The sequence below is a fragment of the Oncorhynchus mykiss genome, chromosome 2 (genome assembly GCF_057628025.1).
Source record: "Oncorhynchus mykiss isolate SJ-2025 chromosome 2, ASM5762802v1, whole genome shotgun sequence".
Lineage (NCBI taxonomy): Eukaryota > Metazoa > Chordata > Actinopteri > Salmoniformes > Salmonidae > Oncorhynchus > Oncorhynchus mykiss.
In genome coordinates, this window is record NC_143023.1 from 19342808 (window position 1) to 19625153 (window position 282346).

Below are 282346 nucleotides of genomic sequence, written 5' to 3' on the forward strand. Positions count from 1 at the left end.
GTCTGACGGAAGGCCATGAATTCTGAAAACATTCTCGATGATGATTTGTGCCGTCTCTTTAGCAGAAGGAAGCTTAGCAAGGGGAATGAAATGAGCCGCCTTAGAGAACCTATCGACAACCGTAAGAATAACAGTCTTCCCCGCTGACGAAGGCAGTCCGGTGACAAAATCTAAGGCGATGTGAGACCACGGTCGAGAGGGAATGGGAAGCGGCCTGAGACGGCCGGCAGGAGGGGAGTTACCGGACTTAGTCTGCGCGCAGACCGAACAAGCAGCCACGAAACGACGCGTGTCATGCTCCCGGGTGGGCCACCAAAAACGCTGGCGAATGGAAGCAAGCGTACCCCGAACGCCAGGGTGGCCGGCTAACTTGGCAGAGTGAGCCCACTGAAGAACGGCCAGACGAGTAGGAACGGGAACGAAAAGAAGGTTCCTAGGACAAGCGCGCGGCGACGGAGTGTGAGTGAGTGCTTGCTTTACCTGCCTCTCAATTCCCCAGACAGTCAACCCGACAACACGCCCCTCAGGGAGAATCCCCTCGGGGTCAGTGGAGGCTACTGAAGAACTGAAGAGACGAGATAAAGCATCAGGCTTGGTGTTCTTAGAGCCCGGACGATAAGAAATCACGAACTCGAAACGAGCGAAAAACAGCGCCCAACGCGCCTGACGCGCATTAAGTCGTTTGGCAGAACGGATGTACTCAAGGTTCCTATGGTCAGTCCAAACGACAAAAGGAACGGTCGCCCCCTCCAACCACTGTCGCCATTCGCCTAGGGCTAACCGGATGGCGAGCAGTTCGCGGTTTCCCACATCATAGTTACGTTCCGACGGCGACAGGCGATGAGAAAAATACGCGCATGGGTGGACCTTGTCGTCAGAGAGGGAGCGCTGAGAAAGAATGGCTCCCACGCCCACCTCTGACGCCCACCTCTGACGCGTCAACCTCGACAACGAACTGTCTAGAGACGTCAGGTGTAACAAGGATAGGAGCGGATGTAAAACGATTCTTGAGGAGATCAAAAGCTCCCTGGGCGGAAACGGACCACTTAAAGCACGTCTTGACAGAAGTAAGGGCTGTGAGAGGAGCTGCCACCTGACCGAAATTACGGATGAAACGACGATAGAAGTTCGCGAAGCCGAGAAAGCGCTGCAGCTCGCGTGACTTAGGGGCGGGCCAATCAATGACAGCTTGGACCTTAGCGGGATCCATCTTAATGCCTTCAGCGGAAATAACAGAACCGAGAAATGTGACGGAGGAGGCATGAAAAGTGCACTTCTCAGCCTTCACAAAAAGACAATTCTCTAAAAGGCGCTGGAGGACACGTCGAACGTGCTGAAGATGAATCTGGAGTGACGGTGAAAAAATCAGGATATCGTCAAGGTAAACGAAAACAAAGATGTTCAGCATGTCTCTCAGGACATCATTGACTAATGCCTGAAAGACAGCTGGAGCGTTAGCGAGGCCGAAAGGAAGAACCCGGTATTCAAAGTGCCCTAACGGAGTGTTAAACGCCGTCTTCCACTCGTCCCCCTCCCTGATGCGCACGAGATGGTAAGCGTTACGAAGGTCCAACTTAGTGAAAAACCTGGCTCCCTGCAGGATCTCGAAGGCTGAAGACATAAGAGGAAGCGGATAACGATTCTTAACTGTTATGTCATTCAGCCCTCGATAATCTATGCAGGGGCGCAGAGACCCGTCCTTCTTCTTGACAAAAAAAACCCCCGCTCCGGCGGGAGAGGAGGAGGGGACTATGGTACCGGCGTCAAGAGCTACAGACAAATAATCCTCGAGAGCCTTACGTTCGGGAGCCGACAGAGAGTATAGTCTACCCCGGGGGGGAGTGGTTCCCGGAAGGAGATCAATACTACAATCATACGACCGGTGTGGAGGAAGAGAGGTGGCCCTGGACCGACTGAACACCGTGCGCAGATCGTGATATTCCTCCGGCACCCCTGTCAAATCACCAGGCTCCTCCTGTGAAGAAGAGACAGAGGAAACAGGAGGGATAGCAGACATTAAACATTTCACATGACAAGAGACGTTCCAGGAGAGGATAGAATTACTAGACCAATTAATGGAAGGATTATGACAAACTAGCCAGGGATGGCCCAAAACAACAGGTGTAAAAGGTGAACGAAAAATCAAAAAAGAAATGGTTTCGCTATGATTACCAGAAACAGTGAGGGTTAAAGGTAGCGTCTCACGCTGAATCCTGGGGAGAGGACTACCATCCAGGGCGAACAAGGCCGTGGACTCCCTTAACTGTCTGAGAGGAATGTCATGTTCCCGAGCCCAGGTCTCGTCCATAAAACAGCCCTCCGCCCCAGAGTCTATTAAGGCACTGCAGGAAGCTGACGAACCGGTCCAGCGTAGATGGACCGACAAGGTAGTGCAGGATCTTGAAGGAGAGACAGGAGTAGTAGCGCTCACCAGTAGCCCTCCGCTTACTGATGAGCTCTGGCTTTTACTGGACATGAAGTGACAAAATGACCAGCAGAACCGCAATAGAGACAGAGGCGGTTGGTGATTCTCCGTTCCCTCTCCTTAGTCGAGATGCGGATACCTCCCAGCTGCACAGGCTCAGCTCCCGAGCCGGCAGAGGAAGATGGTAGTGATGCGGAGAGGGGGGCAACGGAGAACGCGAGCTCCTTTCCACGAGCTCGGTGACGAAGATCAACCCGTCGCTCAATGCGAATAGCGAGTTCAATCAGGGAATCCACGCTGGAAGGGACCTCCCGGGAGAGAATCTCATCCTTTACCTCTGCGCGGAGACCCTCCAGAAAACGAGCGAGCAAAGCCGGCTCGTTCCAGCCACTGGAGGCAGCAAGAGTGCGAAACTCAATAGAGTAGTCTGTTATGGATCGATTACCTTGACATAGGGAAGACAGGGCCCTGGAAGCCTCCTCCCCAAAAACAGATCGATCAAAAACCCGTATCATCTCCTCCTTAAAGTCCTGATACTGGTTAGTACACTCAGCCCTTGCCTCCCAGATTGCCGTGCCCCACTCACGAGCCCGTCCAATAAGGAGAGATATGACGTAGGCGACACGAGCAGTGCTCCTGGAGTAAGTGTTGGGCTGGAGAGAAAACACAATATCACACTGGGTGAGGAACGAGCGGCATTCAGTGGGCTCCCCAGAGTAACACGGCGGGTTATTGATTCTGGGCTCCGGAGATTCGAAAGCCCTGGAAGTGGCCGGTGGATCGAGGCGGAGATGGTGAACCTGTTCTGTGAGGTTGGAGACTTGGGTGGCCAGGGTCTCAACGGCATGTCGAGCAGCAGACAATTCCTGCTCGTGTCTGCCTAGCATCGCTCCCTGGATCTCGACGGCTGAGTGGAGAGGATCCGAAGTCGCTGGGTCCATACTTGGTCGGATTCTTCTGTTACGGTGAGTGAATGAGGACCCAAAAGCGAACTAACTTAAACAGAGCTTCTTTAATAACCAAACATAGGTAGGCTCAGATAGACCGGCAGATTCCGACAGGACAGGACAAGGTTACAGCAAACATGACGATAGTCTGGCTCAGGCATGAAACACAACAAACAAGAATCCGACAAGGACAGGAACAAAAACAGAGAGAGATATAGGGGACTAATCAGAGGGAAAAGGGGAACAGGTGGGAGAAGGGGTGACGAGGTAGTCAAGAGGAGACAAGGAACAGCTGGGGGAAAGCGGGGGAGAAAAGGTAACCTAATACGACCAGCAGAGGGAGACAGGGTGAAAGGAAAGGACAGAAAGACACAACATGACAATACATGACAGTAACATGCATTGACATTACTAAAGAATTCTGTTGGACAATAATATGCATTAAAGTGAACAGTAAAGAATTAAAGTGAACAGTAAAATTTGGAAGACAAGATGCATTATGACTATAAAAAACTTTTGATTGAACACTATATTTTTAACAAATCAAAACAGAACTAAAATAAATAAGATAGACTCCAAAAACTCCCATGGACTATTACATCTGTCAATCATGTTATGTAATTATGAACTCAAATGTTTTGATGAATTGTATTTATGTGAACTACAGTATTAATGATTTTCAAATGTGAAACATTATTTTTAGCAACAAAATACAAGATAACTACTTTATAGATGTGATATTACATTACAAGCGTGTTGAAATTGTATTGTATGTTTCCTCTAGGCAGAGGAGGTGATTCAGAATGTCTATTCCTCCAAGTCCAAACTACCTGATCTCAGGTGGAGAGATGAGGAGTCTCGCATGTCTGTTTTGAAGAAGGTAAAAGGTCAACAGTGGATGTATTCATTGTCCACTTGAAATGAACAATCTGTTTTCCCAGAGTCAGTCTCTAACTCCAAGACTTTCAACTAAAAACAACATTTTCAGTGAAGCTGAACTCAACCAACTGTATTCAAAGGAAGAGTATTTTATTGTAGTGGAACTAGTCTACATTGACAATAAGATAAAGGATTTCATCATCAATATCACTAATGAATCATATTACCAGTGATGATGATACATTGTACTATATACGTACTGGTAGTTCAATTTCACCCATTTATTTCATCAATAGGTGACAATTGACGAACACAATATTTTTCCATCTAATCTACATCCAGTCTCTCTCCCTCTAGCACCAGGGATCAAGCAAACTCTTTTATCAGACTGAAGGAGATGATATGTGAGAGCCCAGTTGTCATGAAAAGTCTATATGATTTGGTTTGGGTAGATATGTGTTATTAATATGTGAATTGAGCATTCTCTCTCTCTCTCTTGCCCTCTCTGTCTCTCCATCTTCTCCTCCGGTTGGTCCCTCACTCCATTTCTCTCCATCAATGAGCTAGTCTTTCCCATGGGGATGTTTGTCCAGTCTCTCATCCACCCTACCTATCCCAGGTAACCCAAACTCATATGTTTACTATCACATAATAAACAATGAATAACCAAGTAGTCTTAATGAGATAAAGAATCTCATTCCTCAAAGTGTTTTGTTGAGTATTTCCATGTTTTTGTCAGAGGCATCAGAGGCATACTATGTATGGGTTGATATCAGAGGCATACTATGTTGTGGTTGATATCAGAGGCATACTATGTTTTGGTTGATATCAGAGGCATACTATGTTGTGGTTGATATCAGAGGCATACTATGTTTTGGTTGATATCAGAGGCATACTATGTTGTGGTTGATATCAGAGGCATACTATGTTTTGGTTGATATCAGAGGCATACTATGTTGTGGTTGGTATCAGAGGCATACTATGTTTTGGTTGATATCAGAGGCATACTATGTTGTGGTTGATATCAGAGGCATACTATGTTGTGGTTGATATCAGAGGCATACTATGTATGGGTTGATATCAGAGGCATACTATGTTGTGGTTGATATCAGAGGCATACTATGTTTTGGTTGATATCAGAGGCATACTATGTTTTGGTTGGTATCAAATGCATACTATGTTTTGGTTGGTATCAGAGGCATACTATGTTTTGGTTGGTATCAGAGGCATACTATGTTTTGGTTGGTATCAGAGGCATACTATGTTTTGGTTGGTATCAGAGGCATACTATGTTTGTCAAAGCTTTATCTACTTATTTCTCCCTCTTTATCCTTTACTCTCTGTGTCTCAGGCTTACAATCAGAGTTTGAAGAAGTATCCTGGCGACGACTCTCTCTCTCAGGCCTCCCTCACACTCATCTGTTCCTTACTTCATTCACTCATGTAAGGATAACAGAACACTGCAGAACAATAATTGCAGATGTCTGAAAGGTTCGCTTTACCATGGATATGAAGGTCCTACTAATGGATGTTTTCCTTCCTATAATTGTATCTATATTATCTTCTATCAGATCAACTGCGACTCTGACCAGTGCCATGAGTTCATGCCGTTTGAACCTTCCTTTCTGGTTACTGTTGTTACATCCTGACCTTAGTTCCTTTTTATGTCTCTGTTTTAATTTGGTCAGGGCGTGAGTTGGGGTGGGCATTCTATGTTTTTGTTCTAGGTTGTGTATTTCTGTGTTTGGCCTGGTATGGTTCCCAATCAGAGGCAGCTGTCGATCGTTGTCTCTGATTGAGAACCATACTTAGGTAGCCTGTTTTCCCACTATGATTTGTGGGTAGTTCTTTTCTGTTTAGTGTGTTTTGTTCCTGACGGACCTGTTTCGGTTGTTTCTTTTGTTCCTTGTTGTATTTAGTGTCCAGTTTATTAAAATAATGATGAACACTTACCACGCTGCATCTTGGTCCTCATCTTCTTCCACCGACAATCGTTACAACTGTCTGTAGGTACTCTGACCTCTACCTTATGACCCTCTCCTGCCCCAACAAACCCCAGCAGCACCTCTTAGGGACATGCTGACCTACAGATCTACAGTAACATCTCCTACTGAACAAAAAATGCAGAGCCATTGATGAACACACAAGACTGTGATTTTAACGGATCGGTGTCCCTAACGGTTGCGCTAACGTAAGCTAACGTGATTAGCATGAGGTTGTAAGTAAAAAATCTCAGGACATAGACATATCTGATATGGGCAGAAAGCTTAAAATCGTGTTAATCTAACTGCACTGTCCTATTTACAGTAGCTATTACAGTGAAAGAATACAATTGCTATTGTTTGAGGAGAGTGCACAATTATAAACTTGAAAATGTATTAATAAACCAATTAGGCACATTTGGGCAGTCTTGATACAACATTTTGAACATTTGTGCAATGGTTCATTGGATCAGTCTAAAACTTTCCAGATACATTTCTGTCATCTAGTGGCCAAAATAATACATTATGACATTTCACTTGCATTTAAAGATGGTGGTACAAGGGGTAAAAAGCATGTTTTTTTGTATGACCTTTTACCTAATGTGTTTTAAGAGGGCAATAGCACAGAACACTAAGTCCAAATGCAATTGACAGGAGAGATGATTATTCATTAGGCACATCCATCCAGTCTCTTGTGACATCCTGTGCATGGGAAATTTGTTTCTGGGTTCTGAGAAAACTATCCATATTGTCTGTGGATTATTTAAAACTGCAGTATGTAACAAGCACCTTGTTATCCATAAGGATACTATTAGTTGTGTTTGGAGGTTCTGGTCTGCTTACTATAGTTTGTTAACAAGACATTTGTGGAGTGGTTGAAAAACGAGTTTTAATGACTCCAACCTAAGTGTACGTAAACTTCCGATATTCAACTGTAAATAAATAGGGAAATGGGAAAGGGATACCTAGACAGATGTACAACTGAATGCATTCAACTGAAATGTGTCTTCCGCATTTAACCCAAACCCTCTGAAACAGTGAGGTTTGGTCATAGATGTGCGGCTGATAATTCTACAAAAGCAAGTTGCATTTTTTTTTATGTTTAGGGGGTTGTCTTTCTTATGGAGTAATCAACGTATACATTTAATATGTGTTTGTTAAACAACATGTTTATAATAGCTAGGTTAAAACTGTGGACAGGCAAGCTGTTAGGACTAGTGATTGGGCGCTATTTAGGTTAGGCTATTTGATTGGAGAAACCTGTAAAACGTGTCCTTCTAATTCCATTGTCATACATTTTATCTCCGGCCTGAGCGCTCCAGAAAAGGCCACATACTCTTTCTACCATATGCTATATCTGCTACATGATTTGTGTTAGATTAATGTTTTCACGGAATGTTGGTGTAGCGCTGCGTCTCTCCAACAGCACCTTGGAGAGGCGGCTGGGAATGGACATGATAAATATTTTGCGTCCCTGCCTTATGACAAAGTGGGCACTGCTTATCACAGGGCGGCATCAGCGCTCACCTAAAAGCCCATATGCAACTGGTTGAGATAAACTGTCATTGATTTTGGGCAGAATTATGTGAGGTTGTATCTGTTGTTGGAGGTACGTCTTTGTCAGTTTCGCTCAGAAAATGCAGTCTTCGTCAATCTGCCGCCATAGACGGCCGCCTCTGTCTAGTTATTCAAAAGAGCGGTAGAACCTTGGCAAAACTCCTCCATCAGTATGACGCGTTATTCCAGCGACTACCACCCCGAAGCAACATGGAAGCCCACAGTGGTGACAAGCGTGGTCTTGAACATTTAGACGAATATGAACCCAAACCAGCAAAACATATGCGTAGCCTGCACGATCGCATGGTGGAAAGGCGACTAGTAGTTATTTTAGAGGGGGCAACGCTGGAAACAGTGAAGGTAAAGACGAGTATTTCGCTATTCACTTTCGCCATCTAACTGCTGTGTTTGCAAACTAACGTTGTTACCGCTAGCTCCGTCTCTGATTACCCGCGTTATTGGATGTAAACAATATAGATAGCTTCCTGTTCAACCAGACTTGCCTGGTAGATGTGTGAAATGAATATTGCATTCTGCACGGTAACTGTTTTTGTGACTGAATGAACCAGGATGAAACTATTTGCTATTGGTTAGCTCCTGCCTGCAGGCCCACTGATGCATGTCCTAAAGCAGGGTTTCCCAAACTCGGTCCCGCCCCCCCCCCCGGGTACATGTTTTGGTTTTTGCCCTAGCACTAAGCAGCTGACGCAAACACCAACTCATAATCAAGCTTGAATTATTTGAATCAGCTGTGTAGTGCTAGGGAAAAAAACAAAACGGGCCCCCAGGACCAAGTTTGTGAAACCCTGTTCTAAATAGTGGGCATGGAATTTGCACCATAATCAATGAAGGACGTCAATCATGTTGTATTCTTTCCCGTCAGGTTGGCAAGACATTTGAACTGCTGAACTGTGACCAACACAAGGGCATGATCATCAAAAGTGGACGGGACCCAGGGAAGATTCGACCTGACATTACACATCAGGTAAGCTGTCATTTTCACATTGACCCAGTCATCTTTCTTCTTCGCTCCTCTAACCCAGCAATATCCTGTCATTGTTCCCCAGTGTTTGTTGATGCTGATGGACAGTCCATTGAACAGGGCAGGTCTCCTGCAGGTTTACATCCACACAGAGAGGAACGCCTTGATTGAGATCAACCCACAGACACGCATCCCCCGAACCTTCAACCGCTTCTGTGGCCTCATGGGTAAGCCTGCTACGTTCTGCTGAATTTCTCTTCATACATTCACTCTCCTACCATCCTTCTCTCCAATCAATCATGTATTTATAAAGCCCTCCCCCACGGCACGAACCCAAGGGGGGCGCCAACCCGGACAGGAAGATCACGTCAGTGACTCAATCCACTCAAGTGACGCACCCCTCCTAGGGACGGCATGGAAGAGCACCAGTAAGCCAGTGACTCAGCCCCTGTAATAGGGTTAGAGGCAGAGAATCCCAGTGGAGAGAGGGGAACCGGCCAGGCAGAGACAGCAAGAGCGGTTAGTTGCTCCCGTGCCTTTCCGTTCACCTTCACACCCCTGGGCCAGGCTACACTCAATCATAGGACCTACTGAAGAGATGAGTCTTCAATATAGACTTAAAGGTCGAGACCGAGTCTGCTTCTCTCACATGGATAGGCTGACCATTCCATAAAAATTGAGCTCTATAGGAGAAAGCCCTGCTTCCAGCTGTTTGCTTAGACATTCTAGGGACAGTAAGAAGGCCTGCGTCTTGTGACTGTAGTGTACGTGTAGGTATGTGTTTAGCACTAATTTAAGTTTATTTTGTGCTTTATCCAGGTAGCCGGAAAGTAGAGCATTGCAGTAGTCTAATCTAGAAGTGGCAAAAGCTTGGATTAATTTTTCTGTGTGATTTTTGGACAGAAATGTTCTGATTTTTGCAATGTTACGAAGATGGAAAAAAGCTGTCATTCTTGAGAGATCAGGGTCCAGAGTAACGCTGAGGTCCTTCCGTTTCATTTGAGATGACTGTAAAACCATCAAGATTGTCAGATCCAACAGAAGATGTCTTTGATTCTTGGGACCTAGAACTAGCATCTCTGTTTTGTCCGCGTTTAAAAGTAAAACATTTGCCACCATCCACTTCCTTATGCCTGAAACACAGGCTTCCAATTTTGGGGCTTCACCAGGTTTCATCGAAATGTACAGCTCTGTATTTTCCGCATAGCAGTGATACATTATGTTTCCGAATGACATCACCAAGAGGTAAAATGTATAGCGAAAACAATAGTGGTCCTAAAACGGAATCTTGAGGAACACCGAAATGTACAATTGATTACAAACTGAGACAAACTGATATCTTTTCTGGGTCAAGGTTTGGCTTTTTCAAGAGAAGCTTTATTTCTTCCACTTTTAGTGAGTTTGGTACACATCCGGTGGATAGGGAGCCGTTTATTATATTCAACATAGGAGGGCCAAGCACAAGAAGCGGCTCTTTCAGTAGTTTAGTTGGAATAGGGTCCAGTATGCAGCTTGAAGGTTTAGAGGCCATGACAATTTTCATCAATGTGTCATGAGATATAGTATTAAAAAACTCGGCCCTGGCAGTGTTGTGCAGACTCGGGACAACTGAGCTTTTGAGTAATATGCAGATTTAAAGAGGAGTCTAATGATCATGATCTTTCGTCAAAGAAGGTAATGCATTTCACTGCTGTGAAAATGAAAGCCAGTGAAAGCCATCCTCCCTTGGGGAATGCTTCTTTTTAGTTAGCTTTGCGACAGTATCAAAAATACATTTTGGTTTGTTCTTATTCTCCTCAATTAAGTTGGAAAAATAGGATGATCGCGCAGCAGTGAGGGCTCTTTGATACAGTCTTTCCAAGCTAGTTGGAAGATTTCCAGTTTGGTGTGGCGCTATTTCCATTCCAATTTTCTGGAAGCTTGCTTCAGGGCTCTGGTATTTTCTGTATACCAAGGAGCTAGTTTCTTATGACAATGTTTTTTGTTTTTAGGGGTGCGACTGCATCTAGGGTATTACGCAAGGTTACATTTTGTTCCTCAGTTAGGTGGTTAACCGATTTTTGGACTCCGGCGTCCTTGGTTAGGTAGAGGGAGTCTGGAAGGGCATCTTGGAATCTTTGGGTCGTCCGAGAATTTATAGCACGGCTTTTGATGATCCTTGGTTGGGGTCTGAGCAGATTATTTGTTGCGATTGCAAACATAATAAAATGGTGGTCCAATAGTCCAGGATTATGAGGAAAAATACTAAGATCCACAATATTTATTCCTTGGGGAAAAAACTAGGTCCAGAATATGACTATGGCAGTGAGTAGGTCCTGAGACATGCTGGACAAAACCCACTGAGTCGATGATGGTTCCGAACGCCTTTTGGAGTGGGTCTGTGGACTTTTCCATGTGATTATTGGTCACCCAAAATGTGAATATTATCTGCCATGACTACAATGTCCGATAGGAATTCAGGGAACTCGGTGAGGAACGCTGTGTACGGCCCAGGAGGCCTGTAAACAGTAGCTATAAAAAGTGACTGAGTAGGCTGCATAGATTTCCTGACTAGACAATGTCTTTTTTCCCCCTGTAAATTGAAATTTGCTATCGTAAATGTTAGCAACACCTCCGCCTATGAGGGGGATATGGTCACTAGTGTAACCAGGAGGAGAGGCCTCATTTAACACAGTAAATTCATCAGGCTTAAGCCATGTTTCAGTCAGGCCAATCACATCAAGATTATGATCAATGATTACGTACATTGACTATAACTGCCTTGGAAGTGAGGGATCTTAACATTAAGTTGCCCTATTTTGAGAATTGAGATCACTCTTTCAATAATGACAGGAATGGAGGAGGTCTTTATTCCAGTGAGATTGCTAAGGCGAACACCGCCATGTTTAGTTTTGCCCAACCTAGATTGAGGTACAGACACGGTCTCAATGGGGATAGCTGAGCTGACTATGCTAGCAGCAGGCTCCACTAAGCTGGCAGGTTGGCTAACAGGGTGCAGGCCAGGCAGCAGGCTATCTCATTGTGGAGCTAGAGGAGTTAGAGCCCTGTCTATGTTCTAAGATAAGATGAGTTCACCCCTCCAGCTAGGATGGGGTCTGTCACTCCTCAGCAGGCCAGGCTTGGTTGTTGAGTCCCAGAAAGAGGGCCAATTATCAACAAATTATATATATTTTGGGACGGGCAGAAAACAGTTTTCAACCAGCGATTGAGTTGTGAGGCTCTGCTGTAGAGCTCATCACTCCCCCTAACTGGGAGGGGGCCAGAGACAATTACTCGATGCCGACACCTCTTTCTAGCAGATTTACACGCTGAAGCTATGTTGCGCTTGGTGACCGCAAACTGTTTCATCCTAACATCGTTGGTGCCGACATGGATAACAATAACCTTATACTCTCTACACTGGCCAGTTTTAGCCTTAGCCAGTAGCATCTTCAGATTAGCCATAACGTTGGTAGCCCTGCCCCCTGGTAAACAGTGCATGATCACTAGATGATTCTTTTTAAATCTAATACTATGGGTAACGGCATCGCCAATGACTAGGGTGTTCAATTTGTCAGAGCTAATGGTGGGAGAACGTAAACAAGTCTACACATTGTGACCAGAAGTTACTGTATATCTCCCTCTCTCTTGTTTCATCCCACTTGTATTTCTGTTTCCTCCTAGTCCAGCTCTTGCACAAGCTGAGTGTGAGGGCGGCTGACGGCCCCCAGCGCCTGCTGAAGCTCATCAAGAACCCTGTGTCAGACCACCTGCCCCCTGGCTGCCCCCGTATTTGTACCTCGTTCTCCTCTGGGGAGGCAGTGGGCGCCCGCACCGTGGTACCAGAGGAGGGGCCCGCCACTGTGGTGGTCGGAGCATTTGCACACGGAGCGGTAAGTTTAGCTTAAGGTTCTAGGGTAATGGCCTGTGTGCACAGATCCAGGATCAGCTTCACTTACCCTCCCTCATTACTACTTCAGTGTTAAGGGGCATCTTCATCCTACTTCTCTGGGGCAGAAGTTGATTTAGGTACTGTTGATGTAGGTAGTTTGTGTTAGAAATATAGATGTTGGGGGTTGATTTTATTTATTTAGTCTCTACCAATTTTTTAAAAAAGGAGCTGGAATTTGGTAAATGATTATGCATTGGTTTGAGCTCTGCTTGTCCTCTCCTGTCTTAGGTGAATGTGGACTACACAGAGAAGACTGTTTCCATCAGTAACTACCCTCTCTCTGCTGCCCTCACCTGTCTTAGGTGAATGTGGGCTACACAGAGAAGACTGTTTCCATCAGTAACTACCCTCTCTCTGCTTGTCCTCTCCTGTCTTAGGTGAATGTGGGCTACACAGAGAAGACTGTTTCCATCAGTAACTACCCTCTCTCTGCTGCCCTCACCTGTCTTAGGTGAATGTGGACTACACAGAGAAGACTGTTTCCATCAGTAACTACCCTCTCTCTGCTTGTCCTCTCCTGTCTTAGGTGAATGTGGACTACACAGAGAAGACTGTTTCCATCAGTAACTACCCTCTCTCTGCTTGTCCTCTCCTGTCTTAGGTGAATGTGGACTACACAGAGAAGACTGTTTCCATCAGTAACTACCCTCTCTCTGCTGCCCTCACCTGTCTTAGGTGAATGTGGACTACACAGAGAAGACTGTTTCCATCAGTAACTACCCTCTCTCTGCTGCCCTCACCTGTCTTAGGTGAATGTGGACTACACAGAGAAGACTGTTTCCATCAGTAACTACCCTCTCTCTGCTTGTCCTCTCCTGTCTTAGGTGAATGTGGGCTACACAGAGAAGACTGTTTCCATCAGTAACTACCCTCTCTCTGCTTGTCCTCTCCTGTCTTAGGTGAATGTGGGCTACACAGAGAAGACTGTTTCCATCAGTAACTACCCTCTCTCTGCTTGTCCTCTCCTGTCTTAGGTGAATGTGGGCTACACAGAGAAGACTGTTTCCATCAGTAACTACCCTCTCTCTGCTTGTTCTCTCCTGTCTTAAGTGAATGTGGACTACACAGAGAAGACTGTTTCCATCAGTAACTACCCTCTCTCTGCTTGTCCTCTCCTGTCTTAGGTGAATGTGGACTACACAGAGAAGACTGTTTCCATCAGTAACTACCCTCTTTCTGCTGCCCTCCCATGTCTTAGGTGAATGTGGACTACACAGAGAAGACTGTTTCCATCAGTAACTACCCTCTCTCTGCTTGTCCTCTCCTGTCTTAGGTGAATGTGGGCTACACAGAGAAGACTGTTTCCATCAGTAACTACCTCTCTCTGCTTGTCCTCTCCTGTCTTAGGTGAATGTGGGCTACACAGAGAAGACTGTTTCCATCAGTAACTACCCTCTCTCTGCTTGTCCTCTCCTGTCTTAGGTGAATGTGGGCTACACAGAGAAGACTGTTTCCATCAGTAACTACCCTCTCTCTGCTTGTCCTCTCCTGTCTTAGGTGAATGTGGGCTACACAGAGAAGATTGTTTCCATCAGTAACTACCCTCTCTCTGCTTGTCCTCTCCTGTCTTAGGTGAATGTGGACTACACAGAGAAGACTGTTTCCATCAGTAACTACCCTCTCTCTGCTTGTCCTCTCCTGTCTTAGGTGAATGTGGACTACACAGAGAAGACTGTTTCCATCAGTAACTACCCTCTCTCTGCTTGTCCTCTCCTGTCTTAGGTGAATGTGGGCTACACAGAGAAGACTGTTTCCATCAGTAACTACCCTCTCTCTGCTTGTCCTCTCCTGTCTTAGGTGAATGTGGACTACACAGAGAAGACTGTTTCCATCAGTAACTACCCTCTCTCTGCTGCCCTCACCTGTGCCAAGATGTGCTCTGCCTTTGAGGAGGTCTGGGGCGTGTTGTGATGAAGTTGACAGCACACTGCTGCTCCAGCTAAAACTGTTGTCAACATGGACTAGAAATGGATTGGACAGTCAAGGAACATTGTACAGAAACGATCCACTTCACCAATTACCTCCTGTGGATCCGTATGATTCTATGGGTGTATGTATTGTGTGTAAAATATGGTATCTTACATTTCTCAACTTAGGCAAAGTTTCAATATTAAATAAATACTGTTTTGAATACACCATCTGTAAGGACTTGGCACCAAATATGGTTTTTGTATACATGTATCCAGTGCATCATTGTTCCCATGGTTATACAGTGGAAATAAATGGTATAGTTTGTCCTCTTGTTTCCATTGTTCCTTGTCAAAGAGACTGTAGGAGAGTAGGGAACAAAACAATTTCACTCATGATGGGGAGAAAAGTCATGTTTTCATGTAGTACTGGTCGAATAATCACTCAATATACATGTAATTTGGGAGTAACAATGTAATAAAAACCAATACAATAATATGATTGACAAAATATAACATTGTAATTTGACATCTACTAGCATATTACTCTTTTAGTTCATACTCTCGGTCCATTTCCACAAGGAAGCACGTCTTTTGGCTCGCTGTATCCGTGGCTTTGTATTGGGGGTTACAACCATTTTGCAGGTTTTCTGATTGGCTGCTTTCAAGGCATTTCCTGCAGGTTTAGGGGCTTTGTAGCCTGTTTTTTGGACCTTGGCTGGTGATTTTGATGCTTGTCCTTTTGGTCTATCCTATTTCCCTTTGACCTTTTCCAACAACTGTTTTGACCTTGCTAGCTGGTTTAGGTGACTTGCCTGCTGGTTTAGTTTTTGCTCCTGGTTTCAGAGCTTTTCCTGTTGGTTTAGTAGTTTTTGCTCCTGGTTTCAGAGCTTTTCCTGTTGGTTTAGTAGTTTTTGCTCCTGGTTTCAGAGCTTTTCCTGTTGGGTTAGTAGTTTTTGCTCCTAGTTTCTGGCCTTTTCCTGTTGGTTTAAAGGCCTTTCCTTTCTCTGCTGCTGGCTTCAAAATTAATTTTCTCTGCTTGGCCCTCGACTGCTGCACATTCTCTCGACTGTTGCACGGTCTCTCTGCTTGGCCCTCTCGACTGCTGCACGGTCTCTCATGGCTCTTGTCTTAATTCTCTTCTCATACGTCAGTTTCTGTAGTTTTTAGGTCAGGAGATGAAACATCTGCATACTTCAAAATTCCCAAATAACTGGTTAAGGGGTTTGACAGTGAATTATGCACCATTTGCTTCCTACTCAGTTGAAATGAGCCAGTGGAACCTCAAACTGCCAAGGAGCTAAAACAAAAACCACCAGGGACAGAAATGTATTACTGTAACTTTCTCTTGTCCTCAGTTGATTACTGTAACTGTTCCCTTTGATTCTATGTTAACTTTCCCTTTTCTCTCTCGTTTGACATCTTTCTTTTTGCGGTCATTTCTAGGCATATCGTTGATTACAAGTTGTGCTCGAGCAAATAAAGTAAAGATAGCTAGCTAACGTTACTATATTTGGTTAAACAGTGAGTTGGGAAAGTGGGATACGTTAGCGATCGAAATGATGACGACGTTTTGTTAGCCGATTTCAATTTACAAAAAACAATTTCAGTTTTCAAACGATCGTTCGAAACAAAAACATGTTTTTTTCAAGATAATTATCTTGAACGCGGGACGGGTCACCAGGAGCAAGAAAACTAACAAGCCTGCAACCAACATACAGTCTGGCCAAAAGTTTTGAGAATGACACAAATATACATTTTCACAAAGTCTGCTGCCTCAGTTTGTATGATGGCAATTTGCATATACTCCAGAATGTTATGAAGAGTGTTCAGATGAATTGCAATTCATTGCAAAGTCCCTCTTTGCCATGCAAATGAACTGAGCATTTTCATGGCAAAGCTTCAAAAGGAGGGTGGTGCTTGGAATCATTGTTCTTCCTCTGTCAACCATGGTTACCTGCAAGGAAACACGTGCCGTCATCATTGCTTTGCACAAAAAGAGCTTCACAGGCAAGGATATTGCTCCCAGTAAGATTGCACCTAAATCAACCATTTATTGGATCATCAATAACTTCAAGGAGAGCAATTCAATTGTTGTGAAGAAGGCTTCAGGACACCCAAGAAAGTCCAGCAACCACCAGGACCGTCTCCTAAAGTTGATTCAGCTGCGGGATCGGGGCACCACCAGTACAGAGCTTGCTCAGGAATGGCAGCAGGCATGTGTGAGTGCATATGCACGCGCAGTGAGGCGAAGACTTTTGGAGGATGGCTTGGTGTCAAGAAGGGCCGCAAAGAAGCCACTTCTCTCCAGGAAAAACATCAGGGAAAGACTGATATTCTGTAAAAGGTACAGGGATTGGATGCTGAGGACTGGGGTAAAGTCAATTTCTCTGATGAATCCCCTTTCCGATTGTTTGGGGCATCCGGAAAAAAGCTTGTACGGAGAAGACAAGGTGAGCGCTACCATCAGTCCTGTGTCAGACCTTAATCCCATTGAGAACTTCTGGTCAATCCTCAAGAGGCGGGTGGACAAACAAACCCCACAAATTCTGACAAACTCCAAGCATTGATTATGCAGGTGTAGCCGATGTGAAATGGCTAGCTAGTTAGCGGTGGTGTGCACTAGTGGCGTTTCAATCGGTGACGTCACTTGCTCTGAGACCTTGAAGTAGTGGTTCCCCTTGCTCTGCAAGGGCCGTGGCTTTTGTGGAGCGATGGGTAACGATGCTTCGAGGGTGACTGTTGACGTGTGCAGAACCGTCCCTGGTTCGCGCCCGGGGCGAGGGGACGGACGTAAAGTCTATACTGTTACACAAGAATGGGCTGCCATCAGTCAGGATGTGGCCCAGAAGTTAATTGACAGCATGCCAGGGTGGATTGCAGAGGTCTTGAAAAAGAAGGGTCAACACTGCAAATATTGACTCTTTGCATCAACTTCATGTAATTGTCAATAAAAGCCTTTGACACTTATGAAATGCTTGTAATTATACTTCAATATTCCATAGTAACATCTGACAAAAATATCTAAAGACACTGAAGCAGCAAACTTTGTGGAAATTAATATTTGTGTCATTCTCAAAACTTTTGGCCACGACTGTACACTGTTGGTTTGAGCCTGTTACTTACTGCCAGCAAAGCTTAGGTGTGTGCGTGTACTGGTTGGTCGCGCTTGTTTGCCTATAATAAAACTACCGTCTGGGAGTGTCAATGAAGGAGAACGAAACGTCTCCGGAATAAAGTCGGGGTTGTGTGGTGCTTAATTGTTATTTGCTGTTCTTCGTACCAGGTAATTCACACTTTGAGAAGTCATTTAAATGTTATATTTTGAGAGACATTCGTTTTTCTACATGATTTTCACTCCCTTTAACACAGAACAAAAATATAAACGCAACATGCAACAATTTAAAATAATTTTAATTACAGTTCATATAAGGAAATAAGTCAATTGAAATAAAATCATTAGGCCCTAATCTATGGATTTCACATAACTGGGAATACAGATATGCATCGGTTGGTCAGATACAGATACCTAAAAAAAAAGGCCTGGATCTGAATCCTTTGCATAGAGTTGATCAGGCTGTTGATTGTGGCCTGTGGAATGTTGTCCCACTCCTCTTCGATGGCTGTGCAAAGTTTCTGGATATTGGTGGGAACTGGAACATGTTGTACACGTTGATCCAGAGCATCCCAAACATGCTCAATGGGTGACATGTTTGGTGAGTATGCAGGCAGACCAAGGAAGAACAGGGACATTTTCAGTTTGATGTGATGACTGCGGATGAATGGCACGACATTGAGCCTCAGGATCTCGTCACGGTACCTCTGTGCATTCAAATTGCCATTGATTAAATCCAATTGTTTTCACTGTCTGTAGCTTATGCCTGCCAATACCATAACCCCACCACCAAGGGGCACTGTTCAAAACGTTGACATCAGTAATCCGCTCACCCACACGACGCCACACACTCTGTCTGCCCTCTGCCAGGTACAGTTGAAACCGGGATTCATCCATGAAGAGCACACTTCTCCAGCATGCCAGTGGCCGTCGAAGGTGAGTATTCGCCCACTGAAGTTGGTTACGATGCCGAACTGCAGGACTACGAGCACGCAGAAGAGCTTCCCTGAGACTGTTTCTGACAGTTTGTGCAGAAATTCTTTGGTTGTGAAAACCCACTTTGATCAGCTGTCCAGGTGGCTGGTCGCAGACCATTCCGCAGGTGAAGAAGCCAGGTGTGAAGGTCCTGGGTTGGCGTGGTTTCACGTGGTCTGCGGTTGTGAGGCCGGTTGGACATACTGATTCACTAAAACCACTATGGAGCCGGCTGATGGTAGAGTAATTAACATTAAAACCTCTGGCAACAGCTCTGGTTGACATTCCTGCAGTCAGCATGCCAATTGCATGCTACCTCAACTTGAGTCATCTGTGGCATTGTGTTGTGTGACAATACTGCACATGTATTGTCCCCAGCAGAAGTTGCACCTGTGTAATGCTCATGCTTTTTAATCAGCTTCTTGATATGCCACACCTGTGAGGTGGATGGATTATCTTGGCAAAGTAGAAATCCTCACTAACAGGGATATAAAACAATGTATGCACAATTTGAGATAAATACTTCTTTGGAACATTTCTGTGATCTTTTATTTCAGTTTCAAAATGTCCAAATTATTTAAAAAATAATAATAATTGAATATTGTATGTATATTACTGGAAACATTGATCACATTCCTTGTGTATGATCATATATTTTGATACATTGAATGTTAATATTGTGAACCTATGTTATACATTTTACCTCCTGTTTTAGCAAGTAAAGTCACTGAGTACTAGCCCTATATATAGGACCTTCCACCCCACCTGGGATATGGATGCCTGATGAAGATTTAAGGGTCGAAACGTTGTAATAAACACATATCAACTGGGAACATGAGCAGCAGTGTGCGGCCTTTTCCTATCTGTTTTTCATCAGCTCATGAAAAATGGGACCAACGCTTTACATGTTGCGTTTCTATTTTTGTTCAGTATATAATCGAAAAAGGTTGATTATTCTCAATGATCGTCAATGCCCTAGGGAAATAACATATTATTAACATTATTGGGACAATGCATCCAACTGAACATTTTTCACGAAACGAAATGAGTAAAGTTTATTTTCAGTTAGTATGTAAAAGAGACTATGTCTGAGACTAATATGTCCAACCTACTTCCAGAGTTTGAAAACACTGTGCTCCGTCTGTAAAGATTAGCATTTTGCCTTCGTATATCACATGCGCCGGAAACGCATGTTTGTTTCTTCCGTGAATCAACCTGCGCTCGGAAAAAAACACGTGCGTACATTTAATCTGTGAACTGGAATCAAGGATCGAATAAATACATTATACTTTAACTATTGCAAAGGTGAGTTATGGAGAGTTGTCGTGATTGTTTGTGTCATACACAAGTGAATGAACAAGTCATGGTGACGGAGTTGCACTGCGTATGTGACACAATTCCAGCTAACTAATGTTAGCTAACTAGCATTCTTTACGGCTCATAGCAACCTCATGAGATGAACGTTGGTTTGTCTCTAGAATACAACTCGTCTGTTTTTAACTGGAGTCAATGTGTCGTTACCTAACGTTAGCTAATTACCGGCACCTCACCATACTTGAATATTGGGGGGGATACCATTGATGGATAACGGCAGCATGCGTGGAAATGTGTACTAACGATTAGCAGTTAAACTAAATAGCAGTCAACTAAATAGCTAGATAACTACCAAACATTCTCATGACAATGCCGACTTGGCATATGAAAAGGACGTTCCACGTATTATAATAATTAACGTTACATATAACACCGTGATGTTAGAGACTATTTCACGTTGCTTTTTATTTCTCCACATCAGAGTGTTGGTCAGTTAAGAGGTGATGTGTTTTCAGGAACATTTTCAATAAACACTTCAAGTTTAGCTGATTTGTCGTTAATTATAATTTTGTTATTTGCAACATTCTTGGAACAGATTCTGAGCAACATGTTACTGAGAATATAGCTAGCTACCATCTTTCAGAGCTGCCATCAGTGCATAGATATTGACTACCTTCATTCCATTATGATCCTATGCCTTAGTGTGTAAATCCAACATGATCATGAGCTATATCTTCTCTCCAGACTACCTGTGTAGGTGTCAGTCATGGGCAGGAAGTTGGATCCCACCACTTATGTGAAGAAGGGGCCGGGGCGGAAGTCCAGGAAGCAGAAAGGAGCAGAGACTGAGCTGGCCAAGTTCTTAACGGATGGTGAGAGGGATGCAATTATAACATAGAGCTTCTAAAGAGCTGAAGTCATGCTCAGTATAACTTCACTTGCTGGGAGTACAGTGGCACTAAAGCAAAGATGCATGACTGGGATGCTCACTAAATAACTATGCTTGTCATTTGCAGAGGATACTGCACCAAAACGACTGTCAAGCAGGTCCAGGAAAAGGTCAGTTTGTAATCTTTTGGATGTTATGTTGTCAATCCCTCTTTTAAATCACTGTAATGTGTCACACACTTTTGCTGAAGATGATGATGATGTTTTGTAGAGCTGGGAAGCGAGCTCAAGTGACCAAAAAGCCCAAGGAAAGCATTGAGAAGGAGGAGCCAAAAAAAGGTAAGTTACTGTTCATTTGTAAGTCACCCCAGTCCATGTGGATCCAGAGTCAGACAGCCCCATCCATTCACTGTGTTCTCAATACAATAGCCATGAACGTCTATGAGGATATAATGGGTTTGTTTCCCCTGCTCTCAAGGATTCACAGATGAAAATAGTGAATGGCTGAAGCCAGCAAAGAGGAAGCGTGAGGTCGGCCAATCAGATAACGAGGACGACAGTGACAGCCAATGGGAGCAGGAAGAGGACGAGGGACAAGAGGGAGGGGAGAACAATAAAGGGAAAAAACTGCTAATTGAAGGAGATGGTGACGATGATGACCTGGTTGATGACTACGGTGCATTGGAGGACAGCAGTGAAGGAGAAGTAGATGGTGATGGAGAGGAGGTATGTGAAATTATTCACTGAATTTGTGTCCATGTCATGTTCTAAATAGCAAAACAATGTTTGTCCTTCAAAGTTCTTACTGTTCTTTAGCAAGGTGCTGAATCTTTGTCTGTTGAATCATCTGTTCCGTACTCCTCTTTTCATCCCTCGTTCAGCTGCTCCCCATCGAGCGAGCTGCCAGGAAGCAGAAGAAGCTGCAGGAAGCCATGGGCCAGGAGAGTGATGACGATGATGAGGATGATGATAAGAGGACGAGTGGAGATGAAGACATGGATGAAGATGACACGGTACAGGCTAATTTAGATGAGATGGACAAATTCATTCTACCTGGAGCAGAGGAAATAGCAAAAGAGGGTGAGTTTAGAGCTTGGATTTGTACCTTTTTTAAATATTTTTTTTTAGATTTAACAGTTCTGCTTTTTGTTATGCCTGTTTACACATTGCTACATGTTCTTTATCAGTGCTTGTGGACTCCATCTGTACTGAGTTTCTTTCTCTCTTCTGTGATTGCAGGCGTTTTGCTTGTAGACCTGCAGACCATCCACCAGAGAATAAAGGACAACGTGGACGTTCTCTCTCACTTTGCTACCAAGAGGGAGGAGGGGAAAGAGAGAACAGAGTACCTCTCTCTCCTCAAAAAGGATCTTTCCACTTACTACAGCTACAACAATTTCCTCATAGACAAACTGCTGGATATCTTCCCAGTGTCAGAGGTATGTGTCATTGCTTTGTTCTCCCAAATGTCATAGAAACACTAAATGAACAGGAATCTTTGGAAGGTTATGTTTTGTTGTAATGGTTTTGTCATCATGCTAAGCTAAGGCTTCCCTCTTTTTATGTGCTTTTTAGCTGATTGATTTCCTGGAGGCCAATGAAATTCAGCGACCTGTCACCATTCGGACCAATACACTGAAGACGAGGAGGAGGGACTTGGCTCAGGTAAAAAATCTCTTTCAACTTGGATCAAATAAAGGTGCCCCAAATCCACCCCTACCCCCTAGGCATTTGTGTTTCTCTGAAGGGATTAAGACTAAGGGTCCATTTGGAATTGACCAAAGGATAATTGGATGCTATTAGTAATGCCTGTTCCTCTGCCAGACTGAATGAGTGACATGTATGTTGTTTGTCCCAGGCCCTGATCAACAGAGGGGTGAATCTGGATCCTCTGGGGAAGTGGTCTAAAGTGGGCCTGGTCATCTTTGACTCCTCAGTACCCATCGGTCAGTACCAGCACAGTCCAACCTTTTTATATTTGTATAAAAGATTAGACTGTTAATTCTCTCTTTACTACTGTTATCCTGCTTTCTGTGTGTTATGAGTAAGTGTGCATGAATTGATGAGTGTATACCCTAGCTGTGTTTTCCCGTTCCCAGGTGCGACCCCAGAGTACCTAGCTGGTCACTACATGCTGCAGGGAGCCTCCAGCTTCCTGCCTGTCATGGCTCTCTCTCCCCAGGAGGGGGAGACTGTGCTCGACATGAGCTCAGCTCCCGGGGGAAAGACCACCTATATGGGTGAGGATGTTAAAAATGTGATCATGGTCATTCAACTCCCAATACTGTTTACTGCTGTTGGTCTCTACAATTAGCCTAACAATCAAGGGCAGCCTTTCTTGGGTTGCGACATGGGAGTTAGAATAGAATAGTCATTTTGACATTTGGTTGTGCAGCAGCCGTTTTTCTCTTGCTATGTCAGTCAATAACCACGTTTCCATCCAGTTTTTATGCCAGTGAAGTCATAATGTATAAAATTAGATAAATAAATTACTGCAATTGCCGTCATAATTTGTTCGGTCGACATGGTGGGATCTTTTTGTGTCTGTAAAATTAATTATGCGAGAAATGGCGGTGGAAACGTGACTCGGAACCATGCAATTTATTAGTCTACAGATGAAAAAAGTGGTGAAAGTGCACGGTGATGAGCTTGATGCTCCTCTCCAATAAATATCAAGGATCTTGTTCTGGTGACATGATGATCGATGCATGACTGCTGTTTGACGAATACAAATATTCTCGCTTTCATCCATAAAAAAACTCATGTAGACTAGTCTACACGCACTGCATCTGAGAGTGCACGTACCAAGACCAGAGTAGGCGTATCTGCTGTGAAACAAATTGTCGGCAGAGTTGAAAAGATGATGGAAACTTTAGATATTTATTTGTGTGCACTTCGTCATCACGCAAGTCGGTTTGGTGAAAACACACCACTAGTGAGAAAATGTGCATATTTAGATTTTAGAATATTTGCATGAAAATCTGTTAACAATTAGATGGAAACCTAGCTACTCACAATTACTTAATTAGCCATGTCAGCAAACACTTTTTAGATTGGTAAGATAGTCTAGCCAGCTATCTAATCATGGTTGAATACTGACCAGGCACACAGGGCACGTGCCCAAGGGCCCTGACCTCCAAGGGCCCCCCCACTGATTTTGTTAGTCATTCTTACTCAGATATCATATTAAAATGGCATAAGTCATGGCAAAGTGTGTAGAATTGCAGGAAATTAACTTTAAAACTAAAATGTTTTTCATGCGAGGTGAGGTAGCCCCCCAACCATATCTCGCTAAGGGCCCCTGATCTAGGGGCATGACAGGCAAGACTTGTCTTTGTATTTGATTACTTATTTATTGTGTATATGTGTGTGTCCCACAGCCCAGTTGATGAGGAACACAGGAGTGATTGTGGCCAATGATGCCAGTGCTGACAGACTGAAGAGTGTGGTGGGCAACATCCACCGTCTGGGAGTCACCAACTCAATGATCTGTAACTACGACGGGAGGCAGTTCCCTAAGGTAATGAGAGAGGTTCTTGCTCTACATGCAGTTTATACATGAACTGTATAAACACAATATAAGTAAGTATGTTACACCCATTGATGGTATGTTAACCTGTTGGTTACTATATTTGCAGGTAATGGGTGGGTTTGACAGAGTGCTGCTTGATGCTCCCTGCTCAGGCACAGGAGTAATCTCCAAAGACCCTGCTGTGAAGACCAGTAAAGTGAGAAAAAAACTATTATACACTACATGGGCCTTTAGATTTATAGTAGACACTGGCCTTTAATGACAACTTCCAGTTCATGTCTTCCTAATCCTACGTCCTGTCTCTCAGGACGAGTCTGACATCCAGCGGTTGGCCCACTTGCAGAAGGAGCTCATCCTGGCGGCCATCGACTCGGTCAACGCTGAGTCTCCCTCTGGAGGCTATCTGGTGTACTGCACATGCTCTATCATGGTGGGAACACAGTGTCACACTGACAAATAAACACATTCTACATTGAGGCTTTACTTAAAGTGAATTGCAATGATTTATTGTATTGTAGCCTTTTTTTTGGTGTATGTACAAAATGTCTGTGATAGTTAAATGAATTTGGAGTAGAATAGTTACCTCATTGACTTCATCACCAGGTGGAGGAGAACGAGTGGGTAGTGGACTACGCTCTCAAGAAAAGAAACGTCAAACTCGTCCAGACTGGACTGGACTTTGGCAAAGAAGGTTTCACCAGGTAAAGGGGTTATAAGAACAACACATTATTCACATTCATCCAGATATTTACCCGTACCACCCCCCAACCATTTTCTCGTGCAATATGAACAAATATATTTTCTCCATGTAGATTCAAAGAGAGACGATTCCATCCCTCTCTGAAACTCTCACGTCGGTTCTATCCTCATTCCCACAACATGGACGGTTTCTTTGTGGCCAAGCTGAAAAAGTTCTCCAACACGGTCCCAACCACAGCAGTTGAAAAGGGTAAAGTAGATGTCATCTTGGATCTAATAAACCACAATGCTTTGTCCGGTATCATGGAAACACCACTTGTGTTATGTAAAACTAACATCCTGTTATTGTCACTATTCCAGACGGAGAAGAGGAAACCAAGCCATCTGAGGCAGTAGAGGTTACAGCTGATTCCTCTGATGAGGACGGACCATCTAATGCAGGGTCTAAGAACAAGTCCAAGAAGCAGAAGCCAGTCCCTGGCAAGCCAGCTATGTCACAGAAGACCACAGCCAACGGGAAGCCAGCCAAAAGCATCGGCAAGAAAACAACAAACCCAAGCACCTTGAAAAAGAATGGGAAACCAACTGGGCCGAAAAAGGCAAAGATCGCTAAGATGGATGGTGGGACTGTGAAAGTGGACGGAGAGCTCAAGAAGTCCAACACAGTCAAAACAGAAGGGGAGACAACCAAAGAACTAAAGGAAGGGAGCAGGTTTGAGAAAAAGGGCGATAAACAGAGGAAATCCCCCATGCAGAGCAAGAAGAGAATGGGGAAGAACAAATTCAATAAATTGAAGAAGCTGCTGAAAAAAGAAGAGGTTGGACAATGAACATGTATAAGATGTTTATGAAAATGAAGACTAATTATTTTGCAGTTGTCACTTGTCAGAGAGGTCTAATTGTTATGACAGATAAGTAATTTTCACAAGAGTTAAATATTGCCTCCCTCCGGACTGAAAATCACTGCAGCAGGCCCTCCATCGAGGGTCCTGAGCCCCTGCCCCCTTTGGAGTAGTAGATGTTGTCCCTAACCACACAGATACTAGAACAGATATTTTTCATGGCCCTCGTGGATGATTGGTTTTAGGTTAGGAATATGGTAATCTGATCCTAGATCTGTGGTTGAGGGCAAAGTTCTAACTTCAACTCTTGTTAAACATTTTAACATTTCACATTTTATTCCTTCCTTGCAATGTTATCTGTTTGGTTTAATTACATTGTGTCTTTTGATCAAATTGATATGTATTGTAAAGACTAATCCTTGAGACAATAAAATGTCTCTGTTTGCCATATACCCCCATCTTGTGTTTTTTTGTATATTACTGCAGTATTGTTGGCTGTGTATGACATCAAAAAAATGTTATTGGATTGTTTTCATTAACAGTACGTTTAATCAATTACATTCAGTCAGTGCACAGTGCAAATACAATATCCTTATGCATTATCGATTGATATTAAAATACCGGTACAGATTGGATTTCGGATCAAACCAAATAACTCGTCCTCGCCGGAAGTTGTGTTGTTTACATTTTCCAAGATGGCGGCGGGAATGTATTTGGAACACTATTTGGACAGTGAGTTAATTTTCTATTATTTAAAAGATTTAAAGATACAAATCTGCTAATGTTTTCGATAGTTTAGCTATCAATTTGAATTTATCTGCATATTTAGTCAATGCATTGCAAGAAGGAATGCTTTATTTGGAGAATTAGGCCGCTAGCTAACTTACCTAGCTAAGCCACCCCAACGGTCGTTTCGCCTGCTAGGCAGTAGCCTAGCTAGCTAGAGTATCATCACAAATTGATGATACATTTGTTATACCAATAGTTTTGTATTAAAGAATATTAATCAGTTAAAGTTAATGATTGTTGATTTCATTTCTCATCACAGGCATAGAGAACCTGCCTTTTGAACTGCAGAGGAACTTCAATTTGATGAGGGACTTGGATCAACGTACGGAGGGTGAGAAATAACAGTAACTACAACTGTTACCGACCAATTCACTACTCTGCAGAGTTTGTGTGAACCATGTTTACAATGTATAATAAAGTAGCAGTCATCCCACTCACACACCCACAAGTTGTGCATTTGAATTGCCCATGATGAATGTATGCAAATTAAATCTGTCTAGCCTCCATAACAACCAGATTACCAGGAATAAAGAACATTCATGTCCACGGTCCTCAACAATTCACCATTCAATGATCTGCTAATCTTCCAACATCGTCAGCTCATATAGACCAAAAACTGCACAACAATTCTGTGAGGCGTCTTTACATAGCAGTACTTTATTGGGATTTCTTAGATCCATTCATACCTGTAAAAGCCCTAGATACACATACTTCATTAAGAAAAAAATGTTATGTGGAAGCAAGTGACACAGTAACACACTGATATTCTCAGACCAGTGGCATCAATAAAAATTGCTTATCCAAACTTCTCACCCAACCCATCTGTCTTTCTCACAGATCTAAAGGGGCAGATAGACTCCCTGGCAAAGGATTACACATCCAACGCCAGGACCCTCTCGTCTGAACAGAAGCTTACTATTCTGAGGCAGATCCAGCAGTCGTACAGCAAAAGCAAGGAGTTTGGGGATGACAAAGTGCAACTGGCCATGCAGACTTATGAGATGGTCAGTAGTAGTACCTCCTTTGTATTGGAGCCTGTGTGGGTCAGTCAAATGAATCCTAAAGTGCAGTGGTTGTTCCCTAGGTGGACAAGCACATCCGGAGACTGGACACAGACCTGGCCCGCTTTGAGGCCGACCTGAAGGAGAAGCAGATAGAGAGCACAGACTATGATTCCACCTCCAGTAAGGGAAAGAAAAGTACGTATTTGAAGTGGGTGTGTGTACGTGCAGGTCTATTTCTCTTGAATGTTTGCCTTGTAGCATCTTGGCACACTTCAAAATATCAAATCATTACGAACAATGGTAAATGTATTGTCATTTTGGAGTCACTTTTATTGTTAATAAGAATGTTTCTAAACACTCTACATTAATGTGGATGCTACCATGATTATGGATAGTCCTGAATGAATTGTGACTTAATGGTGAAAGGGTAGCATGTCTTTGCGGTATATTTGTGTGTAACTTTCTCACTAATCATTATTCACAATTCATTCAGGACAATCCATAATCATGGCATTGACCTTAATGGAGAGTGTTTAGAAACATGATATTCTTATTTACAATAAAGTGACTCCAAAATGACAATGCATTTACCATTAATTTCTATTAGGCCCAAAATGATCAGAAACACAACCAAAACAAACAGCAAATGCATCCAACAACTTTGTACAGTCACAAGCTTGATGTAATCGTTGCGTGCTAGGAATATGGGACCAAATAATAAACCTTTTACTACTTTAATACACAAAGGTGAATTTGTCCCACTGCTTTTGGTCCCCTAAAATGGGGGTGACTATGTACAAAAAGTGTTGTAATTTCTAAACAATTCACCCGATATGGACTATTTTTTTTTTTTAAAGTCACTTTCCCAATACATTTGGAGCTCACTGTATATTTAATGCTATGTTTTGATATTTCAGGTGAGTCCAGGGGGCTGAAAGAGAAGAAGGTGGCTAAAACTCGGTCTAAAGTGAAGAGCTCCGATGAAGATGGCAGTCCGAAGAGTGCACAGAAGAAAGTCAAACTTCTCCAGCCGTACGTTTGTTATTGTGCACTCTATCACTTCCTTCCTTGAAGACAATCTCCTTCATTGGTCTTAATTGTGTGTGTGTACTCATCCACCACTCTCTCATTGTCAGGGGGGAGTTCACTGCTCCAGCTGCTAACTTTGGGAACGTGCATCCCTCTGACGTGCTGGACATGCCAGTGGACCCCAATGAGCCCACCTACTGCCTGTGTCACCAGGTGTCCTATGGAGAGATGATTGGCTGTGACAACACAGATGTGAGTTTCCCCAGAAACTTCCCCTGAGTTCCCCCAGTGTGTGCACTGACCTGACCTATATTGTTGTGTTGATCCTGGTTCTTGAAAGCTACAGTGTGTACAGACTTCATCAAACCCCTGTGTTGATTGTTTTTGCAGTGTTCCATCGAGTGGTTCCACTTTGCCTGCGTGGGCCTGACGACGAAACCAAGAGGGAAATGGTGAGGGAATCAGCCAACCGACACAGACCAACTGTACATACTACACCTTCTGGCCAGTTTTTATTAGATACACACACCTAGTACAGGGTCAGACCCCCCCTTTGGCTCTAGAACAGCCTGAATTCTCTGGTGGCATGGATTCTACAAGTCAGAAATGTTCCACAGGGATGTTTGTCCATGCTGACGCGATGGCATCACGCAGTTGCTGCAGATTGGACAGCGGTACGCAGTTGACACCGGGCTGGATGGGTCCATGGACTTACGCTGCTTATAATAAATCCTGACTCTGCCAACAGCATGACGCAACAGGAAACGGGATTAGTTGGACCAGGCGATGTTTTTCCACTCTTCAATCGTCTAGTGTTGGTGATCGCGTGCCCACTGAAGCCGCTCTTCTTGTTTTTAGCTGATAGGAGTGGAACCTAGTGTGGTCGTCTGCTATAATAGCCCATTTGTGACAAGGATCGATAAGTTGTGCATTCCTAGATGCCATTCGGCACAGCACTGTTGCATTGCGCCGTTATTTGTCTGTTTGCAGGCCCGCCTGTCAGCTTGTACGACTCTTGCCCTTCTCCTCCGACCTCTCATCAACGCTCTGTTTTTGCTCACAGGACTGCTGCTGACTGGATGTTTTTTGTTTGTCACACCGTTCTCGGTAAACTGTAGACACTGTCATGCGTGAAAAGCTCAGGAGGGCAGCCGTTTCTGAGATATTGGATCCGGCGCGCCTAGCAATGACGATCATACCACACTCAAAATCGCTTAGGTCACTCGTTTTGCCAATTTTAACGTTCAATCGAACAGTAACTGAATGCCTGTCTGCCTGTTTTGTATAGCAAGCCACGGCCATGTGACTCACTGTCTTTAGGAGCAATCAATTTTTATGAACAGGGTGGTGTACCTAATAAACTGGCCGGTGAGTATGTATCTTTCACAAAGCTGAAATAGTGATGGGATTTTAAGGTTTACAACTGAATATTTCCTTTTTTCTAACTGCAGGTATTGTCCACGCTGCTCTCAAGACAGAAAGAGAAAGTAAGCCCCTAAGGTAGAGGGGCCAACCGATTGTCGAGTCAGGATACTACGTTAGTAGTGAAGAGAAAGTAACATGACATTTTCTGTCCCCAGGATCGTATTACATTGTTTATCGGTCTTCTAGCATAGAGCAATTGGTGCTTTCTTTTTTTGTTTACTTGATTTAATGTAGTGTGAAGGAGATATGTGGTTACAGATGTATTTAAATATGTTTCAAAGGTTGAGAGTTGATAGTTATGAGAGTTGCTTTGTGTTTTTTTTGTTTTCTTTGTTTCTATTTTTTTGTAACTGAACAATAAACACTAAAATTTGACAGTTAGTGTCCATAATACTGTAGTGTGTGTTTGACTACATGTGATTGACTGGAGTGAAGTGGATTGACGTATTGTAATGGATGCAGTGTTGGACCATGGAGAACTATTGTGCTTTCAAGTTTGTTACATAATTTTCGATTATATTGTGTGTGCTCTAAAAAAAAATGCATTTTAGCCTGACAGCGTGAGTGAGGAAAGGTTCATTTAAGACATTAGTTCTTTTATCTGTTTGGTAGTTAATTGATTGAACTACATTTTACTTTTTACATTTTAAATGTGATGGAACTCGTTTAGAGAGAATACATTTCAGAAGGGAAATATCAATGCTGTAGCTGACACCTGGGTACATGTGAGGAAAATTGTATTTTCAGTTTGAACAGCTACTACCTCAAATCAGTCTTGTCCTTTATCATGTAGATTGGTTCTGAACAGCATAGCTACAATTGCATGAGGTTATCGGATTTACTGTACTTGATATTGCAATATTTGAGTTTGCAATAACATTGTAGCGTCAGTTCTCCGCAGACAGATGGCGTAGTTTGTTCACGGAAGAGGGTCAGTGGGAGGAGGGGAGCGATGCTGATGACGTAGTCCTTTGGCGCGCTGCTGTTAAAAATCAAAACCCTTCCGCAAGAACCGTTTAGAGCAGAACCGTGCTCTTTCAATCTGTTCAACAGTTTCTAAAGATCCGAAATTATGGCTAAGACTGAGCAGCACTACAAAAAGTATTGGTAAGTGTGTTATACTTGGTTAACGTTATTTATGTCTGGACTTTCTTAGTTGTGAAATGTAGCTAGTCAGCAAGTTGATTAAAAACAACGTTAAATACTGTAACGTTAGCTGTCTTAACTTTAGCTAGCTACGTTAATGTATTTATCTTGTGGCTAACTAAGGTAGCCAACTATCGTTAGCTAGTTTGCGAAGAAATCTAAACAAACAACTAACTTGGTCAAAAGAACTAACTAGCGAACTTAGCTAATACATTAACTAGCGAACACGTTTGTTAGGGTGTTCGTTTATAGCTACATGGAATGAACGTAGCTTACTATAATTAACGTTAAAGTTACCTAGAATGTCAACCACTCGGCTAACAAGTTGTTTTTTCGTGTACAGTGATGTCGTCAGACGACTGTGGGTGACCTGGTGAAGACTGGGGTCATTAACCAGTACGTGGTTCAGGATGCCGTCTCCCCTAAACTGCCTTCCCATCTCAACAGTAAATATCCCATAGTTTGTTAGACTTACAATGGTTAGAATATTGTCCTCCTGAAATCTGACCAAACAACTCAACTCCTTTACTATTCTATATATTTTCCAGGTTTCAAGGCTACACTAAGAAGCCAGGGTCCATTGTGCATCCTGGAACACTTCGGCACTGGTTACACTGTGCTGCAGTGAGTAGCTACATCTACCCAAATTATTTTGTTTTTCTTTCTTAAACTTGCCTCAACTATGATGTAATTTCTCAGGTTCTGACCCATGTTGCATTCTATTGTATGTCACAGGCACTGCCATAAAGTGGACATGCGTGTGAAAGAGGACACCCTGGAGTTACTCATACAAGGTCAGTGTTTGTGATGGTGTGTGTTGAAATGTCTTTCAATTTATTCACATGATGGCATACCAGTGCCTGCTAGTGCTCACTATTCAGCCGACGTTCTCATCCGTATTTCATTGTTTTCTCTGTTAGTGGTGGGTGGCCTGGCCGTCTCCCTGCCCTCCCTCCTCAACGCCTCACTCACAGAAATCCTGGAGAGTGACTCTTACAGGCAGAGTATCATCACTGCACCCAGTAAGGTAGGTCCTTCTGCACCCAGTCATATTTGAATATGTGGTCTTATAGCATGCTCTATAGTCAATTAATACATCCACTAATGCCAAGTGATGAGATAATGGCAAGTATGAGCCAATCAGGCTGAGAGTGTGCGCACCTTCCTCCCGATTGGTGGGTAATCTTGGCAGTGTGGCGAAGATTGGCTGCTCTGCTGTAAGGGCCCACCTATAGTAAACTAGCAGTCCTCCTTATCCTCTGCCCATCCCAGAGACATGGGAGAAGGCAGGACGAAAGCTGCTGAAAGTGTTTGTCTGAGTGTGAGAGAATATGTTTCAGTTGGCAAGGAGACACAACTCTTCGTTGATGGCCTTTGCTATGGCTATGACATTTTCCTTTGGTAATCTGAGGGCATTCAAAAACCACACCCAGATCTTTGTGACTGCTATGCATAGATAGTGGTCTCCTCAACAAGGAGTCACACTAACTGCATAAGGATAGTTCAGTGTACCCATTCAGTCTTTCTAGAATCTCAACCCTCCTGAGTCCTGTACTGTGTTGACAGTTTGAAGTGAACTTTCTGTCGACTCCCTCAGGGCAGTAAGAAGGGGAAGGCTGCAGGAGAAGGTCTACTACAGTGTGACTCTGAGAGGGAGATGGTGCTGCAGGCTCTAACCCAGCTCCTTCAGCTGGACATCCACTCCGTTTGGAGCCTCTCTTTGGTTGAGGAGGAGTTCATCAGATGAGAGGGGCAGACTGTGGATGAGTGTGTGGGGCTGGAGGAAACATGGGTTTGTGGAGTTTCACTCTAGGTAGAGAACATAGTGAACGATGAGCAGCAGTCTACAGGACTTACAGTATACTTTATGTCCTCAGCTGTGTGACATGCTGTTGCTATAAGCTCCTGGAGAACCCAACCATCAGCCACGTGAAGAACAAGCCCACCAGAGATGCCATCATTCACCTGCTGGGGGTGCAGGTCAAGAAATACAACCACCTTCTGGGTCAGTAACTCAACACCCCCAAACCACTGTTATTAGACAGCTCCATAGAACCTATACTGATGCATGCAAATGTTACTGCTCCACTGCCTTTGTATTAGTGGTATGGTGTTCAAGTGAAGCGTTGTACTGATGTCCTCTCTTTCTCCATCCACAGGTGCCAGTGTGAAGGTAATCCAGCTGCTGCAGCACTTTGAGCAGCTGTCGTCAGTGTGTGCCCTGGCGGTGTCTGTGGAGCACTGAGTATGGAGTCACGGGTATTGTAGGAGAGGTCATGAGGTCAGTTGAAGAGATTACTTTTTGTATCGGTGTATCATTTTCTGCTTGAATGTCTTTGTTACCCGTGTCATGTTCTTTTTGTCCCTGTTTATAAAGTGTTGAGAGAAACATATTAGCGACTTGAGTTGGAATGTGTATGACGTCTCTGTTCTGATGCCCTGTTCTCTATACTGACTCACTCTCTCAAAGAGATCCGTCAGAAGTCTAGTGAGGAGCTGGCCAGACAGGGGTCGAGGCCTTATCCAGCTTCCTGTCTGAACTGGGCACCCTGGTCCCCGACACCATGATCCCCAACATCAGTGTGTTACTCACACATCTGGAGGGCGAGGTAACTCGCACACCATAATCACAAACATCAGATTGCTAGTACGACTTTTTCCCTTGAAATTGTGCTTCTTTTGATCATTCATTATGTCCTTACTAATTTATCATTATTGAAGGTTCAAACCTTCTCTCTGTGCCTGCAGAGCCCTAGTTTGAAGTGTTGGCAGAGGTTCTAGTCAGGGTCCTGAGTGTAGATGGACTGGATGAGTCTGGCAGAGCTGACAGGGACCGCTTCATGGACACACTGCAGGAGCACCTCCACGACACACATTCCTACGTCAGGGCCCGGGTGCTGCAGGTCTACACGCATCGTCAACAGCAAGGTGTGAGTGTGTGTGCTTACGTGTCTCTAAAAGCGTATCCCAAACAACTATGTGGATGTATGAAGCAGTTCCAGATACTACATGCACTATCGTGTATTCACTTATACCCAGTGATGAGATCATGGCAAGTATGAGCCAATCAGGCTGAGAGATTGTGCTCGTTCCTCCCGATTGGTGGGTAATCTTGGCAGTGTGGCGAAGATTGGCTGCTCTGCTGTAAGGGCCCACCTATAGTAAACTAGCAGCCCTTCTCACCCTCTGCCCATCCCAGAGACATGGGAGAAGGAAGGATGAAAGCTGCTGAAAGTGTTTCTGAGAGAATATGTTTCAGTTGGCAAGGGGACACAACTCTTCGTTGATGGCCTTTGCTATGGCTATGACTTCTTCCTTTGGTAATCTGAGGGCATTCAGAAATCTTAGTGACAGCTATGCAGTGGCCTCAACATCAGTAAAGTCACTAACACTCCTGTACTGGTTTGAAGTGAATTGTCCCTCAACATCAGATCCCCATTTGATTGTCATTCTCTCAAGCCCGTAGAAATTATTTGTATGATTTTATTTACAGCAAAAAGCAGTTCAGTTTTTGAAGGAAAGGAGACTAGGCGATAATCACTTCCTCTGGGATTACTGAGCGGTCCTCATGTCCTCTGTGATTTCTCTCCCCAGGCTCTGCCCCTGAACAGGTACAGTGAAGTGATGGGGTTGGCAGTGGGAAGGCTGATGGACAAATCCATCAATGTGGTCAAGAGTGCCATCCAGCTACTGGCTGCCTTCATCGCGCACAACCCCTACAGCTGCAAGGTGCGCGCACACACTCGAACAACCACTACTGTGAAGTACATACACACAACAAAGTGTCTTACAATTGTTTTTTTCATCTGTAGTTGAGCAGTGCTGACCTGAAGAAACCCCTGGAGAAGGAGACGGATAAACTCTGAGAGCTTAGAGACTGCAGGAAAACGCACCTGGTAAATTATACACACCACCTTTTATATTATCTTTTATATAATGCCCAATGATGAGACCAAGGCGAATGCGAGCCAACTGAAAGAGGGTTGGGATCTCTCGTCTCGATTGGCCGGTAATCTTGGCAGTGTAGTGGAGATTGGCTGCTCTGCTGTAAGGGCCGGCCTACAGTGACTTGGCCCCACCCACATGTTTCTCCCGTTAAAGAAACACTGTAGAGAATAGTGGGAGGGTGCTGACAGTGTGACTGATGTGTGTTTGTCTGTATGTGTGAGGCAGGGAGAACTTCTCAATATTCAGTTGGTCTTGAGCGCTCTTCTTTGTTAATCTGAGGGCTTTGTAACAATAGAAATATAATCTGTTCATTCTGATCTCCTCTGCCTCTTTTGTCCAAACTATATTTATTATTATAGGGACACTCCGCTCAAATTCTTTCATTTTTTTTCTCTCCCTTAATCCACTGATACAGTCCCAAAATGTTTTGCATGTCAATAGTTAAGTTTTGAAATTATTGGACTTTCAAGAAGCAGTGTCACCAGCCACATCATCATGATGCAAAATGATTTTAGTGTTGATTTCCCATTTAACCATATTCCTTTGGTGTCTCCGTCCAGTGGCAGTGATCAAGGCCTCTGAGCTGTGGGCCGCTATGGTGCCTGAGCTGCTCCTCGTGTTCTATTCATTCTATTTCTATCAATTTAATGCTATCTGATAGTCTAGATCAGATGGATAACTTTTGAAACACTCTGCCCAGGGGACTAGATTTGTAACAAATCAGGATCAACTGTTTATAGAAGTGAGATTCCAAGCTGAACTCTTCAGTCATCACATAACTGATTGTTTGTGTGTCAGGAATGCAGTGCGTCTGTGTGTGCGAGCACACAGCCGGTTCCTAGAGTCTGAGATGTTCTCGTCTCTGACCACTCTCACCCCCGAGACTCTCTTGGACACACTGGCCCTGCTCTTCAAAGGTACTGAACTCTGTCTGTCAATCACATCACCAAGAACGTGTATTGGTTAAGTGTAGGAGATAGAAAGTTAGCATTCTGAAAATGTTTGGTAATTTAGTGAATGCTCTTATCTAGAACCGACTTACAGTAAGTGCACTTTGAAAGAACAGCATAATACAAGTCTAGTAAGTAAACTATTCAGAACTAACCAGCACTCTGCTAAAAGAGTCGTAATCACTCAATCAAAAATGTAATATCGATTAAACAAATTATTCAGTACCAAGCTTTCAAAAACAAGTGGTGAAATCAGTGCTAGAATAAGAGTATTATATAACCAATCAAAATGTAATTAAGGGCAATCTAGTGCTGTGGGGCTTTCAGTGGTGTAGTAGGTGTAGTTCTAGATGACATCATTACTGATGGAGTGGGTGATAATGTTTTCTACTGGTGAATCACCCAAACCTAGCTCTAACACCTGAACTAACACTGGTCCTCATTTTAGACCACTATTTTGTTCAATCATGTGGACTGGAAACAATGTGTACTCACACTGGCAAGAGTTAAGATGTTCACATCTGCTCTCAGGAGAACATTTTTCTAATCTGACACCTCTGTTCCTCCCCAGGTCCTGACCAGGACTCCTGAGGTCAGAGGGGACCTGCCTTCCACCCCCTAGAAGGAGGGAGCAGGGAATGGGGGGGATGGAAGGGGTGGAGGAGAGTGAGCTGAAGAAACAGGAGATGCTGTTGCAGTATCTGAAAGACACTGAGAGCTTTGCCCTGCAGGTGGAGAGAGCCATCGCTGTCATCAACACCATGCTCTACTGGAAGACTACCTCAGGTACAAACACACCTCATCTTACCTACACCCGCATTACCATACCTTATCACCTGCACAGTCAACATCTCACCCCAATGACTCCATGCATGTGTTCTGAGACAATGTAATGTGTGGGGTATTGAGGAATGAATGTGTCTCAGTGGTCCAGGAGGCGGTGCAGTTCTGTGTGACAGTATGCGAGTTCAGTGTGGCGAACTCTCTGACTGGCGTGAGGAAGATGCTGCCTCTGGTCTGGTCTACTGGCGCTGCCATTAAAGATGCTGTGGTGCAGGCCTACAGACGCCTCTACCTCAACCCCCAGGGAGACACCACCAGGTACGCTGTCACACCTTCAAACTGTTGCCACAGGCACCTTCTATCAACCCCCTCAGGTCCCTCGATCCCACTACCAATTGCAGATGGTTAAGTTACTTTTGAAATGGTAATGTCTTCCCATGTGAAACTGCGAAGCAGTGCTGGTGACATTAAAATGGTATAGAGAGTAAATGGAACTGTCTTGTCTGCTGAAACAGCCTTCGTGGGAACCTGCAATCTTCATTCCAGCACCTCAGCCATCTCCCCCAAGAGGTTTCAACTCAGGTTGTGTTTAGACATGCAGCCCAATTCTGATCTTATTTTCACTAATTGGTCTATTGACTGATTGGATCAGCTCTGAAATTGTGAAACGATTTGTGATTGGTCAAAAGACCAATTAGTGCAAAAATATCTATCAGAATTGGACTGCCTGTGTGAACACACCCTGTGTTACATTTTCTGCTGTGAATTTGTTAATCTTGCTCTCACCAGTACATTGCTGCTGAAAGAGATGCAGACTCGAGGTGGAAGTTGAGGTGGGAAATTGTGCGATTGATCTAAGAACAATGTCTTGGAGCGACTTCATCAACCTCCAATGGGCTCTGCTCTGGTGCCTGACTTTCTCCCTCTCAGGGCTAAAGCTCAGACTCTAGTGGACAGTCTGTCTGAACTGATGGTGGATGCCTCTCTGGGGACAATCCAGTGTCTGGAGGAGATGGTAATAAGAGAAACTCGCTATCAATCCTGTAATCAGTACTACCCAGTGATTGAGTTAGCCCTTACTCTTTACTGATTACTCTATCCATCCTGTCATCAATAATTAACCCCGTTCTCTCTCTAATCTAATCTGTTCCAACACCACCTCTCTCGTGTCGTCCCAGGTCCTGGAGTTTTTTGGTGGTGGCAGCAGCCTGCAGTCCACGGTGGTTCAGGTTTTGTGGGAGAGGTTCACTGGCAAACGAGAGACCTCCAGCCTGCACAGACGAGCAGCAGTGCTGCTTCTGGGAATGGCTGCACAGTAAGGCCCACACACAAACACAAGTTCTAACTCCACACCTGTCTTTAAGTCCCCTTTGACTTCTTGCCCAATGATGAGACCAAGGCGAATGCGAGCCAATTGAACGAGGGGGTTGGGTTTTCCCTTGTCTTGATTGGCCGGTAATCTTGGCAGTGTAGCGGTGATTGGCTGCTCTGCTGTAAAGGCTGGCCTACAGTGACTTGGCCCCACCCACATTTTTCTCCCGCTGAAGCAACACGATCGAGAACAGTGGGAGGGTGCTGACAGTGTGACTGTTAATCTGAGGCAGGGAGAAACCCACCTCTCCTCCATATTCAGGAGTCCATGAGCTCTTATTTTGTTAATCTGAGGGCTTCTACACCTGTATGTGTCTTTCGGAGGGGTTGGGTTTAAAGCGGAAGTAACATTTCAGTTGGACCTTGTGGGCAATTGACCAATACATTGATCTTAATCTTTGTTTAATATGAGACTCTGATCCAAGTTAAGTTTTGCACTTAACCTCCCAATGACAGTTCCCTTATTGACGTATGGTAAACGGTTCCTTAGATGCAAAAACAAAAGGATATCCTCAGCATAAACTCAGGAAATCGGTCATTAATTTTGATGTTATTTTAGATTAATTCAGACTATTTTGGGGAAGTGTACTGGCTACGGCGTCTCAAAATGGACAAACAGTACTATTGATGCTTTTTTCTTGTTCAGGTGAATGTCTTTTAAGGGAGTGCAATCACACTCATTTGGCTAGCCGAACTGAAGCATGCTAGCGCCTTTAGTCTCTGAATAGGAGTACAGCAGAGTACACTGACTTCTCTGCATTGAGTCGAAGTCACGACCACATATAAATCTGGGCCCACCGCCAGGGTTTTCAATGAACAAGCGTTGTAAACACACATTCGGTCTCCTTCAAAGATTGAAAGACAGTCACTGCTGGGGGGGACTGAGACTATCTGTAGTCCACCCACACTGTACTGGACAATACTGCCACACAGGCAGCATTCATAACCTGTTTAATCCTCCCCTCACATCCTCTAACCCTCCCTCCCACACACACACGTTATCCCTCAGACTGGGACCATGTGTGTGTTCTGCGGAGGGCCGAGCACCGACGAGATGATTGATTAATCTGGAGCCTAAGCATAATGTAAATGACGTAGTTTACTACTTTGTGTGTAGACATAGCAGTGAATTTACATACTGCCAGGAACCTCATTTGTGCACCACACACTGTGTGTAATAGCATGTTTGTATGCACGTTCTTGTATTAGATGTGGCATTTTTAGGTTGTGTTCAGGGTGTAGACTAATGTGATTGTGTGTTTCTCTGTGTAGAGCGGCGAGGGAGGTGGTCCTCTAACCTGGACACTGTGCTCTGGGAGAGAATTTTACTGAAGACTTCCTACTGGCCAGAGACTCTTATCACCATCTGTAACATCACTGACCATGTAAGACCCCACACGTAGATTCCCGGCCTAGACTTTCTAGAGGTCTAGGGCTGTCCCAGACTAAAAATAAACTCTTGGTTGACCAAAAGTTGCCTGTTCTTTCGACCAATCAATTGGTTAAAATTTAAAGTAGTGTATTCTAAAAATGTGTGTATATCACACCCTATGTGTTTGAATAAAATCAACTATACTGAACAAAAATATAAACATGTAAAATGTTGGTCCTTTTTTCATGAGCTGAAATAATAAACCCACAAATGTCCATAAGCGAAAACTTGTTTTGAGGAAGCGTGTAATTGGCATGCTGAATGCAGGAATGTCCACCAGAGTTTTGAATGTTAATTTATCTACCATAAGCCGCCTCCAACGTTGTTTTAGAGGATTTGGCAGTACATCCAACTGGCCTCACAACTGCAGACCATATGTTATCACGCCAGCCCAGGACCTCCACATCCAGCTTCTTTACCTGTGGGATCGTCTGAGGGGAAGGTGGGATGCTGAGCAATATTTCGGTTTTTAATTGTGAGGAAAAAAAATTGTGATTTGCTGGGCCTGGTTCCGTAGTGTGTGGACCTGTGACCACCCATAATGGCTGCGTATCTTCCCAGTCCTGTTAGATTTGTGTTTTCTACCTGTTTGGAACCGTATAAACAACGCTAAATTGTAAGTAATACCAGAGTCTATTCTAACAAAAATCTAAAGCTTTTAATACAGCATAGCAAAGTTTTAAAAGCAGCCACATTTGTGAAATTGCTTTATCTGACATTCTGGTTGTGTGAGGCTTGGTGCTCGTGGAGTCTTTAATAGCATACTGATTCCAACTGGCAACAAACAGGATTTCTGTGGATGATTTATGATGCCAGGCATGTTTTAAGTTACGCTATGGGTTATATCTTAATTGGTTTCCTCAAGGGCTGTTTTCTCTTCTCCTTACTCTGCTTCTGCCGCAATGTTCTCAACACCAATATGCTGGTTAACTTCACTGTTATGCACATTGCAACATAAAGGGAAAGGTGCCAATTCAACGGCGCACTGGAGATTACGTTTCAGAACCGCGGACAGCGCCTTCTCCCGCTATCCATCGCGTGAGAACGCATTTGTTATAAAATATTGTATTTATTAGTGTTGCACCATTTTCTTACAAAATAAATCAAATCAAACTTTATTTGTCACATGCGCCGACTACAACAAGTGTAGACCTTACTGTGAAATGCTTACTTATAGGCCCTTAACCAACAGTGTAGACCTTACTGTGAAATGCTTACTTATAGGCCCTTAACCAACAGTGTAGACCTTACTGTGAAATGCTTACTTATAGGCCCTTAACCAACAGTGCAGTTCAAGAAGAGTTAAGAAAAATATTTACCAAATGGACTAAAGTTAAAAAATATATATATATATTCAAAGTAACATCGTAAGAATAACAATAACGAGGCTATATACAGGGTATACAGGTACCATTACCGAGTCAGTGTGTGGGGTTACAGGTTGAGGTAATTTGTACATGTAAGTAGGGGTGAAGTGACTATGCATAGATAAACGAGTAGTAGCAGTGAACAAAAGGGGGGGGGGTTGATTTTATTGATTGTTCAGCAGTCTTATAGCTTGGGGGTAGAAGCTGATGAGGAGCCTTTTGGTCCTAGATTTGGTGCTCCGGTACTGCTTGCCGTGCGGTAGCAGAGAGAAGTCTATAACTTGGGTGACTGGAGTCTCTGACAATTTCATGGTCTTTCCTCTGACTCTGTCTGGTATAGAGGTCCTGGATGGCAGGAAGTTTGGCTCCAGTAATGTACTGGGCCGTTCCCCCTAACCTCTGTAGCGCCTTAAGGTCAGATGCCGAGCAGTTGCCATACTTGGCAGTGATGCAACCGGTCAGGATGATCTCGACGGTGCAGCTGTAGAACTTTTTGAGGATCTGGGGTACCATGTCAAATGTTTTCAGTCTCCTAAGGGGGAGAAGGTTTTGTCGTGCCCTCTTCACGACTGTCTTGGTGTGTGGACCATGATAGTTTGTTGGTGATGTGGACGCCAAGGAACTTGAAGCTCTCGACCCGCTCCGCTACAGCCCCGTTGATGTTAATGGGGGCCTGTTCGGGACGCTCCGCTACAGCCCCGTTGATGTTAATGGGGGGCTGTTCGGGACGCTTTTTCCTGTAGTCCACGATCAGCTCCTTTGTCTAACCATTTACAATTTCTGTAGCTCATGTCTTAGTGATGTACTGTGCCTTCCCTGTGGCATCTGCAATGGATTAGTCCACTGAGACTGGTGGGAATCAGACTTGTGCATCATGAAAAAATAAAGATATTTGCAACTGCTCGACTAAAGAAATATCTGTTGACCAACAGCCTAGACGAAACAATCTACCAGGTGACTAGACGTTTGAATGTTTAAAGTGTGTAAAGTGATTGATTTGTCCCTCACCAGCAATCCAAATGAGCTCCATTCAGACTGCCTCAGGACAACCAGCTCTTTACCTGCCTCACACAGGCCATCGCTGAAGGTGAGTGTGTGTGTACACACCCACACATCATCTCTTGAGTGGGAGAATGTAGTGTCTTTGCCCCTGACTGTGTCTAGTCCTGCCCCAGGTGTGGTGATGGCGGACCCTCATTGGCAGAGCTTCATGAAGCAAGCTTGTCCGTCTGCTGTACTTCCTGTCCGAGTCCCCAGACCAGCTCTGCTCCCGCCTCCTCCAGCGCTGCTCTCGTCTACCCGTCGCTGCTCTCGTCTACTCGTCTTGGACTAGATCGCAGAGGGCGGGGAGATGTTAGCAAACAAGGATGTCAGCCAGTTTCCTGGTGCATCTCAGGACCCTGAGGAGCAGGGAGAATAAGGTGAGACAGTGATTTATTTATTTAGAAAGTTGGTGCACTGTGGTAAAACAACTTCTCAAAGTAAGTATGAATAGCTCATTCTCCAGTCCATTCCTGTCCCTCTAGTCCCTGTGGTGAGCTGCGTGTCTCTGGCCCAGCTGCTGTCTCTGTGTGGCTGCGTGGCGTTCTGGCAGGTGTCCCACCTGGAGCGCAGCGTCAGCTCTGAGCTGCGGGAGATGAGAGACAGAAGAGAAGGCGCCCTCCCGTAAGGCCAAGGTCAGTCTGGACATGGAATGCGAACACAATGTTTGATGTCCAGTATTTTTATACAACCCAATGATGGCAATAATTTACATAATGGTCAATCATGAGATTAGGATACTACAAACCTAGTGGTAATGAGACTGCTGCGTTTATACACGTGTTCTGAGTTTAAGGAGCTTTTACTATTCGTGTCAAATTGATTGTCATTGCGTTTCATAAACCAAATGTTATCAGAACAGGATGTTGATTAGTGAAGAGGCCACGTGAGTCTCCTGGTGAGTAGGATTGTCTTGCCAATCAGTAACTTTTCTCCCTGGGAAAAGCTTGATGAGTTTAATTTTGGTCATGCAACACAGTGATTGACAGGTCTTGATGATTCTTCCCATCAGGGGGCTAAGTACAACAGTTAACTTTTTCCTAATTACTCCATTCGATTAAATCGCTCTAACTTTCCAGTAGACTAGACATGAACAGGGAGTTCTTAATCAACTTTCATGATCCATGTTTCCCACAGCAAGTGGCCAATGACAGTTCTGTGGAGGAAGAACTTGGGTTGATGGGTGCTTCTGCTGAGGACACTTGAGGCAGAGCTGATCAGGAAGATCTGTGAGACTGAGCTGCTGGCTGGTAAGAAAGGCCTAACTTTTTCAAAACCAAGTACATTTTTCCTGGTGTGATTTAATTGCCTTAAACCACATCCCTTCCCCCCCAGATGAGAACCTGTTGTGCTCGTTCCTGCCCCTGCTGGTGAGGGTGTGTAGTTCCCCAGGGAGATACTGCCACCACCAGCTCACGACAGCTGCCTGCCTGGCCCTCTCACAGTACATGATGATCAGGTCAGACTACACCCCAGACTACCTTTGTTTTTCTGTAATTTTCCTTTGCGTGGCTGTGGTGTGTCTCTCTTTGTCAACCTCTGTTCCCTCTCTGTCAGTGTGTGAGGAGCACATCTGTCTCCTGTTCCCGGTGCTGGAGCATTCCTCTCTGCCCTTCATCAGGGTCAACGCCATCATCGGCCTGGGAGACCTCACCGTCCGCTTCCCCAACATCCTGGACCCAGAACCTCTATACCAGGTAATCCAAACACCTGTACCCAGAACCTTTGTACCAGCTAATCCAAACACCTGTACCCAGAACCTCTGTACCAGCTAATCCAAACACCTGGACCCAGAACCTCTGTACCAGCTAATCCAAACACCTGTACCCAGAACCTTTGTACCAGCTAATCCAAACACCTGTACCCAGAACCTTTGTACCAGCTAATCCAAACACCTGGACCCAGAACCTCTGTACCAGCTAATCCAAACACCTGGACCCAGAGCCTCTGTACCAGGTGTGAACCCCCACAAACCACTGTCATTCAGTGACTAAATATGAACCAAGCAGTTAATAGAAATTATAATTTAGAATATGGAAGGAGCAAACAAGCACATCGTTATTTAATTACCCAGCTGTTTGTACTATGAATTGTCTTTTTTTAATTTAGGTAAACATGGCCACTAGATGAGGATGGCTGAGGGCTACAAGCTCGTTCCATATCTGGTTGTCTGCTAATGTTCCTTCAGACGCCCCCGTCCTGCTGCTGCAATCTACTGAACCAGAAAACTTATTTCCATATGTTCAGAACAGAAAAAAAAACTTTCTGTAAGGTCTAGAACAACTTGAAGGTTCTGATTGTGTCCAGAACTACTTGTTGGTGGTATAATTATACAATGAGTAGATCGGAGGGAGAAAGGAGATCATTTCAGGTGATGCCATAGGTTATACTCTGTAGGAAGGATGGGGACTTAATTGAAGAAAGCTTAATGATGATTGCTGGTTGTTCTTCCCACATTGAGATGCACTGAAGCCATACGCCCTCCCCCATTGAAAGTTTAATTACAATTCGTTATCTCTTCATTCCACTAGTTCTGTTTGTCTTTGTATAGTGCTAATTATGATGCTTGGTTATTCTTACGTTTGAGGTGTTTCAGATGAATAGTGTTTTCCAGGCTTTCCACTATGAACACTAATCCCCAGGTTTTTCCTCATGGTAAGTGTTTTGTAGCGGTCAGTAATTGTCTCCCCCACACCTCCATTGTGTTGGGTCTCCTCAAAGACAGACAGCCCTCCCTGGGAGAGGACTGATAAGGGTATTAAACATGTTTTGTTTTACCCTAATGGTAATGCACTGTTTTACATGCCTAGTTAATTATACTGAAGCTGTGGCTTATGACCATCTACTGTATAGCAGACCACACACCCGGCGAGTCCAGTTCCTCTGCAAAACATTCTAATCCACTGGAGGTGAAGTTGCTCATTATTTTTTCACCTGGCCTCATCCCTTCCCAGTGTGTGTGGTTAATTCCCCTGTTTAGAACAATGGAGGCCAGGGGAGACACTGCAGCCTTTTGTCTTGGTGCTCCCTCAGAGTAGAGGCCCTCTACCTCCCACACGTACATCTGAAATGACTGCAGAGGATTATGGTCAGGGGTATTGGCAACTTGGCATCGACGCCTCCATGTCCAGTGTATGGCTGGTCGTATTCTCACCCAGGTAATCGATTGCTTAATCTGTCATGTCATTGATTGGCCAGTCTCTCTCTTTCATGGTATCCCAGCTGTTCCTGATTAGAGAAGAAATCTGCATGCCATTTTTAAATATTGTTTCATCATATAACATGTCTCCCCTGACCAGGCTGAGTGACAAGATACCTGGCGGTGAGGCAGACTGCAGTGACTTATGACCCAGCTAGTGTTGAAGGTCAAAGGTCAGGTCAGTGAGGTGGCTGTACTGCTCATCGACCCCCAGACACACATCACCAGCCTCGCACTCAACTTCTTCAACGAGCTCGCCAAGGTACACACAGCGTTAATTCCAGGCATGTCTATTTGATACAATGCCTTCGGGAAGTATTCAGCCCCTTGACTTTTCCACAATTTGTTTCGTTGCAGCCTTATTCTAAAATGTTTTTATTTTTATTTAATCCAATCTACACACTATACTCCATAATGACAAGGCAAAAACAGGTTTTTAGACAAGTATTCAGACCCTTTACTGAGACTTGAAATTGAGCTCATGTGCATCCTGTTTCCATTGATCAGCCTTGATGTTTCTACAACTTGATTGGAGACCACCTGTGGTAAATTCAATTGATTGGACATAATTTGGAAAGGCACACATCTGCATGTCAGAGCAAACACCAAGCCATGAGGTCGAAGGAATTGTCCGTAGAGCACAGAGACAGGATTGTGTCGAGGCACAGATCTGGGGAAGGGTACCAAAAAATGTCTGCGGCATTGAAGGTCCCCAGGAACACAGTGGCCTCCATTCTTAAATGTAAGAAGATTGGAACCACCAACACTTTTCCTAGAGCTGGCCACCCGGCCAAACTGAGCAATCGGGGGAGGTGACCAAGAACCCAATGGTCACTCTGACAGAGCTCCAGAGTTCCTCTGTGGAGATGAGAGAACCTTCCAGAAGGACAACCAGCACTCCACCAATCAGGCCTTTATGGTAGAGTGGCCAGACGGAAGCCACTCCTCAGTAAAAAGCACATGACAGCCTGCTTGGAGTTTGCTAAATGGCACCTAAAGAACTCTTGACCATGAAAAAACAATATTCTGTGGTCTGAAACCAAGCTTGAACTCTTTTGCATGAATGCAAGCGTCACATCTGGAGGAAACCTGGCACCATCCCTACGGTGAAGCATGGTGGCAGCATCATGCTGTGGGAATATTTGTCAGCGGCAGGGACTGGGAGACTAGTAAGGATAGAGGGAAAGATGAACAGAGCATTGTGGAGATTAGAGGTCGACCGATTTATTATTTTTCAATACCGATTTATTGGAGGACCAAAAAAAGCCGATACCGAATAATCGGACGTTAAAAAAAAATATTTTATTTGGTTGTAATAATGACAATTACAACAATACTGAATGAACACTTTTTTTTTTATTCATTTTAGCTTAATCTAAAACACCAATCAAATCAATTTAGCCTCAAATAAATAATGAAACGTTTAAATAATGCAAAAACAAAGTGTTGGAGAAGAAAGTACAAGTGCAGTATGTGACATGTAAAAAAAAAAAAAAAAAAAAGCTAACGTTTAAGTTCCTTGCTCAGAACATGAGAAGATATGAAAACATGAGTCTTCAATATTCCCAGGTAAGAAGTTTTAGGTTGAGGTTATTATAGGACTATTTCTCTCTACCGTTTGTATTTCATATACCTTTGACTATTGGATGTTCTTATAGGCACTTTAGTATTGCCAGTGTAACAGTATAGCTTCCGTCCCTCTCCTCGCCCCTACCTGGGCTCGAACCAGGAACACATTGACAACAGCCACCCTCAAAGCATCGTTACCCATCGCTCCACAAAAGCTGTGGCCCTTGCAGAGCAAGGGGAACAACTACTCCAAGTCTCAGAGCGAGTGACGTTTGAAACACTATTAGCGCGCACCCCGCTAACTAGCTAGCCATTTCACATCTGTTACACAAGCCTAATCTCGGGAGTCAATAGGCTTGAAGTCATAAACAGCTCAATGCTTGAAGCACAGCGAAGAGCTGCTGGCAAACGCACAAGTGCTGTTTGAATGAATGCTTACGAGCCTGCTGCTGCCTATCATCACTCGGACTGCTCTATCAAATCATAGACTTAATTATAACATAACACACAAAAATGAGCCTTTGGTCATTAATATGGTCAGATCCGAAAACTATCATTTCAAAAACAAAACATTTATTCTTTCAGTGAAATACGGAACCGTTCTGTATTTTATCTAACGGATGGCAACCCTAAGTCTAAATATTGCTCTTACATTGTACAACCTTCAATGTTATGTCATAATGTACAATTCTGGCAATTTAATTCCGGTCTTTGTTAGGAATAGATGGACTTCACACAGTTCACAACGAGCCAGGTGGCCCAAACTGCTGCATGGAACGCAAGAGTAGAGACTCAATTTCCCTAGTTAACAAATTCATGTTAGCAGGTAATAAATGTGCAGGTTTAAAAATATATACTTGTGTATTGATTTTAAAGAAAGGCATTGATGTTTATTGTTAGGTACACATTGGTGCAACGACTGTGCTTTTTTCGCAAATGCGCTTGTTAAATCATCACCCGTTTGAAGTAGGCTGTGATTCGATGAGAAATTAACAGGCACCGCATCGATTATATGCAACGCAGGACACGCTAGATAAACTAGTAATATCATCAACTATGTGTAGTTAACTAGTAATTTATGTTTTTGTTTTTTATAAGATCAGTTTAATGCTAGCTAGCAACTTACCGTGGCTTCTTGCTGCCCACACGTAACAGGTAGTCAGCCTGCCACGCAGGCTCCTCGTGGAGTGCAATCTAAGCCAGGTGGTTAGAGCGTTGGACTAGTAACCGGAAGGTTGCAAAAACGAATCCCCAAGTTGACTAGGTAAAAATCTGTCGTTCTGCCCCTGAACAAGGCAGTTAACCCACCGTTTCTAGGCTGTCATTGAAACTAAGAATGTGTTCTTAACTGATTGCCTAGTTAAATAAAGGTGTTACATTTTTTTATTTTTAATCAGCCACAATCGGTGTGCAAAAGTACCGATTACAGATTATGAAAATTTGAAATCGGCCCTAATTAATCAGCCATTCCGATTCATTGGTCGACCTCTAGTGGAGATCCTTGACGAAAACCTGCTCGGGACAAGTTTCAATGTCCTTGAGTGGCCCAGCCGGAGGCCGGACTTGAACCCAATCAAAGACTCTCTGGAGAGACATGAAAATAGCTGTGCAGCAACGCTCCCCATACAACCTGAGTTTGAGAGAATCTGCAGAGAAGAATGGGAGACACTCCCCAAATACAGGTGTGCCAAGCTTGTTGCATCATACCCAAGAAAATTCAAGGCTGTCATCGCTGCCAAAGGTGTTTCAACAAAGTACTGAGTAAAGGGTTTGAACACTTATGTAAAATGTCATATTTCAGGTTTTTTATTTTTAATACATTTAAATTAGGAAACATTTCTAAAGTGGTTTTTGCTTTGTCGTTATTGGGTATTGTGTGTAGATTTGATTTAATTTTCAATTTCATCAAATTTGGAATAAGGCTGTAACGTAACAATGTGTGAAGTTAAGTGGTCTGAATGCACAAAATCTGTGTATTGGGGACCTTTTTACATAGACTGAGTGTAATGGATCCTCCAATGTTGGAAACCAGACAGTGGCCTCTCCTCCCAGGACAATGCCATCTACAACCTGCTCCCAGACATCATCAGCAGACTGTCAGACCCAGAGAGAGCCATGAACGAGGAAGACTTCCACACCATCATGGAGTGGTGTCCACACTGAGCTGTGTGCCTCTTCTGCTCTCACTGTGTGTAGTGTGTCTTGCAGGGAGTCATTGTTCTGTTATTCAAATACCGGCGAGCGGCGGCTTTAATAATGTGAGGGCTACTTAACCTGTGTGTCTGTCGCCCACTGTGTTCTCTCCCAGGCGTTACACACTGGATGATTTGGCATGCTGGGGTCACATCGTGACTCTGGTTTGAAACCTGTTGTGCTGAATAACATGGAAATGGGATGCTAATATGTGAGTGGTGTTTTAATGCCTTATTTGAATGCTTCCCTCTTTGTCTCTGTTTTCAGGCAGCTGTTTTCCTACATCACTAAGGAGAGACAGACTGAGTCTCTGGGGGAGAAGCTGTGTCAGCGCTTCAGAACAGACAAGTGAGCAGCCCGTCTTCCCCTCGCTTTTCCCATCTCCTCTTCCTCTCACTTTTCGATTAAGCAACAGACAGTGAATCAGCGAGGCCATGGTTTTAGAATGACCTGACATTTGAAGAAATCAGATTTCCTCTTCTTGAAAGACTGTTGTAAGTGAATAATCAAATTTCCCCCCACTTCTCTTCAATTCTCTCTCCCAGACTGAGCGTCAGTGGTGTGAGCTGGCCGTGTCTGTCGTCTGTGTGAGCGAGGGCTGAAGAGGCTCCAGGAGTGTTGGGAGTGTTAGTGACAAGCTGACTGAGACAGTCTACCAGCCTCTCCTCTCCATCACTGCTAAGCTACGCCGAGGAGCCAAGCCACAGCTCAAGGTACAGATGACAGTGGTCGTATGTATTGACTGACAGAATAGTTTTTCAGTTGTTCAAACCACAAAGCCCTTAGCCGCCCCCCCCCCCCCCCCCCCCCCAATTCAGATATCCATAACAATAAACTTGGGACAAGTGAGAGACTATGCATTATCCTGACTCTGACTATCTAGACTGATTTCTTGACTGTGCCCCTAAATGAATACACATGCCGGGTCTTATTCTGATTATTCTCTCTGTCCCCAGGTCCAGGTGGAGGAGTTTGAGAAGCATCTGACGGAGCCACACACGGGGGCTGGAGAATGTAGAGAGCCCTGAGATGGAGAAGAACCAGCCAGAGGGAGCTGGGCCCAGCCAGAACACCACTCATACGCCACTACCCAACAAGGGACAGGGTGGCAGGCCCAAGAGAGGTGAGTGCGCACACAAGTGTAGTGACTTTTCCCTTCCTGAATGTATTTATTTTTGCCAATTACATAGACTTTAGCTAATGTTCCATGCTTTTCTTTCTCTCCCCTCAAAGGTCAAGCCAAGCTCTCTGTATCCAGTCACCACGACGATAGCTTTGTGACCCCTAAACCAACCCAGAAGTCCTCTAAGAAAGCTGTTATCACCTTCAGCAGTGACGAAGGTATCTGCTCTTTAACAGTACAGTCTGTTTTAGTTAGTGTTGTCAGTGCTTTTCTGTTAAAGTGATGAATCAGTTTATATGCTTTCTGTGTTCTCAGTAGATTGTTGGTGCTGGCTTCCCAGGATGGTGTAAAACAAATGCCATTTGATGAATCTTTGCAATTTCATAGCATTTACTGTTGGGAAAAAATCTGGCTAGTTGTTGCTTGTCAAATGAACATGTCAATGTTACTGGTATTTGTTTGTTTTTACCCAATCAGACGCTGTCATGGCAGAGAGCGAGACACCTAAGGTGACCACACCCATCGCCCGCACCTCTCGACGTGCTCGTCTCCACTGATCTTCCTCTGCTTTTAGTTTCACATGTCCTGTTCTATTGTTTTGTCTTTTTTAAATCATGTTTTCACTTTAACTTTAAAAAAAATCTTCTGTAATGTTCCTCTAGTCAGCACTAAATACTTTGACTCAGTCTTTTTGTAGCGGAATCAACTTTGGTGTGAACCACACTACCTCTGTCATCCGTGTGTGTTTGCAAGTGGAGTCAGATTTATGCCCTCATTACAAGGAGTAATGAATGCCCTTCTCTTGCATTGTGTGTTCGGTCAGTGAAATAGTGTGTTCAGGTTGGACTGTCCCAGCTTGGCTGGACACTGTTGCTACCGTTCTTACTCCTTCACTCTCTCCTCCATGCTCTCCTATATCTGCCAGCTTGAAATATTCTGTAATCCCACCTGTTAGAAACAGTTTACCTAAATCCTCCTGAGACCCAGCAATTCAATTTTGTCCTCTAGTGGACATATAGTTCTCGGTCCGCATCTGAGGCCATACATGCCACTTTATTTATTATTATTTGGCTTTTCAATTGTCACTTGAGGGGGGGGGTTCATATTTATGTTTTGACCACTAAAGAGGACACTTTGGCACATACTAAGAAAAGTTTTAAAGTAACATGCTGTTTTCACCACAAAACACTTATGTAAAAAAAAATATCCCAAACCTTTTATCCGGTTCTCACCTGGTTTATGAAGTGCCTGACACCTGAACAAAATGGTAGCATGTTATTTGAGGTGGGAAAAAACGCACACCTATTTAGGTGAGGTGCTGGTTAGCAGAGTGGAACACTTTATTTAAAATTAAGGAGAGCATGTTATTTTATGCAACTTCACTCCCTATTTCTCCCTCTGACACGTGCTCCATCTCTACCCCTCTACCTCCTGTAATTGATCTCCAAGGTCTTCCCCTCTCCCACACCTCTTCCATGCTCTTTCTGCCTATGTTACGTTCCTCGGTCGCTCTCCTCCTTCACTGACATCGTCATGCTTTAACTTCACCCCCTCCCCTCTCTTTTGTAGCTAGTCTCTTCCCTCTCCTCTCGCCCACTCTATACCGCCCACTCGCTCCCTCTCTCCTTTTAAATGACACAGAAGTGCACTTCTGTTTTTGTGAGTTATGTAAAGGGAAAAAACACCTTTTGCTGACTTCAGACTAACAATATAGTTTGCCAACGTAGAGTTTATAAACCCAATCTGACAGACATTGTGTTGGATGAAGACTTGAATATATTGTGAGAAACTAAAGATGCCTGAAAATAAACTACTTCCATTTCAGGGACTGGTGAGTAATGTTGGCTGGTTTCTGTGGGGTGTGTCCAATCCAACGCCACTTTTTATTAGTAGTTCAATGGATTCCTGTCCAGTTTTTCCCTAGAGGTTCAGAATTTCCTGAAATGGAACCCCTAGTTGAAACAAAGTCAACCCATTCAGAGATGACCGAGCGGCCTCAACTGGTGTGACCTAAACCAATGCCTGTACCAAAGGATATGGAAGATGTTTTTAGAAGGCAAGAGCTTGTCATACTGCTTCATGATGTGTTCATTATATATATTCTGTAAAAGATATTACTGGAGAATGTTGCTGAATTTGCAAATCCATCCACCTTACTGTCTGTAGGCCAGTGTTTGAGACCACCTAAAGCAAGACTGAGCCCGGGTGCTCAGTCTTAAAATTATTATATTTTCAATTCTGATTTAATCTCTTCAGTTTTTGTTGGATAGCGTTAATGCTGAAGAGATCCTGATTTGGTATTTTGTTCTTTTCTGGTCTTTGGGGAGATAAATCTAGCTAGCAAAATCAGCCATTGGCTAGGCCATCAGAAGCTAGGTAAAGGCATCTGCCATTCAACTGTATGAGTGGAAGTGTAATCAACCAATCACAACCAATGATTTAATGAGTGGGACCGTTTTTACAAAAACGTATAGAAACCTCTGCCTCGAAGGCTAAGGGGTCACTGCGCGATAGCAAGCAGTAATTTTCCCACTTTAGCTTTTGTCAGCAGCTTCTCCCTTTTCAAGAATAATTAGAATTTTCAAACGCAAGAGATGAAAACTGTTAAACAGTTGTTCTTGCTAGCTAACCAAATGACACCTGCATCTCTAGCTGTGTAAAGTACGATAGAAAAATTACATTTACCTGATTTGTTTGATATTAATAGTTCGCAATTAATGCTTAATAATAGATAGGATATGTCTGTCGTTTGTATGGTCTCCACTCTAGTTCCCTGCAGCTAATCTGGGTGTATGGTCACCAGAGATGGCTTGAGTTGACAAGAGTTAAAGACTGCATTACATAGACTAGATGTGGTGGGTGTAACCGAGAGAGATAGCCAGGAGGAGTTTAGAACAATTCCTCATGGTCTCAATCATCCTTGCATCTGGGAAACTAAGCCAGGGTTGGGTTAAGACAACAACCCCAAGTGCAGATAATGACAGGATGAACCCAGAGTGGCTTATGATGCTCCTTGGTCTGAATGAGGGGGGTTGAACCAACCATGACTGAGCATTGTTAGTGTCAGCTATATATTAGGACTCATTTGTGTAAAGGTTAGGTTACTCAGTCCAACAGAGATATACGTTGAAACATCTTTCCTACCCTACCAGCTTCCCATGTCATTCTTCTCTGAGCTGCTCCATGCCAAACCCATCTGAAGCTGCACTCTTACTGTCTGCAGATTATATTCTTCTGAAACTAGGCTATGTGCGGCGTGCATGTGAATATATTTCAGGTTCTTTGTGATTGTGTAGGCTACTTTGGATAATTTCTCTATTGTAGTACATCATTGATAAATCGTATAGGTCCACTACACAACAGTAGGGATTAAGAGGTGAGTATATGCAATGCCCACTGAGTAAAAGCTCCACTACACCCTGGCCCTTTGTGTTTTACAAAAAGTGCACTCCTACATGAGTGCGCTGGTATTACAGTTGATCTCTTTTCAGAATCACTGGAGGCCTATAGGTTTGCCACTGTGCAAACATATAGTCTATAATAAATAAAAAAGCTGTTAATATATTGTTTCAAGAAAGGAGTGTATATGGAGAAGCAGTTCTATGTGCTGACTGAATGGAAGCTAATAATTATTAGTTTTTTACTCTGGTCTTGGGAAGAAATTACGAGTCCTCACTGTCTGAGACAGAGTACAAATGTATCAGACACCAAGGGAGACCAGACTCAGTACTACAACAGGCTTTAGGCTATAGCCAATCAGGTCAATGCTTATGCCTGTGTATCTGCAGGTAGTCTCTTATGACAGACAACACCAGCACGTATGAGAGATTTGGTCCTGGGTGCTGAGATGAATCTGCTGGTGATCAGAGCATGTGTTGAACCTTTGTGTGCATTGCCTGCTGGTGTTATGGCAGAGAGGCTGCAGGGGGCTGAGAGCAGATGGTACTGACAGACTGTAACTCACTGTATGAGGGAGAGAAGGCACCACACACACAGGGTAAAGCAAGGCTATAAAGACAGGATGGAAAGTGAGGCTTTGCAATGACCACTATACACACACACAGCAGAGATGCTATGACACAAATGCAGTGCAGGGATATACAGTGGGGAGAACAAGTTTGACACACTGCCGATTTAGCAGGTTTTCCTACTTACAAAGCATGTAGAGGTCTGTAATTTTTATCATAGGTACATTTCAACTGTGAGAGACGGAATCTAAAACAAAAATCCAGAAAATCACATTGTATGATTTAAGTAATACATTTGCATTTTATTGCATGACCTAAGTATTTGATCATCTACCAACCAGTAAGAATTCCGGCTCTCACAGACCTGTTTTTCTTTAAGAAGCCCTCCTGTTCTCTACTCATTACCTGTATTAACTGCACCTGTTTGAACTCTTTACCAGTATAAAAGACACCTGTCCACACACTCAATCAAACATACTCCAACCTCTCCACAATGGCCAAGACCAGAGAGCTGTGTAAGGACATCAGGGATAAAATTGTAGACCTGCACAAGGCTGGGATGTGATACAGGACAATAGGCAAGCAGCTTGGTAAGAAGGCAACAACTGTTGGCGCAATTATTAGAAAATGGAAGAAGTTCAAGACCACCCTCGGTCTGGGGCTCCATGCAAGATCTCACCTCGTGGGGCATCAATGATCATGAGGAAGGTGAGGGATCAACCCAGAACTACACGGCAGGACCTGGTCAATGACCCAAAGAGAGCTGGGACCACAGTCTCAAAGAAAACCCTTAGTAACACAGTACGCCGTCATGGATAAAAATCCTGCTGCGCACGCAAGGTCCCCCTGCTCAAGCCAGCGCATGTCCAGGCCCGTCTGAAGTTTGCCAAGAACATCATCCCAACCGTGAAGCAAAGGGGACAGGACGACTGTACCGTATTGAGGGGAGGATAGATTGGGCCATGTATCACGAGATCTTGGCCAACAACCTCCTTCCCTCAGTAAGAGCATTGAAGATGGGTCGTGGCTGGGTCTTCCAGCATGACAACGACCCGAAACACACAGCCAGAGCAGCTAAGGAGTGGCTCCGTAAGAAGCATCTCAAGGTCCTGGAGTGGCCTAGCCAGTCTCCAGACCTGAACCCAATAGAACATCTTTGGAGGGAGCTGAAAGTCCGTATTGCCCAGCGACAGCCCCGAAACCTGAAGGATCTGGAGAAGGTCTGTATGGAGGAGTTGGCCAAAATGCTGCAGTGTGTGCAAACCTGGTCAAGAACTACGGGAAACATATGATCTCTGTAATTGCAAACAAAGGTTTCTGTACCAAATATTAAGTTCTGCTTTTTTTCAAATACTTATGTCATGCAATAAAATGCAAATTAATTACTTAATCATACATGTTTTTCTGGATTTTTGTTTTAGATTCCGTCTCTCACAGTTGAAGTGTACCTATGATAAAAATTACAGACCTCTACATGCTTTGTAAGTAGGAAAATCTGCAGTGTATCAAATACTTGTTCTCCCCACTGTACACACCTACTGATGGGGTGGTGGGGTTACCAGACCGATGGAGGACGACCTCCACTGTAGGTCCAGTTTCAAAAATTGGTCCTGCCCAGCCACTGTATCCGTTGGGCGCTCTTGTCATGTTTCCGTTTGCCCTTTGACCCTGACAGGTGTCCTCCCGTGACATCATTGTGTTCCAAGCAGGGGAGATGTGTGGCCACTGGCAACCTCTAGTCACCTTGGTGATGACAAACACTCCTACTGCCATGACATCATCCCAGTGATGAAGTAGGGGAGGGGAGATGGAGGGGGCCGGAGGGAGGATATTTGCCGGTATAAACCCACCGCATCATCCCAGCTGATACACTAACATTAAACCACTGCCAAGCGAACACAAACGCAAGAGGCAAACACATCCTTTCAATAACATCACAGAGAGAGGGACGAGGAGAAAAGGAGGGGCAAAGCGTGAGATAGTGATGCTTTCAGCAGGTGCCAAACAGTGAGAGGTAGCTGATAGAGAGGGAAAGACTGAGAGAAAGAGATGCAGCCAGCCTGTGAGAGCACACAGTGACCCACAGCATCGGAGACAAGAGAAGAAGACAGAGTGTGAGTTGTTTCATGCATTCTTTATTTGTTCGTTTAGCGAAAGGGTGAGAGGTTATGCACCTGTACTTTCAGGTTGATTAGATACAGAGGAAAATGGAATTTGTACCAAAAAGTAGGTTTTGCTGCATATTTCATTGTATACAATGAGTGTTTTATTGTATTTAGTACGTTATTATCATGCAGTAATTATTATTCCTGAGTAAATACTTAAATGCATCCATGTCTATTTGATCTTGAAGAACCAGGAAGTATAATGTACTGATTTGTTATAGAGGAATCAGGGGCTCATTTGTAGATCTGATGTTTTGTAAGATATTCAATTAAAATTACTACTCATCTCACAGACATAATGTCACAATTTCTACCTCGTCTCAGATTTTCATACAGCAGTATATTGTGTGTACAAGGCAATTTCTCCCTTGGCGAAAATGAAGTTTTTCTCATGTATTTGATTATTAACATCAGAGTATTAAATGTGATTATAAAGCATGATCATGGATGTATCTTTATGGTCAGTAGAGTTGTGGTGGTGGTCATTGCTCTGTGTGATGTGTAGTCATAAACATTTCTCTGTATGGTTTTAGAGATGTATTATAGTTGTATCAATAGTCACTGTATTATCTATATTGGCATATTAATATGAATTCCTCTCTGTTTTTACAGAATCCTGTTGTCATTGCAGTGTCGTCGTGTCCAGCCAGTCTCCTGCATTACTGTTCCTGCCCTGCCTCTACTCACTGCTGCCATGCTGTACCCAGCTCTGCTCTGTGCTGCTCTGCTCCTGATAGCACCCCTGGGGCACACAGAGGGGCGCACCCTCTACCCCTCACCTGATGCCATCCAGGTAAGGAGGGGGAGTGTAGGGGAGAGTGGGACAGAGGGGAGATGGAGAAGGAGTGGGACAGAGGAGAGGAGGAGGAGAGTGGGACAGAGGGGAGATGGAGGGGGAGAGTGGGACAGAGGGGAGATGGAGGGGGAGAGTGGGACAGAGGGGAGATGGAGGGGGAGAGTGGGACAGAGGAGATGGAGGGGGAGTATAGGGGAGAGTGGGACAGAGGGGAGAAGGAGGGGGAGAGTGGGACAGAGGGGAGATGGAGTGTAGGGGAGAGTGGGACAGAGGGGGAGAGTGGGACAGATGGCAGAAGGAGGGAGATTGTAGGGGAGAGTGGGACAGAGGGGAGAAGGAGGGGGAGTGTAGGGGAGAGTGGGACAGAGGGGAGATGGAGTGTAGGGGAGAGTGGGACAGATGGGGAGATGGAGTGTAGGGGAGAGTGGGACAGAGGGGGGGAGATGGAGTGTAGGGGAGAGTGGGACAGAGGGGGAGAGTGGGACAGATGGGAGGAGGGGGAGAGTGGGACAGAGGGGAGATGGAGTGTAGGGTAGAAGGAGGGGGAGTGGGACAGAGGGGAGATGGATGGGGAGTGTAGGGGAGAAGGAGGGGGAGTGGGACAGAGGGGAGAGCGGGACAGAGGGGGACAGATGGCAGAAGGAGGGAGAGTGGGACAGAGGGGAGAAGGAGGGGGAGTGTAGGGGAGAGTGGGACAGAGGGGAGATGGAGGGGGAGTATAGGGGAGAGTGGGACAGAGGGGAGAAAGAGGGGGAGTGTAGGGGAGAGTGGGACAGAGGGGAGAAGGAGGGGGAGAGTGGGACAGAGGGGAGATGGAGTGTAGGGGAGAGTGGGACAGAGGGGAGATGGAGGGGGAGTGTAGGGGAGAGTGGGACAGAGGGGAGGTGGAGTGTAGGGGAGAGTGGGACAGAGGGGGGATGGAGAAGGAGGGGAGAGTGGGACAGAGGGGGATGGAGAAGGAGGGGGAGTGTAGGGAAGAGTGGGACAGAGGGGGGAGGGGGAGAGTGGGACAGAGGGGGGATGGAGAAGGAGGGGGAGTGTAGGGGAGAGTGGGACAGAGGGGGGAGGGGGAGTGTAGGGGAGAGTGGGACAGAGGGGGGATGGAGAAGGAGGGGGAGTGTAGGGGAGAGTGGGACAGATGGGGGATGGAGAAGGAGGGGGAGTGTAGGGGAGAGTGGGACAGAGGGGAGATGGGGATAGAGAAGGAGGGGAGAGTGGGACAGAGGGGAGAAGGAGGGGGAGAGTGGGACGTAGGGGAGAGTGGGACAGATGGCAGAAGGAGGGAGAGTGGGACAGAGGGGAGATGGAGGGGGAGTATAGGGGAGAGTGGGACAGAGGGGAGAAAGAGGGGGAGTGTAGGGGAGAGTGGGACAGAGGGGAGAAAGAGGGGGAGTGTAGGGGAGAGCGGGACAGAGGGGAGAAGGAGGGGGAGAGTGGGACAGAGGGGAGATGGAGTGTAGGGGAGAGTGGGACAGAGGGGAGATGGAGGGGGAGTGTAGGGGAGAGTGGGACAGAGGGGAGGTGGAGTGTAGGGGAGAGTGGGACAGAGGGGGGATGGAGAAGGAGGGGAGAGTGGGACAGAGGGGGATGGAGAAGGAGGGGGAGTGTAGGGAAGAGTGGGACAGAGGGGGGAGGGGAGTGTAGGGGAGAGTGGGACAGAGGGGGGATGGAGAAGGAGGGGGAGTGTAGGGGAGAGTGGGACAGAGGGGGGAGGGGGAGTGTAGGGGAGAGTGGGACAGAGGGGGGATGGAGAAGGAGGGGGAGTGTAGGGGAGAGTGGGACAGATGGGGGATGGAGAAGGAGGGGGAGTGTAGGGGAGAGTGGGACAGAGGGGAGATGGGGATAGAGAAGGAGGGGGAGATGGAGGGGAGAGTGGGACAGAGGAGAGATGGGGATGGAGAAGGAGGGGGAGTGTAGGGGTAGCTAGGGAGAGTGGGACAGAGGGGGGATGGAGAAGGAGGGGGAGTGTAGGGGTAGCTGGGGAGAGTGGGACAGAGGTGGGATGGAGGGGGAGAGTGGGACAGAGGGGAGATGGGGATGGAGAAGGAGGGGGAGTGTAGGGGTAGCTAGGGAGAGTGGGACAGAGGGGGGATGGAGAAGGAGGGGGAGTGTAGGGGGAGAGTGGGACAGAGGTGGGATGGAGGGGGAGAGTGGGACAGAGGTGGGATGGAGGGGGAGAGTGGGACAGAGGGATGGAGAAGGAGGGGGGAGTGTAGGGGTAGCTGTGGCGCGAGTGGGACAGAGAGGAGATGGGGATGGAGAAGGAGGGGGGAGTGTAGGAGTAGCTGTGGCGCGAGTGGGACAGAGAGGAGATGGGGATGGAGAAGGAGGGGGGAGTGTAGGAGTAGCTGTGGCGCGAGTGGGACAGAGAGGAGATGGGGATGGAGAAGGAGGGGGAGTGTAGGGGTAGCTGTGGCGCGAGTGGGACAGAGAGGAGATGGGGATGGAGAAGGAGGGGGAGTGTAGGGGTAGCTGTGGCGCGAGTGGGACAGAGAGGAGATGGGGATGGAGAAGGAGGGGGAGTGTAGGGGTAGCTGTGGCGCGAGTGGGACAGAGAGGAGATGGGGATGGAGGGGGAGTGTAGGGGTAGCTGTGGTGAGATGGGGAGTAGAGGGTATATTTGGATTGAGGGCAGAGATGGATCATCAATAACTTTTTTACGGAGCTCGTGACTTTTCTGGGTAGTAATAGTAACACCATATTTGTTGTTCCTGCCTAGTTTGTTGAGCAGTTTCTGGATCGCTACAACGACCTGACCCTGGATGACCTGGAGAACCTGGTGAGCAGCCAACCCGAGGAGCCCTCCTCTGCTTTTACTTCCGGGGTCAAAATCGCTGAGTACCCCAAATGGGCTGACATACCAGCACAGGGCGACAGCACCTGGCTCCGCCTCCTGAAGGGGACCCTGGCCAATCAGAAAAGAGCTGTGACGGACCGGTCGAGGAGGGGGTGGAACCGAGGATGCTTCGGGCTCAAACTGGACAGGATCGGGTCAATGAGTGGACTGGGCTGCTAGTGGAGAGAGAGGAAGGGACTGACGCCCCACAGGGGATATGAGGACGAACACACAGTAGGCTGCTACACAGCACACAGTCATTTACACACGTGGTGAATACAGGGATGTTAATGTGAGTACAAAGGAGGTCTACATGTAGCGTAGCTGTAGTGTACTTGCTGTAGTGTACTTGCTGTATTGCTAATGTGGTTCCATCGAGCTTAAAGAAAGTTACTCTGTATGTCTCCTGGCTGTTGGAAGGGGTTAGCTGTACTTATATTGTACATCTATTCATTTGAATCTTGAAAGTATCAAAGTTATGTTTACATCAAGATGTTATTCTATTTTAAGTCTCTGAGTGTTGTTTTGACAGTAAACCTGCACTTTATTTAAAACTAAGTATTTAAAAGTGTTGTCTTTCTTGACTAATATTGTCCTTGTTAATCCTGCAGGAATAGTTGTTATGGCATGTTTAATGGAAATAAATATTTGAAAAAAATGTAATAATATAATTAAAGTCCAATGTTTCTTCTCTCTGCTATTGATTAGACATTTGGCATGAATACATGTACACTGAACCACGTTGTATTGAGTGTTGTTCTATTAAAGTCCTGACATCTTCCAGTGGCAGATTCATCCTCAAATCCTCCACTCCATGTGTTCACTTCGCATTGGCATGCGTCATCTACATATTCATGCATTTCCATTCAATTTGAAGGTTCAATTTCTCACAGCAGATATTTATACCTCTGTTTCCATGGTCGTTTTTATTAAATCTGCCACAGGCAGCTGAGGGAGAGAGAGATGGTACATGTCTTCCTCAGAGCTAAATGAAATGCCTGCATTAAATGGTGGGGTTGTGTGGGAGGACCAATTAGGGCTTGGACCTACGCTAATCAAGCTACCACTGATGCTTCCAAACTGAATTTACTATGTCGTTAGTATCTTACTTATAGAAGGGAGTTAACTGTTGTCTATATGACAAGTACTTCCCAAACAGAACATCATCTCTCTTTAAATACAGTTCTGGGTTGGGGAAAGAGGGCATTTCACCAGGGTCAGTTCTGGGTTGGGGAAAGAGGGCATTTCACCAGGGTCAATAGAGTGCATTAGAGGTTGGGAGATGGATACTGAGAGTCTCTAGAGCAGGGGTACTCAACTCTGACCCTAAGAGGGCTGGAGCCTGCTGGTTTTCTGTTCTACCTGGTAATTAATTGCACACACCTGGTGCCCCAGATCTAAACCAGTCCCTGATTAGGGGGACAATTCAAAAATGCAATGGAACTGGCTTCGAGGTCCAGAGTTGAGATTGGGGGCTCTAGAGTCATTAGTGTGTTTGTCACAGAAGAGGTTAACTCAGGTTAAAAGTCTGGATGCAGTCCCTAAAGTAAACCACAAGAGGTCAGTCTGAATTAGTCTGTCATGTTCCAAGGTCCAAACCGAAGTGCATTCCAGACTTCAGACTTAATGTCCATTAACAGAGTCCAGCACTATGAGACTGATGATAATTCAGCAGAATATGAACCCAGGTGTACACCTTTCTGATGCATGTTTTACCAGAGGTCAAATCTGAAGATATTTCAGATAACTCAAGTTAGTCGGAGCATGGACAGTGCTGGCAACACCAGGGTTGTAGGGTTGCTCTATTAAAGCAGTAAAAGTTTGGTATTTGGTCTCATTCATAGCACCAATGAGCACCAATGACCAAATGCATCCAACCTTGTTGGATGCATTTGTGGTTTATTTTGGTTGAGTTTGATTATTTTCTGCCCAATAGAAATGTATGCTAAATAACGTATTGTGTCATTTTGGAGTCACTTTTAATGTAAATAAGAATAGAATACATTTGTAAACACTTCTACATTAATGTAGATACTACCATGATTACGGATAATCCTGAATGAATCGTGAATCACGATGAGTAATAAAATTACAGAAGCACAATTATCTTGGTATTACTTTAATACACATTATCTGTCCCAAGACTTTTGCTCCCCAAAACTGGGGGGGACTATGTACAAAAGTGCTGCCATTTCTAAACGGATGAAACCCTCAAATTAAAGCTGGCAGTCTGCACTTTAATCTCAGTCACTGTTTGATTTCAAATCCAAGAAGATAAGAACAAAATGCTGCACTGTCCCAATAATTACAGAGGGCACGGTATACTGACACATAGCCTACAGCAGTAGTCTTCTTGTACTCTCTAGATTTGGGTCCATGGCTCCTCTTTAGTATTCAAAACTACTTTTGGCTTCCTCTGATTTTCTCAAAAGCACTACACAAATCTGAACATAACTAACCAACTGAACAGTGAATTATCAGACACAAATTAAACGTTTTCTTACAGAAATCTGTAGGCCTACATGAAAAACCTAAATTAAGGGAGAAGTTGGCCATTATATGAGCCTACCATGGACTACAGTATAACCTATGATGACTGTGTGATATTAAGCAGGGTCAAGTACAGTACACAGTATCACCAGTGTATACCATCCACCGAGGAGTAGACCTGATTCTATTTATAGAACGACCTTTACTTCACCTCTCTGACATTAAGCTGTGCAGCGGAGGCCAAGAGCAGTGCGTGTTCACATGGGGTCGTGGTAGTTCAACTATGCCCAGGTCATTGGCTCGTCACCACCCTAAATCACAACACCTGTGACAAAAATATTAGTGCTGGGTGGCATGACTGCTATTGTGCTGTTGAACATGATGTTCATGTGTCATGGCATGTCGAGCTGTGTTGGAGAACATGTTGCGCTAGTTCTGTGTTATTTCCTTCACTGTGATATTTAGGTACAAGTTGTGTGTTTTGCTTGTAGAGGCATATGGGCCAAAGGCCTAAGGGTTCAGACTCTACTAGTTGGTTGTTTTATATTCCTATCCTATAGAGAGCAGAAAGAGAAGATCCCCGACGCCCCTCCCTGGTTCCAACAAGTCTTTATTGACCTAATGGGACATTTATGATCAGAAGAAATGATTGAAAACCAGATTATATTTTTCAATAATAGTAATTACTTGGGTGTTTACATTTGTACTATTTCACACATGTACACGTGTGTTTCATACACATGTGAATTATATATATATATATATATTTTTTTTTTTTTCACGGCCAGGGATCAGCCATTATTAGGTTTAAGTGCCTTGCTCAAGGCCACGTCGACTTTTTTCCCCTATAGTAGTCGGCTTGGTGATTCAAACCAGCGACCACATAGGCAGTAATAGTATTCCTCATTTTTAAAATTAACTATAGATGTGTCCTTTCATTTTACAATTGTTATTGCACACTCATTGCTTTACAAATAATAGGTAATCATAAATGGACCAAAGTCACTTTAATGTGTTTGACCCCAGAAGTGAATACATAGTGAATAGGTGCTGGGGACGACACCATAGTGAATAGGTGCTGGGGACGACACCATAGTGAATAGGTGCTGGGGACGACACCATAGTGAATAGGTGCTGGGGACGACACCATAGTGAATAGGTGCTGGGGACGACACCATAGTGAATAGGTGCTGGGGACGATACTGAACCACCTATGTTCACTGAGAAATATCTGTTACATAAATATGACCTGAACCAATCGAGGGCAACGCCGGAGATTCCCATCCACTTCTACAGCAGCGTGACAAGAATATTATGATCAATAGTATCAAACACGGCACTGAGATCCAAAAGAACTAGGGTAGAGCATTTGCCAGGATCGGCAGCCAACACAAAGTCATTACTTACTTTTAATAAATCAGCTTCCGTGCTGTGAAGTGAGCGGAAGCCAGACTGAATTTTTCAAATAAGTTGTTCATACTCAAGTAAGCCACCAACCACTTTTTCAAAAATCTTGGAGAAAAAGTTTAGAGATAAGTCTATAATTACTCCGTGAGGAGGGGTCTATATTGGGCTCTTTAAGGAGAGGTTGGACCAGATCAGTTTTAAAATAGGCTGAAAAGGAGCCAGAAGACTGGGAGCTACTTACAATAGGCAGGATGTAAGGGCCAACCCAACAGTAGGCGTGATCTAGTAGGGATCATGTCCAAGAGGAGGGAGGAGGTCTTCATGTGACCTACAGTATCAAGGAGGCACTCAAAGGATATTTGCCCAAAGGAGAAAAAGGAAGCAGTAGACAGTTTCCGAGTAGTTGCCTCAAGTGGCTCCTGGCCAGCAATGCTGGTATGGCGTCAGCTACTGTCAATCTGGGATCTAACATTTTCTAAAGTTGTGGGAGTTCTCAGAGATCAGGGTAGAGAAGTAGTTCACTCTCTTGCATCTTTAACCAGCAACATTATCATTTCTCATCAGCTCCTTCATTATCTCATAGAATACCTGAAGTTTACAGGCCTTCCATTTATGTTCAGCCTTTCCAAGTTCACTTTTGAAAGTAGATGTGTGGTCGTTTAATCGTGGTGAGACGCTGGCCGGCACTTTATTTCTGGTTTTAACTGGTGCCACTGAGTCTAAAGTAGCCCCACATATCATTGAAGCTTTCCAGAAAATCATTGTTGTGACGACAAATAACAGGAGTAGTAGAGGATCAGAAGGCATTGGTAGAGGAACTTACTAGGAGTTGTGGAGATAATGATGTGAAAGCGAGTGGCAACAAACACATTTTTAGGAGGAGTAGGAGGAAGCATTTTAAAAACAACACTGAGATTGTCAGAGACGCACATCAATAGTTTCCAAGTAATCCATATTCGGACCATAGGACAGCACCAGATCAACAGTATGGCCTTGAATGTGTGTCGGCCCTGTGGCATGTGGCACAAAGTTAAAGGTTCCTAAACGGGTTCAAAACTCCCTAGCTAGTGCATTATTTGGGCTAAACACATGAATGTTTAGATCTCCAAGAATAATCCTGCCATATTTAGACATAACCAAAGACAGAGGTCAGAGAATTCTGCAATGAACCAACTAATAGGTTTAGGTTTAGGAGGGTGGTACACTGGAATATACAAGGTGGGCTGTTTCATGTTAAATCAAAAGATAAGGCTTTCAAATTAGGGAAAGTTGCCACATGACACAGGGCTACATATATACTTGTCCCTACCACAGCCAGACAGACTGGATTTCTGTACATATTTACTTGTCCCTACCACGGCCAGACAGACTGGATTTCTGTACATATATACACTTGTCCCTACCACGGCCAGACAGACTGGATTTCTGTACATATATACACTTGTCCCTACCACGGCCAGACAGACTGGATTTCTGTACATACAGTGCCTTGCGAAAGTATTCGGCCCCCTTGAACTTTGCGACCTTTTGCCACATTTCAGGCTTCAAACATAAAGATATAAAACTGTATTTTTTTGTGAAGAATCAACAACAAGTGGGACACAATCATGAAGTGGAACGACATTTATTGGATATTTCAAACTTTTTTTAACTAATCAAAAACTGAAAAATTGGGCGTGCAAAATTATTCAGCCCCCTTAAGTTAATACTTTGTAGCGCCACCTTTTGCTGCGATTACAGCTGTAAGTCGCTTGGGGTATGTCTCTATCAGTTTTGCACATCGAGAGACTGACATTTTTTCCCATTCCTCCTTGCAAAACAGCTCGAGCTCAGTGAGGTTGGATGGAGAGCATTTGTGAACAGCAGTTTTCAGTTCTTTCCACAGATTCCCGATTGGATTCAGGTCTGGACTTTGACTTGGCCATTCTAACACCTGGATATGTTTATTTTTGAACCATTCCATTGTAGATTTTGCTTTATGTTTTGGGTCATTGTCTTGTTGGAAGACAAATCTCCGTCCCAGTCTCAGGTCTTTTGCAGACTCCATCAGGTTCTTCCAGAATGGTCCTGTATTTGGCTCCATCCATCTTCCCATCAATTTTAACCATCTTCCCTGTCCCTGCTGAAGAAAAGCAGGCCCAAACCATGATGCTGCCACCACCATGTTTGACAGTGGGGATGGTGTGTTCAGTGTGATGAGCTGTGTTGCTTTTACGCCAAACATAACATTTTGCATTGTTGCCAAAAACTTCAATTTTGGTTTCATCTGACCAGAGCACCTTCTTCCACATGTTTGGTGTGTCTCCCAGGTGGCTTGTGGCAAACTTTAAACGACACTTTTTATGGATATCTTTAAGAAATGGCTTTCTTCTTGCCACTCTTCCATAAAGGCCAGATTTGTGCAATATACGACTGATTGTTGTCCTATGGACAGAGTCTCCCACCTCAGCTGTAGATCTCTGCAGTTCATCCAGAGTGATCATGGGCCTCTTGGCTGCATCTCTGATCAGTCTTCTCCTTGTATGAGCTGAAAGTTTAGAGGGACGACCAGGTCTTGGTAGATTTGCAGTGGTCTGATACTCCTTCCATTTCAATATTATCGCTTGCACAGTGCTCCTTGGGATGTTTAAAGCTTGGGAAATCTTTTTGTATCCAAATCTGGCTTTAAACTTCTTCACAACAGTATCTCGGACCTGCCTGGTGTGTTCCTTGTTCTTCATGATGCTCTCTGTGCTTTTAACGGACCTCTGAGACTATCACAGTGCAGGTGCATTTATACGGATACTTGATTACACACAGGTGGATTGTATTTATCATCATTAGTCATTTAGGTCAACATTGGATCATTCAGAGATCCTCACTGAACTTCTGGAGAGAGTTTGCTGCACTGAAAGTAAAGGGGCTGAATAATTTTGCACGCCCAATTTTTCAGTTTTTGATTTGTTAAAAAAGTTTGAAATATCCAATAAATGTCGTTCCACTTCATGATTGTGTCCCACTTGTTGTTGATTCTTCACAAAAAAATACAGTTTTATATCTTTATGTTTGAAGCCTGAAATGTGGCAAAAGGTCGCAAAGTTCAAGGGGGCCGAATACTTTCGCAAGGCACTGTATATACTTGTCCCTACCACGGCCAGACAGACTGGATTTCTGTACATATATACTTGTCCCTACCATGGCCAGACAGACTGGATTTCTGTACATATATACTTGTCCCTACCACGGCCAGACAGACTGGATTTCTGTACATAAGACAAGGCTGGCGGGGTAGTTTCATTTAGAGAACTAAAATTATTGGGTGTTCTTATTCAGAATGTTTTTGAGACACCAACTGTACAAAACCAGATCCACAGACCCCGTCTTGTGTTATAACAAGACTTGCCATTCGGTTACTCTGACATAGATAGAACTCAACTCCTTAGACACAGTCACTTGAGTAGACAGACAAAAACACACAAGTTACTTCTGTGAGAACGGTGTCTTGGCTTCAGGCATGAGAATGTGCAAAATGTGGTGTGTTCAGACTATATAGACTGACCTGACCAGGACATGGCCATAGGTCCACACAGCCCTCCTCACATCCCAGGCAGGGAAGGAGACGAGAGAAGGAGAGGAGAGAGGTTGAAAGTGAAGGGTCATGGTCTTTGGACTGTAAATGTCACACTGTGGAGGAAAGTGATTTGATCCCCGTTTGCTCTCGCTGTCTGGCTCTCCCTATCAAGTGAGAAGGTCACACAGGAACATACCCTCTATTATATCATTTGGCCATCCAAGGACTTATTATATCTGTGTAGTGTGTCATCGTCTGTTCCTATGCTTCAGAATTAAGGTTATGGGAAGGTTAAAAAAGGTATACTAAAAAAACATTCAGTGTTAATAAAATCTATTGGTTGAACGTGGCGGCCTTGAGTGAAATAAGAGGGCCATATATTCAGACAGATAGAGAGTCTGATGAACTTCCCTGAAAGCAAAATAAATCTAAGTGAAAGCACTCAATATTCAGGCCTACACTATTCACTAGAACCCACGAAATCAATGCTACTTTAGGCCAGTTTTAGTTTAAAGACCAGGAAAGGGGATTCAGGTAGCTTAGTGGTTAAAGCGTTGGGCCAGTAACCGCAAGGTTGCTGGATCAAATCCCCAAGCTGACAAGGTAAAAATGTGTCATTCTGCCCCTGAACAAGGCAGTTAACCCACTGTTTCACAGTAGACTGTCATTGTAAACAAGAAATTGTTCTTAACTGACTTGCCTAGTTAAAATAAAACAGGGTGAACACAACAAGACCCAATTAATGTTTTCATACTATAGCTAATACAGCTTTATTGTTAGGCTACATACACTAAATTTATAATAGGCTGACTCGTCACAACTTCCTTAGGACCTTGACATTCTGAAAGGGGCGGGGTTTAGAGCCCGTAGCACACAAAGGGGCGTGTCCATACACGGTGGAAATAAATAGGTAGCCCAGCTCTGCCAGTCCCCACTCACACCCGAAAGTCGTAAGACAGGATTGAGGCATCTCACAAACGGTAAATGACCAACATTAGGATATTTAACTACATTAAATGGCTGGGGATAATATGGGCCTAGATTGCAACAAGATTAGGGAGATTGTCAAGCCAAAAACTGACAACCTTTCGATTGTTTGGTTTATTCTAAGACTTGTTTCATGCGTGACCATTTATTTAATGTCATAGTTGATGAGATGCAGCTCCAACTACTTGATGTCTATAGCTTTTTATTTATTTTTTTGCTTTAGAAAAGCCTATTCAAACCTCTTGTTAAAGTCACTTCAATCTGCCTTGATTGAACTCTGAATCCGTGACGCAAAGTTTAGTTAGACTTTCAAAGTTCATAACTGTTGCTTAAATAGACTATCACACATTTTATTCCAGTTTAAAACATTTTTGCTGTGCTTTTAAATGCAACTTTTCTTCTTTGCATAAACTTACTATGAGTTGCAGACATTTGATGTGTAGATACTGTTCAGATAAGTTATCTATTCTAGGGAACCTATGGCATACTCTATTATTCTCTTATGCTATGTTCTCTATGCCTCTGCTTACCTTAAAGCTATAACTCAGTTGCAAAGTTCTATGCCATAAAGTATGGAAATCTCCAGAAATCATAATGGATGGTCAATGTGTGTTTTAATAGCTAATGTCTCTCTTTGTCTGCCCCCCCCCCACAGAGGACTAGACCAACTCAGGCAAAATGGTGAAAGTAGGTGTCAATGGGTAAGACAAATTTTAATTTAACCCCTTAACACAACACACACAATCTAACAATGTATCACCCCCACACACACAGGGTCCTACTCTGGCTTGACCTAGTGCAGAGCTTACGCTTTTAAACCAGATATCTATTTGAAATGGCAATCTCGCTAATATCAATTAATAAAAACAAAAATATAGGAATGAATACAATCAAGATTTCATTACATCATTCCTTCCTAATGGCTGTACCCTGGTAACCTCACACATGGAGTACTGATGCCCCTTCGAAAAAAAACGCCCTCTGTTTGTGAGAAACACAAGTTACATAGTCATCCCCGATGATGTGTGTGGTATTCAGACGAGCCCTGAGAGGAGCTTGGCTTACATGACCCTCCTCTCTGTATCCTCTTGTGCCAGTCTTTTTTTAGCCAGGCACCCTTTGGAGGAAATGTCAGGGGTACAGTAGTGTCTTGTTGACATTCTGAACCATCAAAACATTTTAATAGCTGTCTTACTCTAAACTAGCTCAGCGACTAAAGAGCAGGAACTGTGTAAAGACTTGTGTTCTGCAGAAGGCACACTCTGGTTAGCAGAACAGACACACAAACCCAGGGACGGTCACTCTGGTTAGCAGAACAGACACACAAACCCAGGGACGGTCACTCTGGTGGTCTCTTGTTCTCTGTGATGTTTTCACTAGTAGACAAGTGATCACCTTGTGCTTAGTTGAATAGAACAGTTTTTATTGTCCAGTCTACAGTTGAAAATGTGTCTTTGGCCTCACTACTCGCATATGTGAGGGGGATCTGCAGTTCCCCTTCTCCTATCCTCCTCTTCGCCTCCCCTCCACCTCTCGGAGGACAGTGTGTATCAGAGCCTGTCTGTGAACCTGATTTTTCTAGTTAAAAAGTAACTACTAATCAAACAGGCCACTCACTTGATGGGGGAGGATTACCACATGAGGGGCAGACAGGACTTTACTCCACAGAGAGTAAAGCCTCAGTCCTGTTCACTCTGCTGGCTATGATACAAAACCCCCTGAACCCTGTCCTCTTTCTCTGGAAATACAGTATTTTGAGGTCACCACATGTTCATTTGAGATTTCTCTGAAAGCTCTTTATATCCTGTCTTTAGTCTTTTGCTTCAGGTGCTACCTGAATGTTATGGAACAGAAATGTCAGTTCAGTTGTATACATGACATTTCTATTTGCGACCTTTGAAACATGGCTCCCTACTAAGGCACTAGCTGTTACATTAGAATACAGGAGACAGATGTGGTAGTCCCCCAACTTAATTTGTTTTTCAATAGCGAGATGTTTATGAAATTCCGTAGTATTGTTGAGGACTGGGTGTGACATCAATGATTAATGGAATGAATCGTCTTGTCCCCCAGATTCGGCCGTATCGGGCGTCTGGTGACCCGTGCTGCATTCCACTCCAAGAAGGGAGTTGAGATTGTTGCCATCAACGACCCCTTCATCGACCTGGACTACATGGTGAGCAGCCTAAAGCCTACAATGGACCAGGGACTTCTAGCCCACTGAATCAGTAGAAAAATGTACTGATCCCTGACATGTATAAAGAATTAAGGTTTTAAGACTTAGTGAAATATTTTGCTTATTAAGTGGTTTCATTAACTTCAAAACCTTTGAACGTTGCTGTCACCCTGACACCCTCAATGAACAAACCAAGGTCCTGTCATAACTTAGGATCTATTAACAATAGGCCAAGAGACTCACTTCCTCCGCCCTCTTCAGGTCTACATGTTCAAGTATGACTCCACCCACGGACGTTTCCACGGTGAGGTCAAGGCTGAGGGTGGCAAGCTGGTCATCGATGGACACAAAATCACTGTGTTCCACGAGTGAGTTCATTCATTTAGTAACAAATAATTCACTTTTTTTTTTCCACATTGAAAAAAATTCATACAAATCAGGTCCGCATCTGTAGAATATGCAGGAGAGACCTGAAGTCTCTTGTGGCCTTATGGAATGGCGCCCCCTTGTGGAATCCATAACAATATAAATGATAGTCTATTAGTCTATGGTGCTCTGCTTCCTCATAACATAACCCTGAACCTCCTCGTTCACAGGAGAGACCCAGCTAACATCAAGTGGGGAGATGCTGGTGCCACCTATGTAGTTGAGTCAACAGGTGTTTTCACCACCATTGAGAAGGCCTCTGTAAGTATCCCCATCAGTAGACACAGCATCCAGAACTGTATGATCTGGGAATATCATTAGAACAGAAATGACTCCTTTATGACATGACTTTACCCATCAGGCTTAACCTGCATGTGGTGCATTATGTTGAATACATACAATAACTAGGCAATCATATTTAACCAGGCTACAAAAAAAAAATGTAATAATGGACTCTAACATCTCTCCCTCCTCCTCCTCCTCCAGACCCATCTGAAGGGAGGTGCCAAGAGGGTTGTCATCTCTGCTCCCAGCGCTGATGCACCCATGTTCGTCATGGGCGTCAACCACGAGAAGTACGAGAACTCCCTCAAGGTTGTCAGGTGAGTCCCTCTTCCCTCCGACTCAACACACACTCCCTCCACTTAACAGCTACTATATGCAGCGCCTGGCTATTCTGTTGCGGTTCAGACTATAATTTAGCACGTCTCTCTCCACAGCAATGCGTCATGCACAACCAACTGCCTGGCTCCCCTGGCCAAGGTCATCCACGATAACTACCACATCATTGAGGGTCTGATGGTACGGATTAAAACGCAACACCTGGGAACAATCACCTAGAGAGGGCATAATCTGACATAACGACAGGTTTCACACCGACACAAAACACTAACAGTACAGAACAAAGGAAGGACTGTTTTTAAGATCACCAACACACCATCTGTCTTTCTTATCCAGCCGTCCCCCACTACCACTTCTGTACCTCCTTAATGTGGATCACACCTCTCTCATCTCCCTTCCCTTAACATCTCTCTCAGAGCACCGTTCACGCCGTCACCGCCACCCAGAAGACTGTTGATGGTCCTTCTGGAAAGCTGTGGAGGGATGGACGTGGTGCCAGCCAGAACATCATCCCTGCCTCCACCGGAGCAGCCAAGGCTGTTGGCAAGGTCATCCCCGAGCTGAACGGGTCAGTACCACAACCTCTAAATAACTAATAACAACCAGTAAAACAAGACAATTATAATACTAGTATCAGAAGTTCACAACCTCTAACTAGACACCAGTAAAACACTATGATACAGCTGTACATTCACTTGTGACACAACCTCTATCTAGACCAGTAACACATTTATAACACTAGTCAGCCATTAATACAGTTTTCAGTCAACAGTAAAATGTATAGCAATGAAACAGACATATGTCTAAGAACTAGTCATTTATTATGTCTGTATATCAAACTGTAGAGGAGTAAGTTTAACTTTGACCTTATGCTGCTGTCACCCCCTCTTCTTCCTCACAGCAAGATCACTGGCATGGCCTTCCGTGTCCCCACCCCCAACGTCTCAGTGGTGGACCTGACCGTCCGTCTGGAGAAGCCTGTGAGTAGCCCCTCCCCCTGCCTTACCAAACTGCCAATACACATGTCTGTGTCTCTATGGTGTACCTTACCTGCCAATACAATCAAAAAGATGACACTGTCCTAGGACCAGTTGTTAGACACAGTGACCACCTCTTTAAATAAAGATTGCAGTAAAGCCCATTGTTGAGTAGACAAGACAATGCCTTAATTGATACATGATTAGTTAGCATTGTAAATGTAGCAACAATTTAACAATTTAACAACCCACCTCTTGTTTGCTTGAACCACAGGCCAGCTACGACGCCATCAAGAAGGTTGTCAAGGCTGCCGCCGATGGACCCATGAAGGGAATTCTCGGCTACACGGAGCAACAGGTTGTCTCTTCAGACTTCAACGGCGACACCCACTCCTCCATCTTTGATGCCGGCGCTGGCATTGCTCTGAACGACCACTTCGTCAAGCTGGTCACATGGTACGCATTCATCCTCTGCAAATATACACGCGAACACACACACACCTACACATTCTTGGTGAGTGAAGAAACCTGACCGTGTCTCTCCTCTCTCCCCAGGTATGACAATGAGTTTGGCTACAGCAACCGCGTCATTGACCTGATGGCTCACATGGCCACCAAGGAGTAAAGCAACCAACCAAACGCTACTGCGCTACGTCATGTGACCACATATTTCCCATTCGATTGGACTATCGCCCTTGCCATGAGAAAGTTACCCGCATGAAACAAATAACTAACAATCACAACTAATTTATTTTTGTATTGTAAAGCCCCTGTTCTGGTCTTGTGAAAGGTGAGATGGAATCTGGGTGTGAAGACATTTTCTCTGTTTGTTGCACTGAACCTGCTTCATTCAGAAGCGGAATAAAAGTCCTCTGTGAGTAAATATGGCTTCCTGTTTTTCACTTGATGGGACAAAAGGAGAATTATTTAGTATATAAATGTTGGTAATGGGAAAGGACAAACTCTTAAATAATTCCTTCGTTATTTCTATTAAGCTAAGGAACCTGACGTGATCGATCACTCCTACACAATGGAAACACTATACAACATAATTATTCCTGACCCTGGGTACATAGGAGTAGTTTAGGTACAGAATCTATACAATGAGGTTGCTCTGTAAACTAAAACATCCATCTGAATGTTCTCACTCTGATGCTAGCATACATCTGATCCGTTTACTCTTGTAAGAATCTGTGCATTTGACAGAACCAGGATTTCAAACACAACCCAGACACTTTAATTTCAGTTCTATGATCGCGTCACTTCCTCTGCCAGTTCTCTCTACTCGACTCAAACGTTCATTGGTTGTGTACACAGATTTGCAGATGTTATTGCAGGTGCAGCGACATTCTTGTTTCCAGCTCCAACAGTGTAATACGTAGCAATACACAGGATCCAAAAGGTAGAAATAAAGACATTGTGTCCAATCAAACCCTTTCTGCACAGTTTCCTTTTCCATCAGTGTTAAATTCTCTTATTTTTCTCTCCCCCTTCCTGAGATGAATCATTATTTCTCTCTACACCCCCCCCCCCCCCCCCCCTCCCCCCAGTTCAGTTCAATACCTGCTCCATTTGTTAAGCCAAGGGTGTTCTGGCATGACTAACAAAAGTTGACAATGGCCGACCATTATGATTACGCAATTGGCCTTCATAAAATATTCCCAATCGATGGTATTGACAAGGGAAGAGAGGTAAGCCAACTCTACTGGGCTTTTACTTTTCTGAGACCAACAACCTCTAGACTAGGGGTTTCACAGCATGATGGTCCTATGGGGGCTGCAGGAGGCTTAATGAACAGCGTGATTGCAGTCAACTTGACAGTGTGTGTATCGGGTGCTTTAGGTGGATTGTGGTGCCTATAGAGAATGTAGGGAGGTTTTCATGCTTTCACTTTACTTCACTATAGTTGACTTGGTGCTTAGAGAACACTGGGTTTCCATCATACTAATTGATAATCATAAGTCATTTGTTTTTCAAATGAACCACTTAATCAAGTATAAGTAATGAATTAGTGTCTGTTAGCTTTAATGAGTGAAAATGCTGTCACATGTTCTTCTAGTGACAGTAACACACAGCATGACTTCCTGGACGAAGGTGTGAGTCAACAGGAGAGAGAACATGTTGATGGCTGAACACCTACTGCTACACACCAAGGCATCCTCTGATCGTAAAGCTGAGCCTCTAAACATACACAGTTTATTGTAACCTTTCAAGCCAGACTTGTGTGTAGGTTGACTTTAAGCCCCATAAGAGCAGGATTGAAGATCGGGTTAATGTTGTAGTTCAGTTTGCAGCCAGTAAGCTATGTATTTATTTCAACATCCCAGTGTCTATCTCTCTCACGTCATGCTCAGACAAGGCAGTCATCTTATTGAAGAGAAGACTTGTGTCTCCTGGGTGTTGTTGCTCTCATTGTTAGACACATACAAATTATGAGTCAGTTACATGTGTACTCATGTTATTATATCACAATTGGTGATATCTCTTCTACGGCATTCAGTTTAAACAATGGATAGAGAGATAAAGAGTGACAGAGATACAGAGAGAGAGAGAGAGAAAGAGAGCATGGAAGAGAGAGGAAGAGGGTGAGAGCATAGAAGAGAGAGAAAGAGATTGATGAGAGTGTGTGAGAGAGAGAGAGAGAGAGGGAGGTCAAAAAGGCTCAGATCCTTCCATTTATTTTCCCTCTGTGTGCCTTTTCGGACCACACACTCACTGATCATTTCTCCGCCAGATTGTCGACAGCAAGTTGATTTACTCTTCTCAGAAATAGAGCACAAAAATTGACAGAGGCTTAAGATTTAAAAAAGAGCTTAACTCACAACACAGACAGACTGAACAAAAGAGTGAGATAGGAAGTAAAAAAGAGAGGTAGAGAGGGGCAGGTTGACCGACGAAGAGGAAGGTGAGTAAGAATGCTCCTCTTGGTGTGTGTGTCACCTGTTGATTTCTCATTAGTGTGTGTGTGTGAGTGATCTCCTTTCAGCTTTGAACTGAACAGTGAGTTTGATTCTGTGATAATAGTTGTGTGTTTTTCAATTGGCTGTCTCTCTTTTTCTCTTCCTGCTTTTCCAATTCTCCACTTTTCTCCTGATTGTGCACTTCTTACTTTTACACATTTCTGGCTGTAATACACTGGCTCACCCCCTGTCTCCCCTCTCCTCTCCGCTACCCTCTCTGCTCTCCTCTACCCTTTCCCCTCTCCTCTCCCCTACCCTCTCTGCTCTCCTCTAAACTTTCCCCTCTACTCTCCCTTCTCCTCTCTCCTCTTCTCTTTTGTCTTTTTCTCTCTTTCTCTGTCTATATCTGCGTTAGCTAATACTATAGGGAATTTAACATCTCTAACTCTCTCTGTTTTTCTGTGCATGTCTAGGGGTTAAATCCTCTTACCTTCCACTTTCTAGCACGTTCTCTTGTCTCAGTACGTTACTCTCCTCCTCTCTCTTTTGACCTCTTCTATCTACTGGGCTTTACAGTAAAATCTCTCTCTGTCTTATTTTCTCCACCAGTTGATGTCTCTGGGAGGAAATGGCTCGTGGAGGGTCTCTGTCCCATCCTCCATCCCTCCTGCCTTCCTTTCTCACCTCTCCCCCAGCACTGACCTGGGAGTTGCCATCTTCCTCATCCTCACAGGTGAGTCAAATCTACCATCTGCCTACAACACATTCACCCCTAGCCACTATACCCCTATACCCTCTAACCACTGATAGAGATTTGAAAGGACTGGATTTTACACTACTTGTACTATAAGCAATATGGTGAAAAATATGGTGAAAAATCCTCAAAGCGTGAGATATTACCATACTACATCAAATAATTTCAGATCTATACAAGTGTCTAGAGACTTGGGCATAGAGGCGCAGGGTTGTTGGTTGATTTGAAATTAGGCATATCTCCTCATCACAGACGAGAGATTCAGTGTTGGTGTCAGTTAGTGTCAGAGTGGTTGGTATTCCTCCTGAGTAACTCACTGGTAGAATAATCAGAACATAATCTGTACAGTGTAGAAGTATTAGGCTTGGCTTAAGGTATATTTATGGGGGTGAAATTCTGTTCAGATAAATCAAGACTTAAAAACAATATGAACAAAATCTAATTTGATCCCAGAGGACTGAAAGGGTTTTGATATATAAGCTGGGCAACAGCTTTTCACATCTTAATCATCGGAATCCAGAGCCCACGCAGATGGCTGAATGGGTTTACTTTGTTTCAACACAGATCTGTCATCCATCAGGATCAACCTTTCTGATCAAGTCAGTCAGTGATCTAACTCTCTATGACTGTTTCCATTACAGAGCTGTGGAGACAGACTGAATACAAAGTGTATTAGCATAGCAACCCCAGGGTCACACCAGAGAGGAGAGGATACATAGAGAGGAGAGAGGACAGAGGACAGAGGAGAGAGGATACATAGAGAGAGGAAACGAAAGAGGACAGAGAAAGGTAAGGACAGAGGATACATAAAGGACAGAGGATACATAGAGAGATGAGAGAGGAGAGAGGAAAGGTGAGAGGAAAGGAGAGAGGAAAGGTGAGAGGAAAGGAGAGAGGAAAGAAGAGAGGAGAGGATACACATGAGGAATCACAGCATGGAACATTCCATACCTGTTGCTCCCAATAATTACCTACACAACAAATCAAATGAGGCTATGAACAGCACCCTGCACCCCACTGGCCAGCCAGCCAGCAAGCAACCATGTCGATTCAGCTAGAGCATTTATTCACTTTGGATTGGTTCCCCGATGCTTCCAAAGCCGCATAGTGGGTTGAGGGGGTCAGGAAGGTAGCAGCGGTTGAAATATTAAATGACAGATGGTTTACAGACCCTTATTATACCCAAGAGCAGACAGTGAGCTGGTCTGTCTCTATACTTCTATCTTTCTCTCTCTCCCCGTCGCTTCAAACCTCCTATCTCCCCGCTCCTCTCTTCCTTCTCTCCTCTCTTCTTCTCCAGGTGTAGTGTCTGTGGTTGGGAATGGCATAGTGCTGTTGGTTTACTGTAGAAAGAAGAAGAAACTCAGACCACCAGAACTCATGACTATTAACCTGGCCATCTGTGATTTTGGATACAGCCTCTTGGGGGCGCCATGCCTCATAATTTCCAGGTGAGCAATTCCTGTCAACCAATCTTCAATCCCTCATACTGATAGTATGAATATCAAACTAGACAAAATTATATGATGCAGATGTCTTTTATCCAGATCAATTGACAGTTTACACTCACATCCCATGAATCAGACAAAGTGCTTAGTGTTCCAATAACCAATGATCATTATCAGATCATTAACTCCTCCTCTGGTCCACCAGTGTGTCCCATGGCTGGGTGTTTGGGGAAGCAGGGTGCCTGTGGTACGGGTTGCAGGGCTTTGTTTTTGGGATCGGCTCCCTCATCACCACCTGTCTCATCTCTCTGGACCGCTGCCTCAAGATCTGCAGCTTCAGATACGGTCAGTGGGATTCCCTTCATTTCTTTTTGCTATCTTTTTGAGTCATGTGTGTACACACTTATTAAATTCTTCATTTGATACATTTCTTACATATTTTCCCTTGGGAAGACAATGATAAAGTGTTGTTGAATCCCAAAAACATTTAGCTTCCGTAGGCTACATTTATCCTTCATCCTTATCTGATATTTCTTCAAACATTTCATTACATGAAATACATGTCTGATACTCAATTGAGAGAACCAAAAGGGGTGACACAAAAGGATGTTGTTGACCCCTGACCCCTTTTAGTGGCCTCATTGACTTCCTGGTTTTCCCTGAGGCTTTCGTCAGTGGGTCAGAGCATGAATAAGGCTCTTGCTTTGAATATGCCCTTTATACTTAGCATGTCAGATAATTGATTTTGAACAGAACCTCTGCATTCAATGACCTAATCTAAACATACACTATATATACAAAATTATGTGGACACCCCTTCAAATTAGTGGATTTGGCTATTTTATTCTCACCTGTTGCTGATAGGTGTATAAAATTGAGCACACAGCCATGCAATCTCCATAGACAAACATAAGCAGGAGAATGGCCTTACTGAAGAGCTCAGTGACTTTCAATGTGGCCCCGTCATAAGATGCCACCTTTCCAACAACTCAGTTCATCAAATTTCTACCCTGCTAGAGCTGACCAGGTCAATTGTAAGTGCTGTTATTGTGAAGTGAAGTGTGAAGTGGTTGGCCACACAAGCTCACAGAACGGGATCGCCAAGTGCTGAAGCATGTCGCTCGTAAAAATCGTCTGTCCTCTGTTGCAAAACACACTACCGAGTTCCAAACTGCCTCTGGAAGCAAAGTCAGCGCAATAACTGTTTGTGGAGTAAAGCTTGCTGCCATTGGACTCTGGAGCAGTATAAACGCTTCACCATCTGGCAGTCCGACGAACTAATCTTGGTTTGGTGGATGTCAGGAGAACGCTACCTGCCCGAATGCATAGTGCCAACTGTAATGTTGGGTGAAGGAGGAATAATGGTCAGGTTGTTTTCTTTCATGGTTCGGGCTAGGTCCCTTAGTTCCACTGAAGGGAAATCTTAATGCTACAGCATACAATGATATTCTAGACGATTCTGTGCTTCCAACTTTGTGGCAGCCCTTTCCTGTTTCAGCATGACAATGCCACCATGCACAAAGTGAGGTCCATACAGAAATGGTTTGTTGAGATCGGTGTGGAAGAACATGACTGGCCTGCACAGAGCCCTGACCTCAACCCTATGGAACACCTTTGGGATGAATTGGAAACGCCGACTGCGAGCCAGGCCTAATCTCCCAACATCAGTGCCAGACCTTACTAATGCTATTGTGGCTGAATGGAAGCAAGGCCCTGCAGCAATGTTACTACATCTAGTGGAAAGCCTTCCCAGAAGAGTGGAGGCTGTTATAGCAGCAAAAGGGGACCAATTCCATATTATTCAACTCCAACTCCATATTTGTCGTGTGCTCCAGTGCTGCAAGTGAAGACCTATTTAAGCTGCAGCTGGCCCAGAACAGAGTGGCACGTTTAGCTCTTCATTGTAATCAGACGGCTGATATACATATGATGCATGCCAGTCTCTCTTGGCTAAGAGTTGAGGAGAGACTGGCTGCATCGCTTCACTTTATAAGAAACATTAATGTGTTGAAAATCCCAAACTGTTTGCATTGTCAATTTACACACAGCTCTGACACACACACTTATCCCATCAGACAAGCCACCAAGGGGTCTTTTCACAGACCCCAAATCCAGAACAAATTCAAGAAAGTGTACAATATTATATAGAGCCCTTGTTGCTTTGGAACTTCCTTCCATCTCATATTGCTCAAATAAACAGCAAACCTGGTTTCAAAAAGCAGATAAAGCAACACCTCACGGCACCACGCCTCTCCCCTATTTGACCTAGATAGTTTGTGTGTATGTTATTGACATGTAGGCTACGTGTGCCTTTTTAAAAAATGTATGTAGTTCTGTTCTTGTCCATTGATGTTCTGTATTATGTCATTCTGTATTATGTTTCATGTTTTATGTGGACCACATGGAGAGTAGCTGCTGCTTTTGCAACAGCTAATGGGGATCCTAATAAAATACCTAAAATACCAATACCAATGCCCATGATTTTGGAATGAGATGTTGGACGAGCAGGTGTCCACATACCTTTGGTCATGTAGTGTAGTTTCTAATCTGTTTGTCTGTATGTCCGACTCTTTCTTCAAACCCACGTTGTAGAGATAATTGGGGGCACTATTGTAAGAGCAGTTTTTGATATTTTGAATTGGTCCAGACTCCAGCTTGATCTTGTTGACCTGGAGATGACTTTCCGGTTACGTAGACACTAGGCAGCAATGATGTTATTGTATTGCTGGTTAGGGGTAGTCACGCAGGTAGCTATGGGAAAGGGAAGGTGGCCTAGTGGTTAGAGTGCTGGACTAGTAACCAAAAGGTTGCAAGATTGAATCCCGGAGCTGACAAGGTAAAAATCTGTCGTTCTGCCCCTGAACAAGGCAGTTAACCCACTGTTCCTAGGCCATCTTTGAAAATAAGAATTTGTTCTTTTTTTAAATGAAGGGAAGGGTAGGGTTAATGTCTGGGCTACCAACATGCAACACTACATAAAGAAACAGAAACCCGTAAATATCACACACAACCATTTAAACTACTAGCAACCATTTTCAGGGCTCATTTGCAACAGATGCCTTAGTTTCAGTGAGACTCCCTGTTAAAATAAAGGAAATATACATGTATTCATTACACGCATCATACATCTGGAGCCTTTGGATCAATCCTACTTCTTATTTACTAATTACTGGTCAATCAAACAACGTGCTTCACTTTATTCATATCCCTCTCCTATGTGTCTGTTTATAATATAGTACATGCTGGACAATCAGGTGTCTCTCAAAAAATAGATCTTACCCAATGAGAATAAATAATGGTGAAATAAAAGAATAACATTCCTCCATCTCTCTCTACCAGGTCAGTGGATCGAGAGACGTCACATGTCCATGTCCATAGGGCTGGTGTGGTTCTACTCTCTATTCTGGGCCTCCCTGCCTGTTTTTGGCTTCGGCAGCTACGGACCAGAACCCTTTGGGACCAGCTGCACCATCAACTGGTACTCCTGACTCTCTCTTTTTAGACACTGTTTTGGTGTGTGTGTGTGTGTGTGCGAGAGAGAGAGAGAATGTCTGCAGTTATAAAAGCATTCCTCTCATCCAGCAGCAGCAATTCAGCCTGGGTACGAGGTTATAAAAGCATTCCTCTCATCCAGCAGCAGCAATTCAGCCTGGGTACGAGGTTATAAAAGCATTCCTCTCATCCAGCTGCAGCAATTCAGCCTGGGTACGAGGTTATAAAAGCATTCCTCTCATCCAGCAGCAGCAATTCAGCCTGGGTACGAGGTTATAAAAGCATTCCTCTCATCCAGCAGCAGCAATTCAGCCTGGGTACGAGGTTATAAAAGCATTCCTCTCATCCAGCAGCACCAATTCAGCCTGGGTACGAGGTTATAAAAGCATTCCTCTCATCCAGCAGCACCAATTCAGCCTGGGTACGAGGTTATAAAAGCATTCCTCTCATCCAGCAGCACCAATTCAGCCTGGGTACGAGGTTATAAAAGTATGTATAAATATACATCTTCTTCTTCCTCTTTTCTTTGAGGTGGGGGATGAGGTCATCTTTGATCGACAGGGCCTACATCTTGCTGATCCTGATCATGTGCTTCTTTCTCCCCACACTGACCATCGTCGCCTCCTACATGACCATTCTGCTGACGGTGAGAGAAACTGCACCCAGCTGGCACAAAATGGCTGATTCAGTAGGGGAGAGTCCAGGGAACTCAACTCAGAAAACAGCATGCCATGTAACTCATTGATTGTCAATCAATCGTCCTGGCATATTTTGAGTGGGGCACCCTATAACGTATGGAATGCATGCTGAGTACAGTCCAGCAAGCATGATCTATTACCGTGATGGTGGACTCAATAGCTGTAGCCAACTGGTGGTCTAGCGAGCGTGGCCCTTGTGTATTTGTTTGTGGTCAGTGACGGTTGAAGTTTGTGTTTACTGACATGTCTCTCTGTGTAGGTTTACCGTTCTAGTCGCGCTCTGGCATCTATTCCCTCCTCAACTGTCACTCACACCAACAAAGACCTGAGACTCACAAAGGTATGTGGAAAACATACTATGTTAGAAGAAGCTTAGTTACTGACTTGAAATGAAAGATGTCGTAACATCTGCTTTATTCCAGGCAGAGAAACTACCAGGGAATAACTTTTGTATTAACATTGTAACAAGTGTGTAAGTACAGACAGCACATTACATCTTTCTGTTGTTTCATCTATTGTCTGTCTGTCCCAGATAGCAGCTGTGGTGTGCTCCACCTTCCTCTTATCCTGGACTCCCTATGCCATTGTCTCCCTCTACTCTGCCTTGGCCCCCAAGGATGAGCATTGGGCCGGGGAGGCCATGCAGGGAGGAGGCCCCTCCATGGGGACTGGAGGATCCACCGGGATGGCCTCAGCCTTCCCAAACATCCCCAACATTATGGGTCTCCTCAATTGGACCTCCACGGAAAACTACGGAAGCAACTACGGAAGTGTCTACTACGACCCTGGAGAATCCTTGCGGGACGTGACCAACCCAGATCCATACTCCTATTCTGGCTTAGGCCACAGTCTGTCTGCTGCTTCCACGCGCAGTTCAGCCCCAGGCCAGGAGGGGGAGTCGGAGACAGGGAGCAACCGGCCGGTGTCCTGCCTGCCACCTATGGTGTCTCTGATACCAGCAATGTTTGCCAAGTCTCACTGCATGATTAACCCTTTCATCTACCAGATCATGAACAAGGAGTTCAGAGAGGACGTGTACGACATACTGTTTGGGAGACAGAACGGGGAGAGGAGGAGAATGCAGGGAAGAGCAGGGAGCTACTCTGACAGTAAGGAGTCTTTCATAGCTACAGGTGTGGACTGGACAGGTGCAGAATGACTGATAACTCTCTCTCTCTCACACATTTTCTTTCTCTCTCTCTCTCTTCTCCTCTTTCTCTCCTCAGCCCCCAAAGGCAGCCTCTCCTACTGCCACAGCTGGCGAGGGAGGAGCAACCCCAAGGCCATGCCCATGGTGGAGTTGGGAAAGAAAGAGAGGGCTGGCGACACCATCTCGGTGGGGTGGGACGCCCTGGGCATGGCGTCGCTGGACACACAGGTCAACATAGACGGGCAGAGTCTGAGCGAAGCAGGGAGAGAGCTGGGGGGTTCCACCTCTAGTAGTCTGATGACCGAGTGACAGAGGGAGAGATGGATAAGAGATGTTGAGAGGATGGAGGTGTTTAGGAGCAGAGACTTCTTTAAAAACAGCTTTAAAATAAAACATGTTTTGTGTAAGAACAACCAGAGTATTGTATCATAGTGAGTGTTTTGAGTAGTGACTCTTTTTTTAAATGTAGCCAAAACATTAGTATTATTATATAACCAACAATTATGATATGTAAAATATACACTGTTGTATTTTTACATATTGTGTGTATTTTTTACCTTTATATCTAAGCACCAACAAGATGTCTGCTGCAGTTTTGAAAATGGTATTCCATCTTTTAGTTTAGTCTATTTTGTAGTTTTTTTGTTGTCTTTGTCAACACTGTCCTGATAGGCCTGTAGGTTATGGTTTACATTATAGTTTCACACAATAGAATAGTGTGTAAAATTGTATGTGTGTATTTTGTAACAAAATAAAATCGAGCCAAGTGGGAAAATCTTGTTGCCTATGGTGTGACCATAAAATTACATTCACAAGTGGAAAGTTCCTGATAACACCTCCCCCAAATCGTGAACTAGGACTCTAAGAGGTCTTATGGAACTGTTCGTAGCCTACTGGGCACAGAAAAACAGCTACTTGTGTATTTACGGTAGCTTCCCAGCTCTCCAATTCTTGCAGCACTTGTTGTGTCTTGTGGCCACTTTGGAGCCAGATAAGCGTTAACGGAAGACACTGGATTTATTTTTAATACATTAGAGATTTGCAGCATTTAACAGTACTTTCTCTCATATAGGCTGTATACCAAAACATTACTTTTCTGAAATACATTTGAGTGTTGTCGCCTGCGCATAGCCGTCGGACCGGCCTATTCGGCATTGTTTTTTGGGGCGACCGTTATCCAGCAACAGAGCCAGACAGGAAGAGCGAGGGAACTTATTCCACGAGCCTCTTTAGACCGACCGGAGATAAATCGAGGAAACATTCGTAATTAAACAGTTACGTAACCTGGTATAGGTGGAACGTCACGGATACGTCTGGTATCCAACAACAAGTCAACTTTCAGCCTGTCATTATTTTATTTTTGTGATTTTTTTTTTACGGAGAAAATTACCGTCCGTGTTCATGCCAGATCTGCAGCGCTTTAGTTTTCCATACCATAGTATGAATCCTTTGTTAGAGGCGAACTCGCTTCTCCAACATCAACAGCAGCAGAACCAAGGAGGACCGAGTCATCCGGATTCCCCCTCAGGCCTTCTACCCGAAGCCGTCTTCTGCTCGCCCGACCCGACATCTTTCTTCCTGGGCGACCATCCCGGACTGGGCTCGGAGTCTCTGCCAGGGTTCGATTTCACCACACCCTCACAAGCTTACCTGCATCTAAACCACTCTTATCACCGGTCTGTGCCCCAACGTCCTGCAGCGATGGCCCTGAGGAACGACCTGGGCTCCAATATCAGTGTCCTAAAGACTCTGAACTTACGGTTCCGATGCTTTCTGGCCAAAGTGCATGAACTTGAGCGAAGGAATAAGATTTTGGAGAAACAACTACAACAGGCGTTGGATGCGAAGAACAGCTGTGATGGAAGTTGTTCTGAAAGCGCTAGACGGGCCCATACCCAAGAAACAGGTGTACAGACCGGGTTTGTGGGAACTATCCCGCTCAGGCCCGGGTCACTCCCGTTCCAAAACACCAATAACTCTGCGAGACGACCCACTACCCTCTTCACACCTGCCCTCAACACTGTCCTCACGCTTGAGTCCAAGAACAAAGCTGAAACAAACCCCACCGAACCGAATCATAATCCGACCATCACGGTAAGCCTATCAACCCCGACAATCGACTCTCCAGCCGGGTCCAATTCAATCACCAACGGGAAAACGGTTTTCAGTACTGGCACTGGAACCCCCACCAACCCGCCTCCCCGGTTCCTCCCCGGTACTATCTGGTCCTACAACCATACCCGCAAGCTTGCTTCTGGCGTGGAGACGCGCGTCACCAGCCCCGGTGTGTCCTGGGTCCAGCCGGACGGGGTCGGGGTCCAGATTGATACCATTACCCCGGAGATCAGAGCCCTGTACAACGTCCTGGCCAAAGTCAAGAGGGAGAGAGACGAGTACAAACGCAGGTAAATAGGATCAACCTTTGTTGATTTATTCACCAACCTAAGGCCTAATTAACGTGTGTGTCTGACGGGTGTAAATGCGCATGGGGACCTAGAGTTGTGATTAAACGTCTCTTGGTAAAAGTCAGTTGATGTAACTTAGTGGAACTATAATAGGCGTACATGTATTATTTTGCTCATGCCACTGGGTGAAGTGAAAGGCCCTATTACAACAGATGGCCTCTGAGAGCAGCTGTGTCCTGCCTGTGTTCTGTCTATTTCTGCCACAGCCCACACCATTCTTATTGCTAGAGATGCAAAGGGCAGCTGGGGGAAATACCAAACATTATCGGACCATAACTGACTCAGAATGAAGTCATGTAACTGAGATCCAACACAGGAAGGCTCTGTCTCAACAATCACACCAATGCTTTTGAAGTTCAAAGACCTTTGAACTCTTGAGTTTCCCACTAGCTAGTGGACTCCAGACCTAGGTCAGGGTATGCTTGATTTAGCTGTTTGTACTTTTGGGATTACTGCATTGATTTTGTACTTTTGAGACTATTCCATTTGAACCAGGCAAACTATATATAAATCAAGCACAGCTCAAGTATTTGAAGATTTGACTTATGTTTTGGCTTGGGGAAGGAATATCTGCTTAGCGCCCCTTTAGAAAACAAGGGTACTGGGCCAAACACAGTGACAGGAATCTGATACAGAGACCATAGTGCACCTCTGCACGTTTGAAATGGCTGCATTTTGTATTCTATGACAGAACTAGAACCCGGACCGCTGATTTGTGGCACTAGTAACAGCAGGGCTGTGGCTTCGATTCACGCTGCACAGGTCACATAGACATGGTCTATACTGAAGGTATGTTGATTTGGATAAACGTATCTCAGCAAACATGCCATACCCAATGAATGTAAGGTGATAGACAAGCATGTATGTCCCATTAGGAAGGCTGGGTAGGGTCAATGATTGGTTTGTGATCGGGAGGACCTGGGACAAGTGTGTGTTTGTGGCTGTTTTGTTTGTTTATTGTGATTTCATGAGGCATGTGACCTTACTGCCACCTCCAAGTGAGTCAAGTCCAGGCTTGTCTCACCTTCAGACATCCATATATCTGATAGCATCCGTACTGCACAGTCATTGATGTGATTTAGGCCTCCAGTGTAGTGAAAGAATGTTATCTCTGTCATGAGTCTGTTGTTGTAGTAATGCAGTTAAATCTACCTGCAGGCAACATGTAGAGAGAGGGAAACCCACAGGACTATTAATTCACTTCAAGAAGGTAGTTTCAGTATAAGATACACCCCCTTCCCTCCCTCTCCTCCAATTTTCTTCCCCTGCCCTGTCCCTTGTTCTCTCCATCTATCCATTCATATTGCTATTCATTGTTCCCGCTCTCTCAGTGGCTAGTTCTCTCATACCCCTCCAGGGGTGGAAAAAGTACCCAATTGTCATACTTGATTTAAAAGTAAATATATCAAATAAAATGTATTTATATAGCCCTTCGTACATCAGCTGATATCTCAAAGTGCTGTACAGAAACCCAGCCTAAAACCCCAAACAGCAAGCAATGCAGGTGTAGAAGCACGGTGGCTAGGAAAAGCTCCCTAGAAAGGCCAAAACCTAGGAAGAAACCTAGAGAGGAACCAGGCTATGTGGGGTGGCCAGTCCTCTTCTGGCTATGCCGGGTGGAGATTATAACAGAACATGGCCAAGATGTTCAAATGTTCATAAATGACAAGCATGGTCCAATAATAATAAGGCAGAACAGTTGAAACTGGAGCAGCAGCACGGCCAGGTGGACTGGGGACAGCAAGGAGTCATCATGTCAGGTAGTCCTGAGGCATGGTCCTAGGGCTCAGGTCCTCCAAGAGAGAGAAAGAGAGAATTAGAGAGAGCACACTTAAATTCACACAGGACCCCGGATAAGACAGGAGAAGTACTCCAGATATAACAAACTGACCCTAAGCCCCCCCGACACATAAACTACTGCAGCATAAATACTGGAGGCTGAGACAGGAGGGGTCAGGAGACACTGTGGCCCCATCCGAGGACACCCCCGGACAGGGCCAAACAGGAAGGAAGATACCTTAATAGGATATTACTCAAGTAAAAGTCAATCACCCAGTAAAATACTACTTGAGTAAAAGTCTAAAAGCATTTTGTTTTAAATGTACTTAACTATCTAAAGTAAAATTATAAATAATTTCAAATTCCTTATATTAAGCAAACCATATGGCACAATTGTTCATGTTTTTTTTTAAATTTACGGATAGCCAGGGGCACACCCCAACACTCAGACTAGAGGTCGTCCTATGGCAGGGCCGATTTAATTAGGGCCGATTTCAACTTCTCATAACAATCGGTAATCTGCCTTTTTGGATGCCGATTATGGCTGATTACATTGCAATCCACGAGGAGACTGCGTGGCAGGATTACCACCTGTTACCGAGTGCAGCATCACTTGTGGCTCATCTCATATGTATATACTGTCCTCAATACCATCTACTGTATCTTGCCTATGCCGCTCTGTACCATCACTCATTCATATATCTTAATGTACATATTCTTTATCCCCTTACACTTGTGTCTGTCTATAAGGTAGTAGTTTTGGAATTGTTAGCTAGATTACTTGTTGGTTATTACTGCATTGTCGGAACTAGAAGCACAAGCATTTCGCTACAGTCGCATTAACATCTGCTAACCATGTGTATGTGACAAATAAAATTTGATTTGATTTGGCTGCAAGGAACCAAGGTAGGTTCCTAGCTAGCATTAAACTTTTCTTATAAAAAACAATCAATCTTAACATAATCACTAGTTAACTACACATGGTTGATGATATTACTATTTTAACTAGCTTGTCCTGCGTTGCATATAATCAAGGCAGTGCCTGTTAATTTATCATCGAATCACAGCCTACTTCAACTTACCAAACGGGTGAGGATTTAACAAAAGCTCATTTGTGAAAGAAAGCACAATCGCTGCACAAATGTACCTAACCATAAACATCAATGCCTTTCTTAAAATCAATACACAATATATGTTTTTAAACCTGCATATGTAGTTAAAATAAATGAACGTTAGCGGACAATATTAACTAGGGAAATTGTGTCACTTATCTTGTGTTCAGTGTAAGCAGAGTCAGGGTATACACAGCCGTTTGGGCCGCCTGGCTCACTACGCCTGGCTTATCTTGTGTTCAGTGTAAGCAGAGTCAGGGTATACGCAGCCGTTTGGGCCGCCTGGCTCACTACGCCTGGCTTATCTTGTGTTCAGTGTAAGCAGAGTCAGGGTATACGCAGCCGTTTGGGCCGCCTGGCTCACTACGCCTGGCTTATCTTGTGTTCAGTGTAAGCAGAGTCAGGGTATACGCAGCCGTTTGGGCCGCCTGGCTCACTACGCCTGGCTTATCTTGTGTTCTGTGTAAGCAGAGTCAGGGTATACGCAGCAGTTTGGGCCGCCTGGCTCGTTGTAAACTAATTTGGCAGAATTTTACATAATTATGACATAACATTGAAGGTTGTGCAATGTAACAACAATATTTAGACTTAGGGTTGCCGTCTGTTGAATAAAATACAGAACGGTTTCGTATTTCACTGAAAGAATAAACGTTTTGTTTTCGAAATGATAGTTTACGGATCTGACCATATTAATGACCTAAGGCTTGTATTTGTGTGTTTATTATAATTAAGTATATGATTTGATAGAGCAGTCTGACTGAGCGGTGGTAGGCAGCAGCAGGCTCGTAAGCATTCATTCAAACAGCACTTTACTGCATTTGCCAGCAGCTCTTAGCAGTGCTTGAATGCACAGCGCTGTTTATGACTTCAAGCCTATCAACTCCTGAGATGAGGCTGGCAATACTAAAGAGCCTATACGAACATCCAATAGTCAAAGGTATATGAAATACAAATGGTATAGAGAGACATAGTCCTGTAATTCCTATAATAACTACAACCTAAACTTCTTACCTGGGAATATTGACTCATGTTAAAAGGAACCACCAGCTTTCATATGTTCTCATGTTCTGAGCAAGGAACTTAAACGTTAGCTTATTTACATGGCACATATTGCACTTTTACTTTCTTCTCCAACACTGTGTTTTTGCATTATTTAAACCAAATTGAACATGTTTCATTATTTATTTGAGACTAAATAGATTTTATTTATGTATTATATTAAGTGTTCATTGTTCATTCAGTATTGGTGTAATTGTCATTATCGGTATCGGCTTTTTTTGGTCCTCCAATAATCGGTATCGGTGTTGAAAAATCATAATCGGTCGACCTCTAACTCAGACATCATTCAGAAACTAAGCATTTGTGTTTAGTGAGTCTGACAGGTCAGAGGCAGTAGAGATGACCAGGAATGATCTCTTGATAAGTGTGTGAATTGGACCATTTCTGTCCCGCTAAGCATTCAAAATGTAACGAGTACTTTTGGGTGTCAGGGAAAATGTACGGAATAAAAAGTACATGCATTTTCTTTAGGAATGTAGTGAAGTAAAAGTGACCCCCAAAAACGACTTAAATAGTACTTTTAAAGTATTTTTACTTAAGTACTTTACACCACTGTACCCTCTTACTGTCTCCTCCCTTATTTTCCTGACCTGCTCTGTCCTGTATTATCATCCCCACTTCACCTCTCTCTGTCTCTCTGTCTCCGTCTTTCTCTCAGTCTCTCTGTCTCCGTCTTTCTCTCTCTTTCTCTCTCTGTCTCTCTGTCTCTCTGTCTCCATCTTTCTCTCTCTCTCTCTCTCTCTCTCTCTCTCTCTCTCTCTCTCTCTCTCTCTCTCTCTCTCTCTCTCTCTCTCTCTCTCTCTCTCTCTCGCTCTCTCTCATCAAATTAAATGCGGCTTTATTGGCATGGGAATCATCTTTACATTGCCAAAGCAAGTGAGACAAACAGTAAACAAAGAAGTGAGAATACATGAAACAATGTCACCAAAAACGATTAGAAATTAACAGTAAGCATTGCACTCACAAAGTTTTGAAAAATATATTTTTTTACGTTTTGTGTTATATATCAGCTATGTACAGTGTTATATCAATGTGCATATGGTTGTAGTGTCAAAAGTAGGGGAAGATAAATCAACATAAATATTGGTGGTATTTACAATGTTTTTTGTGCTGCACTTGTTGCACTTTTCTCATGGCAACGGGCCCAAATCCTGCTGCTGTGATTTCACACTGCGGTATTTCGCCTAACAGATATGGGAGTTTATCAATGTTTAATTAGTTTTCAAATTCTTTGTGAGTCCGTGTGATCTGTGGGAAATATGTGTCTCTAATATGGTCATACATTTGGCAGGGGGTTAGGAAGTTCAGCTCAGTTTCCACCTCATTTTGTGAGCATTATGCACATAGCCAGGTCTGTCTATGGGGGTACATTTTGGGTCAGTCACAGTGGTCAGGTATTCTGCCACTGTGTACTCCATGTTTAGGGCCAAATAGCATTTAGCTGTCAGAGCCTTACTGATCATTGCACCTGTACACAGCCCATCTGTAAATAGCCCACCCAACTACCTCATCCCCATATTGTTATTTATTTATATATATATTTTTTTTTCTCCTTTGCACCCCAGTATCTCTACTTGCACATTCATCTTCTGCACACCTATCACTCCAGTGTTTAATTGCTAAATTGAAATTATTTTACCACTATGGCCTATTTACTGCCTTACTTCCCTAATCGTACTACATTTGCACACACTGTATATAGATTTTTCTATTGTATTATTGACTGTATGTTTGTTTATTCCATGTGTAACTCTCTGTTGTTGTGTAACTCACTGCCATGTGTAACTCACTGCTTTGCTTTATCTTGGCCAGGTCGCAGTTGTAAATGAGAACTTGTTCTCAACTGGCCTACCTGGTTAAATAAAGGTGAAATAAAAAACATGTAAATCCAATTTGCTCAGGTTTTTTTGGGGTTGATTCTTTCCAGTGTGTCAAATAGTTATCCCTTTGTTTTCTTTTAATTTGTTTTGGTCTAAATACGTTTCTGTCCTCAGGCTCTGTGAGGTCAGTTTGTGTTTGTGAACAGAGACTCAGCTGGCTGAGGGGCCTCTTCTCTAGGTTCATCTCTCTGTAGGTGAGGGCTTTGTGGTGGAATGTGTGGGCATCGCTTCCTTTTAGGTGTTTGTAGAATTTAACAGCTCTTTTCTGGCTGATGGGCCTCTTCTCTAGGTTCATCTCTCTGTAGGTGAGGGCTTTGTGGTGGAATGTGTGGGCATCGCTTCCTTTTAGGTGTTTGTAGAATTTAACAGCTCTTTTCTGGCTGATGGGCCTCTTCTCTAGGTTCATCTCTCTGTAGGTGAGGGCTTTGTGGTGGAATGTGTGGGCATCGCTTCCTTTTAGGTGTTTGTAGAATTTAACAGCTCTTTTCTGGCTGAGGGGCCTCTTCTCTAGGTTCATCTCTCTGTAGGTGAGGGCTTTGTGGTGGAATGTGTGGGCATCACTTCCTTTTAGGTGTTTGTAGAATTTAACAGCTCTTTTCTGGCTGAGGGGCCTCTTCTCTAGGTTCATCTCTCTGTAGGTGAGGGCTTTGTGGTGGAATGTGTGGGCATCACTTCCTTTTAGGTGTTTGTAGAATTTAACAGCTCTTTTCTGGCTGAGGGGCCTCTTCTCTAGGTTCATCTCTCTGTAGGTGAGGGCTTTGTGGTGGAATGTGTGGGCATCACTTCCTTTTAGGTGTTTGTAGAATTTAACAGCTCTTTTCTGGCTGAGGGGACTCTTCTCTAGGTTCATCTCTCTGTAGGTGATGGCTTTGTGGTGGAATGTGTGGGCATCACTTCCTTTTAGGTGTTTGTAGAATTTAACAGCTCTTTTCTGGCTGAGGGGCCTCTTCTCTAGGTTCATCTCTCTGTAGGTGATGGCTTTGTGGTGGAATGTGTGGGCATCACTTCCTTTTAGGTGTTTGTAGAATTTAACAGCTCTTTTCTGGCTGAGGGGACTCTTCTCTAGGTTCATCTCTCTGTAGGTGAGGGCTTTGTGGTGGAATGTGTGGGCATCACTTCCTTTTAGGTGTTTGTAGAATTTAACAGCTCTTTTCTGGCTGAGGGGCCTCTTCTCTAGGTTCATCTCTCTGTAGGTGAGGGCTTTGTGGTGGAATGTGTGGGCATCACTTCCTTTTAGGTGTTTGTAGAATTTAACAGCTCTTTTCTGGCTGAGGGGACTCTTCTCTAGGTTCATCTCTCTGTAGGTGAGGGCTTTGTGGTGGAATGTGTGGGCATCACTTCCTTTTAGGTGTTTGTAGAATTTAACAGCTCTTTTCTGGCTGAGGGGCCTCTTCTCTAGGTTCATCTCTCTGTAGGTGAGGGCTTTGTGGTGGAATGTGTGGGCATTGCTTCCTTTTAGGTGTTTGTAGAATTTAACAGCTCTTTTCTGGCTGAGGGGACTCTTCTCTAGGTTCATCTCTCTGTAGGTGAGGGCTTTGTGGTGGAATGTGTGGGCATCACTTCCTTTTAGGTGTTTGTAGAATTTAACAGCTCTTTTCTGGCTGAGGGGACTCTTCTCTAGGTTCATCTCTCTGTAGGTGAGGGCTTTGTGGTGGAATGTGTGGGCATCACTTCCTTTTAGGTGTTTGTAGAATTTAACAGCTCTTTTCTGGCTGAGGGGACTCTTCTCTAGGTTCATCTCTCTGTAGGTGAGGGCTTTGTGGTGGAATGTGTGGGCATCGCTTCCTTTTAGGTGTTTGTAGAATTTAACAGCTCTTTTCTGGCTGAGGGGACTCTTCTCTAGGTTCATCTCTCTGTAGGTGAGGGCTTTGTGGTGGAATGTGTGGGCATCACTTCCTTTTAGGTGTTTGTAGAATTTAACAGCTCTTTTCTGGCTGAGGGGCCTCTTCTCTAGGTTCATCTCTCTGTAGGTGAGGGCTTTGTGGTGGAATGTGTGGGCATCACTTCCTTTTAGGTGTTTGTAGAATTTAACAGCTCTTTTCTGGCTGAGGGGACTCTTCTCTAGGTTCATCTCTCTGTAGGTGAGGGCTTTGTGGTGGAATGTGTGGGCATCGCTTCCTTTTAGGTGTTTGTAGAATTTAACAGCTCTTTTCTGGCTGAGGGGACTCTTCTCTAGGTTCATCTCTCTGTAGGTGAGGGCTTTGTGGTGGAATGTGTGGGCATCACTTCCTTTTAGGTGTTTGTAGAATTTAACAGCTCTTTTCTGGCTGAGGGGACTCTTCTCTAGGTTCATCTCTCTGTAGGTGAGGGCTTTGTGGTGGAATGTGTGGGCATCACTTCCTTTTAGGTGTTTGTAGAATTTAACAGCTCTTTTCTGGCTGAGGGGCCTCTTCTCTAGGTTCATCTCTCTGTAGGTGAGGGCTTTGTGGTGGAATGTGTGGGCATCACTTCCTTTTAGGTGTTTGTAGAATTTAACAGCTCTTTTCTGGCTGAGGGGACTCTTCTCTAGGTTCATCTCTCTGTAGGTGAGGGCTTTGTGGTGGAATGTGTGGGCATCGCTTCCTTTTAGGTGTTTGTAGAATTTAACAGCTCTTTTCTGGCTGAGGGGACTCTTCTCTAGGTTCATCTCTCTGTAGGTGAGGGCTTTGTGGTGGAATGTGTGGGCATCACTTCCTTTTAGGTCTTTGTAGAATTTAACAGCTCTTTTCTGGCTGAGGGGACTCTTCTCTAGGTTCATCTCTCTGTAGGTGAGGGCTTTGTGGTGGAATGTGTGGGCATCACTTCCTTTTAGGTGTTTGTAGAATTTAACAGCTCTTTTCTGGCTGAGGGGACTCTTCTCTAGGTTCATCTCTCTGTAGGTGAGGGCTTTGTGGTGGAATGTGTGGGCATCGCTTCCTTTTAGGTGTTTGTAGAATTTAACAGCTCTTTTCTGGCTGAGGGGCCTCTTCTCTAGGTTCATCTCTCTGTAGGTGAGGGCTTTGTGGTGGAATGTGTGGGCATCACTTCCTTTTAGGTCTTTGTAGAATTTAACAGCTCTTTTCTGGCTGAGGGGCCTCTTCTCTAGGTTCATCTCTCTGTAGGTGAGGGCTTTGTGGTGGAATGTGTGGGCATCACTTCCTTTTAGGTGTTTGTAGAATTTAACAGCTCTTTTCTGGCTGAGGGGCCTCTTCTCTAGGTTCATCTCTCTGTAGGTGAGGGCTTTGTGGTGGAATGTGTGGGCATCACTTCCTTTTAGGTGTTTGTAGAATTTAACAGCTCTTTTCTGGCTGAGGGGACTCTTCTCTAGGTTCATCTCTCTGTAGGTGAGGGCTTTGTGGTGGAATGTGTGGGCATCACTTCCTTTTAGGTCTTTGTAGAATTTAACAGCTCTTTTCTGGCTGAGGGGCCTCTTCTCTAGGTTCATCTCTCTGTAGGTGAGGGCTTTGTGGTGGAATGTGTGGGCATCACTTCCTTTTAGGTGTTTGTAGAATTTAACAGCTCTTTTCTGGCTGAGGGGCCTCTTCTCTAGGTTCATCTCTCTGTAGGTGAGGGCTTTGTGGTGGAATGTGTGGGCATCGCTTCCTTTTAGGTGTTTGTAGAATTTAACAGCTCTTTTCTGGCTGAGGGCTCTTCTCTAGGTTCATCTCTCTGTAGGTGAGGGCTTTGTGGTGGAATGTGTGGGCATCACTTCCTTTTAGGTGTTTGTAGAATTTAACAGCTCTTTTCTGGCTGAGGGGACTCTTCTCTAGGTTCATCTCTCTGTAGGTGAGGGCTTTGTGGTGGAATGTGTGGGCATCACTTCCTTTTAGGTGTTTGTAGAATTTAACAGCTCTTTTCTGGCTGAGGGGCCTCTTCTCTAGGTTCATCTCTCTGTAGGTGAGGGCTTTGTGGTGGAATGTGTGGGCATCACTTCCTTTTAGGTGTTTGTAGAATTTAACAGCTCTTTTCTGGCTGAGGGGACTCTTCTCTAGGTTCATCTCTCTGTAGGTGAGGGCTTTGTGGTGGAATGTGTGGGCATCACTTCCTTTTAGGTGTTTGTAGAATTTAACAGCTCTTTTCTGGCTGATGGGCCTCTTCTCTAGGTTCATCTCTCTGTAGGTGATGGCTTTGTGGTGGAATGTGTGGGCATCACTTCCTTTTAGGTGTTTGTAGAATTTAACAGCTCTTTTCTGCAATTTGATAACTAGTGGGTGTAGTCCTAATTCTGCTCTGCATGCATAATTCTGGGTTTTGCGTTGCACACAAAGTAATTTGTTACAGAATTCTGCAGGCAAAATCTCAATTGGGTTTGTCCCATTTAGTGAATTCTTGGTTGGTGAGTGGACCCCACCCAGACCTCACAACCATAGAGGGCAATGGGGTTCTGTTACTGATTGGGATGTCAAGCTTTATGTTCTTTTTGATGGGGTAGAAGGTCCTTCTTGCCTTGTCTGTCAGATTGTTCACAGCCTTGTGGAAGTTAGCTGTGGTGCTGATGTTTAGTCCGAGGTCAGCATAACTATTTGTGTGCTCTAGGGGCAACACTATCTAGATAGAATTTGTATTTGTTGTCATGGCTTCTGGACCTTTTTTGGAACACCATTAATTTTGTCTTACTGAGATTCACTTTCAGGGCCCACGTCTGACAGAATCTGTGCAGAAGATCTAAGTGCTGCTGTCGGCCCTCCTTGGTTGGGGGCAGAAGCACCAGATCATCTGCAAACAGTAGACATGTGATTTGTGAGTCCAGTATGGTGAGGCCTGGTGCTGTAGGCTGTTCAAGTGCCTTTGCAAAACGCTTTTTTGAAATCAACAAAGCATGAGAAGACTTTGCTTTATTTAGGTTTGTTTGTTAGTAAGGGTGTGCAGGGTGAATACGAGGAAATGATGGAGTCTGCTGTTGATGATGGTGCAGAGGATTTTTCAGAGATTGCTGTTGATGCAGATTCCACTATAGTTATTGGGGTCAAATTTGTCTCCACTTTGTGGATTGGGATGATCAGACCTTGGTTCCAAATATTGGGGAAGTTGCCAGTGCTGAGGATGATGTTGAAGAGTTTAAGAATAGCCTATTTGTGGTTTGTATATTTAATCATTTAGTTTAGTATACCATCAACACTACAGGCCTGTAGCTCATCCAATGGAATTGGAGAATCCAGTGGGTTCTGGTAGTCTTTCATAGCTGATTCTAAGTTTAGTAAACGGTCATGTATATGTTTTTTATTTGTTATAATACTGAAAAGATGGGAGAAGTGTTTTATCCATACATCTCCATTATGGATAGATAGCTCTTCGTGTTGTTTAGTGTGTTCCAATGTTCCCAGAAGTGATTTGATTCTATGGAATCTTCAGTTTCATTGAGCTGATTTCTGAAATGATGTTCCTTCTTTTTTCTTAGTGTATTTCTGTATTATTTTAGTGTTTCACCATCTTGAAGGCGGAAGCTAAGGTTTTCTGGGTCTCTGTGTTTTTGATTGGATAGGTTTCAATTTCTTTCTTAGGTTTTTGCGTTCTTCATCAAACCATTTCTAATTGTTGTTAGTTTTCTAAATTTGAAATGTTAGCTGATAGATCAAATATAGTGTTCAGGCATCCTATGGCTACTTTTACACCTTCACTATTACAGGGAAACATTTTGTCCTGGAAATTGTCTAGGAGGGATTGGATTTGTTGTTGGCCAATAGTTTTTCTGTTTTCTACACTACCCTCCTTCCATCTATAGCATTTCTTAAAAGCATGTAGTTTGTTCAGCTTCAATGCCTTAGTTGAGTATTGCTCTGTTCAAGAAGATTGTGATTTTGCTGTGATCTGATAGGGGTGTCAGTGGAATGACTGTGATTGTTCCGAGAGACACTGGGTTGAGGTCGGTGATAACCCTGGAAAGGGTTGATCTCCCCCTCTAGGATGGAGAAGGTGTCATTAATGTATGGGGGGAGACAGGTGTACCTGTGTACCACACAGAACAACCATTTTCTCTGAGATCATTTCCCTATTTATTTCCAACCAGATGTGAAATGTTCCTGTTTTAATTAATTGACTAGAGTGGGTTAGGTTATGTCTGATCTATACCAAATTTGCTCTCTCTCTCTCCACTGCCAGCTCCACTCTCCTCTCTTCAACCCCCTTCCCCCACACCTCTCTCTCTCTCTCTCGCATGCTCTCCACTGCCAGCTCCACTCTCCTCTCTTCAACCCCCTTCCCCCACATCTCTCTCCCTCTCTCGCATGCTCTCCACTGCCAGCTCCACTCTCCTCTCTTCAACCCCCTTCCCCCACATCTCTCTCTCTCTCGCATGCTCTCCACTGCCAGCTCCACTCTCCTCTCTTCAACCCCCTTCCCCCACATCTCTCTCTCTCTCTCTCACATGCCCTCCACTGCCAGCTCCACTCTCCTCTCTTCAACCCCCTTCCCCCACACCTCTCTCTCTCTCCCCAACTGCATGCAGCCATGCGCCTTCCCCTCTACCTAGTATCTGCAATGCGGTATACTCTGCACGGCAGGCTGTGATTGCGGGAAAAGGGAGGTGGCTCCCAAAGAGAGCACAGCTCATCTTTCCCTCGCTCTCTCCCTCACTCTCACCTTACCCATCTATCTCAATCACAACAGTGTGCACAATGGCACAAAAAAACGTCTCTCTGTACACTATATAACCTCCTATTTGTTTTAAGAGCAGTTTGGTAAAGGCTCCGACATGTCGCAGTATTGTGCATTTTAAGCAGCAATGACAGTGTGGTCTGTGTGGTGTGTTGAGTCACCGAATCAGCCATTGTAGTTCTAACATGTCAACTGTACAGGCTTTTAATGAGATTACTGTTCACTAGATGGATGGTGCTGTCTGACCCTGGGGCCCAGATTCATGGACCAGGGGTTTCAGACACACACACACACACACACACACACACAGTTAATAGTTATTATTATGATGTTGCCATTTTACTGTGTAATTTACTTCACATGACTTTTTGTTGTGTAGGTGGGAGGAGGAGTACACTGTCAGAGTGGACATGCAGCAGAAGATGGAAGACCTACAGGAGGTAACACTGTGTGTGTGTGTGTGTGTGCGTGCGTGCGTGCGTGCGTGCGTGCGTGTGCCTGGCCTCTCATATTGATTGATGCATGGGGGTAAATGTCTGTGTATTTGCAGGGATAAGAACAAAGCCATGTCAGCATATCAAACATGACAACAAGACATTATATTGAAATGTTTAGGAGCTCAATGCTTGTAGACACAAAGGCCCTCCTCGCTGATCTATACACTAACTTAGGGCGCGGGGCCAGAGGCGCAGTGTTGTCTCTGACGCTGTGTCATCAGGTTCTGGCGGTGTTGACACATTTGACATTGCCCTGACGAATGCAAAACAACCTAATACAATTTCTTGTATGAAACAGCTTGGTTGAATAGTGTGCAAACCACTAACCTAATATGTATGTTTATAAACAGCTAACATAATTGTACTGTAGGCTATGTATAAATCCCTAACCGACTAGTTAGATGCTCCTCCCATGACGTTCGTCATACGTGTTACAGAAAGCAGCTGACAGTCATGATCAGACAGCCAAATGGTTAACTATTTGAGGAACAGGTGGAGCTACTTATACACACATTCAGCATGATTGAATTACAGCAACAATATCAACTCCCCAAAATGGCCCCATTGGTCCCCATCAGATAGTTACATCTGAAAGGCATTTGACGTCCTACTTCCAAATTTTATTGGTCACATACATATTAAGCAGATGTTAAATATTGTAATAGTAATATCTAACAATTCACACAAATCTAAAGTAAAAGAATGGAGTTAAGAAATATACACTACCGGTCAGAAGTTTAAGAACACCTACTCATTCAAGGGCTTTTCTTTATTTTTACTATTTTTAGAATAATAGTGAAGACATCAGAACTATGAAATAACACACATGGAATCATGTAGTAACCAAAAAAGTGTTAAACAAATCAAAATATATTTTATATTTGAGATTCTTCAAATAGCCACTCTTTGCCTTGATGACAGCTTTGCACACTCATGGCATTCTCTCAACCAGCGTCATGAGGTAGTCACCTGGAATGCATTTAAATTAACAGGTGTGCCTTATTAAAAGTTAATTTGTGGAATTTCTATCCATCCTAATGCATTTGAGCCAATAAGTTGTGTTGTGACAAGGTAGGGGTGGTATACAGAAGATAGCCCTATTTGGTAAAAGACCAAGTCCATATTATGGCAATAACAGCTCAAATAAGCAAAGAGAAATGACAGTCTATCATTACTGTAAGACATGAAGGTTAGTCAATAAGGAAAATTTCAAGAACATTGAAAGTTTCTTCAAGTGCAGTCGCAAAAACCATAAAGCGCTATGATGAAACTGGCTCTCATGAGGACCGCCACAGGAAAGGAAGACCCAGAGTTACCTCTGCTGCAGATAATAAGTTCATTAGAGTTACCAGCCTCAGAAATTGCAGCACAGATAAATGCTTCACAGAGTTCAAGTAACAGACCCATCTCAACATCAACTGTTCAGAGAAGACTGTGTGAATCAGGCCTTTTTGCTGCAAAGAAACCACTACTAAAGGACACCAATAAGAAGAAGAGACTTGCTTGGGCCAAGAAACATGTGCAATGGACATTCAACCGGTGGAAATTTGTCCTTTGGTCTGGAGTCCAAATTTGACATGTTTGGTTCCAACCGCTGTGTGGGTGAAAGGATGATCTCTGTATTTCCCTCCGTAAAGCAGGGAGGAGGAGGTGCTATGGTGTGGGGGTGCTTTGCTGGTGACACTGTCTGTGATTTATTTAGAATTCAAGGGATACTTAACCAGCATGGCTATCACAGCATTCTTCAGCGATACGCCTTCGCATCTGGTTTGCGCTTAGTGGGACTATCATTTGTTTGACCCAACATATGACCCAACACACCTTCAGGCTGTGTAAGGGCTATTTTACCAAGAAGGAGAATGATGGAGTGTTGCATCAGATGACCTGGCCTCCACAATTACCCAACCTCAACCAAATTGAGATGGTTTGGGATGAGTCGCAGCGCAGAGTGAAGGAAAAGCAGCCAACAAGTGCTCAGCATATGTGGGAACTCCTTCAAGACTGTTACAAAAACATTCCAACTGAAGCTAGTTGAGAGAATGCCAAGATTGTGCAAAGCTGTAATCAAGGCAAGGGTTGGCTATTTGATAAATTTCAAATATAAAATCTATTTGGATTTGTTTAACTATTTTTGGTTACTACGTGATTCCATATTTGTTATTTCATAGTTTTGATGTCTTCACTATTATTATACAATGTAGAAAATAGCTAAAAAAAAGAAAGAAAGAAAAGCCCTTGAATGAGTAGGTGTTCTTAAACTTTTGGCCGGTAGTGTATAAATATTAGGATGAGCAATGTCCGAGTGGCATTGACTAAAATATAGTAGATTAGAATACAGTATATACATATGAAATGAGTCAAACAGTATGCAAACATTTATTAAAGTGACCAGTGAGTCCATGTCTATGTATATTGGACAGCAGCCTCTAAGGTGCAGGGTTGAGTAACCGGTTGGTAGCCGGCAAGTGATGGCTATTTAACAGTCTGATGGCCTTGAGATAGAAGCTGTTTTTCAGTCTCTTGGTCCCAGTTTTGATGCACCTGTACTCAATCAATCATTCACATGTATTTATAAAGCCCTTTTTACATCAACCAATGTCAAAAAGTGCTATACAGAAACCCAGCTTAAAACCCCAAACAGCAAGCAATGCATATGTAGAAGCATGGTGGCTAGGAAAAACTCGAAAGGCAGGAACCTAGGAAGAAACCTAGAGAGGAACCAGGCTCTGAGGGGTGATCAGTCCTCTTCTGGCTGTGCCGGGTGGAGATTATAACAGAACATGGCCAAGATGTTCAAACGTTCACAGATGACCAGCAGGGTCAGATAATAATAATCCCAGTGGTTGTAGAGGGTGCAACAGGTCAGCACCTCAGGAGTAAATGTCAGTTGGCTTTTCATAGCCAATCTTTGAGTTAGATACAGCAGGTACGGTAGAGAGAGTTGAAAACAGCAGGTCCGGGACAAGGTAGCACGTCCGGTCAACAGGTCAGGGTTCCATATCCGCAGGCAGAACAGTTGAAACTGGATCAACAGCAGGTGGACTGGGGACAGCGGGTGAACTGGGGACCGCAAGGAGTCATCAGGCCAGGTAGTCCTGAGGCATGGTCCTAGGGCTCAGGTCCTCTGAGAGGAAAGAGAGAGTTAAAGGGAGCATACTTAAATTCACACAGGACACCGGATAAGACAGGATAAATACTCCAGAAATAACAGACTGACCCTAGCCCCCCGACACAAACTATTGCAGCATAAATACTGGAGGCTGAGACAGGAGGGGTCGGGAGACACTGTGGCCCTATCCAATGATACCCCGGCCACTCAAGTGGGTTGAGGGACGGCATGGAAGAGCACCAGTAAGCCAGTGACTCAGCCCCCGTAATAGGGTTAGAGGCAGAGAATCCCAGTGGAGAGAGGGGAACCGGCCAGGCAGAGACAGCAAGGGCGGTTCGTCGCTCCAGTGCCTTGCCGTTCAACTTCACACCCCTGGGCCAGACTACACTCAATCATAGGACCTACTGAAGAGATGAGTCTTGAGTCTGAGTCTGAGTCTGCGTCTCTCACATGGATAGGTAGACCATTCCATAAAACTTGAGCTCCATGGGAGAAAGCCCTGCATCCAGCTGTTTGCTTGGAAATTCTAGGGACAATAAGGAAGCCTGCGTCTTGTGACCGGAAGTGCACTGCTCGCAACCGCAGGACTCTCCAGAGGGTGGTGCGGTCTGCCCAACGTATCACCGGGGGCACACTGCCTGGCTTCCAGGACACCTACAACACCCAATGTCACAGGAAGGCCAAAAAGATAATCTAGAACATCAACCACCCGAGACACGGCCTGTTCACCCCGCTATTATCCTGACCTCGCCTTCTGGACAATAGCGGGTGAACAGGCCATGGCTAGGGTGGTTGATGTCCTTGAAGTGCGGGCAGTGCACTTCCACAGTCCTTGGGAGCGGGCTGTGTTGGTGGCACTGTGTTATCCTCAAAGCAGGCGAAGAAGGTGTTTAGCTTGTCCGGGAGCAAGACGTCCATTTGGCTGGTTTTCCCTTTGTAATCCGTGATTGTCTGTAGACCCTGCCACATATGTCGCTGAAGTTGGAGTAGCAGTGGTTTTTAGCAGCATGGGTACTAGAGGTCGACCGATTTTATGATTTTTCAACGCCGATACAGATTATTGGAGGACCAAAAAAAATATTGATTAATCAGACGATTTTTATTTTGTTTTATTTGTAATAATGACAATTACAACAATACTGAATGAACACTTATTTTAACTTCATATGATACATCAATAAAATCAATTTAGCCTCAAATAAATAATGAAACATGTTCAATTTGGTTTAAATAATGCAAAAACAAAGTGTTGGAGAAGAACGTAAAAGTGCAATATTTGCCATGTAAGAAAGCTAACATTTATGTTCCTTGCTCAGAACATGAGAACATATGAAAGCTGGTGGTTCCTTTTAACATGAGTCTTCAATATTCCCAGGTAAGAAGTTTTAGGTTGTAGTTATTATATGAATTGAACAGTATAGCTTCCGTCCCTCTCCTCGCTCCTCCCTGGGCTCGAACCAGGAACACAACGACAACAGCCACTGTGGGAGCAAGCTCTACATATAGGGCTGTAGAGCAAAGGTGTACATTAGACCACAAGAGGAAGATACACTTAGAGTGCATTTGCCATTCTGGTAAAAACAGGAAACCAAGAAATAACAGACGTAATGGCCAAAGCCATAAAATGCATTATGTTTATGGTAAAATGCATTGTCTATTGTATAGGACAGGAAACCAAAGTAAGGCCATGAGAGCATAGGACAGCTGGACATACCAAGGTCAGAGGGACACACAAAGGAGGGGGTCAGCCAAATGACCAACGGATGGACTATAGACATAGGACATATATTTTTAGGACAGGAAGAGAAGAGACACATAGTCTACTAGTCCTAATAAGGACAGACATACCAAAGAACACACCAAGCTAAACATAAGGGGCCCATAGGATAAGATGGGCATGTATTCTTTTTGGGACATGAAGAGGTCCTATCACCATTATAACTTAACTAAAAGCAGATATGGGCGTTATTGGGCGTGAACAAGCAGGAAGCACAGATTGAAAGATAATGGTGGCAGATGGACTGAGGGAAGTAACTTCATTTGCATGTGGGATGGACTCGTATGTGTATAAATACAGAGCCAGTGCTCTGGAAAAGGCTGTGTTCCGCGGACCATCTAGGCTTCTGATATGTTTGTATTAAAAGCCTATATTGAATTCACAAGTTCTTGTAAGTGTTATATTTTGTAACGATCCTCCACGACACCACCCTCGAAGCAGCGTTACCCATGCAGAGCAAGGGAAACAACCACTCCAAGGCTCAGAGCGAGCGAGTGACGTTTGAAACGCTATTAGCGCGCGCTAACTAGTCAGCCATTTCACTTCGGTTACACCAGCCTCATCTCGGGAGTTGATATGCTGGAAGTCATAAACAGCGCAACGCTTGACGCACAACGATGAGCTGCTGGCAAAACGCACGAAAGTGCTGTTTGTATGAATGTTTACGCGCCTGCTTCTGCCTACCACCGCTCAGTCAGATACTTAGATACTTGTATGCTTGTATGCTCAGTCAGATTATACATGGCATGACACGCTAGATAATATCTAGTAATATCATCAACCATGTGTAGGTAGTGATTATGATTGATTGATTGTTTTTATAAGATCATTTTAATGCTAGCTAGCAACTTACCTTGGCTTACTGTATTCGCGTAACAGGCAGTCTCCTTGTGGAATGCAACAAGAGGCAGGTCGTTATTGCGTTGGACTAGGGGCCGTCGTGGTATTGGCTTGAGGGGGAATGTACACGGCTGTGAGCATAACTGAAGAGAATTCTCTTGGTAGGTAATACAGTCTGCATTTGATTGTGAGGAAATCTAGGTCTGATGAACAAAAGGACTTGAGTTTCTGTACATTATCACAATCATACCATAAGTAGTTAATCATGAAACATACACACCCGCTTTCTTCTTCCCGGAGAGTTCTCTATTTCTGTGTACACGATGTACTGAGAACCCAGCTGGCTGTATTGACCGGGACAGTATATCCGGAGAGAGCCTTGATTCCGTGAAACAGAGTATGTTACAGTCCCTGATGTCTCTCTGGAGGAGATCCTCGCCCTGAGCTCGTCTACTTTATTGTCCAGGGACTAAACATTAGCGAGTACTATACTCGGAAGCGGTGGATGGTGTGCACTCCTCCTGAGTCAGACTTGAAGTCTACATTTCTCCGACGGCGGCATCTTGTAGCAGCCTCTGGAATAATTTAAAATGCCCTGGGGGTTACGATCAAAGGATCCAAATGGGGAAAGTCGCATTCCTGGTCGTAATGCTGGTGAGTTACCACCACTATGATATTCAAAAGTTATTTCCATCTGTAAGAAATAACACACAAAAAACAATACTGCAAAGTTGCTAAGGAGCTAGAAGCAGAGCTGCCATGTCTGTCGGCGCCATCTTGCCATCGGTGAGCATATAATGCTGAGCCAGGTGGGGCTCTGGTTTCTCAGGTTTTTTGTGTGAGGATGCAACTGCAGGGGACATCTACCTAACCCAGTTAGACAGGCTCTGTTGAGCCGACAGGAGACCACATGGCATGCAGCAAAGTTCCGCTTTACATTCAACTATCCATGCAGAACAATGTACAAGAGTTACACAAAGAAACACTCAGGGATGAGTCAAGTCAAGTTACCCTATTTCATTTGCACCACAGACACAATCAACTTTTATGTCAAGACATACCTCAGGAAGAAGTTCTGCAAAATATTATGGCTAGTAGTTTACGGAATCAAATACTTCAGAGAAAAGAGGGAGAATTAGATCAACAATATGATCCAAGGCACTTGTGAGATTAAGTAGGCAGGGTTGTCAATGTATAATCTGTGTATGTACTGTATGTTTGTGTGTTGTACTTTGGATTTGTAGTAAGACTTAGGGTAAGAACATCTATCCTTACATTGTAAAGAATATATAATCATCATGGACAGATTATAGTTGTACTTTGGATTTGAAGTGCGATTTGAGTCCAGATTTATATTATGTTTTACTGTTTGGCCCTACCCTGAGATGGTCAATATAGAATATTTTACTGTTTGGCCCTACCCTGAGATGGTCAATATAGAATGTTTTACTGTTTGGCCCTACCCTGAGATGGTCAATATAGAATGTTTTACTGTTTGGCCCTACCCTGAGATGGTCAATATAGAATATTTTACTGTTTGGCCCTACCCTGAGATGGTCAATATAGAATGTTTTACTGTTGGCCCTACCCTGTTGGTCAATATAGAATGTTTTACTGTTTGGCCCTACCCTGAGATGGTCAATATAGAATGTTTTACTGTTTGGCCCTACCCTGAGATGGTCAATATAGAATATTTTACTGTTTGGCCCTACCCTGAGATGGTCAATATAGAATGTTTTACTGTTTGGCCCTACCCTGAGATGGTCAATATAGAATGTTTTACTGTTTGGCCCTACCCTGAGATGGTCAATATAGAATGTTTTACTGTTTGGCCCTACCCTGAGATGGTCAATATAGAATGTTTTACTGTTTGGCCCTACCCTGAGATGGTCAATATAGAATGTTTTACTGTTTGGCCCTATCCTGAGATGGTCAATATAGAATGTTTTACTGTTTGGCCCTACCCTGAGTTGGTCAATATAGAATGTTTTACTGTTTGGCCCTACCCTGAGATGGTCAATATAGAATGTTTTACTGTTTGGCCCTACCCTGAGTTGCTCAATATAAACTCAGCAAAAAAAGAATGATAATTAGTAAAAATCCAAATAACTGATCTTCATTGTCAAGGGTTTAGACACTGTTTCCCATGCTTATTCAATGAACCATAAACAATTAATGAACATGGAACGGTCGTTAAGACACTAACAGCTTACAGACGGTAGGCAATTATGAAAACCTAGGACACTAAAGAGGCCTTTCTACTGACTCTGAAAAACACCAAAAGAAAGATGCCCAGGGTCCCTGCTCATCTGCGTGAATGTGCCTTAGACATGCTGCAAGGAGGCATAAGGACTGCAGATGTGGCCAGGGCAATAAATTGTATGTGTAACGTGTAACAACACCTACACAGGATCGGTACATCCGAACATCACAGCTGCGGGACAGGTACAGGATGGCAACAAAAACTACCCGAGTTATACCAGGAACGCACAATTCATCCATCAGTGCTCAGACTGTCTGCAATAGGCTGAGAGAGGCTGGACTGAGGGCTTGTAGGCCTGTTGTAAGGCAGGTCCTCACCAGACATCACTGGCAACAATGTTGCCTATGGGCACAAACCCACTGTCGCTGGACCAGACAGGACTGGCAAAAAGTGCTCTTCACTGACGAGTTGCGGTTTTGTCTCACCAGGGGTGATGGTCGGATTCGCATTTATCGTCGAAGGAATGAGCATTACGCCGAAGCCTGTACTCTGAAGCGGGATCCATTTGGAGGTGGAGAGTCCGTCATGGTCTGGGGCAGTGTGTCACAGCATCATCGGACTGAGCTTGTTGTCATTGCAGGCAATCTCAACGCTGTGCATTACAGAGAAGACATCCTACTCCCTCATGTGGTATACTTCCTGCAGGCTCATCCTGACATGACCCTCCAGCATGACAATGCCACCAGACATACTGCTCGTTCTGTGCGTGATTTCCTGCAAGACAGGAATGTCAGTGTTCTGCCATGGCCAGCGAAGAGCCCAGATCTCAATCCCCCCCAGAAATGTCAGGGAACTTGTAGGTGCCTTGGTGGAAGAGTGGGGTAACATCTCACAGCAAGAACAGGCAAATCTGGTGCAATCCATGAGGAGGGGATGAACTGCAGTACTTAATGCAGCTGGTGGCCACACCAGATACTGACTGTTACTTTTGATTTTGACCCCCCCCCCCCCCCCCCTTTGTTCAGGGACACATTATTCCATTTCTGTTAGTCACATATCTGTGGAACTTGTTCAGTTTGTCTCAGTTGTTGAATCTTGTTATGTTCATACAAATATTTACACATGTTAAGTTTGCTGTAAATAAACGCAGTTGACAGTGGAAGGACGTTTCTTTTTTTTGATGAGTTTATAATCTGGCCTTATCCAGAAAGTAGGGGCTGAGCTGGTTTGCAGGATGTGTGTGAGTGGTGGGGTTGTGTGTGTGTGAGTGTACCTGTATGCATGGACATGCATCTCATGATTATGTGTGTGTTTTGTTTGTAGGACCTCCAGGAGAGCGAGGGCTGTCAGGATGAGTTGGCTGTCAGAGTGCAGCAGCTGAAGTCTGAACTGGTGCTCTTCAAAGGCCTCATGAGCAACGTGAGTCTACATCCACAAAGTTCCTCTCAATATGCACCTTCTCTTATCCAATCCAATTGTATTGGTCACATACACATGGTTAGCAGATGTTATTGCGAGTGTAGAGAAATGCTTATGCTTCTAGATCTGACAGTGCAGCAGTATCTAACAGCTAATATCTAACAATTCCCCAACAAAACCTAATATCTAACAAATTCCACAACAAAACCTAATACACACAATCTAGTAAAGGAATGGGATAATAATATATAAGTATAAAACATAAGGATGAGTGACAGAGCGGCTAAGATGCAATAGATGGTAAAGAATAGATAGTGAAGGATACAGTATATACATATGTGATGCGTAATGCGAGATATGTAAACATTCTTAAAGTGGTATTATTAAAGTGACTAGTGATCCATTTATTAAAGTGGCCAATGATATCAAGTCTGTAGGTAGCAGCCTCTCTGTGCTAGTGGTGGCTGTTAAACAATCTGATGGCCTTGAGATAGAAGCTGTTTTCCAATCTCTCTGTCCCAGATTTGATGCCCCTGTACTGACCTTGCCTTCTGGGTGGAAGCAAGGTGAACAGGCAGTGGCTTGGGTGGTTGTTGTCCTTGATGATCTTTATGGCCTTCCTGTGACATCGGGTGTTGTAGGTGTCCTGGAGGGCAGGTAGTTTGCCCCCGGTGATCCGGTGTGCAGACCGTACCTCCCACTGGAGAGCCCTGCGGTTGTGGGTGGTGCAGTTAGTGTACCAGGCGGTGATACAGCCCGACAGGATGCTCTCAATTGTGCACCTGTAAAAGTTATTGAGGGTTTTCGGTGATAAGCCAACATTTTTTTCAGCCTCCTGAGGTTGAAGAGGCGATATTGCGCCTTCTTCACCACACTGTCTGTGTGCGTGGACCATTTCAGTGTGTCGGTGATACAGTGGGGCAAAAAAGTATTTAGTCAGCCACCAATTGTGCAAGTCCTCCACTTAAAAAGATGAGAGAGGCCTGTAATTTTCATCATAGGTACACTTCAACTATGGCAGACAAAATGAGAAAAAAAATCCAGAAAATCACATTGTAGGATTTTTAATGAATTTATTTGCAAATGATGGTGGAAAATAAGTATTTGGTCAATAACAAAAGTTTATCTCAGTACTTTGTTATATACCCTTTGTTGGCAATGACAGAGGTCAAACGTTTTCTGTAAGTCTTCACAAGGTTTTCACACACTGTTGCTGGTATTTTGGCCCATTCCTCCATGCAGATCTCCTCTAGAGCAGTGATGTTTTGGAGCTGTTGCTGGGCAACATGGACTATCAACTCCCTACAAAGATTTTCTATGGGGTTGAGATCTGGAGACTGGCTAGGCCACTCCAGGACCATGAAACGCTTCTTACGAAGCCACTCCTTCGTTGCCCGGGTGGTGTGTTTGGGATCATTGTCATGCTAAAAGACCCAGCCACGTTTCATCTTCAATGCCCTTGCTGATGGAAGGAGGTTTTCACTCAAAATCTCACGATACATGGCCCCATTCATTCTTTCCTTTACACGGATCAGTCGTCCTGGTCCCTTCGCAGAAAAACAGCCCCAAAGCATGATGTTTCCACCCCCATGCTTCACAGTAGGTATGGTGTTCTTTGGATGCAACTCAGCATTCTTTGTCCTCCAAACACGACGAGTTGAGTTTTTACCAAAAAGTTATATTTTGGTTTCATCTGACCATATGACATTCTCCCAATCTTCTTCTGGATCATCCAAATGCTCTCTAGCAAACTTCAGACGGGCCTGGACATGCACTGGCTTAAGCAGGGGGACACGTCTGGCACTGCAGGATTTGAGTCCCTGGCGGCGTAGTGTGTTACTGATGGTAGGCTTTGTTACTTTGGTCCCAGCTCTCTGCAGGTCATTCACTAGGTCCCCCCATGTGGTTCTGGGATTTTTGCTCACCGTTCTTGTGATCATTTTGACCCCCCGGGGTGAGATCTTGAGTGGAGCCCCAGATCGAGGGAGATTATCAGTGGTCTTGTATGTCTTCCATTTCCTAATAATTGCTCCCACAGTTGATTTCTTCAAACCAAGCTGCTTACCTATTGCAGATTCCGTCTTCCCAGCCTGGTGCAGGTCTACAATTGTGTTTCTGGTGTCCTTTGACAGCTCTTTGGTCTTGGCCATAGTGGAGTTTGGACTGTGACTGTTTGAGGTTGTGGACAGATATCTTTTATACTGTTAACAAGTTCAAACAGGTGCCATTAATACAGGTAACGAATGGAGGACAGAGGAGCCTCTTAAAGAAGAAGTTACAGGTCTGTGAGAGCCAGAAATCTTGCTTGTTTGTAGGTGACCAAATACTTATTTTCCACCATCATTTGCAAATAAATTCATAAAAAATCCTACAATGTGATTTTCTGGAATTTTTTATTCTCATTTTGTCTGTCATAGTTGAAGTGTACCTATGATGAAAATTACAGGCCTCTCTCATTTTTTTAAGTGGAGAACTTGCACAATTGGTGGCTGACTAAATACTTTTTTGCCCCACTGTATATACACGAGGACCTTCACTTTCCAGCTTCTCCACTACTGTTCTGTCGATGTGGATAGGGGGAGCTCCCTTTGCTGGTTCCTGCAGTCCACAATCCTCTCTTTTGTTTTGCTGACATTGAGTGAGAGGTTATTTTCCTGACACCACATTCCGAGGGCCCTCACCTCCTCAGTGTTGGCTGTCTTGTCGTTGTTGATAATCAAGCATACCACTGTAGTGTCGTCTGCAAACTTGATTATTTGAGTTGGAGGCGTGCATGGCCACGCAGTCATGGGAGTACAGGAGAGGGCTAAGAACGCACCCGTGTGGGGCCCCAGTGTTGAGGATCAGCGGAGTGGAGATGTTGTTTCCTACCTTCACCACCTGGGGGGCGGCCCGTCAGGAAGTCCAGGACCCAGTTGAACAGGGCGGGGTCGAGACCCAGGGTCTCAAGCTTAATGATGAGTTTGGAGGGTACTATGGTGTTAAATGCTGAGCTGTAGTCAATGAACATCATTCTTATGTAGGTATTCCTCTTGTCCAGATGGGATAGGGCAGTGTGATGGCGATTGCATCGTCTGTGGGCCTATTGCGGCGGTAAGCAAATTGGAGTGGGTCTAGGGTGACCGGTAGGTTGGAAGTGATATGATCCTTGACTAGTCTCTCAAAGCACTTCATGATGACAGAAGTGAGTGCTATGGGGCAGTAGTCATTTAGTTCAGTTATCTTTGCCTTCTTGGGTACAGGAACAATGGTGGACTTCTTGAAGCATGTGGGGACAGCAGACTGGAATAAGGATTGATTGAATATGTCCGTAAACACACCAGCCAGCTGGTCTGCGCATGCTCTGAGGACGCGGCTAGGGATGCCGTCTGGGCCGGAAGCCTTGCGAGGGTTAACACGTTTAAATGTTTTACTCACATTGACCACGGAGAAGGAGAGCCCACAGTCTTTGGTAGTGGGCCGTGTTGGTGGCATTTTATTGTCCTCAAAATGTGCAAAGAAGTTGTTTTAATTTGTCTGGGAGCAAGACGTTGATGTTTGCGACAGGGCTGGTTTTATTTTTGTAATCCCTGATTGACTGTAGACCCTGCCACATGCGTCTCGTGTTTGAGCCGTTGAATTGCGACTCCACCTTGTCTTTATACTGACACTTTGCTTGTTTGATTGCCTTACGGAGGGAATAACTACACTGTTTGTATTTGGCCATGTTTCCAGTCGCTTTGCCATGATTAAATGCGGTGGTACGTGCTTTCAGTTTTGAGCGAATGCTGCGATCAATCCATTGTTTCTGGTTAGGGAAAGTTTTAGTCACAGTGGGTACATCTCCTATACACTTCCTTATAAACTCGCTCACCTTGTCAGCGTATACGTCAATGTTATTGTCTGAGGCTACCCGGAACATAACCCAGTCCATGTGATCTAAGCAATCTTGAAGCGTGGAATCCAATTGGTCAGACCAGCGTTGGATAGACCTATGCACGGGCGCTTCCTGTTTTAGTTTCTGACTATAGGAGGGGAGCAACAAGATGGAGTCATGGTCAGATTTGCCAAAAGTAGGGCGGGGGAGGGCCTTGTATGCATTGCAGAAGTTAGAGTAGCAGTGGTCGAGTGTGTTACTTGCTCCTGTAATGCAATCGATATGCTGATAGAATTTAAGTAGCCTTGTTCTCAGATTAGCTTTGTTAAAATCCCCAGCTACAATAAATGCAGCCTCAGGATATATAGTTTCCTGTTTGCATAAAGTCCAGTGAAGTTCCTTGATGGCCGTCTTGGTATCCGCTTGCAGGGGGATATACATGTCTGTGACGATAACCAAGGAGAGTTCTCTTGAGAGATAATATGGTCTGCATTTGATTGTGAGAAATTTTAGGTCAGGTGAACAAAAGGACTTATGTTCTTACAATTACACCATTAATCGTTAATCATGAAACATACACGCCGCCCTTCTTCTTATCAGAGAGATGTTTGTTCCTGTCGGCGCGATGCACTGAAAATCCCGTTGGCCATGTCTCTGTGAAACAGAGTATGTTACAATCCCGGATATCTCTTTTGAAAGAAACTCTTGCCCTAATTTTGTCGACTTTGTTAACTGGGGACTAGACGTTAGCGAGGAATATACTTGGAAGCAGTGGGTGGTATGCGCGTATCCGAAGCCTCACTAGAAGACCGCTCTGACACCCTTTCCTCTGATGGCGTTGTTTTGGGTCTGCCTCTGGAATCAGTTCAAATGCCCTGGGAGTTGCAGACAAAGGATCTGCTTTGGGAAAGTCATATTCCTGGTTGTAGTGCTGGTTGTGCTGGTAAGTTGATGTCTCTCTGATATCCAATAGTTCTTCCCGGCTGTATGTAATAACACTTAAGGTTTTCTGGGCTAACACTGTAAGAAGTAATGCATAAAAAACCCAAATACTGCTCAGTATCCTAAGGACTTGAAGCGAAGCTGCCATCTCTATCAGCGCCATCTCATGTTGCCATCCACACCTAACAGAACCATCATCAACAACTGGTATACATATTTCTCCCATATACACACACAGCCTCATACTGTCCTGATCTGACTGAACACAAATCATCTGCTCATCGATGACCCTTTTCACTCTCAATATTGTCTGGTTCATTCTCCTGTCCCACTGGGCCCCCTAGTCTGTTTCTCACACTCTACACAGAGATCACTCCTGGTCTGGTTAGGATGATAACTCTTACTAGGTGACCATAACCATCTCTCTTTCTGTGTAGAACATGTCTGATCTGGACAGTAAGATCCAGGAGAAGGCCATGAAGGTGGACATGGACATCTGTAGACGCATCGACATCACGGCTCGCCTGTGTGACGTGGCCCAGCAGAGGAACTGTGAGGATGTCATCCAGATGTATCAGGTAGTCTGTCTGTCTTTCTGTCTGATGGTGTCTGTCTGTCTCTGACGGTGTCTGTCTGTGTCAGTCTGTCTGTGTCTGTCTCGCTCTGTCTATCGGTTTGTCTGTCTAAGTCTCTCTTTCCACTCCTAGGTCCCTAACACCCAGTCTGCCATCAACTGTCGCCCTCGGAAACAGACCCCGCTGTCCGTCAACAGTAGTGAGGGTGATGAGACTATCAGCACCTCGGAGAGCGATGGGGGCCTGCCCAGAGAGGAGGAGCTCTGTGGCTCGTCAGCCAATCAGATCAACGAGGAGATGCAGAGGATGCTCAACCAGCTGTGAGTAACATTACAGGACTGGTGTTTGTTACATGTGTAGTTTCTCTTATCAGGTGTCTTCAAGTACAACCAGCTTCTACACTGTCTATACTCTACCATAGTAAAGGTATTAGACTGATAAGAAGGAAGCTTCCATGTGCATTTTCTCCAGAGGCCAAACAAACGTTAATAAACAAACATTTATGTGTGTTGCAGGCGGGAGTGTGAGTTTGAAGATGACTGTGACAGCTTGGCCTGGGAGGAGACAGAGGAGACTCTGCTGCTGTGGGAGGACTTCCCAGGATGCACTCTGGCTCCAGAGACCACCCACCAGCCAGGAGAGGTATGGTGCGCTTTAGAATGTTGATGTTTAGGTATTCCATAGTAACTCTATGGGGTTAACTGATGTTAGAACTATGGAAGTAGTACCTTCAACCTCTCATAAGTACACATTGATGACTTAGTGCAATACCTTTGTCCAAGTAGTTATATTGTTTTAATGATTTGTACAGATATATTTTTGCATAGGCTACACAATAGCCCATAGACATTTATCAGGAGCTTCTATATTCGCAGTTACTCAGTTTACAGCTTTGTCAATTGTATTTTCCAGGAATTGGTTTTGAATAGAGCTAGACAGAATTCGGGTGAGGGATGTGGTAATGGCATGCTGATAACAGGGTTTATTGCTCAGAGGCATTTGGCCTGGCTGTCTGATTTCAGTGGTGCTAGTGGTTTAAACTGTCCCAGGGCACTGACCTTCACTCCTCTGGGAAATATATTTTAGCAGGCGATTATTTTCCCCAACACGCTTACATACTCCAAAAAGCTTTTCACTAATGACTGCATGCCTGGAGGCTTGTGTCTATATACACACACACACACACACACACACACTAGTTGCTAGTTAGTATCTGTTTTCCATTTACCAGTCAGAAGATATATTTTTAACACTGTGTCTTGTCACTCTGAGGTAAATAAAAAGGCCTTACTGTAATTTAATTAGCTGATTACATCAGTAGATTACCTCAGCGATGTGTAATTCTACTGTGTTGTACTGTCTGGTCGTGAGGTGTACCAGGTGTAACTCTACTGTGTTGTACTGTCTGGCCATGAGGTGTACCAGGTGTAATTCTACTGTGTTGTACTGTCTGGTCGTGAGGTGAACCAGGTGTAACTCTACTGTGTTGTACTGTCTGGTCGTGAGGTGTACCAGGTGTAACTCTACTGTGTTGTACTGTCTGGTCATGAGGTGTACCAGGTGTAACTCTACTGTGTTGTACTGTCTGGTCATGAGGTGTACCAGGTGTAACTCTACTGTGTTGTACTGTCTGGTCATGAGGTGTACCAGGTGTAACTCTACTGTGTTGTACTGTCTGGTCGTGAGGTGTACCAGGTGTAACTCTACTGTGTTGTACTGTCTGGCCGTGAGGTGTACCAGGTGTAACTCTACTCTGTTGTACTGTCTGGTCGTGAGGTGTACCAGGTGTAACTCTACTGTGTTGTACTGTCTGGTCATGAGGTGTACCAGGTGTAACTCTACTGTGTTGTGCTGTCTGGTCATGAGGTGTACCAGGTGTAACTCTACTGTGTTGTACTGTCTGGTCGTGAGGTGTACCAGGTGTAACTCTACTGTGTTGTACTGTCTGGTCGTGAGGTGTACCAGGTGTAACTCTACTGTGTTGTACTGTCTGGTCGTGAGGTGTACCAGGTGTAACTCTACTGTGTTGTACTGTCTGGCCATGAGGTGTACCAGGTGTAACTCTACTGTGTTGTACTGTCTGGCCATGAGGTGTACCAGGTGTAACTCTACTGTGTTGTACTGTCTGGCCATGAGGTGTACCAGGTGTAACTCTAATGTGTTGTACTGTCTGGCCATGAGGTGTACCAGGTGTAACTCTACTGTGTTGTACTGTCTGGCCATGAGGTGTACCAGGTGTAACTCTACTGTGTTGTACTGTCTGGTCACACAGACACATCTTCATAAACAACCAATACTCACACACACAGACACATCTTCATAAAGAAACACCGTCTTTCTCCTCTGTCATTCTATTACCGTACTCTTTAATTTATCACTTCCATGTATTTTTCTTCCCTCTCTCCGTCTCCCCCTCTCTCCATCTCCCCCTCTCTCCATCTCCCCCTCTCTCCGTCTCCCCATCTCCCCCTCTCTCCATCTCCCCCTCTCTCCATCTCCCCCTCTCTCCATCTCCCCCTCTCTCCATCTCCCCCTCTCTCCATCTCCCCCTCTCTCCGTCTCCTTCCTTGTCTCTCTCCCCCTCCTTCCTTGTCTCTCGCCCCCTCCTTCCTCCTTCCCTCTCTCTCCCTCCTTCCTTCCCTCTCTCTCGCTCTTCCTCCTTCCCTCTCTCTCTCTCAGCAGGAAGACCAGTGTCTGGAGAAGGTGATTAACGACACTGAGGACTTATTCAAATCCAGGGAGAAAGAATACCAAGAGACCATCGACCAGATTGAGGTTTGTTGGGGGGGGGGGGTGAGACAGTGTGTCTTGGGCTATGTTAGTGGTTGACCATGTGTTGACCATGTGTTTCTCCCCAGTATGACTTGGCTACAGCTAAGAGTGATGTGTTTCTCCCCAGTATGACTCGGCTACAGCTCAGAGTGATGTGTTTCTCCCCAGTATGACTTGGCTACAGCTAAGAGTGATGTGTTTCTCCCCAGTATGACTCTGCTACAGCTCAGAGTGATGTGTTTCTCCCCAGTATGACTCGGCTACAGCTAAGAGTAATGTGTTTCTCCCCAGTATGACTTGGCTACAGCTAAGAGTGATGTGTTTCTCCCCAGTATGACTCGGCTACAGCTAAGAGTGATGTGTTTCTCCCCAGTATGACTTGGCTACAGCTAAGAGTGATGTGTTTCTCCCCAGTATGACTCGGCTACAGCTGAGAGTGATGTGTTTCTCCCCAGTATGACTCGGCTACAGCTAAGAGTGATGTGTTTCTCCCCAGTATGACTCGGCTACAGCTAAGAGTGATGTGTTTCTCCCCAGTATGACTCGGCTACAGCTAAGAGTGATGTGTTTCTCCCCAGTATGACTCGGCTACAGCTAAGAGTAATGTGTTTCTCCCCAGTATGACTCGGCTACAGCTAAGAGTGATGTGTTTCTCCCCAGTATGACTCGGCTACAGCTCAGAGTGATGTGTTTCTCCCCAGTGTGACTTGGCTACAGCTAAGAGTAATGTGTTTCTCCCCAGTATGACTCGGCTACAGCTAAGAGTGATGTGTTTCTCCCCAGTATGACTCGGCTACAGCTAAGAGTGATGTGTTTCTCCCCAGTATGACTTGGCTACAGCTAAGAGTGATGTGTTTCTCCCCAGTATGACTCGGCTACAGCTAAGAGTAATGTGTTTCTCCCCAGTATGACTCGGCTACAGCTAAGAGTGATGTGTTTCTCCCCAGTATGACTTGGCTACAGCTAAGAGTGATGTGTTTCTCCCCAGTATGACTCGGCTACAGCTAAGAGTGATGTGTTTCTCCCCAGTATGACTTGGCTACAGCTCAGAGTAATGTGTTTCTCCCCAGTGTGACTTGGCTACAGCTAAGAGTGATGTGTTTCTCCCCAGTGTGACTTGGCTACAGCTAAGAGTAATGTGTTTCTCCCCAGTATGACTCGGCTACAGCTAAGAGTGATGTGTTTCTCCCCAGTATGACTTGGCTACAGCTAAGAGTGATATGAACCGTCACCTACATGAATATATGGAGATGTGTTCTATGAAGAGAGGCCTGGATGTGCAGATGGAGACCTGCAGGAGACTCATCACCCAGAGTGGGGACAGGTACACTCACTCCCTCACTCTCTGCCACCGGCATTCACTTCTCTCTCTCACGGTTTCTCTTTGGCTCACTTTGAATGACCTACAGTAGTTTACAGTAATCTGTACATTTTCTTTTAATGACCTACAGGAGTTTACAGTAATCTGTACATTTTATTTTACTAAGTTTTAAACACATTCTTGTGCCTACTGTATACCTGTTATTGTCTAAATGATGCATTCCCCCCAAAAAAGTATCTTCTTTCTCTCTCTCGCTCTTTCTCTCTTTCTCTCGCTCTCTTTATAGTAAGCCTGGCTCTCCTATGGCTGGTGAGGAGAGCGTTGACCAGGCTAAGAAGGAAGGGACAACAGCGTCGCCTCTTCTCTCCAACTCTCCTCCCAGATCATGACCTATCAAGACAACCTCCATCACATGACCTTCATACCATCCAAACACTGTACCACGCAACACTCTACCGTCACTATAGCAACGCCATGTTTACATTCTAAACACTAGATGCTTATTAGTCTATTTTTAATTTTCTTCATGCTATCTTCATTCACATACCTCAAAATAGGAAAGTTGCAGATCTATCTGTTTTTAGCTACGGTGTAGTGTTGTGTGTTTCCAACAGCTTTTAGTCCCCTCTACTGGAAAGTGGTATTACTAGCACCATGGAAGTCTGTACATAAGAATCCACTGTTTAGCAGAGCAAAGGTAACGAGGTAATGGATTGAAATACACAACTTGAATTGAGAATACCTCATAGCAACGTATGAGCAATATTTGAATGAACTCATATGAGTTGTAGGCTAGCGTGTACTCTTAAGGTAGTTGTTGGTACTACAGAGAACCATGGTATTAACTCCTATAGCATGATCCATTTCCACACAGCCATAATGATAAACACACCACACACCAATACATTCATGATAGGCTAGCATAGCAGATCATTCTAACAGTGTGCTGTCCTGTTGCAACATTGAGGGTTGTTTTCAGACTCCGTCAAACTCACCTAGATGTATAACACAGTAAATATAAGCCTTAGGGTGTGTTCGTAAATTCACTCTGGAGTGCCAGAGTGCGCTCTGTGCATTCGTAAATTCAACGCTTTGTCAGATTGTCCGTTGGTAAATTCGTCGTGTTTCGCTCTTGGAGCGTCCAGAGCGCACGCTGGACGCTCCGGCCGAGGAGTAGGGTTGATCCGAGCCTTCTGACCTCACAACGGCAGTCAAGCACCCAAGCTAACTGGCTAACGTTGGCTAGCTTGCTAGCTACTTCCAGACAAAAATGAGAGCACCTCACTCTGACCATTTTACTCACCCTAGCAGAGCTGGTTTGGCTGTTTACATGTTATCCAGAGCGCTGGTGACTAACTGTGATGCTGGCAACAATTTAATTCAGCTTTTTGCCGATGTTTACTGACACCGGCCCTCTTCAACGGGTGTTGAGCGCTGGTAAAGTCATCAGTTATTCTGCGCTCTGGCACACTCAGATGAGAGTGCTTTGAAATCGGAGTCGATAGCCAGAGAACACTTACGCACGCACCCTTAAACAAAGCAAAGCCCAGTTGGCAAGAGAGAACAACTCCAGATGTATCACTTTATTAGCAACCAAACAGAAATATACTGTACTGTATCATAGTTATTCAAACGGACTAAAATAATATCAAATCACTCATTTTATCAAGACATCTACACTTCATTCATAGGTATCGATGAAAACTAGAAAAAGTCCAATCGTACACTAAACTCTAAGATGCCACCAGATGGCATCAGATGGCGTCACTGATGTCCCCTGTGTGTGATTCTGCACTCATGAGTCACATTTTGAAACAAAAGCCTGCCCGTCTCTCTGCCCTTTTGTTGACACCAGACAGGTTGTCATGGTAACATTATTTTACCGTCCTGTTTCACTTACCTGGTATTTACCAAGGAATTATTGGATAACATTGTGTAACATTGTATTCTTTCTTTAACACAACTGGTAACTAACTACCTGGTACTAAATGTTACATAGTGGTGCTTGTTTCACTGAATCCCAAAGAACCCCAAAAGTAGTTTTATTGTAATTATAATGTAATACCATTTTACTGTGTCGAGTAAAGTAAATAGGAGACTGTAACCAGAGTTAACAAGAGGAGAGAGGGGGGAGAGCAAGAGCAGAGTTTTTTGTTTTAGAATGCAGCCGTAGCCTAGGGTTTCCACTAGATAACACAGCCACAAAATCAAAATAGGCTATATCGAAGGTTAGCAGTGTGGTTAAGTTTAGGGTCAGATTTTAAGAAGATAAATTGTAGAAATAGACAGGGTTTATGACTTTGTGGTTGTGTAAACTAGTGATGACCATAGCCTAGCCTGGTTCCAGATCTGTATATGTGCTTTAGTCAACTCCTCTAACTATCGTTGTCATGCCATATGCTTTTCTATGTGACTCCAGAGAGGTCATCTCTGCCACTGATCCACTTCTATCAGGGACTTTGACTTTTGTCATGGCATCTATGGTGAAATAAGTTCGCTAGAGCACATACTGATCTGGTACCAGGCTAGTCATAGGCTCTGTGTCGGCCCTATATGTGGTAGTGCAGTGTGAATAGTGTAAATACTCTGTTAAAGCTGATCTGAGGGCAGCTCTGGGGCCTTGCCCTGCTCTCTGTGTCTCTCTGTCACTGACACAGGGAGAGGGATACATATGACAAAGGGCATTGACACCCAAGTGTTATTATACCTACGAGCTGTCTAATGTATACTAATGTTTTGTTTAGTTTCCAGCAGCAGAGAGCAGAGAAAGCCCTGCTACTCTGTCCTCTAGCAGGGAGATGGGTAGGCTAGCAGGGAGATGGGTAGGCTAGCTATGATAAGTTAGATAGGCGAGCTCTATGTATCTGTTCTGTGCTCTCTATTTCTATGTCTGGTCTGGTTGGTAAGGACTCAATGCATCAGTAGTATTGTATCAGAGAAACGGAAGATTGATGAACAGGCTATAAAAGACAGAATGTCCACAGATGAACAAATAGACAGACAGACAGACAGATAGATAGATGGACAGATTAATGAATAGATGGATAGATTGATGACCTGCTGAGATAATTTGTGTTTGCTACTTGAGTGCCAAAGCAACTGAAAACAAGCAATCTGAATGAACTTTGAGAAATATTGCTGAAACATTGTTATAGAAGTACTAAATACTGATGCTGAAAAGCTATCTGACACGGTGCTTGATATGATCTAACCTATTTTTGAGCTTAAAAGTTAGCCGTTTATAAAGAAAGAGCAAAGCAAATATGTATATTCAATAATACAGCAGTAACAGCAATAATACGAGTATTATATGTAACAGAAAAGTAATAATGACATGTACAGATGTAGGATCTTAATTTGATCACCTTTGTTGCCGAGAATTTTCCTGTTCTAAAAGGGCTTCTAAAGTTTGTAATTTCCACTTTGAAATTTCAGACTTGATTTTCCCTAATGAAAAATGCATCAACCCATACAAAAATGGCCATTAATTATAATCCACAAAATAAATCACATTTCCTGTTGCTGCAGAATTTTGTCCTAGCTTAAATTAAGATTCTACATCTGTAATAAGTCAAACTCGTACACGTCACGAATGTAAACAATTACTGAGGAAAACTTGTTTTATTTTCTCCACTTGTCATCTATTTGTAGATGGGGTGAAATCGCTACAGCTGAGGAGTAGATTTCCCCTATGTTAATTCAACATACACAATGTTATTATTCAGTAGAATGTAGATGTACAATACATTTTTGTTTGTCTTCATTGACATTGAAAGATGCTTGACTTTGAATACAAAACCTCAGATAAACAATATTTAACTCAATAATAGAACACAAGGATTCCTTCACAAACACTATATCTTTATCAACAACCAAATGGAGTCCATTTCATTTGTGTTTTTCTTTTTCTTGTTTGATGAGGAAGTTGTTGAAACAGGTGCAGGCTGCTGGTCACACCTCAATATTGTAGAAGGGTTTCCAAGGCTTTCTCTGAACGATTATATACGTTGTGAATAACAGGTTTTGGAACCATGATTAAATGATATGCATGTCTTAAGCTACAGTTGAAGTTGGAAGTTTATATACACTTAGATTGGAGTAATTAAAACTAATTTTTCAACCACTCCACAGATTTCTTGTTAACAAACTATAGTTTTGGCAAGTCGATTAGGACATCTACTTTGTGTATGATACAAGGAATTTATCCAACAATTGTTTACAGACAGATTATTTAACTTATAATTCACTGTATCACAATTCCAGTGGGTCAGAAGTTTACATACACTAAGTTGACTGTGCATTTAAACAGCTTGGAAAATTCCCGAAAATGTCATAGCATTAGAAGCTTCTGATAGGCTAATTGTTATCATTTGAGTCAATTGGAGATTTACCTGTGGATGTATTGCAATGCCTACCTTCAAACTCAGTGTCTCTTTGCTTGACATCATGGGAAAATCAAAAGAAATCAGCCAAGACCTCAGAAAACAAATTGGAGACCTCCACAAGTCTGGTTCATCCTTAGTATGCAAGGATAAACACCATGGGACCATGCAGCCGTAATAACGCCCAGGAAGGAGACGTGTTCTGTCTCCTAGAGATGAACGTACTTTGCTACAAAAAGTGCAAATCAATCCCAGAGCAACAGCAAAGGACCTTGTGAAGATGCTGGAGGAAACAGATACAAAAGTATATATCCACTGTAAAATGAGTCCTATATCGACATAACCTGAAAGGCCGATCAGCAAGGAAGAAGCCACTGCTCCAAAACCATCATAAAAAAGCCAGACTACGGTTTACAACTGCACATGGGGACAAAGATCATACTTTTTGTAGAAATGTCCCCTGGTCTGATGAAACAAAAATAGAACTGTTTGGCCATAATGACCATCGTTATGTTTGGAGGAAAAGGGGGGAAGCTTGCAAGCCGAAGAACACCATCCCAACCGTGAAGCACGGAGGTGGCAGCATCATGTTGTGGGGGTGCTTTGCTGCAGGAGGGACTGGTGCACTTCACAAAATAGATGGCATCATGAGGCAGGAAATGATGTGGATATATTGAAGCAACATCTCAAGACATCAGTCAGGGAGTTAAAGCTTGGTCGCAAATGGGTCTTCCAAATGGACAATGACCCCAAGCATACTTCCAGTTGTGGCACAATGGCTTAAGGACAACAATGTCAAGGTATTGGAGTGACCATCACAAAGCCCTGACCTCAATCCTATAGAACATTTGTGGGCAGAACTGAAAAAGTGTGTGTGAGCAAGGAGGCCTACAAACCTGACTCAGTTACACCAGCTCTGTCAGGAGGAATGGGCCAAAATTCACCCAACTTATTGTGGGAAGCTTGTGGAAGGCTACCCAAAACACTTGACCCAAGTTCAACAATTTAAAGGCAATACTACCAAATACTAATTGAGTGTATGTAAACTTCTGACCCACTGGGAATGTGATGAAAGAAATAAAAGTTGAAAAAAATAATTCTCTCTTCTGTTATTCTGACATTTCACATTCTTAAAATAAAGTGGTGATCGTAACTGAACTAAGACAGGGAATTTTTACTAGGATTAAATGTCAGGATTTGTGAAAAACTGAGTTTAAATGTATTTGGCTAAGGTGTATGTAAACTTCTGACTTCAACTGTATGTATTGGGTATGCCATTCCTTGGGCTAGGAGTTTCTCCTGACCACATGACCTAGGTCCTAGACCAGAGGTATTCAACTATTACTCTACGAGGTCCGGAGCCTGCTGGTTTTCTGTTCTACCTGATTTACTAATTGCACCCACCTGGTGTCCCAGGTCTAAATCAGTCCCTGATTAGAGGGGAACAATGAAAGAATGCGGTAGAGCTGGCTTTGAGGTCCAGAGTTGAGTTTGAGGGTCCTATGCTGTAAGGTTTGAACTAGGGTTTTTTTTCTGCTCAGGTCATATGGCCAGTAAAACTCCTGCCCCTAGCGTTCCTGCCCTTTGGCCAGAACTGGAGATTAAAATGGAGAATAGAAGGCAGCGGAGAAATAGTGTGAGAATATGTACTTTTTATTATTTTTACTACACGCACAGAGAGACTGAGTCTCTGCAGTATGTATGCATGAGTCAGCGTGTATGTTTAGGAGAGTGTTCTAATGTCCTTGGTTTTTAAAAAGAGTTTTACTGGTTCACTTACCACATGAAGAATACAATAGTCCTAAAATGCACACTGTCTTCCAGTGTCTGTCTGACAATAGACCAATTCATATCCTCTTCACAACAGAACTGAAGGCTAACGGTATAACTGAATCATTGTAAACTAGAGTGGTAGGGACCATACAGTGATGTGTTCTGCTGACTGGATTCCCATCTCTGCAAATGTCTGTAAATCGACTTGAAATACTGTATATATGTAAATCAATGATGTACAATAATCGCTCTAATATTCCTTCAATAATCCACTTTCTTCATGAGTGTATGTGATTACAAAGTAAATTCGTTTTAGAAATGGCACCAAAGTGTAAAAAATAATAAATAAAAATAACTACTCACATGCAAATGCTTTAACATAATGATGGTATGATTGCTATGATATTGTATGCATTAAAGGAAAACGCTATGTTGGATATATTGTATGTTTAAACACTGGCAATGCAAGGAGGTCCACAGTCAAAAATACTTAAGTGTCAGGTTCCCGGATTTGGCACATAGCTGAACTTTTAATGTGGATTCAGATATTTGATTGGTCCTTAATGTTTCTCGTAGACCAGGAGCCAATGCTCTTGCTCTGTGAGGACCAGTGTATTCTCTGGTCCATATATTTTACCATCAACTAATTCCATCTGGCCTGAGTAAGCTAGCATGCAGGTGAATAGACTGAGTTGTCAATGAGAAGACTGTTAGCAATCACCAGGGCCTCATTTACTAAGCATCTGCACCAGTGCCATGTTTACACCTGCTCGGTTCAAAAGGGAACGAGTCATAGAACAAAAGGTCAAGGGACAAGAAAAGTCTGTTTTCTGTTTCTATCTCATTTTATAATTCCCTCCGAAAAGAGCAAGTGTAAACATTGCGCTGCTTGGTAAATCAGGCCTTGGTCTTTGTTTTGGTGAGGTGTGAGTTATTTGAAACTGGACTGGCCCCTTGAACATGTGTGCTTCAACGCAGAGCTCTGTATACTGACAGAGAGTTCAACGCAGAGCTCTGTGTACTGACAGAGAGTTCAATGCAGAGCTCTGTGTACTGACAGAGAGTTCAATGCAGAGCTCTGTGTACTGACAGAGAGTTCAACGCAGAGCTCTGTGTACTGACAGAGAGTTCAACGCAGAGCTCTGTGTACTGACAGAGAGTTCAACGCAGAGCTCTGTGTACTGACAGAGAGTTCAACGCAGAGCTCTGTGTACTGACAGAGAGTTCAACGCAGAGCTCCGTGTACTGACAGAGAGTTCAACGCAGAGCTCTGTGTACTGACAGAGAGTTCAACGCAGAGCTCTGTGTACTGACAGAGAGTTCAACGCAGAGCTCTGTGTACTGACAGAGAGTTCAACGCAGAGCTCTGTGTACTGACAGAGAGTTCAACGCAGAGCTCTGTGTACTGACAGAGAGATGGAATGAAGAATAAAAGATACAGCTGAGCAATATAATTGTGTGTTTTTTTTGTTGTTGTGGATTTGGTGAGTTTATGCTGGAAGCCCACTTGCATTGGCTGCTATGTGTGTCTGTACTTCCTGAACTCCACCTACCTGATAAGCTAACTTTACGAGGACAGCGAGATCAAATGTTTGTGACAAACTGTCTTTCACGTCTTAAAGTATGTGGCGAAAATGATGAGACTTTGGTTCAGAACCATTAGTCACCCTGCTGACATGCCTGTCTTGTCTGTCTCTAGCTTATAAATACATCACAACATCACTGTCAGTACACAGTGGGCGGGAGAGACAGGAAGAGAGGAAGATGTCACAGGTGAAGGAAATAATGACGCAAAGGATGGGTAGAGAAGAGAGAGACACACCTTAAAGAATAATAGTTGGGGGGAGAGTCAAAGTTATAGACAACAAATACTTGGCATTTGGTGTGGTGTCTACAGTGCAAAAGGTAAGACTAGATTATCTTATGTGTTGGTAGTTTTCAACACATATTTCTACATTGATATCTTTTGAACTGAAATGAGGCTCAAAGCTAGAAGTTAGTGCAGTCACCATCAAATTGTGATAAACTTACAAATTTTCAACATGTAATTTGTAACATCTTTTGGCATTATTTGTTGTGTGCACTTTTTAATACCTATTTAGAAATGTTACTGAATGAACTCAAATGACAGATTGTTAATGATTTAACATTGTTTATAGAATGGTGATGGAACAGTTATTTGTGGCTGTGCTAATGATGTCTGCACACCTAGCAGTCTCATATCCTCTGGTAACCATTTTGCCCCTTTTAATGTCCATTCTCATTATGTGTTATGACCGCTTATGAAAGTTGTGAGAACCATTTGACACCTGTTACAACATGACAGTAGACCTCATGAAACTGTGTTCGCGTTGTCAGATTACAGAGAGATATTACACGGATGGAGGGAGACAATGCAGACTGTGTCCACCAGGTGAGAAAGAAAGGCCCTCCATCATTACATTTTAATTGACTTTTTGTTCCCTTCTTTTCCTTCCCTCATCTCCACATTCTATCCCTTCATCCTACAATCAACCATTTTTTACAATAATAGCGAGGCAGATCGTTTCAGAATGTGTGTGAGTGTGTATAGGTTCTTAGGAATCATGAGGAAACTATGAGAGAGTTTCTCTCTCTCTCTCGTGATGAGAAGTGGAGCTCTGTGCTATGACCACATCCTTCATTAGTATGCAGACTAGGCCAACAGGCTCTCGCTCTGTGCGCTCCATCTCTTCCTGTTATTCTCTGCTCTCTGCCGCTATGCTCCCTCTCTTCTCAGTCAGCAACAGACCGTGTACTAAAACATTACCTGAATGTGTGTGTGCCTATGGGTCTAAAAGAGTTAGCATTATGTTCTGATATCCACTACTCATGTAGTCTACTACAAGACATTTATAAAACTCCAGCGTCCATCAGTCTGTATTGTTATTGTGGTGCTCTCTTATGTTCTTGACTCCCCTTGTCTCTTCACTCTCTCCTCGCTCCACTCTTTCTACATCGTTCTCTCTATCGCCCCATTTCCCTATACTTTTCCCAAACTTAATTTCCTTTACTCCATATCTGCTGACCCATGTCTTGCAGACGTTGAACCACTGGACACTACCTGTTTCACACTGAGTATTTAAATCTTGTATTCCCGGCATATATTAGAATGAGCTATCTACTGCTGTGCATATCATTCTTAGTATATCTGGTGTAAATTCTTCCAGTGTACATACGCATAGATTGCATTTGGGTTGTTGATTAGATTCGCCCCGCCGTTCTTGAATTCTTACAAAAAACAACACTTAAATGATGTATACTTGTTTGACATTTTACTGTGTTAAGAGCTAGTAACACAAGCATTTCGCTGCATTTCGCAGCATTTCGCTGTGTATGCGACCAATACACTGATTTGATATGTTTCATCTCCCCTCTCTATCTCAGGTCATTATCAGAAGTCCTGTTCAGAGTGCTCTCCCTGTCGAGATGGTTCCTACACAGCACGATTGAACGCAGAGTCCAGTTGTCATTCCTGCTTCAAAGACTGCAAACATGGTACATAAACACGAACACAACTCATTCACAGAACAATGTAACATCTTTATTTAGTGGGAAATACTTCAACTGTATATTGCTTGTAAATATTTTTTGGGGTGGGGCCCATCTCTTCGGAGGACCAAAATAAACTTTGTTGTTATATGTACAGGGCATTCAGAAAGTATTCAGACCCTTTGACTTTATCCACATTTTGTTACGTTACAGCCTTATTTTAAAATTGATTAAATTGTTTTTTTCCCCTCATCAATCTACACACAATACCCCATAATGACAAAGCAAAAACAGGTTTTTAGAAATTTTGGCAAATTAATAAAACTAAATAAAAATGAAATATCACATTTACATAAGTATTCTGACCCTTTACTCAGTACTTTGTTGAAGCACCTTTGGCAGTGATTACTGCCTCGAGTCTTCATGGGTATGGCGCTATAAGCTTGGCTTGGGGAGAGTTGCTGCACAGCTATTTTCAGGTCTCTCTAGAGATGTTCGATCGGTTAAAAAATTTTTAATTTAATTTATTTCACCTTTTATTTAACCAGGTAGGCCAGTTGAGAAAAAGTTATCATTTACAGTCAATAACACAATAGAAAAATCTATATACAGTGTGTGCAAATGTAGTAAGATTAGGGAGGTAAGGCAATAAATAGGCCATAATGGCGAAATAATTACAATTTAGCATTACCACTGGAGTGATAGATGTGCACATGCTGATGTGCAAATAGAGATACTGGGGTGCAAAAGAGCAAATATAAATAACAAATATGGGGATGAGGTAGTTTGGTGGGCTATTTACAGATGGGCTGTGTACAGGTGCAGTGATCAGTAAGCTGCTCTGACAGCTGATGCTTAAAGTTGGTGAGAGAGATATGTCTCCAGCTTCAGTGATTTTTGCAATTCGTTCAAGTCTTTGGCAGCAGAAAAAAGGATGGAAAGGCGGCCAAATGAGGAGTTGGCATTGGGGATGACCAGTTAAATATACCTGCTGGAGCGTGTGCTACGGGTGGGTGTTGCTATGGTGATCATTGAGCTGAGATAAGGCGGGGCTTTACCTAGCAAAGACTTATAGATGACCTGGAGCCAGTGGGTTTGGCGACGAATATGAAGTGAGGGCCAGTCAACGAGAGCATACAGGTTGCAGTGGTGAGTAATATATGGGGCTTTGGTGACAAAACGGGTGGCACTGTGATAGACTACATCCTATTTGCTGAGTAGAGTGTTGGAGGCTATTTTGTAAATGACATCGCCGAAGTCGAGGATCGGTAGGATAGTCAGTTTTACGAGGGTATGTTTGGCAGCATGAGTGAAGGAGGCTTTGTTGCGAAATGGAAGCCAATTCTAGACTTCATTTTGGATTGGAGATGCTTAATGTGAGTCTGGAAGGAGAGTTTACAGTCTAACCAGACACCTAGGTATTTGTAGTTGGCCACATATTCTAAGTCAGAACCATCCAGAGTAGTGATGCTAGTCAGGTGCGGGCAGTGATCGGTTGAAGAGCATGCAATTCGTTTTACTAGCATTTAAGAATTAAAGTCCAGGCTCTGGCTGGGCCACTCAAGACTTGTCCCGAAGACACTCCTGCGTTGTTTTGGCTGTGTGCTTACGGTCGTTGTCCTCTTGGAAGGTGAATCTTTGCCCTGGTCTGAGATCCTGAGCTCTCTGGGTCATGTTTTCATCAATGATCTCTCTGTACTTTGCTCCGTTCATCTTTCCCTCGATACCGACTACAGTGCCTTGCGAAAGTATTCGGCCCCCTTGAACTTTGCGACCTTTTGCCACATTTCAGGCTTCAAACATAAAGATATAAAACTGTATTTTTTTTGTGAAGAATCAACAACAAGTGGGACACAATCATGAAGTGGAACGACATTTATTGGATATTTCAAACTTTTTTAACAAATCAAAAACTGAAAAATTGGGCGTGCAAAATTATTCAGCCCCTTTACTTTCAGTGCAGCAAACTCTCTCCAGAAGTTTAGTGAGGATCTCTGAATGATCCAATGTTGACCTAAATGACTAATGATAATAAATACAATCCACCTGTGTAATCAAGTCTCCGTATAAATGCACCTGCACTGTGATAGTCTCAGAGGTCCGTTAAAAGCGCAGAGAGCATCATGAAGAACAAGGAACACACCAGGCAGGTCCGAGATACTGTTGTGAAGAAGTTTAAAGCCGGATTTGGATACAAAAAGATTTCCCAAGCTTTAAACATCCCAAGGAGCATTGTGCAAGCGATAATATTGAAATGGAAGGAGTATCAGACCACTGCAAATCTACCAAGACCTGGCCGTCCCTCTAAACTTTCAGCTCATACATGGAGAAGACTGATCAGAGATGCAGCCAAGAGGCCCATGATCACTCTGGATGAACTGCAGAGATCTACAGCTGAGGTGGGAGACTCTGTCCATAGGACAACAATCAGTCGTATATTGCACAAATCTGGCCTTTATGGAAGAGTGGCAAGAAGAAAGACATTTCTTAAAGATATCCATAAAAAGTGTTGTTTAAAGTTTGCCACAAGCCACCTGGGAGACACACCAAACATGTGTAAGAAGGTGCTCTGGTCAGATGAAACCAAAATTGAACTTTTTGGCAACAATGCAAAATGTTATGTTTGGCGTAAAAGCAACACAGCTCATCACACTGAACACACCATCCCCACTGTCAAACATGGTGGTGGCAGCATCATGGTTTGGGCCTGCTTTTCTTCAGCAGGGACAGGGAAGATGGTTAAAATTGATGGGAAGATGGATGGAGCCAAATACAGGACCATTCTGGAAGAGAACCTGATGGAGTCTGCAAAAGACCTGAGACTGGGACGGAGATTTGTCTTCCAACAAGACAATGATCCAAAACATAAAGCAAAATCTACAATGGAATGGTTCAAAAATAAACATATCCAGGTGTTAGAATGGCCAAGTCAAAGTCCAGACCTGAATCCAATCGAGAATCTGTGGAAAGAACTGAAAACTGCTGTTCACAAATGCTCTCCATCCAACCTCACTGAGCTCGAGCTGTTTTGCAAGGAGGAATGGGAAAAAATGTCAGTCTCTCGATGTGCAAAACTGATAGAGACATACCCCAAGCGACTTACAGCTGTAATCGCAGCAAAAGGTGGCGCTACAAAGTATTAACTTAAGGGGGCTGAATAATTTTGCACGCCCAATTTTTCAGTTTTTGATTTGTTAAAAAAGTTTGAAATATCCAATAAATGTCGTTCCACTTCATGATTGTGTCCCACTTGTTGTTGATTCTTCACAAAAAAATACAGTTTTATATCTTTATGTTTGAAGCCTGAAATGTGGCAAAAGGTCGCAAAGTTCAAGGGGGCCGAATACCTTCGCAAGGCACTGTATTCTCCCAGTCCCTGCCGCTGAAAAATATGCCCACAGCATGATGCTGCGTCCTCCAGACGTGACGTTTGACATTCATGCCAAAGAGTTCAATCTTGGTTTCATCAGACCAGAGAATCTTCTCATGGTCTGACAGTCCTTTAGATGCCTTTTGGTAAACTCCAAGTGGGCTGTCATGTGCCTTTTACTGAGGAGTGGCTTCCATCTGGCCACTCTACCATAAAGGGCTGATTGGTGGAGTGCTTTAGAGATGGTTGTCCTTCTGGATGGTTCTCCCATCTCCACACAGGAGCTATGAAGCTCTGTCAGAGTGACCATTGGGTTCTTGGTCACTTCCCTGACCAAGGCCCTTCTCCGCCGATTGCTCAGTTTGGCCAGGCGGCCAGCTCTAGGAAGAGTGTTGATGGTTCCAAACTTCTTCCATTTAAGAATGACGGAGGCCACTGTGTTCTTGGGGACCTTCAATGCTGCAGAAATGTTTTGGTACCCTTCCCCAGATCTGTGCCTCGACACAATCCTGTCACGGAGCTCTACATACAATTCCTTTGACCTCATGGCTTGGTTTTTGCTCTGACATGCACTGTCAACTGTGGGACTTTATATAGACAGGTGTGTGCCTTTCCAAATTATGTCCAATCAATTGAATTTACCACAGGTGGACTCCAAGTTGTAGAAACATCTCAAGCATGATCAATGGAAACAGGATGCACATTTCTAAAAATCTGTTTTGCTTTGTCATTTTGGGGTATTGTGTAGAGATTGATTAAAAATGTTTCTTTAATCCATTTTGGAATAAGGCTGTGATGTAACAAAATGTGGGAAAGGTCAAGGGGTCTGAATACTTTCTGAATTCATGGTACATTCTACATGTTACATACATTGCATTTTTTATTTTTTACAGTAGTTACATAGCAAGAGTAAAGTAATTTGATATTTTGATATACATTAGATCTAGATAGATCGATAGTACTTATACATTGTGTTTTCAGTCATAACTAGAACACAAGTTTTTAAACCCACCCCTTAGCTACTCTGTCCAGCCCACCTATCTCCATAAACCCACCCCTCAGCTACTCTGTCCAGCCCACCTATCTCCATAAACCCACCCCTCAGCTACTCTGTCCAGCCCACCTATCTCCAAAAACCCACCCCTCAGCTACTCTGTCCATCCCACCTATCTCCATAAACCCACCCCTCAGCTACTCTGTCCAGCCCACCTATCTCCATAAACCCACCCCTCAGCTACTCTGTCCAGCCCACCTATCTCCATAAACCCACCCCTCAGCTACTCTGTCCAGCCCACCTATCTCCAAAAACCCACCCCTCAGCTACTCTGTCCATCCCACCTATCTCCATAAACCCACCCCTCAGCTACTCTATCCAGCCCACCTATCTCCATAAACCCACCCCTCAGCTACTCTGTCCATCCCACCTATCTCCATAAACCCACCCCTCAGCTACTCTGTCCAGCCCACCTATCTCCATAAACCCACCCCTCAGCTACTCTGTCCATCCCACCTATCTCCATAAACCCACCCCTCAGCTACTCAGTCCATCCCACCTATCTCCATAAACCCACCTCTCAGCTACTCTCTGTCCATCCCAACTATCTCCATAAACCCACCCCTCACCTACTCAGTCCATCCCACCTATCTCCATAAACCCACCCCTCAGCTACTCTCAGTCCATCCTATCTATCTCCATAAACCCACCCCTCAGCTACTCTGTCCATCCCACCTATCTCCATAAACCCACCCCTCAGCTACTCTGTCCATCCCACCTATCTCCATTAACCCACCCCTCAGCTACTCTGTCCATCCCACCTATCTCCATAAACCCACCCCTCAGCTACTCAGTCCATCCCACCTATCTCCATAAACCCACCTCTCAGCTACTCTCTGTCCATCCCACCTATCTCCATAAACCCACCCCTCAGCTACTCTGTCCATCCCACCTATCTCCATTAACCCACCCCTCAGCTACTCTGTCCATCCCACCTATCTCCATAAACCCACCCCTCAGCTACTCAGTCCATCCCACCTATCTCCATAAACCCACCTCTCAGCTACTCTCTGTCCATCCCAACTATCTCCATAAACCCACCTCTCAGCTACTCTCTGTCCATCCCAACTATCTCCATAAACCCACCCCTCAGCTACTCTCAGTCCATCCTATCTATCTCCATAAACCCACCCCTCACCTACTCAGTCCATCCCACCTATCTCCATAAACCCACCCCTCAGCTACTCTCAGTCCATCCTATCTATCTCCATAAACCCACCCCTCAGCTACTCTGTCCATCCCACCTATCTCCATAAACCCACCCCTCAGCTACTCTGTCCATCCCACCTATCTCCATTAACCCACCCCTCAGCTACTCTGTCCATCCCACCTATCTCCATAAACCCACCCCTCAGCTACTCAGTCCATCCCACCTATCTCCATAAACCCACCTCTCAGCTACTCTCTGTCCATCCCAACTATCTCCATAAACCCACCTCTCAGCTACTCTCTGTCCATCCCAACTATCTCCATAAACCCACCCCTCACCTACTCAGTCCATCCCACCTATCTCCATAAACCCACCCCTCAGCTACTCTCAGTCCATCCCACCCATCTCCATAAACCCACCCCTCAGCTACTCTCAGTCCATCCCACCTATCTCCATAAACCCACCCCTCAGCTACTCTCAGTCCATCCCACCTATCTCCATAAACCCACCCCTCAGCTACTCTCAGTCCATCCCACCTATCTCCATAAACCCACCCCTCAGCTACTCTCAGTCCATCCCACCTATCTCCATAAACCCACCCCTCAGCTACTCTCAGTCCATCCCACCTATCTCCATAAACCCACCCCTCAGCTACTCTCAGTCCATCCCACCTATCTCCATAAACCCACCCCTCAGCTACTCTCAGTCCATCCCACCTATCTCCATAAACTGATTTCCATATGCCATACATGTCATTTCTTACCAAGAGTCAAAAAGGTATGTCTACAGTATGGACACTATTTATTACCATGTAATAGCTGTACTAAACCTTTTGTTCTGTGTGTGTGTGTCAGATTTGCACCTGGTGGAGGATGAGCCGTGTACTTCTGTATCGGACGCTAGATGTCGCTGTGAGGCTGGTTTTACCTGCACCGACAAAGACGACCAGACAGGAAACTGTAGAGACTGTGAGAAGATCCCTCAGCTGCCCCCACCTCCCCTGCCACCTAGCAATGGTACTGTACAGTGTGTGTGTTGCCCACTGGCCTTCTCTTATGCCTGTCTTCCTTCACTGTGTTGTATTCTTGCCAGGTTCTGGGTATTGAATCAGTGTGTTTGGCTGTGGATAGATGTGATGTTTTCCTGCCTGTGTGCACTCTGCTCTGATTACAGTAGTGGGCATCAGAATCAACCAGACAGGAACTTCCTCTGAACACAGCAGGACTTCCTCTTTTGCTGGACGCTGTCAACCTCCCAAGTGAGCCTTTAGCCTTTTTAATCCTCCCTAAAACATACTATTGCATACTGGAACCAGACAGATAAACAGGCTCTGGTTGAAGCCTTCTCCTGCCAGGAGGGCCACTTCTGGCAAAGTTATTATTTTATGGTACATAACCTTCATACAACCAGAAGATCTGGTATCAAAGAATTGTCAGATATTTTAGTGGTAATGGATATGGGATATTAAATACATTTCTCAGCTCACTGGCCCCACTTCAGTGTTGACAGGCTGTGAATATGTTACATGATGAGTCCTTTACCTCTGTCTCACCCAGCTGTGACATTCCACGATCACCAGTCTCACAACCAGGCAACGCCACTCATCACACCACAGGTGAGTGTGAGTACGAGTGTGCGTGTGTGTGTCCATCAGTTATTTTAATTACAGTCAGAATATATCGAAACTGTGAGAAGGTACAGATACAGTAGTTTCTCCATCTCCTTTCCCCACCAGCTGACACCAGCAAACACTTGGCAGCCATTTTGTGTCCTATGGTGGTCATTGGAATCCTAGCCGTTATCATTCTGTTATGTATCCGTCGCCCAGGAAATGAAGCCTGTTTCAAACAAGGTAAGGCAGTGTTCCTCTGTTCAGTCTCAACTGTATCATGATCATTGTGTTAGAGCAGACTCTCTCTATGGACACTAGAATGAGATGAGGAAGGATTAGACTGTGATGTTAAATCTCAGGATAGGTCTACACTGGGAGCCAACTGTAGCTTCTTGTGAATGTAATTGAATTAAAAGATTGCAACACTCTCTCTGTGTAGACCTACTTACCAGTTTCTAGTGTCTACATGTACCTAGAAAGCATTAAACTGCAGAGTTAAGATGATAAAACATTGCCCTTTCAATCATAGATGATTAATCAATGAAGAACCCATGAGTGGCTTACCATCAGTTTGCTGGGGTCACTAATAGATTTGTGTCTGTTATTTTCCAGCTCTCAAGTTCTGTAACAAGGTATGTGTAATAACCTACGGTAACTTACTACATTGTGTGTGTAATGTTTACATTGTCATTCGTGTGTTCCTGACCTAAACCCTATATAGGAATTGTTGACAATTGTGTATTCCAATAACTCTGGATTTCTGGTGAATTTCTGTACTCTTATGAAGGGAGTAAGAGAAACGTCGCCTAACAAGACCAAAGAGCCACCTCATCAGCACAATGCCAGAGAGACACAGCCCAGTATTAAGCACCAGACAGTGGATCCACCACCTATTACAGCAGCAAATATAGGTACTATGGATACATACAAATAATTATGTTGACCCCAAGATCTTGATTTAAAAAGGAATCTAAATATGGTGGAGTTACTCCTGTGGTTTTTCCTATAGAGGCACGTCAGTCGTTTAACTTGGAGTTTTGCATGCAGTTTTGAAGTCCATGGGGCATTAGCATGGGAAGTTGATCAGTTTCAAGATCCATAGTGAATAAGGCTGATGATGAATATAGAATCTAATATCACTTTCTCGCTGTCTGTGTCTCTCTCAGGCCCGGTCCATGTCCACAATGCTGGAACAGTCATCTTCAGTTTACTCAACCAGTTCACTGGTATGGGTGGAGGGATGGAAGAGAGAGTGCAGAAAGAGAGGGATGAGGAAGGATGTCCGACCCACCCCACACCCTCCCCTAACATCCATCTATCCCAGGAGGAAAGGGATGGGGAGATGGACTGTGTATTCTTCCCTTCACAGGAACAAGGGAAGGACAGTCACGTTTCCAAAGAGGAGGTGCATTGAGGGGAGGGGGATTGAGGACAGAGGACGCACCAAGTGAAAGCTTCCCTTCTAGGATCAGTTTAGCCAACCATACATCCTAATGTTAATCATAAGGAGGATTAAGACTTACCACTGACCCTGGATCAGTGGTAAGGGACAACATCTACCTGGGGCTCTATTCAGTCTGTATCACTACAGATTGCGTGATAGGAACAGAGGTCATTTCTGATTGAGCCAACATATGCAGCGTTTAATGTGAAAGCAGTCGCTTCTGACACAGGAACATTGCCTTTCCATTTCTTTCAGGCTGTAAAGCTGCACTTCCGCAATACAGATTGAATAGAGCCCTTTTATTTAACTAGGCAAGTCAGTTAAGAACAAGTTCTCATTTTCAATGACGGCCTAGGAACAGTGGGTTAACTGCCTTGTTCAGGGGCAGAACAACATATTTTTACCTTGTCAGCTCAGGGATTCAACATTTTGGTTACTAGTCCAATGCTCTAACCACTAGGCCACCTGCCACTCTTACTCTCAGAACACCAGTGAATCCCAAAACTCTAGAATGGTCATTATTTCCTGTTCTAGACTTAGATAGAGCTAGACATCTCACTATGGTGGTCATGTACACATCCACTTGCTCTCATTTTATTCAACTGTATAAAAAGCTTTGTCTCAACTGCTGCAAACTGTTTTTTTCTGTGTTCATTTGGCACCTTGAACTGTTTTTTTCTGTGTTCATTTGGCACCTTGAACTGTTTTTTTCTGTGTTCATTTGGCACCTTGAACTGTTTTTTTCTGTGTTCATTTGGCACCTTGAACTGTTTTTTCACAAATTAAAAGCAAAATACGAAATATACATTTTCAGTGAATACAGGTGATGGGGCGATTGTATGACATTACAGTAGGCCTGTAACATTTGTGATTCTGTTCTTTAAAATACAGCCACTACTATGTAAGAGTAAACACTGGCATAAAGCATAGATACAGCAAAAAGCATAATAATCATAATGAAGGTATAAAACATCTTCAATATAAACATGTACAGTACATGTATTCAGCACACAAGTCTGTCTGTCTGTCTGTCTGTCTGTCTGTCTGTCTGTCTGTCTGTCTGTCTGTCTGTCTGTCTGTGTCTGTCTGTCTGTCTGTCTGTCTGTCTGTCTGTCTGTCTGTCTGTCTGTCTGTCTGTCTGTCTGTCTGTCTGTCTGTCTGTCTGTCTGTCTGTCTGTCTGTCTGTCTGTCTGTCTGTCTGTCTGTCTGTCTGTCTGTCTGTCTGTCTGTCTGTCTGTCTGTCTGTCTGTCTGTCTGTCTGTCTGTCTGTCTGTCTGTCTGTCTGTCTGTCTGTCTGTCTGTCTGTCTGTCTGTCTGTCTGTCTGTCTGTCTGTCTGTCTGTCTGTCTGTCTGTCTGTCTGTCTGTCTGTCTGTCTGTCTGTCTGTCTGTCTGTCTGTCTGTCTGTCTGTCTGTCTGTCTGTCTGTCTGTCTGTCTGTCTGTCTGTCTGTCTGTCTGTCTGTCTCGTTCACACTCTTCCAGTTACTCTTTCTCGGTCACAGACTCCCACTCCCTCTCTCATCTTTAGCCTGTGTCTTCATACTTCAAAGTGTCTTTTTGTCCTATTTTCTTGTCCTTTCTGAAACTCCTAGATACAGAAGCCACTGCATTAAACCAATACAGCAGCCTGTCTAGCCTTCAGGTTAGTTTCACTTCAATGGGAATGTGAGGTAGTCTGTTTGTCTCCTGGGTCTCCCAGCTCACTTGTGAGTTCTCATCCTCTCCTTTGACACTGACTTCCTCCATCAAACGTCTAGTAGCAGCTCTGGCTTTCCACACACTTCCTGGACCGGCATGGGCACTTCCTCCTCCGCTGTGCTCTGATTGGCTGGAGTTGTCTTTTTGGGAGACCAGAAGCCTGATGGACCAATAAGATGAGGGTTAGGTCAAATGTGCGTGCATATGTATTGTGTTCAATAGAACTACAGGACAGATCAACAGTGACGTGGACTTACTGTTTGGTGAACCAATCCATCGCAGAAAAGGTTTGAGCTTTGAGATGGCAACAAGGCAGGTGAGCAGTAGACACACACACACTGCAGACACACACACCGGGAGCCACTTGCTATCATCTGTTTGTGTGTATGAGAGACAGAGGAGTAGAGAGAGAGGTCAGGGCCATAAAACACATTAACACCGGCATTGTATTGGGTTTTGTGAGAGAGAGAGAACTATGTAGCTCTCATGGCATTTTTACATGTCACTTTGAACACTTTCAGGCCATTTTATCATTTGTATTGTAGTTTACCTTGGTTTGGTTTTGTGCTGGGCCCAATACCAGGTTTGGTGACTGGATTAGGTCTATGATTAGGGATACCAGGCACCGAGTGGTTTGACACTGTAGCTGGCATGATGGGAGGTGTCGGTATGAGTTTGGGTGTGTTCGGGCTGGGGATCTCCTCACAGTCCAGACAGGTGCCACTTCCTCTGCAGCGGTAGCCTGGTTTACAGCTGCACACATCATTCTGCTTGGTGGAACAGTTAGATACATACTGCAGCTCTGTAACGGAACACAAGTCATAGGTGGTCTATTTGTCTGTGTGCCTTCATGTATACTGACTTTGACAGTGTTTTTGTCACATAGTCAAACACAATCTGAAATCATGCCTGAATATGAGAAAATGGCTCATCTTCAAAATGACTCATAGTACCTTGTTGAATCAGGTTTTGACTCACAACGAACTGAAGTGTATATTACCGTCTGACCCCACCCTACACACACACACACACACACACACACACACACAGCAGCCATTTCACTAGAGTGAACATCAGTTAACGTGTTCACTGAGTCTGGCTACTCTCAAACCTCTCTCACCTCTGTGTTTACCCTCTTTAAAAATCTCTATTTTTGTCCCCGCTACACTCGATGACAACGATGTAATGAAAATGTTCTGTCAGCTGTACTTTCCAATGTTTATCTTTAAAGTAAAAAGGTTATTTCCACCGGTGAGATGATATCTGTCTACCACTAACCCCTCCCACTGTCCCCCCTCCATCACCACTGATATCCTTGACATTACTTGGTAGACATGCCATCCCTTCTGCCCTCCAGGCCTCCCAACCCTCCTCTACTCCTGGGTGGGTGAGTCAGTGTTTCTCAGTGCCCCCCTCCCCCTCTCTCTCTGACTGTGTCCCACCATGGTACAGTGAAGGGGGAAATCCCTAGCAGGCTGTGTTTTCATCTGTAAAGTCCTTTGTAACTATGACTTAGAAAAACAGGTGAGTAACAGTTTTAGACAGGCAGACAAGACAAGCATCAGTGCCAATCATAGGTTGCTGGAAATGGGTAGATACACACACACACACACACTCACCACTCATGCTGCAGCCGTCGCAGGATTTGCAGCCTATGTTGAAGTTGTAGCTGTCTGAGTAGTAGCCGCTGGCGCAGTCAGCACACTGGGTAGGGCTGTTCTGACCGGTGCAGCGTCCCACCAGATGCTGACCTGTAAAGGGCAACACGTTAAATGACACACACACACACACACACACCTGATAAAAGTATTTTTCAAAAGACTTACCTGGTGGACACTTGTTGCAGCACCATTGGCTGTCATGCAGTGGCCAAGCATACTGTTTCTCATTGTCGCACGTGAGGGATTGGACAAGAGAGAGGAGAGAAGGGAGGGATAGAAAGATGTGGGTGATCCACCAGAAGAGATGCATCTGAGAGGGATGAAGAGAAAAAGAGGAAGACAGTCAATATTTAACATATTTTACATGAACTTCAGAACATTGACATACACTGATTGTACAAAACATTAGGAACACCTCCCTAATATTGAGTTGCACCTACTTTTGCCCTCAAAACAACCTCAATTTGTCGGGGCGTGGACACTACAAGGTGTCGAAAGCGTTCCACAGGGTGCTGGCCCATGTTGAATCCAATGCTTCCCACAGTTGTCAAGATCGCTGGATGTCCCTTGGGTGGTGGACCATTTTTGATACACTCGGGAAACTGTTGAGTGTGAAAATCCCAGCAGCATCGTAGTTCTTGACACACTCAAACTGGTGCACCTACTACCGTACCCCATTTAAAGGCACTTAAATCTTTTGTCTTGCCCATTCACCCTCTGAATGGCACACACACAATCAATGTCTCAAGGCTTAACAATCCTTCTGTAACCTGTCTCCTCTTCATCTACACTGAAGTGGGTTTAACAGGTGACATCAATAAGGGATCATAGCTTTCACCTGGATTCACCTGGTCAGTCTATGTCATGGAAATAGCAGATGTTCCTAATCTTTTGTATACTCAGTGTTTACCGCATTCATAAAGATATCATCCAACAATATATTATCAAGAGTTAAAGCATTGCAATGGCATGACATTATTGTAGGCCCCCAACAGCAACTATAAGGGACTGTTTCAAGGACATGAGACACAAGAGACCACCTAAAGTAGAAAACATGATACAGACTCCAGACAAAACACCAACCAATGCTGACATTGAAAAACAAAGCGAAAACAAAACCGATGACATAAACACGTCCAACTGTATACCATTATAGATACATCAAGCAAGCCCAGGACTCTAACGACAGACCTGAACAAAACGTGTTTCAGTAGGGAAGGGTAGAGTCCGACTGTATACCATTATAGATACATCAAGCAAGCCCAGGACTCTAACGACAGACCTGAACAAAACGTGTTTCAGTAGGGAAGTGTAGAGTCTGACTTACCGTGTCTCAGAGAGGATGAGAGAATGAGATAGATGTGACTCTGGACCCTCTGACTGTGTGACTGAACTGGGGATCACAGTGTGTCAGAGTATTATTCAAAAGATGAGTCATAAGGGAAACTGCCATTTCAAAAGACTCCTATCTCTCTCTCTTTCTCTCTATGACGACCCCCCTAGTTCACTCTGAACCACTGTGCCGCTTAAAACCCTAAACTTGCCCCTCTTCCTCCCCCTGTCTTTCCACTGCCGTTTGTCGGTCGTCTGTCTTTCATAAAAAACTGTGATATTAGGTTCCAAAACAATCTTTAAGACTCTCTTATGTCCGTCTGTCTCTCTCTCTCTCTCTCACTTGCTCTGTTGCTTTGATGACAAGGTAACTTCAGAGTGAATAGGACTACATTACACTCATCTGTTGCTTTGATGACAAGGTAACTTCAGAGTGAATAGGACTACATTACACTCATCTTAGGACCAGTCATTTTCTTCACTGTAAGCAGCAGCCGTTCTTATTTAAATTCACCGTCCAGTCAAACATACTCAGATCAGACTGAGAGAAATGACATTGGTAGTCTTTACGGACATGTACACAACAGGTCTTGTGGGTTAACTGAATGTCATATTTTGCCTATCATGTTTAGTGTGTACCTGAGTGCGCGTGTGAATGAATGTGTCTGCGCCTGTGTGGTGAGTGTGTGGTTCAACTACATGCAGCCGTGTCTCTCAGTCAGAGGTCACGAGGTTTCATTGACTCTGGTCTGCTCCTTCTCAGCTCAACCTGGATTTTCACAGAAGCCAAGCCACATCACATGACCCTGGGTGAACTGTTACAGCCCAGGGAGCATCGGCAGGGACGACCCTCTACACATCTCCCTCCACCTTCGCCTCAGGCCTCTGGGCATTCACTACTCATACAGCGTACACAGATTACTGTAACAAACAGAAATGACTGGGCTGAGCCTCAGAGACTGCAGAAACAGAAAACCAATGACTGATTCTCATTAATGTTCCTCCAGTGTTTTCTTATGATATGTTTATCATTGGCTGAAGGGTACATTTAGTTTCTTTATTATTATTATTATTATTATTTTAAATGTTTAACCCTCTTCGGAGGACAAATCTGTTTTTTTACAGCTTTTTTGCTACATACACATACATTTTACATATACATTTTACATACATGGTACTTTTATATAAAGCAGTCACATAACAGTTAGACATTACCAAACATAAGCTCTTTAATCCCACCTATCAACATAGACCGCCCTCGTTTGGTTTCCACGTGCCATATATTTTTCAATTATGCTGTGATGTTTTTCAAAATGTTTGAAACTTTCTAATCATATATTATCCACAGATTGTGAGCTAAAGATGAAAACCTTTACTATGAGTATTCTTATATTATTGATTGACTGACTATAGCTTTCCAAATTGCCCAACACTGCTATTTGTAAGGTTAATTTTAATTGCATGTTGTGATTTTTTTTTAACCATTCCTGAACCTGTGACCAGAAACAAGCTACATAGTGGAAATACCAGAACAAATCATCTATTGATTGTCTCTTCGCAGCAAAATCTACAGAGCTGAGATTGTTTTATGCCCCATATATATAGCATTCTGTCGTTGGCAAAAGAAATTGATCATTTAAATGGAAAAACTCAGTGTTGAATCAAGTGTAGTTTTTTGTACCAGTTCATAAACCATATGCCATGGAATTGGTACATTGAAAAGCTCCTCCCATTTATTTTGCAACCTGTATGGTGCAGCTGTCAACATTTTTGTCCTCAGATGAAACTGGTATATTTTTCTATTTATGCCAGTTACTTTCAGCCAATTTGTATCTTTAATATATGGCAGGCAAACAAGTTCCCTACCTTCTCCCTTTTCCACTTGCCTCCTCCATTTTTGTGGTAGTGCTGCAATCAGTTGGTTGTAAATTTGGATTGAGCAGATATTCCCATATACAGTGGGGAAAACAAGTATTTGATACACTGCCAATTTTGCAGGTTTTCCTATTTACAAAGCATGTAGAGGTCTGTCATTTTTATCATAGGTACACTTCAACTGTGAGAGACGGAATCCAGAAAAAAATCCAGAAATCCAGAAAATCACATTGTATGAATCACACCATCCCAACCGTGAAGCATGGAGGTGGAAACATCCTTCTTTGGGGATGCTTTTCTGCAAAGGGGACAGGACGACTGCACCGTATTGAGGGGAGGATGGATGGGGCCATGTATCGCGAGATCTTGGCCAACAACCTCCTTCCCTCAGTAAGAGCATTGAATATGGGTCGTGGCTGGGTCTTCCATCATGACAACGACCTGAAACACACAGCCAGGGCAACTAAGGAGTGGCCCCGTAAGAAGCATCTCAAGGTCCTGGAGTGGCCTAGCCAGTCTCCAGACCTGAACCCAATAAAATATCTTTGGAGGGAGCTGAAAGTCCGTATTGCCCAGCGACAGCCCCAAAACCTGAAGGATCTGGAGAAGGTCTGTATGGAGGAGTGGGCCAAAATCCCTGCTACAGTGTGTGCAAACCTGGTCAAGAACTACGGGAAACATATGACCTCTGTAATTGCAAACAAAGGTTTCTGTACCAAATATTAAGTTCTGCTTTTCTGATGTATCAAATACTTATGTCATGCAATAAAATGCAAATTAATTACTTAAAAATCATTCAATGTGATTTTCTGGTAGGAAAACCTGCTAAATTGGCAGTGTGTCAAATACTTGTTCTCCCCACTGTATCTGTGTTTCTATTCACAATATCATTAACAAATATAATACCATTTAAAAAATGGTTTGATAAAGACTGTTTTCTTATTAATCAGTATACTTGAGTTTAACCATAACAATTGTTGTAATATTTGTGCTCTCTTTTCTGGAGGATAAAACTGAAATTGTAACCAGCTTTGTATGGCTTGCTTAAGAAAGGGCAATACTTTAAACAAAATGTCATTTTCAATTAGTAGGAAATGTACACTGTAATCTGTATAAAGGCAAAAAGGCCATTTTTGAACAAAGGATGATCTACTGGAGAACCATTTTGGGTTTTAATATAACTTATGTATGAGTGAAGCTTTTAGTGAGAGGTTTAAAGCTTTAATATTGAATCATTTTAGGCCCCCAAACTCATATTCATTATATAAATAGGCACGTTTAATTTTGTCTGGTTTAGCATTACAAATAAAATGTTATATTTTTTTGCTCATATGATTTAAAAAACAACTCGTCTGCAGTAGGCAGTGCCATTAGTAAGTAAGTAAGCTGTGATAGGACCAAATAGTTACTCAATGTGATTTTTTCCATAAATATACAAGTATTTACCTCTCCATGGATGCAGAATCGTATCTATTTTTGGTAACTTTCTATTGAAATTAATTGTGGTAAGTTCATTTATATTTTTGGAGATGTGAATACCAAGTATGTCTTCTTCACCATCCGCCCATTTTATTGGTAAACTACAAGGAAGTGAAAACACTATTTTTTTAAATGATCCAATACGTAATATGGTACACTTGTCATAATTAAGTTTTAATCAAGAGAGGCTAGAAAAGTGATCAAGATCTTCAATGAGACTTTGCAGGGATCCAGATTGCGGACTTTAGATAAAACTAGAATCATCGTCATACATTGACACTTTCGTTTTTATCCCCTGGATTTCTAACCCCTTGATGTTCTTGTTGGATCTCATTTTAATAGCTAGCATTTCAATGGCCATGTCACGACTCCTACCGAAGGTAGTTCCCCTTCCTGTTCGGGTGGCGCTTGGCGGTCGTCGTCACTGGCCTACTAGCTGCCACTGATCCCCTTTCCCCCTTTCTGTTTATTGGTTTCACCTGTGTTTGTTTTAGGCTGATTGGTCAGGCTTTATTTAGGGGCCTGCTGGTTGTGCGGGATTGTTTGGTGTACACGTCTGTGTGTCTCGGTTTGCCCATGTTCTTGGGTTTTGCTGGACTGTTTAAGTCCCCCGTGTTTGGGGCATTTGTTTTGGTGTGCGCCCCGTGTTTCGTGGGGTTGGTAAGAGATTCACAACAATTAAAGAAATCCAGGCATTTATATATAAATTCTAGTCGTACTTTATCAAACGCCTGATATGGTCTGGTATATGGTCAAGCCCTGGTGTTTTTCCAGACTGAAAATATTTTATTGCCTCAAAGTTCCTCTTCTGTAAGTTGGCCTTCACACAGGTCTTTCTGTAAATTAGTTAATTTCACATTATTATTAGGAAAGAAATCCTTACAGTTAACATCATTCAGTGGGAATGGAGGAGCCTGAAGAGACAACATATTTTGAAAGAGGAAGCTAAATATTTAAAGCACATCATTTGTGTCACATTTGTGATCTGAGTGGGCATTCTATGTTACATGTCTAGTTTGTCCAGTTCTATGTTCGGCCTGATATGGTTCTCAATCAGAGGCAGGTGTTCGTCATTGTCTCTGATTGGGAACCATATTTAGGTAGCCTGGTTTTCACTGTGTGTTTGTGGGTGATTGTTCCTGTCTATGTGTTTTCACCAGATAGGCTGGTTAGGTTTTCGTTACGTTCTTTATTTTGTAGTGTTTGTATTGATTCGTGTTTTACGTTTGTTTATTAAAACATGGATCGCAATCTACACGCTGCATTTTGGTCCGACTCTCCTTCTCACCAAGAATACCGTTACAATTTGGTGAATCATGGATAACTCCATCATTTGTAACGAGTTTCTGTAAATTATTTTTGGTAGAATTTCTATGTTGAAGATTCAAGAAAAATGAGCATTTTCACCATTTTCCATCCAATTCGCTTTATTTTTGTAAAACATTACACTTGATGGTTCTTGAATAAGTACCTCCAATTATTTTTGTTTTTCCTCTAATCTATTTTGTGCCTCTATAGTACAGTTTCCGTTACCACCTACCTGCGCTGTTACTTCCTCCATTTCCTGTATTAGTCTAATCTCTTTTGACCAAACCTCCTTTTGTTTTAATGATGAGTATTGTATAGAATGGCCTCTAAAAGTACATTTGAAAGTGTCTCATACAATAAGGGAATCTGCTGTTGTACAAAAAAAAAGTAAATTATTTTGTCTTAGTTAAGAACAAATTGTCATCGAACAGGCTTTGATTCAATTTCCAATATCCACGTGGAAATTCTGTAAGAGTTATAGAGTTTCACCAATTAGATGGTGGTCCAATCGCATTCTGTCTCCTATTAATACTTTTAAACTTTTGATGCCAGCAAGAACAAGACTAGGAAGTAATGAAGACGGCTAGCTTGATGAAGCCTCCTCCATGTATATCTCACTAGGTCAGGGTTTTTCAGCCTCCATATATCCACTAGTTCTAATGTATCCATGATCTTTGTGATCTCCGTAAGTGTTTGAGGGTGATAGTTTGTAGAGTGATTTCCTTTACAATCCATTGAGGTACTTAAAACCGGATTATATTCTCCCACTATAATAATAGATTATTACATTGCTTGTGAGCTCAATAGATTATTATATATATTTTCGAAAAAGTGTGGATCATCATTATTTGTCCCATATAGATTAATTAGCCAGATCTGTTTTGGTCCAGTAGCATATTTAAAATAATCCATCATCCTTGCGGATCTGGTTGCACAATTGGATCAATATTTGTATTAATTAGTATAATCACCTCTTTTGAGTTTCTTTGCCCATGACAAAAATACGTTTGTTTCTTGATGATGTACTGTAGTTGGATGACATCTAGTACACAGAACAGAAGAGACTCTAGATGGGCATACATACACATGTTGCAATTACACTCAAAAGTCTTTACTGTTGGTTGGTGCATCTCTCAATAGTAATTAAATTAACACTAAGTCATTTTAGATTATTTAGTTTAACTCTTAAAGTGTTGTAACTAGACCGAACAAAAAGATAAACACAACATATAAAGTGTTGGTCCCATGTTTCATGAGTTGAAATAAAAGATCCCAGAAATGTTTCATCTGCACAAAACGTGTATTTCTCTCAAGTTTTGCGCACAAATTTGTTTACATCCCTGTTAGTGAGCATTTCCACATCCTTCTTCTTCACCTGCGGGATCGTCTGAGACCAGCCACCCGGACAGCTGACGAAACTGTGGGTTTGCATAACCGAAGAATTTCTGCACAAACTGTCAGAAACCGTCTCAGGGAAGCTCATCTGCGTGCTCGTTGTCTTCACCAGGGTCTTGACCAGACTGCAGTTCGGCGTCGTAACCGACTGGAAAAAGTGTGCTCTTCACGGATTAATCCTGGTTTCAACTGTACTGGGCAAGTGGCAGAACAGGTGTATGGCGTCGTGTGAGAGAACGGTTTGCAGATGTCAACGTTGTGAACAGAGTGCCCCATAGTGGAGTTACGGGAAGGCATAAACTACGGACAATAAACACACCTGCATTTTATCGATGCCCATTTGAATGCACAGAGATACCGTGATGAGATCCTGAGGTCCATTGTCGTGCCATTCATCCGCAGCCATCACTTCATGTTTCAGCATGATAATGCAAGGGCCCCATGTCGCAAGGATCTGTACACAATTCCTGGAAGCTAAAAATGACCGAGTTCTTCCATTGCCTGTATACTCACCAGACATGTCACCCATTGAGCATGTGTGGGATACTCTGGATTGACGTGTATAACAGTGTGTTCCAGTTCCCGCCAATATCCAGCAACTTCGCACAGCCATTGAAGAGGAGTGGGACAACATTCCACAGACCACAATCAACAGCCTGATCTACTCTATGGGAAGGAGATGTGTCGCGCTGCATGAGGCAAATGGTGGTCACACCAGACTGGTTTTCTGATCCACAACCCTACTTTGTTTTAAAGGTATCTGTGACCAACAGATGCATATCTGTATTCCCAGTCATGTGAAATCCATAGACCAGGGCCTAATGTATTTATTTTAATTGATTTCCTTATGAACTGTAATGAATTGAATAGTTGTATGTTGCGTTTATATTTTTGTTCAGTGTAGAACAGCCAGCAGAGGAGTGGGGTGGGGAGCACTTTGAGAAGGAAGTGGGTTCTGAAGAAAGGAAGTACTTCTCACTGCACTGCTGAGCAATCAGATAAACACAGGTAACAGAAAGATAAGGCATATTTATAATCTCTCTCTCTCTCTCTCTCTCTCTCTCTCTCTCTCTCTCTCTCTCTCTCTCTCTCTCTCTCTCTCTCTCTCTCTATATATATATATATATATATATATATATATATATATATATATATATATATATATATATATATATATATATGGAAGAGTGGGGTAAGTTGAGCCAAAGGGTTAGTTGTTTCTAGGAAACCATACACAAAATGAATCATGTGACCAAATATTTAGGAAGAGGTCATCATTTCAGAGTCTGTGAAGGAAGAAACCACATGGAAAAAGCAGCAAGCAAGTTAGGTTCAAAAAATGGATTTTCACAAAGTCAAATACATTTATTGTGATATAGGTTTCTTGATGCTAGTTCTAGGTAAGTTTTAAAGTAGATAGTTTTAACACTTTTATACACAGGAGGTTGGTGGCATCTTATTTGCGGAGGATGGGCTCGTGGTAACAGCTGGACTGGAATGAGTGAAATGGTATCAAGTACATCAAACACATGGTTTCCATTTTTTTTATTCCATTTGTTCCAGCCATTTTTATGAGCCGCCCGCCCCTCAGCAGCCTCCACTGGTTTTATACATCAGTTGGGGTCTCTATAAGCTACAATAGGAGGTCCTAAACCTAGCATGAAAGTGCACCCTTGTAGCTGTGTGGGCAAATATAGTCAAATGGTTTCTTTGGGGTAAATTGTACCATATTGTGTATATGTAATGTATGTAAACTTTGTTTAAACTCTGCTGTCTGTCTCTAAATGTTGTCCATCACTAGCAGCACCATATCACCAAGTCACATTCTGAGTATGTGTAAATGTACTTGGCGAATAACAGTGATTCTGATTGGGCGAGGGGCAAGTTGAGCCAATGTCTAATCAACACACCCCATACAAAGGATTACATTTAGTGTGTTTTATGCATAATATGAATAGTATTTTGAAGACACCTCGCATTTGAGTGATTAGTCAAGTTTAAAAGATGAAAAATGCCTTCCTCAGTTGAGTTTGTGACCCTCTTGGCCACAATTGGTGTTTTCTTCCGTAATACAATGCATTATCGCTGGGATATGAGGTAATGTAAATGTTTTAAAATGTACAGTTAGAAATGTTTCGCTATGCTTAGGCTCCCCTGTTCTCATACTCAATTTACTCCATACTCGGGGTCAATTGTGCCAAGAGACAAGCTATGTTTTCAAAAGGGTTGTTTACACGAATTCTGATTATGTCCAAGGACACACAACTCCTGAAATATACGTAGATATCTTTGTTAGATACTATATTTCCTTGACGTAGTGATGATACTGAATGTAACAAATCGCTCAACATACCCCCCTCTCCCCTGTTACTCCGATAGGCAGAGGGGGAATGTGTATTTAGCATTAGTCTACATCCCGATAAAATAAACAATTCCCCTAGCACCCTGCAGGTGTTTCAATTGTTGTTTTTATATACACTTGGGAAATGTCTCTTGTGACCCATAGGCGCACAGCCTGCTATTGCTCAATCGAGTATTATAAACCTTTATCATACTACCTATGGCGTAACCTGTAGTACGCCCTGCAAGTCAGACTTCCTTGAAACAATGACGTTTCCATTTTCCCGTTTGAGTCCGCCCTCTCACTAGAGCTCGCGATTTAATACCCTGGCGTATCTTTTGAGATTGGAATGCGTTTCTTAAAGTCTTACTACAAATTAGATTTTAATTTTGGTGACTCGACTGCATCGCCATTTGTCATGTAGGAGCGGTTTTGATAAAGGTAAGTGACGGTAACTCTCCGCCTGTAGTTTTGGGAAAAGAGATTGATAATATCGGACTTCTGCGGCTAAAAACAGTGGGTGTACGCTACAGTGAAATCGAAACTAAATACGTTTTCTCGGTTTTTATTGTGGCTTAAGTGGAGTTTTTATTCTTGAACTAGATATGAACTTTCTATTAATTAAGTCCAGGATAATAATGTACCGCGCCATAAGTGGGTTCCCGAGTGGCGTAGCGTTCTGAGGCATCTCGGCCCTAGAGGCATCACTACCTACACTATGGTTCGAATCCAGGCTGTATCACAACTGGCCGTGATGGGCCATAGGGCGGCCGGGTTTGGCCGTCGTAAATAAGAATTTGTTCTTAACTGACTTGCCTAGATAAACAAAGGTTACATTCTAAAATAAATAAATGCATGTATGTAAATAATCTTCCGAGACTTACGTTATAACGCTAGCTAGGCTATACGTTTTAAATCAAACAAAGTTCATATCTATATAGCCTTGACATGGTAGTAAACAAGTTATTTTTGCACAGCGAAATACTGATTCATATTGACAACATTTTCTTTGCACTAGAAAAAAGGTAAGTCAAGTAGGCCTAATGTGTGAAAACATTATGAAGAGTTTTGTCACACGTTTTACCCCATCTCTCCTTTCTGCAGGTGTTGTTCTTTTAAGGATGGTGTTGGTGAGAAGAGTGGTGTGAAAGAATGGACGTCTTGAGAGGGAAATGGAAGGAAAAATGCATTCTGAACGTTTGCGCTCTGCTCATATTGGTAAGAAACTTTAACATGAACAGATTCATAATGCCGAGTCCTCTACCAATAACATAATGCCCCATCTAGTCATACTTATTTCTCAGCAATACATCAATTATCCCCCACCAATCCATCAAATTTGTGAATTATTCACACCAATCAATTAGTCAATCATTTCAGGAATAGGCCTATACAGTAGCCTGTCAATCAGTTATAAAATATTTTCAGTAATTACATATGACTGGTATTTGATTGGATCTGTTCTATAACAACAATGTAATGTAATGTTGCAGTGCTGGTCAGTAGACCCCTCCCCCTTGGTACCACCACTTCCTACGACCCAGGAGTTTCAATGCCTTGAGGGGAGTCATTACCACACTGCTAACGGGACATGCTGTCGAAAGTGCCATGAAGGTAGGCCTTCTGTACTGTACTATATTACACTGCACTTATACAACTGGGCCTTTCAATTCCCGAGTGTAACGTGGGTGTAACTTATACTTTTCCATACACTATGCATTGAGTTAAAGATCAAATCCGCTTCAAAGGGAACAGTGCCACTGTTCGCCCCAGAACTAGAGTAACTATATGTCCCAGATTGTGTGGGACAGTCCCTCATTTTTGCCCTTTGTCCAACGTCCCTCAACCAAACAATCATGTCCCTCATTTTATCAACAAATTGAAACACTACTAATTTAGAAAAAGGTAGATTTTTATTTGATTTGATTGACTTCCTATTGATTTGATGAGAATTGACATTCCAACCTGTCTCTTTTGCAGTCAAGTTGCCCTTATGACAATATACTATAGCATAAGGATGTGGTGCTGACTGATGTGGAATGGGAAATCTGCAGTAACTACATCCATTTTTGAATTTAATGAATGATATGTACCCATTGATTTTTGAAGAATATAACTTAGAAATGCCCATGAGCTTAGTTCAACTGTCACACCCCATCAGAACCCAAGATATAAGCTTGTTTTACTCCAATGTTTCTAAACAAAGTAAATGTTAACACATATTGTATAGTCTCAAAACATGATTAAAACTATAATTTTGATATCATGGATGGTCAGTCCTTGCATAGCTCTGTCTATGAATTTGAGAGTACTTACGTTTCTCCAGCCCCATCCCTCAACTTTTTACTCTTTCTTATTGTTTCAACTGCTGATTGAAGTTTTTAACACTTCTCCAATGTTGTTGAGATCTGATATTCTGCGCAGCGCAAGAAGAAACATAGGCCAATGTCATATCGTCAACCAATCACATTATCCAAATATTTTCGGGGCTAAATTCCAGCTAAACTTGGAGAGGACAGTTACCTACCGGTGTTTACAAAAAGCGTGTGTCTGACAAAGAGCTACAAAAGTAAGTAAACAGCTGTATTGGACTGAAAGATACAAGGTCATTTTGTCAAACTCTCCATGCTCATTAAGTTGCTCAATCAACATATTTGATGCTACTTCACTCAACCCTGTTTTAAAAGTCTATTTTCTTTTCCCCTGAGAGGAACCAAAAACGTTCAATTGTCCAAATATTCACAGATTCCCGTACAAAACAGCCACACAAGTGGTCTCTTGTTTCTGGATCACCAAATGTTGCGCAAGGCAAAAGAGAAGGCTAGGTGTGCTTCAATTGGCTCGTTCGGTGCAGCGGGGGAGATGTGTGCCTGTGCATTGATGTCAGAGGGGGAAAACCTATGTTTGCAGTAACATCTTTGTTGTTGTAATATCCTACATGGATGTGGCAGTTTCACCAGTTAAGGATTCCAGCTTTAAACAAAAACCTTATTTCAAGATTCTACCCTTATTGTGTATAAAAGACAGTCAGTCGTCTGTCACACGGTAGGCCCTACATACTGTTTACTATATTTGTCTCTAGCCTAGTTTTAGCTCTGACGTATCGCCAGGTTTTACAGTAAATAAATATGCTGGATTGTATTGCCTCCCACTTAGTATGTATGTATTGTCTTCTCCAGGGTTTATGCTGAAGGAGCACTGCACTAAGAACGGCGACAATAGCCTATGTGTCCACTGTCAAGAGGGCAGGACGTACCTAGAGAAGAGTAACTATGCCAAGAACTGCCTCCGTTGTACACTCTGTGTTGGTACAGTACAATTATTTAAAAACATTTTCAATGATTTACAATAATGTGCAAGTATTTACAAAATACATTGAAAAAAATGGCATCACTATAGATGGTCTCAATATGGTATGATAGCAAATGTCTCTTGTCTTCTCTCTCTTTCTCTCTATTCTGTTCTCCTTGGCTGTGTTGTTCCATACACCTGTAGACAATGAGGAAGTGTTTTCACCATGCAAGAAGAGTAAGAACACAGTGTGTCGCTGCAAAAAAGGCTTCTACCAAAACAGAATAAACTCGGGAACACGGGAGTGCCTCACTTGCAAGACATGTGGACCTGGAGAGAGAGAAACGCAACCATGTGAGTTTGTCTTGCTAGTGTGGTTCATAATGTTTCACGTTTTTCCACCCAACCTGGTATTTACTTATGGATTACACAGTATAATGGTTATTACATAATAATGACAACCCTTTGTTTTGTAGTACTAGTAGTATTATTTGCGTGTATGACAAAGTTTGTGTGTGTACTGAGTGTACATACTCTTGTTGACAGGTAAGGAAGAGAGTGACACTGTGTGTGAATGTAAGGACTTCTACTTCCGAGACAAGAAAAGCAACAAGACCTGTCTTTCATGCAAATTGTGAGTACTGGCTTGTGAACAAGCTGACACTCTTTTGTCCGTTAAAACTCTTTGTGTTCAGCCCTAGTATATAATTATACCCCACAGGAAGAGCTGGAGAGTAAGTATACCTCTTCATCCATTAAATATCTTGGAGTATATCAAACAAAAGATACACCCAAACTTCATGACAGGAATTACAATCACATCAACAAGAAAGTATATGATGACCTGGACAGGCGGAATTCACTTCCCTTGGGTCTTAGTGGTAGAATTGAAACAAGCAAACTGCCGAGGTTACTGTATTTGTTCCAATCACTGCCCATAGATATCCCACCTAAACAGTTTAGGGAACGGGATAAAAGATATCAAGGTTTATCTGGAACAGTAAGAGACCAATAATTAGATATACAATATTACAATTACCAACAAATAGTGGGGGAATGGCCTTACCAAACCTAAAATATTATTTTGTTTCAGCCCAATTGGTGTGTTGGTGCAATTCAGAATATGAATCCAAATGGAAAGACATTGAGACTACTATGACAGAGATGCCCATACAGTCCGAGACTACTATGACAGAGATACCCATACAGTCCGAGACTACTATGACAGAGATACCCATACAGTCCGAGACTACTATGACAGAGATGCCCATACAGTCCGAGACTACTATGACAGAGATACCCATACAGTCCGAGACTACTATGACAGAGATACCCATACAGTCCGAGACTACTATGACAGAGATACCCATACAGTCCGAGACTACTATGACAGAGATGCCCATACAGTCCGAGACTACTATGACAGAGATACCCATACAGTCCGAGACTACTATGACAGAGATACCCATACAGTCCGAGACTACTATGACAGAGATGCCCATACAGTCCGAGACTACTATGACAGAGATACCCATACAGTCCGAGACTACTATGACAGAGATACCCATACAGTCCGAGACTACTATGACAGAGATACCCATACAGTCCGAGACTACTATGACAGAGATACCCATACAGTCCGAGACTACTATGACAGAGATACCCATACAGTCCGAGACTACTATGACAGAGATACCCATACAGTCCGAGACTACTATGACAGAGATGCCCATACAGTCCGAGACTACTATGACAGAGATACCCATACAGTCCGAGACTACTATGACAGAGATACCCATACAGTCCGAGACTACTATGACAGAGATACCCATACAGTCCGAGACTACTATGACAGAGATACCCATACAGTCCGAGACTACTATGACAGAGATGCCCATACAGTCCGAGACTACTATGACAGAGATACCCATACAGTCCGAGACTACTATGACAGAGATACCCATACAGTCCGAGACTACTATGACAGAGATACCCATACAGTCCGAGACTACTATGACAGAGATACCCATACAGTCCGAGACTACTATGACAGAGATACCCATACAGTCCGAGACTACTATGACAGAGATGCCCATACAGTCCGAGACTACTATGACAGAGATACCCATACAGTCCGAGACTACTATGACAGAGATACCCATACAGTCCGAGACTACTATGACAGAGATGCCCATACAGTCCGAGACTACTATGACAGAGATACCCATACAGTCCGAGACTACTATGACAGAGATACCCATACAGTCCGAGACTACTATGACAGAGATGCCCATACAGTCCGAGACTACTATGACAGAGATACCCATACAGTCCGAGACTACTATGACAGAGATACCCATACAGTCCGAGACTACTATGACAGAGATACCCATACAGTCCGAGACTACTATGACAGAGATACCCATACAATAGACAAAATCAGTAGATTAATTTCTCTCTTAAGACATGGTTATGGGTTGTTAAGCAAATGAATTTAGACAGAGAGTTCAAACTGCTGAATTGGCCCACATACGACCCCAGCTTCATCCCTGCAATTCAGGACAGCAGATTTAAACAGTGGACGTAGAAAGGCATCACATGATTTTGTACAATTTTAAGGAATGAGATCCTGGAGAATTTCCAGGACCTAAGTCAAAAAAACATGGCTTAGATAAACAACATTTTTACAGATACATATAAGTTCAACACTATTTTTTAATGGAGATAAATGTGGTTGACCCTCAAGCACCTCAAAATGTATCCAAGTATTCACTAACGCATACATCTTGGGGAGTAACAAAAAAACGATTTCAAATCTCTACTTGGGTATTCTATCCTCAAAGAAACATTGTACAAACTGTATTAAACAGAAATGGGAGGAGGAACTTAACATTGAAATAACTGATGAAACATGGTTGAACATATTTGAGTCTCAACTAAGCTCTACCAACTGAAGGACATGGAGAGAATTCTGTTGGATGAATGTTATACGTTTCTTAATAACACCTAAACTGAAATCAAAACAGACTGGCTCCCTAAACCCTTGTTGGAGAGAATGTGGGCTATCCAGGGGGATCACCCTCATGTACTTTGGTCCTTCCCCGCAATTAAAATTTACTAGGGAGAAATAAGATCTAACATTGAAAAAATTATTGGATTTGACATAGAACAAAAATAATTTCTTTGTATTTGGATGAAATGCCTGATTATTTACACAACAGAGAAAAGTACCTCTTGAAGGTCCTACTGGCAGCCAGTAAAAAGGCTATGACTAGGAAATGGCTACAAAAAGACCCTCCCACCGTGACACAATGGATAGACATTGTTAAAGAAATATGACCTTTGCTTTAAGAACGCAAGAGGAGAGAGGGACAATGGGTTTAAACTGTAAAATTGTATGATGGGTGCTGTACCTGCCAGACCTTTTTATTCTTTTACTTGATTTGTATTATCATTGTGTTGTTCAATTAAAACAAAGTAACAAAAAATTATCATTCTGCTTGTAAATGGGAAGTTTAATAGAAACTGTCTGCAACGTTGTGCAACAAACTTCTTTCCGTGGGTGAGTTAAAAGACAGAAGTATTTTCACATGTCAGCTGTTTTGTGGTCACACCAACCCTGGTCCTGGAGACCTACAGTCTGTTGCTATGTAAGGTTGGAGAAGGTCATCATGTCCAGGCTTTAGTTTAATCTACTGCTTATCAATCAATCTTATCAATTAAATGTATTTATATAGCCCTTCGTACAACAGCTGACTTCTCAAAGTGCTGTACAGAAACCCAGCCTAAAACCCCAAACAGCAAGCAATGCAGGTGTAGAAGCACGGTGGCTAGGAAAAACTCCCTGGAAAGGCAGGAACATAGGAAGAAACCTAGAGAGGAACCAGGCTATGTGGGGTAGCCAGTCCTCTTCTGGCTGTGCCGGGTGGAGATTATAACAGAACATGGCCAAGATGTTCAAACGTTCATAGATGACCAGCAGTCAAATAATAATAATCACAGTAGTTGTAGAGGGTGCAACAGGTCAGCACACATATATACTGTATATATGAGCGAGAGAGACTTAAATTCACACAGGGCACTGGATAAGACAGGAGAAATACTCCAGATATAACAGACTGACCCTAGCCCCCCGACACATAAACTATTGCAGCATAATTACTGAAGGCTGCGACCGTAGGGGTCTATACCCCCGGACAGGGCCAACCAGGCAGGATATATCCATACATCAAGACCATAGGCAGTGGTGACCACTGATAAAGCGCTGGTAACTGTCTCTTTCAGTGTTCTGTCTTTCCGGAGGGGGGTATGCTGCAACAGGATGGCCTGGATGGTTCTTCTGTAGAGCTGTTCTTCACATGACTCAACATTAATCATTTCCTCTTCACAAACGGGCCACTTCCTCTTCAATAATATACCATTTCCTGTGTGCATTTTCTCTCCAGATGTGAGCTGACTGCTGACTGCCAGCAGGAGTGTTCTTCAGGCACACATCCCACTCCCAATGGCGATGGCAAATGTGAGTTTCTGATACTTCGTGGCTGGGTCAGGCTAGAAACATAGTTTGTTTATTTGGTGGGTGAAAATATACTTTTAAACTTTTTTTTGTTTTGCTTAAATATATTGGAACTAGACTATTTCTGCCGTAAGGGCTGCAGAATGTATTCATTCTCTGCATGTTTTCCCCTCTTTCCAGCCGAAGATACTGGATATCCCTACCTGTTGGCTGCGTTCAGCTGTGTTTGTCTGTTATTACTGGTGGTTGTGGGGATCATGGGCGTACTAGTGGTCCGACGGAAGCGCAAGGGGTCTAACTCCTTTCCCTCTGCTGAGATCACCTCTCAGGTGTCTGAGACATCTACTCGGGTGAGATACATCTCTGACCTCTCACTTTTGACCCCTGACATCTCACATTTCACCTCTGACCTGACTGGACAAACCCAATCTGATAAAAAAACTCTAAAAGGGTTGTATGGAGAAAAAATAGATACCATTTCAACTACTGTTTTGAATACCCAAGTGCATTTTGCTGTTTGCACCATAGTGCCAAGGAGGAAACCAATAGGATTTCCTTTATTGATTGTGCTGTGGTCCCCGGGTTTAGGATGTACTGGTAGTGGATGCAGTTCTATATAGTAGAATTCTGATGTTTTCCATTTTCTGTGATTATAGAGGCTGATCCAAGAGGACCCAGAGAATGTTCTCAACCAGTGTATCCCTTCATGTAGCCCAGTGTGTGAGTGTGAACAGGAGCCCCTCAGAAAGCTACCGGACTGTGTCCCCAAGGAGATCAAGAGTAAGTGTGTGTGTGCATGTGCGTGCATGCGAACGTGTGTTGGTGCGCATGTTTCCCTATCTTATCAGGACTAGAATGTCCTGACGAGTCATCAGAATGTCCTGACAAGGTAGGACAACAAGAACAATTCTGGAAAGTGAGGACATTTTTAAAGGTTAGGGTTTGGTTAGGTTAGGTTAAGGGTTAGGATTTTGAAAGGAAATATGTTTTTACTCTCCAAAAAGTCCTGAGAATTCATGAAAACCAAGCTGTTCGTGTGTGTGTTGGAATGTGAATTTCTTTTTATATACACTACATGGCCAAAAGTATGTGGATACCTGCTCGTCGAACATCTCATTCCAAAATCATGTGCATTAATATGGAGCTGGTCCCCCCTTTGCTGCTATAACATCCTCTACTCTTCTGGAAAGGCTTTTCACTAGATGTTGGAACGTTGCTTGCGGGGACTTGCTTCCATTCAGCCACGAGCATTAGTGAGGTGGGAACTAATGTTGGGCGATTAGGCCTGGCGCGCAGTCAGCGTTCCAATTCCTCCCAAAGGTGTTTGATGGGGTTGAGGTCAGGGCTCTGTGCAGGCCAGTCAAGTTCTTCCACACCGATCTCGACAAACCATTTCTGTATGGACCTCGCTTTGTGCATGGGGACTTTGTCATGATGAAACAGGAAAGGGCTTCCCGAAACTATTGCCACAAAGTTGGAAGCACAGAATCGTCTAGAATGTAATTATATGCTGTCGAGTTAAGATTTCCCTTCACTGGAACTAAGGGGCCAAGCCCGAACCATGAAACAGCCCCAGACCATTATTCTTCCTCCACCAAACTTTACAGTTGGCACTATGCATTTGGGCATGTAGCGTTCTCCAGGCATCCACCAAAACCAGATTCGTCCATCGGACTGCCAGATAGTGAAGCGTGATTCATTTCTCCAGAGAACGCGTTTCCAGAATCCAATGGCGGCAACCGACGCTTGGCATTGCGCATTGTGATCTTAGGCTTGTGTGCGGCTAATCGTCCATGGAAACCCATTTCATGAAGCTCCCGATGAACAGTTCTTGTGCTGACGTTGCTTCCAGAGACAGTTCGGAACTGGGTAGTGAGTGTTGCAACTGAGGACAGACTATTTTTGCGCATTTCAGCACTCAGCGGTCCCGTTTTGTGAGCTTGTGTGGCCTATCACTTTGCGGCTGAGCCGTTGTTGCTCCTAGATGTTTCCACTTCACAATAACAGCACTTACTGTTGACCTCGGTATCTCTAGCAGGGCAGAAAGTTTGACGAACTGACTTGTTGGAAAGGTGGCATCCATATTTTTGGCCATGTAGTCTATATTGAACTCTATTTTATTCTCACTACCCTATCACCACTCTGTTCCTCTCTCCCTCCAGTTTCTGAGTTGATCTACTCGGTGTTGGACCAAGTCCCCACGCGCCATATGAAGGAGCTGGTGCGTTCGCTGGGTGTGAGTGACATCGTTATAGAGAGGGCTGAGAATGACCACCTCCGTGACACTAAGGAAGCCCAGTACCAGATGCTGAGGGTCTGGGCTAAGGGAAGTGCTCAGGGAGGGGGAGAGGTGCTAGCACGCCCTCTACTGTACCACCTGCTGGATAAGCTGAGAGACATGGACCTGGGAGGGACTGCAGAGGAGCTGGAGACCAAGTATGGAGATCAGTAGAGGGAGAGAGATGCAGACTGTATAGACCATGTATGGAGATCAGTAGAGGGAGAGAGATGCAGACTGTATAGACCATGTATGGAGAGCAGTAGAGGGAGAGTGATGCAGACTGTATAGACCATGTTTGGAGAGCAGTAGAGGGAGAGTGATGCAGACTGTATAGACCATGTTTGGAGAGCAGTAGCGGGAGAGTGATGCAGACTGTATAGATCAAGTAGGGGACCCAGGTTTCTCTTCTCTATGTCGAATCAAAAGAGAAACTGAGAGAGACCAAGACTATTCATCATATGTATAGGATAATTAGGGGAGGGAGAGAGAGATAGGGGAGGTGCTAATGGGGAGAGAGAGAAGATCAGCCACATCCCTTTGTCCCTGACCTTACTTGTGTAGACCTGAGAGAATAGGATTGGTACAGTGTAAGCAATATGGTAGTTGTTCCACCTGGTCCAGATCTGATAGACTAGGTGGAAGTGTTGCCATGCTTTCACAATATGTCATAATGTATTATATAACCTGTTGGCAATGAGGCTGATTATTGATTACCAACCGTACTGTTCTTGTATGTTTTTCAAATATATATATATATATTCTTTGCACATTCGAACCAATGAGGAATCATATGTTTCTAAAAAGCAGTTTTAGACAGTGCTGTTTGTAAAACAGGCAAACTTGTAATGTGTCACACACAGGTATGAGATCCACACTAACAATTGAGTTAAACGCTGTGTTTAGGGTAATACAGATTGAACACCCATCTATAGTATTACAGTTCTATATTACTGAGTATTATGTGGCGATAGGTAGCCAGTAACTGAAAGGTTGCTGGTTCGAATCCCTGAGCTGATAAGGTGAAATAAATTGGTCTGTGCCATTGAGCAAGGCACTTAACCATACTTGGTCCTGTAAATCGCTCTGTATAAGGATGGCTAAAGTGTAAATGTGAAATGTATTATTTACTGGTGTTGCAGTAGTACTCAAGCTAATATTTCCATAGGAACCTGTATAGCTTTAATCTTCCCTGTCTCTATCTTGCATTAATAACCACAAACATATCAAAAGATATTAGCATTATATGTCATATTTGAAGTCTTTGTATTGGTTTGTAAATGGTTATTAATACTGTTTAGGAGGATGTTGTATATTTGAATGGTTCTTTGATAAGTTGCTGCTTGGGCGTGAAGATCAAACTATTGTAGTTTTGCTGTCTTTTACTACTGTCTTGATGTGCACATTCTTGTTTTACAAAATAGGTTAGGGATGTATCAATCTGTCATATTTCTTTACTATTCAGTGTGCAGTGCATTCCTCCTCGAACAATCACACCCATCCAGGTTGTCTCTGTGCCGTGGTTTTGGATCACCACAAGTGATTGATTCTTATCTGTACAGTAATAGTTGTGTCAGTACTGTTAGGGCACAGGCAGGTCTTCTGCAGGTGTTGTCCCTGAGTTATTGACATTCCTTAAAGCCCCATCATCATGCCGCCATTGTTCAGGATCACTTAGTCAGAGGACACACCTGTCACTCTGCAGGGCTGCCTGATCTCTGGGAGACTAAACATGGAAACTAGGGATGGGTCGATGGATAGATGGCACTCAAGTTTCTAGTTTTTAATGTCAGGTGCAGAAGTACAGTGAAATGCCATGTATTGGATTTTATAATATTTTACAGCACTTTTTAACATTGAATTGTTACAGGTGATTTTACTAAAGACAAACTATTTTTATTCTCAAATCACATACAGTATATGCAGACATTGATTTGTTTTAATTAAGGTGGGGGAGGCGCTCAACAAAGTTGATCAATTGTATATATTTTTTAAATAAAGAATTGTAAAAGTGACCTGGTATGCAGCTGTTATTATGACTGTAAGTGTTAGCTACTGTTCTATTCAGTGTATGACTGTAAGTGTTAGCTACTGTTCTATTCAGTGTATGACTGTAAGTGTTAGCTACTGTTCTATTCAGTGTATGACTGTAAGTGTTAGATACTGTTCTATTCGGTGTATGACTGTAAGTGTTAGCTACTGTTCTATTCAGTGTATGACTGTAAGTGTTAGCTACTGTTCTATTCAGTGTATGACTGTAAGTGTTAGCTACTGTTCTATTCGGTGTATGACTGTAAGTGTTAGCTACTGTTCTATTCAGTGTATGACTGTAAGTGTTAGCTACTGTTCTATTCAGTGTATGACTGTAAGTGTTAGCTACTGTTCTATTCAGTGTATGACTGTAAGTGTTAGCTACTGTTCTATTCAGTGTATGACTGTAAGTGTTAGCTACTGTTCTATTCAGTGTATGACTGTAAGTGTTAGCTACTGTTCTATTCGGTGTATGACTGCAGCATACATGATGTATAGCTTTGTTTTCTTGCTCATTAATTGCATGTCTGGCTGTGTGGTCTGTGTGTGTATGACGGTGTAATGGTGTGTATAACTTCTGGTATGTAGTCTCTGCATTCCTCGACGTAGCATTAACTTATTAAACTATACTTCTCACGCTCCCTCTCTGTCTTTGGCTCTCTTTTTATCGTTACCCTGTCCCCTCTCTCCCTCCCTCTCTCTTCATCTGTCGCCACATCCCCTCTCTAACCTTTTCCACTTCCCTTCCCACGTCCTCTCTACATGTCTGCTGATCTGTCTGTCATTTGACAGTTATCCTGTTTTTCAATCACCTCGTTCCTCAGTCAACTACCATTCTGTCTCCCTCTGTTTTCTAACCCTTATAGGCGGTGCTCTTCACGTCTCTCTAGGTAGAGACTCCTCAGACAGGGTTTTAGAGGACATGATCACTTCCTGTAGAACTATTACCACCTCAGAATGATCAATATCACTGATCGACATGAAACAACACAAACCATCTAGTCAAAAGAAATGAATCAGCGCCACCCTCATAACAAACACCACTGCTACACATTAACTAGGCCGTAGTGCAGATGAGTTATTTTAGGAATCCAGTTGTTCTCGTCAGGCCAGTTAGAGGGCAGGGGTGCTAGAGAAAGGGAGGGAAGGAGGCAGGATAGGGAGGGACTGAATCAAAGAGAGAAAGAGTGAGAGAGCCAACAGAAAAGAAAGATGACTGTCTGAATCAAGATGGATCCAACCGAAGCCAGGTAATTAATTGACTTTATTTTATTACCGCAGAAGTAGACTTGTGAAGGCACTATCTGGGACATTGTATCTTTGATTATTACACTCAATCAATGCCTTGACAATCTGACGTTTCTTCTTTGTATAATAATCAGTACACTTATACTGTGTTGTAATGTGTTCGTTTAATGTGCTGTGTTGATTTGCGGTTCCCCTCAGAACTAACACAGACCAACAGGTGTCAACCCAAAAAGACAATTGTGTTTCAATGATACTTGAAGTCACCAGCATTAATGGATTGAGATATAGTGGATGTAAACAGGTGGTAACGTAGTTTAAAATTGTTTTTTTATTTCACCTTTATTTAACCAGGAAGGCCAGTTGAGAACAAGTTCTCATTTACAACCTGGCCAAGATAAAGCAAATCAGTGCGACAAAAACAACAACAGAGTTACATGGGATAAACAAACATACAGTCAATAACACAATAGAAATATCTATATACAGTGTGTGCAAATGTAGTAAGATTAGGGAGGTAAGGCAATAAATAGGCCATAGTAGCGAAGTAATTACAGTTTAGCAAATTAACACTGGAGCGATAGATGAGCAGATGATGATGTGCAGGTTGAAATACTGGTGTGCAAAAGAGCAGAAAGTAAATAAAAACAATATGGGGATGAGGTAGGTAGATTGGGTGGGCTATTTACAGATGGGCTATGTACAGCTGCAGCGATCGGTTACAGAGGGAAATATAAGTCTCCAGTTTCAGTTATTTTTGCAATTTGTTCCCGTCATTGGCAGCTGAGAACTGGAAGGAAAGGCGGCCAAAGGGAGAGTTGGCTTTGGGGGTAACCAGTGAAATATACCTGCTGGAGCGCGTGTTGTTATCGTGACCATTGAGCTGAGATAAGGTGGAGCGTTACCTAGCATAGACTTATAGATGACCTGGAGTCAGTGGGTTTGGCGATGAATATGAAGCGAGGGCCAGCCAACGAGAGCATACAGGTCACAGTGGTGGGTGGTATAACGGGCTTTGGTGACTAAATGGATGGCACTGTGATAGACTACATCCAATTTGCTGAGTAGAGTGTTGGAGGCTATTTTGTAAATGGCATCGCCGAAGTCAAGGATCGGTAGGATAGTCAGTTTTACTAGGGTATGTTTGGCAGCATGAGTAAAGGATGCTTTGTTGCGAAATAGGAAGCCAATTCTAGATTTGATTTTGGATTGGAGATGCTTAATGTGAGTCTGGAAGGAGAGTTTACAGTCTAACCAGATTCCTAGGTATTTGTAGTTGTCCACATATACTAGGTCAGAACAGTCCAGAGTAAAATCTGGACACCTACAAATCAGCTGGGCTAGACAATCTGGACCCTCTCTTTTAAAATGATCCACCGCAATTGTTGCAACCCCTATTACTAGCCTGTTCAACCTCTCTTTCGTATCGCCTGAGATCCCTAAAGATTGGAAAGCTTCCGCGGTCATCCCCCTCTTCAAAGGGGGAGACACTCTAGACCCAAACTGTTACAGACCTATATCTATCCTACCCTGCCTTTCTAAAATCTTCGAAAGTCAAGTTAACAAACAGGTCACTGACCATTCCGAATCCCACCATACCTTCTCCGCTATGCAATCTGGTTTCCGAGCTGGTCATGGGTGCACCTCAGCCATGCTCAAGGTCCTAAACGATATCATACCCGCCATCGATAAAATACAAAACTGTGCAGCCCTCTTCATCGACCTGGCCAAAGCTTTCGACTCTGTCAAATCACTGCATTCTTATCGGCAGACTCAACAACCTTGGTTTCTAAAATGACTGCCTCGCCTGGATCACCAACTACTTCTCTGATAGAGTTCAGTGTGTCAAATCGGAGGGCCTGTTGTCTGGACCTCTGGCAGTCTCTATGGGGGTGCTACAGGGTTTAATTCTTGGGCCGACTCTTTTCTCTGTATACATCAATGATGTCGCTCTTGCTGCAGGTGATTCCCTGATCCACCTCTATGCAGACGACACCATTTTGTATACGTCTGGCCCTTCTTTGGTCACTGTGTTAAAAAAAAAAATATTTCACCTTTATTTAACCAGGTAGGAAAGTTGAGAACAAGTTCTCATTTACAACTGCGACCTGGCCAAGAGAAAGCAAAGCAGTGTGACACAAACAACAACACAGTGTTGTTTGTGTTACACATGGAATTTGGGTGAAGGAGAAATGGGGAGGCTTGGGCAAGTTGCTGTGGGGGGAGCAGAGCTGTTGACCGGAGTAGGGGTAGCCAGGAGTAAAACATGGCCAGCTGTAGAAAAATGCTTATTGAAATTCTCGATTATCGTATATTTATCGGTGGTGACAGTGTTTCCTAGCCTCAGTGCAGTGGGCAGCTGGGAGGAGGTGCTCTTATTCTCCATGGACTTTACAGTATCCCTGAACTTTTTTGAGTTTGTGCTGCAGGATGCAAATTTCTGTTTGAAAAAGCTAGCCTTTGTTTTCCTGACTGCCTGTGTGTATTGGTTCCTAACTTCCCTGAAAAGTTGCATATCTCGGGGGCTATTCGATGCTAATGCAGTACGCCACAGGATGTTTTTGTGCTGGTCAAGGGCAGTCAAGTTTGGAGTGAACCAAGGGCTATATCTGTTCTCAATTAATCTGTAACAAGCGGCAACAATGAGAGACTTATTTCTGGAAAGGTGGATTTTTAAAATTAGAAGCTCAACTGTTTGGATAGCATGACAGAATAGCATGGATAGCATGACAGAACTCTGCAGGCTATCTCTGCAGTAGATTGCAACTCCTCCCCCTTTGGCAGTTCTATTTTGGTGGAAAATGTTGTCGTTGGGGATGGAAATTTCAGAATTTTTGGTGACCTTCCTAAGCCAGGATTTAGACACGGCTAGGACATCAGGGTTGGCAGAGTGTGCTAAAGCAGTGAGTAAAACAAACTTAGGGAGGAGGCTTCTGATGTTAACATGCATGTAACCAAGGCTTTTACGGTTAGAGAAGTCAACAAATGATAGCGCCTGGGGAATAGGAGTGGAACAGGAGGCTACAGGTGTTAACCTCTACATCACCAGAGGAACAGAGGAGGAGTAGGATAGTCTAGTGTAGTGTGCTGGTGGACAGGGAATAAAAGGAGCAGATTTCTGGGTGTGGTAGAATAGATTCAGGGCATAATGTACAGACAATGGTATGGTAGGATGTGAGTACAGTGGAGGTAAAGTGGAGGCACCAGTTAAGCCAGGTGAGGTGAGCCAGGTGAGGTGAGCCAGGTGAGGTGAGCCAGGTGAGGTGAGACAGGTGAGGTGAGACAGGTGAGGTGAGCCAGGTGAGGTGAGCCAGGTGAGGTGAGACAGGTGAGGTGAGACAGGTGAGGTGAGCCAGGTGAGGTGAGCCAGGTGAGGTCTCTGCATGTGTGGGGGGTGAGACAAAAGAGCTATTTAAGGCATGTTGTGCGGGACTGAGGGCTCTACAGTGAAATAAAACAATAACAACTAGCTGAGACAGCAGCAGACAAGGCATATTGACATTAGAGAGAGGCATAAAGCAGTCACAGGTTTTGATCAGGAGAGCTAAGACAACAATGGGTAAATGGCGATGAATGGGCAGAGTGGGTCAGTCATGAGTATCAATGATTAAATCACTGATGTCATGGAGTTTTGATGTTAGGCACTGTGGATTGTGTTTGAATATGTGAGAGAGACTAGTTACGCTCTCTGAAAGTATGCAGTGTGTGTGTATATCGTATCATGTGTATTATTCACTGCTCTAAAGCTCTAGATTGGGGTTTCCCAAACTCAGTCCTGCCCCCCCCCCGATGCGCGTTTTGGTTTTTACCCACAGCTGACAATGAGTTGGTTATTTGAATCAGCTGTGTAGTGCTAAGGTAAAAACCAAAACATGCACCCAGGGAGGGCCCCAGGACCCAGTTTGGAAGCCCTGCTCTAGATTACTGTAGGTTGATGTCTTTGGTGTGATGGATGTATGGCTGGGAACTCAAGGTACATTTTTGCTATGTAACCCAAAGCCCTTAGAGGACATACTGTAGTTGGTGTATTTGGGTGAGGGTCAGGTATGCGTGAATTTGTGTAAGGTGAAGTTGTTTTTGAGGTTTCACCTTGGTCATACTGTAACTAAAGCTGAGAGCCCTGTGACTCTACCAGTGCCAGATTGAGGCTATTCCTGGCATCTCTGTTATTTCCCCCTTACTGCAAGCCTGCGTACCTGACAATGCATTCATCATTGCATAGAGGTAATCATTGTCATCATCATTATAGATAGCCTTGTTCATTTAAGTATCTAACCTTTATTAACCAGGTCAATCATTAATAATACGATCTCTTTTAAATGAACTACATAGTAATCCCATGTTCTGCCTAGTCTCCTTTCTACTACCGCCCTCCCTCCGTCTCTCCCTCTGCATCCCTCCCTCCCTCTCACCCTCTGTCTCTCCCTCCCTCTCACCCTCTTTCTCTCCCTCCATCGCTCCCTCTGCATCTCTCCCTCCATCTCTCCCTCTGCTTCGCTCCCTCCCTCTCACCCTCTGTTTCTCCCTCCATCTCTCCCTCTGCATCTCTCCCTCCATCTCTCCCTCTGCTTCTCTCCCTCCCTCTCACCCTCTGTCTCTCCATCCATCTCTCCCTCTGCGTCTCTCCCTCCATCTCTCCCTCTGCTTCTCTCCATCCATCTCTCCCTCTGTCTCTCCCTCCCTCTCTCCCTCTGCATCCCTCCCTCCCTCTCACCCTCTGTCTCTCCCTCTCTCCCTCTGTCTCTCCCTCCCTCTCTCCCTCTGCATCCCTCCCTCCCTCTCACCCTCTCTCTCCCTCCCTCTCACCCTCTTTCTCTCCCTCCATCGCTCCCTCTGCATCTCTCCCTCCAACTCTCCCTCTGCTTCTCTCCCTCCCTCTCACCCTCTTTCTCTCCCTCCATTGCTCCCTCTGCATCTCTCCCTCCATCTCTCCCTCTGCTTCTCTCCCTCCCTCTCACCCTCTGTTTCTCCCTCCATCTCTCCCTCTGCATCTCTCCCTCTGCTTCTCTCCCTCCCTCTCACCCTCTGTCTCTCCCTCCATCTCTCCCTCTGCATCTCTCCCCCCCTCTCTCACTCCATCTCTCCCTCTGCTTCTCTCCATCCATCTCTCTCTCTGTAGGCCCCAAGCATTAGGCCAACATTGTGTTTATGCTCTCTTATCTCTTCAGCCTTTCCTCAAAAGCAACAACCTCTTTCAACGAAGGAAGGGGAGGTGATGTGACTCAGCCAGAGGAAGTGGTGGAGCAGTGGAGGAATGGAGGAGAGGGGGAGAGACAGAGGGAGGTGGAGAGAGAGGCGGGCGTGACAGATGGACTAAGTCTGGCTGCAGAGACAGCTACCAACCACAGGGTGTCAGCAGACAAACGCAGATTCAATACTGTGGGATACCATGTGAGGGCTATGAACTTCAGCTTCCATTTGTAGATGCAAGATCAGTTCGAAATCAATCCTAAACTTCAGGCCCCCAAGACACTTAATCTACGTCCTGAAGCCAAATGGTAGAAACTTCACCCAGCCAACCAGAAGGCTATGTGGACTTCCTAATATTTAGGCTACCACAGCAGACACAAACTGTATATTTACATTATATTCTCCATCATTTTCAGAGGAAGCTGAAGCAGAAAGTGGTGGCGGACTATACCACGGTGAGTAAGGGAGCATCTGGAAGTTTCAAACCCCGAGCAGCACTGAGACAGGTCCTGTTCAGCCAGGGAGCGACTGAAAAGAGCCCCATGCCTGAGGTACTTTCCTCCCACGCACTTAACTCGTCCTCTACACACATGAATACACCTTGACATGCACGTGCACAGACATGCACAGCCAGTGCCACTGTCCACATACTTGCTGAAAATAAGAGTTCCGCAAATGCACACTACAATTGTTCACTCAAGCATATCTGCTATGGGCCCATTTCTAACTCGTTTTGATGATACTTTGGTGGAATATATGTATATATGTGTGTGTATATAATATATATAATATACATATTATCTCTCCCCCTCTCTCTTTCTCTCTGTCAGGGCGCAGGGCAGTTGGATGCTCTGAAGCGGACTCTGGAGGCGTTCCCAGTACCAGTATGTCTGAACTGGAGCTGGGGGGAGGAGGGGACAGGAGCCACACTGGAGAACAACTGGACTGATATAGTACACAATCACTCGGTAACCAGATTTACCTTCTGACCAATGCAAGTCATGATGGGCATATTATCTAGTTAATATGAATGATCTCTCCCTACCTTTTACAACATATCTCTCTCTCTCCCTACCTTTTACAACATATCTCTTTCTCCCACCCTCTCTCTCTCTCTCCCTACCTTTGACAATATCTCTCTCTCTCTCCCTACCTTTTACAACATATCTCTTTCTCCCACCCCCCTTCTCTCTCTCTCTCTCTCCCTACCTTTTACAATATATCTCCTTCTCCCACACCCCATCTCTCTCTCCCTCTCCCTCTCTCTCCCTCCCTACCTTTTACAACATATCTCTTTCTCCCACCCCCTCTCTCTCTCTCTCTTTCTCCCTACCTTTTACAACATATCTCTTTCTCCCACCCCCCCCCCTCTCTCTCTCCCTACCTTTTACAATATATCTCCTTCTCCCACCCTCTCTCTCTCCTTCTCTCTCTCTCTCTCTCTCTCTCCCTACCTTTTACAACATATCTCTTTCTCCCACCCTCTCTCTCTCTCTCTCCCCCTCTCTCTCTGTCTCTCTCTGTCTCTCTCTCTCTCTCTCCCTACCTTTTACAACATATCTCTTTCTCCCACCCACCCCCCCTCTCTCTCTCCCTACCTTTTACAATATATCTCCTTCTCCCACCCTCTCTCTCTCCCTCTCTCTCTCTCCCTACCTTTTACAACATACCTCTCTCTCTCTCTCTCTCTCTCCCTACCCTTTACAACATATCTCTCTCTCCCTCTCTCTCTCTCTCCCTACCTTTTACAACATATCTCTTTCTCCCACCCTCTCTCTCTCTCTCTCTCTCTCTCTCTCTCTACCTTTTACAACATATCTCTCTCTCCCCACCTCTCTCTCTCGCTCTCTCTCCCTCCCTTTTACAATATATATCTTTCTCCCACCCACCCTCTCTCTCTCTCTCTCTCTCTCTCTCTCTCTCTCTCTCTACCTTTTACAACATATCTCTCTCTCCCCACCTCTCTCTCTCGCTCTCTCTCCCTCCCTTTTACAATATATATCTTTCTCCCACCCACCCTCTCTCTCTCTTTCTCTCTCTCTTTCTCTCTCTCTCTCTCCCTACCTTTTACAACATATCTCTTTCTCCCACCCTCTCTCTCTCTCTCTCTCTCTCTCTCTCTCCCTCCCTTTTACAATATATCTCTTTCTCCCACCCTCTCTCTCTCTCCCTCCCTTTTACAATATATCTCTTTCTCCCACCCTCTCTATCTCTCCCTACCTTTGACAACATATCTCCTTCTCCCACCCCCTCTCTCTCTCTCTTTCTCTCTTTCTCTCTCTCTCCCTACCTTTTACAACATATCTCTTTCTCCCACCCCCTCTATCTCTCCCTATCTTTTACAACATATCTCTTTCTCCCACCCTCTCTCTCCCCCTACCTTTTACAACATATATTTTTCTTCCACCCTCCCCTTCCTCCCCACTTCCATCCCCCTTCCTTCCTTTCCCTCTCCCTCCCTCTCTCTGATCAGATGATGTGTAAGACCCAGAGGCACCAACAGGAGGCGCTGTGGGAGTTGGTCCACACTGAGCTCACCTACATCAACAAGCTCACTGTTGTCACTGATGTAAGACAGACAGACAGACACCCTGCTCTCATTACTCTCATTACTCTCATTACTGAAAACGTATCAATGTCTTTCAGTGATGTGTCCATAACAACCAGTGACTATTCATAATAGAAATATGATAATAGTTACTGTTATCTGTATAGCATCTTTTATTGCAATGTCATTTTTCAATGTCCGTGTTTGTTTGTGTCATTATGCTTCTCAGTTGGTGATGGCAGCTCTTACCCACCTGCACCAGCATGGATTCCTCTTAGAGGTCAGTCTATATGAGCTGGGTTCTCATTCACAGGGTTTTCTGCAGGGGACATTTTCTCTAGAACTCACTCTCTGGTCTTTGGGCCTATCTGTGTTTCCCGGCTGACCACTCAAATAGATGTGTTGCAATGAACTAAGCATGTGCTTTTGAGCTGGATCTTGCATGATCTGACTGGGTTCAGGTGTGTGTGTGTTTTCATGAATGACTTTGACCTTTGGTTGAATTTAAAACCAGTATACAGTTCAAGGGCAGGCCCTTGGGCCTAGTTGAAACAGACTGCTGTAGTACAACATACTGTACATACAGTACATACTGCTGAGCTGACATACTAACACACTGAGAACATCTGCTCTATCTGACACAGAACACACCAGGGCAGATGGAACATTCAGCTACATAACAGTATGTTAGATAATTCCTGCTGAGAATGTGGAAAGTATCTGAGAATGTGGGGGAGTGAGTTCTGCAGAGTTCTTCAGCTAGACACTGCAGCTTTGTCAAACAATTACCCTCTTCATCTTTTTTTATCACAATCATATCTTTTTATTGACTTTAGACAAACAAACTTCAACACATAATGACAAGAGGTGTGGGGTAGATTATAGGTTTAAAATCAAGAAAGCAGTATCATCACTCTCTTTTTCCTGTCCCTCTCTTCTTCAGGTGACACCTGAGAGCCTCTTCTCCAACCTTCCCTTCATCCTCAGCGCCCACCGGCTCTTCTGGCAGGAAGTGATGTATCCCATGTTACAGGAAGTCCGCAGGACGGGGAAGCCCTTTGACCCCATGGGGTTAGAGGCTGGATGCCTGCAGGTACAGTACTGACTGTCAATCAGATCTAGAATCAGGTTCACATATGGGATGAAAGTATGAGGGTCAAACGGTGGTGAAAGGAAGGAATGGAAACACGGGTCATGGGTTTAAAACATGTTTGTTTACAGCAATCTTTGTCTAATCCCATCCCCACCCTCTGTCTGTAGTTCCCTGAGCGTTTCTCCCCCTATCTGCACTACTGTTGTAAGGAGGAGAGCACAGTGGACATTACGAGCAAACTGACAGACACCAACCTGCACTTCCACACCTACTTAATGGTGAGTTAAACACACGCACACACAAACACATTTTTTATACTTTATTTGAATCCACAAATCATAATTCATATAAACATCTCAGGACAAGGATAGCTGGACACAGGGAAACAGATAGCACCTTCTTCAGAAAGGCTGTCCATGACTGCTGACACAGAGCAGTACCTCGCTATCAGCTTTGTCTTATGTAGGCCTGCTATCTGAAGTCCAGGTACTGTCAGCCTGTGAACATGGCAGAGACTACCCAATATCACCGTAGCAAGCATGCACTGTTATGAGGCTGTTCAGGAGTGACATGAGGGGCTGGTATTTAAGCAGCTTGTCAGAAAAGGACTGCTCCATGTAGTAGTCCAATGAGCAGCCCACCTCCAGAATCAGCCCCTCCCTCTGGCCTCCCCCACAACAACAATATCTGGCTTATTCAGCAGACAAGAAAACACATGATCATCAACATCAAACCAGGCTCCTCTTCAAAGGGAATGTTTGTGTATGTGTTCAGTTGGTGACTCCACTTGTCTCACCTCCGTAGCCACCAGGTCAACAAGGCGGTCATGTCTAGGTCATGTCTCAGTATGAACAGAAAGCATTAACAACATGTGATACAGACCTCAGACCTCAGGGTGGAAAACACAGAAGGGATCATGGTTTGCAGGGTACCAGAGAGCTAGGTTGTATTTTGTTGGTAGAACTTTCCTTAACAGTAAAGGTGAGAATGTCCTTGCCAATAGCAGCATTATGGTACATGGAATGGGAGACGGAAACAAACACACACACACACCACTTCATACACAAGCCCCCTTCTTGTTTACATATTGCATGCACACCCTTTCACTCTCACCCAAAGTCACTCTGCGTCACACACATGGTTCTCCAAACTACCCTTCATTACGGTAACACAGTCTGGAACATCAGTGAATTGAGTCATAGCATCCGCAGAACTTCTTCTGTTATTGATCATGTTCTAGTGGTTTTGATGATCACCATATCCAGGCCTTCTGTTATTAGTAATATCCTGAAGGCCAAACACTTGTTACACCAACGCTCTGACCTAATGAGTCAGAGAGCCTAGCCTGCACATTGTCTTCTTAAAGATTAGAACGTGTTTTGGGCTGTTTTTTGCTGTCTAAGCACTTTTACAGCTTGTTCAAAGAATCTCCATTATGAGTTTTTCAAGCCTTTGAATTTGTCCAGTACCATGTAGCAATAATATTTCATACACAGTAACAACACTGTATTTACATGAGTTCTACCGAGGCCATAACTTTGGGTATAAGGTCTAGAGACTCTACTAGAAGATATAATGTTTTTCTCTGTGTCCATAGTGGGTGGAAGCACACCCCCAGTGTGAGCGGATGCGTCTGGGAGACATGCAGGCCAAACCCATCCAGAGGATCACCAAGTACCCCCTGCTGCTGAAGGCTGTCCTCAAGACCACCCAGGCTCCCCACACTCAGCACACACTCAGGGGCATGGTGAGTGAAGAGCTGTCCTTTTCAATCAAGGCCTTTTTATTCAGTTTGTCAGGCCTGAGGCTGATCATGTTCATTAGAAAAGGAAGTTACGCGTTCCAGCGCCATTTTCTTACTAGCTAATCGCTAATTGCCTCTACTAGTAATAGATGAAAAGGCAAATTAAAGAAATCTCTCTATCCCACACACTCTATCCCTCTCTCTGTTTTTCTCTCTCACTCGCTCTCTCTCTCTCCCCCCCCCCCCCCCCCCCCCTCTGTCTCTCCTCCAGTTGGCCTGTGTAAATGGCTTTCTGCACAGCATCAATGACTACTTGAGGCTTAAGGATGATGAGCAGGCCCTCTCGCTTTCTGCCCAGAAGATAGAGGGATATGATGTGATGGAGGGGATGAATGAGGAAATCGAAAAGGTGAAAGAGAGAAGAAAAAGCTAGGAACAGAGTATAGGATAGGAAACTACACCAATCTTAAAAAACGATATAGATACTGTAATGTGTGACGCAGACAGTGAGTAGTCAATGTTGATGTCATCCACAGCATGTCAGAGAGTTATGCAGTTTTGATTTGACGTGCCCTGTCAGAGGGGTGGGTCCTGGGGTCATACGCAAGCTGCTATTGGAGGAGACCCTGAAGATCAGAGGAAGGAAGGATCACAAGGTAGGTTGAGTGACAGAATCTCACTCTGTTCCATTGAAACATTGACTTCCATGTAGAGGATTCTTCCTAATATTATTTATCTCATTAGCACGGACTTTGATGATAACTACTTTGAGAAAAAATGTATTTACTACGACTGTGATATGTGGTTGTCTCACCTTGCTATCTTAAGCTGAATGCACTAACTGTAAGTCTCTCTGGATACGAGCATCTGCTAAATGACTAACATGTAAAATATAGATGTCATGTTTCTTTGGGCTTGTTGCGACTGTTATGTGGTGAAGCTGGAGGTGACAGCCCTGCTCTTCTCTGACGTGCTGCTGGTGACCAAGGTCCAGAAGAAGGCAGAGAGACTGAAGGTAGTTCGCCCCCCACTGGCCCTGGATAGAACACGCTGTGACACACTCAAAGATGGCTGTGAGTACAGTCATTGACCAACAGTACATATCCTAGAAGGGGAAAGAGGAAACGTTGCTCTGTCTCTTGCTACAGAGACCAGTTGTAGAGTTTTAAATTACAGTTCTCTCTTTATCTCTCCCTCTCTCCATCTCCCAGGTTCATTTGTGGTGGTGGAGGTGAGTGTTCTGGGCTGTGCGGCGAATGTCTACACCTTCTCCACCTCCAGCCCAGAGAGCTGCTCTACATGGGTCTTCACCATCCACGAGGCACAGGTAAACAGACAGAAAATACTGACTAAAATGGTAATGACATGATTTATTGTAGTTACATTTTAGTCTCTTTAGTATTACATCAATGAATGAATGATTAGCTGTACAATGTACATAATGTGTAACATACAGTGATATCGATGCTCTCCTCTAATCCCTCTTTCTTTCTTCCATTCATTGACAGGAAACACTGCAGGGCCTGAGAGAGACAGAGGCCAGCAGACGACTGCAGACCAAACAGAGAGACCTACAGCTTCAGGAACAAGCCACACCCCCTACAGAGCCCAAGATGACCATTGAGGAATCAGTTGATCAGCCTCCTGACCAATCAGAAGCAGAGATCACTTCCTCTTTGGAGGTGAAACCTGTTGAGGAACTCCTCATCCAATCAGTGAATGGAACATTGGTGTCCATAGCAACGGAGGCGGAACAACAAACTCAGGAACCAGTGGACTATAAAGATGCAATGTTACCAGGACAACCACGCAAGCTCAGTGACATTCATAACCAATCATTCTTCCAACCTCAACCCAAACCCAACGGCCCGCACAACCTGTTGCTAGGCAGATATCCTGACATAGACTATGACATAGACTACCCACGACACCAATCCAGCACTTTCCCACTTTCTCCATGCAGGGAAAACAATCGAAAAGATTATATCGCTATTTGTCAAATGGAATCCCAAGGATTGCTCTCACAGGGAGGACGAGCCACATCCACACGGAGGAATTCTGCCCCCCAGTCAGTAGAGCAACAAGCCATGAGGAACTCGTGGCTCACCCAATCAGGAGAGGAGGAGGCTTTAGCGGAATCATGGAGGTTTTCTCGGAAGTTGAATTCACCACGGTTACGCAGGAGAAGACCAATAAACACTGAGCAGACTGCTACCCCTCAGATGTCACAAAGTGGGTCTGACAGCTCTGGGATGGCCCAGTCTGCACCACGCACAAACTCTTCCTCCAACTCTGACTCAGACTGCAAACAGAAACTCAGAGGTTCCTACCAACACAACTCAGGTTCCTCCGGACAGAGCGCTGACTCTCACCTGGTCCTCAAGCTGGGGTCCTTAAAGATGAACGGAGGGGTGTTCTGGGACATGCCTGCAGAGAGAGAGTTCTCCCCAGAGCCCCCCGCTTTCTCTGAGCACGAGCTGCCCAAAGACATCCCAGAAGAAAAAGAAAACACCCCAAAAAGGCCCAAGTTGAAGATTCAGCGAAGCGTGTCCATACCAGATATCATCCTCCAAGAAGGATATAGTTCTCTTCTGATCTCAGCCAAGCCCTCCAACACGCGAATAGCCCACTCTCCCCCTCCTGGGTTGGATCCATACTTGCACCCCTCCCCTCTGGAGAGCATTTTGAACCGGGCCAAGGAGAGAAGAAAGGACAGAGGGAGAAGAGAGGGAAAGGGAACATCTCCAACCTTCAGAACATGGGCTCTTCCTCCTTCTCCGTCTTTCTCCACCACTACATCCCAGTCGCCCAGTGAAGGGGATAGAGAGACTGAGTGGGAAGAGGTGGAGCTGGTCAGACGGCTGGCCCCCAGTGTCAGTCAGGGATGGATAGAGGAGAGGGTGGACGGAGATGTGGAGGAGGAGAAGAAGAGCAGGTGAGTTTTACATCAAACCTCAGTTGGAAATAAAAGAAAAGAACGTCTTCAAAGTATGCATGATCAGTTTGAAGATTCATCTATTGAAATGACTCAGTCAGGTAGGTGTGGGTGGCTGATGACCACTATGGAACAGTTTTATTCTGGGTTATTTTATCACTCTACCTACTGGGCTGATTACCATGTAGTGTAGGATCACTATGTTCAAATCGTTATTCTTGGAAGTTGCATTTACTGTCATAACCATGACATGCCACCCGTAACCATGTTTCATGCCATGACAACCACGTCATCATAACCAATCTAGCCTGATCACCAGATTGGTGTCCACTTTAGCCAACTACTTTGTTAATGTCACGCCAAACATTCCAGTGAACAACATGGAAGTAGACTAAAGCAGAAACAAATCTTGTTACTAAGCTTGTTGCAATCCAACAAGTTTATCTCCATTGTAAAAGTTTTTTCCCCTCTCTCTTCTAGCCCCGCCTTCCCTGATGGCACCAGCGTTGATTGGCCAGGCTGGGGCTTTGAAGCCGATGAGGTCCTGGATCAGCTGACCCCAGAGGACAGTGGCGTTGGTGTTGATGAGGAGTGGTGGGAAGTGGCTGCGTTGGGGCTCAGCCAAACTTTGACGTTGAGAGACATCCAGCGAATCGGCACGCATGAGGACGGGACGATTAGTCAGGTGTAGTTCTGCATAGGCTACTGGGAGCCCTTCATTCTCCAAGACTTTATCTGCACTTCATGGGGAATAATATGTCATTTGAGATTTTCACTGTGCCGGAGTAGACATATAACAACGTGATACTTTTCCACAGCAAGATGTTGATTGAGTGAGCTGATTGCCACCAAATGTTTGATTTCAGTTTGTTGCATGGAATGTTTGTGAGTGATTTGGAGTTTGTGATTATGAGTCTGAGTGAACATCAGAATCATTTTCTTCAACCTGCATAATATTGTTAGAGCTACAGATGTAGGATCTTCATTTGATCCCTCTTTTGTTGCTGAGGTTTTTCCTGCATCGCAGGAAATGCAGATGAGCTTTGTGATTTACATAAATGTACTGAAAACCCACACCAACACACTGTTATATTAACAGTATTGCACTTTTCATGTAGCCTACTTTTGGCTGATCAAGCAACATTATGAACTACATGTTCAAATCCTGTAGCTGTAGCATTATTAAGATCCTACATCTGTAGACGCCTGTACTGTCTTATACAAGCACTATGGACTACATGTTCATATCCTGTTGCTGTAGCATTATTAAGATCCTACATCTGTAGACGCCTGTACTGTCTTATACAAGCACTATGAACTACATGTTCAAATCCTGTAGCTGTAGCATTATTAAGATCCTACATCTGTAGACGCCTGTACTGTCTTATACAAGCACTATGAACTACATGTTCATATCCTGTAGCTGTAGCATTATTAAGATCCTACATCTGTAGACGCCTGTACTGTCTTATACAAGCACTATGGACTACATGTTCATATCCTGTAGCTGTAGCATTATTAAGATCCTACATCTGTAGACGCCTGTACTGTCTTATACAAGTGTACTTTTTGATGTGATGTCAGTTAACTGAAATGCTGTGTATACATAGAATGACATGTTTCATTGAACTTCATTTGAGTTGTTAATTTATAAGAGTAACTGCATATTTGGTATTGTGACCCATTGGGGAGATTCATACTGATATATTGTAATAAAGAGACATATTTAAACCAATGAAGTGTTTAGATAATTGTATTGTCAGTGATTCATTATATTACAAAAGTCTAATAGGTGGTTAAGGTGCCGGTAGTGAAAAATAAGGCATACATATACAAAATCAGTCACATTTCAAATAAAATATCAATCACATTTGTTTTGGTGAAAACATGAAAGAAACTGCTACAATTGTCTGCACTGAATGAATATGTACAAATACCACATAATCTCCCAACTGATCGTAGACATGTCAAATGATTTCAAATGTCATATTGCAGAGTCTCCTCTATTTGGAGATCTCATCTTCTTTCACTCTGTTCCTCTCTCTGTCCTCTCTCTCATTAGCAATGGTGTGAACAATGGTCTCCAGGGCAGGGTACTGCAGGATCAGCTTGCGCTGTAGAGGAGATTAAATGACTATTACATAAACCTTTTAAAAACGTATTTTCCATGTCAACGTGGATTTAAGGAAAACACACACAGCTGTAGTTGAACGTACCCTCCGATAGTTCCTGTACATCTGCACCAAGACCAACAGCAGCACCAAGAGGAAGAAACCCAGGCCGGCTACCATGGCAACATTACTGGAAGAACCTGTCTCATTATCTCCCATCAGACCACCTGATCAACCAAGACAGAACAAGGATAGATTCTAGTTTACAGTTGAGTAATTTAGCAGACAGGAGCAATTAGACAGATTTTTCACCTAGTCGGCTTGGGGATTCGAACAGGTGACCTTTCGGTTACTGGCACAACGCTCTTAACTGCTAGTCTACCTTCCGCCCCTGTGTCTAATTATGACAATTTTTTTACATATTGGTGATATTTGTTACATTTGAATTGTGTCTGCATCTACCTAGATCCATGCAAATAGACAGTGAATCAAAGTAGGCAGATAGGACTTACTCATCAGATGTAGGTGGTATGTCACGCTCCCCAGAGCTCCTTCTTTCCCGTGGAATCGACAAGCCCATTCGCCAGAGTTCCTGTCTGACACTTTGTTGATTCCCAGGACCCTTCCTTTCTGGACGGAGCTCTCTGATTGGGTGCCATTGAGGTCATAGGTCACTCGTACCCACTCGTATTCAGTGACCTCGCTGGCATCGCTGAGGTGACAGGTCAGTGAGACTGGGGCCTTCTGGGTAGACGGTGAGTTGCTGAGCACTGAGTAGAGCGAACACACAGGATCATCATTAGCATTGTGATTGCTAATTCTAAAGCACCATTTGCCCATCTCATCTCAAACATTTACCTTCAATGTTTGCCATTTTGCAGAACGGGGCAACTCACTTTAGGCATTCAAATGAGGAGACTGCTACAATATCATACCATCATCCATTTTCTATGCCTGGCTCACCTTGGGCAGTCACCAGCTGCATCTCCCTTGCTACCCGTTGCCCCTCCACTGTCCCTGAGCACCTGTACCTGCCCCCGTCACCCTGCCCCACTTGCCCCACACCCACAGACCTGTCCCATGGAGGGAGGGATAGCAGGGAGGACAGGTTGAAGGAGGGTGGGAGTGGGAGAACAGAGCCAGAGGTGTCCAGTCTCTCCCAGGCTGTGTCTGATGGGGTGAGTCCAGTGGAGAACACACAGGGGAGGGTGACAGCAGACCCCACCTCAGCATACACCTTGGCACTGGCACTGGAGGGGTTAACGATACCTGAGCGAGAGAAGAGATGGGGGAAGGTGATGGATAGGAGAGAAGGGAGAAAGACATAGGAAACGTCTTCAATATATCAGCTGCATTTGAATGTTTTATTCCTTCCAAACATGACATCACCGTGTCTGAGCCCTCACCTCTCACTGTCAGGGCCGTGGTGGCCTTCCCCTGTTTCCTCCCTTTATGCACTACACAGCTCCAGTTACCCATCATGCCTGCAGATGCCTTGCTCTCCAAAACACTCGCCTGGTTCTTTGAAAGGACGTAATCTGCACTCTCAGGGTAAACTCGCTTCTTGTTGAGCATCCAGCTCACTGTCGCCTCCTGTGGCCATGGAGTGACACTGCAAGTGATCGTCATTTTGTTGCCCTCCACTGGAGCAGGTGGGGAGATGGATACTGTGAAAGAAAGACATGGGTAAGTAAGAGCAATGAGATGTTAATCATATTCACAGGTTTATGATATGTGTGACTGTATGATAAACAGCAGATAAATATAGTTATACCTTGTTATTACAGCATGTAAATATCACTTTAAAATAACTGTAAATATCACTTTACAATGACTGTAAATATCACTGAAAGTTCATTTAATTGTCCACAGGGTATTTCATATAAGTTACTGTCTATTTTAGCTCCTTACCTTTGATGACCCTGAGGAGGATCCTCTTAGAGAGGATTTTCTCGCCGTCCTGCACCATGCAGGTGTAATTCCCGCTGTCCTCCTCCCTCACCTCCTTTATGTACAGGCTGTAGTCACCAGATCCAACCTCTGAATGGGGGCATCGAACACGCTGGGCAGCTCCTATTCCCCAGTGCTCCAGTCCACTCTTTCCCTTTCTCCATACTGTCCTGAGAGAGAGGAAGAGATGCTAAGTTTGAAACATGACACTTGTATTGTACAGACATACAGATCAATGGCAATGCATTGCTATGCTCTCCTATAGAACACTTTCAATACAGAAAAATGTATTAAGAGATCAAGAGAAAGAAAGACCAGGATAGAGAAAGATGAAAAGGGGAATCTTTGAGGATATTGGAGTCACACAGGTAGACAGAGAGGATGAGAGAGATGAATAAGGAGGAGAGCATGAAAGACATGGACCGAGAGAAAGGCAGTCGTACCCCTCAAGGTCCTTGCTCCAGAGGACGACGGCTGCAGAGGTGGAGGGAGGGCGACACACGCAGGGTAACACTGCCTGGGACCCTGCCTCTGCGAACATCTCAGTATACTCAGACAGACACTGACACCGACCCCCTGAACAAATACACATACTGTATGAATACACACACATACCCAATCCTCCATCCGTAAGTACACATCAAAGCATGTCATAACATTTCTTTAAATCAGTTTAAATTGCAACACATTTTCATTTAAAAAACAATGACTACAGATCATCTGTAAGATCTCACCTGTCACTAACAGGGATGTTCCCAAGAGGAGGAGAAACTGCCACATGGTCTCTTCTTTTCTCTTTTCTCCTTCCTTCTGACGTTTTGATCAACAGATTGTTGTTGCAAACCTAGCTTAGTATCTGTGTCCCTCTTTGATCTCTCTTCTGTTGTGTGTTTTTCTGTCAATTGGGGCTGGGTATATAAAGGCCTGTAGGTGTGAGTTGTGGGAAGAGGGAAGAGGGAGGTGTCTAAGCAGGTAGTCCCTCTCCTGGTCATGTGACATGAGCAACGAGGCGGTCTTTGATGCGGTTTGTGTCAGTCTCACTGACGCAACATGGAAACTGTCAGCCACACAAACAGGGAATCCTACATGCTCCCTCCCACGGATTCTCTTTCTCCTCCCCATCTCTCTCTCTTGCTCTCTCTGCCCCCTTCTCTTTCTCTCTCCCTCTCCCCTCTCTACCCCTCTCTTTCTCCCCTCTCTCCCTTCCCCCCAACGCCCCCCCCCCCCCCCCCCCCCTCCGTCTCTGCTCAAGTTCTGCAAAGTTGAATTTGATCTGTTTCTACCTTTAATTACCTTACAGGTACAGAGTGGTATAAAAAACACTGTATCACAAAACATTCATCAGAAACATGCAGTACTGTAATACACAGTATTTATATATCCATTGACAGAGTGACCCATTCATTTGAACCCTGCATTTAGTGTATCCATTGTATTTCTACTCAGTGGAACTTACAGGAAGTACAGGGTTGCCGAAAGTGTGCACAATCTAACCACTGTATCCTTCCACATTGATCAACATGCAGTTCTCACTGCTGTAAGTTACCAGCTCACCAGCATACATGGGAGGACAGGGCCGGTTCCAGTAATGCAAGTCATTGAATGGTGGCTGGCTTTGTTTTGATGGAGAATACATGATGATGATAGTGATTTCCATCTCCCTTTACGTCCATTTCTTTCTCGCTCTCTGCCTCAGTCATACAGGGCTATTCTGAAGCTTAGGGACAATATTTGAGTTTATAGTATCAGGTTCCCATCATACCGACTATACTGCTCTATAGTTTCAGACAGACCGACAGACAGATGTTAGACGGACAGACAGATAGATGTTGGACGGACGGACGGACGGGCAGGCAGATAGATGAAAAATGTGTGGGTGGACACCCAAGAGTTATTTGTGTTCTTGTAGCAGCCATATTTTCCCCTGGTTCAGACAGTAGTGAATCTCTCTGTGCTGGATACATATTTTTATCTCATCTATCAACCCCCTCCCCCACTACTCTCTTCAAAACCTCAAAACATTTCCATGTAAACCTGTTGAAATCACAGGCTGTGTGTTTTTGGCCCACATTTGGTGGCTCAGTGAGTACATTGGGACCACAACCCCCACCCCCTCCTTCTCTCTCTTTCTTGCTGGCTTTCGGGGTCTGTGAATCAGATTCGTGAGGTGGTCTTTCCTCCTGCTGATCTTTAAATGTACATACTGTATTTAAATACACAGTTAGGCAGTGATGAGGGAAAGTCTTAAACAGACAGATGCCCCTCACATGGAAACAATAGATAACAATGATAATGAAAAAAACCTACAGTATGCAAATCAACATGAAGTCGGAAAATATTTCAACTAGATATCTTCAGTAGAAATGTTTCAACAGGATAACTCATTTGTTCCTGTCCCTCTCTCTCATCACGTCACATCACTCAATCTCGATCTCAATCCAGCTCACTGATGTTAAAAAGCTATAGGAATTAAAGTTCAAATCACTCTTAATCGTGCATAATATTTTGATGTTGAATTTGTATTTTAATTAGCATTTTGTGTTAGAGCTGTGGTATATTTCAAATCACTTCACTTCAGTTGACAGTGCACCAATGAATGAAATTGAAATGAATTAATGAAATTTGATTTCCGTGTCAAATTGTCAGTTGGCAACCCATTAATTGATACATAAACAAACATTACAATAATTCACTGTGATAATTCACTGATAATTATTTGTCCGGTGTTCTCTGCAGTGCGCATCGCATAAAGAGTTAAAAAAAAAAACATCATAGTAAATAAGGTAATCCAAACAATAATTATATCCCTAGAGCAATACAAAATATACATACATACATACAAATAAATACAGAAAAATGAAACAGAAGGCATTTGAACCCAGTCTGGCCATATCAGCCTTTTACTGGCAGCTGAGAGGAGGCAGATGAGTGATGAGATAAACTAGATTCTGTCTGCTGAAAGAATGTACAGAGCCTTCAGAAAGTATCACACCCCTTGATTTTTTCCACATTTTGTTGTGTTACAATGTGGGATTAAAATATATTTTATTGTCCTTTTTTTAAACTCTCATGTCAAAGTGGAAGGAAACTTCTAGCATTTATAAAAAATAAATATAAAAAATAAAACACTCATACAGTACATCTTGATTAGATAAGTAACCACCTGAATACATGTTAGAATCACCTTTGGCAGGATTACAGCTGTCAGTGTTTCTGGGTAAGTCTCTAGGAGCTTTCCACACCTGGATTGTGCAACATTTGGCCATTATTCTTTTCAAACTTCTTCAAGCTCTGTCAAATTGTTTGTTGATCATTGAATATGTTTACATGCACACAAATAATTCAAAATTAAACTGATTATGGCAGTAGGCCGAGTATGGCAATAGTCATGTAAACACTTTAGCCAATCAATCAAATGTATTTATAAAGCCCTTTTTACACCAGCAGATGTCACAAACTGCTATACAGAAACCCAGCCTAAAACCCCAAGCAATGCAGATGTAGAAGCATGGTGGCTAGGAAAAACTCCCTAGAAAGGCCGGAACCTAGGAAGAAACCTAGAGAGGAACCATGCTCTGAGGGGTGGACAGTCCTCTTCTGGCTGTGCCGGGTAGAGAGGAACCAGGCTCTGAGGGGTGGACAGTCCTCTTCTGGCTGTGCTGGGTAGAGAGGAACCAGGCTCTGAGGGGTGGACAGTCCTCTTCTGGCTGTGTCGGGTAGAGAGGAACCAGGCTCTGAGGGGTGGACAGTCCTTTTCTGGCTGTGCTGGGTAGAGAGGAACCAGGCTCTGAGGGGTGGACAGTCCTTTTCTGGCTGTGCTGGGTAGAGAGGAACCAGGCTCTGAGGGGTGGACAGTCCTCTTCTGGCTGTGTCGGGTAGAGAGGAACCAGGCTCTGAGGGGTGGACAGTCCTTTTCTGGCTGTGCTGGGTAGAGAGGAACCAGGCTCTGAGGGGTGGACAGTCCTCTTCTGGCTGTGCCGGGTGGAGATAGTACATGACCAATAAGGCCAGAGTTTGAATATCTTGAAGAACACTTTCATGGATGACCAGCATGGTCATTCAGAGGTTGAGACAGCAGGTGTGGTAGAGAGAGAGGTAGAATGTCCGGTGAACAGGTCTTGGCAGCAGCACGACCAGGTGTACTGGGGACAGCCAGGAGTCATCAGGCCAGGTAGTCCTAAGGCATGGTCCTAGGGCTCAGATCCTCCGGGAGGGGAGGGAGGGAGAGAGAATTAGAGGGAGCACACTTAAATTCACACAGGACACCAGATAAGACAGGATAATTACACCAGATATAAAAGACTGACCCTAGGCCCCGGCACATAGATTATTGCAGCATAGATACTGGAGGCTGAGGCAGGGAGGGGGTCGGGGGACACTGTTTACAGTGCATTAGAAAAGTATTCAGAACCCTTGACTTTTTTCAAATTTTGTAAATGTTTTAAACAAACTATTATATTAATCTGACTGCCCATGCAACTGTTCTCGTTGCTAGACAACCAAGTTACTCAAGTAAAAGTGAAAGTCAGACAGTAAAATACTACTTGAGTAAAAGTATAAAAGTATTTGGTTTTAAATATACTTAAGTATCAAACGTAAAAGTTGAAATAATTTAAGATTCCTTATATTCATCAAAACAAAATGTATTTGTCACATGCACCAAATAAAACAGGTGCAGGCCTTACCGTGAAATGCTTACTTACAAACCCTTAACCCTCAATGCAGTTAAGAAAAATAGAGTTAAGAAAATATTTACTAAATAAACTAAAGTAACACAATAACATAACAATAATGAGGCTACAGTATATATAGGGGGTACAGGTACCTAGTCGATGTGCTGGGGAACAGGTTAGTCCAGGTAATTGAGGAAATATGTACATGAACAGAAGGGGTAAAGGGGCAAAGCAGACAGACCAATTTTCTTGTTTTAAAATGTATGGATAGCCAGAGGCACACTCTAACACTCAGACATTATTTACAAAAGATGCATTTGTGTTTAATGAGTCCGCCAGAGGCAGTAGGGATGACCACGTGTTCTCTTGATAAGTGCACGAATTTGACCATATTCCTGTCCTGCAAAGCGTTCAAAATGTAACGAGTACTTTTGGTTGTCAGGGAAAATGTATGGAGTAAAAATTACAATATTTTCATTAGGAATGTAGTGGAGTAAAAGTAAAAGTTGTCAAATATAAAAAATAGTAAAGTAAAGTACAGATACCCAAAAGAACGAATTAGGTAGTACTTTAAGTATTTTTACTTAAGTACTTTACACCACTGAGTACACTGTGTGTGCAGAGAATAATTCCAAAAAGCCAGTTATGTGGAACAATGATACACCGGGCTATAAATGCAGCTATTCTTCTCTCAAACTGTTTAGTTTGAATGTTTTGGTTTTTAAATACTTGGGCTTGGGTTTTTAAATGCATTTATTTTATTCAATTCCTTACCTATCCACAATACTAATTCATATCACAAGTTATTATTGATAGGCTATCTCCTCTGCCATATTACATGAGACATTCTTTATATAAACATTCCAAAATGGCCTTTCCTATACATTGCACTTGTGCAAATGCTTTGTAAACCCGGCCCGTAAATTTACCAAAATCATGCGGCATCCTGCAATATTTTCATAACATCTGGGCGTGCATGAGTATCAGAAGTCAATATAGGTGTAGGGCCATCAATGGAATGATGTTATATTTTTTTGTTAAACGTGTTTTTCATTTTTATTTTCCGCTGAAGGACACTGACGTCAAAGCAGAACTGAAAATTAGACCGAATTAATTTCTGCTGCGCTTGCTTCTTTGAAACAGACGCCCCTTATTCCATTCAGCTGTTTTTGTTATAGTAAGACTGAAACAACACAGCGTGTGAATGTGTCTTCATAGTGTTTATGCGTATGTGGTGGGTGAAAATGTATGAAGTGAATGTATCCACCTAGTGGATAAAATGTAGACTACAGTAGTTCAGTTTGTAGACCTACAAAAAAAGAGAGCCCTATGAACAGATAATTGTTGATGCGGATGTTTAGGAGTTCTACGTTAAAGGCGCGTTGCATCTTGGGAATCGTAGTAACATGGAGGTGCCCGTTTTTCACGCATGACTTTATACATGTCGAAGCTTTAAAACGTGAATTTCGATTGTCTTTGATTTTATTATCATATTAGATTGACGAATACAAGGTCATAAAGACGTGCAACGCTTCGGGGAAACACGGTATTGCCTGTTTGCTACGCCAGCTTGTTGAGCTAGCTTTGCTAGGTCAACTTGTAGGCAAAGAGGAACAGCATTTTATTCTAGCTAACATTACCTCTTGTTTTTGCAAATATTGTACAAAACTAGTAGCTAGGTAATGTTACTAGGCTGTAGCAATATGTTGGTCGTGTAGCTGTGTGTGCTGTACAATTTCAAATTTAGTTAGCTAGCTAACGTTAGCTATTTTACCTTTCCAGAATGATTGACGACCTCTGTGTATTTCAGGTAAGCTATGTCTCTGTTGAGAGGGTTGCTGAAGGATTGCCACTCCACACAACCAGACAGTTAAGCACTGGTAGGTAAGATTAGCACTGGTAAGGTACATTGCAATTCAGATTGAATGTTATGTAGCTGCGGTAGGTTGCCTAGTTGTTAGAGCGTTGTGCAAGTACCCGAAAGGTTGCTAGATGGAATCCCGAGCTGACAAGGTGTTGTTCTGCAGTTAACCCACTAGGCTGTCATTGTAAATAAGAATTTGCTCTTAACCTGACTTAGTTAAATAAAATACACATTTCATAATGATAGGCCTATTTTGCGTGCTCACAATTTTCCAACCAGGGCCCTGTGAATTTGATACGTCGTAACAAGAAGTTTTAATGTGTGTACTACAAACAGGACACTGATACATTAGGTGTCATACAATTGTTGTTTATACTGTAGCATTAGTCAGTATTATAGTTCTTGTCAATTGAAGTCTATTGGTACTGAATGTAGCCCAGCTAATGAGATCAAAATGTGTGTTTCAGGTGTGTGCTGTCCAGTCCATATGAATGCCATTCCTGAGCTGAAGAAGGTGGACTGAGAAGAGGAGCATGTTTGGGGTTTATGACAACATAGGAATTTTGGGTAACTGGGAAGTTATCAGTTTCAAATCATAGCTCATTTGACATGATGTCAAGACATTGAGTTGATGCATAACTTTAATATCTTTATGAAAGTGCTGCCCAGTCTCTTGGGACTCAAACCATTTCAGCAACATGATGCTGTCCTCTGGACTAACTTAAAATCTACTCTTGGTTACCAGGTAGATATGAAAATACAAAATGGTACAGTGATGTTTTTTGGGGGTTAACCAAAACACACACACACTGCAATAACAGGCCTTACATCTCCAACGTGTTGTCTGTAGGTGACTTCAAAGCCCACCCTAAGGACCTGATCGTCTGGCCGGTCTGTGTGAAGGGTTTCCGTGGCAACGAGCTGCAGTGTCTGACGAGGAAGAAGATTGTGGGGAACAGGATGATGACACAGGACAAACACGACATGGAGAAGAGGATCCGCTTCCTCTATCGACACTTCAACCGCTTTGGGAAACATCGCTGATCTGATCTGGGACTGAGCGGTCTGGCTAACAATGCTAAACGACTACTGTACTAACAACCTGCCCACTGGACCACATTCAGATTCTAAAGAGAGAAATGTGAGCTACTCAGTTATGCCACTTAGATTTATATCAGCCCCTTATACCATTTGGTAGTCACCTTTTCTTATATCCATATTGGGGTAAGAGGAAGCTGATTGCAATTTGTTTTTTTAAAACTTTTGACAGCTGGAAAATGTTGGATTAATTTAGTATTGTTGTGAGCACTAAATCAACACTCAACTGTAAAATACATATTTTGAACCATTATGAACTCCTAGAAGTGGAAATATACACAAATGTTTGATGCTCTATGGTCTGTAAATGTTATCACATTGGGGACTAATGTAAGTAATGTTGTGGGTATAATAATAAACAGAAGCTTGTCATTACATTTGAGTGATTTTATTGTAAGGCCGCATTAGTATTTGACCTAAAGGTAGTTAGTCATTTTGACCTAAATTGTTGATCCATGTGACTGTGCCAATAGCAGTAATTTATAAAGTTATATATTCAATAATCAATCAGTTGACCAGATATTAATTTGACTAAGCATTCTCCATATTAAATTGCCCCACGGCCTGGCTAGCACGTTTTCAACGCAACCAATGGGGCTATATTGCTCCATACCGCAGCTCACTGCTGTGCAGTAATGTTCGCACTGCCTCCCATCTCGCTTTGTATTCGTGGACCAAAGAGGAATAACCTAGTTGTGGTCATGATGAAACTGGAATAAATCAAACATTGGGCCAGGGAGCTATTATAATATGGAGAGAGTAGTCTATAACTGGGGGGTAGTGAGAAGCCTAGTCATCCGGGTAGAGAAAGGAGCACTTACAAGCCGGAGCGCGTGAGGGGGTAGCAGAGTCAAGTCAACATTCTATACCAAGCAATGTACCGCAGTGTCGTCCTGCCGCCCTATCCGACACACAGAGAAAACTGCAGTACTGCAAAGTGTGGAGAGAGAGAGAGGGGAGCACAAGAAAGAGGGGGTTGGGAAAGAGGTACCGCACCATCGTTATGAGTCCAACTGGAGAGAGAGAGAGAGAGGGGAGCGACGCATTATTGCAGTATAGTGCCATCACACACACACACAAACGAAACTAGTGCACAAACCGACACACAGATACGCTTCCACACACTCGCCGGGAGAGGGGGAACAACGGTGGTGTTAGATAATTCTGAAACTAGACCACGGGAAAATAGTGAAATTATATAATTGGGTAATGTAAAGGAAATTGAAATCAGTTGTGTTTAGCTTTTGAAGGGGAACGTGCAAATTGGTGTGATTTTGAGCATCTCGACTCAGCATCTTTGGAGTATCACGACTTCTCTTGCATAGATTTATTATTTAAAGAAATTCGCCAAGCATCCTTGGATTTATCCCTTATGGATTTTACGAACTGAAATTGAGAATCTGTGCATTATTCACTTTCAACCTCTTATTCCGCTGCTTTTCTTCGAGCGAATTATTACCCGACGCTTGCCTGGGTATTGCGGTACTTTGGTGATGACTTGCGGTGCTAAAGCATTGCTTTGAGGTTACTGCATCAGCTTCTGCATTCGTTTGTTATTAACGCATAATTTTAATCAGTCGAGTCTCTGAGGTTCTGGACATCTTTGGACGACAGCAGAGATTTTTCCCATTGCTTTTTTGTGATTTCGCTTTTTTATTTTTTACTTCAGACCCTTCCCCCTTTCGTCTCTCGCGCTCTCTCTCTCGCCCCCACCGCTCACTGACAGTGAGTCAGTTCCAAGCAGCTGCATAGAAGATGTGAGTATCAATGCAGGGCTTCCTCTTTTTTACTTATTCTATTCATTTGTTCAATTCACTAAACATGTTTTATTCTAATATGTTGAGTATTTATATCATGTTGTCAGGCTCTTTCTATGCTCTATTGATTTGTTCTAGCTTAATGTATTTTGCTGACGCAAGTCTTTTTCCGTCACAGCAGCTCTGAATGATGGATCTCGTCTACTGTAGTTGATTACCCTTAGTCCTCTTCTGGGCTTCAAAATAAATTCATTTTTTGCTTGATTATTTTAATTAAAAATTGGCTTATTTCAGCTGAAATTATGTTTTCTTTCTTTATACCATGGGTTTTGTACCGTATGGTTCTAGGGACTTCCAGGTTTTCAAATGTCTGTGAAGTATTAGAAAATCAATATCAATGTGAACTGATTGGTCTGAGATGTTTGTCTTCTTCTCCGGTTACAGTAGGAAATACAGTAGGGTACTACAGTAGGGTACTACGCATGACATCTGGCATGAGACTGTCCTGCACCTGCAGTATAGAACAAGTTCATGCCTTTCAAATGATGGCTATATTCTTCATATTCATATATATATGGTGAATGGAATGGTTGCCTCTACTTTATATTTGACTAATTTCAATAGTCTAAGTCAGGACCAACACCCCCAGATGAGTCCATGGAGGCTGTCTGTGTTAGAACGCTCCCCCTCTCACCCCTCCCCTTTCCCTCACCACCCATCCTCCCCCTCTCTTTACCCTTCTGAACCAAATTAGTTGTTTGCCCCATCTTTTAATCCTTCTGCCTTTTCTCTCTCTTCTCTCCTTTTATTCCCTTTCTTCTTATCCTTCTCTCTTAACCCTCTCTCTTAATCTCCCTGTTCTCTCCAATCTCTCCTGTTCACCATCTCTACAGACTCCCCTTACTTTTCTTTTGGCCTTTCCTCTCATCCTCCTCTTCTTCTTATCTCCCTCTTGCTTAATCTGATACTCTCTCTCTCTCTCTTTCTGACTCTCTCCAATCTCTCTCCCATCTCTCTCTCTCTCTCTCTCTCTCTCTCTCTCAGGGAGGCATCTATGTACAATTCTGACTTTATCCCCTTTATTCTCCTCACCAACAGCTCTTCTCATTTCTGTACCTCATCATTCATATTTCTTCCTCTCCCCCATGCGGCATCGCATTAGTGAAAACCAAGACTGTTCTCAGGGCATTCTACCAATATTCTATGAAAGTCATTTCTGTTAGTCAAAACCGGCAGACCTGCCCCGAGAACAGTCTTGATTTCTACAAATGCGATACAGCCTCTCAAATACTCTTCCTCTCCCTCTTCCCCTCTCTGGCTTCCAATTCCGTCCTTTATCTCATATCCCTTCTTTCCTCATCCTCCTCCTCTTTCCCCTCTCCTCATTATACTTGCCCTTCTGTGCTTTTGAACTTTTAATCTGAATTGCTTTTATCACTGAGTTCTGTTATCAAGGCTTTTCTTCTTTGTTTTTTTGTTTTAGTTACAACACCTCTAAAATGCAGTTGTTTCAGCTTGCTCATGACTGCTAAATTACTGTAATGTAAAAAAAGTCTTACCCTTCCTCATCTCCCCTCTTCTCTTCTCCCTCCTTCCCCCTCTCCTATCCCTCGCACTTCCCATCTCTTCTCCTCTCTGTCCCTTCCTCCTTCTCTCCCCTTCCCAGGTCTGCCCCAGATGCTGCTCCCCCTGCTGGACCTCCCGGAGCCCCAGGGGCCCCAGGAGCAGACGGAGCCCCAGGTGGAGGGCCCCCACCCCCTCCTCCCAACACCTCCAGCAACCGCAGGCTACAACAGACACAAGCCCAAGTGGAGGAGGTGAGCTAGTGTGACACACACGTACAGTACCAACCAACCTGCTCCTGGCTTCGATACCATGCTCCTAACAGTACTCCCACTTGTGCCAAACCATATAGTACAACATTTTAAACTACAGCAAGTAGCTAGCTTGTCAATCTGGGATTGACGTCACAGCGTGAGACAACTAGCAGCAATTAGGCCAGATCTGGGCTGCATTTCCAGTTGCTCCCTCCTCTCTGCACTCGTTCACTCTCCTTGGTGTAAGCAACAGCGCCACCCAGTTTCCCCCATTTTGCTTTCATCTATCCAATTCAATGAAATAGGGGAAAGGGGGGAAATGAGGGCAGAAGTAAAGGACCAACCTTCTGGAATGAAATGCGGTCATGAGTCAAGCTGTAGAAACAGAGCTAACAGAAAAGGAAAGGACATAGATTGTTTCTTTGTGACATTCTTTGATTGTTGGGAAATCTAAAAATAGAGTAGCATAGTCTACTCTACTCTACTCTACCATGCAGTTTGATTTGTTTTATGATTTATTTCAGTAATGCTTTGGCTATGCAGTCTTCATCAGGGTGTGGCTTTCTGGGATCAACATGATATTCCATCGACCTGACAACATGAATTTGTTATTTTATTGCTGTGTGTTTGTGGTGTGTGCATAATGAATGAAACGCTGAGAAATGTTGTAACAACTATTCCAAAATACAATACCCACGACAACAATTCCTCCTCTCCTCTCCACTCCACTCCTCTCCTCTCCTCTCCTCTCCAGGTGGTGGATATTATGCGGGTGAATGTGGACAAGGTTCTGGAGAGGGACCAGAAGCTGTCGGAGCTGGATGACAGAGCGGATGCTCTCCAGGCCGGGGCCTCCCAGTTCGAGAGCTGTGCAGCCAAACTCAAGAGCAAATACTGGTGGAAAAACGCAAAGGTAATGACAGTGATCAATGATTATATTGTCATTCACATTAGCAGACACTTTCATCCAAAAGGACTTAAAATGAACATATTCAGGAGAATTGCAAGGTAATGGTAATATTGATCATGATAATAATATGGTTATTTAGCCAACTCTTTCTATCCAAAGTGACAGTGTACTGTCATATATTCAAGTTAACATATATATCCAGTGTACTCTATGTGGCCCATGGGGTATTCATTCAGAGCCACAACTGTGGTGGTGTTGCAACGCCAGTACCATGCTACACCAACCAGTACCATGCTCCACCAACCAGCACCATACTCCACCAACCAGTACCATGCTCCACCAACCAGCACCATACTCCACCAACCAGTACCATGCTCCACCAACCAGCACCATACTCCACCAACCAGTACCATGCTCCACCAACCAGTACCATTCTCAACCAACCAGTACGATGCTCCACCAACCAGTACCATGCTCCACCAACCAGTACCATGCTCAACCAACCAGTACCATGCTCAACCAACCAGTACCATGCTCCACCAACCAACTGAGCCATTGAGGTGCAGGGTGCTGAGGCGGACACACAGAGTCTGTCCCTGGAATGCTGTCACCCCCCTTTCCCGTGCACTAATGCCCTAATTAGCGTCTGTGGGCGAGAGGAGCGGCGCTCCGGGGAATGGGGAAATAGGGAGGCTCTCACTGCAGAGTTTTCTCTACACGCAGTTATTCTTATTAATTGCATAGCAATAGCACCAAAAATACACTGACTGGACAAAAGGGAGTGTGATGAAATGTTACGCTCTGCTTTTTGTGTTTGTCATCGTGCTGGGTTGGTGTGTGTGTGTGTGTGTGTGTGTGTGTGTGTGTGTGTGTTTTTGGTCAGCAGGACTAACGTTAATCCGCAGCGACTTCACCCCTGAATAAAAAATGTTTTATCATCCTGAGGAAAATCTATCAGGTTTATTAACTAGAAGAATAGAAGAATAAAGAAAGCCTTTAACTCTCCATTTGCTTTTCTTTCCAGATGATGATCATTATGGGTATCATTGGAGTTCTTGTGGTCGGAGTCCTTTTCTGTAAGTACCATTATTCACTTTCCCCTATTACCATTCATTGATACCCACTCGCATGTAGTCAGTTAGACGGTTTCTTCACGTCTTTTAAACTTCATTTGGACATTTCTTGGCATATGAATTATTGTGCAGATTAAATGAATGTCCATACTGCTGTATTGCATTAGCGGATACTCACACTGCTCTCAGGGAAGGTCTGCCAGTTTTGACTAGCAGAAGTTACTTTTCGTAGTGGTTTAGGATAATTAACGTAGCAGGTTAGGATAATTAGGTAAAGGTTAGGAAAATGGTTAGGGTTAGCTAAAATGCTAACACTATCTAGCTACAACCAGGCCTGTCCTGAGAACAGTCTTGGTTTCCACTAATGCAATTCTGAATCCATACTTGTCAAGTTCAGTAGATGTTAAGGCGAAGGCCACAGCTATAATCAGTGTGCACTTATAACAGGCCCAGGTCTGCCCTGCTCTGACGGTCTCCTAGTGCCTACTCTTATGTCAATAATTCATGACAACGTATTACAGTAAATGATTGAAACAGTATAAGTCCTCTGTTACCAGTCATTCAGCAGAAACAACACATGTGTAGATGTAGCCCACTGAATGCAAAGATAATTATTCTCCCTATCCCCCCCCCCTCTCTCCCTCCCCCTCTCTTTATCTTCCTCTCTCTCTCCATCTTTCTCATAGTGTACTTCTTCTATTGAGTAATCCCAGCGTGGCAGGACACAGACATGAGAGCGGAATAGGAGAGAAGAAGAAAACAAATCGACACAAATCCAAACTCCTGTCCCGCCCCCTTTTCCTCCACACCAGGTCTTCCATCTAGCACTTAAACATGACGCTAGTGTGTAGATGTTGTTGCTCTCTTTTCTCTTTGTCCTCCTGCCCTTCCCTTCTCTTTGATCCATATTTCTTCCTCTGTGTTGGCGTGCTGTCTCACTCACTCTCTCCTGCCTCTGCGTCTCATACATTATTGAAGTGTGCAGTAGGGAAAGAGAGAGAGAGATAGAGAGAGAAAGCAGGAAGAAGTGAAAGAGAGAGAGAGAGAAAGCAGGAAGAAGTGAAAGAGAGAGAGCATGGAGAAAGAGAGAGTGAGTGCAATGAAAGAGCGCAGCAGTTCTTTCTATCCGCCAAAGCTTGTTCGTGTTACCTTTTGGAGAGCATACCACATTTGTAAATTGATACTGACATACAGTACCTAACAACCCCTCCTGATCCCGTACCTCATACCACTACCATTATAAACACTACTTACTAATACAAGGTCATGTTTAAGAGTATGATCATTTTGTCATGTGTGTGTGTGTGTGTGTGTGTACTTGTGATCCAAATCAGTGTAGCCAGTAGCTTTTTCCAGGGTTAGTTGATGTAGGCCTTGACGGGCATTCCTGCCTTTTCCTTTACCTCCCTCTTCCTCTCACTCGCTGACTGTGGTGTTTAAGAGAGAGATAGAGAGAATAAGAAAAGCCAGGAAGGATACTGGAAAAGGCAGAAACCACTTTTGGGACACTGACTTTTAGTATATCTTTATTCTTGTACCACAGACAGACAGACGGACAGTTAGCTAGATTGACATTGACAGACAGAAACAGACAGTCTGTACCTACATAGAGTATTCTTTCAGGAGTGCAGACAAAAGTCTATACAGCATTAACTCTCAACACACCTAAAGGCAGGTCTGTGTAATAACACTGCATAGTACATTTTTGATTGATTAGTGAGCAGCTTTACTGTGTTGTGGTTGTGTTCAGACACTCTTGTACGTTCTAGTAGAGAGGGTACAGGGTTAGGGAGGAATGGTTCAATAGACTGTCCCTTATCTGGAGAGGACATAACCAAATAACCCCCCAAATAACCCACTTCCTGCACATCAAACCAACAAAAACACACACTGTTATCTACAGTAGACTTTAGGCTGTTACCTACAGTATCCAATAAGCCCAATGGAAGTAGTGTTTGTGTCTTACTTGACTTGCATGGCAGACGATGTCCATAGTTTTGCCTATTTGTGTGACCTATGTATCTGCCATTTCTGAAACTTAACTGCCGATTGTACATTTATTTTGTTTGGTTTAGTGGTTTTCAGGACCTGTGTATAGGCTACTGTATCTATGCGCTCAATTAGTAACTCATGAGTATGCAATGCAATGAAGCGCAAGAGTTTGCCAAATTTTTGTTGCTCACCTGCTTTCAAAATAACTAATACACAACCAGAGAACAATGGTTGCTACAGTAGTATTCTGACGGGGAAAAAACGAAAACCATAGTAGCGTACAAGTAGTACCATAAAGTACTTCATCTTTGCCAGACTATTGCTCCTGAAAATGTGTTTTTTAGTAGGTTTATATTTTACTTTTGGTGTTGGATATTCCAGAAAATATAATTTTCCTCTCAATGGTTGATTAAGAGGGACTGTTTGACACATTGTAAAAAAAAAATATGAAAAATATTAGCTATGTGTAAATTGCATTTATGAATGAAAATAGTGGTGATTCCTCAAAACAATGATCTAATAATATGATTAGGTAAATAAATGATACAACATGATAATACTGGGAGAGATACAACTGGATCGTGAGAATTCTTTCAACGCATGCTAACCACTTGATGCTAATAAAGAAAATCATCAACATGAATGTTTTCATCATTGAAGTGAAAATGAACAGGTTTAATCCCACACCGTCTCTCCAGATTCAGAGAACAACACCAATGATACTATCGAAGAAAACATTTATTTGAAGAAAATGTACAACTGTTTATAGTACAACAGTAATTCACATTACAGCAACTCTTTAAGATATTGGTTTTCAACAGCTTCAGGTGCTGTGCCTCTGCGACCCTGAAAGAATCCAGGTCTGTGAATTAGGTCGGAACTCTTTGCAAGGAAAAAAAAAGAAGAAAAATGTATTACTTGTCTGTTTGGACAGAAATTTGCTTCGCATCTCTAGGCTACTGTTGTCTTACTACAAACAATAGTTAAACATACAAGGAGGTCCATAGGGAGCATGGGGAACTTACCTATTTCATCACTTGGTAGAAGAACAGAATGGTGATAACCAGAAAACCCAGGACCATCCAGTAGGAATCTGTAACAACAGGGAACCGTTTGGACTAATATGAATGGACACCATTTTGTTTCTGCTCAGGTTCTCCCAATGACTCACAGTCAGCAGGCACCCAACAGGAGAAAACATTTAGCAAAAGAGCAGTATCTGAACCTGCCTGATAAGAACACTCATTATATTTTAGTTGTCCATTCACGCCTAATGAACGTGACCCATCAGCAATGCTGATGTTCACCTAATTTCCTATTGTCCTCTCACGCCTGTGTCTGTAGCAGCTTACCTGGCTCAGGTGTCTCTACTGTCAGGCTGAGGGAGAGGGGTGTGTCCAGGGCCGGGTGGGTCACTCTGCAGGTGACCGTGGTTCCAGGGGGGAAGGTGGAGGGGTGAAGGGTGAGGTGGGAGGAGATGGACATGGTCCTGTCGCTGTGCTGCCGATGGCTGGAGAGAGACACCTGGTCTGATAGGACGCTAGGCTCTGAGTCTGTAGAGGAGACGGAGAACCACTCCATCTGAGAGAGAAGAGAGTCTCAGTATAATGTCTGTAATATTTAGGATATTAATATTATAAGTGCTGTACGATGACCTACCAATGATCTTCTGATTTCATTAGAGGTATGATCGCTGTGTGCTTGTGTGCTAATCACTTTGTAACAGTGGTATCTGTGAATATGAATGACTGAATATTTCATTGGTCGACCGCACCAGACACACCTGGACATCCAGAGGGTAGTAGTTCTTGCAGTGGCAGCTCAGTTTCTGGGGCAACTCATCCCAAAATACCAGCTTCTCCTCAGAGAGAGAAACATGAGGAGGTTCTGAAGACAGAGAGACTTCGTATTTAGATGTGAATAGTGTGCACACTATGTCACACATGACATAGACACCTAATGTAATAAACACATGTTCATATGTGTAGAGAAATAATGTACATTTGAGTCATTCAGCAGACCCTCTTATCTAGAGCAACTTACAGGAGCAATTAGGGTTAAGTGCCTTGCTCAAGGGCACATTGACAGATTTTTCAAATTTTCGTCTCGGGCATTCAAACCAGCAAACTTTTGGTTACTGTACCAACGCCACCTGCTGCCTATGTAAAGTAGAGGTCAACCGATTAATCGGCAGGGCCGATTACAAGTTTTCATAACAATCGGTAATCGGCATTTTTGGACGCCGATTATGTTGCAATCCACGAGGAGACTGCATGGCAGGCTGACCACCTGTTACACGAGTGCAGCAAGGAGCCAAGGTAAGTTGCTAGCTAGCGTCAAACTTTTCTTACAAAAAATAATCAATCTTAACATAATCACTAATTAACTACACATGGTTGATGATATTACTAGTTTAACTAGCTTGTCCTGCGTTGCATATAATCAATGCGGTACCTGTTAATTTATCATCGAATCACAGCCTACTTCGCCAAACGGGGGATGATTTAACAAAAGCACATTCACAAAAAAAGCACAATCGTAGCACCAATGTCACAAGTTATAACCATAAACATCAATGCCTTTCTTAAAATCAATACACAATATATATTTTTAAACCTGCATATTTAGTTAAAATAAATTAACGTTAGCAGACAATATTAACTAGGGAAATTGTGTCACTTATCTTGTGTTCAGTGTAAGCAGAGTCAGGGTATACGCAGCAGTTTGGGCCGCCTGGCTCGTTGTAAACTGTGTGAACCATTTCTTCCTAACAAAGACCGGAATTAATTTTCCAGAATTGTATATAATTATGACATAACATCGAAGGTTGTGCAATGTAACAGCAATATTTAGACTTAGGGTTGACACCCGTTCGATAAAATACGGAATGGTTCCGTATTTCACTGAAAGAATAAACGTTTTTTATTTTTTATTATAGTTTCCGGATTTGACCATATTAATGACCCAAGGCTCGTATTTCTGTGTGTTTATTATATTATAATTAAATCTATGATTTGATATTTGATAGAGCAGTCTGACTGAGTGGGGGTAGGCAGCAGCAGGCTCGTAAGCATTCATTCAAACAGCACTTTCCTGCGTTTAACAGCAGCTCTTTGCAATGCTTGAAGCACAGCGCTGTTTATGACTTCAAGCCTATCAACTCCTGAGGTTAGGCTGGCAATACTATACTGCCTATAAGAACATCCAATTGTCAAAAGTACATGAAATACAAATGGTATAGAGAGAAATAGTCCTATAAATTCCTATAATAACTACAACCTAAAACTTCTTACCTGGGAATATTGAAGACTCATGTTAAAAGGAACCACCAGCTTTCATATGTTCTCATGTTCTGAGCAAGGAACTTAAACGTTAGCTTTTTTACATGGCACATATTGCACTTTTACTTTCTTCTCCAACACTTTGTTTTTGCATTATTTAAACCAAATTGAACATGTTTAATTATTTATTTGAGACGAAATGGATTTTATTAATGTTTTATATTAAGTTAAAATAAGTGTTCATTCAGTATTGTTGTAATTGTCATTATTACAAATATATATAAAAATCGGACGATTAATCGGTGTCAGCTTTTTTTGGTCCTCCAATAATCGGTATCGGTTTCGGCATTGAAAAATCATAATCGGTTGACCACTAATGTAAAGAGACAATCAGTCACAAGTGTTCTTAGAGGGACTCACGTGTGACGTGTAGCTGTATGACCTGCTGGGCCTGGTACAGTCCAGTGCTGACGGTGCAGATGTAGGTCCCCTCGTCAGATACCTTCAGTCTGGCCAGAGTCAGAGACGCATTACCCTGCCCCACCAGCAGGGCGGCATCCACGCTCGAACCCTCCCTCTCCACGTGTACTGGAGGAGGAAAAAACGATGCGAAACAGAGTATGATGAGGTGAAAAATAGGTCAAATTTTCATAGTAATCATTCAGTAAACCTCTGGGTTCCTAGCTATGACAGCAGTAACACATTCTTCGTTTCCATCTCTGGGTGGATAATAAAGTTGGAATGTTGACCATGGAGGTCCTAATGCACTTTATGTTGTGATGGTAAGTAGACCTAACTCATCCAACACTTATAGCACCATCATAACTACTTAAATAATGCCTTTATTCTCTCACCTGCTGGCCCCTCCTCTGTCTCCGTCTGCCCCGCCCTAATCTCCAGCACTTTCCTCCCACTTCCTCTGTGCTGCAGCCGCCACTCAAGCCCCAGCTCCCGCCCTGGGGGTGGGGCCTGCTGCCTGAAGCCACAGTCCAGGAGGGCCATGCCCCCTAGAGGAGCGGAGTGGGACTCTGAGCGAGAGAACACCAGGAACACCACTGGGGAAGACAAGGGAGAGAGAAAGAAGGGATTATGGAGAAAGAAGCAAGTGAAAAGTAGAGAAAGTGCAAAATACTAGAGAAAGAAAGAAGGGTGATAAGAGAAGATGCGGATGAGAGAATGAGAGAGTAACAGTGTTATACATCATTACAATATGACATGTCTGCTCTACAACAGGCATACTACCAGAAGCATTATAATAACCTCCTTGTCTCACCCTCAGTCAGCAAAGTTCCTGATTGGCTGAGGGGGAGTTCCAGTTTGCTCTGCATGAGAGCTGGACGATCTGATTGGTCCAGTGGCAGTGTCTGCAGGACCAATGTGAGGCTGAGCCCACCCCCCTCTATCTGCAAGGAGCCAATGAAATAGGCTGGTTCTGTGGAGCCCTCCTTGGCATTACGAGGGAAGTAGCGGCTGATCTCACATGTCACTTCCTGCTCGTTACAGTCAGCGTGGAGCAGCAGGTCTGCCTCTGGGATCTCAGGAGACTCAACTGTCAGAAAGCAGAGAGGGGTGGAGGGAGAGTGCAGGAGAGGGATGGTGTGAGGGAGAGAGAAGGGCAAGGTAATTCCATCAGGTAACTCTGCTGTACAAAAGAGAACCTGATAATGAACCAACCTTTAGCCTCCAAGATGATGTTGTCAGGATCGGGGACAGCAGGAGGGTTGAAGGGGGTCAGAGTATCAGGTGAAAGATCAGGGGTCACGGCCAGGTCTCTGAGGACAAGTGTTGCTGGGGTGCGGCTGAAGAGAGCCCCACCTCCCATTCCCCCCATCCCACTACCCTCCTCCACCAGAGAACATGACAGCACCACGTCTGCTCCTCCCTGGCCTAAGAGAGGGAGAGAAGGGGAGGAGGAGCATGAGGAGTGAGAGGCGGGGACAGAATCGAGAGAGAGGCACGGGAAGAGGTCATAAGGAGCAGGAATGTGAGCATAGGTGACTAATGTCCAGAATATACAATCATTTCATGTTTAGAAAATGTCAGAAGTGAAGAAAAACAATTCTTACCAGAAACGCATGTAATCAAATATCCAAAAAGCAGGATTTCAAGCATCTTTCCAGTAGTTTTTTATTCAACAGTAATTACTGACCATTCATAAATATACAGAATAGACCCCTAATTTCACAATTTAATTAATGACCACGCTCGAAACCAAATACAATTTAGAGACAGTTAAAATGTTAGGCTGTTATACAGTGAAGTTACTTTCACTTTTGTTTGGAGGTAAATCAAATAAAGTTACAAATGGTTAATTAAATGTTCACGTAGAACGTTATTAGTTTGACATATTAAGAATGATCAGACCTATTGATTTATCAAACATCGATTAATAGATGCCATGTTTCCAGCGTGTATTTTTCTTATTGCGTTCTAAGTTGTTTTCAGCGTTCGAAGCAGGTGCGTCATTGCAGAATTTAGAGAAGCTTTGCTGAATGAAAGTGAAAGAGAGTTGTCCATTTTTCAGCATATCCTCCAATCACACAGCAATAACCTCATCCCTCATTGGTGGCTAAGATAAAATGTGTGTCCGTAACAGAGCACGTGAGCGTAGTTGCACCAAGCCAATAGATGGCGCTGATGTTATGTGTATTTGAGTGTTATACTATATAGTATGAGTGAGCCAAATTAGGCAATACTTACTATGCACTGAGCTGTATGCATGCTACACAATGATGCTGAAGTAAATACATTCTAATCAACATTACCTTGCTCTTGTATAGAACAAAGAAAATACAAAATACGGCGCACATGTCCTTTCCAACGCTCTGCTAAAAACCGCGCCGCGCTCACAGGTGAAAACATTCGCTCCATTCATTAAAATACAATTTAACCAACACCCATCGATTTTTTTTGTGACTACCTGGACCTACCATTTGGTTTTGAACTATTAAAATCAAACTATATGTATTTGAACGAAAATTATTTGAATAAACATGAAAAGGTGATTGCAAGAAGTACACATAATTTCAAAAAGGGATCTCCTATGGTGACAGCCGAAGAACCCTTTGGGAACTTTTTTTTCTAAAAGTGTATGGGTAACTATGGGCCCTGGTCAAAAGTAGTGCGCTACATAGGGAATAGGGTGCCATTTTAGACATAGGCACTCTTTGCATAAGTTAACTAAGCCAATTTACTCCATACACACACCAGACCTCAGTTCAAATGGAATTTGAAATCATTTAAAATACTTTAGCTGGGCATGATTGAGCTTCCCTGGTGCAATGGAACCAATGAAATAGTCCCAAAAGTGCAAATCCCACTTTATACACCAACGTCTGGCTCTTGCATACGCACAAAGTATTTCAAATATTTAAACTACTATTTGAACCCAGGTCTGACACACAGTCTCCTAGCATCAGTCAGTGTGTTAAGTAGGCTACATTAGCTCCAAGGAGCGATGAGTGATGATGGTTGCTGTAGACAGATGGCCAGAATTACGGTTACACATTATTTACGACAGCCATCTCTCTCTCTCTCTCTCTCTCTCTCTCTCTCTCTCTCTCTCTCTCTCTCTCTCTCTCTCTCTCTCTCTCTCTCTCTCTCCCTCTCTCTCTCTCTCTCTCTACACCTCTCTCTCTCTCTGTCTCTCTCTCTCTCTCTGTGCAAATAGGCTGTGATTTTTGTAGGTATTTTTCTTAAAACTGCATTGTTAGTTATTAAGGGCTTGTAAGTAGTATTTCACTGTTGTATTTGGCGCATGTGACAAATACAATTTCGATTTGATTTGACTTAGAATTAAATACTAATTAAACGAAAAATGACTTATTCGTGCCTTTGAATTCATTTTTAGAAACACCAGTTTGGCCAGTCTGTGGCTTCTGTCTCATGTGATGGTGCCTGGAGAGCAGGTCAGCAGCAGTAAATATCCTCTCCATACTTGTAGAACCACTGGGGATGCTAAACACCCTGTTGGCCGCCCCAGGCTGGGCAGAGATGCAGAGTTGTTTGAAATGTTTTCTATAGGTAGGCCTAAAGGTTTTAAGGCAAAATATGCCAGGCCTATTGGGCCAAAATCATTATGGCCTATTGTATTGATAATAGAACAAAAATGTACGAAACGTTTAAGAAATCATTTTTTTTTGTTTATAAATACTTTGATACAATGACACACTTAGTTATCTATCCACCTCGTTCCTTTCTTTTAGCATGCGCACATAGTAAGTATGCCATCATGCTTTTGGGATATGTGTCTTTTCAGATTCCACAATGATTCTTAAGTTGTGGACATTAGATCACTACACTCCCTCTCTTCTTTGTTTCTGGACATTACATCACCACACTCCCTCTCTTCTTTGTTGTGATCATTACATCACTACACTCCCTCTCTTCTTTGTTGTGATCATTACATCTCCACACTCCCTCTCTTCTTTGTTGTGGTCATTACATCACCACACTCCCTCTCTTCTTTGTTGTGGTCATTACATCTCCACACTCCCTCTCTTCTTTGTTGTGGTCATTACATCACCACACTCCCTCTCTTCTTTGTTGTGATCATTACATCTCCACACTCCCTCTCTTCTTTGTTGTGGTCATTACATCACTACACTCCCTCTCTTCTTTGTTGTGATCATTACATCTCCACACTCCCTCTCTTCTTTGTTGTGGTCATTACATCACCACACTCCCTCTCTTCTTTGTTGTGATCATTACATCACCACACTCCCTCTCTTCTTTGTTGTGGTCATTACATCTCCACACTCCCTCTCTTCTTTGTTGTGATCATTACATCTCCACACTCCCTCTCTTCTTTGTTGTGATCATTACATCACCACACTCCCTCTCTTCTTTGTTGTGATCATTACATCTCCACACTCCCTCTCTTCTTTGTTGTGATCATTACATCACCACACTCCCTCTCTTCTTTGTTGTGGTCATTACATCACCACACTCCCTCTCTTCTTTGTTGTGGACATTACATCACCACACTCCCTCTCTTCTTTGTTGTGGTCATTACATCACCACACTCCCTCTCTTCTTTGTTGTGGTCATTACATCTCCACACTCCCTCTCTTCTTTGTTGTGATCATTACATCACCACACTCCCTCTCTTCTTTGTTGTGATCATTACATCACCACACTCCCTCTCTTCTTTGTTGTGGTCATTACATCTCCACACTCCCTCTCTTCTTTGTTGTGATCATTACATCACCACACTCCCTCTCTTCTTTGTTGTGGTCATTACATCACCACACTCCCTCTCTTCTTTGTTGTGGTCATTACATCACCACACTTCCTCTCTTCTTTGTTGTGGTCATTACATCACTACACTTCCTCTCTTCTTTGTTGTGATCATTACATCACCACACTCCCTCTCTTCTTTGTTGTGGTCATTACATCACTACACTCCCTCTCTTCTTTGTTGTGGTCATTACATCACCACACTCCCTCTCTTCTTTGTTGTGGTCATTACATCACCACACTCCCTCTCTTCTTTGTTGTGGTCATTACATCACCACACTCCCTCTCTTCTTTGTTGTGGTCATTACATCACCACACTCCCTCTCTTCTTTGTTGTGGACATTACATCACCACACTCCCTCTCTTCTTTGTTGTGGTCATTACATCACCACACTCCCTCTCTTCTTTGTTGTGGTCATTACATCACCACACTCCCTCTCTTCTTTGTTGTGGTCATTACATCACCACACTCCCTCTCTTCTTTGTTGTGGTCATTACATCACCACACTTCCTCTCTTCTTTGTTGTGGTCATTACATCACCACACTCCCTCTCTTCTTTGTTGTGGTCATTACATCACCACACTTCCTCTCTTCTTTGTTGTGGTCATTACATCACCACACTCCCTCTCTTCTTTGTTGTGGTCATTACATCACCACACTTCCTCTCTTCTTTGTTGTGGTCATTACATCACCACACTCCCTCTCTTCTTTGTTGTGATCATTACATCACCACACTTCCTCTCTTCTTTGTTGTGGTCATTACATCACCACACTCCCTCTCTTCTTTGTTGTGGTCATTACATCACCACACTCCCTCTCTTCTTTGTTGTGGACATTACATCTCCACACTCCCTCTCTTCTTTGTTGTGGTCATTACATCACCACACTCCCTCTCTTCTTTGTTGTGGTCATTACATCTCCACACTCCCTCTCTTCTTTGTTGTGGACATTACATCACCACACTCCCTCTCTTCTTTGTTGTGGTCATTACATCACCACACTCCCTCTCTTCTTTGTTGTGGTCATTACATCACCACACTCCCTCTCTTCTTTGTTGTGGTCATTACATCACCACACTCCCTCTCTTCTTTGTTGTGGTCATTACATCACCACACTCCCTCTCTTCTTTGTTGTGGACATTACATCACCACACTCCCTCTCTTCTTTGTTGTGGTCATTACATCACCACACTCCCTCTCTTCTTTGTTGTGGTCATTACATCTCCACACTCCCTCTCTTCTTTGTTGTGATCATTACATCACCACACTCCCTCTCTTCTTTGTTGTGATCATTACATCACCACACTCCCTCTCTTGTTTGTTGTGGTCATTACATCTCCACACTCCCTCTCTTCTTTGTTGTGATCATTACATCACCACACTCCCTCTCTTCTTTGTTGTGGTCATTACATCATCACACTCCCTCTCTTCTTTGTTGTGGTCATTACATCACCACACTTCCTCTCTTCTTTGTTGTGGTCATTACATCACTACACTTCCTCTCTTCTTTGTTGTGATCATTACATCACCACACTCCCTCTCTTCTTTGTTGTGGTCATTACATCACTACACTCCCTCTCTTCTTTGTTGTGATCATTACATCACCACACTCCCTCTCTTCTTTGTTGTGGTCATTACATCACCACACTCCCTCTCTTCTTTGTTGTGGTCATTACATCACCACACTCCCTCTCTTCTTTGTTGTGGTCATTACATCACCACACTCCCTCTCTTCTTTGTTGTGGACATTACATCACCACACTCCCTCTCTTCTTTGTTGTGGTCATTACATCACCACACTCCCTCTCTTCTTTGTTGTGGTCATTACATCTCCACACTCCCTCTCTTCTTTGTTGTGATCATTACATCACCACACTCCCTCTCTTCTTTGTTGTGATCATTACATCACCACACTCCCTCTCTTCTTTGTTGTGGTCATTACATCTCCACACTCCCTCTCTTCTTTGTTGTGATCATTACATCACCACACTCCCTCTCTTCTTTGTTGTGGTCATTACATCACCACACTCCCTCTCTTCTTTGTTGTGGTCATTACATCACCACACTTCCTCTCTTCTTTGTTGTGGTCATTACATCACTACACTTCCTCTCTTCTTTGTTGTGATCATTACATCACCACACTCCCTCTCTTCTTTGTTGTGGTCATTACATCACTACACTCCCTCTCTTCTTTGTTGTGGTCATTACATCACCACACTCCCTCTCTTCTTTGTTGTGGTCATTACATCACCACACTCCCTCTCTTCTTTGTTGTGGTCATTACATCACCACACTCCCTCTCTTCTTTGTTGTGGTCATTACATCACCACACTCCCTCTCTTCTTTGTTGTGGACATTACATCACCACACTCCCTCTCTTCTTTGTTGTGGTCATTACATCACCACACTCCCTCTCTTCTTTGTTGTGGTCATTACATCACCACACTCCCTCTCTTCTTTGTTGTGGTCATTACATCACCACACTCCCTCTCTTCTTTGTTGTGGTCATTACATCACCACACTTCCTCTCTTCTTTGTTGTGGTCATTACATCACCACACTCCCTCTCTTCTTTGTTGTGGTCATTACATCACCACACTTCCTCTCTTCTTTGTTGTGGTCATTACATCACCACACTCCCTCTCTTCTTTGTTGTGGTCATTACATCACCACACTTCCTCTCTTCTTTGTTGTGGTCATTACATCACCACACTCCCTCTCTTCTTTGTTGTGATCATTACATCACCACACTTCCTCTCTTCTTTGTTGTGGTCATTACATCACCACACTCCCTCTCTTCTTTGTTGTGGTCATTACATCACCACACTCCCTCTCTTCTTTGTTGTGGACATTACATCTCCACACTCCCTCTCTTCTTTGTTGTGGTCATTACATCACCACACTCCCTCTCTTCTTTGTTGTGGTCATTACATCTCCACACTCCCTCTCTTCTTTGTTGTGGACATTACATCACCACACTCCCTCTCTTCTTTGTTGTGGTCATTACATCACCACACTCCCTCTCTTCTTTGTTGTGGTCATTACATCACCACACTCCCTCTCTTCTTTGTTGTGGTCATTACATCACCACACTCCCTCTCTTCTTTGTTGTGGTCATTACATCACCACACTCCCTCTCTTCTTTGTTGTGGTCATTACATCACCACACTCCCTCTCTTCTTTGTTGTGATCATTACATCACCACACTCCCTCTCTTCTTTGTTGTGATCATTACATCACCACACTCCCTCTCTTCTTTGTTGTGGACATTACATCTCCACACTCCCTCTCTTCTTTGTTGTGGACATTACATCACCACACTCCCTCTCTTCTTTGTTGTGATCATTACATCACCACACTCCCTCTCTTCTTTGTTGTGGTCATTACATCACCACACTCCCTCTCTTCTTTGTTGTGGTCATTACATCACCACACTCCCTCTCTTCTTTGTTGTGGTCATTACATCACCACACTCCCTCTCTTCTTTGTTGTGATCATTACATCACCACACTTCCTCTCTTCTTTGTTGTGATCATTACATCACCACACTCCCTCTCTTCTTTGTTGTGGTCATTACATCACTACACTTCCTCTCTTCTTTGTTGTGGTCATTACATCACCACACTCCCTCTCTTCTTTGTTGTGATCATTACATCACCACACTTCCTCTCTTCTTTGTTGTGGTCATTACATCACCACACTTCCTCTCTTCTTTGTTGTGGTCATTACATCTCCACACTCCCTCTCTTCTTTGTTGTGGTCATTACATCACTACACTTCCTCTCTTCTTTGTTGTGGTCATTACATCACCACACTCCCTCTCTTCTTTGTTGTGGTCATTACATCACCACACTTCCTCTCTTCTTTGTTGTGGTCATTACATCTCCACACTCCCTCTCTTCTTTGTTGTGGTCATTACATCACCACACTCCCTCTCTTCTTTGTTGTGGACATTACATCACCACACTTCCTCTCTTCTTTGTTGTGGTCATTACATCACCACACTCCCTCTCTTCTTTGTTGTGGTCATTACATCACCACACTCCCTCTCTTCTTTGTTGTGGTCATTACATCACCACACTCCCTCTCTTCTTTGTTGTGGTCATTACATCACCACACTCCCTCTCTTCTTTGTTGTGGTCATTACATCACCACACTCCCTCTCTTCTTTGTTGTGGACATTACATCACCACACTTCCTCTCTTCTTTGTTGTGGTCATTACATCACCACACTCCCTCTCTTCTTTGTTGTGGTCATTACATCACCACACTCCCTCTCTTCTTTGTTGTGGTCATTACATCACCACACTTCCTCTCTTCTTTGTTGTGGTCATTACATCACCACACTCCCTCTCTTCTTTGTTGTGGTCATTACATCACCACACTCCCTCTCTTCTTTGTTGTGGTCATTACATCACCACACTCCCTCTCTTCTTTGTTGTGGTCATTACATCACCACACTCCCTCTCTTCTTTGTTGTGGACATTACATCACCACACTCCCTCTCTTCTTTGTTGTGATCATTACATCACCACACTCCCTCTCTTCTTTGTTGTGGTCATTACATCACTACACTCCCTCTCTTCTTTGTTGTGGTCATTACATCACCACACTTCCTCTCTTCTTTGTTGTGGTCATTACATCACCACACTTCCTCTCTTCTTTGTTGTGGTCATTACATCACCACACTTCCTCTCTTCTTTGTTGTGGTCATTACATCACCACACTCCCTCTCTTCTTTGTTGTGGTCATTACATCACCACACTCCCTCTCTTCTTTGTTGTGGTCATTACATCACCACACTCCCTCTCTTCTTTGTTGTGGTCATTACATCACCACACTCCCTCTCTTCTTTGTTGTGATCATTACATCACCACACTCCCTCTCTTCTTTGTTGTGGTCATTACATCACCACACTCCCTCCCTTCTTTGTTGTGGTCATTACATCACCACACTCCCTCTCTTCTTTGTTGTGGACATTACATCACCACACTTCCTCTCTTCTTTGTTGTGATCATTACATCACTACACTCCCTCTCTTCTTTGTTGTGATCATTACATCACCACACTCCCTCTCTTCTTTGTTGTGGTCATTACATCACCACACTCCCTCTCTTCTTTGTTGTGATCATTACATCACCACACTCCCTCTCTTCTTTGTTGTGATCATTACATCACTACACTTCCTCTCTTCTTTGATGTGATCATTACATCACCACACTCCCTCTCTTCTTTGTTGTGATCATTACATCACCACACTCCCTCTCTTCTTTGATGTGATCAATACATCACCACACTCCCTCTCTTCTTTGTTGTGGTCATTACATCACCACACTCCCTCTCTTCTTTGTTGTGGTCATTACATCACCACACTCCCTCTCTTCTTTGTTGTGGTCATTACATCACCACACTCCCTCTCTTCTTTGTTGTGGTCATTACATCACCACACTCCCTCTCTTCTTTGTTGTGGTCATTACATCACCACACTCCCTCTCTTCTTTGTTGTGGACATTACATCACCACACTTCCTCTCTTCTTTGTTGTGGTCATTACATCACCACACTCCCTCTCTTCTTTGTTGTGGTCATTATATCACTACACTCCCTCTCTTCTTTGTTGTGGACATTACATCACCACACTTCCTCTCTTCTTTGTTGTGGTCATTACATCACCACACTCCCTCTCTTCTTTGTTGTGGACATTACATCACCACACTTCCTCTCTTCTTTGTTGTGGTCATTACATCACCACACTCCCTCTCTTCTTTGTTGTGGTCATTACATCACCACACTCCCTCTCTTCTTTGTTGTGGACATTACATCACCACACTTCCTCTCTTCTTTGTTGTGGTCATTACATCACCACACTTCCTCTCTTCTTTGTTGTGATCATTACATCACTACACTCCCTCTCTTCTTTGTTGTGATCATTACATCACCACACTCCCTCTCTTCTTTGTTGTGGTCATTACATCACCACACTCCCTCTCTTCTTTGTTGTGATCATTACATCACCACACTCCCTCTCTTCTTTGTTGTGGTCATTACATCACCACACTCCCTCTCTTCTTTGTTGTGATCATTACATCTCCACACTCCCTCTCTTCTTTGTTGTGGTCATTACATCACCACACTCCCTCTCTTCTTTGTTGTGGTCATTACATCACCACACTCCCTCTCTTCTTTGTTGTGATCATTACATCACCACACTCCCTCTCTTCTTTGTTGTGGTCATTACATCACCACACTCCCTCTCTTCTTTGTTCTGGTCATTACATCTCCACACTCCCTCTCTTCTTTGTTGTGATCATTACATCACCACACTCCCTCTCTTCTTTGTTGTGGTCATTACATCACCACACTCCCTCTCTTCTTTGTTGTGGTCATTACATCACCACACTCCCTCTCTTCTTTGTTGTGGTCATTACATCACCACACTTCCTCTCTTCTTTGTTGTGATCATTACATCACCACACTCCCTCTCTTCTTTGTTGTGGTCATTACATCACTACACTCCCTCTCTTCTTTGTTGTGGTCATTACATCACCACACTTCCTCTCTTCTTTGTTGTGGTCATTACATCACCACACTCCCTCTCTTCTTTGTTGTGGTCATTACATCACCACACTCCCTCTCTTCTTTGTTGTGGTCATTACATCACCACACTCCCTCTCTTCATTGTTGTGGTCATTACATCACCACACTCCCTCTCTTCTTTGTTGTGATCATTACATCACCACACTCCCTCTCTTCTTTGTTGTGGTCATTACATCACCACACTCCCTCTCTTCTTTGTTGTGATCATTACATCACCACACTCCCTCTCTTCTTTGTTGTGGTCATTACATCACCACACTCCCTCTCTTCTTTGTTGTGGTCATTACATCACCACACTCCCTCTCTTCTTTGTTGTGGTCATTACATCACCACACTCCCTCTCTTCTTTGTTGTGGTCATTACATCACCACACTTCCTCTCTTCTTTGTTGTGATCATTACATCACCACACTTCCTCTCTTCTTTGTTGTGGTCATTACATCACCACACTCCCTCTCTTCTTTGTTGTGATCATTACATCACCACACTCCCTCTCTTCTTTGTTGTGGTCATTACATCACCACACTCCCTCTCTTCTTTGTTGTGATCATTACATCACCACACTTCCTCTCTTCTTTGTTGTGGTCATTACATCACCACACTCCCTCTCTTCTTTGTTGTGGTCATTACATCACCACACTTCCTCTCTTCTTTGTTGTGGTCATTACATCACCACACTCCCTCTCTTCTTTGTTGTGGTCATTACATCACCACACTTCCTCTCTTCTTTGTTGTGGTCATTACATCTCCACACTCCCTCTCTTCTTTGTTGTGATCATTACATCTCCACACTCCCTCTCTTCTTTGTTGTGGTCATTACATCACCACACTCCCTCTCTTCTTTGTTGTGATCATTACATCACCACACTCCCTCTCTTCTTTGTTGTGATCATTACATCACCACACCCCCTCTCTTCTTTGTTGTGGTCATTACATCTCCACACTCCCTCTCTTCTTTGTTGTGGTCATTACATCACCACACTTCCTCTCTTCTTTGTTGTGGTCATTACATCACCACACTTCCTCTCTTCTTTGTTGTGGGCATTACATCTCCACACTCCCTCTCTTCTTTGTTGTGGTCATTACATCACCACACTCCCTCTCTTCTTTGTTGTGGTCATTACATCACCACACTCCCTCTCTTCTTTGTTGTGGTCATTACATCACCACACTCCCTCTCTTCTTTGTTGTGATCATTACATCACTACACTCCCTCTCTTCTTTGTTGTGATCATTACATCTCCACACTCCCTCTCTTCTTTGTTGTGGTCATTACATCACCACACTCCCTCTCTTCTTTGTTGTGATCATTACATCACCACACTCCCTCTCTTCTTTGTTGTGATCATTACATCACCACACTCCCTCTCTTCTTTGTTGTGGTCATTACATCACTACACTTCCTCTCTTCTTTGTTGTGATCATTACATCACCACACTTCCTCTCTTCTTTGTTGTGGTCATTACATCACCACACTCCCTCTCTTCTTTGTTGTGGTCATTACATCACCACACTTCCTCTCTTCTTTGTTGTGGTCATTACATCACCACACTCCCTCTCTTCTTTGTTGTGGTCATTACATCACCACACTCCCTCTCTTCTTTGTTGTGGTCATTACATCACTACACTCCCTCTCTTCTTTGTTGTGATCATTACATCACCACACTCCCTCTCTTCTTTGTTGTGATCATTACATCACCACACTCCCTCTCTTCTTTGTTGTGGTCATTACATCACCACACTTCCTCTCTTCTTTGTTGTGGTCATTACATCACCACACTCCCTCTCTTCTTTGTTGTGAACATTACATCACCACACTCCCTCTCTTCTTTGTTGTGGTCATTACATCACCACACTCCCTCTCTTCTTTGTTGTGGTCATTACATCACTACACTTCCTCTCTTCTTTGTTGTGATCATTACATCACCACACTTCCTCTCTTCTTTGTTGTGGTCATTACATCACCACACTCCCTCTCTTCTTTGTTGTGGTCATTACATCACCACACTTCCTCTCTTCTTTGTTGTGGTCATTACATCACCACACTTCCTCTCTTCTTTGTTGTGATCATTACATCACCACACTCCCTCTCTTCTTTGTTGTGGTCATTACATCACTACACTCCCTCTCTTCTTTGTTGTGGTCATTACATCACCACACTCCCTCTCTTCTTTGTTGTGGTCATTACATCACCACACTCCCTCTCTTCTTTGTTGTTGTCATTACATCACCACACTCCCTCTCTTCTTTGTTGTGATCATTACATCACCACACTCCCTCTCTTCTTTGTTGTGGTCATTATATCACTACACTCCCTCTCTTCTTTGTTGTGATCATTACATCACCACACTTCCTCTCTTCTTTGTTGTGGTCATTACATCACTACACTCCCTCTCTTCTTTGTTGTGGTCATTACATCACCACACTCCCTCTCTTCTTTGTTGTGGTCATTACATCACCACACTCCCTCTCTTCTTTGTTGTTGTCATTACATCACCACACTCCCTCTCTTCTTTGTTGTGATCATTACATCACCACACTCCCTCTCTTCTTTGTTGTGGTCATTATATCACTACACTCCCTCTCTTCTTTGTTGTGATCATTACATCTCCACACTCCCTCTCTTCTTTGTTGTGGTCATTACATCACCACACTCCCTCTCTTCTTTGTTGTGGTTATTACATCACCACACTCCCTCTCTTCTTTGTTGTGATCATTACATCACCACACTCCCTCTCTTCTTTGTTGTGGTCATTACATCACCACACTCCCTCTCTTCTTTGTTGTGATCATTACATCACCACACTCCCTCTCTTCTTTGTTGTGATCATTACATCACCACACTCCCTCTCTTCTTTGTTGTGGTCATTATATCACTACACTCCCTCTCTTCTTTGTTGTGATCATTACATCACCACACTTCCTCTCTTCTTTGTTGTGGTCATTACATCACCACACTCCCTCTCTTCTTTGTTGTGATCATTACATCACCACACTCCCTCTCTTCTTTGTTGTGGTCATTACATCACCACACTCCCTCTCTTCTTTGTTGTGATCATTACATCACCACACTCCCTCTCTTCTTTGTTGTGATCATTACATCACTACACTTCCTCTCTTCTTTGTTGTGGTCATTACATCACCACACTCCCTCTCTTCTTTGTTGTGGTCATTACATCACCACACTTCCTCTCTTCTTTCTTGTGGTCATTACATCACCACACTCCCTCTCTTCTTTGTTGTGGTCATTACATCACCACACTCCCTCTCTTCTTTGTTGTGGTCATTACATCACTACACTCCCTCTCTTCTTTGTTGTGATCATTACATCACCACACTCCCTCTCTTCTTTGTTGTGATCATTACATCACCACACTCCCTCTCTTCTTTGTTGTGGTCATTACATCACCACACTTCCTCTCTTCTTTGTTGTGGTCATTACATCACCACACTCCCTCTCTTCTTTGTTGTGATCATTACATCACCACACTCCCTCTCTTCTTTGTTGTGGTCATTACATCACCACACTCCCTCTCTTCTTTGTTGTGGTCATTACATCACTACACTTCCTCTCTTCTTTGTTGTGATCATTACATCACCACACTTCCTCTCTTCTTTGTTGTGGTCATTACATCACCACACTCCCTCTCTTCTTTGTTGTGGTCATTACATCACCACACTTCCTCTCTTCTTTGTTGTGGTCATTACATCACCACACTTCCTCTCTTCTTTGTTGTGATCATTACATCACCACACTCCCTCTCTTCTTTGTTGTGGTCATTACATCACTACACTCCCTCTCTTCTTTGTTGTGGTCATTACATCACCACACTCCCTCTCTTCTTTGTTGTGGTCATTACATCACCACACTCCCTCTCTTCTTTGTTGTTGTCATTACATCACCACACTCCCTCTCTTCTTTGTTGTGATCATTACATCACCACACTCCCTCTCTTCTTTGTTGTGGTCATTATATCACTACACTCCCTCTCTTCTTTGTTGTGATCATTACATCACCACACTTCCTCTCTTCTTTGTTGTGGTCATTACATCACTACACTCCCTCTCTTCTTTGTTGTGGTCATTACATCACCACACTCCCTCTCTTCTTTGTTGTGGTCATTACATCACCACACTCCCTCTCTTCTTTGTTGTTGTCATTACATCACCACACTCCCTCTCTTCTTTGTTGTGATCATTACATCACCACACTCCCTCTCTTCTTTGTTGTGGTCATTATATCACTACACTCCCTCTCTTCTTTGTTGTGATCATTACATCTCCACACTCCCTCTCTTCTTTGTTGTGGTCATTACATCACCACACTCCCTCTCTTCTTTGTTGTGGTCATTACATCACCACACTCCCTCTCTTCTTTGTTGTGATCATTACATCACCACACTCCCTCTCTTCTTTGTTGTGGTCATTACATCACCACACTCCCTCTCTTCTTTGTTGTGATCATTACATCACCACACTCCCTCTCTTCTTTGTTGTGATCATTACATCACCACACTCCCTCTCTTCTTTGTTGTGGTCATTATATCACTACACTCCCTCTCTTCTTTGTTGTGATCATTACATCACCACACTTCCTCTCTTCTTTGTTGTGGTCATTACATCACCACACTCCCTCTCTTCTTTGTTGTGGACATTACATCACCACACTCCCTCCCTTCTTTGTTGTGGTCATTACATCACCACACTTCCTCTCTTGGTCTTGGTCCTCCTCTTTGTAAGTCACCTTGATTTTGCACCTGTGTGTTTTATCAGTTTCTTTACGAAAATATTTAGACAATAGCTGAAGCAAGGGGCTATAAATAGCAGCACACAAGTAGACTACAAATGCATGCTGGGCCAGGCATGCCCTTAGCTGGTGAAGTGAGTGCTACTGGAGCGCTACTTGGAGCAAAATTGGAGTGGGCGAGAAGGCCAACAATCTCGCTCCATGCTCCGGTCAAATTGGGCACGCTTACATAAACGTAAAATAGTCAACCCAAGTCGAAGCTCTTTTCTTTCGTTCTACCTTTCTTCTCACACACACAGACAGGCACGCACACACACACACACACACTCACACAAATGCACATGAGAAAAGCAGAGATGAAACTTGTGGGCTTTATTTGGATTCATAGATCATGACTTGAATTGAAAATACTTTTGTATTTCTGTTCTTTTTCCCTCGTTGTCTTTGCCTATATATTTTACTTATTGTCCTCCATGGTTTTGTTGATCCAGCTAATGTATTTAGCCACACGGGTGTACACTCCATATCTACCAGTCTGCCCACAACCCACACCCCAACTGACAATACCTGCAGCCCAAAACCGTTTAGTAATACTATCCCTCAAGACGTATGCCCCTCCACCGTCCCCCATACAGGAGTCCTTGCCCCCCTCAGGTACTCCGGCACAGAACATGTTGTCTGTCAGAACAGGGATCTTCTCTGTTGGCGTTGCTGCTTTTGCTCTGTTGACAGAGTCTTGGCACTCATCCTCTTTCACTACTGGTAGGAGTATGTACCTGAGATTGTTGGCAAGTATATCATCTTCTTGCACGCCAAAGCCTGACACCATACTGATAAGGGATAGAGGTGAGGGAAGAGGTCAAGGAGTTACTCAGAAAACTATTGCCTTACATTCATTAGTTTACCAAAGAACATTGATGAACTATGGACTGCTAAGGACTGGTTGTGCAGTTAGGCTACTTTAGATTTGACAATTTAATTCAAGGATGTGAAAAAGAAGTCATGAAATGTGTAGGTTGCACTCTTTGCGCATTGACTACTTCCATGATAAGAATGAACACATTATGAAATGTGGGTCTATCGATCCCTTCAAAATGCACTTCCTCTTTGTGTTCTTATTGATGTCTTTAATAATGTAAACATTAATATTGATGTTCAGCTTTCTCATGTTTAATAAAGAACAGGACAAGTCTGGCTCTCACCCAATCTGGCCACTGTTGTATGTAGCGTTCTCTGGTGGCAGACACAATGGCATGATGGCAGCGTGGAATGTGAGTGGTTGTTGGAGTTTTATCAGGGCGATGTCATGATTGTAGTTTGCACTGTCTGTGTTTTTGTATTCAGGGTGGGGGTGGAGGGAGGCGACACCAAGTGGGGTGAGCTTTGCTAGTTTTTCTGCATCATTGTCTCCCAAAAAAACCTTGAAAACAAAACATAATTCAACTTCAGTATATATATTCAACTTCTTCAAATCTGACATCACTGAAGGACTTCTACACACGTAATTTGAACGTTAGCTTGTGGTAGCTTTACCAAAGTACTGAAGACTTCTCTTTGCCTGTTTTTACTCCAGATATTTAAGTGGACTATATCTTTAAAAACATAAGCAGGAAATACTTTTGTTCTACAGTGTCCAATGAATTGATTGATGGGTGTGTCACAATCTACCTACCCAAACTTTCTCCTTTAGCACAAGTTTGCCCTGCCGCACCAGGTTATGAGCTGCAGTCATGATCCAGCGGTCCCCGATCACCATGGCCCCTCCTTTGCCTCCCTCCACACTGAGCATCACCTGCCAGGGGATGGTTTTGTCTGGGGCTTTGTCTCCCCCCATGATCCTCTGAAAGCCTGAGACGGACACCGTGGGCCGGCCACAGACTGGGGGTGGGGGGTAAAGTAGTGATGAGGGTCACACAAATACACACAGGATGGTATTTGGAGTATATGGTAAAGAAAATGGTACTTAAGGAGTTACCTGGGATACATGAGGGAATGACAGGGGTGTGAAGGTTGTCTCTCCATGTTCTATCTGCTGCACACGTGTAGCTCACTGAAGGACAGACAGACAGACAGACAGACAGACAGACAGACAGACAGACAGACAGACAGACAGACAGACAGACAGACAGACAGACAGACAGACAGACAGACAGACAGACAGACAGACAGACAGACAGACAGACAGACAGACAGACAGACAGACAGACAGACAGACAGACAGACAGACAGACAGACAGACAGACATATATATATATATTATTGTTTAGTGAGCAAATGTGTGTGACTGATGAAGGATAGTTAAACATCTCACCAGTTGCTCCTCCAAGGAGTGAGTAGAAAGGTTCATTGCAGTGGTACTGAATGACGGAGAGGTGCTGGTTCTGAGAGCCAGATATTAACTTTACCCCTCCATTCAGCAATGCTTCGGGTTCCCCACAGTCAATTACTGCACAGGAGAGAGGGAGAGAGAGAGAGAGAGAAACCAAAATACATCTGTGTTTAATATGGAACTTGACTCATGGGAATGTATTAGGTTGTGATCATAGAAATATAATCCATTTCTATGGTTGTGACTCACTGTGGCACTCAGGGAGGGAGAGATGCCACTGCCCATTCTTTTGACACATGGAGGCATAGCTCTTGATCTCTCTGCCATCCTGAGAGAGAGGGGGAGTGAGAGAGAGAGTGAGAGAGAGAGAGAGAGAGAGAGAGAGAGAGACAGAGAGAGAGACAGACAGACAGACAGACAGACAGACAGACAGACAGACAGACAGACAGACAGACAGACAGACAGACAGACAGACAAAGAGAGAGAGAGAGAGAGAGGGAGAAGCGATACACTGATAGTTTAGTTGCTCTTCACAGGGGATATTTCCTGGAAAAGAGCCCTTGTAGAAAATGAAAGACTGTGAGTATAAACAAGAGAAAGAGGGTGAAGGAAGTATGAGGTAAGAGAATGATAAGAGGCAGGGTAAAAAGGGATTGTTTAATCTCACCATCATTAGTTTGTAGCCAGGGTCACAGCTGACTTGGATGTAGTCTCTGTAATAGTACTGGGGAACGTTTGGGGTGACTCTTCCATTGGTGATAGAACTGGGTGAAGCACACTGCACCCCTATGAACAACAACACACATATCAGGATTTCAGACCAGGACCTTTTTAGTTAGGCTTAAACTTTGACCTGCATTCTCTGCTTTACTTCCAGGAGGTTTTACCTTCTCACCTGTTCTGCCCTTCACCAGTTTGCATCTGCCCTTCCTTCATACTCTCCCTTGCTCTGTCTTTCTCCCTCTCCTCTTTCATTATTTCCCTCTACCTCTGTTCTCCCTCTCTATGCATTTCTTCCTCCCTCTCTCACTCTGAGTAGTGTAGTGCAGGCTCCAGCCCTGGCTCAGACCAGCCCAGTCAGTGTGGTAGTCTAGCTGGACAGTGTAAGAGTTAGTGGGCATTAGTCCAGGACTCTTCCCTCCACACAGCTTCTGGGGTTCCTTGTCGGGGATGGACACCTGGGCGAGGCAGAGGAGAGATCAAACATTGTAAACAAACACAAAGCATGCTGTCCTGAACACACACACACAAATGCATGAACACACACATTCAATACTTCATTCATGTACTCTATCTAGTGGTGAGGACATTAAACACATTTAACCAGTGGTCAGGGCATTGTACAGTGTTACCTGTAACCAGTGGTCAGGGCAGTGTACAGTGTTACCTGTAACCAGTGGTCAGGGCAGTGTACAGTGTTACCTGTAGCCAGTGGTCAGGGCATTGTACAGTGTTAACTGTAACCAGTGGTCAGGGCAGTGTACAGTGTTACCTGTAGCCAGTGGTCAGGGCATTGTACAGTGTTACCTGTAGCCAGTGGTCAGGGCAGTGTACAATGTTACCTGTAACCAGTGGTCAGGGCAGTGTACAGTGTGACCTGTAGCCAGTGGTAAGGGCATTGTACAGTGTGACCTGTAACCAGTGGTCAGGGCATTGTACAGTGTTACCTGTAACCAGTGGTCAGGGCAGTGTACAGTGTTACCTGTAACCAGTGGTCAGGGCAGTGTACAGTGTTACCTGTAACCAGTGGTCAGGGCATTGTACAGTGTTACCTGTAACCAGTGGTCAGGGCAGTGTACAGTGTTGCCTGTAACCAGTGGTCAGGGCAGTGTACAGTGTTACCTGTAACCAGTGGTCAGGGCATTGTACAGTGTTACCTGTAACCAGTGGTCAGGGCAGTGTACAGTATTACCTGTAACCAGTGGTCAGGGCAGTGTACAGTGTTACCTGTAACCAGTGGTCAGGGCATTGTGCAGTGTTACCTGTAACCAGTGGTCAGGGCATTGTATAGTGTTACCTGTAGCCAGTGGTAAGGGCAGTGTACAGTGTTACCTGTAACCAGTGGTCAGGGCAGTGTACAGTGTTACCTGTAACCAGTGGTCAGGGCAGTGTACAGTGTTACCTGTAACCAGTGGTCAGGGCAGTGTACAGTGTTACCTGTAACCAGTGGTCAGGGCATTGTACAGTGTGACCTGTAGCCAGTGGTCGGGGCAGTGTACAGTGTTACCTGTAACCAGTGGTAGAGGCAGCTGGGTCCATTCTGGGTGCCTATGTGCTCTATGTGGAAGCTGTCAGTGAAGTTGAGATTGACGATGAACCCAGGCTCCACAGAGATGACGTACTGACAGGCCAGGCCGTGGGGTGATGGGTCAGGGTACCCTGGGCTGGACAGTGTCCCCCCTGGTTCATCAAATATACCCCTACCACAGGACACTGGGCAGGGAGAGAGAGATGTTCACAAGATGAATAGAACTACAGTACACACACACACACACACACACACACACACACACACACACACACACACACACACACACACACACACACACACACACACACACACACACACACACACACACACACACAGAGATAGATAGAGAGTAGGTGTACTCACAGACACAGGTGCGCTGGTCAGGGCGGAGCTCGTAGCCATGGCGACAGGAGCACATGTAGGAGCCCAGGGTGTTGTGGCAGATCTGGGAGCAGAGTGGACCAGAACCATCCACAGGGTCTGGAGCTGAACACTCATCTATGTCTGGGATAGGGATGGAGAGAGGGATGGAGAAGAGAGGTGGAGGGATAGAGAAGAGAGGTGGAGGGATAGAGAGAGAGAGGGATGGAGAAGAGAGGTGGAGGGATGGAGAGAGGGATGGAGAAGAGAGGTGGAGGGATGGAGAGAGGGATAGAGAGAGAGGTGGAGGGAAGGAGAGAGGTGGAGGGATGGAGAAGAGAGGTGGAGGGTTGGAGAGAGGGATGGAGAGAGATGAAGGAGAGAGGGATGCAGAAGAGAGGTGGAGGGAAGGAGAGAGGTGGAGGGTGTAGCTTAGCATTACACCGTGATATCACCTTCACTGAGATTTGCCTGGTGTTTCTGGTTTAACAGTGTTGCCTTGGATTATGTACGTAGTACTGTTGTGAGCATCTCCAGTCAGGTTGGTACGGGCTGCACTACCTTTGGCCTGATAATGGGCGGAGAAGCCGAGGTGATGGTATGGCTCAGGGTTTGTGTCGTCTGTCTGAAGGACCAGGGTGAGCCTGTTGCCTGGAGACAAAAGTGGCCGGTTGCCTGGGTGATGTCCATCAGCAGAATTCTCCTGACCACAGAACTTTGCAAGGACCTTCTTGTCATATACAACCTGGAATGACGGAGTGAAGAAGGTTCTTGGACATATTCCAATATCGGTAAGAAACATTTAATACATCCTACGTTTTATAATAAGGTGTCAAAGTGTTCTTTTGAAGTCCACTGACCGTGAGGGAGTCGTAGTAGCAGTCGGCTGACGGCCTGATGTCCAGGTGAGTGAAGCTGAGCTGGAGCTGGTAGCCCTCAGGTACACTGAGGTCCCACTGTTGTGACAGGGCAGCTGGATACGGCTGGGGGAACTGGGGGGACTGGACCACCCCATGTAGGGCTGGCAGGGACCGGGCCAACCGCCAACACTCACACACAGACACACACAGCAGCCTGGAGCAGACCAACACAGGGAGAGAGGGCTGAGATGGGAGGTATAGGAGGAGTTGTGTGTCACAACGAGGTAAATACAGCCCCTTGAAACATGTCTGTATGATGACTGATCAGATAGAGAGCTATTTTCTGATCTGGGACCAGGAAGATGAAGAAAACATATTCTAATGATGCTGTAGGAATCATATGTTCTTATCATCCTTCAAGATGAAGACTCAATAAAGGTTAAAACCACTGGCGTGCTGCGTAATGTAAACAAATAGGTTATACTTCATTTGAACTCTTTCTCAAACGTGCTAGTCACATGACACAATGTACTAGTAATGGACTAAATGGCATACACCTTCACGGCAGCTTGTCTGATTATGACAACTGACTTTACACACTCACGTAAGCACATGTTGTTTACGTTCACTTACAGTGGGGAGAACAAGTATTTGATACACTGCCGATTTTGCAGGTTTTCCTACTTACAAAGCATGTAGAGGTCTGTAATTTGTATCATAGGTACACTTCAACTGTGAGAGACGGAATCTAAAAGGTGAGAGGTGAGATCTTGCATGGAGCCCCAGACCGAGGATGATTGACCGTCATCTTGAACTTCTTCCATTTTTTAATAATTGCGCTAACAGTTGTTGCCTTCTCACCAAGATGCTTGTCTATTGTCCTGTAGCACATCCCAGCCTTGTGCAGGTCTACAATTGTATCCCTGATGTCCTTACACCCTCTCTGGTCTTGCACATTGTGGAGAGGTTGGAGTCTGTTTGATTGAGTGTGTGGACAGGTGTCTTTTATACAGGTAACAAGTTCAAACAGGTGCAGTTAATACAGGTAATGAGGGGAGAACAGTAAATTCTTACTGGTTGGTAGGTGATCAAATACTTATGTCATGCAATAAAATGCAAATTAATTACTTAAAATCATACAATGTGATTTTCTGTTTTTTTGTTTTAGATTCCGTCTCTCACAGTTGAAGTGTACCTATGATAAAAATTACAGGCCTCTACATGCTTTGTAAGTTGGAAAACCTGCAAAATCGGCAGTGTATCAAATACTTGTTCTCCCCACTGTAGCTATAGCCAATGGGTTCAAGTACAGTGTAACCACACAAACTCACCAGATGAACGGATGGGTCCAGTCCATGTTGAAGGTCCTGGCTACAAATGTTTCTGTTGTTATTGTTTTACTGTTGTGTGGCTATTGCTCACATGTATTAGACTTGAATTCCTTGCAGTCTGTGTGTCCCAATAGAGACCTATGGTGAGGTATTATGCTAGACTACGAGTCTAAAAGTCATGTTAAAACCTGCTCTGTTTGACTTGGCTGAAATAGACAAATGAGAAGGGGGGAAGAGGGAGAGAGTGAAAGGGCCCGAGAGACAGAGTAGTGGTGGTGGTGGAGTTAAAAGACTACAATTGACCAGTTCTTAAAGGTAAAACCTTTTTTACGTTAATGTCGAAAATGAGAGAGAGAGAGAGAATGGGAGGAAAGTGTTGTGTGTTCAGTGCTCTTCCCGTAAATTATGTTTGAATAGTTTGTGTTGACACATAGGGACAAACTCCATGCTGGTCTGGGTATGTCAGTTCAGGTCACATGATGCAGGGATGTACTGTAGTGCTGCTAAGAACACACTGTACACAACACTATCCACTATAGCATTCAGATGATCTACCTTTTTTAAACTACATCCCTGGTCATGTGTAGTTATGGGATATGACAGCCTACAGTATGTTAGATAGATGAGACCCTGATGAAGGCAGCTTAGCTGTGGAAACGTTGGTATTTCGAGTTGTTATGGGATATGACAGCCAGTATGTTAGATGAGACCCGGATGAAGGCAGCTTAGCTGTGGAAACGTTGGTATTTCGAGTTGTTATGGGATATGACAGCCAGTATGTTAGATGAGACCCGGATGAAGGCAGCTTAGCTGTGGAAACGTTGGTATTTCGAGTTGTTATGGGATATGACAGCCAGTATGTTAGATGAGACCCGGATGAAGGCAGCTTAGCTGTGGAAACGTTGGTATTTCGAGTTGTTATGGGATATGACAGCCAGTATGTTAGATGAGACCCGGATGAAGGCAGCTTAGCTGTGGAAACGTTGGTATTTCGAGTTGTTATGGGATATGACAGCCAGTATGTTAGATGAGACCCGGATGAAGGCAGCTTAGCTGTGGAAACGTTGGTATTTCAAGTTGTTATGGGATATGACAGCCAGTATGTTAGATGAGACCCTGATGAAGGCAGCTTAGCTGTGGAAACGTTGGTATTTCGAGTTGTTATGGGATATGACAGCCAGTATGTTAGATGAGACCCGGATGAAGGCAGCTTAGCTGTGGAAATGTTGGTATTTCGAGTTGTTATGGGATATGACAGCCAGTATGTTAGATGAGACCCTGATGAAGGCAGCTTAGCTGTGGAAACGTTGGTATTTCGAGTTGTTATGGGATATGACAGCCAGTATGTTAGATGAGACCCGGATGAAGGCAGCTTAGCTGTGGAAACGTTGGTATTTCGAGTTGTTATGGGATATGACAGCCAGTATGTTAGATGAGACCCGGATGAAGGCAGCTTAGCTGTGGAAATGTTGGTATTTCGAGTTGTTATGGGATATGACAGCCAGTATGTTAGATGAGACCCGGATGAAGGCAGCTTAGCTGTGGAAATGTTGGTATTTAGTGCATTCGTTGCATCAGAGCCTCAAGAAATGTTTCCAGCGTTTCTTTTCTAAGTCTACAGTGTGTTGACATCATAAATTAAACATTATTCATGTATTGTGAGATTCATTTGAAAGTGTGCAAAATAAATCAAGATTTCATGTTTAATGACACGGAAAGACAGACGTTGAGAGAACAGAAGTCATTGATTGCCACTACAACTCATAATAGTCTATTGTTCAGGGCAACAGCAGCTCTGCACCTTTGCTGATCCACCACAGAAAGCTGGACATATTGGAGCTTCCTAGAGATTGTCACAACTCCTACACCAAACCCTAGAGAGAGAGAGAGAGAGAGATGAATTCTGAATGAAATGAACATCCGCTGAATGAAATGAACCTCAAAACCAGTGGTTGGTGGTCGGTATGTCATGCTCTTGCAACGTCATCAGGATGTAAGTGTCATGTATTGATGTGACATACTGAGATAGGACGTCACCTCGTCAGTAAAGGAATGTGAGGGTTTACCGGGACAGTGATGGAGTAAAGACGTGTTGAAGTTGACCTCTGAGTCTGGTTGATTTAACTCATTATAGTATCTTAACTTAGCACGAGTTGTGAGTATAAGATTGAACAATGGCGACGAGGATAACGTCTGAAAACGATAGTTCAATCTGAAAAGTGAGTTAGTGTCGTCGAAATGGAAAACACTGTGCAAAAGTTGTACTACTACAGTGAGCCTGCTACGCTAGGTCCATGCTGGACCAGGTGGTTGATGGCGTTTGGGCTGTTCGCGGAGGGTAAAGGATTAATACTGTCCGGTGACGTTGACGCGGTTACAAAACAACGGTGGAGAGCTTTGCTTCTACATCGTGCTGGGACAGATGTGCAGGACATTTTCTCCACACTCGCAGACACCGGAGAACCAACGGACTACGTCAGGTCTGTGGCTGCGTTAAGCGCATACTTCGTGCCACAGGTTAACACAGCGTTCACAAGACAGACATTTTATCAACTGACACAGAAAACTGGTGAGACAGTTCAGCAATTTGTTACTCGTCTTAGACAAGCAGCTAAAGACTGACTTTGCTGGAGATAAGGACAATCAGATTAGTGATGCCATATAGCAGGTGTAGTACTGAATATGCGCGACCAAAAACTATTGGAGGAGGGCCCTGGACCAACATTAGCGGTGTCACTTGAGCTAGCCGCACAATGTGAAAGAATTGAAGTCCAATTGGCCTCCATGCATGTGAGTACAGATGCTAAAGATGAGACCGTGCATCATGTTTTCAAAAAGGAGAGGAAATATCACAAAAATGGGTTGAGACAGAATGCAGAAGGGAAAGACCAATCAGAGAAGGTGTGCTATCGTTGTGGACATGCAGATCATTTTGCAAAGGACCCTGCTTGTCCAGCACGTGGGCAGACCTGCAAGGAATGTAATGGGAAGGACCATTTTGCTAACATGTGCAAGACCAAAGACTACTCAAAACAGACTCTGAACTATGTTAATTCAGAGGAACAAAACAGAGACTATGCATTTGTGGTAAATGAGAACTGTAACTCAGGATCACGTTCTCAGTGGGAGGGGTCAGTTTATTAATGTTAATTGTCTCTGGGGCTGGTAGTAATATATTAGATGAAAGTGTAACGGATGTGAAACTGCTAGCTAGTTAGCGGTGGTGCGCGCTAAAATAGCTTTTCAATCGGTGACGTCACTTGGAGCGATGGGTAACGATGCTTCGTGGGTGACTGTTGTTGATGTGTGCAGAGGGTCCCTGGTTCGCGCCCGGGTATGGGCGAGGGGACGGTCTAAAGTTATACTGTTACAAGAGCACATGGGAAATGTTTAAAGCCAAGGAAATAAGGTGCCGTTCATCACTGACTGATAAAAAGCTATATGCATTCTCATCTAGTGAGCCATTACCAGTAAAAGGGGTTTTCACATGCCAAATAAAGACCGGCAAGCACAGCACATAGGCGGAGTTGTACTGTGATATGTGGACGCAGAGTACCGTTGCTAGGAAAAGAGACTGCCATTTAATTGGGTGTGCTAAAAGTGGGTGTTGACGTAGCAGCAGTGACAGAGATAAAAACTCAGATTAAACAGCAATACCCCAGGTTGTTTGAAGGGGTGGGTAAACTAAACACAAAACCTATCAGCCTACATGTTGATAAAAACAAAATCAATTTGTGTAGAGGAAATTTGGAGACCCAAGTTTCGAGGCTTCTGTAGATGTGTACCTGCCGAGTTGAGGTCTTTACAATGTTATGATTAAAGGCCCGGGCTTTTCTACATTTATTATATTTTTTTCAGCCACTGTCAGTAATACCCATAAATGAATTTTTGCATCATTCCATTCCATTTATGTCACATGTACTCCCTCTCCAGCCTCTAGGTCTCCAGGCTGCTCGTTATGGAGCACACCTGTCACCTTCATTACACGCACCTGCGCGTCATCAGACTCACCTGGACTCCATCACCTCCCTGATTACCTTCCCTATATATGTCACTTCCTTTGGTTCCTTCCCCAGGCGTAATTGTTTCTGTTCGTGTTTCTTATTTTTGTATTATGTTGTGTTTATTTATTAAAACACTCACACCCTGAACTTGCTACCCGACTCTCAGCATATATCGGGAAGCATCAGTTTTTTTGTGTCAGGAGGAATGACGTTGGGTTTTTGTGCCTCCGTTGGATCGCCGGGCTCCCCTGCCTCAGCCGGTCTGTCAGGTTCCCGCGTCCAGGCGGCGACAGGTTCCTGCGCATCAGCAGAGGTGACCGATCCACTCCTGATCCCCGGGATCGTCCCTTGGGTTGGCGTCCTCCAGCTGGAGCCAAACGCGCCGAGGAGGGGGTACGCGCCGACTCCATCACCTCCCTGATTACCTTCCCTGTATATGTCACTTCCTTTGGTTCCTTCCCCAGGTGTTTCTGTTCCTGTGTCACTTCTGAGCATTGTTCGTGTTTCTTATTTTTCTATTATGTTGTGTTATTTTCTTAACACTCACTCCCTGAACTTGCTTCCGACTCAGCGCACATCGTTAGTTTAACTTTCTTCTCTCGATCACATTCTTGTCAATTTCTCCTGAGGGTTGCTAGCATTCATGGATAATATTATGCTAACATTGATCAATAATTTAGGACATTTGAATCATTATGGAACTAGCAGGGTCATTCATATTGTGCGGTGCCTTTCTGTCCCCAGGAAAAACAAGTTATTTAGTGTAAAATGTGGATTCCAAAAGGCTTTAAATATAACATCAGGTGTCCTTTACCTTAACACCAAAATATGGACCCTGAAAGGGAATTTTCTGCATTTGAAACACTTTGTCAGTGAATGTAGGCGTTTTTGCCATGTCCCCAGGTGTTTTTTTTATCAACTTCCACAAGAAATATAAGCCATAAAATAATACCTCTTCATTTTAGTCCTAGTTAGTCTCTTACAGGGTTTTATTCATGGTTATTTTATTTAAGATTTCCCGTGTCCCTGATATCACTTTCCACCCTGTTTGTTGTAATTATCCATTTAAGAAAACATCCCCTTCCTACAATGACACCACATTCAGGAAGTGTCAATTTCTTTGGTAGGAAAACAATGGTGCAAAGCTAAAAAGCTAAAAAAAACACTCAGTTGTATTTATTTATCCATGTTTCTTGTTAGTCTGTATGTTCCACTTAAATGTCCACCCTGACTAAATTATAGAGAAGAAAATATAATGATCAAAATGTTCATATGTTTGATAGGGAAGTTAAAATCGAGTTCAAGTGTCCACCATTATGCTAGCTCAATCTTTCTCACTCACAGAGCTATGGCTCATATTAGCGCAACATTTCTCTCCTGTTAGGTTCCACCTTGTTAGGATTGTGCTCCTAACAAATTAGAAAATGCACCCCAAAATAAAGTATCTACAGACAGAAGTTGGCACTTTGGCAGTACCGACTTCAGACGAGTCCCGTGGGGCTTGTGGGGGTCATAGACAAAGCGGAGACCAACACCGTGTTCATGAGAATGTAAGCCAAACCGTTCGGATGCTACAGACGTTTATGGGGAAGACACATTTTTGGTCTCCTTGTCTGACAAACAGCGCAGTAGCTCTGACTTTCCACCTCACATATGGAAGGCGTTTGTCCTAGGCAGATGTGATGGATTGAGACGCAGCCCATAGAAATAAACTGATATCTCTAGTTTAAACAGACAGTTTTTGATGGGGTGCATCAATCGACTCTTAAGGATTATGACATAATGTTCAAATTAGTTTGACTCTTTTCTTAAAGTTACAGCACTCAAAAGGAACCTAGTTGGTGGAACGACCCTCCTATTAACATTCTCCTATTAACATTCTTCCACACAGTATTGGTAGTTTACAAGACAGTAGCAATAGTTTGCTTAGAATTCACTACTTTCCTGCACCATTCCTGATCTTTAATGAAAGTCTCACTGTTAGCCTTTTCAGGAAGAGTGTATTACTGATCATTGCAGTGGTACTGAATGCAGATTTAGGCTTACATGTGCACACTGCCATGGAATGAGAATAGCGATCTATGATATAATGCTTATTACCCAATCCTATTTAGAAATATTCTTGTTGGTTTAAAAATCAGATTGTTTTTTGTTTAATTTGATTAAAAACCAAACCTATTAGAAATATAAACCAGATAACCGGATAACAGGCTACATGACTCAATGCAATGCAATTTTGTCTGCTATTTCTGGAGAAATACAAATATGATATGTAAGATGGTTCGATGACATTTATAAAAATGTTACATTTGCAAGCACTATAAAGGAGTGGACATTTCCCCTTTCCCTTTGTATTGGATCTTCATCCAGCTCCGGGGAGAAGTTTGAATGTGCGTAAAACCCTCATAGTCTCAGTTGTCTTGCCTGTATTATACACCCACGGGAGGAATTATGATGCCCATAACTATATTTAGACATATCCTTTTTAAAGCAAGTTGTTGTTTCGTTTTTATTAGAATTATACAGTCTTTTTAGGCCTTTTTTTTTCTTGCTTTTTGACTGTCTGGAATGTCCATGTGCAGACTGCAGATTACAGTAGGCATAGCCCCTATATCAGTGTGAATACCTTAAGCTTATGCTTAACAACGTATTTCCATGGTGAAGAAATGTGGACTGCAGTGAGGGGCCAAGCCTTAACACACCCACAACTTGTTGATTCATCAAAACCCAGCCCTTTCATGCCACCGCTAGAAAATGCACCCATTATTGTGGTTGTGGAAATAGCCTAAATATTTCTGACACACCCCTGAACCTATAGTGCTACCACCAGCACTTAATTTACCATTGCCAAGCCCGGCTCTAGCCTTTTGGGGGCCCTAAGCGAGATTCGGAGGCCCAAGCGGGAAATTTTTTAATTTTCTGCAAGTTCATTTCCTGCAATTCTACACATTTTGCCATGACTTATGCAATGTTGGGGCGGCAGGGTAGCCTAGTGGTTAGAGCGTTGGACTAGTAACTGAAAGGTTGCAAGTTCAAGCTGACATGCTTGAACAAGGTACAAATCTGTCGTTCTGCCCCTGAACGAGGCAGTTAACCCACTGTTCCTAGGCTGTCATTGAAAATAAGAATTTGTTCTTAACTGACTTGCCTAGTTAAATAAAGGTAAAATAAATGTTAATGATGTGAGAGTGACTAACAACCGTGTGCCCGGTTGGTATTTGGCCATGATAACTACAAGTTTAGATAATGGGCTAGACTAATTTACCTTTGAAATTTGTCATGGTTTATTGAGTGAGTGTCTGTGACTGACACAACTAGAGGAAAACTGCTGATGCACAACCAAATCCGAACTAGCACCTTGTGTATTCTACTATTCTAACTCTCAACAGTAACTTGAGACCCCAACTGAGTTCCTTTGGGCCAGGGGCTAGTGGCCAGGGGCCCTAAGCGACCGCTTAGGAAGTTTTTGTCTAAAGCAATTCACCTGTGCTGAAGAGTTAGATCTTCTCTTTGTCTGAGTTCTACTATAAGATATGAGCATTTGTGGTCTACATGTGGAGTAATGGTCTGATGTTCCCTTTTGCTTTCGCTTCCTCAACGGTGTTGCTTCTCCTGGTCCACTAGGGAGAGTCGAACATACCTGAGCTCATCTGAATAACTGCCACTAGAATAACTGAGTTCCAAAAGTCCTTCCATAACAAGATATACAGACACATTCTGTCAAATATTGTCTGAAGATCCTTCTCCCAGGACACTATGGGGCTCAGTTGGTAGAGCATGGTGCTTACAATGCCAAGGATAGTGGGTTCGATTCCAGCTTGGGCCACCCATAGTAAAAATGTATGCACACATGACTGTAAGTCGCTTTGGATAAAAGCATCTGCTAAATTCGATATACTGTATTATGTTATTCTTAACTAACTCGTCCAAAGGATTATTCAGCATCCTTTGCAGGCAGACACACTCGCATGATGGAACTACTAAATGTGAGTGGGTGTTGGAGCTTGATCAAGGCAATGTGGTGATGATGAAATAGGCAATTTCCAAATGAGGGGAACGGAGGATGTGGTTGCCTCCTGCATATACTCTGCCTCTTAATAAGAGACAGGAAAACAACAGGATTGCGTCTTCTTACTGTAGCTAATAGGAATCTAGGATTTTCTGTTAATCAGACAAGGTCTTCTGAAAGGGATACATGAAGTGAAGTCAATATGGCCCTAAGCTCTTTAGCTCCCCCCTTTCCTCTTCTGTTACCATGACACTCTTTCTTTTCCCTCTTTTTCAGACAGCGAATTATACCTTCAGGGGGTCTCAATTCTTTTCACAGGAACTGCACACGTTTTTTAATGGGCCTAATAGTCATTTAACACAATTTTTTTTATTACCTATTAATTTGGCATGAACACAACCTGTCATGATGTTTTCATCTTATTGTCAAAAGACAAATCACTTCACTGTGCGTGTTCGTACACTCCAAAATAACTACAGGATAGTAACAGTGCAATTAGATGAATGGACAAATCAAGAAAATAAGATATTGGTTGAGTATATCTATTTTGTAGATAGTATCACAGGTGTAGCGAAATGCCTATATTCCTAGCTCCAACAGGGAAGCAATACATAACAATACAAAACAATACACCCAAATCCCCCTCACCCCTAAAAGATAATTAAGGAATATAGAAATATTATAAGGAGCATTGTCAGAGTCTGGTATGATGGAGTGTGTAGACATAGTGGACAGTATATTAATAGAAAAGGTGTATACAGCAGTAGTTATATACAGTTGAAGTCAAAAGTTTACATACATTTATGTTGGTGTCATTAAAACTTTTCAACCACTCCACAAATTTCTTGAGAACAAACTATAGATTTGTCAAGTCGGTTAGGACATCTACTTTGTGCATGACACAAGTCATTTTTCCAACAATTATTTACAGACAGATTAATTCACTGTATCACAATTCCAGTGGGTCAGAAGTTAGGGGGCAGTATTTTCACGTCCGGATGAAAAGCGTGCCCAAAGTAAACTGCCTGTTACTCAGGCCCAGAAGCTAGGATATGCAGATAATTGGTAGATTCTTATAGAAAACACTCTAAAGTTTCTAAAACTGTTAAAATAATGTCTGTGAGTATAACAGAATTGATTTGGCAGGCGAAACCCAGAGGACAAACCACCCCCCAAAACAAAATTCAGCCTAGCACTGTTTTCAATGGCTGTCAATTTTATTATAAGGTGAAAACCTCCCAGATTGCAGTTCCTATGTCTTCCACTAGATGTCAGCCGTCTTTAGAAAGAGTTTCAGGCTGATTTTTGTAAAAATGAGCTAGAAGTTGTAGTTTTTCTAAGTGGCTCCCATTTTGGCTGTAGTGTTTCCATGCGCGTGGAGGAAAGCGCATTCTTTGGTATTTATCTCCGGTAATGAACATACTATTCTCCGTCTTAAATGTTATCGTTTATTTACGTATTAGGGTACCTAGGGTTTGATTATAAACGTTGTTTGACTTGTTTGGATAAGTTTATTGGTAACGTTTGGGATTCATTTTGTATGCATTTTGAAGGAGGGAAACTGGTGGATTATTGACTGAATCACGCCAGCCAAACTGAGTTTTTATGGATATAAAGAAGGACTTTATCGAACAAAAGAACCATTTGTGATGTAACTGGGACCTTTTGGAGTGTCAACAGAAGAAGATCTTCAAAGGTAAGGCATTTATTATATCGCTATTTCTGACTTTCGTGTCGCACCTGCCTGGTTGAAAAATGTTTTTCATGGTTTTGTATGCAGGGCGCTGTCCTCAGATCGCATGGTATGGTTTGCTTTCGCCGTAAAGCCTTTTTGAAACCTGACACAGCAGCTGGATTAACAAGAAGTTAAGCTTTATTTTGATGTATTACACATGTATTTTCATGAATGTACAAATATTTATATTTCTGTAGTTTGAATTTCGCGCTCTGCAATTTCACCGGATGTTGTCGAGGTGGGTCGCTAGCGGAACGCCTGCACTAGAAAGGTTAACAAACAATAGTTTGTGCATGACAATCTACTTTGTGCATGACACAAGTAATTTTTCCAACAATTGTTTACAGACAGATTATTTCACTTTTAATTCACTGTATCACAATTCCAGTGGGTCAGAAGTTTACATATACTAAGTTGACTGTGCCTTTAAACAGCTTGGAAAATTCCAGAAAATTATGTCATGGCTTTAGAAGCTTCTGATAGGCTAATTAACAAAATTTTAGTCAATTGGAGGTGTACCTGTGAATGTATTTCAAGGCCTACCTTCAAACTTGACATCATGGGAAAATCAAAATAAATCAGTCAAGACCTCAGAAAAAAGATTGTAGACTTCCACAAGTCTGGTTCATCCTTGGGAGCAATTTCCAAATGCCTGAAGGTACCACGTTCATCTGTACAAGCAATAGTATGCAAGTATAAACACCATGGGACCATGCAGCCATCATACCGCTCAGGAAGGAGACGCGTTCTGTCTCCTAGAGATGAACGTACTTTGGTGCGGAAAGTGCAAATCAATCCCAGAACAACAGCAAAGGACCTTGTGAAGATGCTGGAGGAAACAGGTACAAAAGTATCTATATCCACAATAAAATGAGTCCTATATCAACATAACCTGAAAGGCCGCTCAGCAAGGAAGAAGCCACTGCTCCAAACCCGCCATAAAAAAAAGCCAGACTACGGTTTGCAACTGCACATGGGGACAAAGATCGTACTTTATGAACAAATGTCCTCTGGTCTGATGAAACAAAAATAGAACTGTTTGGCCATAATGACCATTGTTATGTTTGGAGGAAAAAGGGGGAGGCTTGCAACCTAAAGAACACCATCCCAACCATGTAGCACGGGGGTGGCAGCATCATGTTGTGGGGGTGATTTGCTGCAGGAGGGTCTGATGTACTTCACAAAATAGATGCCATCATGAGGTGGGAAAATTATGTGGATATATTGAAGTAACATCTCAAGACATCAGTCAAAGTAAAGCTTGGTCGCAAATGGGTCTTCCAAATGGACAATGACCCCAAGCATACTTCCAAAGTTGTAGAAAATGGCTTAAGGACAACAAAGTCAAGCTATTGGAGTGGCCATCACAAAGCCCTGACCTCACTCCTATTGAGAATGTGTATGCAGAATTGAAAAAGTGTGTGAGCGTAAGGAGGCCTACAAACCTGACTCAGTTACACCAGTTCTGTCAGGAGGAATGGGCCAAAATTCACCCAACCTATTGTGGGAAGCTTGTGGAAGGCTACCCAAAACGTTTAACCCAAGTTAATCAATTTAAAGGCAATGCTACCAAATACTAATTGAGTGTATGTAAACTTCTGGCCCACTGGGAATGTGTTGAAAGAAATAAAAGCTGAAATAAATCATTCGCTCTACTATTTTTCTGACATTTCACATTCTTAAAATAAAGTGGTGATCCTAACGGACCTAAAACAGGGATTTTTTACTATGATTAAATGTCAGGAATTGTGAAAAACTGAGTTTAAATGTATTTGGCTAAGGTGTACTGTATGTAAACCTCCGACTTCAACTGTATTATATTTTATACATTTTAGACTAAGGCTGTAACGTAATAACATTTTGAAAAGTCAAGGGGTCTAAATACTTTCCGAATGCACTGTATGTCATGGAAAGAGCTAATGTTTTGTACACTCAATGTATTAAAATGACCTATACAGTTGATAATAACAATTGTAATAATAAAAAACAGACTTAACATGTATTTAATATGCTCCAGTTACAGAAAACCCTTAATTCAATAAAAAAACATATATTGTGTTTATATTGTATATTTGCTGCTATCCTCGACAAACTCAAACATTTCTTGCATAATTTATACAGCCCTAATTTCGATTCTCCTCCATAGTCTTCTTGATCCATTCTACATAGTTAGCTACACGGGTGTAGACCCCATATTGGCCTGGTTCTCCACAGTCAATTCCCCAGCTGGCGATCCCTGCTGCCCAGAAAACACCCCCATACTTCAGGACATACGGCCCTCCACCATCCCCTGCACAGGTGTCCTTTCCACCCTCTGGTAACCCGGCACAGAACATGCCGTCTGTCAAATCAGGGGCTTCTCTCTTCTTCTTCCTCACCTCATCAATAGAGCTTCTGCACTTCGCCTGGTCCACCAGGGGAATCCGGACATATCTGAGGTTACTGGGCTTTTCATCATCATCTTTGAGGCCAAACCCTGAAACCCAGCTGAGAGAGGGAGGGCGGGAGAGAGAGACCGAGAGAGAAGTCCCGTTTATACCTGGTGCTAACATTGGTCCTTTGTCCTGATCTTGTCTACATTCAGATTGTGCCCACATTTCCAGGGGCTACTCAGGGGAGGACGGCTCATGATAATGGCTGGAACGTAGCGAATGGAATTGCATCAAAGACATGGAAACCATGTGTTTGATGTTGTTCATACCTTTCCACTGATTCGGCTCCAGCCATTACCACATGCCCATCCTCACCAATTCAAATCAAATCCAAATCCATTTTTATTTGTCACATGCCCTGCACACAAACTTTACAGTGAAATGCTTACTTACAAGCCCTTAAACAACAATGCAAAACACCAGTCTCAACGTCAACAGTGAAGAGGCGACTCTGGAATACTGGCCTTCTAGGCAGAGTTCCCTCTGTCCAGTGTTTGTGTTATTTTGCCCAACTCAATCTTTTCATTTTATTGGCCAGTCTGAGATAAGGCTTTTTCTTTGCAACTCTGCCTAGTAGGCCAGCATCCCGGAGTCGCCTCTTCACTGTTGACTTTGAAACTGGTGTTTTACGGGTACTATTTAATGAAGCTGCCAGTTGAGGACTTGTGAGACATCTGTTTCTCAAACTAGACACTCTAATGTACTTGTCCTCTTGCTCAGTTGTGCACCGGTGCCTCCCACTACTCTTTCTAGTCTGGTTAGTGCCAGTTTGCGCTGTTCTGTGAAGGGAGTAGTACACAGCGTTGTACGAGATCCTCAGTTTCTTGTCAATTTCTCACATGGAATAGCCTTCCTTTCTCAAAACAAGAATAGACTGATGCGTTTCAGAAGAAAGTTCTTTGTTTCTGGTCATTTTGAGCATCTAATCAAATCCACAAATGCTGATGCTCCAGATACTCAACTAGTCAAATGAAGGCCAGTTTTGTTGCTTTTTTAATCGGCACAACCGTTTTCAGCTGTGCTAACATAATTGCAAAATTATTTTCTAATGATCAATTAGCATATCCAAGTTTATCATTTCAAAAGGCTAACACAACATGCCATTGGAACACAGGAGTGATGGTTGCTGATAATTGGCAGCTGTACGCCTATGTAGATATTCCATAAAAAATCTGCCCTTTTCAGTTACAATAGTCATTTACAACATTAACAATGTCTACACTGTATTCTGATCAATTTGATTATATTTTAATGGACAAAAAATGTGCTTTTTTTTTTTCTAAGTGACCCCAAACTTTTGAACGGTAGTGTAGGTAGAGTTATTCAAGTGACTATGCATAGATAATAACAGAGTAGCAGCAGTGTAAAAGAGGGGGCGGGGCAATGCAAATAGTCTGGGTAGCCAATTGATTAGATGTTCAGGAGTCTTGTGGCTTGGGGATAGAAGCTGTTTAGAAGCCTCTTGGACCTAGACTTGGCGGCCCGGTACTGCTTGCCGTTCGGTAGCAGAGATTACAGTCTATGACTAGGGTGGCTGGAGTCTTTGTCAATTTTTAGGGCCTTCATCTGACACCGCCTGGTACAGAGGTCCTGAATGGCAGGAAGCTTGGCCCCAGTGATGTACTGGGCTGTACCCACTACCCTCTATAGTGGGTTGCGGTCGGAGGCTGAGCAGCTGCCATACCAGGCAGTGATGCAACCCATCAGGATGCTCTCGATGGTGCAGCTGTAAAACCTTTTGATGATCTGAGGACCCATGCCAAATCTTTTCAGTCTCCTGAGGGGGAATAGGTTTTGTCGTGCCCCCTTCACGACTGTCTTGCTATGCATGGATCATGTTCATTTGTTGGGGATATGGGCACCAAGGAGCTTGAAGCTCTCAACCTGCTCTACTATAGCCCTGTCGATGAGAATGGGGGCGTGCTTGGCAATTATTTTCCTATAGTCCACAATCATCTTGTTTGTCTTGATCACGTTGAGGGAGAGGTTGTTGTCCTGGCACCACATGGCCAGGTCTCTGACCTACTCCCTATAGGCTGTCTCGTTGTTCTCGGTGATCAGGCCTGCTGTGTCATCGGCAAAATTCATGATGGTGTTGGAGTCGTGCCTGGCCATGCAGTCATGAGTGACCTGGGAGCACAGGAGCACAGGAGGGGACTGAGCACGCATCCCTGAGGGGCCCCTGTGTTGAGGATCAGTTGCGGATTTGTTGTTATGTACACTTACCACCTGGGGGCGGTCCATCAGAAAGTCCTGGATCCAGTTGCAGAAGGAGGTGTTTAGTCCCAGGGTCCTTAGCTTAGTGATGAGCTTTGAGGGCAATTAAGGTGTCGTCAAACTCCTGTGCTACACATGCTATTAAAATGTGTCTGTTATCCATCGACTGTGTCTGCATTGTGACCACATTTCCTGGTCCCTTCATTTGTTCAAATTATTAACCAGTTGCATCTCTAGGGGCGCTATTTCATGTTTGGATAAAAAACTTTCCCGTTTTAAGCGCGATATTATGTCACGAAAAGATGCTCGACTATGCAGTTTTGGAAAGAAAACACTCTGAAGTTTCAGAATCTGCAAAGATTTTGTCTGTAAGTGCCCCAGAACTCATTCTACAGGCGAAACCAAGATGATACGTCAAACAGGAAATGAGCAGAATTTCTGAAGCTCTGTTTTCTAATGTCTCCTTATATGGCTGTGAATGCGACAGGAATAAGCTTAGACATTCTGCCGTTTCCCCAAGATGTCGGCAGCATTGTGACGTATTTGTAGGCATATCATTGGAAGATTGACCATAAGAGACTACATTTTCCAAGTGTCCGCCTGGTGTCCTGCGTCGAAACTGGTGCGCAAAGCCATGTGCAAGTATTTTTCCATTTGATTGAGAGGGGAAACCATGCTTCCACGAACGATATATCATCGAAGAGATATGTGAAAAACACCTTGAGGATTGATTCTAAACAACGTTTGCCATGTTTTCAGTCGATATTATGGAGTTAATTTGGAAAAAAGTTCGCGTTTTGAGGACTGAATTTTCGTTTTTTTTTGGTAGCCAAATGTGATGTACAAAACGGAGCTATTTCTAATACACAAAGAATATTTTGGGAAAAACTGAGCATCTGCTATCTAACTGAGAGTCTCCTCATTGAAAACATCTGAAGTTCTTCAAAGGTAAATGATTTTATTTGAAGGCTTTTATGTTTTTGTTGAAATGTTGCGTGCTGGATGCTAACGCTAATGCTAACGCTAAATGCTACGCTAGGTAGCTACTTTTACACAAATGATTGTTTTCCTATGGTTGAGAAGCATATTTTGAAAATCTGAGATGACAGTGTTGTTAACAAAAGGCTAAGCTTGAGAGCTAGCATATTTATTTCATTTCATTTGCAATTTTCATGAATCGTTAACGTTGCGTTATGGTAATGAGCTTGAGTCTGTATTCACGATCCCGGATCCGGGATGGGGAGATCAGAAAGGTTAAACAGCTTTTCCTACAAAATAATATTAATTTATTCTAAGACACATTGTGACGACGTAATCGGTCAAATTCTGTCAATGATTTTAGAAGGCGGAATAATGATGATGATTTAAATGATTTCTCTGTCCAGATCTGTCTACAAATGTAAGATTTCCAAACACAATGTATGTCTGACTACCTCCGGAGGTGGGCAGGATGATCTGATCACAATCAGATCACAATGTGTCTTTTGATTGTCTACACCTGTGTAATAATTTGGGGACAATCAGAATGTGGATAAGATCAGGACAAAGGATGCAAGTTAGAACCAAGTATAAACAGGACTAGAGAAAGATAAATGACAAATGCAGTATCATAGCTTCCGTTTCCATTGCATTGAGGTAGTTTTAGGAAGAAAAAAAATACAATGGAAACAGAAATAGAGAATGCCCAATAACTATACTGTCAAATATCAAACATTTACTGCACAGGAGAGCAAACTCTTACCCAACTCTTCCAGTGGAGTATTCAGCGCCCTTTGCAGGCAGACACACTTGCATGATGGAACTACTGAATGTGAGTGGGTGTTGAAGCTTGATCAAGGCAATGTCGTGGTTGAAGGATAAACCGTCTGTGTTACTGTACCCAGGGTGAGGATGGAGAGAGGCCACTTCAAGAGGTGGAGACTGAAGGAGGTTTTCCACATTGTTGTCGCCAACGTATGCCTGTTATGAAGTGAATAAAAATTTCAGTCGGTTACTGCATTTAACTACTGGGTGGAAATAGTAGTTTATTCAACTATGAGCACCCATAAGCATGTTTATTGTCTCTCCACTCCTTCCTCAATCTTTGTCATCATCTCAGATGTAGGGCCAGGAGTTTTTCTATGATAAGCCTATAATTCTCGACCAGAGTTAATCAGATAAAACTCCAGCCCCAGGTCATTATCTAATCACTGCCATAATCATTATTGCACTACCATAACTTCACTCTTCTTGATGACTTGGTTGTTATGTTGATGCACCAGGCCATGAGCAGCAGTCAGGATCCACCTGTCCCCGATGACCATCCCTCCTGATCGGCCTCCTTCCACACTGAGAAGCATCTGCCAGGGAAATGTTCCTTTTGGAGCTACCTCTCCTCCCAGAATCCTTTGGTGTATTTCTATGGACACCATAGGTCTTCCACAGACTGGTGGATCAGGAAAATAACAAAATGTAATTTCTTCTCTCAGCAATGGTTCAGATTCCACATTGGGTCCATTATTACTGTAGAAAAGCATACAGCCAAAGCACATGCACAAAACAACAAAACACACAAACACATCCATAATAGTTATATTTTAGAATGTTTCTCACTTGTTTTTTGCTCTTCCTCCTCTATGGTCTTCTTGATCCAGTCTACGTAGTTAGCCACACGGGTGTAGACCCCATATTGTCCAGGCTCTCCACAGTTAATCCCCCAGCTGACGATCCCTGCTGCCCAGAAATAATCACCCTCCTTCAGGATGTACGCTCCTCCACTGTCTCCCGTACAGGAGTCCTTGCCTCCCTCAGAATTCCCAGCACAGAGCATGTTGTCTGTTAGACTGAGATTTCTTTCATTTTTCACCTTCTCAATAGATTTCCTACAGATTGTCTGGTTCACCACAGGTAGAGGAACATACATGAGGTTATTGGTAGCCATATCACACTCTTTGTTGCCAAATCCTGAAATTAAGCTGAAGCAGAGAGAAAGAGAGAAGAATGACATAAGCTGTTGTGCGACTCAACAATTTTAACAATCAATACAAAAATCTGCAAATATGCACAAATTGAGTGAAAGATTACATGCAGATATTTGCAGCTGACTGTTTTAGACATAAAACCTACGCTTACCCATTCCGCCCAGTCGGATATTTAGCGTCCTTTGCTGGCAGACACAGTGGCATGATATGAGCATTGAATGTGATTGGATGTTTGAGATGGATCAGGGCGATGTCATGGTCGTAGTTTACATCACCTATATTGTTGTATTCAGGGTGAATATGGAGAGAGGCGACCTCAAGAGGTGGAGACTGGATGAGCTCATCCACATTGTTGTGTCCAACATATACCTTTGGACAGGGTAAATTAGTCACACTTAAGATGTACACTTAATCAGCAGTCAGACAGTCCATTTTTCCATTGTATCATATCACATATCTAGCACAGATGAGTCAAGTCAGAAAGGTAACCCATGTTTCTATTCATTAACACACACAACTCACCTTAGGAAACTCCCAGTGATATCGATCTAGGACATGTGCTGCAGTCATGATCCAGCGGTCCCCGATAACTATCCCTCCTCCTCTACCATTACCTGTCAACAACACCTGCCAGGGGAAGGATCCAGCTGGAGCTGGCTTTCCCCCCAAAATCCTTCCAAATCCTGAAAGTTTCACTGTAGGACAACCACACACTATGGACAGACAGAGACCCCTACTGGTCATCCAGAGACAGACTGACTGTAGATACACACAGGGAGAGAAAACAACATACAATACACAGTACACACACACAAACACACACTCAAGGGTGAAACTGTGAGTTACCTGGGATACATTGAGGAATCAGTGAGCTGTTCAGGTGGTCTTTCCACTTTCCGTCTGATGAACATGTGAAGTTTCCTGGTAAACATGCGTGACAGAGATGTCATTACACAATACATGCATTAGGCAGTGAATAGTTGTAGTTGTTTAATTTACAAAAGGTTTTGTAGGTTAAAAACAGATGTCACTCTAGTGAAGAATATAAGGATGATTTTAGTATCACCATTATGTCCTTCAGGAAGACTGTAGAACTGCTCATTGCATTGGTACTGAATGACTGAGAGGTGCTGGTTCTGAGAGCCAGATATGAACGTCACCCTTCCATTCGGCAACGGTTCAGGTTCCCCACAGCCAATCACTGCAGAAGAGACTGGAACCCAAAACTCACACACAGACACACCCAGCAGCCTGGACACACAGTCAGTATATGGGAAGGGGAGATTTGAGACTAAGTGTGTTGGATCATAAAATAATCATGTTGAGACATACCATACAAAAAGTGATTAGTCATGATCTCATAATTCATACTTAATATGGGTGTAAATCACTGTAACTGAACGTCTGTTTAGTAATATTATGACATCTTGAATCCAAGCAGGGGAGACATGGAAAATTAGCCAAAAACAGCAATAGAAACAAATAGAAACAACAACAGTAGACTTACCAGAGTGTTGAATAGACCCAGTCCATGACTGTGATTGGACAGGAGAGACTATGGTGAATGAACCTGCTGTGTAAGACCTGAAGACCTCGCTCTGTATTTCACAGCCTCTCAGCCTTCCAGGTACTGTAGCTGACTGTTTGTTTTAGTGGGGAGTTTGACTAAAGAGTCTAAAAGTCATGTTAAAAAACGTCTCTGTTTGACTTGGCCCAGAAAGATATCGACAAACTAAGTAGATTGACAGAGTGGCGGAAACCAGATTAAAGACAACAGAAACGTGCAGATGAGATGAGAAACATGAACAATCAAATGTATCTATAGAGCAGCAGTTGTCACAAAGTGTCATATCTTCAATGTAAGCCTACTAGAAAGTGTGTGCCCTCAGGCCTGGAGGATGCAAAAGTCATTCCGCTACTTAAGAATAGTAAAGCCCCATTTACTGGCTCAAATAGCCGAACAATCAGCATGTTGCCAAGTTAGTAAACTTTTTGGATTCAATGCTATTTTACAGTAATCAAATTGACAGACATTCAGCGCGCATATATTGAAGGACATTCAACTAGCACAGCACTCCAAGATGGCATAGCAGTGCAGACGTGGTTTGTCGTCCTCTCCTCTACTTTTTGTATTTTTTGTATTTTTTGTATATATTTCAATTTATTTTAAGTCTCTTTTCTATTTTTAAATTAAATATACCTTCCGGTAACCCTGCTCACTCAATGTGACACGGATCCGCTATTTTTTTTTTAGACCTTATAGCCAGAACCAACATAAGAAGCTAGTCATCAGAAGCTAACCAGCTAATTAGCTACTAGCTATTTAGTCATTGTTAGCCACTGCTAGCGGCCTTTACTTTCTGCACAGGCACCAACTGTTTTTATTAGCCTGGATAATACCTACCAGCCTCTGACTGTTTTTCTCAACTACAACGCCTGATTCCTGCAGTAAACCCTGGACCATTACTTCTGATCATCACAGCTAGCTAGCTGCCACCGAGTGACCCAGCCCCGAAGCTAGCCCTGAGCCAGGTCCACCTCCCGGACTACTCTGTGATCACCCAGTTACCCAGCCGATGCCTCCCAGACATGGCTAGAATCCACTACTCCACCGGATACTTGCCGTAAGCTCTGGACCTTTGAAGCGGATCATCGCTGCTAACTAGCTGCTACTGAGTGGCTATAGTGGCTAACGCCCCTGCCCTGAAGCTAGCACCAGTTAGCCGCGAGCCAGGCGCATCTCCCGGCTAGCAAACTAAATTACTACAACTACAATACCTCTCTCGCCATATGGCCCGGACCCTTTGTCGACACGGCGCCCCCGCCGTACCACCACGACTGGTCCGCAGGCGTAATTCCATCCGCTGTGGCCTCAACCGGCCATGGCCGGACGTCGGAGCAGACACTTCTACTGACCCCGGCCTGCTAACTTTATAAGCTGTGTCTCCCACATGCTAGTGTAGTAATGAATACCCCGCGGCTTCCCTGTTCCATCTATTGCTGTTCACTGGACCCTATGATCACTTGGCTACATAGCTGATGCCTGCTGGACTGTTAATTTATCACGGTACTCCATAAAAAATAAAAAATAACTATCTGTCGGCCCTAGACCCAAAACTCGGGGTCGGTTAACTACACACAGGACCTATCTGCCCATTCATCGTCATTTTTCCTGTTGTTGTTGTCTTAGCTGATTAGCTGTTGTTGTCTTAGCTAGCTCTCCCAATCAACACCTGTGATTGCTCTATGCCTCGCTTTATGTCTCTCAAATGTCAATATGCCTTGTATACTGTTGTTTAGGATAGTTATCATTGTTTTAGTTTACAGTGGAGCCCCTAGTCCCACTCTACATGCCTCAGATTCCTCCTTTGTCCCACCCCCAACACATGACCTCACCCAGTATAACCAGCACGTCCAGAGATGCAACCTCTCTTCTTATCATCACTCAGTGCCTGGGCTTACCTCCACTGTACCTGCACCATACCATACCCCTGTCTGCATATTATGCCCTGAATCTATTCTACCATGCCCAGAAATCTGCTCCTTTTATTCTCTGTCCCCAACGCACTAGACGACCAGTTTTGATAGCCTTAAGCCGTACCCTCATCCTACTCCTCCTCTGTTCCTCAGGTGATGTAGAGGTTAACACAGGCCCTGCTTGTCCCCAGGCACTCTCATTTGTTCACTTCTGTAATCGATAAAGCCTTGGATACATGCATGTTAACATCAGAAGCCTCCTCCTGTTTTACTCACTGCTTTAGCACACTCAGCCAACCCTGATGTCCTTGCCGTGTCTGAATCCTGATTAGGAAGGCCACCAAAAATGTGGAGATTTCCATACCCAACTACAACATTTTCCGTCAAGATAGAACTGCCAAAGGGGAAGGAGTTGCAATCTACTGCAGAGATAGCTTGCAAAGTTCTGTCATACTTTCCAGGTCTATGCCCAAACATTTTGAACTTCTAATTTTAAAAATGAATCTCTCCAGAAATAAGTCTCTCACTGTTGCCGCCTGTTATAGACCCCCCTCAGCTCCCAGCTGTGCCCTGGACACCATATGTGAATTGATTGCCCCTCATCTATCTTCAGAGTTCGTTCTGTTAGGTGACCTAAACTGGGATATGCTTAACACCCCAGCAGTCCTACAATCTAAGCTAGATGCCCTCAATCTCACACAAATCATAAAGGAACCCACCAGGTACAACCCTAAATCTGTAAACATTGGCACCCGTCATAGATACAGTGCCTTGCGAAAGTATTCGGCCCCCTTGAACTTTGCGACCTTTTGCCACATTTCAGGCTTCAAACATAAAGATATAAAACTGTATTTTTTTGTGAAGAATCAACAACAAGTGGGACACAATCATGAAGTGGAACGACATTTATTGGATATTTCAAACTTTTTTAACAAATCAAAAACTGAAAAATTGGGCGTGCAAAATTATTCAGCCCCCTTAAGTTAATACTTTGTAGCGCCACCTTTTGCTGCGATTACAGCTGTAAGTCGCTTGGGGTATGTCTCTATCAGTTTTGCACATCGAGAGACTGAAATGTTTTCACATTCCTCCTTGCAAAACAGCTCGAGCTCAGTGAGGTTGGATGGAGAGCATTTGTGAACAGCAGTTTTCAGTTCTTTCCACAGATTCTCAATTGGATTCAGGTCTGGACTTTGACTTGGCCATTCTAACACCTGGATATGTTTATTTTTTAACCATTCCATTGTAGATTTTGCTTTATGTTTTGGATCATTGTCTTGTTGGAAGACAAATCCCCGTCCCAGTCTCAGGTCTTTTGCAGACTCCATCAGGTTTTCTTCCAGAATGGTCCTGTATTTGGCTCCATCCATCTTCCCATCAATTTTAACCATCTTCCCTGTCCCTGCTGAAGAAAAGCAGGCCCAAACCATGATGCTGCCACCACCATGTTTGACAGTGGGGATGGTGTGTTCAGCGTGATGAGCTGTGTTGCTTTTACGCCAAACATAACGTTTTGCATTGTTGCCAAAAAGTTCAATTTTGGTTTCATCTGACCAGAGCACCTTCTTCCACATGTTTGGTGTGTCTCCCAGGTGGCTTGTGGCAAACTTTAAACAACACTTTTTATGGATATCTTTAAGAAATGTCTTTCTTCTTGCCACTCTTCCATAAAGGCCAGATTTGTGCAATATACGACTGATTGTTGTCCTATGGACAGAGTCTCCCACCTCAGCTGTAGATCTCTGCAGTTCATCCAGAGTGATCATGGGCCTCTTGGCTGCATCTCTGATCAGTCTTCTCCTTGTATGAGCTGAAAGTTTAGAGGGACGGCCAGGTCTTGGTAGATTTGCAGTGGTCTGATACTCCTTCCATTTCAATATTATCGCTTGCACAGTGCTCCTTTGGATGTTTAAAGCTTGGGAAATCTTTTTGTATCCAAATCCGGCTTTAAACTTCTTCACAACAGTATCTCGGACCTGCCTGGTGTGTTCCTTGTTCTTCATGATGCTCTCTGCGCTTTTAACGGACCTCTGAGACTTTCACAGTGCAGGTGCATTTATACGGAGACTTGATTACACACAGGCGGATTGTATTTATCATCATTAGTCATTTAGGTCAACATTGGATCATTCAGAGATCCTCACTGAACTTCTGGAGAGAGTTTGCTGCACTGAAAGTAAAGGGGCTGAATAATTTTGCACACCCAATTTTTCAGTTTTTGATTTGTTAAAAAAGTTTGAAATATCCAATAAATGTCGTTCCACTTCATGATTGTGTCCCACTTGTTGTTGATTCTTCACAAAAAAATACAGTTTTTTATCTTTATGTTTGAAGCCTGAAATGTGGCAAAAGGTTGCAAAGTTCAAGGGGTCCGAATACTTTCGCAAGGCACTGTATTATCCTGACCAACTTGCCCTGCAAATACACCTCTGCTGTTTTCAACCAAGATCTTAGCAATCACTGCCTCATTGCCTGCATCCGCTATGGGCCCACGGTCAAATGACCACCCCTCATCACTGTCAAACGCTCCCTAAAACACTTCTGCGAGCAGGCCTTTCTAATCGACCTGGCACGAGTATCCTGAAAGGATTTTGACCTCATCCCGTCAGTCGAGGATGCCTGGTCATTCTTTAAAAGTAATTTCCTCACCATCTTAAATAAGCATGCCACTTTCAAAAAATTGTAGAACTTAGAACAGATATAGCCTTTGGTTCACTCCAGACATGACTGCCCTTGACCAGCACAAAAGCATCCTGTGGCGGACTGCAATTGCATCAAATAGCCCCCGCGACATGCAACTGTTCAGTGAAGTCAGGAACCAATACACGCAGTCAGTCAGGAAATCAAAGGCTACACTGTAAAGTCCATGGAGAACAAGCGCACCTCCTCCCAGCTGCCCACTGCACTGAGGCTAGGTTACATGGTCACCACCGATAAATCCATGATAATCGAAAATGTCAATAACCATTTTTCTACGGCTGGCCATGCTTTCCTCCTGGCTAGCAACTTACCTTGGCTTACTGCATTCGCGTAACTTGTGGAGTGCAATGAGAGAGAGACAGGTCGTTATTGCGTTGGACTAGTTAACTGTACGGTTTGCAAGATTGGATCCCCCGAGCTGACAAGGTGAAAATCTGACGTTCTGCCCCTGAACAAGGCAGTTAACCCACTGTTCCTAGTCCGTCATTGAAAATAAGAATGTGTTCTTAACTGACTTGCCTAGTTAAATATATATTAAATAAGTTATGAAAACTTGAAATCGGCCCTAATTAATCGGACATTCCGATTAATCGGTCGACCTCTAGTCCTGAGCGCTCTGGAACAGGTTTTCATCAAGGATCTCTCTGTACTTTGCTCCATTAATCTTTCCATTGATCCTGACTAGTCTCCCAGTCTCTGCTGCTGAAAAACATCCCTACAGCATGATGCTTCTTGCTCCATCATGCTTCACCGTAGGGATGATGCCAGGTTTCCTCCAGACGTGACGCTTGGCATTCAGGCCAAAAAGTTCAATCTTGGTTTCAACAGACTAGAGAATCTTGTTTCTCATGGTCTGCGAGTCTTTAGGTGCCTTTTGGCAAACTCCAAGTGGGCTGTGTAAGTATAAAGGCCTAATTGGTGGAGTGCGGCCAGCTCTAGGAAGAGTCTTGGTGGTTCCAAACTTCTTCCATTTTTGAATGATGGAGACCACTGTGTTCCTGGGGACCGTCAATGCTGCAGATTTTTTTTGGTACTGATTGACAATGTGGACAATGTATTCAACCTTTTCCGGCCCATGATGTTGAATGTTTATCCTTTTATACTTGGAAAAGAGACCTTTAACCTCTTAGCGCAAGGATCCCGCTATCGAGTCAAGATCGTCAACATCCGGTGAAGCTGGAGCGTGCCAAATTCAACTGACAAAATTGTAATATTAAACATTCATGAACATACATAATTTAAAAGCTAACTTCTTCTTAATCCAACCGCGTTGTGTTGCTAACATTTACAATCGCACATTTCAATTTACTAAAGAAAAAATGACTGTGTTTTTGTCTTTTGAGTTTCTACTCATGAAATCTATGCAGCCTACTCAATCACTTTTTGTAGCTACTGTTTACAGGCCTCCTGGGCCGTATACAGCGTTTCTCACTGAGTTCCCTCAATTCCTATCGGACCTTGTAGTCATGGCAGATAATATTCACATTTTTGGTGACTTTAACGTTGACATGGAAAAGTCCACAGACCCACTCAAAGTATTTCAGAGCCATTATCGAGTCAGTGGGTTTTGTCCAACATGTCTCCGGACCTACACACTGCCAGAGTCATACTCAGGACCTAGTTTTGTCCCATGGAATAAATATTGTGGATCTTAATGTTTTTCCTCATAATCCTGGACTATCGGACCACCAATTTATTACGTTTGCAATCGCAACAAATAATCTGCTCAGACCACAACCAAGGATCATCAAAAGCTGTGCTATAAATTCTCAGACAACCCAAAGATTCCTAGATGCCTTTCCAGACTTTCTCCACCTACCCAAGGATGTCGGAGTACAAAAAGTGGTTAACCACCCGAGGAACTAAATTTAACCTTGCGTAATACACTAGATGCAGTTGCACCACTAAAAACAAAAAACATTTGTCATAAGAAACTAGCTCCCTGGCATACAGAAAATACTGGAGCCTTGAAGCAAGCTTCCAAAAAATTTAAACGGAAATGGCGCTCCACCAAACTGGAAGTCTTCCGACTAGCTTGGAAAGACTGTACAGTGCAACATCGAAGAGCCCTCACACTTCTTGATCATCCTATTTTTCCAATAATTCCAAACTATTTTTCCAGAATAAGAACAATCCTACATTTTATTTTTGATACTGTCGCAAAGCTAACTAACAAGCATTCCCCAAGAGAGGATGGCTTTTACTTCAGCAATGATAAATTCATGAACTTCTTTGACGAAAAGATCGTGATCATTAGAAAGCAAATTACGGACTCCTCTTTAAATATGCGTATTTCTCCAAAGCTCAGTTGTCCCGAGTCTGCACAACACTACCAGGACCTAGGATCAAGGGAGACACTCAAGTTTTTTAAATCCTATATCTCTTGACACATTCATGAAAATAGTAATGGCCTCTAAACCTTCAAGCTGCGTACTGGACCCTATTCCAACTTGGCCCTCCTATGTTGAACATAATAAACGTCTCCCTATCCACCAGGTGTGTATCAAACTCACTAAAAATGGCAGTAATAAAGCCTCTCTTGAAATAGCCAAACCTTGACCCAGAAAATAAAAAACTATCGGCCTATATCGAATCTCCCATTCCTCTCCAAAATTTGGGAAAAAGCAGTTGCGCAGCAACTCACTGTCTTCCTGAAGACAAACAACGTATATGAAATGCTTCTGTCTGGTTTTAGACCCCATCATAGCACTGAGACTGCACTCGTGAAGGTGGTAAATTACTTTTTAATGGCGTCAGACCAAGGCTCTGCATCTGTCCTCGTGCTCCTAGACCTTAGTGCTGCTTTTGACACCATCGATCACCACATTCTTTTGGAGAGATCGGAAACCTAAATTGGTCTATCGGAAAGATATCAGTTTGTCTCTGTGGATGGTTTGTCCTCTGACAAATCAACTGTACATTTCGGTGTTCCTCAAGGTTCCGTTTTAGGACCACTATTGTTTTCGCTATATATTTGACCTTTTGTTGATGTCATTCGGGAAACACAATGTTAACTTTCACTGCAGTGCAGACAATACACAGCTGTCCATTTCGATGAAACACGGTGCAGCCCCAAAATTGTCCTCATTGGAAGCCTGTGTTTCAGACATAAGGAAGTGGATGGCGGCAAATCTTTTTGTTTAAACTCAGACAAAACAGAGATGGTAGTTCTAGGTCCCAAGAAACAATTCATCTTGATGGTTGTAAAGTCGTCTCAAATAAAACTGTGAAGGACCTTGGCGTTACTCTGGACCCTGATCTCTATTTTGACGAACATATCAAGACTATTTCAAGTACAGCTTTTTTTCCATCTTCGTATCATTGCAAAAATCAGAAACTTTCTGTCCAAAAATTATGCAGAAAAGTTAACCCATGCTTTTGTCAATTCCAGATTAGACTGCTCTACTTTCCAGCTACCTGGACAAAGCACTAAATAAACTTCAGTTAGTGCTAAACACGGCTGCTAGAATCTTGACTAGAACCAAAAAATTTGATTATATTACTCCAGTCCTAGTCGCTCTACACTGGCTTCCTGTTAAGCCTAGGGCTGATTTCAAGGTTTACTGCTTACTTACAAAGAATTACATGGACTTGCTCCTACCTATCTCTCCAATTTGGTCCTGCTATACATACCTACACATACGCTACGGTCACAAGACATAGGCCTCCTTATTGTCCCTAGAATTTCTAAGCAAACAGCTGGGGGCAAGTCTATCTCCTATTGAGCTCCATTTTTATGGAATGGTCTGCCTATCCATGTGAGAGATGCAGACTCAGTCTCAACCTTTAAGTCTTTTATTGAAAACTGATCTCTTCAGTTGGTCATATGATTGAGTGTAGTCTGGCCCAGGGGTGTGAAGGTGAACGGAAAGGCACTGGAGCAACAACGAGTTGCCCTTGCGGTCTCTGCCTGGCCGGTTCCCCTCTCTCCACCGGGATTCTCTGCCTCTAACCCTATTATGGGGGATGAGTCACTGGCTTACTGGTGCTCTTCCATCCCGTCCCTAGGGTGAGTATTTCTCCTGTCTTATCCGGTGTCCTGTGTGAATTTAAGTATGCTCTCTATAATTCTCTCCCTCTCCCCTCCTGGAGAACCTGAGCCCTGGGACCACGCATCAGGACTACCTGGCCTGATGACTCCTTGCTTTCCCCAGTCCACCTTGTCGTGCTGCTGCTCCAGTTTCAACCTGTTGCTCAATCTTCAAACACTGTGATTATTATTATTATTATTTGACCCTGCTGGTCATCTATGAACATCTTGGCCATGTACTGTTATAATCTCAACCCGGCACAGCCAGAAGAGGACTGGCCACCCCTCAGAGCCTGGTTCCTCTCTAGATTTCTTCCTAGGTTCCTGCCTTTCCAGGGAGTTTTTCCTAGCCACCGTGCTTCTACATCTGCATTGCTTGCTGTTTGGTGTTTTAGGCTGGGTTTCTGTACAGCACTTTGTGATATCAGCGGATGTAAAAAGGGCTTTATAAATACATTTGATTGATTGATGAAATTGCAATTTCAACTTATTGTGTAATGTTTATGTCCAATGGCCGATGATACATTTTATCTGTAATTTATCTTCATATGACAAGGATTGAAAAGGATTTGCCAGTAATTTGTCGACATGATTCATGATGATGACTGCTTGTCTAGCTTGCAAATTAAGATTTTGAAAGTATGATGTTGACATCATCAGTCCAATCAAAGCTATGGTAGATATGACTTGATTTGATGTAATTTTATCTTTGGCCAATGACCTTGAGCCTTCTTGGTTGTGCACTTCTAATGTACAGTGACTCTATGGCAGCACCCAAGGGGCTTGAATTTTCAAGCTCTCCATGTAGATTTTTCGGTTACGTAGTTCCCCATGAGTGACACAACACTGAGCCAATCACAGGGGCGAACTAGAGAACATTACCAACCCCTCGTATTTTCTGCAGGATGCCCCACCACCACAGAAAGCTTTGGCTGAGCAAGGCTGAAACACCTGCATTTTGGAGCTTCCTTACTCAAGAAAGCAAAAAAGAGACCATGTTTGTATGCAGCTTTATTAACGCAATTATTCTTCTTTTTACATTGATTAGAAACTGATATGTTTCACGTCTTAATGCCAAAACAATAAAATAGATGGCGCCAGAGCAGAAGGTAGACGTTTTACGCGCCCTAACCGATTGTGTTTTTTTGTTAGTTTATCTGCGTTGTTTGTAACATGTTTTTTACTCTTTTTGTACATAATGTTGCCGTTACCATCTCTAATGATCGAAAACAACTTCTAGACATCAGGACTGCGATTACTCACCATGGACTAGCAGAATTATTTTTCTTCTTTCACGACTCTGACGAGCCCGAGGCGGAGGATATACGGCTCCCTTGGGAACAGGCCCTGACCCCAGTGATCTGCATGAAGAGGAGGCGGAGAAAGAGAGGCTGGAGAGCAGGCTGCTTTCTGAGAAGTCGGAGGCTATCGAATGAACCCCCACTTCTCTCAATTCTGCCAGCAAACATGCAATCGTTGGACAATAAAATGGACGGTTACTGGGAAGATAGCATTGAATGAGCTGTATTCTGCCATAAGAAAACAAGAAAACGCTCACCCAGAGGCGGCGCTCCTAGTAGCCGGGGACTTTAATACAGAGAAACTTAAATTGGTTTTACCAAGTTTCTATCAGCATGTTAAATGTGCAACCAGAGGGAAAATAACTCAAGACCACCTATACTTCACACACAGAGATGCATACAAAGCTCTCCCTCACCATTTGGCAAATCTGATCATTTCCCCATCCTCCTGATTCCTGCTTACAAGCAAAAATTTAAGCAAGAAGCACCATTGACTAGATCAATTAAAAAGTGGTGAGATGAAGCAGATGCTAAGCTACAGTTTTGCTAGCACAGACTGGAATATGTTCCGGGATTCCTCCGATGGCATTGAGGAGTACACCACATCTGTCATTGGCTTCATCAATAAGTGCATCCATGATGTCGTCCCCACAATGACCGTACGTACATACCCCAACCAGAAGCCATGGATTACAGGAAGCATCCGCACTGAGATAAAGGCTAGAGCTGTCACTTTCAAGGAGCGGGAATATAACCCGGAAGCTTATAAGAAATCCTGCTATGCCCTCCGACGAACCATCAAACAGGTAAAGCGTCAATACAGGGTGTAGATCGAGTCGTACTACACCGGCTCTGACGCTTGTTGGATGTGGCAGGGCCTGCAAACCATTACAGACTACAAAGGCAAGCACAGCCGAGAGCTGCCCTGTGACACGAGCCTACCAGACGAGCTAAACTACTTCTATGCTCGCTTTGAGGCAAATAACACTGAAACATGCATGAGAGCACCAGCTATACCGGAAGACTGTGTGATCACGCTCTATGCAACCGATGTGAGTAAGACCTTTAGATAGGTCAACATTCACAAGGCCGCAGGGCCAAACGGATTACCAGGACGTGTACTGTGAGCATGCACTGACCAACTAGAAAGTGTCTCCACTGACATTTTCAACCTCTCCCTGTCTGAGTCTGTAAGTGCCTGTTCCCAAGAACACTAAGCTAACCTGCCTAAATGACTACCGACCTGTAGCACTCACGTCTGTAGCCATGAAGTGCTTTGAAATGCTGGTCATGGCTCACATCAACATCATCATCCCAGAAACCCGAGACCCACTCCAATTTGCATACCGCCCCAACAGATCCACAGATGATGCAGTCTCTATTGCACTCCACACTGCCCTTTCCTACCTGGACAAAAGGAACACCTATGTGAAAATGCTATTCATTGACTACAGCAGAGCGTTCAACACCAAAGTGCCCTCAAAGCTCATCAATAAGCTAAGGACCCTGGGACTAAACACCCCCCTCTGCAACTGGATCCTGGACATCCTGACGGGCCGCCCCCAGGTGGTAATGGTAGGTAACAACACATCCGCCACGCTGATCCTCAACACAGGGGGCCCCTCAAGGGTGCGTGCTCAGCCCCCTCCTGAACTCCCTGTTCACTCATGACTGCATGGCCAGGCATGACTCCAACACCATCATTAAATTTGCAGATGACACAACAGTGGTAGGCCTGATCACTGACAACAACGAGACAGCCTATAGGGAGGAGGTCAGAGACCTGGCCGTGTCGTGCCAGGACAACAACCTCTCCCACAATGTGATCAAGACAATGGAGATGATTGTGGACTACAGGAAAAAGAGGACCGAGAACACCCCCATTCTCATTGATGGGGCTGCAGTGGAGCATGTCGAGGGCTTCAAGTTCCTTGGTGTCCACGTTACCAACAAACTAACATGGTCCAAGCACATCATGACAGTCGTGAAGTGGGCATGACAAAACCTATTCCCCTTCAGGAGACTGAAAAGATTTGGCATGTGTCCTCAGACCCTCATAAGGTTCTACAGCTGCACCATCGAGAGCATCACCGCTTGGTATGGTAACTGCTCTGCCTCCTCTGCAAGGCACTACAGAGGGTAGTGCAAATGTCCCAGTACATCACTGGGGCCAAGCTTCCTGCCATCCGGGACCTCTATACCAGGCGGTGTCAGAGGAAGGCCCTAAAAATGGTCAAAAACTCCAGCCACCCTAGTCGTTCTTTCTGCTACCACACAGCAAGCGGTACCGGATCGCAAAGTCTAGGTCCAAGAGGCTTCTAAACAGCTTCTACCCCAAGCCATAAGACTCCTGAACATGAACCCAGACTATTTGCATTTCCCCCCCCCCTCCCCTCTCCACACCACTGCCACTCTCTGATGTCATCTATACATAGTCACTTTAATTAACTCTACCTACATGTACATACTACCTCAACTAACCGGTGCCCCCACACAATGACTCTGTACCGGCACCCCCCTGTATATATTGTTATTTTTTACTGCTGCTCTTTAATTACTTGTTACTTTTATCTCTTATTCTTATCCATATTTTTTGAAACTGCACTGTTGGTTAGGGGCTCGTAAGTAAGTATTTCACTGTAAGGTCTACACCTGTTTTATTTGGTGCATGTGATAATACAATTTGATTTGATTTGAAAACAGGCTACAAAAAAAAGCTAGACAGGAAGGGCTCAAAACAGCCCTGAATGATGGGTCGCCACTGCAAATAGAAATACAGAAACCGAGCCTAAAACCACAGGGAGCGAGCAATGCAGACGTAGAGGCACAGTAGAAATGGGGGAGGAGGAGGAGTGAAAATAGGGTATCAACATTTAATTGAGAGTTTGATTGAAGACAAACATTCAGACGAGTTTTATGAATTATATTTTTATTTGGGTTTGTCAATCAGGGTTACATTGTGAAGCATTATTCACAACAATGAATAAAAGGCACAGCAATATGTTTGGTGATTTTGCCACAGAGTAGAGATTTTACTCAGACATGACAGGATGGTATTGCCTGCATACTGAAGTTACATTTAACACTGAACTAAAACAACACAAGTCATTTATAGAACCAGACTGGTTTTATAAAAAGTAAAAGTACTGGAAATAATTAGCATACAATTATGATTATGGAGGTTCAGAGTTGACTAGTACGTTTTACTCTTCTTAGTCTTCTTTACTGTTTTTACCCCTGCTCTTCTCTCTCTATTGTCATCTTGATCCAGTCTAAGTAATTCTCCACTTTGGTGTAGTAACCCTTTTTAGATTCCTTTCCCAGTTCACAAAGGGAACCCCAGGACACAATGCCTCTCAGATGATATGGCCCTCTGTTGTCCTTGTTCCCTGATCCCAGCTTAGGGAGAAATAATGGACCCCCACTATCCCCCTTGCAGCTATCTAACCCATCACCCCCTGCACAGAACATGTTCTCAGTGAAAACCATTGGCTTGTTAATAGACAACAAAGGTGTTTCCTCACAATTCATTTGGGGGTGTCTTCCCACAGATGCGTAAAGCAAGAATCTGCTTTTATCTTTCTTCTCAGTCCCACCCCACCCTGAAACAGTGCCGTGCTGAAACTCTTTGAATCCTCCATCAGCCTCAGGCAGGCATATGGGTAGAACATTGGGCCCTAACTTCACCCTGGAAGACATTCTGATGAGAGCTATATCGCTGTCGTAGTTAGTGCGTTCATTACCAGGTATGCCCTTTATGTAGTCAGGGTGAATGATAATCTTCTCCGTTGCCATGACAACCACATCAGGATCAGTTTCTTGTGCTTTTTTCCCATCTATCAGCCCCCCGAAAAATGTAAGCGTGCTTTCTTCGTAGCCATCCACTACATGAGCTGCTGTGATGGCCCACCGGTCATTGATCAGGGATGCTCCTCCTCTTTTGGGCTGTTTAGTGAGAAGCTGCCAGGGTATCTCTCCCATGTTCGCCGGTTTGCCCCCCAAAATTCTTCCAAAGCTGGAAATATCTGTTTCTGTCTTCCCACACACTAGAAGATAGACAATCCAGAACAGTACACTGGATCATTAATAGTGTAACAGCAGTTATACTGTACTGTCATCCACCCAGTGTTAGGGAAGCTACTGTGAAAATATAGTTTACCAAGTTACGAATTACTTCTCACTGGAAGAAGGTAAGCTACACTAAAGTTACCCTTAGTTTACTTAACTAAAGTTACTTTGAAAAGTAATTCACTACATAAAAACAACTTAGTGGAAAATGATCATAACTAAATGTGAAGTGTCATAAACTACAAATTGCAAGAAAAGCTTTTACTCTGGAGTCATGTTAACAGAATGTGTAATTAAGCCAAAGTTTCAAGTGAGAATTAGGCAGGTCTAAAAATGTTTTTTACTAAAAAAGTAGTGTGTATTTCCAGTAGTTAGCTACACAGCTACATGGTAAAAATAAGTAATTAACTACTGTAAACACTATCAATATTTGAATTTAGTTAAACTACCACCAAGCTACTGCAAAATGTAGTTAAAATACTAGTTGAACTACATATAGTTCATTACTCCACAACACTGCGTACACCCGATAAATGATAGTGTGGCATACCTTCGATGCACTTTGGTAACTTTTCTTGGCCCTTGACCGATGTCCACGTACCACTGGCATCACAGATGTACTTCTCTGAAGGAACAGAAGGGAGGTAAGAGCACAGGTAGGGTAGATAGTGATGGCACGTGGAGCGGACTCAGAAAGCATAGGGCAGGTATACTGAAGATACTGTATAGAAATGATCAGGGAAGGAGGGATGGAAGAAAGGAGGAGATTTACATAAAAAGTTCAAGAAAAAGATAACAGCTGCAGTTGTAGGTAAATAAGACTGTATGGACTAACCGTCTCCCTCCAGTGTGTAGTATTTAGATTCACACTTGAACCGGACCTCATCATGAAACAGAGTGCTTGGATCCTTGTCCACCAGTTGAAGGGCCTCATCACTAGAAGTGTCTGGTTCTCCACAATCCACAGCTAGAGTGAACCAGACATACAGAGCAAACCAACGTTTCTGACACAAACTCCAAAACAAATAGCTTTAAAAGATAAAATAGCTTATGAAAATGCAAAGGTCCTAGACCTCGTTTCCCAGAGCCTTCATAGCGTTAAGATCATTGTTAGAACCATCGTAAGATGAATCTGTAGTAGCTGATCTGTTTCTCAGAACTCTCATTAGTAACGTTGTTCTTAAAAACCATTGCACATCTGCAAGGGATCCAGACCACTGGTAGAGCAGCCAAAGTGCATCGTTAGATGTTTTTTGACCTTCCGAGTCAATTTATTCACAGAACATCTCCGCTACACATAGAATCAAGATGTTTAGGCTAGGTACTGTATGTACAGTGCCTTGCGAAAGTATTCGGACCCCTTGAACTTTGCAACCTTTTGCCACATTTCAGGCTTCAAACATAAAGATATAAAACTGTATTTTTTTGTGAAGAATCAACAACAAGTGGGACACAATCATGAAGTGGAACGACATTTATTGGATATTTCTAACTTTTTTAACAAATCAAAAACTGAAAAATTGGGCGGGCAAAATTATTCAGCCCCCTTAAGTTAATACTTTGTAGCGCCACCTTTTGCTGCGATTACAGCTGTAAGTCGCTTGGGGTATGTCTCTATCAGTTTTGCACATCGAGAGACTGAATTCTTTTCCCATTCCTCCTTGCAAAACAGCTCGAGCTCAGTGATGTTGGATAGAGAGCATTTGTGAACAGCAGTTTTCAGTTCTTTCCACAGATTCTCGATTGGATTCAGGTCTGGACTTTGACTTGGTCATTCTAACACCTGGATATGTTTAATTTTGAACCATTCCATTGTAGATTTTGCCTTATGTTTTGGATCATTGTCTTGTTGGAAGACAAATCTCCGTCCCAGTATCAGGTCTTTTGCAGACTCCATCAGGTTTTCTTCCAGAATGGTCCTGTATTTGGCTCCATCCATCTTCCCATAAATTTTAACCACCTTCCCTGTCCCTGCTGAAGAAAAGCAGGCCCAAACCATGATGCTGCCACCACCATGTTTGACAGTGGGTATGGTGTGTTCAGGGTGATGAGCTGTGTTGCTTTTACGCCAAACATAACGTTTTGCATTGTTGCCAAAAAGTTCAATTTTGGTTTCATCTGACCAGAGCACCTTCTTCCACATGTTTGGTGTGTCTCCCAGGTGGCTTGTGGCAAACTTTAACTGACACTTTTTATGGATATCTTTAAGAAATGGCTTTCTTCTTGCCACTCTTCCATAAAGGCCAGATTTGTGCAATATACGACTGATTGTTGTCCTATGGACAGAGTCTCCCACCTCAGCTGTAGATCTCTGCAGTTCATCCAGAGTGATCATGGACCTCTTGGCTGCATCTCTGATCAGTCTTCTCCTTGTATGAGCGGAAAGTTTAGAGGGACGGCCAGGTCTTGGTAGATTTGCAGTGGTCTGATACTCCTTCCATTTCAATATTATCGCTTGCACAGTGCTCCTTGGGATGTTTAAAGCTTGGGAAATCTTTTTGTATCCAAATCCGGCTTTAAACTTCTTCACAACAGTATCTCGGACCTGCCTGGTGAGTTCCTTGTTCTTCATGATGCTCTCTGCGCTTTTAACGGACCTCTGAGACTATCACAGTGCAGGTGCATTTATACGGAGACTTGATTACACACAGGCGGATTGTATTTATCATCATTAGTCATTTAGGTCAACATTGGATCATTCAGAGATCCTCACTGAACTTCTGGAGAGAGTTTGCTGCACTGAAAGTAAAGGGGCTGAATCATTTTGCACGCCCAATTTTTCAGTTTTTGATTTGTTAAAAAAGTTTGAAATATCCAATAAATGTTGTTCCACTTCATGATTGTGTCCCACTTGTTGTTGATTCTTCACAAAAAAATACAGTTTTATATCTTTATGTTTGAAGCCTGAAATGTGGCAAAAGGTTGCAAAGTTCAAGGGGGCCGAATACTTTCGCAAGGCACTGTATTATCATGACCAACTTGCCCTGCAAATACACCTCTGCTGTTTTCAACCAAGATCTTAGCAATCACTGCCTCATTGCCTGCATCCGCTATGGGTCCACGGTCAAATGACCACCCCTCATCACTGTCAAACGCTCCCTAAAACACTTCTGCGAGCAGGCCTTTCTAATCGACCTGGCACGAGTATCCTGAAAGGATTTTGACCTCATCCCGTCAGTCGAGGATGCCTGGTCATTCTTTAAAAGTAATTTCCTCACCATCTTAAATAAGCATGCCACTTTCAAAAAAATGTAGAACTTAGAACAGATATAGCCTTTGGTTCACTCCAGACATGACTGCCCTTGACCAGCACAAAAGCATCCTGTGGCGGACTGCAATTGCATCAAATAGCCCCCGCGACATGCAACTGTTCAGTGAAGTCAGGAACCAATACACGCAGTCAGTCAGGAAATCAAAGGCTACACTGTAAAGTCCATGGAGAACAAGAGCACCTCCTCCCAGCTGCCCACTGCACTGAGGCTAGGTTACATGGTCACCACCGATAAATACAGTTTTATATCTTTGTTTGAAGCCTGAAATGTGGCAAAAGGTTGCAAAGTTCAAGGGGGCCGAATACTTTCGCAAGGCACTGTATATATAGGTACAACATGACATGCATGAATTTATGTCAGATGGTTACTGTGTCTGCTATACACATATAGACGTACAGAAGAAGGGTAATTCCATCATTTTCGATCCAAATATTTTGTAAAGATAAGCATTATATTGTTAGATTATAGGATTAACTCTGGTAGACCTGAAACAGTCTTCCTCACCTCGAGTTCAACTGTAGGAGCCAGTTGAAACCCCGGGGTGCACTGCCTTCAAATCATAGGCCTGCAGTAGCTAAAGCTTAATGATAGCCACGCCATACCAAACCACAAACATTTCTAAACTTTATTAGGGTAATATCAAGCCATTGTTTATATGGAAACTACAAGTAGAGGAGCGAATGTAAACCAAGGGGAAAATTGCACCACCCTCCCCTGTGCCCCCCCCCCAAAAAAACACATATTTTGGACCACCCCTCCCCCAAGTAAATTTCGACCTGTCCCTTAGCGAACGTGTATGGAAACACTCTTAAAACGTTGGCTCGTAAATAATGATGCAACTGGTACGATCATCGTAATGCTTACTTTACATCGCAACTGGGAAAAAACTAGGTCAAATCATGACGTCACTGAACTTCAGGTTGGATTTATCTCAGTCGGAGCTTGTTTTTTTCGAGTTCCCAGTTATCTTGAACACACTGAAGTTGGAAGTCGGAGATTTCCTAGTCCCCCGTTGTTTTGAACATGTCATAAGTAGCCCTGGTGGTCCATCCATCTGTAGTAGGTGCAACACAGGATGCATTGGCCAATTCATTGCCAACTTCAGCTTAGCTTGCTTATATAGAGCGGGTACCACCTGTTTGCTGAAATGGGTACGAGAGGGCAAAGTTTGTTACGAGGCTTGAGCACTTTCTCAAGGTGATGAAACCCACTATTCTTCTCAACCCCGGAGAGTGGGCGCATATCCACGGCTATAAACATATCACAGGAGGTTGGTGGCACCATAATTGGGGAGGACAGGCTAGTGGTAATGGCTGAAGCGGAATAAATGGAATTGTATGAAATACATCAAACACGTGATTTCCATGTGGTTGACGTCATTCCATTTGCTCCGTTCCAGCCATTATTATGAGCCGTCCTCCCCTCAGCAGCCTCCACTGAAACATACCTATTGCTTTGTCATTTCTTTGGCCCAGTCAGAATCAGCTGTGAAGGGCTGCTTAAATGCAGAGTGGAGACGAAGTTCAACATAACTAGTTCCTGGCTGCCCTACACAAAAGGAAAGCTTGAAATGCGGCAAGTTCATTTTTTCTAAAAATCCCATGTCCAAATGTCCCCTTAATTCAAGAATGACCCTCATACCTATATCCAATCTTAACCTTTTATATTTTTCTACACCAGAACATTTTGCGTTACATCTATCAAGAGTGTTAATCGCTGGCTATATTAATCCTATGAAATACAATTGTAGAGATGGTCTCATCTCACTCACGTTCACAGCGGTACACAGGACTCCACTCGCCTGTCCTCTGGCATGTCGACTCATACTCTTTGTCACCCTTTGAAGAGAGAACACACGTATCTAGTAGTGTACAATCTATTATGTCATTTCTTTGAGAACATTCAAATTGTCCACATTTCTTCAGTTCGTCTACAGCACCAAACTAAGCTCTTGGTTGAGTATGAAAGCTAACTGAACCCTTTTACTGCCACTTGTGAACTTACAATACCGTAGCCTACTCACTGTGTTCAGAACACTGCCTAGGTCACAGGTCACCGTGACTGTGTCACCTTGGTGATATTCAGGTTGCTGTGGGGCCAGGGTGGAGTTGGAGGTCACAATCCCTCGGCAGGTCTTTGCTGCAATGAAACAAGTCCTGAGGCATCACTTTATTTTGGTCCATTATACAGTGCCTTCAGAAAGGATTCAACCCCCTTGACTTTTTCCACATTTTGTTGTGTTACAGCAAGAATTTAAAATGGATTACATTTAGATTTCGTGTCACTAATCTACACACAATATTCCATCATGTGGAATTTTGTTTTTAGAAAATACAAATAAAAAAATCAAAATGAAAAGCTGAAATGTCTTGAGTCAATAAGTATTCAACCTCTTTGTTATGGCAAGCCCAAATAAGTTCAGGAGTTAAACATGTGCTTACAAATACACATAATAAGTTGCCTGGACTCACTTTGTGTGCAGTAATAGCGGTCGACTGCCCCATCTCTGTACCCCACACATACAATTCAATTGGCTGTAAAATATATGGCAACACTTGAAAATGGCTGTCTAACAATGATCAACAACCAACTTGACAGAGATTGGAGAATTGAATAAAGAACGATTGGCAAATATAGTTAAATCCAGGTGTTCAAAGCTCTTAGAGATGTACACACATTTTTCTTCAAATGACAATTAAATCCATTTTAATTTAACTTTGTAACAAAATTATAAATGTTTTAAGTCAAGGGGGTTGAATACTTTCCGAAGGCACTGTACAGGGTGGTCCCTTGTAACTCAGTTGGTAGGGCTTGGCGCTTCCATACGTGAAATGTGTGCATGACTGTAGGTCACTTAGAATAAAAGCGTCTGCTAAAGGGTATGTATGTTACATGATTTAATCCAGGAATGTGCTTTTTTTATGTATAAAAGTTGTCATTTTTCAGTTATCGTGTGCATATTATTTCAAGGATTCATATAATGAGTAGTTTCCTAAAAGCGTACATGACCCTACTTGTGGTTCTGTAGTGGATAGTGAAGCCATTGTTGGAGCCCTGTCCGTCAGAGTTGAAGAGAATGCGGGCGTGGTGTGACCCAGTGCGGAGGGGAGGAGGGGGAGGCACACGGCCACAGAATGGCCCCTGAGTCCCAGAGGAAGTCTCAACCTGAAAACAACAGAATATGATGTATGAAGAAAACATGTTGTCCCAGGAAAACAGGACATGTACTGTAGCAGGAATACTGTAAGACTACAAGGTGAGAGAGGGACATTGTTGTTGAAGCATATTCAGTGACATTGAAATGTAGTTGATTTATGAAATGTAGTTGAATGTAGTTGGTTTAATGTTCTCCTATTCGCTGTGAAGGTGACGGCCACTTCCTCTACCAGATGCCTTTTATGAAGTTTTTACTCTAGACCATTGCGCTACGTTTGTGTGCATTGAAAACGTTTTAAAAACTACAAGGCTGAGGGGGTAGTCACTTCCGGGTTACTCTCACAGCGTATGTCAGGTGCAAATCTTGTTAGAGGGGTTGGTCACCTTCATGGGAGGGTGCACAGCATAATGTAGGAATTTCACAGAACTTACACATTGTAATAGTGAGAATCAGCAGAGTTTTTCTTGACCACATGACCTAAGAAAAACTCTAGGCCCTATTTATAGGCTACAGCTACTCACCATGATTGTGTCCACACACTGCCCGTCTGGCCCCTGCTCCACATCAAACTCCCCAGTGAAGTGTAGAAGCAGCTCCAGGTTGTCCTCTACTGACAGGATGTAGGAGCAGTGGGCATGCTCAGCATATGGGCCGGGCCGAGAGGGACTGGATATCACACCACGCAGCGAGCCGGACAGGTCCTCAGTGCAACTCACTGTGGTAGAGACGTATGATCAATAACATGACCCTCAAGGTCATCATCATCATTATTATCAAAGAGGGATGGTGTTGTGTCATGAAGTCGGTAGCTGTACGAGCAACAAGTAGTAACGCCATCGCATCTTTGTCGTTATTAACACAATTTGCAACATCGCCATCATAATACTTAATTCTTCATCATTCTCTCTTTGTTTTCATTTCCCCTTAGTGCTCCTCCTTCTTGCTCTCCTCTGTTCATTCTGTCTTTCACTTCCTCTTTCCCTGTCCCTTCCCATCTCTCTGTCTCGCTCTCTCAATTCAAGGGGCTTTATTGCCAAAGCAAGTGAAGTAGATAATAAACAAAAAGTGAAATAAATAATCAAAATGAACAGTAAACATCACACTGACAGAAGTTCCAAAAGAATAAAGACATTCCAAATGTCATGTTATGTATATATACAGTGTTCTCTCGCTCTCTTGTCTGTCTCTCCTTTTCTTTCTCTCTCTCACCTGGTCTCTCTCTCCCTCTCTCCCTCGTCTCTCTCCTCCATACCTGTGCAGGTGTGTCCGTCTGTGTCCAGGTGGTAACCAAGGCGACAGGAGCAGAGGTATCCTCCAATGTAGTTGTGGCAGAACTGGGTACACCCGTTATCAGGGTCCTCCTCACACTCATCAAAGTCTGTTAGAAGACAACATATGTCTGACTAAGGTTCATTGGTCACATGAGGTAATGCAACAACAACAACAACAACAACAACAAAAATACAATTTCATCATAGTCTAAGAGAAATACAACAATGCTCCCTTTCTCCTCCTCACCTTGCAGCATGTAGAACCCTCTGAAGCCAGTGTGTCTCTTGGTGTTGGAGTAATCAGAGCGGAACGAGAGAGAGAGGCAGCCTTCCACGGAGGAAAGGAGTGAGGGATTGACGGTAGAATCAAGGTCCTCAAATGACATTTCACCACATTGAAGGGCTATCTGCTTTCCATCTGCAAAGATCTAACAGAAGGATGAGAGGAGAGAACTTTTGTCCCATCTTTAACACATGGACAACTTAGGATTTCTAATTGTGACATCTAATATCCCTCCCATTCCCACCCCAATAACAGTAATAATAGACAACATTTTTCCATATCTCAAAAGTATGTTAGATTACAGTAAAAGTGTCATCCTTGAGACAGTGACACCTGACTTTAACCAATGGATTGTTCATGCTATGTATTGGCCAATGAGAGAATTTGAAGCTACCAGTCGGCCATAATTGCACTCCCCAGAAGAAGCAGTCCTCCATATGAATGAATAGAATTCTACGGTGTTTCAAGGACAAAATGTATTTAATGTATTTAAGTATGCTTTAAGGAAAATGTTTTATTTTTATGTTTAGTTCACATAATATAATTTAAAAGCATGCATTAAGTTGACTGCAATAGAATAAGCATGGCAAAAACAATTGTAGAAAATAATAAATGCATTTCTATAGCTTCCAAAACATTTTTTACACTGGTGCCCCCACCAAGATGCCAAGATGCCAAGTGCCAAGATGGAGGCTTCAAAACAGCACCTCCTATCAATCATATAGTGTATATATAAATAATTACTTTTAACCCCTCACACTGACCTCCAGGGCGTCGTTCTCGCAGCCGTGACTGTCCTCCATGTCCAGGTGTGTCAGCCTGAGGGCGAGGGTGTGGCCGTGAGGGGCACACCTGCTCCAGTTCAGACTGGCATCAGGTGGGTAACCACGGGGATAGCTTGGAGACTCCACCCACCCCGAGAGCATCGACATGGCACAGAGGGGCAAGAGGAACAGACCGAGGCTGGGGGAGGACGAAAACAGAAAGAGAGAGGGTTGGATGAAGACAGAAAGAGAGAGGGGGGAGAGGACAAAGACAGAAAGAGAGAGGGGGGAGAGGACAAAGACAGAGAGAGAGGGGGGAGAGGACAAAGACAGAGAGAGAGAGAGAGGGGGGAGAGGACAAAGACAGAGAGAGAGGGGGGAGAGGACAAAGACAGAGAGAGAGAGAGAGGGGGGAGAGGACAAAGACAGAGAGAGAGAGAGAGGGGGGAGAGGACAAAGACAGAGAGAGAGAGAGGGGGGAGAGGACAAAGACAGAGAGAGAGAGGGGGGAGAGGACAAAGACAGAGAGAGAGAGGGGGAGAGGACAAAGACAGAGAGAGGGAGAGGACAAAGACAGAGAGAGGAGGGAGAGGACAAAGACAGAGAGAGAGAGGGGGGAGAGGACAAAGAGAGAGAGAGGGGGGAGAGGACAAAGACAGAGAGAGAGAGGGTGGAGAGGACAAAGAGAGAGAGAGAGAGAGAGGGGGAGAGGACAAATACAGAGAGAGAGAGGGGGAGAGGACAAAGACAGAGAGGGAGAGGACAAAGACAGAGAGAGAGGGGGGAGAGGACAAAGAGAGAGAGAGGGGGAGAGGACAAAGACAGAGAGAGAGAGGGGGGAGAGGACAAAGACAGAGAGAGAGAGGGGGGAGAGGACAAAGACAGAGAGAGAGGGGGGGATGAAGACAGAGAGAGAGGGGGGGAAGAGGACAGAGAGAGAGGGGGGGAAGAGGACAAAGACAGAGAGAGAAGGGGGAGAGGACAAAGACAGAGAGAGAGAAGGGGGAGAGGACAAAGACAGAGAGAGAGAAGGGGGAGAGGACAAAGACAGAGAGAGAGAGAAGGGGGAGAGGACAAAGACAGAGAGCGAGAGGGGGGAGAAGACAAAGACAGAGAGAGAGAGGGGGGAGAAGACAACGACAGAGAGAGAGAAGGGGGAGAGGACAAAGACAGAGAGAGAGAAGGGGGAGAGGACAAAGACAGAGAGAGAGAGAAGGGGGAGAGGACAAAGACAGAGAGAGAGAGAGATGGGGGGATGAAGACAGAGAGAGAGGGGGGGGAAGAGGACAAAGACAGAGAGAGAAGGGGGAGAGGACAAAGACAGAGAGAGAGAAGGGGGAGAGGACAAAGACAGAGAGAGAGAAGGGGGAGAGGACAAAGACAGAGAGAGAGAGGGGGGAGAAGACAAAGACAGAGAGAGAGGGGGGAGAGGACGAAGACAGAGAGAGAGAGAGGGGGAAGAGGACAAAGACAGAGAGAGAGGGGGGGGGATGAAGACAGATAGAGAGGGGGGGAGAGGACAAAGACAGAGAGAGCGAGAGGAGGGATGAAGACAGATAGAGAGGGGGAGAGGACGAAGACAGAGAGAGAGAAGGGGGAATAAAGACAGATAGAGAGGGGGGGATGAAGACAGACGGGGAGAAGAGAGAAAAGAGAAAGCAAGAGAGAGAGAGAAAGAGACGGGGGTCAGAAAGGGGGAGAGATACAGAGAGAAAGATGGGACAAAGTCAAAGAGGAGAACAAGAAGATTAACAAAGAAACACCGGGAGAGAAGGAAAGTATGAAGAAAAAGAGAGAATCAATAATGTAAACAAATAGAGAGAAACAATCAGACAAACAGAAATAATAAGGGTGAGAGATGCATGTGAACATCAGTTCAGACTTACAGTACATATATTATAATATTAGCCCTCATTAACAAATGCAGGGTTCATTTCACACAATCACATCCATTGAGGAAGAAGAAAATTACACCACATATCCCAAGAAGGAAACTGTAAATCACGATCGTTGCATAAGGTCGTCACTTAAAATGTGTTGCTTGTTTAAATAAATATCAGTGCTGTATAAATGCAGGAAGATGAGCTTACATATTATATTTGTGTTAATAATCTGTTTGATAAGAAATTATGAAAAATCATTACATACCTCACTCCTAGCATGGTGAGGAAGTGATCACTTCTGCCTCAGCAAATAAACACTCACTGTCTTTCTCTTTTCTTGCTATTTCACTTTAACTCTCTCCCTCTAACCCCTCCCACTGGGCACAGACGTCAATTCAACATCTATTCAACGTTGAGAGAGAGAACTCTACTGTTAATTTTTGATTGTTTATTTCACTTTTGTTTATTATCTTTTCCACTTGCTTTGGCAATGTTAACATGTTTTCCATGCCAAAAAAAACTTTGAATTGAATTGACAGAGAAAGGGAGAGTGCATAGAGAGTGAGGGAGAGAGAGAGAGAGAGAAGAAGGAAGAAAGAGAGAGTCAGGGATATATATTTCTGTCTTCATCTACTCATCATATAAACACATCTCTCAGATCAGCAGCATTACAGCACTATCAGGACAAAGGTTCAGCAAATGAATAAAGGGAGAGAGAGAGACTGGAAGGGCTGGAGTGGTCAGGAGAAGTATCTTATTGTGTTGGTGTGTATTGTGTGCCATATCTGGACATGCTGATCTGGAGACAGTGCCAAAAGCAGCCTCTAGAATCCTCCTCTCTGCAGCTAGTTTACACGGTCCAGAACAGTGCACCTCGTGCCAGAGAGGGAGGGCAGGAAGGAAAGGGGGGAGAGAGAGAGAAGCACAGGGCAGATGAGGGGCATCGGGGCTTTCCGCTGTGGAGGACAAGCGAGGGGGAAAGAGGTGGGTGAGAGAGGAGAGGAAGCAGCTCTATATTCTCACTGAGAGGACGAAGGACACAGCAGAGGAGAAGACAAAGAGCGAGTGATACTTCAGCGGAAGAAAGAAGTCAAAGTCAGAAATAGTGATAGAGAACAAGGAGAGAGAGCTAGAGGCGGAGTGTGAAAGGATATACATTCAACTGAGACCACAAAGAGACTATCATCAAATGTACTAGAGATGACTGGATTGGGATGCAAAACTGAGGAATACCTTCATGATGCTTCTGGGGTGGAAATGTGCTGTGAGCGTTGTCGTAAAGGTCAGTGACTACTGGTGTGTTTCTGTTGTCATAAAGGTCTGTGACTACTGGTGTGTTTCTGTTGTCATAAAGGTCAGTGACTACTGGTGTGTTTCTGTTGTCGTAAAGGTCTGTGACTACTGGTGTGTTTCTGTTGTCGTAAAGGTCAGTGACTACTGGTGTGTTTCTGTTGTCGTAAAGGTCTGTGACTACTGGTGTGTTTCTGTTGTCGTAAAGGTCTGTGACTACTGGTGTGTTTCTGTTGTCATAAAGGTCAGTGACTACTGGTGTGTTTCTGTTGTCATAAAGGTCTGTGACTACTGGTGTGTTTCTGTTGTCGTAAAGGTCTGTGACTACTGGTGTGTTTCTGTTGTCGTAAAGGTCAGTGACTACTGGTGTGTTTCTGTTGTCGTAAAGGTCTGTGACTACTGGTGTGTTTCTGTTGTCGTAAAGGTCTGTGACTACTGGTGTGTTTCTGTTGTCATAAAGGTCTGTGACTACTGGTGTGTTTCTGTTGTCATAAAGGTCAGTGACTACTGGTGTGTTTCTGTTGTCGTAAAGGTCAGTGACTACTGGTGAGTTTCTGTTGTCATAAAGGTCTGTGACTACTGGTGTGTTTCTGTTGTCATAAAGGTCAGTGACTACTGGTGTGTTTCTGTTGTCATAAAGGTCTGTGACTACTGGTGTGTTTCTGTTGTCGTAAAGGTCAGTGACTACTGGTGTGTTTCTGTTGTGGTAAAGGTCTGTGACTACTGGTGTGTTTCTGTTGTCATAAAGGTCAGTGACTACTGGTGTGTTTCTGTTGTCATAATGGTCAGTGACTACTGGTGTGTTTCTGTTGTCATAAAGGTCAGTGACTACTGGTGTGTTTCTGTTGTCATAAAGGTCAGGGACTACTGGTGTGTTTCTGTTGTCGTAAAGGTCAGTGACTACTGGTGTGTTTCTGTTGTCATAAAGGTCTGTGACTACTGGTGTGTTTCTGTTGTCATAGAGGTCAGTGACTACTGGTGTGTTTCTGTTGTCGTAAAGGTCTGTGACTACTGGTGTGTTTCTGTTGTCGTAAAGGTCTGTGACTACTGGTGTGTTTCTGTTGTCGTAAAGGTCAGTGACTACTGGTGTGTTTCTGTTGTCGTAAAGGTCAGTGACTACTGGTGTGTTTCTGTTGTCATAAAGGTCTGTGACTACTGGTGTGTTTCTGTTGTCGTAAAGGTCAGTGACTACTGGTGTGTTTCTGTTGTCATAAAGGTCTGTGACTACTGGTGTGTTTCTGTTGTCGTAAAGGTCAGTGACTACTGGTGTGTTTCTGTTGTCATAAAGGTCTGTGACTACTGGTGTGTTTCTGTTGTCGTAAAGGTCAGTGACTACTGGTGTGTTTCTGTTGTTGTAAAGGTCAGTGACTACTGGTGTGTTTCTATTGTCATAAAGGTCTGTGACTACTGGTGTGTTTCTGTTGTCGTAAAGGTCAGTGACTACTGGTGTGTTTCTGTTGTCGTTAAGGTCTGTGACTACTGGTGTGTTTCTGTTGTCGTAAAGGTCTGTGACTACTGGTGTGTTTCTGTTGTCATAAAGGTCAGTGACTACTGGTGTGTTTCTGTTGTCATAAAGGTCAGTGACTACTGGTGTGTTTCTGTTGTCATAAAGGTCAGTGACTACTGGTGTGTTTCTGTTGTCGTAAAGGTCAGTGACTACTGGTGTGTTTCTGTTGTCATAAAGGTCTGTGACTACTGGTGTGTTTCTGTTGTCATAAAGGTCAGTGACTACTGGTGTGTTTCTGTTGTCGTAAAGGTCAGTGACTACTGGTGTGTTTCTGTTGTCATAAAGGTCAGTGACTACTGGTGTGTTTCTATTGTCATAAAGGTCAGTGACTACTGGTGTGTTTCTGTTGTTCAGGTGGCTGTTGGAGCAAGATGTCTGAAAGACCAGCGTTATACATGTGCCACATATACATATTATACTATATTATCAAATGATGAAGTGCAGTATAGAGGGGAAAAAAGCAGTCCCTTTATCTCCACAACACTACATAAACACACAGGAGGCTGCTGGGGGGAGGACGGCTCATAATAACGTCTGGAGCGGCACGAATGGAATGGCATCAAACACATGGAAAACGTTTGTTTGATGTTGATAATATCATTCCACTCATTCTGCTCCAGCCATTACCACGAGCCCGTCCTCCCCAATTAAAATGACACCAACCTCCTGTGATGAACATGTTATTATGGACAGTATAATACGGTGGCCTATATGTGGGGGTATGGATGATCACATTTCTCTGTCATTCTCTCATTCCCAACCTCACTCCAGGACAGTATGTTCGCACCGACTGTGGCAAGTCTACAAAAACAGAGTGTGAAACCTGTCAACGTGAATACTACACTGCTGAATTAAACTCCTTGAAAAAATGTCTACCCTGTAGGCTCTGCCATTCCAGTAAGTCCCCTTCCTTCCTCCCTCCTCCCTCTGTCACTTCCTCCTCTTTATTCTGACAGTTCTACTCATTGTTCTCCTGTCTCCTTAAAATCATTCATTTTTGATCTGACTCATCCTCTCTCTCTCTCTCTCTCTCTCTCTCTCTCTCTCTCTCCCACCCTGCTCTATCACTACCTCTCTCTCTCTCCCCCACCCTGCTCTCTCTCTCTCTCTCTCTCTCTCACTCCCCCTCTCTCTCTCCCCCACCCGGCTCTCTCTCTCTCTCTCTCTCATTCTCATTCTCTCTCTCTCTCTCTCACTCTCTCTCTCTCTCTCTCTCATTCGCTCTCTTTCATTCTCTCTCTTTCATTCTCTCTCTCTCTCCCCCATCCCTGCTCTCGCTCTCTCTCTCTCATTCTCTCTTTCTCTCGCTCGCTCCCCCTGACCCGCCTATCTTTCTCTCTATCACTTTCCATCCCCTCTCTCTATCCCACCTCTTTATCCCATCTCTCTCCCCATCTTTCCATTCCCTCTCTCTATCCCACCTCTCTCCTCATCTTTCCATCCCCTCTCTATCCCACCTCTCTCCTCATCTTTCCATCCCCTCTCTCTATCCCACCTCTCTCCTCATCTTTCCATCCCCTCTCTCTATCCCACCTCTCTCTCTCCTCATCTTTCCATCCCCTCTCTATCCCACCTCTCTCCTCATCTTTCCATCCCCTCTCTTTATCCCACCTCTCTCCTCATCTTTCCATCCCCTCTCTCTATCCCACCTCTCTCCTCATCTTTCCATCCCCTCTCTCTATCCCACCTCTCTCCTCATCTTTCCATCCCCTCTCTCTATCCCACCTCTCTCCTCATCTTTACATCCCCTCTCTCTATCCCACCTCTCTCCTCATCTTTACATCCCCTCTCTCTATCCCACCTCTCATCTCACTTGACATTTTCATTATTTTCACCTCACTTCATATTTCTTTGCCTCTCCCACTCAATACCCCAACTCTCCCTCTACCGTCCTCTCTCCCACTCAATACCCCAACTCTCCCTCTACCATCCTCTCTCCCACTCTTTCTCTCCCTTCTCTTCTCTCCATCTCCCTCTACCATCCTCTCTCCCACTCTTTCTCTCCCTTCTCTTCTCTCCGTCTCCCTCTCCCTCTACCGTCCTCTCTCCCACTCTTTCTCTCCCTTCTCTTCTCTCCATCTCCCTCTCCCTCTACCATCCTCTCTCCCACTCTTTCTCTCCCTTCTCTTCTCTCCCTCTACCATCCTCTCTCCCACTATTTCTCTCCCTTCTCTTCTCTCCATCTCTCTCTCCCTCTACCATCCTCTCTCCCACTCTTTCTCTCCCTTCTCTTCTCTCCGTCTCCCTCTTCCTCTACCATCCTCTCTCCCACTCTTTCTCTCCCTTCTCTTCTCTCCGTCTCCCTCTCCCTCTCTCAGGCAGTAACCAGAAGGTATTGAAGGAGTGTGAAGCCAGTAGTGACAGGCAATGTGTGTGTAAGACTGGTTTCTACTGTACAGACAATGGATGTGAACACTGCCTACCCGTGACCCTGTGCCCTCTGGGTTCAGGTGTCGTGAATCAAGGTGAGAACTGCCTCCTCACCTCTACCCCACAGGAGGTTGGTGGCACCTTAATTAGGGAGGACATGATCGTGATAATGGCTGCAGCGGAATGAGAGGAATGATGGTTTGATGCCATTCCATTTGCTCCGTTCCAGACATTATTAAGGGCTGTTCTCCCCTCAGCAGCCTCCTCACCTCTACACCCTGTTCTAATATGACAGACCATTGCCTCTGATGAGCTGATCATGAGTTGGAGATACTAAGGCTGGTATTGAAAAGACACCTGACAAGAAATCAGAGTCTGTAGTCTAATAAGCTGCACTCAGAGTCAATGTTTAAACCACTGTTTACTGTGCTTGTATAATCTGCTGGATGTATGTACTTTACTTTGAGCAGCTGACATGTCTGACACTTGTTCCTAAACCCCCCAGCCAACCCCCAGAATGACACAGTCTGTGCCCCGTGCCAACCTGGGACCTATAACAGCGTCAACGATGCCATCACACACTGCCAATCACACACCAGGTCAGAACCCTTCACACAAAGTGGCTCTGATTTTTATCGAACGTCAACTCAGTGGGTGCATTTGGTTGGCACGAAACGTTTGACATTTTTTCTACAATTGTGGGACAGCGGGGTTAACTGTGGAGTTAAACTCCTTTCTCTGTTTCACAATCACTTTCTTTCCTCTCTCTCTCAGGTGTGGGGACCTCGGGAGGGAGGTGAAAAGTGCTGGGACTGAGACTACCGATGCTGTGTGTGGTGCCGTCATATCTCGTAGGTCTAATAGCATCTCCTTTTATTGCACAGTAGTATAGAATATATAGAAAACTAGATGGTATGACATTTTACCAATATTTCTTCTTCCTCCCCTCTTTCTCTCTTGATTGAATGATTTATTGACATAAGTAATGTACATCTAATACTGTAAACAAGATTAGAGCACATTGCATTCTCCCTCAGAAATGGTTCAGATAGAGCCTCATATAGATTTGCTGGATGTTAGGATCAATCAAAACAAACCTCTCTCTCTCTTTCTGTCCCTCTCCCTCTGTCACTCACTCGCTCTCTCTCTTTATCCCACTGTCTCTCTCCCTGTCTCTCTCCGTCTCACGCCCTCCCCCTGTCCCTCAGGCTGTCACTGGATCCTACCTACCAGTCTGTGGGCGGGACTAGTGGTGACCTCACTCCTCATCATAATCTTGATCTACATCTATTGGAGGGCCAAGGATCAATCATACATGCCAGGTGTGTATATCATCACTGCCAACACCCAAATAGTGTGTATTTGTTCACTCCTCATCGTGGATTTGATGTAAGCATTGGCTAGAGGGAGTTGCCACCATATTCCAGGGACTCTCTTTGTACTGTAGAACAAGTTTTAGGTATTTACCAAGACATTACAATGAAACATTTTATTAAGACTGAAAAATAGGGTTGTTGGTCAGGAGCGATGTAGGTGTGGCAGGGTAGGCTTCTTGTGCAGGCTCACGTGAGACCCCTTGTCTGGGTACCTGGTAGGCCACGGTAGGCCCCTTGGACAGGTGCGGGTTGGCCCCTAGGATGAGCACAGCGTAGGCCGGCCCTTGAAGGGCGCGAGTTGGACCCTCCGGCGGGCGCAGGATGGCTCCTTGGGTTAGCACAGGTTGGCCCCTTGGATGGGTGCGGGGTCATGTTGTAAACCTGTGACGTTGATTAGCCAAAGCCCAGGGCATCAGGAAAGGTGGAAACTCTTTACAGCACAGCAGGGTGTGGCGTCAAGGGGGGAGCGGAAGGAGATGCCACGGCAACAGCGTCACTGAGGCTCCATTTGGGAAGCGTGTGACAACTCCAAAGCAACTGCCAGCTGATGCTTTGTGTCCAGTGCGGTTGGGAGTTAGACGAGGGTCTTGACTGGTCCACAGTGGTGACATTACAGGTTCAGTAGATATGGGTAGCTAGGGGAAGAGGTGGTGTAATGCTGCGCCATTTCCCACAATGGCGCTTGTTTATGTTGGTAGCCCAAATACGTGATGAATGGAGACGAAGTCATGCTGTCCTGTCTGGTTGATGGGTGACCAACCACTCCGACACTGCCTACAGTGGAAACACTGTCTCTGCCGTGGTGGATGGAAATCTGCTGCAGTGCACCTGGTAAACATCCTCCAACTTGAAGGATCATGACAAATAAGCTAAGGAACCCAGGTAGGTCATTGGGAAATGACTGAGAAATGGCTTGACAGGCTTTAAATACAAACAAGAAGTGTGAATGAGCCTATCAGGGCAGTTCTGATCCTTACTGACAGGTGTGGGATTGCATGAGCGAGTCTCCAGGTGAAATCAACTTGCTTGATCAAGTCCACCTCAGCTGTATGCTACTCCACTCTGAGGGCTGTTGTACATACATCATTATAACCTATTAACAACTTGTTTGTTTCTTCGGGAGTCATTCAAAAAGCACCACTCTTGGTCCCATTTGATAGTTAGGCCTACTAACTGTTAAGTAAATGCTCTTTTCGTTTCTCTGTGTGATTTCCCAGCCAGCAGATTTCAGATCATGTACAGTAGATTTTACCCGGTGACAGATGTAGAGGCTGTGAGAACTCTTAGTGTGTCTTTTCTCTCCTACACAGTGACAATATGCATCACATTGTAAAAGTATTAGGTGTCAAGGTGCTAGACGTAATTTGGATTGAATGAAGGGAAACAAGGTCATTGCTTTTCACCGTCAGACGTAGGAACTCGCCACTTCCTCTAGAGATTAATCAGATCAAAGACAATATGAGTTATAGTGAAACTCGTATGCATCGCTCCTGTTTATGCTCGATCAGGGGCTGAGAGCACAGCACATCAACCAATATGAGTCCAAGTGCAGATAAAAGTCACAGGAGCTTATATAAGGGGGGACACTAGACACCACTGCTATTGGCTTCTGGTTATAACATTTATGTTTCAGCCTAATATCTCAAACAAACAGATGTTTGTTAAGAAACGACTGAGCATAAAATTGGAAGTTGAGAGAACATTGTAGGCACATAGAGGATATCCGTGATCTCAAACTCATATCCTCTTTTTGAAAAATGCTGTTTGAAATTTTATTTCTAAGGGTTATTTGACATTGATATTTCGATCATATATATATGTATTTAATTCAAATCAAACTAAATGTAGGTTCCACAGAATAAATAACCAGTTAGACTACCCTGTGAAGGTAGAAATAAGAACAACTGCCTCCAGATTCCATGTACATCTACTCATTATCAGTTAGGAAACTATAGTAGGTATGAAACAAGCTTCTACTGTAGCTTCTTGAGTTTCTGAGACTTGGGGACAAAACCACATCCTGTTCTATGTTGAGCTTGACACTGTTGTTGGAAAACCACATGACACGTTTCACAGCCAGCTAACTCATAGCAAGAAAGCGTTGGGTAAAGTACAGTGGCGTCACCGGTTGACACATTTGGTGACTGTCCTATTAATCAATGCTTCACCAGTGGCGGTTGGACTTACCCACAATAACAAGTCAGATAAGATACAGCAAGTATATGAATGTTGATAGTGCTACTCAGTGATCTCATGTCTGTCTTCCTGTCTTGTCTGTAGCCAACTCCAGTGGTCCTGGTATTCCTGTAGACCCTGCACCTCCTTCCTTCGCTCCAGCTGAGCTCAAGTTCCCCTCAGAGTGCAACAGCCATTGGAGCCTGGACCAGAAAGCCACTGAGCCACTCTTCATCAACACAGGTGAAAGTCCCTCAGTGGTAGTTGGAATAGTTCACCACAATTACAAATGTACCTCTTCTAGTGCACAAGAAAGGAGGTATTTAGTACACCCAGAGAGTAGGTTGGGTTTGTTTGCTGAGCTACAGGTTAGCATTAGCATCATAGAGTGCAGAACAATATGAGTGATGGGACCCTGGTTACCATGGTTTAAGGGCTCGATTCAATCTATATTGCTGAGGTTTAGCGTTATAGAGCGATTTAAATTTAAAGGCAATGTTCCCCTAAATGCTGTATATGTTCCCCTAAATGCTGTACCTTTCAATTTCAAGCACGTAATTCAGCGCCATAGAGCTGAACTCCGGCAATATACATTTGACATTTTGATGAACTAACCCTTTAAATCATCTCCTGACAAATCGCATCACCAAAAACACACTGTTTCCATGTAGAGTAGCTATTTGTGATAAACCTTCATTAGTCTATATTACACTGTATCCATCACTCATAGTAGTTCTGCAGCTTCCCAATGATCAATAATGTGATGACTCTCCCCACTTAGAATGGATCAGATGTAATGTAATCTAAACTGAGGCTGCCCATATAATCAACCATCAGGATGAGCTATTCTCCATTTGCAAGAGCCTAAATCAAATCATTAAAATACATGTATTGTTACCTCTTTGGACATGATGATGGGGCCTGTGTAGGCTTCATGAATGATAAATGCTGTACTACGTGAGGTTGGAGGAGGGTTATTGTTGTGTGCTCATACTATTTCCCTTGTGTATCCCAGCTGTTATTCAGGTAAACGGCTATACACCAGACTGTGAAGTTGAGGCCGATGGCGCGACCATAACAATGACAACATCAGAGCAATTCAGCCAATCGGATCACAGTAATGGAATGAGAGGAAATGACATCAGACCCTCCCGCTACCTATCAGAGCCACAGGAAGATGAGTGGCCAGGGACTTAATTCTGATTTTCAACTAAATCCTTTTTTTTGTATTACATTTTTCAATGAACAAGACCTACATGGGAAAACAGCTGAGCAGATTCCTCCTTGAAGGTTCCTGGATACAATCCCTTTTGTAAAGTCTTATCTCTGCAATGCAAATATACTGAACTATAAACATCCAATGAACATTCTTTGTTTCTTAGGTCATTGAAAAAAACCGTTGGGAGGGTTTAAATAAAGTATAACCACTGAGGTCAAATGTCATCATAGATTCTCTATTTTACATTTTTATAAGGAACTTTCAAAGCCCCCGGCGGCTGGACATTCCCTAATGACGACCTGTTGTTGTCAGTTACTTGATATGAACATCAAAGTGGTGGAAAAGAGATTGATGAAGTAGATGTATATATATAGATAGATATTCATTTTGACATCACAGCATCTGTTCAATGATGTTTTAACCACAGCATTGAAAATTCTGTCAAAACAGTTGACGCTTTAGCAAAGTGCAGAATCTAAAATGTAGACAACACCCGAGTGGACACTGATTAATTAAGTGTTTGTCGCCCCCTGTAGGATAGGAGTAGCAGCAGCTACCATACTTCAAACTGCTTTACCCTGCCCTCTAGTGTTATCAGCTAGCATTTACAGCTAAATGCGGATTGCTTTCACACAGGCAGCCAAGTCTGATATTGTTTTCCATTGGTCTTTTGACCAATAACATCAGATCTTTCCACATCAGATGTTTTTCAGAGCTGATCGGATTGGTCAAAAGACCAATTGTTTTTTTTTTTAAAGAACAGAATTGGGCTGCCTGTGTAAACACAGCCCTTTAGGCACAGACCAAGGGTAAGCCCCAAATCCTAACCAATGGGAGTGAAAAACGCTGAACTGACTTTCGATCACAGATCACACAAAAATACACATTGAAGGGAAGAGTTAGGACAGTACCATAAAGAGGCAACATCTGTATTTGTAGTGTGGAGCATCAGGTGGTATATTTGGACACAGAACAGCCACATTCAACACAAAAGGGAACATTCAATGGCATTGTGAACTAGCGTAGTGCTATATGAGGAAACACATTGGGAATGTTTACACAGTTCACCCTGCACTGTACCATGACAACATTCAAAACTGACAATCTTTCCCACAGTGAAATAGCACACTAATTAAAAATATCTTAAATGCTGTCCATTAAGTAATGGTTTTAAAACAATGATGATCATATTTGTATAACTCTGGCACTTATATACCAAGTCCTAGACTGTTTTCTAATGAGAATCATGAATGTTGAGTTGATGAACGGGATCCTTCCCAGTGGTTTCAGTCTGCCTTCTTGAAGAGTTGCCTGGCGACCACATCTCCAACTCTCATCTCCTAGAGGGTTGAGAAGAGGGTGGAGAAAGAGAAAAGAGGGAGGGGTTTGGGTGGGTGAGTGTGAGAGTGAGTGTGTGAGAGTGAGTGTGTGCGTGTGACAGTGAGTGTCTGCTTGGGAAAAGATCATTAATGGACTCAGTCACAATAAAAACGCTGTGCTCTTTTCTCTCCGGACTCTGTAATCCTATCTCTCCTCTTCCTCTCTCTCTCCTTACCCCTCCCCCCACATACACATGTACTTCCCCGCTCTCAATCCCACTCCCCCTCGCGCCCCTCCCTCCACCTCTTCTTGCGTTACTCACCAAATCCACCCTTTACTGCCTGATCCCCAGTGGTATTTATTTCCAAACTTCTCTTTCGGATTTGAACAAAATATCAATGAGGTATTGTTTTCTATTAGAAGCATTTGGGAGCTGTTTAATAAAACAATGCTGATTGTTTGAAATCGTAATCAGCATTTGCATGTAATCACAAGCAAAAACAGATTGCCCAACTAAAGTCCATCTGAAGCACTGGCCTAAACAGAAGCTTGTGATTCTCCTCCCAATCCCTTCACTATGAAGAGTCTTGTTGAAGTCTGTATTTAGCTCATTAAAATGGTAACGAACAATAACCTTTCCTTATTCTTCCTGTTCCTGCCCATTCCTTCACCCTGAAGACTTAAGTGTTTTCCTCTGTTTCTTTCTCCTTTTTCGGGCCCCACACATTTCTTTCCCATGTACAAGCAACACATAAGGAGGCTGGAGGGCCATACACCCCCTCTTTTTTTAGAAGGACCTCATTTGTTCTCACACAAACACACGCACGGACACGTGCACGCATACAACTTAAGCAGTGAATAACTTCCATTACCAAATCTGATTTGCATATCCCCCACTTTCAAAATGGTATATCAATCCCAGCATCTTCTTTCCTCCCAAATCTTTCCTGCTTTCCTCCCTTGCCCTGGCCTTGTGTTCACCTCTATTCCTATTCCCTTCCATACCTTATCCCTCTCTGTTCATCCATCCCTCCCTTCATTCTCACCAGGTGTAGCTTGTCTCCCTCCAGCCAGTGTGTCCATCCTCTTCCCTCCTTCTCTCCTCTCTGAACACACACCAGCTTATCACCCTCCCAGTCCACTGTGGTCTAAAAACAGAGAAAAACTGAGCTAACACACACCAGCTTATCACCCACCCAGCCCACTGTGGTTAACACACACACACACACACACCCTTGTACCACTCTCAGTTTGGCGCAGTCTGAAAACAAGCAACAGGGGGTGGTTATGACAGGTGCACACACACACACACACACACACACACACACACACACACACACACACACACACACACACAGCTGGAAAATAGTCTATTCACCCAAACAAGGCAAAGTAGTATGACAAGTACACCTATATGAAGTCAATTAGAAAGAATTTGTACAAGTCTGAACAAGCCATGAAACAGACAAACATAAGGGAAAACATCAACAGATAACAGAAATACATTTAGCCACTGTCTTTACTAACAGCACATGATGAAGAACACAGAGACCACCCACCCAACCATACATGTAGAACTGTAAACACACACACCTGACAGACTCGTCCATCCACAGGTCCCAGGTCCTCCGTGAAGACCTGACCCAGTTTGAAATCCATATCAAAGTCCTTAAAGGTGGTCAATGTGCGGATCTTCATACTGCCCGTGGCCGGGTCGTGGACTATCTGTTTAGTGGGCTTCAACATACACACTATCTTCCGCAGGGCAAAATTAATATCTGACGGAGAGAGAGAATTAATCAACCAAACATAACACCTTGCCATTCTAGTAATGAGGTAGTGTATCTGAGGCAACATCTCTGACCTACAGCTGTGTCTGTCCTTTTACATGTCCTGTTAATGTTTCCAGATATCACACACGCACAGCCAGAGGCACACACACACCCCTGTCTGTGTCCAGGGTCATTTACAGGCTAAGGCGCCATGATGATCTATCACTCGGCTCTGTGAATGGAGACGGCAAGCCTTTCGATGAGTCGCTACCCCTCAAATTAATCTCAAAGCAGTAGGCAAACAATGGGGGAAAAATATGTTAATTTCAGTCAAATCGAATGAATGAATCGTGATAAATTAAAATGAAAGGAGGCAAGTTGCAGAGGTACAGTAAACTCTTAAAACGTGTCATTTTACAACTACACGAATTGGACACTTTTTAACAATAACGCATTTGTAGCTAATATATGTGGTAACAGACAAAGACATTACGATTCATATAATCTTACCCAAAGCTGCTAGGTAGTTCTCGAAGTTATCTTGAGACACCATGTGAAATGTCCCTGTGTAATTTGGTTTAGACATCTTTTAGCCTTTAGTTTTGCAGAGGAACTCAACAAAGAAAACTGTAACCTACAGTGTTGCCTCTTCTCTACAGATACTCTCTTTCTCTGCTCTTTTCACTGCTCTCACCACTACCGCATTGTTTGATAATAATAAGACTTATGCAACCTGTGAGCTAACCTTCTGTCTGCTAGTGTCAGTCGGAAGGTATGCGGCTTTACGCAAAACTGCAACTCGATAAAGGAATGATTGAGCTGCTGGAATGTTTTAGAGCGGCGGTCGTATCCACAATGACTGTCCTCTGCTCCCTTCACTCCTTCAATTCCCGGGTATCGATTCCCTGATGCAAACGTTGCACAACCCTTTAAAATCCCCATTCGCTCCCTCTGCTCTCCCACGGAAAGCGTAAACTCCTCCCCACGGAGCTTTATGCAAACAGCTTTTGTTCCACTAATCCTCTTCCTAAAATGTGCCCTTTCCGCGTTAATTAAACGCTATTCTCTCCATCTCTTTATTTACAATTGCTTTATTGGCATGGGACATATGCTTACATTGCCAAAACGTGAAAAACATTCAACAAAAGTGAAATAAGCAATCAGAAATTAACAGTAAACATTACACACACAAAAGTGTTCAAAGTTTTTCTCGCTCTCCTTCACTATCGCTGTTTGGAGAGCAGACTGTGTTCTGTACCACATACGGAAAAGAGGGAGGCGGGGAAAAGTTCATTCATCTCGCTCAAAGTTTTCATCTCACTCCGGGCAGCCACTTGGGGTCGTCGGCGACTCTGGGGGAGCCCAGTGATGTTTCCAATGTTAGTCTATAAACATAATAGCTCATTATAGAGATATGTCTTATCCAAAACTTTCATTGGAATGACAGAGTGGCTGTGTGTCCCCGCTGTGCTAGATCCCGTGGTCATGGCATTTTATTATATTAATTGCAGAATATTCTATAGGCTTTGCATCCATGGATACAATACACTTGTGATGAAGAAAGAAATGAATGCTTATTACTCTGAGCTTTTATTGTCAGCAAACATTTAAATCCATTACCATTTGCATAGGTGCAGAATGGTTCCATGGTTCACGGCTATCAGTACTTTGCTTTATAATCTTAATTATATCACAGACATCAACTTTATCACTTGATATCAAAAAACACTAAGATAAATCTTTTAAAATAAAAATGTAATATCAAATTCAATATTAAATCATCAGGACACAGCTCTCTCATCCTCTATCTTTTTCTCACAGAGCCACTCTTCTTCTCCTCTGACTTCTGCTTCTTCACATCTTTCTTTCCTTTGGCTAGGTTTTCATACAATTCCTGTTCCTTGTTTCTAAAAGAGAGACGGTACAAGAGAGAGGACATAATGTTAGAAACCTGCAGCTTCAAATAGCTGAGAGATAAAAATGTAGGCTTCTTTGTGTGTAAGAAAAGGAGCACTCTTTAGATCTTCAGTTAGTAGTAGCCTACCAAACACTACCCTAACCCTACCAAACACTACCCTGACCCTACCCAACACTACCCTGACCCTATCCTAACCCTACCCAACACTACCCTGACCCTATCCTAACCCTACCAAACACTTCCCTGACCCTATCCTGACCCTACCAAACACTACCCTGACCTTATCCTAACCGTACCAAACAGTACCCTGACCCTATCCTAACCCTACCAAACACTACCCTGACCCTACCAAACACTGCCCTGACCATATCCTAACCCTACCAAACACTACCCTGAGCATATCCTATCCCTACCAAACACTACCCTGACCATATCCTAACCCTACCAAACGCTACCCTGACCCAATCCTAACCCTACCAAACACTACACTGACCCTGACCTTATCCTAACCCTACCAAACAGTACCCTGACCCTATCCTAACCCTACCAAACACTACCCTGACCCTACCAAACACTGCCCTGACCATATCCTAACCCTACCAAACACTACCCTGAGCATATCCTATCCCTACCAAACACTACCCTGACAATATCCTAACCCTACCAAACACTGCCCTGACCATATCCTAACCCTACCAAACACTACCAAACACTACCCTGACCCTATCCTAACCCTACCAAACACTACCCCGAACCTACCAAACAGTACCCTGACCCTATCAAACACTACCCTGACCCTATCCTAACCCTACCAAACACTACCCTGACCCGACCAAACAGTAAACTGACCCTATCCTATCTGTACCAAACACTACCCTGACAGTACCCTGACCCTACCAAACACTACCCTGACCTTATCCTAACCCTACCAAACAGTACCCTGACCCTACCAAACACTACCCTGACCCTACCAAACACTACCCTGACAGTACCAAACACTAGCCTGACAGTACCCTGACCGTACCCTGACCCTACCAAACACTACGCTGACACTACCCTGACACTACCCTGACCCTAACAAACAGTGCCCTGACAGTACCAAACACTAGCCTGACACTACCCTGACAGTACCCTGACCATACCAAACACTACCCTGACACTACCCTGACCGTACCAAACACTACCCTGACAGTACCCTGACCATACCAAACACTACCCTGACAGTACCCTGACCATACCATCACTACCCTGACACTACCCTGGCCGTTCCAAACAGTACCCTGACAGGTTAATAATTCAAGGATAGTTCGCAAATGTACAACAGGTAAAAACAGGTATGGCCTAGCTTAGGAGATAAACACTCAGAAGTGGTGACAGTGACACATTTCATACCGTACATAGCCAGCTCAGAGCTCTCCAGTGAACTCTGGATTGTGAGCTTACCCACACCACACTGGATTGTGAGCTTACCCACACCACACTGGATTGTGAGCTTACCCACACCACACTGGATTGTGAGCTTACCCACACCATACTGGATTGTGAGCTTACCCACACCACACTGGATTGTAAGCTTACCCACACCATACTGGATTGTAAGCTTACCCACACCACACTGGATTGTGAGCTTACCCACACCACACTGGATTGTGAGCTTACCCACACCACACTGGATTGTGAGCTTACCCACACCACACTGGATTGTGAGCTTACCCACACCACACTGGATTGTGAGCTTACCCACACCACACTGGATTGTGAGCTTACCCACACCACACTGGATTGTGAGCTTACCCACACCATACTGGATTGTGAGCTTACCCACACCACACTGGATTGTAAGCTTACCCACACCATACTGGATTGTAAGCTTACCCACACCACACTGGATTGTGAGCTTACCCACACCACACTGGATTGTGAGCTTACCCACACCACACTGGATTGTGAGCTTACCCACACCACACTGGATTGTGAGCTTACCCACACCATACTGGATTGTG

The 282346-nt window shown here is 43.7% G+C and overlaps 20 protein-coding genes, 2 long non-coding RNA genes, 5 other non-coding genes and 1 pseudogene across 50 annotated transcripts in view; 19 read left to right on the plus strand and 9 right to left on the minus strand.

Moving 5' to 3' along the window:
• Window positions 1-7714: 7714 nt before the first annotated feature.
• Window positions 7715-14940, plus strand: LOC110537348 (EMG1 N1-specific pseudouridine methyltransferase). Of its 2 annotated transcripts, none has more exons than XM_021623307.3 (5): window positions 7715-8150; window positions 8674-8775; window positions 8858-8999; window positions 12436-12644; window positions 14501-14940. In XM_021623307.3, the coding sequence occupies exons 1-5, from the start codon at window positions 8001-8003 to the stop codon at window positions 14612-14614; spliced, it is 717 nt and encodes a 238-aa protein (XP_021478982.3). In that variant the 5' UTR covers window positions 7715-8000; the 3' UTR covers window positions 14615-14940. The 2 variants fall into 2 exon arrangements, with proteins under 2 accessions (XP_021478982.3, XP_021478989.2); XM_021623314.3 differs by lacking the exon at window positions 14501-14940 and adding an exon at window positions 12932-13081 and having other exon boundaries at window positions 7732-8150.
• Window positions 14941-19829: 4889 nt separating this feature from the next.
• On the plus strand, window positions 19830-26427 carry nop2 (NOP2 nucleolar protein homolog (yeast)). The gene is made up of 16 exons (XM_021623329.3): window positions 19830-20005; window positions 20759-20886; window positions 21031-21073; window positions 21174-21241; window positions 21381-21628; window positions 21784-21982; window positions 22142-22341; window positions 22478-22567; window positions 22761-22848; window positions 23002-23142; window positions 24283-24422; window positions 24541-24630; window positions 24742-24864; window positions 25038-25135; window positions 25247-25383; window positions 25494-26427. Exons 2-16 carry the CDS (start codon window positions 20781-20783, stop codon window positions 25961-25963), a joined length of 2241 nt encoding a protein of 746 aa, XP_021479004.3. The 5' UTR covers window positions 19830-20005; window positions 20759-20780; the 3' UTR covers window positions 25964-26427.
• Window positions 26428-26618: 191 nt separating this feature from the next.
• LOC110537365 (inhibitor of growth protein 4) lies at window positions 26619-30613 on the plus strand. The gene is made up of 8 exons (XM_021623354.3): window positions 26619-26707; window positions 27024-27095; window positions 27602-27768; window positions 27849-27963; window positions 28686-28800; window positions 28905-29049; window positions 29188-29249; window positions 30249-30613. The coding sequence occupies exons 1-8, from the start codon at window positions 26671-26673 to the stop codon at window positions 30286-30288; spliced, it is 753 nt and encodes a 250-aa protein (XP_021479029.1). The 5' UTR covers window positions 26619-26670; the 3' UTR covers window positions 30289-30613.
• A 1101-nt stretch (window positions 30614-31714) lies between these two features.
• LOC110534400 (condensin complex subunit 1-like) lies at window positions 31715-52166 on the plus strand (annotated as a pseudogene). The gene is made up of 31 exons (XR_016483604.1): window positions 31715-31814; window positions 31917-31992; window positions 32104-32162; window positions 32289-32395; window positions 32966-33107; window positions 33242-33373; window positions 33528-33653; window positions 33841-33977; window positions 34125-34298; window positions 34963-35097; window positions 35181-35264; window positions 35877-36233; window positions 36838-37052; window positions 37193-37367; window positions 37980-38064; window positions 38228-38364; window positions 39693-39810; window positions 42230-42306; window positions 42395-42520; window positions 42553-42640; window positions 42746-42899; window positions 43402-43510; window positions 43596-43716; window positions 43807-43957; window positions 45560-45721; window positions 49081-49175; window positions 49489-49573; window positions 49767-49934; window positions 50178-50344; window positions 50455-50562; window positions 50822-52166. The product of XR_016483604.1 is annotated as a condensin complex subunit 1-like (transcript).
• On the plus strand, window positions 32475-32783 carry LOC118944183 (small nucleolar RNA U85). Its single transcript, XR_005039496.2, has one exon. It is a non-coding gene; the product is annotated as a small nucleolar RNA U85 (small nucleolar RNA).
• LOC118944182 (small nucleolar RNA U85) lies at window positions 34402-34702 on the plus strand. The gene has a single exon (XR_005039495.2). It is a non-coding gene; the product is annotated as a small nucleolar RNA U85 (small nucleolar RNA).
• On the plus strand, window positions 35307-35599 carry LOC118944180 (small nucleolar RNA U85). The gene has a single exon (XR_005039493.2). It is a non-coding gene; the product is annotated as a small nucleolar RNA U85 (small nucleolar RNA).
• On the plus strand, window positions 38430-38718 carry LOC118944184 (small nucleolar RNA U85). The gene has a single exon (XR_005039497.2). It is a non-coding gene; the product is annotated as a small nucleolar RNA U85 (small nucleolar RNA).
• On the plus strand, window positions 49800-60912 carry cnp-1-2 (C-type natriuretic peptide variant 2). Of its 3 annotated transcripts, none has more exons than XM_090184988.1 (3): window positions 49800-49934; window positions 57090-57270; window positions 59993-60912. In XM_090184988.1, the coding sequence occupies exons 2-3, from the start codon at window positions 57172-57174 to the stop codon at window positions 60287-60289; spliced, it is 396 nt and encodes a 131-aa protein (XP_090041114.1). In that variant the 5' UTR covers window positions 49800-49934; window positions 57090-57171; the 3' UTR covers window positions 60290-60912.
• A 7577-nt stretch (window positions 60913-68489) lies between these two features.
• LOC100329212 (glyceraldehyde phosphate dehydrogenase-like) lies at window positions 68490-73626 on the plus strand. Its single transcript, XM_021623341.3, has 11 exons — window positions 68490-68536; window positions 69199-69244; window positions 70617-70719; window positions 70981-71087; window positions 71316-71406; window positions 71632-71747; window positions 71865-71946; window positions 72183-72334; window positions 72668-72746; window positions 73018-73199; window positions 73299-73626. The coding sequence occupies exons 2-11, from the start codon at window positions 69222-69224 to the stop codon at window positions 73366-73368; spliced, it is 1005 nt and encodes a 334-aa protein (XP_021479016.1). The 5' UTR covers window positions 68490-68536; window positions 69199-69221; the 3' UTR covers window positions 73369-73626.
• Window positions 73627-75339: 1713 nt separating this feature from the next.
• opn9 (opsin 9) lies at window positions 75340-83960 on the plus strand. The gene is made up of 9 exons (XM_021623368.3): window positions 75340-75648; window positions 76253-76376; window positions 77698-77848; window positions 78051-78190; window positions 81185-81323; window positions 81869-81983; window positions 82295-82375; window positions 82568-83144; window positions 83262-83960. The coding sequence occupies exons 2-9, from the start codon at window positions 76256-76258 to the stop codon at window positions 83492-83494; spliced, it is 1557 nt and encodes a 518-aa protein (XP_021479043.2). The 5' UTR covers window positions 75340-75648; window positions 76253-76255; the 3' UTR covers window positions 83495-83960.
• A 125-nt stretch (window positions 83961-84085) lies between these two features.
• On the plus strand, window positions 84086-123868 carry LOC110537377 (non-homologous end joining factor IFFO1). 4 transcript variants are annotated; one of them, XM_036941241.2, is made up of 9 exons: window positions 84086-85590; window positions 98412-98472; window positions 107782-107877; window positions 113113-113253; window positions 113383-113570; window positions 113766-113892; window positions 115930-116025; window positions 117216-117346; window positions 117630-123868. In XM_036941241.2, exons 1-9 carry the CDS (start codon window positions 84587-84589, stop codon window positions 117730-117732), a joined length of 1947 nt encoding a protein of 648 aa, XP_036797136.1. In that variant the 5' UTR covers window positions 84086-84586; the 3' UTR covers window positions 117733-123868. The 4 variants fall into 4 exon arrangements, with proteins under 4 accessions (XP_036797136.1, XP_036797142.1, XP_090047885.1 ...); XM_036941247.2 differs by having other exon boundaries at window positions 115933-116025; XM_090191759.1 differs by lacking the exons at window positions 117216-117346; window positions 117630-123868 and adding an exon at window positions 116109-116376 and having other exon boundaries at window positions 115933-116025.
• A 1329-nt stretch (window positions 123869-125197) lies between these two features.
• On the plus strand, window positions 125198-136263 carry LOC110509548 (tumor necrosis factor receptor superfamily member 5). Its single transcript, XM_021590486.3, has 11 exons — window positions 125198-125403; window positions 125658-125727; window positions 125857-125911; window positions 126904-127014; window positions 133437-133598; window positions 133756-133840; window positions 134139-134197; window positions 134318-134434; window positions 134807-134826; window positions 134982-135105; window positions 135361-136263. Exons 2-11 carry the CDS (start codon window positions 125659-125661, stop codon window positions 135606-135608), a joined length of 1050 nt encoding a protein of 349 aa, XP_021446161.3. The 5' UTR covers window positions 125198-125403; window position 125658; the 3' UTR covers window positions 135609-136263.
• Window positions 136264-136456: 193 nt separating this feature from the next.
• On the minus strand, window positions 136457-140448 carry LOC110509570 (uncharacterized). Its single transcript, XM_021590531.3, has 6 exons — window positions 140324-140448; window positions 139162-139306; window positions 138955-139086; window positions 137886-138137; window positions 137593-137709; window positions 136457-137495 (listed from the first exon to the last, which is right to left on the minus strand). Exons 2-6 carry the CDS (start codon window positions 139304-139306, stop codon window positions 137383-137385), a joined length of 759 nt encoding a protein of 252 aa, XP_021446206.3. The 5' UTR covers window positions 140324-140448; the 3' UTR covers window positions 136457-137382.
• On the plus strand, window positions 137472-141979 carry LOC149984893 (uncharacterized). The gene is made up of 2 exons (XR_016484887.1): window positions 137472-137651; window positions 141092-141979. It is a non-coding gene; the product is annotated as an uncharacterized LOC149984893 (long non-coding RNA).
• Window positions 141980-148862: 6883 nt separating this feature from the next.
• LOC110509528 (tumor necrosis factor receptor superfamily member 1A) lies at window positions 148863-160826 on the plus strand. Its single transcript, XM_021590448.3, has 10 exons — window positions 148863-149167; window positions 149831-149944; window positions 150220-150340; window positions 151906-152034; window positions 152222-152371; window positions 152564-152651; window positions 156463-156536; window positions 156714-156883; window positions 157190-157313; window positions 158696-160826. The coding sequence occupies exons 2-10, from the start codon at window positions 149879-149881 to the stop codon at window positions 158983-158985; spliced, it is 1212 nt and encodes a 403-aa protein (XP_021446123.3). The 5' UTR covers window positions 148863-149167; window positions 149831-149878; the 3' UTR covers window positions 158986-160826.
• An 878-nt stretch (window positions 160827-161704) lies between these two features.
• plekhg6 (pleckstrin homology domain containing, family G (with RhoGef domain) member 6) lies at window positions 161705-177332 on the plus strand. Of its 2 annotated transcripts, XM_036941266.2 has the most exons (15): window positions 161705-162092; window positions 167256-167478; window positions 167694-167828; window positions 168108-168245; window positions 169751-169846; window positions 170055-170105; window positions 170769-170918; window positions 171086-171196; window positions 172516-172665; window positions 172934-173071; window positions 173199-173318; window positions 173603-173735; window positions 173874-173989; window positions 174171-175597; window positions 176078-177332. In XM_036941266.2, the coding sequence occupies exons 1-15, from the start codon at window positions 162073-162075 to the stop codon at window positions 176286-176288; spliced, it is 3219 nt and encodes a 1072-aa protein (XP_036797161.1). In that variant the 5' UTR covers window positions 161705-162072; the 3' UTR covers window positions 176289-177332. The 2 variants fall into 2 exon arrangements, with proteins under 2 accessions (XP_036797161.1, XP_090047867.1); XM_090191741.1 differs by lacking the exon at window positions 167256-167478.
• Window positions 177333-177599: 267 nt separating this feature from the next.
• Window positions 177600-180484, minus strand: lag-3 (lymphocyte activation gene 3). Its single transcript, NM_001195275.1, has 8 exons — window positions 180393-180484; window positions 180102-180234; window positions 179620-179828; window positions 179115-179375; window positions 178672-178977; window positions 178221-178478; window positions 177814-177935; window positions 177600-177711 (listed from the first exon to the last, which is right to left on the minus strand). Exons 1-8 carry the CDS (start codon window positions 180436-180438, stop codon window positions 177601-177603), a joined length of 1446 nt encoding a protein of 481 aa, NP_001182204.1. The 5' UTR covers window positions 180439-180484; the 3' UTR covers window position 177600.
• A 1677-nt stretch (window positions 180485-182161) lies between these two features.
• LOC149984894 (uncharacterized) lies at window positions 182162-186354 on the minus strand. The gene is made up of 2 exons (XR_016484891.1): window positions 186106-186354; window positions 182162-183862 (listed from the first exon to the last, which is right to left on the minus strand). It is a non-coding gene; the product is annotated as an uncharacterized LOC149984894 (long non-coding RNA).
• LOC110509663 (uncharacterized) lies at window positions 185546-187668 on the plus strand. Its single transcript, XR_016484889.1, has 4 exons — window positions 185546-185877; window positions 186142-186211; window positions 186663-186762; window positions 187046-187668. It is a non-coding gene; the product is annotated as an uncharacterized LOC110509663 (transcript).
• Window positions 187669-187868: 200 nt separating this feature from the next.
• Window positions 187869-195481, plus strand: LOC110509646 (vesicle-associated membrane protein 1). The gene is made up of 5 exons (XM_021590660.3): window positions 187869-189050; window positions 190717-190867; window positions 191622-191780; window positions 192802-192853; window positions 193537-195481. Coding segments are annotated over exons 1-5 (381 nt in total). The 5' UTR covers window positions 187869-189048; the 3' UTR covers window positions 193554-195481.
• Window positions 195482-195562: 81 nt separating this feature from the next.
• tapbpl (TAP binding protein like) lies at window positions 195563-200663 on the minus strand. 4 transcript variants are annotated; one of them, XR_016483400.1, is made up of 9 exons: window positions 200190-200661; window positions 199798-200010; window positions 199397-199672; window positions 198978-199178; window positions 198544-198711; window positions 196626-197609; window positions 196195-196423; window positions 195868-195935; window positions 195563-195688 (listed from the first exon to the last, which is right to left on the minus strand). XR_016483400.1 is itself a non-coding variant. In XM_090185182.1 (9 exons), exons 1-8 carry the CDS (start codon window positions 200233-200235, stop codon window positions 195868-195870), a joined length of 1305 nt encoding a protein of 434 aa, XP_090041308.1. In that variant the 5' UTR covers window positions 200236-200663; the 3' UTR covers window positions 195563-195688.
• Window positions 200664-215059: 14396 nt separating this feature from the next.
• On the minus strand, window positions 215060-222227 carry LOC110503568 (complement C1r subcomponent). Its single transcript, XM_090191849.1, has 13 exons — window positions 221834-222227; window positions 220503-220716; window positions 220204-220387; window positions 219646-219786; window positions 219259-219464; window positions 218062-218209; window positions 217699-217817; window positions 217281-217359; window positions 217014-217148; window positions 216678-216752; window positions 216375-216580; window positions 215905-216122; window positions 215060-215532 (listed from the first exon to the last, which is right to left on the minus strand). Exons 1-13 carry the CDS (start codon window positions 221857-221859, stop codon window positions 215160-215162), a joined length of 2124 nt encoding a protein of 707 aa, XP_090047975.1. The 5' UTR covers window positions 221860-222227; the 3' UTR covers window positions 215060-215159.
• An 8147-nt stretch (window positions 222228-230374) lies between these two features.
• On the minus strand, window positions 230375-240844 carry LOC118936525 (complement C1r subcomponent). 3 transcript variants are annotated; one of them, XR_016484907.1, is made up of 10 exons: window positions 240698-240833; window positions 240257-240441; window positions 240037-240111; window positions 239713-239903; window positions 239342-239559; window positions 238823-239184; window positions 238444-238655; window positions 237972-238189; window positions 236240-236323; window positions 234994-236143 (listed from the first exon to the last, which is right to left on the minus strand). XR_016484907.1 is itself a non-coding variant. In XM_036941300.2 (9 exons), exons 1-9 carry the CDS (start codon window positions 240721-240723, stop codon window positions 233705-233707), a joined length of 1851 nt encoding a protein of 616 aa, XP_036797195.2. In that variant the 5' UTR covers window positions 240724-240844; the 3' UTR covers window positions 230375-233704. The 3 variants fall into 3 exon arrangements, 2 of the variants coding, with proteins under 2 accessions (XP_036797195.2, XP_036797197.2); XM_036941300.2 differs by lacking the exons at window positions 234994-236143; window positions 236240-236323 and adding an exon at window positions 230375-234068 and having other exon boundaries at window positions 240698-240844; XM_036941302.2 differs by having other exon boundaries at window positions 235240-236323.
• A 12766-nt stretch (window positions 240845-253610) lies between these two features.
• Window positions 253611-265840, minus strand: c1s.1 (complement component 1, s subcomponent .1). Its single transcript, XM_021581979.3, has 11 exons — window positions 265662-265840; window positions 263514-263712; window positions 262714-262894; window positions 262448-262573; window positions 261717-261910; window positions 261053-261203; window positions 260062-260177; window positions 259810-259876; window positions 255602-255733; window positions 255317-255391; window positions 253611-254744 (listed from the first exon to the last, which is right to left on the minus strand). The coding sequence occupies exons 1-11, from the start codon at window positions 265673-265675 to the stop codon at window positions 253930-253932; spliced, it is 2070 nt and encodes a 689-aa protein (XP_021437654.3). The 5' UTR covers window positions 265676-265840; the 3' UTR covers window positions 253611-253929.
• On the plus strand, window positions 265768-275557 carry LOC110509563 (tumor necrosis factor receptor superfamily member 5). The gene is made up of 8 exons (XM_036941347.2): window positions 265768-266678; window positions 268965-269090; window positions 270512-270658; window positions 271069-271162; window positions 271338-271414; window positions 271772-271885; window positions 274220-274357; window positions 275130-275557. Exons 1-8 carry the CDS (start codon window positions 266597-266599, stop codon window positions 275309-275311), a joined length of 960 nt encoding a protein of 319 aa, XP_036797242.2. The 5' UTR covers window positions 265768-266596; the 3' UTR covers window positions 275312-275557.
• Window positions 275558-276265: 708 nt separating this feature from the next.
• LOC110509624 (retinol-binding protein 1) lies at window positions 276266-279690 on the minus strand. Of its 2 annotated transcripts, none has more exons than XM_036941353.2 (4): window positions 278936-279690; window positions 278247-278431; window positions 277700-277801; window positions 276266-276673 (listed from the first exon to the last, which is right to left on the minus strand). In XM_036941353.2, exons 1-4 carry the CDS (start codon window positions 279009-279011, stop codon window positions 276620-276622), a joined length of 417 nt encoding a protein of 138 aa, XP_036797248.1. In that variant the 5' UTR covers window positions 279012-279690; the 3' UTR covers window positions 276266-276619. The 2 variants fall into 2 exon arrangements, with proteins under 2 accessions (XP_036797248.1, XP_090048059.1); XM_090191933.1 differs by having other exon boundaries at window positions 279171-279410.
• A 309-nt stretch (window positions 279691-279999) lies between these two features.
• The window catches only part of LOC110509434 (tyrosine-protein phosphatase non-receptor type 6), a 38618-nt gene continuing 36271 nt past the window's right edge, over window positions 280000-282346 (minus strand). For all 10 annotated transcript variants that reach the window (XM_036941330.2, XM_021590389.3, XM_036941336.2 and 7 more), the window contains one exon: window positions 280000-280332. In XM_036941330.2, coding sequence (XP_036797225.1) covers window positions 280230-280332 — 103 coding nt within the window. In that variant the 3' untranslated portion in view covers window positions 280000-280229. The remainder of the gene's footprint in view (window positions 280333-282346) is intronic.

Bases quoted from the DNA above. Each gene is read 5' to 3' on its own strand.
- LOC110537348 (XM_021623307.3), top strand. From the start codon at position 8,001: ATGGAAGCCCACAGTGGTGACAAGCGTGGTCTTGAACATTTAGACGAA. The intron at 8,151-8,673 runs GTAAAGACGAGT...CTTTCCCGTCAG, and splicing joins CAACGCTGGAAACAGTGAAG to GTTGGCAAGACATTTGAACT. The intron at 9,000-12,435 runs GTAAGCCTGCTA...GTTTCCTCCTAG, and splicing joins CCGCTTCTGTGGCCTCATGG to TCCAGCTCTTGCACAAGCTG.
- nop2 (XM_021623329.3), top strand. From the start codon at position 20,781: ATGGGCAGGAAGTTGGATCCCACCACTTATGTGAAGAAGGGGCCGGGG. The intron at 20,887-21,030 runs GTGAGAGGGATG...TGTCATTTGCAG, and splicing joins GGCCAAGTTCTTAACGGATG to AGGATACTGCACCAAAACGA. The intron at 25,384-25,493 runs GTAAAGTAGATG...TCACTATTCCAG, and splicing joins AACCACAGCAGTTGAAAAGG to ACGGAGAAGAGGAAACCAAG.
- LOC110537365 (XM_021623354.3), top strand. From the start codon at position 26,671: ATGGCGGCGGGAATGTATTTGGAACACTATTTGGACA. The intron at 26,708-27,023 runs GTGAGTTAATTT...TTCTCATCACAG, and splicing joins TTTGGAACACTATTTGGACA to GCATAGAGAACCTGCCTTTT. The intron at 27,964-28,685 runs GTACGTATTTGA...TTGATATTTCAG, and splicing joins CTCCAGTAAGGGAAAGAAAA to GTGAGTCCAGGGGGCTGAAA.
- cnp-1-2 (XM_090184988.1), top strand. From the start codon at position 57,172: ATGCTGTACCCAGCTCTGCTCTGTGCTGCTCTGCTCCTGATAGCACCC. The intron at 57,271-59,992 runs GTAAGGAGGGGG...GTTCCTGCCTAG, and splicing joins CCTCACCTGATGCCATCCAG to TTTGTTGAGCAGTTTCTGGA.
- LOC100329212 (XM_021623341.3), top strand. From the start codon at position 69,222: ATGGTGAAAGTAGGTGTCAATGG. The intron at 71,088-71,315 runs GTGAGTTCATTC...CCTCGTTCACAG, and splicing joins AAAATCACTGTGTTCCACGA to GAGAGACCCAGCTAACATCA. The intron at 72,335-72,667 runs GTCAGTACCACA...TCTTCCTCACAG, and splicing joins GTCATCCCCGAGCTGAACGG to CAAGATCACTGGCATGGCCT.
- opn9 (XM_021623368.3), top strand. From the start codon at position 76,256: ATGTCTCTGGGAGGAAATGGCTCGTGGAGGGTCTCTGTCCCATCCTCC. The intron at 76,377-77,697 runs GTGAGTCAAATC...CTTCTTCTCCAG, and splicing joins CATCTTCCTCATCCTCACAG to GTGTAGTGTCTGTGGTTGGG. The intron at 81,324-81,868 runs GTACTCCTGACT...CTTTTCTTTGAG, and splicing joins ACCAGCTGCACCATCAACTG to GTGGGGGATGAGGTCATCTT.
- LOC110537377 (XM_036941241.2), top strand. From the start codon at position 84,587: ATGCCAGATCTGCAGCGCTTTAGTTTTCCATACCATAGTATGAATCCT. The intron at 85,591-98,411 runs GTAAATAGGATC...TTTGTTGTGTAG, and splicing joins AGAGACGAGTACAAACGCAG to GTGGGAGGAGGAGTACACTG. The intron at 107,878-113,112 runs GTGAGTCTACAT...CTTTCTGTGTAG, and splicing joins TCAAAGGCCTCATGAGCAAC to AACATGTCTGATCTGGACAG.
- LOC110509548 (XM_021590486.3), top strand. From the start codon at position 125,659: ATGGTGATGGAACAGTTATTTGTGGCTGTGCTAATGATGTCTGCACAC. The intron at 125,728-125,856 runs GTAACCATTTTG...TCGCGTTGTCAG, and splicing joins TAGCAGTCTCATATCCTCTG to ATTACAGAGAGATATTACAC. The intron at 135,106-135,360 runs GTACTATGGATA...TGTCTCTCTCAG, and splicing joins TATTACAGCAGCAAATATAG to GCCCGGTCCATGTCCACAAT.
- LOC110509570 (XM_021590531.3), bottom strand. From the start codon at position 139,306: ATGCATCTCTTCTGGTGGATCACCCACATCTTTCTATCCCTCCCTTCT. The intron at 139,087-139,161 runs GTAAGTCTTTTG...TGCCCTTTACAG, and splicing joins CTGCAACAAGTGTCCACCAG to GTCAGCATCTGGTGGGACGC. The intron at 138,138-138,954 runs GTGAGTGTGTGT...GTTCCGTTACAG, and splicing joins CGACGGCTGCAGCATGAGTG to AGCTGCAGTATGTATCTAAC.
- LOC110509528 (XM_021590448.3), top strand. From the start codon at position 149,879: ATGGACGTCTTGAGAGGGAAATGGAAGGAAAAATGCATTCTGAACGTT. The intron at 149,945-150,219 runs GTAAGAAACTTT...GTAATGTTGCAG, and splicing joins TTTGCGCTCTGCTCATATTG to TGCTGGTCAGTAGACCCCTC. The intron at 152,035-152,221 runs GTACAGTACAAT...ATACACCTGTAG, and splicing joins CCGTTGTACACTCTGTGTTG to ACAATGAGGAAGTGTTTTCA.
- plekhg6 (XM_036941266.2), top strand. From the start codon at position 162,073: ATGGATCCAACCGAAGCCAG. The intron at 167,479-167,693 runs GTGAGGGCTATG...CATCATTTTCAG, and splicing joins TCAATACTGTGGGATACCAT to AGGAAGCTGAAGCAGAAAGT. The intron at 169,847-170,054 runs GTAAGACAGACA...TATGCTTCTCAG, and splicing joins AGCTCACTGTTGTCACTGAT to TTGGTGATGGCAGCTCTTAC.
- lag-3 (NM_001195275.1), bottom strand. From the start codon at position 180,438: ATGTGGCAGTTTCTCCTCCTCTTGGGAACATCCCTGTTAGTGACAG. The intron at 179,376-179,619 runs GTAAGGAGCTAA...TTTCTTTCACAG, and splicing joins CCTCCTCAGGGTCATCAAAG to TATCCATCTCCCCACCTGCT. The intron at 177,936-178,220 runs GTAAGTCCTATC...TTGGTTGATCAG, and splicing joins ATACCACCTACATCTGATGA to GTGGTCTGATGGGAGATAAT.
- LOC110509646 (XM_021590660.3), top strand. The intron at 190,868-191,621 runs GTGAGCTAGTGT...TCTCCTCTCCAG, and splicing joins CACAAGCCCAAGTGGAGGAG to GTGGTGGATATTATGCGGGT. The intron at 191,781-192,801 runs GTAATGACAGTG...TTTTCTTTCCAG, and splicing joins ACTGGTGGAAAAACGCAAAG to ATGATGATCATTATGGGTAT.
- tapbpl (XM_090185182.1), bottom strand. From the start codon at position 200,235: ATGCTTGAAATCCTGCTTTTTGGATATTTGATTACATGCGTTTCTG. The intron at 199,673-199,797 runs GTTGGTTCATTA...GCTTTCTGACAG, and splicing joins CATCATCTTGGAGGCTAAAG to TTGAGTCTCCTGAGATCCCA. The intron at 196,424-196,625 runs GTGTGTCTGGTG...CTTCTCTCTCAG, and splicing joins ACTACCCTCTGGATGTCCAG to ATGGAGTGGTTCTCCGTCTC.
- LOC110503568 (XM_090191849.1), bottom strand. From the start codon at position 221,859: ATGGACTGGACCCATCCGTTCATCTG. The intron at 219,465-219,645 runs GTGAGTACACCT...CTCCCTGCCCAG, and splicing joins TGACCAGCGCACCTGTGTCT to TGTCCTGTGGTAGGGGTATA. The intron at 217,818-218,061 runs GTGAGAGAGGGA...TGTTGTTCATAG, and splicing joins CCTGCACTACACTACTCAGA to GGGTGCAGTGTGCTTCACCC.
- LOC118936525 (XM_036941300.2), bottom strand. From the start codon at position 240,723: ATGGACTGGGTCTATTCAACACTCTG. The intron at 240,442-240,697 runs GTAAGTCTACTG...CTGTGTGTCCAG, and splicing joins TGGGTCTATTCAACACTCTG to GCTGCTGGGTGTGTCTGTGT. The intron at 239,904-240,036 runs GTAACTCACAGT...GTCTGTCCATAG, and splicing joins GATTCCTCAATGTATCCCAG to TGTGTGGTTGTCCTACAGTG.
- c1s.1 (XM_021581979.3), bottom strand. The intron at 262,574-262,713 runs GTGAGGAGGAGA...GTCTTCTAACAG, and splicing joins AGGGTTCTACATGCTGCAAG to ACTTTGATGAGTGTGAGGAG. The intron at 255,734-259,809 runs GTGAGTGAGATG...GGTTCACTCTAG, and splicing joins TCCTGTGTACCGCTGTGAAC to CTGTGGATTGTGGAGAACCA.
- LOC110509563 (XM_036941347.2), top strand. From the start codon at position 266,597: ATGACTGGATTGGGATGCAAAACTGAGGAATACCTTCATGATGCTTCT. The intron at 271,415-271,771 runs GTAGGTCTAATA...CCTGTCCCTCAG, and splicing joins GTGTGGTGCCGTCATATCTC to GCTGTCACTGGATCCTACCT. The intron at 271,886-274,219 runs GTGTGTATATCA...TCTTGTCTGTAG, and splicing joins GGATCAATCATACATGCCAG to CCAACTCCAGTGGTCCTGGT.
- LOC110509624 (XM_036941353.2), bottom strand. From the start codon at position 279,011: ATGTCTAAACCAAATTACACAGGGACATTTCACATGGTGTCTCAAGAT. The intron at 278,432-278,935 runs GTAAGATTATAT...TCTCTCCGTCAG, and splicing joins GAACTACCTAGCAGCTTTGG to ATATTAATTTTGCCCTGCGG. The intron at 276,674-277,699 runs GTGAGAATGAAG...TCAACCCTCTAG, and splicing joins AGGGAGACAAGCTACACCTG to GAGATGAGAGTTGGAGATGT.